The 263,089-nt window shown below is 38.6% G+C and overlaps 2 protein-coding genes across 37 annotated transcripts; one reads left to right on the top strand and one right to left on the bottom strand.

The window, feature by feature from the left end:
- Positions 1–68,491: 68,491 nt before the first annotated feature.
- Positions 68,492–245,002, top strand: WNK1 (WNK lysine deficient protein kinase 1). 31 transcript variants are annotated; one of them, XM_070494743.1, is made up of 32 exons: positions 68,492–70,210; positions 136,579–136,751; positions 145,669–145,889; positions 148,030–148,187; positions 177,315–177,403; positions 178,992–179,211; positions 180,506–180,839; positions 181,632–181,819; positions 186,577–187,812; positions 189,993–190,076; positions 195,818–195,967; positions 197,169–197,627; positions 198,352–198,630; positions 199,315–199,412; positions 199,524–199,686; positions 200,162–200,278; positions 200,604–200,777; positions 200,985–201,042; positions 201,182–201,304; positions 201,831–203,278; positions 204,686–204,769; positions 206,906–206,989; positions 207,609–207,669; positions 211,305–211,378; positions 212,361–213,022; positions 213,695–213,897; positions 215,605–215,799; positions 216,701–216,793; positions 219,096–219,137; positions 221,060–221,086; positions 222,023–222,210; positions 243,701–243,800. In XM_070494743.1, the coding sequence occupies exons 1-32, from the start codon at positions 69,455–69,457 to the stop codon at positions 243,704–243,706; spliced, it is 8,247 nt and encodes a 2,748-aa protein (XP_070350844.1). In that variant the 5' UTR covers positions 68,492–69,454; the 3' UTR covers positions 243,707–243,800. The 31 variants fall into 31 exon arrangements, 30 of the variants coding, with proteins under 30 accessions (XP_070350844.1, XP_070350843.1, XP_070350835.1 ...); XM_070494742.1 differs by lacking the exon at positions 243,701–243,800 and adding an exon at positions 231,287–231,696; XM_070494734.1 differs by lacking the exon at positions 243,701–243,800 and adding an exon at positions 222,717–225,697 and having other exon boundaries at positions 195,821–195,967.
- RAD52 (RAD52 homolog, DNA repair protein) lies at positions 225,254–249,037 on the bottom strand. 6 transcript variants are annotated; one of them, XM_070494765.1, is made up of 13 exons: positions 248,893–248,909; positions 238,693–238,797; positions 238,037–238,225; positions 237,260–237,361; positions 236,764–236,857; positions 236,528–236,595; positions 234,926–235,044; positions 233,951–234,026; positions 230,680–230,876; positions 230,368–230,510; positions 228,296–228,376; positions 227,684–227,908; positions 225,254–227,005 (listed from the first exon to the last, which is right to left on the bottom strand). In XM_070494765.1, exons 4-13 carry the CDS (start codon positions 237,278–237,280, stop codon positions 226,944–226,946), a joined length of 1,086 nt encoding a protein of 361 aa, XP_070350866.1. In that variant the 5' UTR covers positions 237,281–237,361; positions 238,037–238,225; positions 238,693–238,797; positions 248,893–248,909; the 3' UTR covers positions 225,254–226,943. The 6 variants fall into 6 exon arrangements, with proteins under 6 accessions (XP_070350866.1, XP_014697316.2, XP_014697318.2 ...); XM_014841830.3 differs by lacking the exon at positions 238,037–238,225 and having other exon boundaries at positions 248,893–249,037; XM_014841832.3 differs by lacking the exon at positions 238,037–238,225 and having other exon boundaries at positions 248,897–249,037.
- Positions 249,038–263,089: the final 14,052 nt, after the last annotated feature.

Genomic DNA, 263,089 nt, shown 5'->3' with positions numbered 1-263,089 from the left:
GATTTAAAAAGCACAGCCAAAATTATGGCCGCTGATCCTAGCAGCAGATGTGATGCTGGCCCACAGAGACTTTTTTGCAGACAAAGTGTTCCTTAGACAGTGAAGTCTGAGTGTCACGGTGCACCATTTCCCAAAGAGCACAAAGGGCTCAGGGTTGGGGCATGAGGAGGATGAAAGCCGGAAGGTGCATTGGGGAACGGGGTATAAAGGGTATGAAAACTACACACGACTCAAGACTGGTGGGAAGGGGCAGGGGCAGGAGGCCCAGACAGCACAGTCGCGGAATTCTGAGTAGAGTGTGGAAATCAGAGCTCAGAGACTGAAAAAACCTTATGAGATGAAGGTACCAGTCCAACCACTTCATCTTACAGATGACAGAGGCAGCTTAGTGCTGAAGGTGGAATTAGAGAATTAGAAGCTAAGTTTCCTGGTTACCCTTTTAAAGATTTTATTTTTTCCTTTTTCTCCCCAAAGCCCCCCAGTACATAGTTGTATATTCTTCGTTGTGGGTCCTTCTAGTTGTAGCATGTGGGATGCTGCCTCAGCGTGGTTTGATGAGCAGTGCCATGTCCGTGCCCAGGATTCGAACCAACGAAACACTGGGCCGCCTGCAGCGGAGCGCACGGACTTAACCACTTGGCCATGGGGCCAGCCCCCCCTGGTTACCCTTTTAATCACATGGATGTGTACATGTGAGAGTGTGTGTGTGGGAGTGTGTGTGTGTATGAGAAAACTAACATGGGAATAGTTGCTTATGGTTTCAAAGTACTCTGTACATATTTTATTTCATTTGACCCTCGCAATGACCCAGTTGCAATTTACAAATGAGGAAATTAAAACCAAAGTGACCTGCTCAAGATCACACAGCCACCAGGTGATGGAGCCAAGACTCAATTCAAGATTTCTTCTTTCTCTTTTCTCCACATGCCGTTACTTAACACACACCCCAACCCCTGCCACACACACAGAGCAGCGTGATCTACAATAGGATGTGACACACACACACACACCCTGTCTCATTATTGCTACCCCAGCAGCGGAACTGAATGGGTTGTTGATGACAGTAACTCATTATCACCAAAGGAGACAGACCTAGTTTTGACTCCTGGTCCTACTATTTACTAGTTGTGTGTGTATGTTTAAAAATAGACTTTATTTTTTAGAGCAGTTTTAGGTTCACAGCAAAATTGAGCACACAGTTCAGAGAGTTTCCCAATATACCCCCTGCTCCTGCACACTCGCAGCCTCCCCTATGATCCACATGGGGCACCAGAGTGGTACATTTGTCACAGTTCAGGAACCTACATTCACCCGTCATGATCACCCAAAGTCCACAGTGTAAATTAGAATTCACTTTTGGTGATGTACATTCTGTGGGTTTTGACTGGCTGTGTTTTTGAGCAAATTACTTGGCCTTCTTTCCCCCGTAAAAATGGAGATCATAGTACCTAATTTATAAAGATCATTGTGAGAACTAAACTAAATAAGATCATGGATGTAAAGCAAATTACCTGCCTAGCACAGAGTGAGAAGAAGTTAAATGGAGCTAGTGTTAAATTTCATATGGTATTATCAGTATAAGCCTGGCTGTTTAATCCTCCTGAGTCTTTCTCTTGTTCTCCTGTAGTCTGGGCCTAGATAATTCTGTCAGCTCTGGAGGTTCCTTACAGATATTCGTCTACGAAGATTTACTCTTCTGCTGGGAGGAACTTAAATGGTAAGTTTGGTTCGAGGAGGAGGAAGGGTTAGGGTGAAGCAGGACAAGACGCATGGATGGTCACAGAACTCTGAAGGTGGGCGGCAGGACACAAAAGGTCTGATCTGGACTCCTTGCCAAGAGAAAGAGAAGGGGAAGAGAAAGTGCAGAAAGGAAAAATCACAGTGTGGGGGTGAGCTGCTGCATGACTACCGTAAGTGTGAAACACAGAGACCTTTTCAGTGGGAGTCGGTCACAGGAGGCCTTCAGTACTGCAAACTGTGGAGTATGCAAACCGAACCACGCTGCGCATTCATATCCCTCTCCTTCACACCATGTAACTTTACACACCTTCAGAGACGGCAGCTGGGGTAAATTAAAAGGACCAAAACTCCAGCATCTCTCAATTTTTCTTTGTAAACAGCCCCACTGAAAAGATTTTGTGGTGACTGCTCTCGGTTGCTCCTCTGACAACAAATCCCGCCCTGCTGTTCTGACAACATTTAGAGTCTGCACAACAGTATTGACATCACCATGTCATATACACCTGGTCTGTAAGTTCTTTGAGAACAGGGATGCTGGCGTCTACTTCTGAACCTCGCATAGCAGTCAACCCATGCAGATGAGCACAGAGTGAGGGAGCCTGGGCTTCTGAGGACGGCTTCTTCTGCCTAGCATAGCCCTGGGGTTCCCAAACCAAGTCAGATGCCCGAAGAGATTCTTGTTAGAGAAACTGTGGGTAGCTCAGACCCAAGCGAGTGGGGTGCAGATCTGGAAGGGTTTCCTGAGTGCTTGTCATAATGTGACATCAATTGTTCTGTGATTTTAGGTGAGTCATTTCCTATCTGTTACTTTGGTTTCACTCATCTGCAAAACAGGGAAAACAATTTTATAAAGGAACATGTATTCACTTTTTTTTTTTCCCTGATTACAAAAGTAATGTATGTTCTTTCTGGAAAATGTAGAATATGCCGAAGAATAAGGGGTAAAATAAAAATCACCCGTGAAACCACCCAGAGATAAGCCTTGCTAACATTTCGGTTGACTGCTTCTCAATCTTTGCCCGCTGTGTGTGTGTGTGTTCTCAGAACCAGCCACACTATTTGCAAGGCCTAGTGCAAAATGAAAATGTGGAGCTCCTTGTTCAAAAATTATTACGAATTTTGAGACGGCAACAGCAGATCATTAAACCAAGTACAGAGCCCTTCCACGTACCAGGCCCTGTGCGACCGCGGAGTCCTGTGTCCGTGAAGCTCGCTCTTTGTATTCCCTCCTCAGAGTAATAATAAAATAATTTATTGAGTGCTTTCTGTGTGTTTAGTGTTTTACTTAAATTTGTTCTAATTTAATTTAATTTCTCTAAAATAAATGTAATTCTTTCCCCACCCCCTCCATTTTGCAGATAAGACAACTGGGGATCAGAGAGTTGATACAGCTAGTAAGTCGCAGAGACCACATTCACACCTTAGTCCTTCTGATTGCAAGTCTATGCTTTCTTCAACTATGGCACACTTCCTCTCACACTAACTTATAAATCAGTAAAACAATTTTAATAAAATTGAGATTATACTATATATAAAATCTTATATTGCATTCTTCTCCATTTTATATCACAAGTGCTTTTTGCACTACGTGTCTTAGTCTGTTCGGACTTCTATAAGAAAATACTACAGACTGGGCAGCTTATGAACAACAGAAATTTATTGCTCACAGTTCTGGAGGCTGGAAGTCCGTGAGCAGGGTGCCAGCACGGTTGCAGGAGGGCCTTCCTCTGGGTCACAGACCCCTCTCTGTAGCCTCACATGGTAGAAGGGGCTGGAGAGCTTTGAAGGGCTCCCTCCTGATGAACCGGTCACCTCTCAAAGGCCGCACCTACTAACTCCATCACCTTTGGGGGTTAGGGCTTTGACATATGAATTCAGTAGGGGACACAAACATTTAGACCATAGACTATGTCATTAAATATAGAAGAAAAATAGTGGCTATTTGTGAGAAATAGTGAAGTTCCAGAAGACAAAGCATTGAGAGTAAGTCCATTGCAAGAGAATATTAAATACAAAGCACTGATGAGCCAGAGCAAGAAAAAGTGGCTAGTGGAGGCTTCACCATGTCCTCCATCTGATCAACAGGTCATCAACATCGCACTCTCCCTGCTCTGAATGTCCTCCACATTAAAGAAGATATATTTGCATACCCTCAATAGCCAAGGTTTTCGTCAAATTTTACTTTCCACAATTTGCAAAATGAAAGCAATAAGGTTTATTTTCCAACATAAATAATATTATATTGAATATAATTTTCAACCTCCCTCTTAGACACACACATGCACACGCACACACACATGCTCAATTAGCCCTGTAGGAGGTACATACTCACTCTCTCCCCCTTTACGAAGCTACCTATGAAAAGAGCCAGTTCTGAAGCTAATATTAAAAATCTCACTATAGGGGGCCGGCCGGGTGGCACAGTGGTTAAGTTCGCACGTTCTGCTTCTCGGCAGCCCGGGGTTCGCCAGTTTGGATCCCAGGTGCGGACATGGCACCGCTTGGCAAAAGCCATGCTGTGGTAGGCGTCCCACATATAAAGTAGAGGAAGATGGGCATGGATGTTAGCTCAGGGCCAGGCTTCCTCAGCAAAAAGAGGAGGATTGGTGGTAGTTAGCTCAGGGCTAATCTTCCTCAAAAAAAAAACCCCACAAAACCTCACTATATACCAGTCCAGACTCTTGGAAATTTACTTACTTTCCTTTAAGTCTCAGTAACCACATCTGTATCATAGAGCTCCTAAGAGCTACTTCAATAGCATAGAGAGGAAGGACCTAATAGGTAGGCCTTTCCCAAAGCTAGGGATTCCTAAACCAAGAGCCAGGTTTAAGTCACCACAAATTAGAATTTCTTTGGGGACCTTAATTCCTCAATGAAAACGGCAGCCACATTTGTTGCCCCTGGGGTCAGGAACTGGGGGAGCAGTAAGGCCTGTCACAGCACACGCTTCCTTCCACGTCACAATTTATTTTTATTTTTGTATGTGAACTGCGCTTAAAAGGAAGACAGTGTACAGCTACCTTTTAGGGGAAAGAAAAATCACAAAATGCAACCCACAGCCTTAGGAGTGTGTGAGGGAAGGAACACTCAGGCAGTTGGTCGTCTCTAAAGTCAACTGAGTCTTGGGGAGCTGAAGCAGCTGAGTTAGGCAGACCAGCCTGAGGCAGTTTCTTCTTTAACAATAGCTAGTGATGTCACCTCCCCCACAGAAGGTGAAGGGCATTGGGGTAGGAAAAATCCCTGCCCATTTGGTATTGTTTCCACCTATCAAAATGTGTCTTTCTAAATGACTTGGTGCCCTTTGCTGGTAAGCACTCTCAACCCAACATTGTACCAAGAGATTTAATAAGAAATAACATTATTAGACTTGAGATATATACAAGATACATACAGAGTGTTTTTCCCCCAAATCCCTGTGTCTTGAGGATCTCCACCAGGAATGTAACCTCAGGTCAATGTCAATGAGTAAGGAGGGGCAGGAATGGTCTGGGTTCCTGTGCTGTGTGCACTGGCCCTGTTCTCTGTCACGTGGCCCCTTTCTGTCCTGCCCGTGGGTTGGAGCTTCTTTTCTCTCTGATCTTTGCTGGCGCTTCTCTGGTGCCCTTTTCTCGTTAATAATAACTAACCTGAGTACGAAACTTCAGCATTTACCAAGTACTTTCACAGACATTATCGTGTTTGGGGCTCATGACAACTCTGGGCGTCACTTTCATTTCACAGATGAGGTTGAGTGAATTGCCCACAGTCAAACACTAGTTATAGCTGACCAAGGCTTACACTCGACTCTTTTTGCATCGTATCTCCTGGCATTCTTTCCTCTGTAACTCGCTGCCTTGTTCAGACAGGCATAAAAACCTATCTCAGGATGCCCCGAGCTTGGCTGAGCCCCCATTTCCCTTCCTCGCTCAGTTCTCTTCCTCCCCCTCCATCACCAGCACTTCTCTCTACCCTTCTCAGTCACAGCATTTGGCCACTTCCTCCCTGATCCTGCGTAAGCCTGTAGTTTTCTCACACTTTCAAATTTACTTTGAAAAGCTTACAAATGGGAAAGACCCTTAGACTTTTCTGCCTTTGATTCCTCCCCACTCCCCACTCAAGGTGAACGCCTCCTGGAGAAACTGACAGTCCCCGTAATCACAACGGTTACATGTTGCTGTGGGTTCTCATTATGATTACTGAATTATTAATATAGTATAAGTTTATTATAGAATATTTAGAGAGTAGCGAAAAGGAAAAAAATACCATAAATAACTTCATGATCTGAATACACTCTTGAACACAGTCTATTTTAATAATGATGATGTTTTAGGAAAAACTTGACTCTCCACTTACTCCTATAATTACCACACTACTTTTGCACTTAGAATGTCTTTTAAGCTAAAGTTCCCTTTTTAAGACACTACTGCCAATTCATGAGCACAGGGCACCATCGACTGCTCTGCCTTGGTCTGTTAGAGAGTAACCACAAACACAGTTTCATTTAAAGGACTAGTCAGTTATTTTAACAGTTCTGTTGCCCATTAGGTCAAAGAAGGCCCCTACGAGGAGAGCATTTGTACTGGCTAATCCTCGGGTGACGATAACTGTGCTTAACCAAACACAGCCAAGTCCAGATCTGGCCATTCGAAAGTTCTTTGCAATTTAGGCAAATTCAGAACATGTCCTCTGTTCACGGAAGAGGCTGCTTAGGAATAGAAGGAATATATAAAATGCATCTATATATTTAGTAGAACTCTTTGTAGCTTGGTTTAAAATTTCCTAGGTTTGGGTGTTTATGTATATTTGTGTCAAGTCATGACATAGATACATAAAAGGTTAGAGACAGAAAAGTTCGTGGTGGTGATGGGTGACGTGTAGGCTGAAGATACACCAGAGTCACTGGAAGATGGCCACATGTGTAACAGATGAATCATTAGGTTCAAAACGTATAAAGAACTACTATAAATCCACAGGAAAAATATAAACAACCTGGAAGAGAAATGGGCAAAGAACTTGAACGGGTGATGCACAGGAAAAGAGATTCAGTTGCTAAATATGAAGAAATGCTCCACGTCGCTGGTAATCAGGGACATGTAACTCAAAACAACAACAAGATACTGTTTTACATGCATGGGATTGGCCAAAAGAAAAACGTCTGACCATAGCAAGTGTTGGTAAAGATGTAGGAAAAAGAGATTCTCAGACACATCTGATGGAAATTACAGGGTGCATTTTGGAGAATAATTTGACAATATCTAGAAAAGTTAAAAATGTCTATATTCTAAGACCCCATGATCCCCTTCTGGGTTATACTCCAAGCAACCTTTCTCAGACGAGACTCTTCATCTGGACAAAAGAACAGGGACAATTATTTGAGTGACTGTTTTCTCAACTCTCCCAAGGATGGTGCATAACTAGTATCATTCTAGATGCATAGGAGAGAATTTAACTCATTACATACAGTGGTGGCAGCACTGGGATTTGTCTTGTTAAGCCCAATTGAGAAAGACTGTCAGAGAACCTCCCAAACATATTTACAATACCACACTACAGTAATAATAAAAAATTGGAAACATCTTGTTCATGTGTAGGGGAATGAATAAATAAATCACAGTACAGGTATAGTACGGAATTCTATGCATCAGGTCAAACAAATGAACCAGATCTATATGATTCAGCATAGCAAAATCCTGAAAACAAATGTTAATTTAAAAAATGTAGAAGATAATAGAAGTATGATATCATTAACAAATATTTTATAAAATATACAAACTAAAACTACGTATTATTTATAAATATTTATTTTGTAGTAGAAACATCAAATTGGGACTTGGCATGCACCAAATTCCTGACAGTGGCTGCCTCTAAGTGGAGAGGGAAATCGATCTCAGGAGAGAAGGATGGGGGCTGTGACAGCCGTTGGGTCTGTTCGTGAATGTTCTGGCTCCCCTTCCAGGCTCATGGTAGGATTCCACTTTCTTAAATTCTTTGAAGTTAGGCACGACCAAGTGACTTACCTTGGCCAATAAAATGTGAGTGGAAGTGTTACTTCGGGGTGGAAGATTTAAGAACTATATGCACAATTTACTGTTCTTTTTCCTTTTGCTGTAGTGACTAGCAATGTCTCAGATTTCATTGTTTCATGCTACCAGCCTGGGTCCCGGAATGAGAACAATGCAAACAGACTTCCCAATGACCCTCAGTGAACGTGAGGCATGACTGAGAAATAGACCTTTGTTGTTTCAGCCACTAAAACTGTGCGATTGTATATTTGTTACTGCAGTACGGCCTAGCCCATCCTAACTCACACAAGGACTTCATCTTTATCTGTAATGTTTTATTCTTTCTTTTCATTTTTAAGGTCTAAAGAACATATGACTAAATGTTAACATTTGTTTATTTTGAGTGGAGAGTACATGAGGGTTATATTACTCTCTTTATTATTTTTTTTTTTTTTAAAAAGTCATCTGGAATGATTTTTCACAAAAAGTTTTAATATGCAGGAGGTAGGGATAATGTAGAAGGGATGTGTATTTTGAATAAACTCTGCACATTAATTTGATAGGCTTCCCTACCTCTTCTCTGATCTCAAAGGCAATTCTTTCATTTTATAGGAGAAGAAGCTGAGGCCTAGAAATAATAACTACCATGCTCTTCATCAAAGACCAATCTAATGCCACAGCCACTAGGCCTTTCTATAATAATCTTGACTCCAATCTAAGCTTGCTACAGCAAAAATATGAAGATTTTCTACATTTATTGTGAAGCTACTGTCCAGGACACTGTCTGTTATATTCACAATAGCTCCTACAATAAGATCCTATGTGAGAAGAAATTTTTGCAAAGAATTTAGTTCCAGGAAAGTCTTTTTCTATTATGGATAGTTGGTAGGCATCTGCCTTTCTTTACAACTTGTTTCCCTTTTTGTTATGGTTGCCAGGAAGCTCAGAGACAAATGTATACTCAGTATGTATGGTAGCCTTCCTGGTTTGCTTCCTCTTACTTTAAGCAATCATGATTCTAACTTTATTGTCTGCATGTCCTTTGTTTAAGCTATCTCAAACCTCTTCAGAAAACACAAGTGAATAAAACGTGAATCCTCTCTCTATCATACCACCTCGTTTTCAGGCTCTCTGTTGACTATGCTTCATTTCTCCTACAGCAAGGGAACTCCAACTGCAGGAGAGGCCTGCTCATCCATCCTTAGCATGGCCACTATGCTAGGTAAAAGCCTGATATAACTAAGGTGAGTTCTGATCTCCCACATTGGTTAGTAAGGGGGTTCTCTCTGCAGATACATATTTGAGGTCTATCTCGTATTTCTAAAGTAGATGTTTCTACAACCATCTATTCCTCTCCTCCTCACACAGTATTTTATACTAAACATCCAAATGAGAAACACAGAGTCAGGAGAATTCAAAGTGCTCAGTAATACACCTACCCTGTAAATTTAAGCAAAGGAATCATTTCAGTAGTGAAAAATAGCCTTGTGCCAGGAGACAGGCTCCTTCACTTCTATTTTGAGGAGTGCTGTTATCTTTCTGTGTGACTTGGCCAAGGTGGGATTTGGCTTCATTTCTGTGTAATGTGACATATCTTCTAACTCTAACTTTCTACCAATATTTCATTTCTAAAAATGAGAAATAATGACTTTCTTGTATTATCTTAAGTTCTCAAAATAAAAAATAGAAAACATACAAATATACAAATTTTAAAAAGAGCCAAAGAACCAAATAAAGGTGAAATATTACATCTTAGCAAGCATGTGTTCAAAGACAGGTCGTGGAGGAAATCGGTTCCCCGAGCATGTAGCGCCCTGTGAACACGGATGACCTCTTATTCTCCAGGGTGGGGCTAGGGTGATGTGGGGGCAGAATAATTTCAGATGTGGCTATTTTTCAGCACTCCAAGAGCAGCTTGATTTTATAACGGAAAGGAGTTAGAGGAGTAGAATCAATGCCAATATGATCAACTAAGGCTGTTTCCAAACTAGTACTCTGAGGAAACTATCTTAAGAACTGCTAAGAAGGTATACCTAGTGGTTAAATCTGAAAAATTAAGTATTCTCTATCTGTCTGTTGGAGAATCGTAATGCATATTTGCACATTAAAGATAGAGAAGTCATGCAAAAAAGAAACCTGCTTTCACTTTTTTTAATCCAGTCCTCAAATTTTACTTGAGCATGGAACTCGTTTCCTGCTCACTTCTAGCACACCTTCCATGGCAGCCTAGGGAATGTTGCACTAAGACAATATCCTGGCCTCTGAATCAGGACTCCTGGACTCTTCTGTGGGGTTCTGCCACAGTGTTGTTGAGTAACTGGGTCAGGCCTGTTAGGGTCCTGATTCCCCCACTTGAAAAATGAGGAATATAACACTTGTCTACACTTAACAGGGGTGAGCTGGATAATGTCCATGAGGGCTTTGAACATCCCAGAAACTAGGTTCTAGAGAAACATTGTCATTGTCTCAGCCACATGAGCACAATAGGATAATAAGTCACATCATTAAATACAACAACTCTGGACCTAGCAGATGCCAAACACTTAGCTTTCTAGTCTCTGAAGGGATTTATATAAATTCCATACACTTTGGTAAGCAAACCCATTTCATACTGTTGCCTGTTTCAAATATAGATTGAGAAGAGAGGAAAGGAAAGAAAGAGGAATAGACAAACTGAAGAAATAGAGAGTACAGTAACGACAATAATAATAGTTAACGTCTACCGAGTACTTACTATGTGCTAGGCATTGTGCTAAACAGTTGAAGCACATTATAGTTAAACTTACCCATTGAATCCTCACCAAAATCCTGAGGAAGACACGATAATTATGACAAAATTGAAGTTTAGAGAGATTAAATGACTTGTTCAAGGTCATACAGGTATTAAGTGGCAGAGCCAAGACCTGAACCAGGCCTGTCTGCCTCCAAAGCCCACACCTCACTAATGTTTCCTGATGTGTAATGAGATGATCCTAGGTGGTAAAAAAATCTATTTTTATTGTAATAGTTTGCATTTTAATGTATATTAGAAAACTATAACATGCATAGCAAACCCACGGTTTCATTAGTGAATATTATACATGAGGATAAGCAAAAAGATTTTTAAGTGTATTTTTTAAAATATTAAGAAAATTATAGCATGAGTGGTACATGAAAATGTCAAAACCCATAAAGGTAGTGTGCTGGTGACTGAAGCTGGAGAATCTTTGCAATATCCCCTCTATCTCCCAATAGAGACATTAGAGGCAAAAAGCTGAAGACTAGTTGGATTCACTTTAGCAAGACTTTGAGCTTGCTGCTGTCCTCGACCAAACCGAAGTGTCCTCTGGGTTCTGCAGGAGGAACTGCTTGAGAGGAAATCAAGTTCTGTGAAAGCTGAAGGCTGGCAACTGTGGCTGTGTTCACCTGGATGGGGATGGGGGTGCGGCAGAGGAAAATATCTCTGATTGTGAGATCTGATTCACAGAAAATCACAGACTGGCAAGCACTACCTCCTACAGAGAAGGAAACGATGCCTTGAAATCCTTGGCAACCCTCTCCCTGACCTCCCAACCATGAGCAGTTGCCTGGCTCATCTTCTAGCTCTGTGAAGAAGAAGAGGGTCTTAGTTAAGACTTTCTAGTTGCAAAAGAAACCCATTCACCTGGTTCAAACCAAGGAGAAAAAAAGGAAGAAGTAGAAGTCGAGGAGTTTGGTGGATTTACTGGGTTTCTTATAGACCGCAAAGAGGTGGAAGCAAGAGTAGGGATTAGGACCCCAGATTGCTGTCTGCTTCTTTGTCTCATCTCTGCGTCTCTCTGGTACTGGTTCATTCTCTGTCTTTCACAGCTTCATCAGGCATGACCATCTGGGCCCTAGCTTCATATCACTTCACAATTCTAGCCTCTAAAGAACAAGTACTAGGTCTCAATTCTACATTGCCATGAGAGAGTCAAATTGGCCCAGCTCAAGCGGGGAGTCCAGTGCATTACAGCCAGGGGGTAGAACTGGCTCTTCTGAAACCCAGCATCTTTGCATCAGTTGGTGTTGGCTCCTGTGAATTCTAACAGACAAGACTTGGGTCAACTTCTGTGAAATAAGTTCCCCATGGCTCTCATTTTTCCCGTTCTTTCATTTCAGCAAGTTTCTTTTTTTTAAAGGAAGATTAGCCCTGAGCTAACATCTGCTGCCAATCCTCCTCTTTTTGCTGAGGAAGACTGGCCCTGAGCTAACATTGTGCCCATCTTCCTCTACTTTATATGTGGGATGCCTACCACAGCATGGCTTGACAAGCGGTGCCATGTCTGCACCAGGGATCTGAACCGGCGAACCCCGGGCTGCCGAAGTGGAACGTGCGAACTTAACCGCTGCGCCACTGGGCTGGCCCAGCAAGTTATATTTTGATATTTGGTGTTTCAGATTGGTGAGTGGATTTCCTCCTTCGGGAGCAATGTTTATTTCATTTTGCCAACTCTGGTCTTCATGAGGCTTGAGGGTGATGGACATTCACAGAGTGATAAAGCTAGAATCATTTGGGATACAGGGAATTAAAGAGCTAGGCAGTTAGTAATGGTTACAGAGTACCCACTAGCCCTGTGCATGGTGCTCTGGGACTGCCGAGTGATGATGTTGATTATAATTACAATGATGGTAACAGCGACAAAAGAAATTAGAAGGATGGACCTTATGAAAAGATATAAGAATATGAATAGCAGGGCTGGCCCTGTGGCTGAGTGGTTGGGTTTGCACACTCTGCTTCGGCGGCCTGGGATTTCACTGGTTCGGGTCCTGGGCACAGAACTGTGCACCACTCATCAAGGCATGCTGTGACAGCGTCCCACATAGAAGAACTAGAATGACCTACAACTAGGATATACAACTATACAACTATGTTTTGGGGCTTTGGGGAGAAAAAAAAAAAGAAGGCTGGCAACAGATATTAGCTCAGAGGAAATATTCCTCACCAAAGGAAAAAAGAGAGAGAGAGAATATGAATAGAGAAAAGAAGCACAAATAGATATTTCCATGTAGCAAGAAAGAATCCTGAGCTAAGGACTCCCAGACTTGAGTTCTAGACTTGGCTTTGTTCCTTAGCTAGCTTAGTGATCTAGACTAATCACTTAGCTAGTTGGGATCCTTATTTATAAAAACTGAGTTGATCCTTTAAGGCAGATATTTCTATGACCCTATAGTCTATAACTCTATGCCTGGAAGAGAAAGGGGATCTTGGAGTAAGTCCGGGTGATCAGAGCCAGGTGAGGATCAGAAAGGTCTGGTTTCTTAGAGGAGATAAATTTTCAAGAGAGATTTGAAAGGTTTTAGGACAGGCTTTAGTAGAAAGGAGAAAACAAGGTTTGGTGTAATAGGAAAGACCTAAGATAATGATTTAGGAGTAGGAAAGAGAAGTATGATGCTGGAGAAAGAACCCTGGACCGAAATATGATCTGAATAAATCATTTCTCTTTTCTGAGTCTCAGCTTCCTCCAGCTTTGCTTTTCAGAGAAGAAAACTGCACAGGGAAGGAAATGGCAATCAGGTTTGTCTAGCTGAAGCAGAGCCTGAATTAAAGTATAAAAAAAAACTAAGGTGGGTGGGAATGAGGAAGGCTGGTGAGATGTCTTGACACTTGTATTAAGGAATTTCCCTGGCTTAGACCAGGGCAATCGGTTTTTACCATCAAATTCCCTTTGGTTTTCACCTTTAAAATTCCAAGATTGCAACTTGCAACCCTCTCTTCGTCATTGTAAATGTTTGTCAGCCTATTGAACATTACCAGTGCTCAAGGGAAAGGAATCAAGACTGGGACAAACTATTTTATACAACGGCAGCAGTAGCAGGTCTCCAAGATGACTCCAAAAGACGTTAAATACAGGAAGACAATGTCATTGAGGGCAGCCGAAGAAGATGGGCTGCAATCCTGTGGAGGAGCCAAAAAAGCAACTTCATAGAAAAAATCCTTCTAATATGCAGAATTACAATCTCTGAACACAACAAGCTGCAGGGCTCTATTTTGATTTTAATGACTGCATGACTCAAGATGAAGGGCTGGCAGGTTGAGACCTGAATTCTCCCTCAGCTATATGGGGCAGTTGGCGGTAGCCCGTACTCAGCCATTTTTCAAATAAAGCCTTTAAGGATCCTAGGAAGCCAACTGAAAGGAATCTGTTGTTCCTTAGGTTAGAAGAAGAGCAGAATGAAGTTGCTGGTGGAGGTAGAAGATAGAAGGGAAACAGGAAGAATGCAATGAGTCCAGAGGACTTAGTTTTTAATTGTATCTTAAGGTAAAGGGGCTCAGTAAAATAGTCCGAGCTCTCTTTGAAGGATTTTGGTGTGTTTTTCACCCTATAGCTACCCTGAGACCAGAGTACCAGCTTTCCTTACAGACAGAGAGAGAGAGTGAGCCAGAGAGAGAGCTGGAGGGAGAGGGAGAGAGAATGATAAGAATGATCCTTTTTTCCTCTGAGATAAAACCCCAAGCTCTATTCTATTCTATTCAAAGAAAATTGTCTCTCCGGGATTTTTTTCCTTCACCCATCATGTCTTATTCAGGAATGAAAGAGAGGGAAATAAAAGAATGCTAACATTTACCGAGGGCCTTTTGTGTGCTAAGCACTTTCTCATCAGCTATTTCGTTTAATCTCCACATTTTTACAGATGAGGAAACTGGAGTGTCAGAATTTTTAAGTAACTTAAGGTCTTTTCGTTATAAAAGGCAGAAGTGGGATTTGATCCTAGTTCTTGACTATCAAGCCCTGGCTCTTTCCACCCTGAAGGTCGATGAGCCAGGCCTGCTGCAGGCCACTAGCCACCAGCGGGACCAGATGAGTTGCGCGGCTCAGAGCAGTGTTCTCAAACTCGAGGGTGCCGCAGAACCGCCTGGAGGGCTTTTTAAAACTCAGATTGCTGGACTTCACCCCCAGAGATTCTGATCCTGTAGGTCTGGGGTGGAGCCCGAGAATTTGCATTTCTAACAAGCTCCCAGGTGATGCTCATGCTGCTGGTCCATCCATCATACTTTGAGAATCACTGGCTTAGAGTTAATACATGTCCAATAACGGAAAAGCATCTCCCAGTACATAATCTAATGACAGTGGAGTTAGGGGACATGGCAGTGTCACTTGTGTCTGAAGCCTAGCACATCCGAAGCCGTCCTTGGAATGGAATTCTCCATGTTCTGAAAGCTGACGGAACCATGTTTTCTTGATTTCTGGTTCCATGGCAAGATTTCACCAACAAAACTTTCTCACTCACTAATGTGTAAAATTAGAGGATTCTGCATTTGAAAATTTGTCTACTTGCTATGTTTATTCGTAACCCCAGAATCAATCCTAGCAGTGCTTTTGAGGTCATACACAGACATGTGCAGAGCTGTGAAAAGTCTGAGATGCCTGAAGCACATGCATATTCCCAGCTGTCAAACAAGACAACGCCCTGCCTTCTTGTTTGAGCTCTCCTTCTGTAAACGTGTCCTATTTGAGGTCCACTTAGTGCCATGTTTTTCACAGTTTTGTACTTTTTATTGGTGATTTTGCTGTTTAAAAAGTCTCCAAGCTTAGTGACAAGGTGCTGTCTCAAGTGCAGGAAGGCTCCGATGTGCCTTACGGAGAAAACAGGTGTGTTAGGGGAGCTTTCTTCAGGCGTGAGTTTTAGTGCCGTTGGCCATCAGTTCAATGTCAATGAATCAACGATATATATTAAATTAAGATGTTTTTAAACAAAAATACACATAAACGATCAGTTGAGGAAAATGTTGTGACCAGAGACTTGTAGGAGCCTAAGCCTGTGTTTCTGCTAAGAGCAGTTTCAGCATTCACTAATTTCATGTTTGCGGTGACTTCACAGAACACCACTACCACAAAAAAGGAGAATTGACCATATATTGTAAGGAAGCTGAGGCGGTAAGGTACAGGGAAGAACCACAAAAAGTAAGATTAAAAAAAAGGAGAAAAACTTGGAAATTGACTCAAAGACCACATAAGGCTTAGCAAATGCAAATATATGTATATAAGTTGTATGCAAAACTATATTGTTTCTCTAGTTATTTCGTATGCCGAATATAGGAAAATATTAGTGATAACAGTTACTGTAACATCTCAGCCTTCTCTTACTGTTTCCTTGCAGATAATATTTTGTGCTTCAAGAGTAAATCTTGTGTCCCCACCTTCATCAACCCTGTCTTTCGAGAACTGTCAGCACCCTCCGTACCACCAGGCCTCTCACATTCAGTGCCCAGGCCTTGGAGGAGGAAGGGCAGGGGCCTCACAGCTGCTGTTTATCTCACTCCTGTTGTAACCAGAGAACAATGGATCCTGCCAATGGAGGCATGAGAACAATGCTTCCACTGTTGGCATAGCAGCTAAAGATGGGACTGTAAACTTGGGTATCATTCCGGCCCCTCTCCTTTGGTTCTGAGTTTTCTCAAGAGCTTAGCCACTTTTCAAAGATGTTCTGTTATGCTGGGAAGCCAGGAGAGAAATCTAGTATCTAATGCAGCGCAGAAGCATACACATGCTAAGAATGCAAATAAATGGCCTAGAACTCACACCACACTTAGCAAAGAGAACTGTCTCCTCACAGGTTTGGGTGGGGCTAGCACCATGGAATCCTCCAGTCCTCAGCATAAGCACAGCAGGACTGAAATGTTTTTGGGGGAGAGGTCCAGCTCGCATGATGGAATTGAGGCAGGACGCTCACTGAGTCAGAACAATAAAGATCATCGTCAGTTCAGTATATGGAGGTGGTGAGTGTTGTTTTTATGTTCTATCTTGAAAAGTCTGTGATTTTTATAAACACTGTCATAGTCTTCAGTCTGTCCCAGAATCGACACTGATTCTGTGTGCTATTGACAGTTCTATTACACTCCCAGCAATTCAGGTTTTCCTCTGGGACGCTTGATGGGGCTGCGAGGGCCTGTTTCCTCAACACTATGCTCATGGGTTTAAACTGATATTTTCTCCTACAGCACATTCGCTTTGCTTTTAGCCACCACTTGATGAGATAATGTGCTTATACTCATTTTTCGTGTATTGATCTTCTTGTCTCTTTTGTTTGACTTGCTTCATGGCAACATTCACGTTCTATTAACAGAGTGCACTAAGGCTGCATCTGAAACATGCCTACAGTGACAGTTCTAGCAATTAGTCAGTAAGGGGTTAGGACTTGAAAGTGAGTAGGAGGAAGGTGAAATATAGTAGGATGTCTGGAAAGAGGAAGAGGGAGTGGGAATCAGAAGCAATTTTGCTACCAGTAAGGTCTTATTCAGAATATTCAGAGAACCAACTCTGTAGTAATGTTCTCAAATCATTTAATTTGTTGCCATTTGATTTTTTTTTTTTAAGATTTTATTTTTTTTCCTTTTTCTCCCCAAAGCCCCCAGGTACATAGTTGTATATTCTTCGTTGTGGGTTCTTCTAGTTGTGGCATGTGGGATGCTGCCTCAGCGTGGTCTGATGGGCAGTGCCATGTCCGCGCCCAGGATTCGAACCAACGAAACACTGGGCCGCCTGCAGTGGGGCACGTGAACTTAACCACTCGGCCATGGGGCCAGCCCCCTGTTGCCATTTGATTTTAATGTTTAATTGGACACGTTTTGGGGGGTGGTGAGGAAGATCGGCTCTGAGCTAACATCTGTTGCCAATCTTCCTCTTTTCTTTTTTTTCTCCCCAAAGCCCCAGTACATAGTTGTGTATCCTAGTTGTAGGTCCTTCTGGTTCTTCTCTGTGGGACGCCGCCACAGCATGGCTTGATGAGGGGTTTGTAGGTCTGCACCCAGGATCCCAACCAGCAAACCCCGGGCCACTGAAGCAGAGCGCGTGAACTTAACCACTGAGCCACGTGGCCAGCCCCTGGGCACTTTTCTTCTGAGTCATTTTTATTATTTTCTCTGTGTCTCTCATTTCTCATCCTCTAGTGCTTCCTTGGTCATTTTCATTGTTCGTTTTATATCTAGTTCTCGGAATCCTTCACCTTCCTTCCAGTTTCCCACTGTTTCTACAGGTTCTAAAACCCATATCTTTACTCAGAGCCTTCATCAAACTATGTCTATCTATACCAACAGTTACACATAGAGTGCTTGCTCTGGGCATGAAACTATCCTAAGCACTTTATATACATGAATTCGTTTAATTCTTATGACACCTCTATGAGACAGATTCTAGTATGACCCCAATTCATGGGAAGAAACTGAAGCACAGGGAGGTCAAGCAACCTGACCAAGGTCACCCAGCTGGGAAGTGCAGAACCAAGGATACAAACAGGTTGTCTGGCCCTGTAGTCTGTGCTCTTAACCACCACACATATACCCTCTCACTCACAGTGAATGATATGCCTTGTACAAGCACTGCCACATTCTCGCTGGTGCCTAGGACCCGTGATCTTCTGTGCATCTGAAGCTTCCCTCAGCAGGCTTTCACAAAAACTACTGTGGTGGACATGACGACAGGCCACCCAGACTCCCTGCTCAAGGAGTGACTTGTGGTCCCAGCTGCTGGGAATGTGGCTGACAGCTGCAGGCTTCAGAGAGCCCCCTTGCTCAAGGTCACGTCCTTCCCAAGGCACCCCATATCCCATGACCGAGGAGGATATAAGGACTCTGGCTGTTTCAGCCAAACGCAGAATCACTTGATGAGCCGTTTTAGTTCCAGGGCTCCCTGTGGGGTTGGGTGAGGCTGTCATCAGGCCTACATTGCAGCGCCACTTCTCCTTCTACTCCATTTTGCTTCCTCCCTCTTTCTTCCTCAGTTATTGATCCCAAAGGCACTCTAGTAAACTGAGACTATTACCGTAGGCCTCGGGCACTTCAAAAAGAGTACAGTCTTCACTCTGTAGGCTAAATGAAAGGAAAGAGACAGGCATATGGAAAAGCCAAGAACAAGGAAAATATTGATGATAAATTTTAAAGATGCCAGATTCATCATCTTGCGTCACTTTAATTCAGTTTCTTCCATTGATCATTTCTGGGTAATTTTATGTCCTCTAAAACTTGTATGGAACAGTATGGCAGTTCCTCAAAAAATTAAAAATAGAATTACCCTATGATCCAGCAGTCCCGCTTCTGAGTACAGATCCAAAAGAAGCGATCACAGGGTCTCGAAGAGATATTTGTACACCCATGTTCATAGCAGCATTACTCACAACTCAAATGTCCATCAATGGATGGATAGCCAAGCTAATTTTGATGTATATGCACAATGGAATATTATCCAGCCTTAAAAGAGAAGGAAATTATTACCCATGCTACAACATGGGTGAACTTTGAAAATAATATGCTAAGTGAAATAGACCAGTCACAAAAAGACAAAGACTGTATGATTCTACTTATCTGAGGTACCTGGAGTAGTCAAATTCATAGAGACAGAAAGTAGAATGGTGGCTGCCAGGGGCTGGGGGAAGGAGGGGTGGGGAGTTGCTGTTTAATGGTACAGAGTTTCCGTTTGACAAGATGAAAAGAGCTCTGGAGATTGGCTGTACAACAATGTACATGTGCTCAGCACGACAGAACTGTACACTTAAAATGATTAATATGGTAAATTTTATGTTTTGAGTATTTTACCACAATTTAAAAAAAAACCTTTTATGAGACAAGAAGTCAAAATTAAATTTTGGCAAGGGAGCACTTAAGAGAATATTTCTCAGACTTTTTCCTGTGTACACAATTCTCCGAAGATGGTCACAGATCTGAAATCCTGCCCAGTGTGTGCCTTTGAAGGAAGGAGGTAAATCTTACCTGCTAGGATACAACCAGAGAAGTCTGGATGAACTACGGAAGAGAAGAAGCAGGAAGTTCTCGGGGGAAATAGTGCCAAATACAGGAGTGCTCGCCACAAGGCTTGACATGTGGAGGCTGTGGGGACAGACACTTCTTGTGTCCTACAAAGATAATCTGAAGGCAGAATGATGAAGAGAATGGAGAGAGTGCACGGGTTCATGGCTGCAAACGAGCTGGAGCAGGTTGTATGCCACAGCCAAGGGAAACTGGAAGGAAAAACCATTTGCTGTGAAGCTTAGAGGGCAATCATAATAGCAGGTACTAAACAGGAAGAACCAGAAAAACGGTTCTTGAAGCCCCATTCAGCAACTCTAGAGGAAAATGCCTACAAGGGCTGAAAGACCGACATTTTGAAAGCAAAGATGACAGAGCAGGGCCAACAATAGTCAGGCATCAGACTGAGGATTCTAGCAACCTGCGGCAGAAGCTGAAGAGACATTGTGATAGTGCATCTCTCTTCCTTGGTGCCAGGTGGTGATCTGGCCTTGGCCTTGGCTCATGACAATGAAAGAGTAGCCAAACAAACAAGCCAAGAGGAAAGCTAAACCTTGTAGGGGTTCAATTTCAGAGCAACCCTAACCAAGTGCCAAAGTGAAACTACTTTCCTCAAAGCACTACAGCTATAGATGCCCCATTTGACACCAGGTGAGAATTATCTGTCCCGCTCATTAATTCTCCTCATCCCCTTTTCCAGAGGCCCCTTAAAATTGCTTTATTAATTTAAGATGGTACAGGTTTGGCCTGGACATTGCTGAAGGGGTCCATTTGAAGAATTTTCAGCATTATTTCCTCCTTTCCTCACTTCTTTTCTTCCTTTCTTTGTTTTTTTGGGGTACTTTTTTATTGTAGTAAAACACACATAAAATTTACCACTTTAACCATTTTTAAGTGTACAATTCAGTGACATTAATTACATTCACAATATTGTGCACCCATCACCCATGTCTATTTTCAAAACTTTTTCATAGCTCCACACAGAAATTCTGTACCTATTAAACAATAACTCCACATTTTCCCCTCCCCAGACCTTGGTAACCTCTGATCTTTCTATCGCTATGAATTTGCCTATTCTAGGTACCTCAGATAAATGGAATCACATGATATTTGTACTTTTGTGTCTGGCTTAGTTCACAGAGTATAATGTCTTTGAGGTTCATCCTTCTTCTAGCAGAATTTCCTCCTTTTTTAAGGCTGAATAATGTTTTATTGTATGTATATATCACATTTTGTTTATCCTTTCATCTGTCCAACACATGGTTGTTTCCACCTTTTGACTATTGTGAATAATTCTGCTATGAACGTGGATGTAAAATATCTGTTCGAGTTCCTGCTTTCAATTCTTTTGGGTGTACACTTAGAAGTGGAATTGCTGCATCATATGGCAGTTCTATGTTTAGCTTCTGAGAACTGCCAAACTGTTTTCCCATAATGGCTGTACCATTTTATATCCCCAGCAGCAATGCATAGGGGTTCCAGTTTCTCCACATCATTACCAACATTTAATATTTTCAGGGGTTTTTGTTTGTTTGTTTCTTTTTGTTATAGCCATCCTAGTGGGTACGAATTGGTATCTCATTGTGGTTTTGATTTGCATTTCCCTGACTAGTGATATTGATCATCTTTTTATGTGCTTATTGGCCATCTGAATATCTGCCTTGGAGAAACATCTGTTCAAGTCCTTTGCCAATTTTTGTATTGGGTAGTGTGTTTTTTGTTGTTGAATTCGAGGAGTTCTTTTTTTTTAAAAGATTTTATTTTTCCTTTTCCTCCCCAAAGCCCCCTGGTAGATAGTTGTGTATTTTTAGTTGTGGGTCCTTCTAGTTGTGGCATGTGGGACACTGCCTCAGCATGGTTTGATGAGCAGTGCCATGTCCGCGCCCAGGATTCGAACTGGCGAAACCCTGGGCTGCCGAAGCGGAGCACGCGAACTTAGCCACTTAGCCATGGGGCCAGGCCCTCTAGGTGTTCTTTATATATTCTGGATACTAATCCCTTATCAGATATATGATGTGAAATATTTTCTCCCATTCTATGGGCTTTAGCTTCTTCATAGTGCTCTTTGATGTACAAATATTTTTAATTTTGACAAAGTCCAATTTATTTACTTTTTCTTTTGTTGCCTGTGCTTTTGGTGTCAGATGCAAGAAATCATTGCCTAATCCAATGTCATGAAAATATCCTCTATGGTTTCTTCTAAGAGCTTCATAGTTTTAGCTTTTTTGTTTAGGTCTTTCCTCCATTTTGAGTTACTTTTTGTGTATGGTGTAAGGTAAGGGGCCAACTTCATTCTTTTGCATGTGTACATCTAGTTTTCCCAGCACCGTTTGTTGAAAATACTGTCTTTTTCCAGTGTTATTTTCTTTTATGTTTACATTTTTTAGGTTCCCTGCTATGGTGAGACAAGTGGGAATTACTTAAATTGTAAGCAATATATAAGCAAAATATGTTATATTTAAGTAAATATGGTAACAAAATCAGATAACTGTTATATAGAGCTGTTAATATTACAAATCTAAGTTTTGCCTCATTCATGATGCCCTACCTCTGCAGCCTAAAATGATTCCTTCTTTTATTGATCTCTTAGCTTTCATTATCTATGATTTTTTTGTTATTAATTGGCCTACCTTTTACTCCAGCCACTGCTGAAGCAACCAACTTTTCTCTGGTATAATTCTTGTATTCCACCTCAGAACTCAGAGACTGAGGTGAGGAATACCTGCAAACCCAACCAGCACTCATGCATACACAGCCTAGATGTGCAGGGGAATCAGTGCCCCATGGGGTAAACCTTGACCAATGGGATCAGGAACCAGTCCTTCCTGATCTCAGGTGGATAATTCTGAGGCCATTCAACATGGGTCCTCAAAAAGTCCTGAAGAGATGGAGACAGTTTCCTACAACAACCAATTTGAGAATACGCCTTTGTATTGGTTTTCCCTTCTTTCCCATTTCACTCTTCCCAGTTTCATGTCCCATGTCCCACACTCTTCCAGTCCCATGACTGCCTCCCTCTCCCCTCAAAAACCTTTTACTCAAGCCTTGCTTTCCAGGAAGAACACAAGTGATACAGTAATCTCAGTCTTTTGATAGCTCTTGTATTTCCTTTTTTTTAAGTCAAAAATAACAAATGATTTTTTGTAACCAGTGATACAAGATTAAGAGGAAAGTAAATGTTAGGAGTCAGCAAGGACTTGGCTATTAAGACAGAAATTCTTGGTTTCTGTATTAGACTAAGCAAAGGCAATAGCCTGAAAATAGCCTTCTTATGGAATCAGCTATTTTGCAGCCACTGTCAGTTGACTGGAGGCTATAATTTCTCCTTTCTTTCATTATAGTGCCTCTTTCACAATGCATTGCTCCGTGCAGGGGGAACTGGTGTGATGATAACTTCTCCTATATAACTGTGCCATCCTCCTTCCTCTTTTTTTTTTTTTTTTTAAGTTTATTCATTTGTTTTTAAAGTGTACAATTCAGAGTTTTCGGTATATTCATAAAGTTGTGCAGGCATCATCACCATCAAATTCCCATTTTCATTACTCCGAACAGAAACCCATACTCATTAGCAGTCACTCCCAATCCTCTCCGCCCCCAGGTCCCTGGCAACCACTAATCTACTTTCTGTCTCTATAAATTGCTCTATTCTGGACACTTATTATTCATGGAATCATACAACTTGTGGCCTTTTGTGTCTGAATTCTTTCACTTATCTTAATGTTTTCAAAGTTCATCCATATTGTAGCATGTATCAATACTTCTAATGTTCTTTTTTCCTGACATCAACCATTTCCTTGACATCAACTGGGTATCCTACAATTTAATTCAACTCTGACACTAACTTCTGGAGCTGGCATCAGACCCTATAGGTTAAAGGTTCACTCTCACAAGACTGCCCCCACTTCAGACACCAGCCACAAATGTAGTGCCCAGGCTACCTACGTTCCTGCCCATCCAGCTACAAATTCAGGGGTTTCCATGACCCGCACCTAGGTTTGATAATTCATTAGAACAACTCTGACTCACAGAACTCAGGAAAGCACTTTACTTACTGTTATTGGTCTATCGTAAAGAGTACAACTCAGGAACAGCCAAATGGAAGAGGTGCATGGGGCAAAGTACAGTGAGGGGAGGCACACATCTTCCATGCTGTCTCAGGGCGTGCCACCTTCCCAGCACTTCAATGTCTTCACTAACTCAGAAGCTCTCCAAACCCCGTTGTTTAGGAATTTTTAGGGAGGTTTCGTTACATAGGCACAATTGATGAAATCGTTAGCCATTGGTAATTGAACTCAATGCCCTGTCCCTCTTTCCTCCCAGGAGGTTAGGGGGTGCGGCTGAAAGTTCCAACTCTCTAATCACCTGATCTTTCTGGCAACCAGCTCCCATCCTGAAGCTATCTAGGGGTCCAACAGGAGTCACCTCATTAGCATAAACTCAGGTATAGTTAAAAGAGGCTCCTTATGAATGACAAAAGATTCTCCTATCACCTCTCTCACTCAGGAAGTTCCAAGGGATTTAGGAGCTCTGTGCTAGGAACTGGGGAAAAGACCAAATATATATTTCTTGTTGTACCATAATACTTCATTCCTTTTAAAAATATATATAAATTTTCATAGAATAATTTTTATAGAATAACATAATTTTTATGCAATAATACTCCATTGTATGGATAAACCACATTTTGCTTATTCATTCCTCAGTTGATGGGTATTTGGGTTATTTCCACCTTTTGGCTATTGTGAATAGCACTGCTGTGTACATTCATGTACAATCTTTGTGTGGACATATGTTTTCCTTTTTCTTGAGTAAATACCTAGGAATGAAATTGCTGAATCAAATAGTGACTCCATGTTTAACTTTTTGAGGAACTGCCAAACTGTTTTCCAAACACTTGTACTTTTTTTTAACTTTCTATACACATTATTTAGGCCTTATCTCCCAGTTAATTATATAAATTCCTTGAAGGAAGGACCAACACTTTCTACCTCCCTGCATCTGCCACAGTACCTACCCTAATGCCTTACACATAGTAGGAACTCAGTAAGCATTTGTGTGTGATCACTTAATTAAGGCAATATGCCCTCTATCCTGGGAGTCAGTAACAAAAACAGTCTCACTGTCAGCTGGGTGGTGGTCACATATATACGGTTTTCTTTGCTTTCCTTACTTTCCATGCTGGAGAAATTCAGGCAGCTGTTGGTGTGTGCACATCGTGGGAATGGACAGAGTGTGCGGGATGTTGGGTGGTAGGTGGCAGTGTAAGAGGGGGTGGGATTAGAAAGAATAGTTTACCTAATCCTTCTGGTCAAGTGCTTATACAGATTCTTGGAGAACGTTTATCAGTTCTTACTCAAAGTGATGTATCCAACTTACTCCATCCTCGCAGACTGGCAATGATTTGGAATATCTTCCCTGTAGTATTCAACTCATCTCAACTCTCCATTCACGTACATAGAGCCTTACTCCAGGGGTTCATCAGGACTCTTTTATTTGCAAGCGACAGAAAACCAACTTAAACTAACTCACGTGGGGAAAAAAAATGTGGAGGAGGATTTATTGGCTATAAGTGTTAGAGCTCCTACGCTTCAGGCAAGGCTGGGTCCATGGTCAACAGATTGTTTGTTCATACTCACTGTCTCCCTGAATCTATTGGCTCTGTTTTATTCTGTCTTGACTTTATTCTCAGAAGGATTCTTTCCACCTGGCAGTATGATGTCCCCTGGCAGCTCCCTTTGCTTCTCACTATCTCTTTGATATAAATACTAGAAAGCAAGGTAACTATCATGAGCTTTGACTAAATTCTGTTTACCATCCTGCTAGTGACAATGGTAGCTTCATATCAGGCTGAAGCTTATTCTTATTAAGGTGGGAACTCTGGAGATACCCATCTATCACAGTGTGTCCACTATTTCTTTCTCACCACAGCTTTCTCTGAAAATTCTTTGTTCACTAACCTGTGCCTCCTGTTCAGATAGCAAGCACTTAATTCTGTTCTCGTGAAGGAGCATAGGCTGATGTCAACTGTGGAACGACTGGAAGATACAGTGTCTCAGGATCCATTCTTCAAAACTTCCTGCCATTCCTTTCTTTTTTTTTTTTTTAAAGATTTTAATTTATTTTATTTTATTTTATTTTTTTTTCCTTTTTCTCCCCAAAGCCCCCTGGTACATAGTTGTATATTCTTCGTTGTGGGTCCTTCTAGTTGTGGTATGTGGGACGCTGCCTCAGCGTGGTTTGGTGAGCAGTGCCATGTCCGCGCCCAGGATTCGAACCAACGAAACACTGGGCCGCCTGCAGCGGAGCACGCGAACTTAACCACTCGGCCACGGGGCAAGCCCCTGCCATTCCTTTCTTTCTCTACTTGCACCTTTGCTTTGGTCTTGTCAAGCTCATGAAGGGGGCCTGGTCCTGCTGGGCAGCCGTTCCTGGGAGAAGACCTCAAGAGGCTGGTGAGGTTGAACCCAACAGTGGGCAGGGCATAGGCTAGGGCATGCAAGCTGAGCCCGTTCTTCTGCTGACCCCAGCATTCCCACATCTCTTCCAATACTGAGAAATAAATCCCCACAATGATAATAAGAACTTGGATGCCCTCACAAACCTGGCTCAGCTCAAGGGCGAGATCTGGAAGTTTTCCATACCCTCTGCCTTCAATCCTTCTGTGGCTACTGCTTTCTCATCCCCCAAAACTTTCTGAGTCAGGAGTGGGAAGAGACGTGGAGAGGACTCAAGGCTAGCTCACTTCACACTATGTTCCCCTGCTGGGGGATGTGGAAGTAGTTTTTGCTACTCCAAGGAGTCCAAACATTCTAAACTTAAACCTAGGCAACATGATGACAACATATTTGTCACGGTAGAAGGATGTAAGCTTTTAACAGACTGTTTGCATAAATTATAAATTTTAAATATTAAACGTGTAGTTTGTTTCTTTGTATTTGTGCCTTGGGCCCTGCAAATGTTAGAAATAGACCTGCTTCTCTTTTTTCTTCTTCTTGCTAACTCTGCTGAGCTGTTGTCTTAGGCACCCTCATAAGAAGAAGGGAACTGAAAGCACTAACTTTGCCCAATCAAGTCTTGAATCTTTGTATCTGCTCAACCTTCCACATAAGGCAATCACTCACAGACCCAAACCCCAGCAAGCAGAGGCAGCTTGGGAAAGAGGATGATGTGATCAATGTGTTTAAGCTTCATTTGGAAAACGTCGTTGGTGTGAAAATAAAGAAATAAATCCTATTGATGTTGGTTTAGAATAGAAAGCCTCAGCAGCAGCTGCAAGAAACCAAGGAGTGACGAGTAGTGGCATGCAAAACAAATATGAGAGCCCACCTAATGGAAAGAATCACCTCGTTGGAGGAGCTCCCAGAACTTTGCATTAGTTGTCATACTACCTATCTAAGAGGTGAGATTTATTATGGTTACTTGAAGATGAGGAAACCGAGGCACAAATAAGTCAAGTATTTATGGTATGTGAATCACATCTCGATTTAAAAAAAATGTCAAATATCAACACTTGGCCAGGACCAGTTACATAATTTGCAGGGCACAATACAAAATGAAAATGTGGAATCCTTTTTCAAATCTTATAAGGAATTTCAAGACAGTGGCAGCAGAGCATTAAACCAAGCACAGGGTCCTCCTAAGCATGGCACCCTGTGTGTTACACAGGGTGCACACCCAGGAAGCCAGCCCTGTACATGGTGCAGGTGAAGCCGGACAGAGATCTCAGGTCTCCTGGTCCCCAATCAGGTATTTGAACGTTTGAAGCAGATTAGTGATTCCCAAACCAGGGACACAGATTCCTGTGGTTCATCTGAAAGATTTGCTTGGATCTTCAGACTTTTTTTCATTGTTTTACTTTCCTGTCATCTCTCAAGTTTGGGAAATAGAGAGCCATCTCTCCTCCTATCAAAAGTCGGTCCCTTCACACCAGAGCAGAGCCAGGTTTTGCGGGGTCCTGAAGCCTATGTAATTTGGAGGCCATCTTTAAGAAAAAGAATACAAAATTACAAACAAAAAGCCAGTCTTGAGAGAGGTCAATGCCAGTGAGGAGCCCTGAAGCTTCCTCTTCACTAGCTTCAGGATAAACCTTTCTCTGCCTGCACCCTGCCTAGGATGGCATCTCCTCTCAACAACGCAAAGCCTTTGTTCCTTTGGTTATCCCTTCCCTATCCTGTGTCATTAATCTCCCTCCATCCGTTACCATTCCTTCACTCCTGTCTCCCCTTTGGCTCATCTCTCTAGGTTCCTTCCTTGTCTCTGTTCTCTTAAGAGCCAAACTTCTTGAGAGAGTTAAGTCTTCACACGCTACTACTTCGCCTTCCTTTTACTATCTTGCTTCTGTTCCCACCTCTCTGCTGAAAAATGGCATTTGTCATCATGCTTATGAACAGTATGTGGCTCACTTGTTGCTTAAACCGATGAATACTCTTCTGTGCGTATCCACCTGATCTCTCAGCAGCATTTTTCACAGCTGGGAACTCTCTTTCTTCAGGCTACTCTCTTGGTTCAATGACATCACAATCCCCTTGTTTTCCCCTTAAGTCTCTGTCGTTTTGCTCTCCTTTGCAGGCCCCTTGTCTTCTACCCACACTCTAACAGTCTTTATGGTATATGAATCGACTAACCCACCCAGGGCTCTTCTCTATCTACACAAGCTTCTCAACCCCACTTACTACTCTTGTGCTGAGAGCTCAAAATGCTCTCTCTCTAGTCTAGCTCAAACTTTATCTCTGAACTCCAGTCTCAGATCACTAAATGCCAGCTTGGCATCTCCACTGGGATATCTCATAGCTATCTCAAATTTAATATGTTTAAAACTAGGTTTGGGATTCCTTTGCTACTGCCGAGCCAATCCTCCCCTAGTTTTATTCATCTCAGTAAATACGCCACCATATAACCTGTTGCTCAAGTCAGAAATGTGGGACTCATCCTTGACTCAACAGTAAGTCCTATGGGACCTCACACCAAAAACCACATCTCAGATGTAGTTACTTCTCTCCATTTCCCAAGGTAGCACCCTAACCTAACTAGTCTATCACTTCTAAGTTCTGGCAGTAGACATCACTGGTCTTCTCACGTCCTCCATTGCTCTCCCTCACTCTGTTTTTCATAAATAGCCAAAGCAGCACTGTCTCAAAGAAATATAATATGACCACATATGTAATTTTGAGTTTTCTAGTAGCCACATTAAACTAAAAAGAAACAGGTGAAATTAATTTTAATACTATATTTTATTAACCTGATATATTCCAACTATTATCAACATGTAATCAATATAAAAATTATTAGTGAGATAGTTTATATTTTAAGGTAATTTTAAATGTACAATTTTAAATATACCACATAATGTATATTTTATACTTCCAGTGCATCTCAGTTCTGACTTGCCATATTTCAAGTGCTCAGTAGTCACATGTGGCCAGTGGCCACCATACTCTGAAGAGCCAGAGTGATTTTTTTTAAGATTGGCACCTGAGCTAACATCTGTTGCCAACTTTTTTTTTTCCCTTCTCGTCCCCAAAGCCCCCCAGTACCTAGTTGCATATTCTAGTTGTAGGTCCTTCTGATAGTGCTATGTGGGATGCCGCCTCAGCATGGCTTGATGAGTGGTGCCACGTCCGCACCCAGGATTCGAACGAGCAAAACCCTGGGCCGCTGAAGCGGAGCGCGTGAACTTAACCTCTCCGCCATGGGGCTGGCCCCTCAGAGTGATCTTTAATTTTTTTAATGTTTTTTCTTTTTTTCCTTTTTCTCCCCAAACCCCCCGCCCCGCCCCCGGTACATAGTTGTATATTCTTTGTTGTGGGTCCTTCTAGTTGTGGCATGTGGGACGCCGCCTCAGCGTGGCTTGATGAGCAGTGCCATGTCCGCGCCCAGGATTCAAACCAACGAAACACTGGGCCGCCTGCAGCCGAGTGCACGAACTTAACCACTCGGCCACGGGGCCAGCCCCTCAGAGTGATCTTTTTAAAAACAAGTTGGATTAGGTCACCACCTGCTTAATAACTCCTCAGTGGCTTCAGAGTGCACTTGGAACGAAACCTGTTAGCCTTGAGCTAACTGTTGCCAATCCTCCTCTTTTCGCTGAGGAAGACTGGCCCTGAGCTGACATCCATGCCCATCTTCCTCTACTTTATATGTGGGATGCCTACCACAGCATGGCGTGCCAAGCGGTGCCATGTCTGCAGCTGGGATCCGAACTAGTGAACCCTGGGCCGCCAAAGCAGCACATGCGCACTTAACCACTGTGCCACCAGGCCGGCCCTGCAATATTTTTTACAAATAATAAATATTTGTTGAACAAATGAATCTCTGAGCACCCTCCCCCGCTCACTAAGGGAACTGAGAAACAAATTGATTTCAGTAATGCAACGTATCAAATGACAATAAATGCATGATAGATAAACACATCATGGCTAGAAGAGATTCTTTCCCATTAACCAAGGAAAGGTTTGAATGGAGACAAAGCTAGATTTGGTTTGTTATCTTTCTTTTTGAAGAGATCTTAATTATTGACTCTGCGAACAAGACAATTTCCTTGAAAAATGTTCTATTAAGGGGAATGGTGCCTCAGGGAATCCTCACATCGTAATATAATGCCTCTATGAAAGTTACTGCTACTCTTTGAGACAGGACCACAGACTCCAAATCCTCTCTGGCTTAGGGGAAAGGTAGCTGGAAGATGAATGGATGTCCTTGAGCCAACCTAGAGTGATTACTAATTTCTTCCCGGATTCAGCATGAGTTCATGAATGCCTTTATAGCAGGCACTGTTCTAGGTTCTGGGGACACAGTGATCCAAACAGACGAAAATCCCTCCCTCATGGAGTTGATGTTCTAGTGAGGGGAGACAGATGATAAATAAGAAACTATACAGTATGCTAGATGGTGGGACACTCCAGGAAGAAAAAGAAAGTCAGGAATAGGGGTAGGGAGTATAAAGCTTACAGTTTTAGGTAGGGAGACAGAAAATGCCTCACGGAAATGTGACATTTGCATAAGGAACTGAAGGAGGTAAGGGAGTGACTCGTATGGCTATCTAAGGTAAGAAAGTTCCGGTATTAAGGACACAGCAAGGAGTCCAGTGTGACAGGAGTAGAGTGAATGATTGGGAGAGAAATTGGAGATGAGGTCACAGATTTGGGGGACCTGTGGATAGGCCACATGGAGCCAGAAGTAGGCCATTGTGAAGACTTTGGTTTTTACTCTGGGTGAGGTGAAAAGTCAATGGAGGGCTATGAGCAGAAGAGTGACATGGTTCTGACTTACATTTTAGAATGATCACGTTTGTGCTGAACGTGAATGAATGAAAACGGGGGCAAAAAAGAAAATAGAACTAGTAGGCCTTTACTTAACCTGGGAACCAAGAAACAACACTAGAAACGACCTCTTCAACAGAAGTGTACCTCCTGATTCACTTTCTCACTGAATTAAAGATACGAAGACCCATTTAAGGTGCCTGTATTGCTTGCTGCAGATCTCTCCTTGGGCTTACATCTCTCCAAGGGGGGCGAGGAAGACATTTGAGCTCCTGACAGAAAAGCAGCTGGTTGCTGGTGAGACTGGGGGAGGACCTGAAGCAGCTCCTTTGTCACTAGAAACCCGACCCTTTTCCGTTTAGTCAGACAATGGCAGCCTTGGCTGGGGAACGTTAGGGAAACCTGCCAAGTTTGCAGTCGGCCTCTCTCAGCCTAGACAACCTTTGAGAGATGAGTGTATCTTTTGAATTTGCAGAAATGAGACAGAGCACAAGGGAGAACTAACATTTCTCATTAGTATAACATGCAGACTGTGTCAAAATGCATTGCTGAATCTATTTTGTTCTAACCATGAGAAAGCAAGACTTATCCACAAACAGAAGGGAACATATAATTGTGGGGTTTAGAGTTTAGGGAGCTCCAAAACGACTCCTCTAGATAAATTTATCTCTGCTAATCATTGTTTACCTCTGCTGTATTCTTTTATTTTTAATTTTGCTTAGAAGGGAAATGAATTTGTTCCCGGCCATAAAAAATAATACATGTACATGGTTAAAAATTCAAGCTATACAAAAGGGTAAACAATGTTAAACAATATAGACACTAAAGTCTCAATAATATAAACATGTAAAGTCTTCCTAAATTTATCTACATATTTGATACTATCCCAATAAAAATGCTATCAGAATTTTTTTTAAACTAGACAAGGCAATGTTAAAGGAAACGCTGAAAAGTGTGCAAAAATAGTGATGAAAATTCTGAAAAGGAAAAATAACAGGGTAAGATTGGCTCTAGAAGACTAAAATATATTATAAAATTACCTTAATTAAAAGTTTGGCAGTGGCACAAGTATAGACAGATTAGTGGTATACAATAGTATCCAGAAATGGACCCCAATATACAAGGGAATTGAGTATAAGCTAAAGGTAGAATTTCAAGATTGGGGGGGAAGATTACTAATAAGTGGAGTTGGAACATGTAGCTTACTATCTAGAAAAAACATAATTGGATCCCTACCTCATTCCTTACACCAAAACAAATTCCGGACAGATCAAATATTTAGATGTTAAAAATAAGACAGTAAAAGTACTTGAAGAAAACATGGGAGAATTTTAAAAAATAATCTTGGGTGATATTATGGTGTGAATTGTGTTCCCTCAAAATACATATATTGAAGTCCTAACCCCAGTATCTTGGAATGTGACCATTTGGGGAGATAGGGTCTTTAAAAAGGTAATTAAGTTAAAATGAGGTCATAGCAGTGGGCCCTAATCTAATATGACTGGTGTCTTTATAAGAAGATGAGATGAGGACACAGTCAAACACAGAGAGAAGACATGTGAAGACACGGGGAGAAGATAACCATCTACAAGTCAAGGAGAGAGGCCTCAGAAGAAACTAACCCTGCTGACACCTTGATCTTGGACTTCTGGCCTCCAGAACCCAGAAAATAAATTTCTATTGTTTATGTCCTGCAGTCTATGGTACTTTCTTCTTTTTTTTTTTTTTTTTTAAAGATTTTATTTTTTCCTTTTTCTCCCCAAAGCCCCCCGGTACATAGTTGTATATTCTTCGTTGTGGGTCCTTCTAGCTGTGGCATGTGGGACGCTGCCTCAGCGTGGCCTGATGAGCAGTGTCATGTCCGCGCCCAGGATTCGAACCAACGAAACACTGGGCCGCCTGCGCGAACTTAACCACTCGGCCACGGGGCCAGCCCCTATGGTACTTTCTTATGGCAGACCTAGCAAACTCAAGAGACTAAAATCTTTCTAAACCAGAAATGAAATTCAGAAGCCGTAAAAGAAATGATTGATAAACTTGACTAAATACAATTTAAAATTTCTGCATAGAGATAAAAACAAATAACAACAATAAAAAGCACACCAAAATTAAAAAGACAACAAGCTGGGAAAAAATATGACAACCAAAGAGTTAATTTCCTTAATTAAAAAAAAAGAGCCCAGGATTGCCAGATCTTTCTTTCCTTCTTTCTTTCTTTCTTCCAATAAAAGCTGGAAATCCAAAATTTTATGTGATATCTCCTGCTGGTTTCACATTGAATAAAATTTAAATTTTAAACACTGCACAGGCCAACAACGTATGGGGCTCCTGGTTTATGATCTTCAGTCTAGACTACCACCACAGGGGGCCTTCCCTTCAAAGTGGGCTGTGAGGCCTTTTTTTTTTTTAAAGATTCGCACCTGAGCTAACAACTGTTGCCAACCTTCTTTCTTTTTTTCTTTTCTGCTTTTTCTCCCCAAATCCCCCCAGTACATAGTTGTATATTTTAGTTGTGGGTCCTTCTAGTTGTGGCGTGTGAGTCCTTTTAAAGATCTCATTGCCACTGAGAAATGCAGAACAAGGATTTCTTCTTAGTCATCAGAATCTCACACACAGGCACACACACAGGCGTACCCAACTAATATTAACTTGCAAACACAGTACATTTTGGAGTTACATTATGGAAGAAAACCATTTCCCCATATGCAACACAATATTTACCGACCCTTCCGTGCCCAAATGGGAATAGCTTTACATTTTTGGTGCAGAGCTGTGACAGTCACTTTCTTTACCCGTCACCTTACATGGTAGTACAGAGGCCTACCCGTATGAAAAACAAGAGTCTTTACAGACTTTACAGAGCTGTCGGTTGATTGATGGCTACACTGAGAAGTAGCTTTAAAAGAAAATTCTCTGTACTTCAAGCCAAATCACATTGCCAGGCAGACATCTCCAGAAGGGAGAGAGGAAACGCGAGGATTTATGATCCACTTGCGTAAGAACCTCCTCCTATGAGTGGGTGTGAGGTGAAGGTAGGGGTAATACGCCTGTCTGTGGAAGACCAGGGAGCGAGGTGTGTGTGTAAAAACTTATAATTGAAAATTTGAACTGTGGTTAATCTTGGGTAGTACAATTTGGGATGATTTTGCTTTTCTTCTATTTAATTTTCTATATTTTCTAAATTTTCTACAGTGAGCTTTTATTGCTTATATAAACAGGAGAAAGAACAATAAATGTTATAAAAGTCATTTTGTATGTTAATTTTATCTTCCTAACTAGACTATATAAACTCTCTGGGGGGGGGGGCTTCCACATCTTTTTTTTTTATCCTTTACCATACCTGTAATTTAGGGCTCATCGTAGGCACTTAATAAACTCTTGCTGACAGTCATTAATTTGGAGTACTTTTCAGAGTGAGTCCTGATTAAAGTCACCCGGGAAGAAGTCTTGCCCGGATCAAAATGACCCTTGTGGAACCAACTGGAAAGCAGAATCTGTGGTTGGCCATGCATTATCCTATACTGATTTCATAGGCACATCCTCATGCCCATGGGCGCCCAGCCTCGCAATGCTGGGCTCCGGGACTCTGCACCAGGAGTCTGTTCTTTGGTATTATTTTAAACTTAGGATAGAGCTTACTCGTTTACAAGAGGGTTGCCGTTCACAGGTTTAATGAGTGTGAATATCATCCATCATCTTGAATGGAATTTTATCCAGGAAGCCTTCTTTGGTTTCCTCACCTAGAAGTAATCTTTCCTTCCTCTAAATTTCATTACACGTGATTTCTACCCTCATGTTATCCATCACTTTCTTTTTTAAATTATTTATTTATTTATTTATTTTGAGGAAGATTAGCCCTGAGCTAACATCTGTTGCCAATCCTCCTCTTTTTGCTGAGGAAGACTGGCCCTGAGCTAACATCCGTGCCCATCTTCCTCTACTTTACATGTGGGATGCCTGCCACAGCATGGCTTGCCAAGCAGTGCGGTGTCTGCGCCCGCGACCTGAACTAACAAACCCTGGGCTGCCAAATCAGAACGTGCACACTTAACCACTGCGCCACTGGGTCGGCCCCTATCCATCACTTTCTAAATTTGTATTACTCACACATCTTATCTCCCTTCCTAGACTATGTGTTTCCTGAATCAGGATCCATTCTTCAGTCACTTTGCTTCTCCTAGTATGAGAGAACAGCTGCCACTGATCAAGCAGTTATTTGTATGCCAAGTTATTTATTTCCACTTCACAAGTGGAAAAACTGAGGGCCAAAAAGATTAATATCTAGTATAGTAGATTAATCTCTAGTATCCAGTATGGTAGGTATCTAGTAGGTCATGCGGCTACTAAGTGATGAAGCCTGGATTCAAACTCAAGTAGTCTGACCTCAGAGTCTATGCTCTTTATTACTGGGCCCAATAATGCTTCCTGCACATTGTGGGCAGTAAAGACGCAGTAAATACTTATTAAATGAATTCATTCATCAGTTAGTTAATTAATAAGACAATAAAATGTTGGTCAGCTGTTAGGAGACCCAGTTTCAGATACCTCCTCTGACCTATAGCGTTAGAAAAGCCAAGGCTGTAAAGGATTTAGGAGTAAAATCAGGGGATATTCAGCTGTTAGATCTGCCTCCAGACCACTGTCAAACCAAGTTCTACCAATACTAACATTAGTAACATTAGAGTTAACCTAGGACACTGCTTCACAATCCTATGCAAACCCAGTGAGACTGATAGAACTTCTTAAAGAGGAGAGGTTACACATTTCGAATAACTAAATTACATAACTCTCTGAACGTTGGTGTTGTGTGCATTAGGGGAAAAAGGCAGATATACACCTTCTAGGGTTACTATAAGGTTTAACGAGATTATGTGAAGTACCCAGCACAGTACTTGGTACATAGTAGAAACTCTATGCATATAAGCACTACCCTCCACTCCACCTGCATTTCCCACTTCGCAGCTAAGCTGAAAGAAGGTGCAAAGCCAAAGGAGAGATGAATGGATGACAGCTGGCAATGAGAGATGTTAGTCAAATTCCACAGGATTAAGTAGTTGTGAATCAGAGGTATCAAGGTCCACTCCCAAGATTCCAAATAGCAGCTCTTAGTCTTGCAAGAAAATTTAGCCAGGAGAAGGATAAGTGAGAGGCCTACTGGAAGACAGAGGAAGTCGTTATTCCTAGCAGAAGGTGAAATTAGTGCTTGGGATTCCCTCACTGTAATGACTGACTGTTTTGTCGGCCAGGATTGGATTAACCTAAGGGTATTCAGAGATCTATGTATCTCACTGGGTCATCTGCATTTTACTGAGGAATAGGAAGATTAACTGCAGGCACCAGACTGGTCGTCCCACTTAACGTAACCCTGGAAAGTTCCTCTCGCATTCCAGAAACTACTCAGTCTCCTGCCTCTGTGAAGTTTGCCTATCTGTCTGGCAAAAGACAGTTCAGGTCGTGTTTTTCACAAGCAATAGAAAAAGCCAGTTTCAACAAAGCTAGGAGTTTGTCCTAAGAATCTGGAGTTACTTAAGAGATATTTCAACAACCTGTGTCTTCAGTAAGGCTCCCCGGAAACAGACGCCTAAACAGAGAGCTACATGCCGGGTGCTGTGGTTTTTTGTTTTGTTTTGGTGGGGGGTGCTCTAAGAAACAACACCTGTAGGGGGAGTAAGGGAAACAGACTTGGGCAGAGGAAGAAGTTGAACTTTGATGCCGTTGTATTCAGCTAAGCCTACAGGGTGCTGGATATCAGTGTAAAATTGTCTCCAGTAAAAGGAGCTGGGGGCCTTTGTATCCCTACGAGCAGTCATCTGATGCTGATTGCCCCAGGGAGGGGTGTAACCTTGTGTAAGGCAGCTCCCTTGCTGAGGGCCGTCCAGAGGGGCACTCAGCTGTGAATCACCCACGGCTAACGCTGCAGCTGCAGAATCAGGGTATCCACCAGAACCTGCTGCGCAGCTGTGAGTCATATTTAAAGCTCAAAATCTAGGCGAAATTTTGAATTGTCATGATTTTCAGAGAGTAGTAAAGGAGCAAAAAATAAAGAGAATGTCATCTAGGAGTTAAGATTCAGAAAGGGGAGGAGAAAGGGACATATCGTAATTAGCAACTTTCTGTAGTGCAGAGGGGCTGAACGAGGCTGGATGACCCTCAGCCATCTCTGTGGTTGGTGGAGAAATCTGTACATTTCTCCTTGACTATAGAAGTTAGGGAAGTAGAACAAATGGACTGCTACACCTGGAAACCTAAGCCAGCAGCCTGGAATTACAGACATTGCACACAGTAGGTGCTCAATAAATGTCTTTTTAAGTGGAATTGCATTTCATTGGTTTGGGGTTGCTGATTGAGGGATCCTTTGGCTTTCTTTGCAGAAAGTGAGGGAAGTTTTCCTGTAGGATACACTCACAAATATGCCTACCTTGATTTAATCCTACAGGGGTCTAAAAGTCTTATTCGTAAAATTTGTCAAGCCCTTGGAAGAAGAGGTAAGACAATGAGGGTTTATTAGACCTTGGCAAAAAACAAAACAAAACAAAAAAACAACCAAACAAATAACATCATCCACCCAGTGGTTCCCTCTGTGGCTTATACTCCCCCTTATATTCTCCATAGCATTTTCCTTGTGTATATCACTTAACACCTGTCTTACATTAAAGGGCTTTCTGTTTTGTTTGCTTTTAGAGTTGGTGTCTGCTTTTCCATCAACTTGTAAATTACTGGAGAGGAGGACCTCAAGACATTCTCCCTTGTTTTCTTCACAATCAGGGATGATATTGAAGATAGTTAACACCCAGTACAGCACAGGCACCAACCAACTCAAATGGACACTGTTCTTAGGCAATTCGTATGGCTATACTAGTGGATACAGCTGCATATTTGTTCTGCACACAGAAGGCATCCAATAAATGATCGTTGGATTGAATTTCATTGGTTTGGTCATCATGGCCTTGCCACCTTTGTTCCAGATAAAAGGATCTGTATGAGAGAAGCAGCTCTGGCACATGCACACTTGCGGATGCCGTTCATCTGCTTTTCTCCTGGGACTACCAGGAAATAAATTAGCTATCAGATCAGAGCAAACCAAAATTTAAAAGATCATAAATGAAAAATGAATGTGTTGTTATTTGACTTTTTTGTATCGTTATTCATAGATTTTCTTAAAGTAATAATCAGAGAACATCATCAACTAAAATATGTTTGTAACCCAAGTCAGTGACGAACTTGGTAAACACGGCAGAATTACGCCCTCTCTTAATTAGCCTTTGGGGAGACACCAAGTTTTGAACCGCTGCTTGTAGCTCTGGGAATCTTCTAAGAAGCAGGAGTAGATTAACCTCTAGAAGAGAAATATGCCAAAAACTGATTTTCACATATGACTTGGTGAGTCTTAAACAGAAACAGGCTAACATGCCAAATATGACCAGCTGAGAAGTATCAACATCAAAGGCAGAAATCATAAACTATTTGACACAAACATATTAAAAAGTTTTACATCAAGAAATTATAAAAAACAAAATTTAAGACAGGTGACAAATTTTAAAATATTGCTGCATATGTGACAGAGCTGATATCATTAATATATGAGAAATTCTTACAGATCAGTAAGAAAAAGATAAATGCCTCAGTAGAAAAATGACCAAAGGATAAGCAAGTCACAAAACAAAAAATAAAAAAGGCTGATAAACATTTAGTGTCTAGAATAGTGCCTGTCACATAGTTGGCAATTAGTAAATATCCACTGTATGAATGAACGTCTGTGAAAAAATGTTTGATTTCAGGACTAACCAAAGAATCCCTAATTAAAATAACAGTGAAATATTATTTTCACCTGTCAGCTTTGCAACAATGACAAAAAATAATACCCAGTGTTGGTAATGGTGAGGGGAAATGTGCCACTGTTGATGGGAGGGTAAAGTGGTATTAAACTTTTCGGTGGGAAAGTCGACAATATGAAAAAAGCTTTGTCTAAAACCTTTGACACAGCAATTTCTAGGAAGTTATTCCAAGAAAATACTTACAAATGCCCAAACCTGTGTGTACAATGGTAAGGTAGACAATATACAATTTTTGCTGTTGTCTGTTGGGGCAATCTGTGTAACGTGCCCTCCAGGCCTTAGTGGTTGGTACACAGATGCAGGATACATCCAAGTCAGGCCATTCGTTCCAGAAAAGTAGCCAAGTTGGAGACGGGAAAGGAGTTCTTTCTTTATCTTCAGCATGCTGGCTGTCAGGGCGGGCTCTAGAGTTGGCAGTGGCCATGTCCTCCACTAGAATGTGGCCAACATAAAGAAGTAGAAATGAGATGGAAAGACAGAGGGAGAGAGAAAGAGAAAGACTTCTGGTGTAATTTGACTCAACAGATCCAGTCAATCCTGAGGCAAGTATACTTTCTTCTTTTCTGTGTTTGGATTATGTGACCTAATTAATTCTACTTTTTTTTTTTTTTGAGCTGACATCTGCTGCCAATCCTCCTCTTTTTGCTGAGGAAGACTGGCCCTGAGCTAATATTCATACCCATCTTCCTCTACTTTATATGTGGGACCCCTGCCACAGCGTGGCTTGATAAGCAGTGTGTAGGTCCATGTTGGGGATCTGATCAGGCAAATCCCAGGCCACCCAAGTGGAGCGCACAATCTTAATCTCTATGCCTCTGGGCCAGCCCCTCATTCTACCTTTTTGCTAAACATAGCATGAGCTTGGACTTCTACCTCCTATCAAATGGAATAATAGGGACAATATTTACCCTCCCACCTGAAACAACTAAAAACCTAGACAAAATATTTTTAAAAAATAACCATTTTGGGGGCTAGCCTGGTGGCATAGTGGTTAAATTCTCATACTCCACTTTGGCGGCCCAGGGTTCATGAGTTTGGCTCCTGGGTGTGGACCTAGCACCACTTGTCGAGCCACTGTGGTGGTGTCCCACATAAAATAGAGGAAGATTGGCAGAGATGTTAGCTCAGCAACAATCTTCCTCAGGCAAAAAGAAAGAGACTGGCAACAGATGTTAGCTCAGAGCCAATCTTCCTCACAAAAAAACAAAAAACAAACAAAGAAAAACCGTTTTCAAGGCCCTGGACATCAGGCCATGAAAAACAATGATCCCCAAGAGATGGGAAACAAATGAGGTAAGCCCTATGATTGCTCAGTTTGCTGCCCTGAGAGAATTTCCAGATGGTGGCACAGAAAGGTGGAATTTAGGTAGAACCTGGCAGATTCCTTGAGGTGAGGAGATGGAGCTGAGAGTCCAGGGAGACCAAGACAGCTAGAGTTTGCAAGGTCGAATACCATAAAGGAGAGCCCTACACACAGAGAGAAAAACGACTGACAACAACAAGAGAAATTGAGAGACATTTAGAGGGTCCACCTCAAGTATTCAGCAAAATACTCACCAGCACGTGAACATGAGAAAACTGTTCAAGGCAAGGGAAGGAACCACCTGGAAGTATTGTGGGAGCGGTATGTGAGCAGAACTCACACAGGAACAGGATAGTGCCTGTCCCCACCAGCCGGACTGGAAATCTCATTCACGGGGCGTGAAATAAAGTACTTAGAAGGGTCCTGCCTCAGTTGTAGAACAAAATCGGCCCTAGACTACATGCTGCTCTGGTTCTGCCTAAAAGATTCTTAAAGCAAGACTTGATCAAACTGTTTCCAAATAACTGTGGCCCAGAATAAACTCAAGAATATTTATGGGACTACAAAAATATCCAGCTCTCAACAAGGTAAATTCACAACGAAAGGCATTAATAAAAAATTACTGGCATACAAAGAAACAGGAAAATATGACCCATAATGAGGAAGCAATTAATCCAACTGAGGGGCCGGCCCCATGGCCCAGTGGTTAAGCTCCCAAGCTCTGCTTTGGCGGCCCGGGGTTTTGGCGGTTCAGATCCTGGGCATGGACATGGCACCGCTCATCAGGCCATGCTGAGGTGGCATCCCGCATGCCACAACTAGAAGGACCCACAACTAAAAATATACAACTATGTGCCGGGGTACTTTGAGGAGAAAGAAAAAAAAAGATTGGCAACAGATGTTAGCTCAGGTACCAATCTTTAAAAAAAAAATTAATCAAACTGACCCAGAACTGATGCAGATATTAGAATTAGCAGGCAAGGACATTAGAATAGTTATAACTCTTCCGTAGGTTCAAAAGGCTAGAGGAAAGATTGAATATGTTAAGTAGAGACATGGAAGATATTTTAAACTACCCAAATTGAACTTTTAGAAATGAAAATGTCCAAGATGATGACTATACTGGATGAGATTAGTGGCAGATTATCCATAATATTTTCAGAGTTCAGCCATGTTGTAGCATATATTAGTACTCCATTCTTTTTTATGCTTGAATAATATTCCATTGTATGGATATACTACATTTCATTTATCCATTCATTAGTTAATGGACATTTGGGTTGTTCCTACTTTTTGGCTATTATGAATAATGTTGCTATGAACATTCATGTACAAGTTTTTGTGTGGACATATGTTTTATTTCTCTTGGGCATGTACCTTGGAGTGGAATTTTTCTAAGCTTCTTTATCCTCTTATCTCCAGTTATCAAACATAAATAACCTAATTCCAGCTGGAATGGCATAGTAACTCTGTGCAGAACCTTTGAGAAAGTGCCAGGTTGTTTTCCAAAGCAGCTCTACCCCTTTACATTCCTGCTAATGGTGAAGTCCAAAACATCTATTTTTTGCTGTACAGTTTGTGCATTTGGTCTCATACCTAAGAAAACTTTGCCTAACTAAAGCTCACAAAGATTCACTCCTACGTTTCTTCTAAGTGTTTCGTAGGTTTAGCTCTTAAATTTGGGGGCATGATTCAGTTTGAGTCAATTTTTGTGTATGGTATAAAGTGGGTATTCAATTTCCTTCTTTGGCCTGTGGCTATGCAGTTATCTCAGCACCATTTGTTGAAAAGACTATTCTTCCCCACTGAGTGGTCTTGGCATTCTTGTTGAAAGCCAACTGATCCTAAATGTAAGGGATTATTTCTGGGCTCTCAATTCTATTCCACTGATCCGTATGTTTATCTGTATGCCAATGCCACTCCATCTTGATTATTGTTGTTTTGTAGTGTGCTTTTGAAATCAGGCAGTGTGAGTGCTTTAACTTTGCTCCTCTTCTTCAAGATTGTATTTGCTATTCCCTTGAAATTCCACACAAATTTTAGGATCAGCTTGTTGATTTTTGCAAAGAAGCCAGCTGGGATTATGACAAGGATTGCGGTGAATGTGCAGTTTGACCGGAGAGGATTGCCATCATAACAATATGAAGGCTTCCAATCAACGAGCATACGATGTCTTTCTGTTTACTTAGGTCTTCCTTAATTTCTTTTCACAACGTTTTGCAATTTTTAGAGCATAAGTTTTACACTTCTTTTGCTAAATTTATTCCTAATTATTATTATTATTTTTTAAAAGATTGGCACCTGAGCTAACAACTGTTGTCAATCTTTTTTTTTCCTGCTTTTTCTCCCCAAATCACCCCAGTACATAGTTTATATTTTTTAGTTGTGGGTCCTTCTAGTTGTGTTATCTTATTTTTGATGTTATTGTAAATGGAATTGTTTTCTGAATTTCATTTTGTGTTTTCATTGCTACTGTTCAGAACTACAGTTGATTTCTGTAAACTTGCTGAACTTGATACTAGTTCTAATAGTTTTTCAGTAGGTTCCTTAGGATTTTCTATATACAAGATCATGTCATCTGCAGATAGACATAGTTTCACTTCTTCCTTTTTAATCCATCCTTGTTTAATTGCCCTGGCTTGAACCTCCAGTACAATGTTGAACAGAACTGGCGAGAGCAGACATTTTTGTCTTGTTCTAGATCTTGGAAACATTCAGTCTCTCTCCATTAAGTATGATGGAAGCTGTGGGTTTGCCTTATGTTTATGTTTTCAAATTAAGCATTTTGCTAAATTCATTCTGGTCTTTCACCAATATTTTACAGATAGTGTTGAAATTTACTAATCTCTCAATCACCTATTGAGTGTTCAGAATGAACAGAGCTAGTTTTTTGTTTGGTTTTGTTTTTGTCTTTGTTTTGGTGGCAGAAACAGGAAAGAGATTTCTTTCTTTTTCATATAAATGAACTCTGGGGTGGCCGGTCTATAACTGACCATGGATTGTCCACCATGGAAGTTCACATGTTATTTGTCTTTTTACTCCAACATCTTAGTATGTGGTTTCCGTCTTCAAGGCTTGAAATAGCAGAACCTATACTTAACATATTATTGTGTGGATACAAAATCAAGTCATTTACGTGAAAAATAATTGATCCTGATAAAAATAATTTAATGAATTAAAAATAAATGTGGATAAACTGGAATTGGTATACAGAGGTATATTTAAAAAATTGATCAAGAGGGGCTGGCCCTGTGGCCGAGTGGTTAAGTTCGTGCACTCTGCTGCAGGCGGCCCAGTGTTTCGTTGGTTCGAATCCTGGGCGCGGACATGGCACTGCTCATCAAACCATGCTGAGGCAGCATCCCACATACCACCACTAGAAGGACCCACAACAAAGAATATACAACTATGTACCGGGGGGCTTTGGGGAGAAAAAGGAAAAAAATAAAATCTTTTAAAAAAAAAATTGATCAAGAAATTAAAATGTCTATTGCATTTTGCTCTGAAAAACACTTTCTCCACAAAAATTTAAGTGTTGGTATATTTCTTTTCTTTTTATTGAGGTCACATTGGTTTATAACATTATATAAATTTCAAGTGTACATCATTACATTTCTACTTCTGTATAGACTGTATTGTGTTCACTACCAAAAGTCCAGTTTCCATCCATTAGAGTACCCATGTGCCCCTTTACCCCTTTTGCTCTCCTCCAACCCCCTGTCCGTCTGGTAACTACCAATCTATTCTCTGTATCTATGAGTTTGCTTGTTTGTTTATCTTCCACATGTGTGTGAAGTCATATGGTAATTGTCTTTCTCCAGCTGACTTATTTCACTTAGCATAATATCCTCGAGGTCCATCCAATTTGTTGCAAATGGCAAGATTTCCTCTTTTATATGGCTGAGTAGTATCCCACTGTATATATGGACCACATCTTCTTTATCCATTCATCCGTTGATGGGCACTTAGGCTGCTTTTAAGTCTTGGCTATTGTGAATAATGCTGCAGTGAACACGAGGGTACATAGATCTTTTCCATTAGTGTTTTTGCATCCTTTGGATAAATACCCAGAAGTAGAATAGCTGGATCACATGGTATTTCTGTTGGTAATTTTTTTGTGTGTATGTGAGGAAGATTGGCCCTGAGCTAACATCTGTTGCCAATCTTCCTCTTTTTGCTTGAGGAAGATTGTCCCTAAGCTAACGTCTGTGCCAATCTTCCTTTATTTTGTATGTGGGACACTGCCACAGCATGGTTTGATGAGTGATGTATAGGTCTGCACCTGGGATCCAAACCCGCAAACCCCAGGCCACTAAAGTGGAGCATGCAAACTTAACCACTAAGCTACCAGGCCAGCCCTTCCATTTTTAATTTTTTGAGGACTCTCCATACTGTTTTCCATAGTGGCTGTACCAATTTCCTGCCTATCAGCAGTGTACAAGGGTTCCTTTTTCTCCACGTCCTTTCCAACGCTTGTTATTTTTTGCCTTTTTTTTTTTTTTTTGAGGAAGATTAGCCCTGAGCTAACTGCTGCCAATCCTCCTCTTTTTGCTGAGGACGGCTGGCCCTAAGCTAACATCCGTGCCCATCTTCCTCTACTTTATATGCGGGATTCCTGCCACAGCATGGCTTGCCAAACGGTGCCATGTCTGCACCCAGGATCCGAACCGGTGAACCCCAGGTTGCTGAAGCAGAACATGCACACTTAACTGCTGCACTACTGGGCTGGCCCCTATTTTTTGTCTTTTTAATAATAGCTATTCTGTTGGGTATGAGGTGATATCTCATTGTAGTTTTGATTTGCATTTCCTTAATAATTAGTGAATTCAGCTATTTTGAACATCTTTTCATGTGCCTGTTGTCTATCTGTATACCTTCTTTGAAAAATGTCTGTTCATACCCTCTACCCATTTTTTGATCAGGTTTTGTTTTCTGATTGTTCTATATTTCCACTGTTTCTTTTCCCTTGTGTTTCTGTCTGCCATTTCAGTTTGGTGGTTTTCTGTGATGTGTTTCCCAGTGTCCTCTTTTTTATGTTTTGTGACTCTGCTCTGAATTTTTATTTTGTGGTTACCATGGGGTTGTATAAAAGAGCTCATAGATTAGATAGTCCTTTTTCTGCTGATAGCATCTTGTCTCCATTTGCCTATGCAGCTTCCATCCTTTTTCTCTTCCGCGTCTATATTTTTGTTGTCACAAATTATCCCCTTTTGTATTGGGAGTTTGTTACCAAATTGAAGTTTTTATAGTTATTTTAATGCTTTCTTTCCCTTTAGCCTTTATGTTATAATTGTTTTCTAACCTATTTTGATATAGAGTTGCCATCTTCTGATTCTGTTTGTATGTTTATCACCTTGCTCAAAGCTTTGTATACCTCTGCCTGTTGCTTCCGGGAAGGCTCCTTTCAACATTTCTTGTAAGGCAGGTCTAGTGACAGTGAACTCCCTCAGCTTTTCTTTGTCTGGGAAAGCTTTTATTTCTCCTTCATATGTGAAGGATAATTTCGCTGGATAGAGGATTCTTGGCTGACAGTTTTTAATCTTTCAATATTTTGAACATATCATTCCACTTTCTCCGGGCCTGTAGAGTTTCTGCTGAGAAATCTACTGATAGCCTAATGGGAGTTCCCTTGCAAGTTATTATTTTCTTCTTTCTGGCTGCCCTTAATAGTCTTTCTTTGTCATTGACTTTTGACAGTTTTAAGATAATGTGCCTTGAAGATCTTTTGTGGTAAGATAATTAGGTGTTCTATTAGCTTTATGTACTTGTATATCCAGTTCTTTCCCCAAGTTTGGGAAGTTCCCAGTTATTATTTCTTTAAATAAGCTCTCTGCTCCCTTCTGCCTCTCTTCTCTTTCTGGGATACCTGTTATCCTTATGCTATTTTTCCTAATAGAATTTCTCTATTTTTTAAAATTTTAGTTCTGTCTCTGCTTCCACCTGAATCATTTCTAGGTTTCTATCTTGAAGCTCACTAATTCTTTCTTCCATATGGTCTGCTCTACTTACAATGCTTTCTTCTTTATTCTTCATCTCATTTATTGTGTTCTTCAGCTCCAGAATTTCTGTTTGTTTCAACCTCTTTGGTGAAGTGCTCCTCCTGTTCATTATTTTATTCCTGAGCTCACTGAACTGTCTTTTTGAGTTTTCTTGTAACTCGTTAAGTTTCTTCATGACAGCTATTTTGAATTGTCTATCAATTCGATCAGTCTGCCATGACTTCAAGTTTGGTCTCTGGAGAGTTGTCATTTTCTTTTTGTGATACTGTGTTACGGCAGTTCTTTATGGTGCTTGATGAGTTGTTCCTCTGCTGGTGCATTTGTGGTAGCAAACACTTTTCCTATTTGGGTAAGGCTTTGTTTACTTTGATTCTGAGCTGCTTCTGATTGTATTTGAGATCCTGCCTTTCCACCCTCCACTGCCTCTGCTGGAGGTGTTGTCATTGTGCTGCTTGTGACTCTGAGGTGGCTGGTGCCTTGCTGCTTACCATGTTGCCGAAGTCACAGGTGTCACCACCAGGGCCACCAGGCTGGTGAGCACCTCTGCTGCTTCCAGAGTCACCTGGGATGTGGATTGCCCCAACTTAGTGGGAGGGAAGAAAATGGGATGGAAGCCAGGGTCACAGGTACCTCTGCTACATCTGGGTTTGTTGAGTCTGCAGGTGCTGCTGAAATAGGTGGGGGAGCCGAAGTTGCGGGTGCCAAGGTAGCTAGGGGGGACCAGGGTCATGGGCTCTGCTCTTGCTGTTACCTAAGCTCTCCATGGGTTCTTCATGGGCTCAGGGCTCTCTTGTGCTGCTGCTTCCAGGCCATCTGGGTATGCTGGCAATGCTGCTGCCGGGGGCACTGGGTTCAAGGATGTCACTGCTGCTTCCAGGTAGGCTGGTGTCATGGATGACACCACCACCACCATGAGAGGAAGGGTACCTGGGTTGCCAGTGCCAGGGTTCCTTAAGCCTCTGGTCTCTGCCACTTGTGTGGTTCCTGGAAACTCAGGTCCTTGACACCCCTGCTGCTGCCAGGGGCCCAAGGTCTTTTATAAAGCCCCCATTGCTGGCAAGGCTAATGTCAGGGGTGCCGTGGCTGGAGGCTGAGTTGCAGGCACTGTAGTTCGTGAAGCCTCAGGTCATAGGCCCCACCCATCACTGCAGGGAGAGGGGGATGGCCTGAGCCCTGAGTGCTGCTGTAGTTCCTGCAGCCTCTAGTCTCCAGCACCTGTATGATTCCTGGAAACTCAGGTCACTGGCACCGCTGCTGCCACGAGGGGTATTGATGTCTTGGATGAAGCTCCCACTGCTGGAAGGGCCAGGGTCAAAGGTACCACCACCGGGGCAGGGGGGGAAAGGGGCTTGGTTACAGATATCATCGAGGTTCCCAGAGCCTCCAGTCATGGCCTGCAGTGATTCCTGGCATCTCTGGGAGCTTGGGCTGCCTCAATTCCTGGGGCCTCCATTCATGGGCATTACTTCAGTTCCTGAGCTCTCTGGTTGGAAGCAAAGCTGCAGTTCCCAGAACCTCCAGTCTCGTGAGCTGTTGCCACTGCTCCCCTGGTTCCACCACCCACCTTCAGAGGTATAGATGTATGGATCTCTCAGGTTGTCTGGTGTGCTGTGCAGAGTCCTTTGTTGGTCTGCGGATGTTTTCCTGGTTATAACTTAGAGAGGAGAGGCAAAGGGAGCAAGTCACTCTGCCATGATGCTGGCCTCACTGTTCTGAATGGAGCTGGTTCTATCCTCTGGACGTGATGCACAAACACCTGAACCAACTACAAGTTTGTCTCCATTTCATGCTGGCAGCAACAAAGAAAAAAGATATGCTGGCCATAACATTAACCTTCTGCAAGGGTATATTAAGCTTAATGCAAATTTGGTGGAGACATAGTATAATTTTTATAATCCTTTCAATGGCTATCTGGATGGTCACAATGCCTTGCATCCAGTAGGCTCTCAACAAATATGTGATATATTGTTGTGGATTAATTGATAATGGAAGACAGGATAACATGGAAAAATAAAATCTAAAGATAATCCAAAATTCAAATTTTAGCCAGAAATTTTTATCCCAGCATCCCTCTCCCTCAATTTTTTCCCTAAGCTTCTTTACCTTTTTGTCTCTGCTATCAAATATATAAGTAGCCTAAAAGATAGGCAGGCTGAGAAGAGAGGAGAAAGGTATGAATATTCCACAGTCTAATTTGAACCTGAATTATGAAAAGGAGTTGGTATATAATTGATTTTATGACAAATCCTTATAATCAGGAAAATTAATTCCCCATTGGGACCAGAAAGGCTTTTTCACTTAACAAACATTGGCCAGTTTAAAAAGTAATATTGTAGGGGCCAGTCCCATGGCATAGAGGTTAAATTCTGTGTGCTCCACTTTAGCAGCCTGGGTTTGCAGGTTCAGATCCCAGGCACGGACTTACATCACTCATCAGCCATGCTGTGGTTGCAACCCACATATAAAATAGAGGAAGGCTGGCATGGATGTTAGCTCAGGGCGAATCTTCCTTAAGTAAAATAAGAGGAAGATTGGGGCTGGCCCCGTGGCTGAGTGGTTAAGTTTGCGTGCTCTGCTTCGGCGGCCCAGGGTTTCACCAGTTCGAATCCTGGGTGTGGACATGGCACCACTCGTCAGGCCATGCTGAGGCGGCATCCCACATGCCAGAACCGGAAGGACCCACAGCTAAAAATGCACAACTATGTACCAGGGGGCTTTGGGGAGAAAAAGGAAAAATAAAATCTTAAAAAAATAATAAATAAAATGAAATAAAATAAATGTTCTATAAATCATTTTTTTAAAAAAGAGGAAGATTGGCAACAGATGTTACCTTGGGGCAAATCTTACTCAGCAAAAAAAAAAAAAGTAATATTGTAGATTTAACATGCCCGTCTAGTAGAAGAATGTAGAATCTTGGAACAAATAATTGTTTTCTTAGGGCATAGTTTCTTTGCCTATTTTTATTTATTTTTATTTATTTATTTTTTGCTGAGGAAGATTGGCCCTGAGCTAACATCTGTGCCAATCTTCCTCCATTTTGTATGTGGGATGCCCCCACAGCATGGCTTGATGAGCAGTGAGTAGGTCTGCACCCAGGATCCAAACCTGTGAACCCTAGACTGCTGAAGCAGAGTACTCGAACTTAACCACTATGCCACCAGGACAGCCCCTCTTTGTCTACTTTTTTTTTTTCTGAGGAAGATTAGCCCTGAGCTAACTACTGCCAGTCCTCTCTTTTTGCTGAGGAAGCCTGGCCCTGAGCTAACATCTGTGCCCATCCTTCCTCTACTTTATATGTGGGACGCTTACCACAGCATGGCGTGCCAAGCGGTGCCATGTCCACATGTAAAATGGAGGAAGATGGGCACAGATGTTAGGTCAGGGCTAATCTTTCTCAAGCAATAAAAGAGGAAGATTGGTAACAGATGTTAGCTCAGGGCAAATCTTCCTCAGAAAAAAAAATCTTCATTTGCATAGCCCATTAAGGGAGTTCAAGAATTGTCTAGTGTCTACCCATAGACCCCAGTTATTAAATAGTATTAATGGAGCATAATAGGCCTACCACTTTCCTTAATTGAATATTTGATAAAGTCTAAGGTTTCTTTTATCCCAGGTTTGTTCATTTGAGTATATAGCTTGTTAATTTTGGCAAGTGGTGGCCTGCCTGCCTCCCCTCTTCCCTTCTTCTCTCCCTCCCTTCCTTCCTTCCTGCCTTCCTTCCTTTTTCGTTGTTGTTAAGAAATATCTCCAAAGCTTACTTGTGCAGATGATTATTTAAATGTAAGTTTAGAACTGTTATATTTACCTCCCTAAAATTTTATTTTAATCATTTTGGCTCATTATCCAAGCCTGTTAAGATCTTTTAAAAGCTTGATTTGATACTCAATCAGCAATCCCTCCAAGACTCATGTCATCTGAAAACTCCGTGGTTTTCTTTTAATGTTTGCCGAAGACGTCGATTAAAATATTGAATGGCACAGGTCAAGGACAGAGTTTTGTGGCATTTGCCAGACACCCTCCCTCCAACATAACAGCCATACTATTTTGCTGTCTTTCAGCTCACATTTCTCCATCTTGTCCATAAAAATAACCAAAGGGACTTTGTAATAAGTCTCGAAAAAATAAAGACACTATGTCTTATGACATTTCCTTGATTTACCAAGTTAGAACTCTTATCAGAAAAGGAAATGAGGATTATTACAAGGAAATAGTTTTAGGGTTGATAGATATTTATTGTTTTATGTAACAGTTGCACTCCTAAGAAGATTTGTGCAAATAATAACGTATGAATAATAACTAACACTTACACAGAGCTTACTAACAGTCAAGGACTGTTCTAAATTTCTTATATCCACTTATTTATTTAACCTGAGAACCCTATGAGGTGGTATTATCCCCATTTTACAGATAAGGAAAGAAGCTGAGGGAGGTAAGCACTTGCACAAGTTAAATAGCTATTAAGTGACAGTCAGGGTTTGAACCCAGATAGTTTGTCTAGAGAATTCACATGTTTATACAGCATTGTATTTTAAAAATCCCAGATTCAGCAGATGGGAAACTCTTGGATAGTCATCTGCAACTTTAGTTTTCTCTCTCAGGATTTCTACTCTGGTTCCACATTACATATCAATCAAAGAGAATGAATAGAGCAACCTAGCACTTGCTATTTGCCCAGAAAAGTATATTTTTAAGATGGGCAAGTTTCTTTCTAACCAGTAAACACAAGGGGAAAAAAATCCTAAGATTCACTAAGATCCAATGCCTTGGTCTAGATGAAAGTTCTATTTGGACATAAGAGAACCTACTAGTCAAGTTTAGTCACTGGCTGGGTGACCAGGGCCAACCTCTTCTCCTTTCTGGGTCACAGTTTTCCATCTGTTTTATCCCACTCTCCTCCCTTCCTCAGAAGAATTGTGGGAAAATGAAAATAAAAGAATGACTATGTGAAGAGCTTTGAGTTTGAAAGATACTAGGAAAATACAAGATGCTATTAGAATTGATCTGTCCTGAACAATAACCTGTTAAAGACCAGTTAACACACTTTAAGAATTAAAACTACAGCAAAATAACTAGTTTGAGCATGCCATTGCATCACCTTTTCAAAACTCAGACATGCACACCCAGCCAGAAAAGTATTTCATCCTAAATTAAATATGAGGATTAGGACTGCTGGCCTCATTTAATTAAGAGTCACATAAATTGCCAGCTTAAAATTCGGGGACTATTGTTGATGAGGGGTTTTATCTGTGGAGTGGACTCTTGTCAGATTAGGCAGGTCAGACTTTATTGGACACAACATTGACTGTCCCTGGTGCCTTTATTTTTACCTGAAAAAAAAAAAAACCTGACTGGGAAACTTTAAAAAACTCAGTTAATATTAAATAAATACTAAAAGCTTACGGTGTGCTAGAAGCTGACAAGTTATCACAACATCTAAATGGATTTGTTGACCTTTAAATGGAGCTCGGCTCCCATATCTATTTGTCACAATTTCCTACTTGTTTCCTTCCCCACCTTTTCCCCATTGTCAGCCCTTGTTATTCTTAGTGATCATGGAAAAAAAAATAAGTTAGTTTGAGGGCCTTCATGTGACCAAAACAACACAGACTGGCAGGTCATCTCTCCTCCTTACTGAACTGTTTTTTTTTCATTAAGGTATAATTGACACACAACATTGTATTAGTTTCGGGTGCACAACATGATTCGCTATTTGTATATATTGTGAAATGATCACCAGCATGAGTCTAGTTACCATCCATTTACTGAACTATTTCCAACTGGGCTCATCACAGAGCCGCTAAAAGTAAGAATAAAGGCCTTTAATACAAAACTTGTACCAACAAACAGACTCTCACTAAGAATTCCATTTTGGTCTTCCCGCCAGCTCCTCAGGGCAATGCTCTAGTGACAATATCCAGTCCAATTATAGGTTTTCTACATGTAATTAAAATGCAACACGATCAGTAGATTGCATAAACTTTGAAGTGGTCTTTGTTTTTTTAATGAAGTAAATTGTCATTAGCATTCATGTTAAAAGAGAAACCAATTTTGGGAAAGGAGGAATGAATATAAAGATGAGTTAGGAAAAACTGGATGACTGGGTGAGTAAAGCTAGTATGGAGAGGTAAAGAAAATGAAGCTCTGTATCTTATATTTAGCACTTAAATAATTTTTTAAATCTTTCTTGAATGATATCTATTGATGTGCCAAAACCTGGGAGAGAGGAAGGAGGTCTCTGTGAAGTGGAGACAGATCACATTTCTGCCCTATCTCTATTCCCCGCTGCATATAACTTCCCCTTTTAGACCTGGGGATAGAGACAGACCTTCCAAACGAATCTTATATATAATAGTAAAATATTAGTAACAACTTAAAAGTCCAAAACTGAGGTAGTGTTTAAATCCCCCCAGTACATGATTGTATATTTCAGTTGTGGATCCTTCTAGTTGTGGCATGTGGGACGCCGTCTCAGCATGGCTTGATGAGTGGTGCCATGTCCTCGCCCAGGATCCAAACCAGTGAAACCTTGGGCCCCTGAGGCAGAGCCCATGAAGGTAACCACTCGGCCACAGGACCAGCCCCAGAAATAAGTTTTGGTTCAACCATGTGATGAAAGACTATGCTGTCATTTAAAATGATATTGTAGGGGCCGGCCCTGTGGCCCAGTGGTTATGTTCCCTTGCTCTGCTTCGCTGGCCCAGGGTTTCCCCAGTTCGGATCCCAGTGCAGACATGGCACTGCTCGTCAGGCCATGTTGAGGTGGTGTCCCACATGCCACAACTAGAGGGACCCACACCTAATAATATACAACTCTGTGTTGGGGGGATTTGGGGAGAAAAAGCAGAAAAGAAAAAAAAAAGATTGGCAACAGTTGTTCGCTCAGGTGCCAATCTTTAAAAAAAAATGATATTGTAAATAAAAATTAGAGATAATTTTAATGGAAAACTGGAAATATGATTATATTGTTAGATAAAAAGAATATAAAAATCATGTACAGTGAAAAAAAAGAAAAGAAGAAACATATACCCACATATAAAAGCATATAAAAAATATTGGAGAGAAATATATCAAAATATTATTGTGGTTATCTCTCTGTGGTAGAATTATGAAGAGTTTTTACTTTTTTTTTTTTTCCTGCTTTATCTCCCCAAATCCCCCTGGTACATAGTTGTATATCTTAGTTGCAGGTCCTTCTAGTTGTGGCATGTGGGACGCCGCCTCAATGTGGCCGATGAGCCGAGCCATGTCTGTGCCCAGGATCCGAACTGGTGAAACCCTGGGCCACTGAAGCGGAGCGAGAGAAGTTAACCACTGGGCCACGGGGTCAGCCCAAGTTTTTACCTTTTTTGGGCTTATCTTTATTTTCTAAATTTTCAAAAAAAATGTGTATACTGATAGAGCAATGAAACAATGAAAGTTAATTTTAAAGAGTGGAACAAATAAATAAAAAGTCTTCATGGCCTTTGAAGAGATAAAATAACATAATTTTTGAAAGTATGTCTTTTGGGGGCTGGCCCTGTGTCTGAGTAGTTGGGTTCGCGCGCTCCGCTCAATGGCCCAGGGTTTCGCTGTTTCGAATCCGGGGTGCGGACGTGGCATCGCTCATCAAGTCATGTTGAAGCGGCGTCCCACATGCCACAACTAGAAGGATCCACAACTAAAAAAATATACAACTATGCACTGGGGGGATTTGGGAGAAAAAGGAAAAAAAAGTATGTCTTTTACTGTTATGATGAAAAGAATTTATTAAAAACTTAGTTTGTGTGTGTGTGAGCGCGTGTGAATGTGTGTAGGGGGTGGTCTTGGATACATAAAGTTAAATGTAACTTTTTAAATTAATCAGATAATTCACACGTGCCATGACCAGGGCCTCCTCATAGATACTGGAGAGGATACCATCATTAGGAGGCACAGAATTTGTTTACAGAAGGCTTACGTCTGATTGTGGAAATAAGGCTTAAACATGTGGAAAGGTCAGTAACAATCCCCATGGCTAGATGATATTCTTTTCCACAAGTCATCACATGATGTTTCATTCCTGCAACTTGATGACCAGAAGATGCTTCTTGAGAGGACCTGTACACTTGAAAACATCTTAGTCCTTTTTTGGAATGCTATCTGTCTTTAGGTAATAACCATGTATCACAGGAATCTGAAAATGTAAGACATTGCTTTTCATTTAAAAAATTGAATTGAAATTGATTTGGCAATAAGATAGGCGCTAAGACCTTACAAGGGTTTTAAGTCCCTCTTTGGGCCAGTGTTCAGCCTTTTGGGGCTCCTTCTAATGAATACCCATGACTTTATTTTTTCTAATCAAAGCCAGCACTTGTCACCTGATTCTTTTTGGTAGCTAATCCAACACTTCAACCTGTCCTGATTTGTACAGGCAGAGACAAGTGATAAGATTCCCCAGTCCTATTCTGTCATAGCTTAAGACCTCTGTCAAAACTTGGTGATAAAAGCTATAAAGATGCACAGATGGAGAGCTACAATAAGCCTGGCAGTTGAAAAGGTCTACTTTGAGAAGCTACTCCTAACATGTATGAGGCAACATTATCTTGTCTTTCCCTAGGAAACCCCCACATTCCAAATTTAGATTCCACATGCATATCCCTAACCTGGCCCCCTATCATCATCATGACTGTTATTATTGCTTAGCATCTTTATTGAAGAATAAAAATTACACTGCATATAGGGCCAGCCTGGTGACATAGTTGTTAATTTCGCATGCTCTGCTTCAGCGGCCCAGGGTTCACAGGGTTGGATCCCAGGCACAGACCTAGCACCGCTTGTAAAGCCGCACTGTGGTGGCATCCCACATAAAATAGAGGAAGACTGGCACACGTGTTAGCTCAGGGCCAATCTTCCTCACACATACACACAAAATTACACTGCATACAAAATGTGAAATTAGACATGCTTCCTCCCAGTGGGAACCTAATCTAGATATGTACACACAAAAAATGTAGAAATATCTTAGGAGAGGGTGAGGGAGGGAAAGCAGTGGAGGGGGAAAGAAATAATCACTTTAGGATTTTCCTAGAGAAAGTATAAAGAAACTTCACAGAAGTCGGAAAGGGAGTAGGTTGAGGTAACTTGCCATTCTGACAATGAAATACCAACTTATTATTAATTCAATTCAACGAAGGGTCCAGCTCTGCAAAGGCAAATCTGCTAAGGTCTCACCCACTGCTGACCTAGACGGAGGGATTCCTTTTTCTTCATCTTCTTCCTACTGTTTCCTTGTATTATGTATAATTTTATGAGCTGTGTGATTAAGATGGAGAAAAATGAGAATACTATTTAAGGACTACTTTTACCATCTTAAAAGAATATACCCTTCTCTCTACTGTGGAGTATTATCCAGTGTAGAACAATATATTCATCGTTTCAAACACATACAGGCATTTGGAAGACGATAATATTATTGCTGTTATTGAATTTGAAAATACTCTTTCTAGTTGCAGAGTAAACCTGACTGTGGAGGTTAATTAGGAAAATATGTTCGGTAAAAATCGTTTTAAGATTCAGAAAGTTATCATTGAATATTAAATTATGAATATTGAAGTCGCCCATAGAATTTTCCTTGATCATGACTAAATAACATAAATGACTAAATAACGTAAGCAAATGCTTGAGAGAGATCAGAAGTTAGAAAGCTCATCTTTCTATTTATTGGTAAGAAGGTACTCACAAGATGAGCAGTGACTATGCTCAGAATTCTTTCCAGTTTTTTTTCACAGTTATCCCTATCCCTCCAAAGCATAAATGGATGAAAATGACCACTGCTCAGGGGTTTATCTAACTGAACTAGTAATTTCATTTTTTCATTTTCACCCATAGAGTTTCTGCAGACTTTTTAAGTATTATGTTTTACATCTCTTGGGTATTAAGACAAATAATTGTAAACAGAATAGGATGCTTTGTAAACTATATTATGTTTCAATAATTTTGGCAGAATTACATGCCATTTAAAAAATCTGCTTTATTGAGCTATAACTTATGGACAATAAAAGTTGCCCATTTAAACTATACTGTTCAATGAATTTTGAATGAATACAGTCATGTAACCATCACCAAAATCAAGACAGAAACATTTCCATCACTCAGAAAGTTCCCTTGCACTCCCCTCATCCCCTAACCCTGGAATTGATCTTTCTATCAACTGTAGTTCTGCCTTTTCTAGATTGACATACAAATGAAATCAGTACTGTTTTGTGTCTGGCTTCTTTCACTTGGCACAATGCTTTTGAGCTTCCTCCACATTATTGTACACATCAGTAGTTTGTCTCTTTTGATTGTTGAGTAGTATTCCATTATATGCAACTATTACAATTTACTTACCCTTCACTTGTTGATAGACATTTGGTTTGTTTCCAGTTTGGAGCTATGAATAAAATTATGAATAAAATTGCTATGAAATTTTCCATGTAAGTCTTTGTGTGGACATATATTTCCATTTCTCTTGAGTAAATACCTAGCATTGAATTTGCTGGGTCATATGGTAAGTCTATGTTCAACTTTATTAGAAAGTCAAACTATTTTCCAAACTGGCTGTACCACTGTGTTCCCACCAGAGAACCAGGTGCTCCACATCCTCATCAACAATTGCTGTTCTCCGTCTTTTTATTTTAGTCATTCTAGTGAGTATGTAGTAATATTTCACTGTGGTTTTAATTTTCCCTTCCTTAATAACTAGTGACGTTGCACAATTTTTATGTGCTTATTTGTCATTCATTTATCTTCTTTGGTAATGTATCTCATATCTTCTGCATACTTTGTATTGCATTGTTTATCTTAATGTCGAATTGTAAGACTTCTCTACATATTCTGTTTACAAACATTACCCAGATATTTGTTTTGCAATATTTACTTCCAATCTGTGGCCTTTTCATTTTTGTAACATTATCTTTTAAAGAACAAAATTTTTTAATTTTGATGAAGTCCAGTTTAACAATTTTTTCTTTTGTGGTTTCTGCTTCTTGTGTCCTAAAAATTCTTTGCTTTAACCAAGGTCACAACAATTTCCTCCTATATTTTCTTCTGGAAATATTATAGTTTTAACTCATATTTAAGTGTATGATCCATCTGAAGTTAATTTTTGTGTATAGTATGAGGAAAGGATCAAGGTTCACTTTTTTCCCATATGGCCATCCAATTGTTCTAGCATTATATGTTGTAAAGGCTATCATTTCACCATTGAATTACTTTGGCATCTTTGTCTATTGGTGTCTTGGCACTCTCTATTCTGGTCCACTGGTCATTTATTGATCTTTATGTCAGTACCACACAGTCTTGATGACTGCAGCTTTAAAGTAAATATTGAAACCAGGTAGCATAAGTCTTTCAATTTTGTTCTTCTTTTTCAAATTGTTTTGGCTATACCACATTCTTTGTATTTCTATTTAAATTTAGAGTCAACTTATCAATTTCCATTTTAAAAAAATCTGTTGGGATTTTGACTGGAATTATATTGAATCTATAGATCAGTCTGAGGAGAACCATCTTTTTTTTTTTTTTTTATTGCTTTTTCTCCCCAAATCCCCCCAGTACATAGTTGTATATTTTAGTTGCAGGTCCTTCTAGTTGTGGCATGTGGGATGCCGCCTCAGTGTGGCCTGATGAGCAGTGCCGTGTCTGCACCCAGGATCTGAACCTGTGAAACCCTGGGCCACTGAAGTGGAGCTCGGGAACTTAACCACTTGGCCACAGGGCCGGCCCCAGAGAACTGACATCTTAATATGGGTATATCTCTCCATTTATTTAAGTCTTTAATTTCTCTCAGCAATATTTTGCGTCTTTTGAGTATAAATCTTGTACATAGTTTGTTAAATTTATTCCTAAGTATATCATGTTTTTGACACTATTTTAAATATTTAAAATTTTTTATTTATATTTTTAAAAATAAAAATTGTATATATTTAAGATGTACAACATAATGATTTGATATATATAGCCATAGTGCAATGATTAGTACAGTCAAGCTAATTGACACATAATTTCCTCACATCATTATCATTTTTGTGTGTGTGATCAGTGCACCTGAGATCTACTCTCTTAGTATATTTCCAGTGTCCACTACAGTATCATTAAGTAAGGGCATCATGCCTGTGCATTCAATCTCTAAATTTTTTTTTTTTAAGATTTTATTTTTCCTTTTTCTCCCCAAAGCCTCTTGGTACATAGTTGTGAGTCCTTCTAGTTGTGGCATGTGGGACGCCGCCTAAGCATGGCTTGATGAGCGGTGCCATATCTGCGCCCAGGATTTGAAACAGCGAAACCCTGGGCCACCGAAACGGAGCGCACAAACTTAACCGCTCGGCCACGAGGCCGGTCCCCTCAATCTCTAGATTTTTTTATCCGACATAACTGCAACTTTGTACCCTTTGACCAACCTCTTCTTATTTCCCCCACTGCCACCTTCCCCCACCCCCCAGGCCCTGGTAACCACCATTCTATTCTCTGCTTCTCTGAGTTCAACTTTTTTTTAGATTCCATATATAAGTGGGATCATACATTATTTGTCTTTCTCTGTCTGGCTTATTTCACTTAGCATAATGTTTTCAAGGTTCAGCCGTGTTGTTACAAATGGCAGAATTTCCTTCTATCTCATGGTTGAATAATATTCATTGTTTATATATATCACATCTTCTTTATCCATTCATTTTTCAGTGGACACTTAGGTTCTTTCCATATCTTGGCTATTGTGAGTAATGCTGCGATGAGCATGGGAGTGCAAATATCTCTTCGAGATCCTGTTTTCCTTTCCTTTGGATTTCATTTCTTTTTCAGAAGTGGGCTTGCTGGATTATATGGTAGTTCTATTTTTAATTTTTTGAGGAATCTCCATACTGTTTGCCATAGTGGCTGTACTAATTTACATTTCCACCAACAATGCACAATGTTTCCCTTTTCTCCACATCTTCACCAACATGTTATCCTTTGTCTTTTTGATAATAGCTATTCTAACAGGTGTGAGGTGTTATTTCATTGATTTGCATTTGCCTGATGATTAGTGATGTTGATCACCTTTTCATGTACCTATTGGCCATTTGGACGTCTTCTTTTGAAAAATATCTATTTAGGTCCTTTGCCCATTTTTTTTTTTATTGTGATCATAATAGCTTATAGCGTTGTGAAGTTTCAATTGTACATTATTATTTGTCATACACCATATAACTATGCCCCTTCACCCTTTGTTGCCCACCCTCCACCCCGCTTCCCCTGGTAACCACTAATTTGTTCTCTTTGTCCATAAGTTTGTTTATATTCCACATATGAGTGAAATCTTACGGTGTTTGTCTTTCTCTGTCTGGCTTACTTCACCTAACATAATGCCCTCAAGGTTCATCCATGTGGTTGCAAATGGATGATTTCGTCTTTTTTTATTCATTTGCCCATTTTTTAATCGAGTTATTTGGCTTTTTGCTATTGAGTTGTAGGTGTTCCTTTTGTGTTTTGGATATTAACCCCTTATCAGCCATATAGTTTACAAATATTTTTTCCCATTCTTTGGGTTGCCTTTTCATTTTGCTGATTGTTTGCTTTGCTGTGCAGAAGGTTTTTGGTTTGATGTAGTCCCACTTGTTTATTTTTGCTTTTGTTGCTTGTGTTTTTGGTGTCATAAGCAGGAAATTGCTAATTGTGTTGTCTATTTGTGTTTTCTTGTAGTTCACTCAATTTCTTTAAGAGGATTATTCTCAGTTCCTTATCAGACAGTTCATAGATCTCCATTTCGTTAGGGTCATTTATTGGAGCTTTATCAGTTTACTTTGGTGGCATCACGTTTCCTTGATTTTTCGTGATCCTTGTGGCCTGTGTTGGTTTATGTGCACTTGAAGAAGTAGGCACCTCTTCTCGTCTTTCCAGACTGGTTTTGGCAGGGAAAGCCCTTCACCAGTCAGCCTATCTATCCAGAGATTCTGAGTGGATCATCTGATGGTGTCCATGGGTGGGCTTGCTGCTGGAATCCAGGCAGACGTGGTTCCTGGATCAGCAGGTGGGCAAGCCTGGTGCTTGGGTCAAAAGGGACCAGGCTAGTGGCAAGTGGATTTGGAGCCTTGGTCCATTGTGTTGGGCCTGGCACTTGGATCCACAGGACAGTCCTGGTGCCTAAGTCCGTGGCAGTAGGCCTGGGACCTGAGTCCAGGGAGTGGGCCTAGTGTCTAGGACTGTTGTGTTGGGCTGAAGCCTGGGTCTGTGGGGGCTAGCCCAGTGCCAAAGTCTACTAGGGCAGGCCTGGACCCTGGTTCTGCTGGAGCCTGGGACCACAGGGATCAGTCTGGCAGTGGGGTAGGCTTGGTCCTGGGGTCTGCAACAAAGCTGTGTGTTCATTCCACTCTCCTTATCCCACTGGGAGGGTATCTCTCTCTACACTGGGCTGCCCAGGCTTGGGGAAGGGGTGACAGGGGTAATGAAAAACTGTCTTTACTACCCTCTTCAATGCATCTTTTCTTATTTCTGTGATACAACCAGGTCCTATAATCTCCACCTGGAATCCTTAGCTCCTGTGAAGGTATTTTCATGTGTGGATATTTGTTCAAATTGATGTTTCTGTGAGGGGATGACCACTGGAAACTTGCTGATATCTGAAAGCCAAATGATATACTTTTAAATTTTAATTTTCAATTGTCTATTGCTTGTATATAGAAATGCAATTGATTTTTTTTTTTAATTCTTACCCAAGTGTTTTTTTAAATTTTATTTTCATCTCATTATTTTTAGGGTAACTAGCCATCATTTCACTTTTTTTTAAATTGAGTTGATAGGTTACAATCTTGTGAAATTTCAGTTGTACATTAACGTTCGTCATTCGTGTTGTAGGGGCACCACTTCACCCTTTGTGCCCACCCCCCACCCCACCTTTCCCCTGGTAGCCACTAATCTGTTCTCTTTGTCCACATTTTTAAATTCCTCATATGAGTGGAATCATACACAGATTATCGTTCTCTAACTGGCTTATTTCACTTAACATAATTCCCTCAAGGTCCATCCATGTTGTTGCAAATGGGATGATTTTGTTCTGTTTTGCAGCTGAGTAGTATTCCATTGTATATATATACCACATCTTCTTTATCCATTCATCTGTTGATGGGCACTTAGGTTGCTTCCACGTCTTGGCTATTGTAAATAATGCTGCAATAAACATTGGGGTGCATAGGACTTTTGAAATTGCTGACTTCAAGCTCTTTGGATAGATACCCAGTAGTGGAATAGCTGGATCGTACGGTAGTTCTATTTTTAATTTTTTGAGGAATCTCCATACTGTTTTCCATAGTGGCTGCACCAGTTTGCATTCCCACCAGCAGTGTATGAGGGTTCCTTTTTCTCCACAACCTCTCCAACATTTGTTACTATTAGTTTTAGATATTTTTGTCATTCTAATGTGTGCAGGGTGATATCTTAGCGTAGTTTTGATTTGCATAGAAATGCAATTGATTTTTTAAAAAAATTTTTTGAGGAAGATTAGCCCTGAGCTAACATCTGCTGCCAATCCTCCTCTTTTTGTTGAGGAAGACTGGCCCTGGGCTAACATCTGTGCCCATCTTCCTCTACTTTCTATGTGGGACGCCTGCCAAAGCATGGCTTGCCAAGCAGTGTCATGCCCACACCCAGGATCTGAACCAGCGAACCCCAGGCCACTGAAGCAGAACGTGTGAACTTAACCGCTGTGCTACTGGGCTGGCCCTGCAATTGATTTTTATATATTGACATTGTATCCACTGTCCTTGTTAAATAACTTATTAGTTCTACTGTTTTTTAGATCCCTTAGATATTCTATGTATATAATCATATATGTGAATAAAGGCAGTTTTACTTCTTTCTTTATAGTCTATGCCTCTCATCTTTTTCTTCTCTTATTCCATTGGGTAGGACTGCCAGTATCATGTTATGTAAAGTGGCAAGAGTGAATATTTTTACCTTGACTGCCATCTTAGAGAGAAAGCATTTGTTCTTTCACTATTAAGTATGATGTTAGCACTAGGTTTTTTGTAGATGTACTTTATCACATTGAGAAAGTTCCCTTTTATTTATAGACAGCTGAAGAGTTTATCATGAATATTTGTTGAGTTTTGTCAAATGATTTTTCTGCATCTATTGAGATGATCATATGATTTTTCTTTGTTTGTTGATATGGCAAATTACACTGTTTTTTTGCATTATATTGACTGTTATATCTTGAGATAAACCCAACTTGGACATGTATTGTCATTTTAAAGAATATTGCTGGATTTGATTTACTAAAATTTTGTTCAGGACTTTTGCATCATGTTCATGATAGATATTGGTCTGTAGTTTTCTTTTTGTGTAATATCTTTGTCTGGTTTTGGTAACTGTAATGCTGGCCTTACAGTACAAATTGGAAATTGCTTCCTACTCTTCTCCTTTCTGAAAAGTTTGTGCAGAATTGGTATTATTTCTCCCTTACATGCTTCATATAATTCCCTGATGAAGCCATCTGGGCCTAGAGTTTTGTGAGAAGATTAACTATAAATTCAGTTTATTTGATACAAGGCCATTAGGTTTTTTTCTTATGAGTGAACTTTGATAGTTTGTGTTTCAAGGTATTTGTTATTTCACCTTAGTCGTCAAATATATTCTCATAAAGTTGTTCATCATATTCTCCAATTATCCTTTTTTTTTTTTTAAAGATTTTATTTTTCCTTTTTATCCCAAAGTCCCCTGGTACATAGCTGTGTATTTTTAGTTGTGGGTCCTTCAAGTTGTGGCATGTGGGATGCCGCCTCAGCGTGTCTTAATGAATGGTGCCATGTCCATGCCCAGGATTCGAACTGGCAAAACCCTGGGCTGCCAAAGCAGAGCGCAAGAACTTAACCACTTGGCCACAGGGCCGGTCCTCCAATTATCCTTTTACCATCTGTAGGATCTGTCATGATGTCCACTCTCTTGTTGCTGATATTGGTAAGTTGAATCTTCTCTACTTTTGATTATTCTGGCCACAGGTTTATCAATTTTATTTATCTTTTCAAAGAAATAGCTCATGATTTCATTGATTTAATCTATTGTTTTTCCACTTTCAATTTTACTGATTGCCACTCTTGATTTATTATTTTCTTCTTTCTGCTTACTGTGGGTTAGTTTCCCATTATCTTTCTAACATTTTAGAGTAGAATCTTAAATAATTGGTTTTAGATGTTTCTTCTTTTCCGATATAAGCATTTAATGTTATATATTTCCCTCTAGGCACTGCTTTAGCTTCATCCTGCAAATTTTCATATGTTCTACCCTACATCCTTAATGACTTTTTTGTCTACTTGCTCTATCAAATAATGAATGAGGAATTTTGAAACATCCAACTATAATTGTGGATTTTGTCTATCTTTTCTTTTCAGAGTTTTTGCTTCATGTATTTTGAAGTTCTGTTATAGGTGCATACTTATTTAGGATTGAAATATCTTCTTGATGAATTGACCCCTTTACCATTATGAAATACCCTTCTCTATCCCTGTTAATAGTTTTTCTTTTGTATTAATATGGCCACTCATGTTTTCTTTTGATTACTATTTGCATGGTATTTCTTTGTTTTCATCCCTTTACTTTTAACCTATGTCTTAACCTATGTCTTAAAAAAAAAAAAACTTAAAAAAACCCCACTTATTTAAGTGGTTTTTTAAAAAATAGGCAGCATGTAGTAGGATGTTACTTTTTCATCCAATCTATCAATGTCTCCCTTTTAATTGGAGAGTTTAAAGAGTTTAAACCATTTACATTTATTGTGGTTGCCAATATGGTTGGGTTGAAATCTTCCTGTTGCTTTGTTTTCTAGATGCCCTATGTTATGTCTTTTTCTTCTTCTCCTGCCTCCTATTGAAAGATTTAAGTATTTTTTAATAATTCAATTTTGTCTCTACTACTGGCTTATTAATTATACCTCTTTATTTTATTTTGCAATTTTAATGATTGCTGTAGTGTTTATTTTATATATCTTTAACTTATTACAGTTTACTTTCAAATAATATTATGCCATTTCATATATAGTGTTAAGAATCTTACAATAGTATTCTTCTATTCCCCCTTCTGTCATTCATGCTGTAACTGTTAACCATTTACTAGTATATATGTATATATAATACATTATCATTATGTTTGCTTTAGATTGATATTTTTCTTTTAATGTGACTAAAAATGCCTTTTCTACCCCAACATATTTATTGTTTCCAGTGTTTCTCATTCCTTGTTTAAATCCTAATTTACTAATCCATCTACTATTATTTTCTTTTCCTGAAGAACATTTCTTTTTTTAAACATTTCTTGTAGCACAGGTCTGCTTGCAATGAATCCTTTTACCAAAAATACACCTAGGTTGGGTGGGGTGGTGGTGGTGAAACACTCCAAGAGATGTATTTTGTAATAGTTTCCTAGGTGATTCTGATGAATTTCTTCCTATGGGAGCTTGTTAAGGCCTAGAACATGATATGGATTGACATTTTTAAATATTTTCCCCCATGATCTTTCTAGATGATATAATACATTTATACTTTGTAGTATCATATGATGGAATACTATGCAGCCATTAAAAATGATGTTTCTGAAGAATATTTAATGACATTGGAAATGCTTATAACATAATTATAAATGTTTTAATCAGTGCAGAAAGAAAGACACTGAAATATCAAAGGCTCATATCTCTGGCTGGTAGAGTTGCTGGGGATTTTTACTTTCATATTATATTTTGTATTTTTTTTTTTTTTTTAAAGATTTTTTATTTTTTCCTTTTTCTCCCCAAAGCCCCCCGGTACATAGTTGTGTATTCTTCGTTGTGGGTTCCTCTAGTTGTGGCATGTGGGACGCTGCCTCAGCGTGGTCTGACGAGCAGTGCCATGTCCGCGCCCAGGATTCGAACCGACGAAACACTGGGCCGCCTGCAGCGGAGCACGCGAACTTAACCACTCGGCCACGGGGCCAGCCCCTATATTTTGTATTTTTCAAATTGTCTGCAATAAGCAAGAATGTACTAAGAAAATCACACAATATAGGTAGTACTCCCCAGAAGTACCCTCCTACTTTCATTTTGATGTAGACTGCTCAGACTTTTTTCTGTCCATTGAAATACATATAGAAACATAATTTTTTAATACAACATATGATCTAGTACATATTATTCTGCAACTAGAGTTTTTCACTTACTATTTTTATGCCACCACATATATATATATACCTCCTTCTCTTGTATTGTGGCATGGTGTTCCCAAAATGAGATATACCATAGTTTAATTGTTTTCGTATAGATGTACTTGCAGATTGTTTCCATTTTTTGTTATAGACAAAGCTGCAGTGGATCATCTTGTAGATATATTTTTAGCACATATGTGCAAGTATTTCTTGAACGTAGGTACCAAAAAGGGAAACTGCTGGGTCAAAGGTTGTGCACATTATACATTATAAAGATTTTATTTTTCCTTTTTCTTCCCAAACTCCCCCAGTACATAGTTGCATATTTTTAGTTGTGGGTCCTTCTAGTTGTGGCATGTGGGATGCCGCCCCAGCATGGCCCGATGAGCAGCACCATGTCCGAACTGGTGAAACCCTGGGCCACTGAAGCGGAGCGCGAGAACTTAACCACTTGACCACAGGGCCAACCCCTAATCTATGGTTTTATAATATGCTTTGATATAGGGCAAGTGCCACTCCACTTTATTTCATTTATAATAAATAAGGCTTTTTAAAAAATCTATTCTTCATTGTTTAACTACCTGACTCTCCCTTCTTCCATGAGTTCCACATGACAAGGAGATAAAAATTATCCATAGGCAAGACAAAGGAGCATGGAAAATGAGGAAAAGGAGACAAAAAAAGAGAAATGCTCTTAAGATGGTATTTTTCCCCCTACACTTCAAGAAGTGACATAAAAATTATGCCACATACAAAATAAGATAGATTTTGTATGTTCAGCCATGTCTAAATCAAAGTCGCCTCTGGCTTTCATTGCTAGCCAGTTATCAATGGCAGGGACCATGTAAACATAAAATGTGAATAGACGAGAAATAGAAAAATATGAATCAATGTGAGAAAATGAGCAAGGACTAAAGTGAACAAAGAATACGGTGAAAGACAATAAAATACTTCTATTCTTCTTATAGACCCACCAGTCAAGAAGTCTCTGAGCTTAGTGCATGCATTGCGTCCTGGGTTCTTGCTGCCACCTCTACTCACATCACTTGATATTTTATATGGATTATAGAGGGGCCAGTTCTTGATAATCGAAATGGCAGAGAAAGTAAAAGTACAATTAGGGATATTACAGTATTGAGTAGCAGAAAATATCACGTTAATTGGAAGATGGTAAGCATTAAAAGGGAACTGAGCAAGTAAGTGTCTATAGTAAAATATCCGGTCGTCTAGTGGTTAATATTCGGCACTCTAGCGGTGAAGATTCAGAGCTCTTACCACCTCTGTCTAGGGTTTGTTTCCGGGTCAGAGAACCATACCACCTGCCTGTCCATTGTCATACTGCGGCAGCTGTGTGTTGCTGTGATGCTGAAAGCTCTGCCACCGGGATTTCAACTAACAGCCATGGTGGACAGGTTTCAGCAGAGCTTCCAGATTAAGACAGACAAGGAAGAAAGACCTGGCCACCCACTTCTGAAAAAATTGTCTATGAAAACCCTGTGAATAGCAGCGAATATTGTTTGATATAGCACAGGAAGATCAGAGGATGGCACAAAAAGACTGGGTAGGGTTCCTCTCTGCCATACACACGGTCACGAGGAGTCGGAAGAAACTTGATGGCACTAACAACAAAGTAAAATATTCACACTAAACAGTTTAACCTTTAAATCTAACCATTGTACACAATACAGTTATACTCAACTTAAAGTTGTACCTGTTTTCATAGTAAAGCTAAGGGCTGCACAAGTAGGAAAAGCTGTTACGTGGGCAAGCATGGCTTTAAGTCAACTGTTAAATTATTTACAACGAATTTAGTTGTTCCTGGTTGAAAAAACATGTTGATAAGGCATAGCGATTGCCAAGGGACTTGTATCAAACGCAGAGTGTGCGCTACTTGCCCCCACTGAATTTATACTTTAAAATGTTCATAATTTGCTAGCCTCACAAAACCTAACAAACCTTTGTTTTAAAACCAACTTTTTGTAAACCTGAAAGTACAACTTTTGAGAAAGAAAAAATTGAGAACTAGTGTAACTATTTTACGTATCAGATGAATTAATATGACTGTAGGGCAAAACCTTTCTAAGTAGAGCCCATCCAGATAAGTTGTGGGCATCTTCTTGGAAAGCAGTACTAGGGAATCTTCTGTCAACTTGCTTCCAAACTACTCACACTTAGCGTGGTCCTTGGCTAGGACGTGCGCTTCTGAGTTCGTTCCATAGCTGGCGCTGGCGAGAGACAGGAGCGTGTGGACGCTCTGATGCGGTTGCGTACGTTTAAGGGCTTCCCGCTCTTACCCGTTGGGCTGGGACTTAACTGCCATCTGGTTCCCAGGGCTGGCTTCCTTTTCTCTGTGTGGTGCCCCCTGGTGCTCACTGCCTGTACAATCTTGAGTAAGTTGCAAGGAGTAAAGGGGTCCAGGGTGTGCAAGGATGTTTTCAAGAAAAGCATTCCATTTCTGTGAACTGTATGGATCCAGATTTCCCCTACATCCAAAGCCATGGTATAAACTACATCTGTACGTACATTCCTGAGCCTCTAGAGAAAGAGGAGATGTTGTATGACTAAGCCACCAAGCAAAAGAAAGATCGAAATTAAGTTTCAACCAACTACATAGGCAAAAGTCAAGTTAGCTCTCAAGTTTGTGGTGAAAAAACCAAAGATATGTAGACCTTATCTTTTCTTTATTCCTCCCTCTCCCGCATACTTCATTTTTTTCTGGCAAAGCAAAGAGTTTGGTATGATCCTGGATGTCAGTACGGCAGCCCATATTTGAGAGCCAGAGTATCTGTCCGGGCTGGAGTTGAGAATGTGGCCTTAACTGTTATGGAAGGAGGAGGATAGAAGATAATTCTTCCTGTCTCCTTTCCCAATCCATTTAATCAATATTAATCTCATGCTCAGTCTTGTCAAAGCTTCTTTTACCTTACAGAAGGAATCTTTAGCCTTCTGGCTCTATGAGCTCAGGCTCTGGTTCTCCTGCTTTGCCGTTCCCCTCCACCCCCACACCCCTACAGTCACTGAACGCTACTGCGCTCTCTCCATTAAAGATGAACAACAGATCATTTTTCATTGCATGGCAACCCTAAGAGCTCGCTCTCGCCTCAGCAGAGCCTGATGGGAGTCCCTCTTCTCGTCCTGCCTCCCTCTTCTTTTTTTCTTGCTTCGCTTCTTCCACAATTAATCCCTAAATAGTGATTTTCCTAGCTGGTGCGGACTTAAGGATGGGGTTTAGCTACCCACGGTGACGCTCCCATCAGCCTTCCAGAAGGGGCGGTTTCCATAGAAAACTACAACTCCCATGAGGCATCAGGCTAAAGTAACCGCAGGGCATCACGGAAGTCGTAGGCTTCTTCCTCCTCAGTCCCTATCATTCCTCAAATGCGAAAACTACAAGTCCCAGGGAGCCTCGGTACTGGCACGCCTGCGCGAGAGCCCCGAGAGTGCGGTGGGGGTGGGGCTGCCCCGGGCGGCGGGGGGCGGGGTCCGAGCGGGCTGTGTGGAGGCTTTAGACTCCGGGCGCCATTTAGCGCGGAGAGTTTCCCCGGCGGACGCGACTGTTCTCCGTCGGCCGCTCTGCGCCCCCAGCTTCGGTGGCAGAAGGCGACTGGCGGGGGAGACTACTCTTCTCTCCCTAACCCTCTTCACCCAGTCCTCTCGGTCTCCTCTACTCTTGGCCCAGAGAAGCAGCGGAGCCGGGCCCCGCGGTGAGCGGCCCTCCCCTCCCCACCGTTCCCTCCCTCCGTCAGCCCCCGGCACTGGCCCGGGAGGGGACGGGGTTTGCCAGACCCGGGGCGGCGGGGAGGCCTCGGGGAAGGGGGGGCCCGCTCCTCAGGCTCCGAGGCTTCGAGGCTCCGGCCCTTCCTCTTGGCGATGGGCGTCCTGTGAGACTGGTCCCCCTGGTGGGGGAGCGTGTGGGAGGCGGCGGCCGCTGACTGACCGACCCGGAGCCCCTGCCGCCCCGCCTGCTCGGCCCCTCCCACTCTTTCTGGCCCCGCAGCCGCCGCCGCTCGGGAGCCCGTGCTCGTCTCTGCGCGCGTTGCCGCCGCCCTCAGGGCCTAGCCCGCCCAGCCCGGGAAGCGCGGCGCGGGAGCGGCGCCGCCGCCGCATCCGCCGCACCGCCTCGCCTCGCCGGCCCCTGGCCCTGCCCTCATGACTGCGGCGCCGCGGCCGCCACAGCCTTCCCCGCCGCCGCCCGCCGCAGGATGGATGCGGACCGGGAGGCGCTGACCCCCGCGGCCCAGCTCCCCGATCGCCCGCCGACGAGCCCGCCTTCTGAGCCGCAGCAGCCGCCGCGCCGGGGCCCAGCGTCCCGCCTCTCCTCCGGGGCGGCCGGTCGGTGCTGAGTGCGGAGTCGCCGGCCCGGGCCGAACCCGCCGGCGGCGGACGCCCGCTCCTCGGGGCGGCCCTCGCCCTCTGTCCTTCGCGAATCCGAGCCGGCTCGCCTCGCTCCCGCGGACCACCATGTCTGGCGCGGCGGAGAAGCAGGGCAGCACCCCGAGCGCGCTGTTCCTCTCGCCGCCGGCGCCTGCCCCCAAGAATGGCTCCAGCTCCGACTCCTCGGTGGGGGAGAAACTAGGCTCCGTGGGGACCGACGCCGGGACCGGCAGGACTGAGGAGTACCGGCGTCGCCGCCACACTATGGACAAGGACAGCCGCGGGGCGGCCGCCACCACGACCACCACTGAGCACCGCTTCTTCCGCCGCAGCGTCATCTGCGACTCCAACGCCACCGCGTTGGAACTGCCCGGCCTCCCCCTGCCCCTCCCCCCGCCCAGCGTCGCCGCGCCCGTTCCGCAGAGTGCTCCACCGGAGCCGCACCGTGAGGAGATCTCGACCGCCGCCGCCGCGGCCCCGGGAGCCCAGGAGCCTCCCGCCGCTGCGGGCCCTGGGGAGCCACCCGCCGCGGCCCCTGTCGCCGCGCCTGCGCCCAGCGGTACCAGCAGAGACCGCCCAGGTGCCCAGCCCAGCCATGAGGGGAGCAAAGAGGAGCCTCCGCCGGCGAGAAGCGGCAGCGGCGGCGCCAGCGCCAAGGAACCGCAAGAGGAGCGGAGCCAGCAACAGGATGATATCGAAGAGCTGGAGACCAAGGCCGTGGGAATGTCCAATGACGGCCGCTTCCTCAAGTTTGACATCGAAATTGGCAGAGGCTCCTTTAAGACGGTCTACAAAGGTCTGGACACTGAGACCACTGTGGAGGTTGCCTGGTGTGAACTGCAGGTATAGCCCCACCTCCTTTTTTATTTCGTGGCGGTTTGGATCCCAGATTTGGCTCGGTTAAGCCAGTTAATTGAGTCCCCTTTACGTGTCATTCTCTAACTGTTCGCTCTGAGTCGGGGGAGGCCAACTTTTGAAACTGGAATTTGGGGCATGTACCTAGGTGTTTGGAAGGGATAAGAATTATTGGTAGCCAGAGATCTGCTACTAGGGAAGGAGTGGTGAAAGTCATCTTAGTACAAACCCATTGCCTACTTGTTATTGTTTTAGTGTCTGGCAGGAAACTTGGAATTAGTGGGGAATAATTTTTTAATTTAGGAAAGGACAGTCTTCTTTCCTTGTGCATTTCAGTCTCATCAGAGGCTCTGCAGTATGAGCTACTGGTGTGTTAGATGCATGTTTCCATCCCTGAGATCATGCTCTTCTTTTAAATAAGAACGACGTTGTTCACGAGTGACCTTCTTTTGGATATATTTCAGTTGGTAGTTGCACAGGCATTTAACATAAACTCTAAAAAAGAGTTTTCTTCTCTAGATAAATGCCTTGGGACTAGCAAGTGTTTGATATTGTTCCAGCTAATGATGCTAAGCCTTTGGATAGCTAGCAGTGATCTGACATTATTAATTCAATCTAGTCTGTCTTCAGCCGGTTCACTAGACAGCGAATAGTACAAGAGCCCATGTAAAATTGTGTAAGTGCTTTGAGAGTCATATGTTGTTATTGTTGTTTTAATCTTGTTGTGAAAGGTTTTTTTAACTGAACTTTCCCAAGGGTCCAAAGGAGTCATAAAGCTTTCTTTTTAACCTCTCAGGGAGGTTTTCATGGTGTAGATAATGGTGTTTCATTCTGGTTGATGAGTATATTCTAGGCTTAAATAGCTGGATTTGGGCTACTTGTTGCTTGACTTAGAGCAGCTTGATTGAATGTTGCCCTCACCAGGAAGTGGACGTGGCTTATTGAAGCAACAGAGTTACTCTGAATGTAAAAATCATCCACATTATACGTGAAAAATGCCATTATCCTTATTTTTCTTGCCAAGAAGATGGACCAAGCTAAAATAGGATAGGCAAGTAACTGAATGATCTAGGAATTTATTTCATCCATAAACTAATATGTTAACGCTTAACCCTTAGAATGTCACCTTCCAGATGACCAAGGCCATATCAAATGTGAAGGGAAATGAACTCAACATGTGGAAGGAAGTAAACTTAAAAACTGACAAGTTCTTTAGAAATATAGTAATTTATTAAGTTTTACAGTTGACAGAACTTCTAAGGCATTGTAAAGTGAAAACTACTCAATTTTTTAGTGGTTTAAAGTAGGAAAGATGGGACATCTTTTTTTAAAAAACTTGTCTAACATTAACTTTATTCCTATTGGTTAGTCATACTCAAAAACTTAGGTCTGATTTCTTTTGGTTTACAGGCAAAAATTTAGTTTACAGGCAGACACCTATTTCTTTTTTGTACCAAGAGTGCCTATTGCTGCTGATCCTGGATTTTATTCTTCTGTTATACTGTTTCATATTTGAAAAAGTTTTTTTAACAGTTTTTTTTTCTTAATTTGTTACCTTTATCTTAAGACTGGACCCAAGTAAATGTTGAGCACTTTATGGATTAGTTTTTTGTGTGTGAGGAATATTGGCCCTGAGCTAACATCCTTTGCCAATCTTCCCCTTTTTGCTTGATCCCTGAGTTTAACATCTGTGACAGTCTTCCTCTGTTTTGTATGTGGGATGCTGCCTCAGCATGGCTTGATGAGTGGTGTGTAGGTCTGCACCCTGGATCCAAACCCGCGTGGGCCCTGGACCACCGAAGCAGATTGCACAAATTTAACTGCTACACTACCAGGCCAGCGCCTGTGGGTTAATTTTGTTAGTTTCAATTATTTAACTTTTAAGACTTCTCAGAATGTAATGTATGTTTTCCTTTATCACCTGAATTTTTCTGTTTATTATCTTGGAGTTAATGATACAGTGGAAAAGACTCAGTTTGTCTACTGTCAGAGTAAGAATTTTCTCTATGCTTCTCAGTTTTTCTCAGAACTCATGACTTTTTGGACTTTTCTTCTCTGTCTAGGCATGGGCATGGTCAAACTAAAGACTGTCTGATGTCCTTATATATAGTTGCCATATTATTTTTAAGCCAGTTCAGAATTTGGCTGCAGAACCAAGTGAACCCTAACTCATCGCGTGGTACTGTGGTTTAGAAACTTCCGTATGTCATTTGACCCTGCTTCTACAATTTTTCATTTTGATTTGGGGGGTTTTGACCAGGACATTTGCCTAATAACGTATTCAGTAGGTTAGTGTTTGAGTTTTTGTCTTTGGATCCAAATTAAAAGACAAGCCAAGGATTACTAAAGCATTGGGAAGAAAAGAAAGCTTTTTTCACTAAATATATGCTTCTAATTTACATATTTTTCTCTAGGAAGACAGGAGAAATATTGTGTTCAGTTGCGGAGTTAAAAATCTCAGTGTATATACAGCTATGTGCTGAGGGGCTTTGGGGAAGAGAAGAAGGAAAAGAGAAAAAGAAGATTGGCAACAGTTGTTAGCTCAGGTGCCAATCTTTAAAAAAAAAACAACTCAATGTATTAAAACTGGAAGAAATCTTAGGTTATTCTACCCAACTACTTATTTGATAAATAAAGAGCCTGAAATCATAGAGCAGGTAAATGACTTGCTTGGGTTGGTAAAGAACAAAAATTAAACTGATTAGGGTCTAATAATTTGGGAAATGTTAAAACATTTGTAGTCTAGTAGATGGCTAGTTAGTAAATCTCAAGTGAGGCAATTTTATTTTGGTGTGAAATTCGCTGTCAGGTTTCTGGAGAGATCTGATCGTGTAACCATGGCAGATCCCAGACTTCTGATTCCGGTATTGATTTTATCACTTCAAATGGAGAACGAAATAGACTTTTTAGGATGGAGAATGGGTGAATGTGGTATACAAATCAAACTTGTTTCCATCAAGCTTATTTTTAGTCTCAGTATGCATAGCTATCTATTAAAACGAGTAGCTATTCTTAATAAAATAGTGTGTAGGTAATACTCTGGTACCACTGGATCCTAAGTGATAACTGAGATCTTTTAAGATGCAGATATCTACCTGGTTTTATTAGGCAAATGATGTGCGTGAACGTTAATATTCTCTTGCCTTGGTCAGAAAATGTCATCGCTGGAGTTTACATTGCTTTTCTGGGGAGGGAGTTTTTTCTTTTTTTTTTAAGAAGCATAGCATAATTTATTTTAAGAAAATGTATTTTTACACAGATTTAGGAATGATTTACTTTAAGCACTTTTTTCTCCCCAGGTTGCTTTTAAATACTGAGTTCACTTGTTATATTGATGAGATTGTTTCCAGATCTGTGTGAAAAGAGAGGTCAAATCATAAATTTTGTTTAAGCTCTAGTCTACTTAGTGTTTGCTTTCTCGGGTTTTTAGTAGGTTAGGCTCATGTCTCATTATGAGTATATGATATTAATGTTTTATAAATCGTTTAGCAATACTGCAGAAATGGGATGTGGTTCTGTGATTAAGAAACCATAATTATTTCTTTGCTGTAGTTCTTAAAATAATTCATTGAACAGAATCTTCCCATTTGCATGTTGAGGATTTCTTTTAACCTTTACTTTTAAAATTTGTGCCATATTCCTTTTCTTTGGGATGAGAATCTGCAGTAACTTTCAGTCCTAGGAACTAGTTTTCAGGGAATAATTTTTGGAGTTTTTTGTTTGTTTCTTTGTTTTTAATTCTCAGAATCGATGATTAGGAGTATGGACAAAATTCAGATAACTCAAGGGTAACTGGTATGCCAATTAAAGAATGATTGCTGACTCATTTGAAATAATCCTTTGTCTTTTCTAAACAGGACAGAATAGAATTAAAGACAGGATAATTTTGGTTAGGTAAGATTCGATTTAAAATATATGTAGATTTATTGCTGTAGGAAGTAACTTGTGGTACAGGAATTGAGAATTAAATTACATTTAGGTTGATTTTTAATGATATAGTTAGTTCTTAGTCTTAGAGTTTGAAATGTTTTCCTTTTCTCGTTTACCTTTTTTCTGACCTTTACTATCACAGTTGTTCCTAGTCTACTTGGAAAGAGAGGTTATTTTCGTGTAAAACAAATTGGGAATCTATTGTTCCCTGGTGATTGAGTTCATTTCTTGACATTCAGATTCTAGTGCAAGATCCTAGTCATTTGAAAATCATCCTAGTTAATCTCTATGGAAACATTCAATGAAAACTTGACTCTCATTTTCAGAAACCATCCTAAACCTGTTATTTGGGTTTTCTAGTAGCTTTAAAATTTTTTAGATAACGCTGTAAAAGCAGCAAGAGTGGTTATGCTCAAATTATAATTCCTGAAAATGTTAGTATATCATGAAAAAAATTCAGAATAATTACAGTTATTAGATTTTGCTGTTCCAGTTCTTTGTATTTATTTATTTTTAACATCTTGCATTTTGAGGTTTTTTTTTTTATACATGAAACGAATCTAGTCTGCAGGAGTAGGTGAGACTTAGTGTGACCTGAATTTCGATTTGAAAGGGGTACTATTTTTCTGCAGTATAGCATAGTAATTAAGAACTAAATGGCCTGGATTCAAATCCTGGCTCAGCTAATAATTGTGTCACCTTGGGCAACTTCCATGCTAGTTTCCTGTCTGTAAAATGGAATGTAATAAGAGTATCTATTTTATAGAGTTGTGATGATTAAATGAATTTATATATAAATTTAGGACAGGACCCAGCACATAAATATTAACTGTGATGATACGGCATCTTTTTTAGGCTGTCTTTTTGGGAGTATCGATGAAGATTTTGTTTGTTTTGTTTACATTTATTCTTGAAAAATCATGTAGCAGAACTTTTACTATTGCTACCATTCCTATAGGAGGAACTTTGGAGTTGAACATGGTGTCATCAGTGCTTTCAGATTCTTTAGCTTCGCCTGTCCTTTGCCTAACTTCTAATTTCATAACCTGTCACTTTCCCAAATGCCAGCCTTTCTGAATTACTAGTTGTCAGAATTTGCTAAGATCTTTTTCCTTTTGGGATCATTCTTAATAGTATTCTTCAAATTGATTCAAAATTATTTACATTTTTTGTACACTCCACTAGTCTTTGAGCTCTTTGAAGATATAAGTAGATGCTCAATGCTATACTTTAATAAATGTTAATTTTTTTCTATTATCAAGTTAGCAATAGTTGTAGATCTTGGGTGGTTACATCCATATTCCTTGTCTTTCTTTGGTCCACAGCAGATTCTCTAATCTTGTCTTTGGAGGTTTACTATGGTATAATACAATACTGAAAGTATAATGGAAAAGAGCTCTAAGGCAGAACACTTCAGTTCTACATTACCCAATTATCTGACCCTGGGTAAGGAAATTAATCTATAATGCTGATTTATTAGTAACATGTCTTACTGACTTGACAGGATTATTGAGGATCAACTGAAATACTATCTGAAGGAACTTTGAACAATATAAAGTGTTATAAACAATATAATAAAAGAACGATCATGCTTTAAAAGAACCATTTTGAAGGTCATTAAGTTGTCACTTGTTACAAACTGAATATTTTAAACTTATAAGTTGAAGTTGGGTTTTAGGAACTTTTTGCTTTGTCAATTTAGGAATTTTATCAAATCTTAAGATGAGGGGAACAACTTTTCAGACTAAAGAGAAATTGCAAGAAGCTCTTCTTAAGAGTATTTATTTGGAAGAGGATTGTGCCTTTGACAAGTGGCAGACTTAATTTTGTATGTGGTATTAAAAAGATTGATTATTGATACTTTCTACATGAGAAGAAAAATGTCAGTAATTTGCTTGCTTTTGTGGTTGTCTTAACTGATGATATATCTCCCTTAATTTATATTAATTAAGATTTTTCAGATGGGCTTTCATAAATAATTTCTTTTTTGATGTTGTGACTTGAATCTTGGTATTGCAAGATTGCAATTGCAATTTTGCAATTACACTTGCAAGATTGACATTTTATTTTTTTATTTTATTATTTTACTGAGGTCATGTTGGTTTATAACGTGTAATATCAGGTGTACGTTATTATATATCAGTTACTATATAGACTGCCTTGTGCTCACCTCAGTAGTCTAGTTTTTATCTGTCACCATGCATATGTTCCTCTTTACCCCTTTTGCCCTCCCCCTGACCCCCTTCCCCTCTGGTAACCACTAATGTGTTCTCCTTATCTATGAGTGAAATCATACAGTGTTTGTCTTTCTCTGTGTGGCTTATTTCACTTAATATAATACTCTCAGGGTCCATCCATGTTGTTGTAAATGGCACGATTTTGTCTTCACTTTTGGCTGAGTAATATTCCACAAGATTGACATATTAAATGTGGTATGCTAAATTAATGTGCTTAATGATTTTTAGAAGAGAATCCTCAGATAAGCTGTTTGTCATCACAAGCAAATACATTTTTCCCAGGAATTTAAAAAATTTTAAGAATAATTTAAGAAAGAGTGTTTGGATATCTATTTGGTATACTCATCATAGTCAGGTTAGCTGAGACAAAACACGCTATTTCTGTAGATGCCTTTTGTGCAGCCAAGATTCAGCTTCTCAGAGGCAGATGATCTGTTTTCGTCAGTATGTGCGTGGTGAATGGTCTTGTGTTAATCAAACACAAACTGATATATAAACCATATAGAGATGAAACTAATTAGTGAGTCAAATCATTATTGATGTGCACATTTTCTCTGTAAGTAGATAGAGGTAAACAGATTTCTTGGGATCATAACAAGATCCTCTCCATGGCTAATAGTTTTTAGCTGAATAACCTCATATATCCATCTGTATGTGGATATTCCCCTTAATTGGACTGGTAAATCATTGTGAATTAAGGTAAATTTGGGAAATGTAACAGATCATCTCTTTAACATGCCCTTCCCACACAAATACTTGGCTATAGACAGTGGAGAGTAACCAATGAACTTTAAGCAAAGAAGTTAATTGGTTAGATTTGCATGCTAGTAATTGTGGAGAATGGATTCAAGGAGCACAAGGGATGTGTAGAGTTTGGTGAGGGTATGAGTATGAGATTTCTAGGGCCTGAACTAGGGCAGTAATAGAGGAGTGGAATCTTTAAATATTTAGGCAAGATAAAATATGCAGGGTTTAGTGATTAATTCACATTCTGAGGAAAAATGAAGCATAGATAAGAGAGTGGGGATAGATGATGGGGCTGTCAACTGAGGGAGGGAATAAGAAAGAATAGGAATTTTGTTTTTTTGAGAGGGGAAGGGGTATGAAGATGTCTGCAATATGACATGTTGAGTTTGAGGTACTTATGAAACCTCCAGGAAGTAGTTCAGTAGGTAGTAGGGTATATTACTGAAGCTGAAAGAAGAGGTCGGAGGTAGAGGTAGAGGTTGATGATTCCCAAATGGCTATATGAGTCATAGCTGAAATAATGAAAGTAAATGAAGTCATCTAGGAAGAGAATATATACAGAGAGAGAAATAGAGGAATGGACGGGGAGAATAGTGGTCCTAGGGCAAATTAGGAATAATTAATAGGTGGGCAAAGGAAAAAAGAGCCCGGAGGTTAGACTAAATAGGACACTTGGAGAATGGTAATATCAAGGGAATAAAATTTCAAGAAAAGGATATAGCATAGAAGTACAATTTGCGTAGTAGTGATTGTAAATAATGGATTTTAGAAGGAGTAGAAAAGAAGTGTAGAATAGTTAAGCTGCTGAAATTACTTGTTGCATTTGGCTATTAAGAAGTCATTGAGAACAAAATTGAGGATTATCTAAGTGGGAGTGGTGGTTGAGTAAGGGAGGAGAACATAAGTAGATTAAGTCACTGGTAATATCCTAGATTTCTGCACTGTTCACTAGCCTCGTGTGGCTTTTTAAATTTAAATAAATTAAAATGAAATAAACTGTAAAAACTCAGTCCTTCAGTTGTGCTCAGAAGCCATGTGTGGCTGCCATATTGGATGGCACAGATGTGGAACATTTCCTTCATTGCAGAAAGTTCTGTTGAATGTGCTGTATCTAGATCTTGGGTTGAATTGTGCTTTTTTTTTTAAATAGCTTTATTGAGATATAATTCACACACCATAAAGAATATACAGTGTGGTGCTTCTGTAACTTGTTACACATTTAAAAAATGTATCCTCTTAATAATAAAGAAAAAATAGTCTTTTCGTTTTTGGGAAAGACGTACAAAGGATACTATCACAAACTCGCATATACATGCAGAATTAATGAAGATTAACATTATGTCACATTTGCTTCAGCTATTTGGTGATCTTAGGGTTTTCAGAAGAGTGGGAAATTTGCAGTGGGTTTAAGGAGTGGCTAAGAAAGGTTAAGAAATAGAGACAGTAAGAGTAGGCCATTTCTTTAGATAAGTTAGAACAAATATGGGGCAAGAAAGGTTGGATAAGTAGAAGGCATAATTAAGAATAAGATGGATAGAGCCAGCCCCGATGGCCTAGTGGTTAAAATTCGGTACTCTCACTGCTTTGGTGGCTGGTTCACTTGCCAGTTGTGGAACCACACCACATGTCTGTCAATTGCCATGCTGTGGAGGTGGCTCACAAAGAAGAACCAGAAGGACTTAGAACTAGGATATAAAACAACCTAGTATGGTTGTGCTAGGACTAGAACAACCATGTACTGGGGCTTTGGGGAGAAAGAAAAAAAAAAGAGGAAGATTGGCATCAGATATTAGCTCAGGGTGAATCTTTCCCTGAAAAAAAAAAAAAAAGATGGATAGGGCCGGTGTCATGGCCGAGTGGTTAAGTTTGCCTGCTCTGCTTTGGCAGCCCAGGGTTTCACTGGTTCGGATCCTGGGGCACGGGCCTAGCACCACTCATCAAGCCATGCTAAGGCGGCGTCCCACATAGCAGAACTAGAAGGACCTACAACTAGAATAAACAACTATGTACTGGGGGGCTTTGGGGAGAAGAAGAAGAAGAAGAAGAAGAAAAGAGATTGGCAACAGATGTTAGCTTGGGGCCAATCTTGAAAAAAAATTTTAAAAAAAGATGGATAGATAAGCAAGGAAAGATCTTTAAAAGTTGAAGCATATCTCCTTTCTCTGCCTCAGTATCTATTCTAAGAGTCTATGCTAAGCCCATTACTGTTTTAGTTTTGGTTATCCTTTGTGGGTAAATTCAATCCAAATAAGTTTTCATACTTCATGCCGTTTATCAACTATTTTACAGAATACTCAAGCATTGAGAGTAATATGCTTATTCTTAGTTTGTTTCTCTTCTATAATCTTCACATTCATGCTATATTTGCATATTTATATGGTGATATGTGCTTTATGAGTGGAGCATCTCTCTGAAATGACCATCTTTGTGTCTCTCTTGAGGAAACAGCCAGATTTCAAATAAAATCCCATTACAGGAAAGATTCTGAGTTACTATACTGTTTCTCGGATGTAATCAAAATGGGTTTTTCAACAACAAAAAAACCTAAATACTGCGTGTACTTTATGCCTTGACTTTTTGCAGAGTTCCTTGCTAATTAATCTGGAAAGGTATTAATAATTACTAATACTTACCTACCTAATAAGAACCCTTTTTTGTGACAGCACAGTTCTATGCCCACAGCATATTATTTGTAATTCTCACAACAGTAAAAGGCAGATATTTTCTTAACTTTATATTTGAGGAAACTAACTCAGGTTTAATAACTTGTTTAAGATCACATGGCATATCTGAGTCCTTGTTATTTTCACTGCAAAATACTTTAGTTAATAATCAGTGAAAAGAGTTTGAATTCTAGTGGAATTCTAAGTCCTTTTGCTACATTTAGCAATTAATAATTTCTCATTGAGCATCTTACACCTTTTATACTTTCACTTGATGAAATATATCTCCACTTAAATAGCCTTTTAGCCAGTATACATATGTAGATTCTGTAAGGAGGGAGATGGCAGATTTGTTTTATTAACTTCTTGGTGTGTTGAGAATTTTTTAAATGCTATTTACATTGATGATTGCAGAGAATGTTCTGTTTAGAAGTAAGTATTTAAGGAGAAGGAATATTTCTAGCAGTCTTTCTGTATCGAATTTCTATCTAATAGGGACAAATTGAATGGCTACAGTATTAGTAGGATTTTTGTCAGTGGTCTTTAGACAACTTCTGTGTATAAAGATTATTCATTTTCAAGTTTTACGTTGTTGGTAAGAATTAATTGGACTTCTGAATTCCTAAAATTGTTAGATATCAATGCTGTTTTTACTCACCAGGAAAGCAGAATTAAGGATATTGGAGTACCAGTGAATAGATTGACATGTTAATTGTTACTGTATAATTTCCATAGGACTTAGTTTTATCTACTTTGGAGATTGAGATTATAGTTTGTTAGTTTACTTCTTGATACTGACAATATGAATTGACCTTTTTCCCTTGTTTTTTTTTTCTTCTTACTTTTTTCTTCTCTTCACTGTTTACTTTGACATTATATATGCTATTGAGAAGGATTTGGCTCTCTTGTTTGTATGAGCTCCAAGTAGAAATCTCATTTAACTTGCATAATTATGTTTTGAAATCCTCTGGAATGTTTAATTTATTCAGCATTGTTATGGGAATAAGTTGTTACCTCACCTCCAGTAAAATTTACAGATAAATGAAGTTTTCCTCTCGAAGTAACAAGACTTTATATTAACAATTTGGCAAACTCTTAAAGTGTATCAGTTGGTATTGTTTGCCTACATATCTACCAGCACAGGCTAATAAGCATATCATCCCATAGGCCTGGATTCCTGGATGTTCTTTAGACTAAAATGGTTCTTTGAAGTCAGACAGTCCCATACCCTGGTACACCAGGAGTAATCCATACTGGGGCACAGAAGTTCTCACCTGAAAATATGGCAGATTTTTCAAAATATTCCTGTTGTGGGTAAAGTAGCTGGGTCTGTAGAAATTTTCACTTTCAGCTACACACAGTACAAATCACCTCCCCTTCTTTCATCTCGCTGCATAGGTTTAAACTTTCATTCTCCCTTCTTTCAAGCTAAGTTGCATTATTTTGTGTGCAGGATGGGGGAAACTTTCCTGTCAGTGGACCTCATTCAGGGCCATTTAAGTCTATCAGAGAATTTCTTTTTTCTATGTTTTGTTTTTTTTTAAAGATTTTATTTTTCCTTTTTCTCCCCAAAACCCCCACGGTACATAGTTGTATAATTTTTTTTTAGTTGTGGGTCCTTCTAGTTGTGGTATGTAGGACCCTGCCTCAGCGTGGCTTGATGAGCGGTGCCATGTTGGTGCCCAGGATCTGAACCAGCAAAACTCTGGGCTGCTGCAGTGTACGAACTTAAGCACTTGGCCCCAGGGCCGGCCCCCCAGAGAATTTCTAATAACTGTAAACCTAAAAGGGAAGACCTTGGAGTCTCAGTTGCTTACCAGAAGACTTTCTGGCCTTTTTTGCATACTTCTACATACTTTCTTTTAGCTCGGTACTATTTAATATTTTTGGTAGGGATAACTTGCATCAATTCAGAAATGGAGCCTGCTATGTACCCTTTCTCTAGGGCAGGAGATATCTGTTTGCTTCAGTTACATAACTGTGAAGGGCCAGTCAAGAGGTTTTTCCCAGAACAAAGAAAGTGACTCTTGGGTGCATTGCTCTTTTCTGCCTGCACAAAAAAAGCCACCAGGAATTTTTAAATGGTAGACTGTCAATTTAAATATTTGTTCTGCCTAATCAAGTACCCTGCTACATAGAGGTGCTAGTTTAGATTTTACCTTTGGTGGACAAATTGTCTATGTTGTATTTGTACCAGTTTCTTTATGTCTCCACAGATTTTTTTTTTCTCTTGGACGTAAGTGGGGGGGATATAGTGATATTTTGCTGGCCAGGATCTTATGGCTAAAGCATAGCTTTGATTTCCATGATAAGAATCTTCACTGTTTTCTGTCCCTAAGGACAGAAGTAAAACTGCCTTATTTCCCATAAATACCACTATTACAAGTTGTCACAGATCTTACAGAGTATGTACTCAGTGTGAATACATTATTAAAGTTTTAAACATCTGTCATCCTTCACCCTCTTCCTGAGGGTTAAGATGATTTTTTTTAACAACCAGTACTTAGCTAAATGATATACAATATAATTTTTCCCCTCTTATCTTCTGTGATGGATACAGTAATATTTTTTTATTAAGGTTATAAAAGTTAACATCCTTGTGAAATTACAGTTGTACATTATTAGTCATGTTGTAGGTACACCACTTCACCCCTAGTGCCCTCCCCCCACCCCCCTTTCCCCTGGCAACCACCGATCAATTCTCTTTGTCCATACGTTAACTACCACCTATGAGTGGAGTCATGCCGAGTTCGTCTTTCTCTGTCTGGCTTATTTCACTCAACATAATACTCTCAAGGTCTATCCATGTTGTTGTGAATGGGACAACTTTGTCCTTTTTTATGGCTGAGTAGTATTCCATTGTATAAATATACCACAACTTCTTTATCCAATCATCAGTTGCTGGGCACTGAGATTGGTTCCATGACTTGGCTATTGTGAATAATGCTGCAATGAAGATAGGGGTGCATAGAGCTTCTGAAATTGCTGATTTCAGGTTCTTAGGATATATACCCAGTAGTGGGATGGCTGGGTCATAAGGTATTTCTATTCTTAACTTTTTGAGGAATCTCCATACTGTTTTCCATAGTGGCTGCACCACTTTGCATTCCCACCAACAGTGTATGAGAGTTCCCTTTTCTCCACAGCCTCTCCAACATTTGTCACTCTTGGTTTTGGATATTTTTGCCATTCTAACAGGTGTAAGGTGACATCTTAGTGTAGTTTTGATTTGCATTTCCCTGATGATTAGTGATAATGAGCACCTTTTCATGTGTCTATTGGCCATCTGTATATCTTCTTTGGAGAAATGTCTGTTCATGTCCCCTGCCCATTTCGTAATTGGGTTATTTGATTTTTTATTATTGAGTTGTGTGAGTTCTTTGTATATTATGGAGATTAACCCTTTGTCGGATAAATAACTTGTGAATATTTTTTCCCACTTAGTGGGCTGTTTTTTTGTTTCAATCCTGTTTTCCCTTGCCTTGAAGAAGCTCTTTAGCCTGGTGAAGTCCCATTTGTTTATCCTTTCTGTTGTTTCCCTCAGGTGAGGGGTTATGGTGTCTGAAAAAATTCTTTTGAAGCTCATGTCAAAGAGTGTGCTGCCGATATTCTCTTCTAGCAGACTTATTGTTTCAGGCCTAATCTTTAGGTCTTTGATCCATTTTGAGTTTATTTTAGTAAATGGTGAAAAAGAATGGTTGATTTTCATTCTTTTACATGTGGTTGTCCAGTTTTCCCAGCACCATTTGTTGAAGAGACTTTCTTTCCTGCATTGTAGGCCCTCAGCTCCTTTGTCAAAGATTAGCTGTCCATAGATGTGTGGTTTTATTTCTGGGCTTTCAATTCTGTTCCATTGATCTGTGCATCTGTTTTTGTACCAGTACCATGCTGTTTTGATTACTGTGGTTTTGTAGTATGTTTTGAAGTCAGGGATTGTGATGCCTCCAGCTTTGTTCTTCTTTCTCAGGATTGCTTTAGCAATTCGGGGTCTTTTGTTGCCCCATATGAATTTTTGGATTCTTTGTTCGATTTCTGTAAAGAATGACATTGGAATTCTGATTGGGATAGTGTTGAATCTGTATATTGCTTTAGGTAGTATGGACATTTTAACTATGTTTATTCTTCCAATCCATGTGCATGGAATATCTTTCCATATGATGGATACAGTAATATTTTTAAAAAATTTTTTTACTGCGAAATACTTTCAAGTTGTCCCAGATTTGGCCAGAAGCTAGGCTGCCTTCTGTGTCCTTTTTATTAAGATATCCCTGTCATTTTTTGATAATATCCTTACTTTCTCCACAAGATATTCCAGGTTCATCTTATTCTTTTCCCACTCCAGCCCTGGAGCAGTCATTTCTCCAAGGAGCCTGTTTCCTTTTAGTGTAGAATGGAATTCAGAAAACAAGATCTGAGGATTGCTGTTTCCAGACTCTTTCAGTGAAGAGTTAGGAAATATTTCTGTGTATGCATGTGTGTTTGTGCTTCTGTGTGTGTATATGTTCATCTATATTTATATCTGTATCTATCTATATTGAAACCCATGAGTTCACATTGATATCTCCAATTTGAATTCAATGTAGAGTTCATTCTATCTTTTCTCTTTTCCATATGTATGTACACCTCCCTTCTCCATGAGTGAGAAACCTGGTTCTCATCTTCCTATATATATGTGTGTATTTGCATAATCCCCCTATATGTAGCGGTGGCATGATAAGAAATATGTATGTGATCTTTGCCCCCAATTTCTGATACAGAGCTCCTGAATCCCTTGGAATTTCCAGAGTGATAGGAGTATCTTTTGTTCTAATGGGGTGGCTCTTGGCTGTCCCCTAGATAGCTTCAGGATAGCAGCTGGTCACCAGAAAGAACTTAGCATGATTAGAATTTTGGAACTTTTCAGCCCTAGTCCCACCTGCATCTCTGGGGAGGGGAAGGGAAGCTGGAGATTGAGTTAATCGCTAATGGCTAATGATTTAATCAATCATGCCTATGTAATGAAATGTCCATAAAAACCTCCAAACAGTGGAGTTCAGAGAATTTCTGGATTGATGAACACATCAAGGTGCTGGGAAATTGGTGCACCAGAGACGGCATGGAAGCTCTATGACCCTCCTCCCATACCTTGCCCTGTGTAGGCATCTCTTCCATTTGGCCGTTCCTGCTTGTATCCTTTAGAATAAACTGGTAATAGTAAGTAAACTCTTCCCGAGTTCTGTGAACCTTTCTAGTAAATTATCAAACCTGAGGGAAGGGGTCATGGGAATCCCCGATTTACAGCCTCTTGGTCAGAAGTGTAGGTGGTGAACTGGAACTCAAAGCTAGCATCTCAAGTGGGGCAGTCTTGTGGGATTTAGCCCTTAACCCGTGGGGGCTGCGCTAACTTCAGGTGGTGTCAGAAATGAATTGAACTTTAGTTGGTGTCTAGAGAATTGAAAAATGCATGGTGTGAAAAACAATGCATTTAGTGTCAGAAGTATTGAGAGTAAAAACAGTTCAGAGTAGCCAATCTTGTAGCTCCTCTGCGCCATTGTCCCCTCAGACCTTCTCACTGCAGCAGGGCTGCCATCGCTTCTTCCTCTAATATCTTCCTCTCTGGCAGCAGTACTCTTTTATAATTAATTTGCTGTCTGTCTTTTTACATTCTTTCCATTGCTACAATTGGGGATGTGATGCAGCTTTTTAGCCTTACGAGAAAACATGATATAAGCTGCCCTGAATTTACTTCGTAATTCCAGGTGAAGATTGCGGTCATCAGGGAGAGTTTTTCCCTCACCCACATTCAAAACCATTCTCTATAAATACAGATAACTTCTGTGAGTCTTAGTATGAAATTCAATATTTAATTGTTTTCTAAGGTCTTTCTGATGAAAATTTAGCATCCAAATTGAGATGTGCTGTGTACAATACACACTGGATTTTGAAGACTTGTATTAAAAATTTTAAATACTCTGTTTTTTAAAAAAATTGATTACATATTGAAATGATGAAACTTGCATATATTGGGTAAATATTAACTTCATCTGCTTCTTTTTACTTTTTTAAATGTGGCTACTCGAAAATTTAAAATTGCATGTATCGTTTTCATTATATTTCTGTTGGCCACCACCGACCTAGACTATTCTGTTAAAATAAAATACTGTGAAAGACCTGATGCTGCGGTAAATGAAGTTTTCTACTTCCTTTTAAAAAATATCTTAGCACCTTCCTTTTTGTGGTTTCTTTCATAAGTACCCTTTACAAACCATAATTCCTTTGCTGTTGCTGAATGTAGAAATTTGGGTTTTTAAAGTCTTTTCTTTTGGGTTTGTGGTGCTTTTAATACCTGATTATTAACAAAATCACCCTTTAGTCCTTTAAAATTTTATCTTGTCTTTTAATTACTAGCATTTCTGTATCAGAAATGACATTTCTTATGGTCTTATTCTTTGAGGACTTTAGTTGTGACCAAGAGAATATGCCAGTTTTTACTGAAGATATCTTGAATTATTTTTGTCTATTTAGATAAACTGCTAATGCATGTTTGCGTGTATATTGAATGTGTAAACTTGATTTATATTCCTTAATAACTTTTGACTATTGTGGCTACTTAAATTTGTTAACCAATGTATTGCCCACATTCATATTTTAATGATGTTGAGAAGAAGGTTAAATTGATTTTTGGTATCTTTTGCTTATAAAAGAGACACTGTTTGTAGTTCAGCTACTTATTTGTATTGTTTTTACAAAATAGTTAATTCTTTGACTAATTGTTCCTGTACAATAGATAAGGATGAAAAGATTAGTGAAAATATAGCTAACTGCTTTATTTTAATAAACTTATAAAATATTTGAGATGCCAAGATAATACTTTTCAAATCTAAATGGTAATTTAATGACCACAGAAGCCTACTTTTCTTTTGTATAAGGGTCTTTTGAGAGTCATTGTTTACAGGTACATGCTAATTTGATTTTTGACTCAATTATCTGAGTTATGAGCTTCATTTTTTCCATGTTAGTTTTTGTAACCATCCTTAAATCACACACAAAAATGATTTTTTTCTTCCTTTTTTTTTTTTTTTTTTTGTTGGGGAAGATTGGCCCTGAGCTAACATCTGTGCTCGTCTTCCTCTGTTTTGTATGTGGGATGCCCCCACAGCATGGCTGCTTGATGAGTGGTGTTCAGGTCTGTGCCCAGGATCTGAACCTGCGAACCCCTGGCTACCAAAGCACAGTGTGCTAACTTAACCGCTACGCTGCAGGCAGGCCCTGCAAAAGAGATTTTTTAAGAAAAAATTTTGTAGACGTAATAGTCTCATTAGAAAAGTTGGGAAATTAGAGAAGAAAAGGAAATCACCTGCAGTCGATCCCTTCATCTAGGGATAATCACTGTTACTATTTGTAACAGTTCGAATTTCTGTGTGTTTGATTTTTGCTTTTACAGTTGTGATCAGTAACTGTATAGTGGTACAGGTTCCCTGTTTTACTGCATAGCAAAAGCATTTTCCCATTTAAAAATGTGAGGTTTTTAGATTTAAAAAACCCAAAATATTCTTTGCATACTGTAATCATAATTGGTATTATGTTTAAATAGTTGTGATTATGCTATATGGTGGCATAATTTGCCTGATTTACTTCATATAAATAGACATTTCTTATGTTGAAAATTTGAAATTTTAGATACAAGCTAATGTATCCAGACTGTTATCATAATTGTCTTTGATACTTTGTACTACTGAAGATGCAGTTGTGACATCAGTTTCAGAACTAATGTTTTAATCTTGTTAGAATTTACAGCAACACTTAAATTCGTACTTGAGTATGTATTATTTCTTTTTAATTCTCTTTAAGAGAAAATCAGTTAGAATGTTTGACCTACAAATGCCAACATTTAGTTACAACTAATCTAGAAAGTTGATCACTGATGTGTTTGATCACTCTGAACAGAGGTTTGAAAGTCGTGGTTGATATATTGCAAATCCAGTTTTTTTCTTCACTTTCAGCCTTTGCTCAGAGATTTGCAGAAAGTTCATTCACTGCCTCTCGTAATTTTGGGCATGGTCAAATTATTTTAAATCTTTTGCTTTTAGAACAGTGTTACTGTGGTTGAGAAGTTTATAAAAGTCGTGTCTTAGGGGCTTTAATACCAGTACATCGAAACTTCTTGGAGGAAGTTTAGTTTTGTATATTGACTAAACTACAGGGGGACAAAAGCCTTAGTGTGCTTTTTCTACTTCCCACCCACTCAAGATAACTTAAATCTGCTTCCTTTACTTAAATTTTCAATTGTCTACTCTAGAGCATACCAAAGATGTTTTGAAAGTAATAGGAAATTCTTAATGCATTTAAAGGGAACTACCTCCCAATTGGTTTTTTTCCATTATAGAAATAATACATACTCGGAGATATGTTAGAAGACAGGGAAAAATAAAAACCAAAATAACCCCACTGAAATTCCATCACGAAAAGACAATGCCAGTATATCATTTTGGAATATTTTCCTTTCATCTCTTCCTCTGCCTCAAGGTAGTTTTTGTATTTATTCAACAAATATTTCTGCAACTCCTATGTGCCAGGTACTGTCTTAGTTGGCAAATAGAGAAAAAATCCTGCCCTCATGGAACTTATGTTCTGCTGGGATCATAGGTGTGTGTGTCTGTATAATTTTATATCATGATGATTTTATAATTCGTTGTAACATCAGAGTTAATATAAATATTTTTAACAGGTCTGTGATAGTTCCTTATGCAGAAACACCATAATTTACCCCCAGTGTTGTTGTGTTATTTTTCCCAAGTACAGTAGGTATGAGTCCTATAAGGTGGTAACTATGAAAGATATTCCTATTTTACTAAAATTTAATCTGTGTTGTGGCCTCATCAAATTTAATCAGTTATTATTCCCCTGCACAACTCTTCCTCTCCCCAGTCCTTGGGTAGCTTCATATGCTTTAGAACCTTATCAAGAGAGGGCTTTCCAGTCTTCCTCCAACACTACTTGTCATTGACATGCTCATTTATGTGAGCCTGGAAGGTTCTTTTGAAGGCCAAATTACAGAGAATCTTGGATAATAGGATCTTTTGCAGAATTTTCTGAAACAGTTCTTTCATTGTTGTCTCTCCAACACCTCCCTTCCTTCATCCCTGCCCCCCACACAGCTCCCACTGGGGGTGAGGATATTGATCTTGATCTGGGCAAATTCTCTGGTCCTCTTATTTTTCTCCGGATTTCTATCTCTTCAAACTTCTTTATTCCTTCCATCGCCTCTGACTGGTACAGTCCAGCTGAACTCCTCTCTTTGGGCCTGGCTTTCTCAAACAGAAGCCAGTTGAGGGGATTGTCTTCTAATTCTTGGTTCTAAAATAACACAAAAGACTCCAAGGCTAGGGACCGCAAAGGTTTGGAATAGGAGAGAGGAATTTACCCAGTGCCTTGTGAACAAAACAGGAATTAATACCTCAGATTTTACTGTTTAGAACTATTTTCTTAGGATTGAATTTCAGAAATGGAATTATTGGTTCTAAGGGTATGAACATTTAAATACTTTCTACATATCGTCAGATAGTTTTCCAAAAGATAGATGCTTATGTATATTTTCAGTGACCCAAGTGAGAGTTCTTATTTAACTGCCCATTTATCAATATTATTAACTTAAAATTTTCTCATTGCTTTATATTTTATTCCTTCAGAACTTTTCTTTGTATATGTGATAATAAATTGTATTTCCTCTTTTGTCTTTTGATATGTTTTGCTTACTTTCAGGTGCTTTTCTCCCCTAATCAATTTTCATAAATTCTTCAAATCAAAATTAATAATTGTTTCTTATATTTTTGGCAAATCTTTTTCAGTGCTAGGGATTGAATGCCAACAGAACAATATTCTTTTTTTTTCTCCATAAGACTTAATTTTTTGGGACCAGTTTTAGATTTGCAACATACTTGAGAGGGAGGTACAGAGATTTCTCATATAGCCCCTGCCCCCACATATGCATAGTCTCTCCTATTATCAACATCACTCACCAGAACAGTACCTTTTCTGATACACTTTACCAAGGATGAACCTACATTGACACATCATCATCACCCAAAGTCCATAGTTTTCTTTAGGGTTCACTCATGGTGTTGTATATTCTGTAGGTTTGGACACGTGTACAGTTAGGTGTATCCATCATTATAATATACAGAGTATTTTCACTGCCCTAAAAATCCTCTGTGCTCTGCCTATTCATCTCTCTCCCACCCTCACCCCTGGCAACCACCAGTCATTTTATTCTCTTCATAGTTTGCCTTTTCTAGAATGTTATATAGTTTGAATCATAGAGTGCATGTAGCCTTTTCAGATTTTCTTTCATTTAGTAATATGCACTTAAGGTTCGTCCATGTCTTACCATGACTTGGTAACTCATTTTATTTTAATGCTGAATAATATTTTATTGTCTGGATATACCAGTTTATTTACCCATTCATTTACTAAAGGACATCTTGGTTGCTTTCAAGTTTTGGCAGTTATGAGAAAAGTGCTATAAACATCTGTGTGCATGTTTTTGTGTGGACATAAGTTTTCAGCTCCTTTGGGTAAATACCAAGGAGCACGATTGCTAGATCGGATGTTGAGTATGTTTAGTTTTGTAAGAAACTGCCAAACTGTCTTCCAAAGTGGTTGTACCATTTTGCATTCCTACTGGCAGTGAATGAGAGTTCCTTTTGCACCACATCCTTGTCAGCATTTGGTGGTGTTGGTGATCCAGATTTTGGTCATTCTAATAAGTGTATAGTGATATCTTTTGTCTTACTTAGCATTTCTCTGATGACATGTGGAACAACTTTTCATATGCTTGTTTGCCAGCTGTATATCTTCTTTGCTGAGGTTTATGTTAAGTCTTTGGTCCATTTTTAAAATCAGGTTGGTGGTTTTCTTATTGTTGAGTTTTAAGAGTTCTTTGTATATTTTGGATGGCAGTCCTTTATTAGATGTATCTTCTGCAAATATTTTCTCTCAGTCTGTGGCTTGTCTTCTAATTCTTTTGTATTTGTCTAGTTCTTTTGTATTGTCCTTGGTTCTATTTTATTTTATTTATTCATTTTTGAGGAAGATTAGCCTTGAGCTAACACCTCCTGCCAGTCCTCCTCCTTTTCGCTGAGGAAGACTGGCCCTGAGCTAACATCCATGCCCATCTTCCACTATTTTATATGTGGGACGCCTACCACAGCATGGCTTGCTTAGCGGTGCCATGTCAGCACCTGTGACCCGAACCGGCGAACCCTGGCCGCCAAAGCGCAGCGTGCGCACTTAACCACTGCGTTACCAGGCCAGCCCCACTGATTCTGTTTTATTGTTTTTAGTTATAGTGAGTCTTCCCTCTGAAGTTGATAAGTGACTTTCTAATTTCTTATCTTTCTGATCTTGATATTAAAAAATTGATTTGCCCCTAAGGGCATATTTATGCTATAGTCTTAAGATCCATATTTTAGCTTAGTATGCAGAGAAATAGATTTTTAAAAAATGTTTATACTAGCTCCTCATTAGTGTTTTGTTTTGTTTTTTAAGATTTTATTTTTCCTTTTTCTCCCCAAAGCCCCCGATACGTAGTTGTGTATTTTTAGTTGTGGGTCCTTCTAGTTGTGGCCTGTGGGACTCTGCCTTAACATGACCTGATGAGCGCTGCCATGTCTGCACCCAGGATTAGAACCAACGAAACCCTGGGCCGCCGAAGCCGAGCGCGAGAACTTAACCACTTGGCCACAGGGCCAGCCCCCTCATTAGTGTTTAAAATTTTACTTTTGCGGTTACCTTAGTGCTTGTTCCTTCATTTCTGTGTTCTTTATTAGTATTTAGGGAGTAAATTCAGACATTACTTAGTGTGATGAGGTGAACGGCACATCAAGTAATACTATTTCTTGTGACACAGAATAATTTTTAACTCGGTTGTCTTTAAATTTCTGTCTTATGACAAGTTGTATTTTCATTAGTAACTCCTTCTAGGGCTTAATATGAAGTTCGATCAAAAGTTTGAAGTGTGTGTGTTTATGTTTAAAGGACTTGGGAGAGGATATACTATTTATGGACCAGTTACTGTGTTTTATATATAGTCTCATTTAATTTTTGTGACGCATAGAGAAGCGCTGTTTTTCAGATGAGGAGGCTGAAATTAAGTAATTTGCCAAGATCACAACTAACAAATGGTAGAAGTGGGAGTTGAACCCAGATCATTCTTGTTTCTTTTCTTCCCCTTTCAGTCTTGTTTTATAAGCTAGCATGCTTCACTTCAAACTTTATAGTTACCTTTTACTGCACACTAAAATGAATGGTTCAGGTTTTCTGTGTGTGATGCAAAGACCAAATTGATAATTTTTCAGTTTTTAGTCTGGTGTTTGATGTTATATCTTAAGTATATGAAGTTAAAATTGGATCTCAATGTGCTCTTCCTTTGTATGGCTTTTGTAACTGGGCTGGTGCTTTGGGAGAGAAGTTGTGGGGTTTCCCAAGGACTTCCAAGAGGCAATAAAAGAAAATGGGGATCTAGGTAAGAATGCGAACTGCAGAAAATTAACCAGTATTCCTGTGTTTGAGTCATAATCATTGACTAGGATGTTTGCAAAGACCTATTTACACAGCGTAGGTGCTCATTCAGAAATGTTGAAGGTAAAGGATTGGACTAAATGATCTTGGTCCCTTTTATGACTACTGTTCTGTGATTTATTTAGAATTATGTGCATATGTTAAACTCATTCCATGATGTACAACATTACTTTTAGTTACTGTGTGTTATCACTGGATAATATCAGTTAGCATCTGTGCTTTTCATTTGCGGTTTTTAAATAGCTAAGGAGTTAGATTTGTTTCTGTGTGAAAGACAAGATTTTGTTATGGAGTTAGATGCTTGTGTTACTTTGGGCCAAACATAGTCTGCTAGAATTTTGAGATAGAACTAGGTGTGGTCTACCATGGAACTATTACCTAGCTGTGTAATTTCTCAAGTATTATGATACTATGAGCTGAGAAGCATTTGAAGAGAAACAGTGAAAACAAATCTTGCTATAAATGTAGTATTTCTTTTTAAATGACACATGGTAAATATTTAGTATTAAAGTTCATTGTAGTTGCATAGTGAAACAGATATTAATATTATATGGTAGCTATTTTAAAAAAACAATTTACCACAGACTCGAGCACTTTAGGACATTTGGCTTCCAAAAATTTGAAGTGTTTTTCATCTGCCTTTGTGTCCCATTGAGATAAGGCAGAATTGTATTAATAAACCTAAGCTTTGAGTGGTATTTAATTTTGAGTTGTAGCCACAAGTAAATATGAATCAAACATAATTCAAAACTTTTGATGATAGATACTTTGTTAGTTGCTTTAGAAGAATTTCAAGCCTCACTTCTTATTTAGTGCCTTAGCTGGAAATTTGTAAGTAGTAGCTGGCTCATGATTTCCTAATGATTTAAATTATAGTACTTTTACCTAAGAGGAATTATCTTCTAACCTAAGTTATTTCACATCTTTGCCTGTAATTAGGGTTAAGTTTTGTTTAAACCATTTACATGAGTTGTGGGAAACCAGAAGAGAGCTTATAGTCTTAGAGTATTTAATGTTTAGGTTTTTCATACCTTTGATTATGCTTTGATGCTTAAGTCTCTGAACAATCTTATAAAGTGTTAAAATTTGTATTGATATGCTAATGGTAAGATATTTTAATGAGATATTCATGAGATACTTAATGAAATATTAAATATAAGAAACCTAGAAAAAAGTTAACATTGTGACTACTTGATTATCATACTAGGTGAGTAATTTGTTATTAAAAAGTGATTCGTGGAAATTGGAAGGAAACACTCATTGTGCTAACACTCATTGCGATTAGGGTTTTGAGATTATGAATGACTTAATAAAATAATATGGGTTAGAACCCGTCCACTTTTTAAAGAGATTGGCATAACCAGGCTATGGGAAAATGAAAGATTTTATGAAAAAACCACTAGGTATATATATTTTAACGTCTAGAACAAAAATTTTTAATTCTTCTTAGTAGTCTAATAACACAGGTATGACTTCGTCCTGGTAACTTGGTGAACTCCACCACAGGGTCAGGGTGGGGTTCTAAAAACATTAACAAAAATCAAGTATTGTCAGGAAATTCAAAATTTAGGGAAATCTTCAAGCTGAAGAAGGAATAAAGATTATGAGAGGAGTAACTAGTAATGGGGAGTACTGTCTGAGAAATTTGCAGAAGTTTTGCTTATTTTACTACTCTAAAATGGAAAATAGATGGTCTGATTTCTTCCCCCGCTTAAGTTCAGGAGGACAGCATTTTCTTCTGTTAAAACTGCCACTGATTATGTATTTCTCCTAGAGTGATGATCATATTGTCTACTCCCTCTCTAAATAGTTGAATAATTTACTTATTTTCATTATATTTTAGAAAAATTAGTGAGTGAACTTTGGCAGGTCTCATATTTGACATGTGAGTGGTACTTGCTTTCAGATTTAGAATTCTCTGTTGGGAAAATAATCTAGGTTATGTTGCTGTAAGTATAATTTCAAAATATACACACATATATTTATTTATAAATTCCCTCTCCCTTGATCTTCTATGAAAAAAAATGCATACATTTGTGAATTGACTGGACTATGGAATAAAAATATTGAATTTTTAAGTTTCTCCACCACTATACTGCAGTTTTGAGAGAAAAGAATGAGACATTTTTTCTTCTTTTTTTGGGTGTGAAGGTCACTGTACCTCAGTCAGCTTCCGTTTCCTCTTCCTCTTCCCTACATTTTTTTTTGAAATTTCTGTGTACTTCACTGGTTTGACTAGTCATTGTAAGGCTCAGAAGAAATAACTTTGTATCTCTGCCATTCGCTATGTTTAGCAGTGTTTTTAATTTGGAATTTTGTCTGTAATCATTAACAGAATTGTTTAAGGGTGAACAATTAATGTTCTTTATGGAAATAATTTGAGGCACCTCTTTTGGATTCTTTGCAAGTAATATAACTTTATTATGGATATTAGGAGAGAGGATGTAGAAATAAATCTTTGCTTGTAGTATGAAGTGATAATCAGCACCCTCACTTGTAATGTTGAATCCTTTCAGATCTTTGTAGAAAGATTGCCTTTGTTTAGACTTCAGTGCTTACATGTTTCTTCTCTTACTGACTCAGTTGTTGGTGAAGATTTACTTGTCAGGAAATAGTAATGAAGTATTTTGCATTTACTTCAAGGTTTTACTGTTCAGAATGAGACTTCTTAAAATATTTATAGTATTTTATACTGAGTGAGGTACACAGATCACAAAAAAATATGGTCTGATTGAATTCAATTTTGTAGTACTTGGTTTCTAAGATTTGGACAGAATATAGAAATTTAGGAAAACTTCAGTTATATTAGGGCCCCGGCCATGCATTTTCAAAAGCAGTGTGTTGCATTCCTAAACATAGTGTATTGCATGCACTACTGAGCATAATGGGAAAAGAAAAGTGCTATAAAAAGCTAAGTACCAGGTAACTAGCAGGAAAAAGCTTTTAATGGGAAAGCTGGCATGGTCATTAATCTGGTAGAATAGTATTTGAGAAAATGGTTATATGTGTTAAGCTGCAGTTTCTTTTGGTTATTAGAAACCAAAATAGGAAATTCAGAATTAGCATTTAAATGTGTGTGTACGTGTGTGTGTGTGTGTGTGTGTGTGTTTTAAGTGGCTTTCTGTCTAATTTAGTGCAAAGAGCAGTAGAATGGGAGACTTGGTTCTAATGCTAACTATAGAAGAATGCCCTTGGGTAAGTATGTTGTCTTATTAGTAATAGTAAAGTGAGTGGTAGAATTGTTTAAGAATTCTTTCAGCTTTAGGCTGTTGCCTTAAATATGCTTCTTATCACTTCTTGAAAAATCAGAAAGGAGGATTTTTTAGTTTGATTCAGTCTGATTTCTTCAAATACTCTTCCAATTACTAAATATATACTAGATTTGCTAAACTAGATAGATTCCTTTGCAGCGGCTTTCAAACTTTGTTCCTGAGACCCATTCTAAGAAATACATTTTGCATTATGACCCAACATATACACACATAAAAAGACAGAAAGTTTCACAAGATATTTACCTTACTAGTAATGAGTTATGTTTTCTGTTTTATTTCATTTTTTAAAAAAGGAATATTTATAGTCTACTCTTTGAAAAACACTTGAGTATAAACTTGAAGCTAGATCCTTTTTTTAAGTTAACCAGGTAAATCAAGCAGTAAGTTGTTGATAAATATTTGCCACAAAATGAAAATAAATTGGCTGTATGAATTTTAGTTCCTGCTGTTGTTTGCTATTCGTAACACAAGCTCTGAACACAGTGTTCATTCTTAGGAAGCAACAAATGGTGATGATTTTGCATAACAGCTGAAGTTAGATGCACATAAAGTTCTACAGTTGCTGGTCTTTGATGTAGATAATTTAATGATCTCTTAGTTTTATTTCTGCTTTTTATTTAGTCCCTTATTAATAGGGACAATACTGTATTAGTTATAATGCAAACCAATGGCACTAAAAATTTGCGGCATCTTTTTTGCATTTGAGTTTTTGAAAGGTATTTTGTGGAGAATACAAATTTGTTTTTAAGGCATACTTGTGCTGTTATTTTAAATGAGTTTTTTGCTTTTGTGTTCCAGCCATCAAGATGCATGTTTTTTTTTAAATTTGCCAATCTTCTTGTTCTGTGAGATTACTTTAGCTCCTCCCCTCCTTCCATAATGGAGTTCTTATGGGATTTGTGGCTTACTTTTTTAATCTAAACATTAAAATAACATTTTCTGGGAATATTACTTAATATTTGTGTGACCCTGGACATCCCACTTTCTTAAATTCCGAGCCTTTTTTCCTCATCTGAAAATAGTAATTTGTGTGCTTGACTGGAGTATTTGAAATAACAAATAAGCAAAAAATACAGTACACTCACAGTATTGTGTGAAATTTTCTAAGTCATTATCATACACTTGGCTTTGGGAATTAACTTCTGAGGTTTTTGGGCTAAAGTGACCCTGAAAGTTCATGAACTAATTATCATTTCATTGAGGCTTGAATTTGTATCCTGAATTCTGAGGGAAAATAGTGTAGAAGCAGCCATGTAGCTGACTATTTAATCTAGCAAGTCTGTAACAGTGCCACTTTGAGTTGTTCTGTATGCTATCATCTCATTCAATTCTCTCAATAACCCCATACATAGTATGTTGTCATTCCTATTCTGTAGATGAGAAAACCAAGGGAACCGTTTGGTTGGGATGATGTTTCTAAAATTGGGGATCCTCCCAGGGGCTTAGTTGTGTGTCATTGAATATATCACTTTGGGGTTCCTAAGTCTATGAAATTAATTAGAATTTAGAAATCGGATTAAAATCCAAGGAAAACATGATGGAAATAAAATTGTAGTGAGAGACTTGATCTTAACTATATTTATCTATGACAAATTAAGTAGATTAAAAAATAAATGTCCTAAATCAGCACTGTCCGATGGAAATATGTGTACCACATATGTAGTTTAAATTTTCTACTAGCCACATTAAAAAAAGTAAGAAACAAGTGGAATTAATCTTAATAATTTATTTTATATAATCCGTTATATCTAAGTATCATTTCAATGTGATCGGTATAAAAATTACAAAGTTATTTTATATTCCTTTTTTCCTATTAAATCTTCAAAATTCAGTGTATATTTACACCAGCAACATTTTAGTGAAGTACCCAATAGCCATATTTGGCTACTGGCTACCATTACTGCACACCTGAGTTCGGAGGTTTCCAGTTTTTTAACTTCCGTATGCTGAGGACCACCTGCTAGACTGTTCTTTAGCAACCTTTTCCCACCATCTCAAGAAGTTGGTGATAAAAGTTTTAAATTATGCCATATCAGTAGTGAGACTATGGTTGTAAGCATAGGTGAAATCGCATTCTCTTAAGTTTTCCTTGTTTGTAAGTTGAAGAAAATGTATTTAATTTAAACGTGTTCCTTATTAGAGTATTAATACTTGCTCATTATGCACATTTTGGAAGATCTAGAGACGGAAAGAAAAACTACCCATGTTTCTTAGATAGAATGAAATATTACTCAGCCATAAAGAATGAAATCTTGCCATTTGCAACATGGATAGACCTCGAGGACATTATGCTAAGTGAAATAAGTCAGACAGAGAAAGACAGATACCTTATGATCTCATTTATATGTAGAATCTTAAAAGCCAAAACCCCCAAAAAACAAGCTCATGGATACAGAGAACAGGTTGGTGGTTGCCAGAGGCAGGGGTGCATAAAAGGGTTCAAAAGGTACAAACTTCCAGTTGTAAATAAATCATGGAGATTTCACATACAGCATGGTGACTATACAGTAGTCCCCCCTTATCTGCGGTCTTGCCCTCCAGGGTTTCAGTTGCCTCTGGTCAACCGTAGTCAGAAAATACTAAATGAAAGATTCCAGAAGTAAACAATTCATAAATTTTAAATTATGCACCATTCTGAGTAGCACGATGAAATCTCGCTCCATTCCGTTAAGGATGTGAATCATCTCTTTGTCCACTGTATCCATGCTGTATACACTAACCTACACATTAGTCACGTAGTAGCCATCTGGGTTATCAGATCGACTGTGGTGGAATTGCAGTGCTTGTGTTCATGTAACCCTTATTTTACTTGATAATGGCCCCAAAACGCAAGAGTAGTGATGCTGGCAAGTCGGATATGCCAAAGGGAAGCTGTAAAGTGCTTCCTTTATGTGAAAAGGTGAAAGTTCTCAACTTAATAAGGAAAGAAAAAAAAATCATATGCTGAGATTGCTGAGATCTACAATAAACTTTATTATAATATAGTTGTAATTCTATTTTATTATTAGTTGTCTCTTACTGTGCCTAATTTATAAATTAAACTTTATTATAGGTATGTAGATATAGGAAAAAACATAATATATGTAGAGTTCAGTACTATCCATGGTTTCAGGCATCCACTGGGGGTCTTAGAACATATCCTTTGTGGATAAGGGGGGACTATTTAGTGAATACATTGCATATTTGAAAGTTGCTAAGAGAGTACATCTTAAAAGTTCTTATCACAAGAAGAAAATATTTTGTAACTATGTGGTGACAGATGTTAACTAGACTTACTGTGGTGATCATTTCACAATATATACAAATAGTAAATCATGTTGTAAACCTGAAACTAATATAATGTTATGTGTCCATTATACCTCAATTAAAAAAAAAACTAAATTACCTGTGTTTCCACCATCCAAAAATAATACTGTTAATATTTTAGTGAATTTTCTTCTGATATGTTGTCTATTATGGTGGTCTAGTGGTTAAGATTTGGTGCTCTCACAGCAGCCACCCAGGTTCATTTCCCAGGCAGGGAACCACACCATGCATCTTTGAGTTGTCATATTGCAGCAGCTGTGTGTTGCTGTAATGCTGAAAGCTATGCCACCGGGATTTCAAATACCAGCAGGGTCACCCACGGTGGACAGGTTTCAGTGGAGCTTCCAGATTAAGACAGACTGGGAAGAAGGACCTGGCCACCCATTTCTGAAAAAATTGGCGATGAAAACCGTGTGAATAGCAGTGGAGCATTGTCTGATACACCATCGGAAGGTGAGCGGATGATGCAAAAAGACTGGACAGGCTTCTGCTCTGCTGTACCATACACAGGGTCCCTAGGAGTCAGAATCAACTGGATGGCACTAACGATGACAGATGTTGTCTATACATAGGTTTTTCTTATGGTTTTGTTTATTTTTGCTGTTCATGTGATTATAAGCGTCTTGTTTTATAATGTATAATTTAGCATTTAAAATGAATATTTTTATGACATTTTTGTGTATATGTGAGGAAGATTGGCACTGAGCTAACATCTCTTGCCAATCTTCCTCTTTCTACTTTACGAAGATTGTCACTGAGCTAACATTTGTGCTAATCTTTCTCTCTTTTATGTGGGTGCTGCCACAGCGTGACTTGGCGAGTGGTGCTAGTTCCAATCCTGGGATCTGAACCTGTGAACCCTGGGCAGCCAAAGTGAAGTATGCGAACTTAACCACAACGGCACTGGGCTGGCCCCTTGTTATGACATTTTTAATTTTAATTTTTAAAGTTTTATTGAGGTATAACTGACATAGAATAAACTGCATGTATTTAAAGGGTACACTTTTATAAGTTTTGACATATGTATAAATCCATGAAACCATTACCACAATCAAGGTAACGAACATATTCATTGTCTCTAAAAGTTTCTCTGTGCCCTCTTTTTTGGCTTTTTTCACTCAGTATGGTTATTTAGAGTATCATCCATGTTGTAGCATGTAAGAATAGTTCTTTCTTTTTTCTGTTTTTTTTTTCGAGGAAGACCAGCCCTGAGCTCACATCTGCTGCCAATCCTCCTCTTTTTGCTGAGGAAGGTTGGCCCTGAGCTAACATCAGTGCCCATCATCCTCCATTTTATATATGGGATGCCTGCCACAGCATGGCTTGACAAGCAGTGCGCAGGTCCGCACCCAGGATCCGAACTGGTGAACCCTGGGCTGCTGAAGCAGAATGTGTGAACTTAACCACTGCACCACTATTTTTTTGGGCTGGCCCTAATAGTTCATTCTTTTTCATGACTGAGTAGTATTCTGTTGAATGGATGTCCTGCAATTTGTTTATCCATTCACTTACTGATGGGCAATTGGGTTAAATAAAGCTCATATATATATGTGTGTGTGTGTTACAGATCTTTGTATAGGTATGTGCTTTCATTTCTCTTGGGTAAATACTATTAGTGGAAAGGTGGGATCATATGTTAGGTATATGTTTAATTTTTTGAGATATTGCTACAGTGTTGTACCATTTTACATTTCTACATGCAGTGTATGAGAATCCAGTTGATAGACATCCTCACTGGTACATGGTATGGTCAGTCTTTAATTTTAGACATTCTAATATGTGTGTAGTGGTGTGCCATTGTGGTTTTAATTTGCATTTCGCTAATGACTTACACAGTCGAGCATCGTTTTGTGTGCTTTTTTACCATCTGGATATCTTTGGTGAAGTGTCTCTTCAGATATTTTGTCCAACTTTTTTTTTGATTGATTTGTTTTATTATTGAATTTTACAAATTCTTGTATCCAGATATTCTGGATACAAGTCCTTTAACAGGTATATGAATTTGTAAATATTTTCTTATGGTCTTAGCTTGTCTTAATTTTCTTAAGATGTCTTTCAAAGAGCAGTAGTTCTTTTTGTTTGTTTTTTTATTGAGTTAATGATAGGTTACAATCTTGTGAAATTTCAGTTGTACATTAATGTTTGTCATTCATGTTGTAGGTGCACCACTTTACCCTTTGTGCCCACCCCCCACACCACCTTTCCCCTGGTATCCACTAAACTGTTCTCTTTGTCCACATTTTTAAATTCCTCATATGAGTGGAGTCATACACAGATTGTCCTTCTCTAACTGGCTTATTTCACTTAACATAATTCCCTCAAGGTCCATCCATGTTATTGCAAATGGAATGATTTTGTTCTGTTTTGCAGCTGAGTAGTATTCCATTGTATATATGTACCACATCTTCTTTATCCATTCATCTGTTGATGGGCACTTAGGTTGCTTCCACGTCTCGGCTATTGTAAATAATGCTGCAGTGAACATTGGGGTACATAGGACTTTTGGGATTGCTGACTTCAAGTTCTTTGGATAAATACCCAGTAGTGGGATGGCTGGATCGTATGTAGTTCTATTTTTAATTTTTTGAGGAATCTCCATACTGTTTTCCATAGTGGCTGCACCACTTTGCATTCCCACCAGCAGTGTATGAGGGTTCCTTTTTCTCCATAACCTCTCCAACATTTGTTACTATTAGTTTAGATATTTTTGTCATTCTAATGGGTGTAAGGTGATATCTTAGTGTAATTTTGATTTGCATTTCCCTGATGATCAGCGATGATGAGCATCTTTTCATGTGCCTATTGGCCATCCGCATATCTTCTTTGGAGAAATGTCTGTTCATGTCTCCAGCCCATTTTTTGATTGGGTTGTTTGATTTTTTGTTGTTGAGTTGTGAGAGTTCTTTATATATTATGGATATTAAGCCTTTGTCAGATATATGACTTGCAAATATTTTTTCCCAGTTAGTGGGTTGTTGTTTTGTTTCGATCCTGTTTTCATTTGCCTTGAAGAAGCTCTTTAGTCTGATGAAGTCCTGTTTGTTTATTCTTTCTATTGTTTCCCTTCTCTGAGAAGACACGGTGTCCGCAAAAAAGATCCTTTTAATAGTGATGTCAAAGAGTATACTGCCTACGTTTTCTTCTAGAAGCCTTATGGTTTCAGGTCTCACCTTTAGGTCTTTGATCCATTTTGAGTTTATTTTGGTGAATGGTGAAAAAGAATAGTCAATTTTCATTCTTTTACATGTGGCTTTCCAGTTTTCCCAGCACCATTTGTTGAAAAGTCTTTCTTTTCTCCATTGTATGCCCTCAGCTCCTTTGTTGAAGAGAAAGAGCAGTAGTTTTTAATCTTGAGAAAGTCTAGTTTATCAGTTTGTTCTTTTATAGATCATCCTTTTGGTGGACAGATCTAAGAAAGCTTCATTTAACATCACAGCAATTTTCTAAAAGTTTTGTAGTTTTAGATTTTGCGTTTAGGTCTGTGAATTAATATTTGAATATGGCATGAGGTATAGAGTGAATTTCCTTATTTTTACATGTGAATATCTAATTATTACAGCACCATTTGTTGAAAAGACTATCCTTCACTGAATTGTTTTTGTACCTATATCAAAAATCAGTTGTCCCTCATTCACTTTTTGGTCAGCTGTATTGGGCAATATTTACATACCATAAAATTCACCCGTCCAAAACATAAAACTCATTAGCTTGGCTTTTAGTATGTTCCCCGAGTTGTGCAACTAATACCACAATCAATTTTAGAACATTTTCATCACCCCCAAAAAGAAACCCTGTACACATTAGCAGTCACTAATGAACTTTACATAAATTGACAACTTTTTGCAAAAGTTGAAATGTTGATGTTACTATCCTTGCCCCTCCCTGCCCAAATTTTGAGCTTTGATAATATTCTGTATCACACTGATATTACTCTCTTTGACAGTTTCATAGCTCTTTTAGTATAATTATATCATAAAATAATCCTTTTTTTTAAAGGTTTTATTTTTCTCCCAAAGCCCCCCAATACATAGTTGTGTATTTTTAGTTGTGGGTCCTTCTAGTTGTGGCATGTGGGACGCCACCTCAGCGTGGCTTAATGAGTGGTGCCACGTCCGCGCCCAGGATTCAAACTGGTGAAACCCTGGGCCACTGGAGCAGAGCGCTCGAACTTAAACACTTGGCCATGGGGCCGGCCGCTAAATTAATCATTTTTGAGGGGACATTTAGGCTATATATTCAGATTTATACCTTAGTAAACAGTATAAACAATATATTAGGCATCCTTGCTTAGTGCAAACACATTTGTGTAGTATGGATCCCCATAGTGGAATTGTTAGGTAATTAGGTATGCATTCATTAATTAAGTTTTTAATTTTATAGTAGGTGTATACTCACATAATTTGAAAAGGTAAATAGTTTTATGAAGCTTATTACAAAAAGTAACAGTCCCCCCACAACTAGAAGGACCCACAACTAAGATATACAACTGTGTACAGGGGGGTTTGGGGAGATAAAGCAGAAAAAAAAAAAATAACAGTCCCTCTGTTCTCTTTTCACCTTCCTTTTCTTATTCCCCAGAGGAACCTACTTTCAGTTTTTTTTAGTTGTTTCTTTTGGTATTTACCTCTATATATGTAATACTTATACTGTAGCTTCTTGGTTTTTCATTTTTCAACATTATCTTTTTTTTTTTTTTTTTTTTTTTTGAGGAAGCTTAGCCCTGAGCTAACTACTGCCAATCCTCCTCTTTTTTCTGAGGAAGGCTGGCCCTGAGCTAACACCTGTGACAGTCCTCCTCTCATTTGTACATGGGATGCTTCCACAGCATGGCTGATGAGTGGAGCAGGTCCACGCCTGAGATCTGAATCCGGGAACTCAGGCCGCTGACTGACTCAGGCCGCTGTGGAACTTTAATCACTAGGCTATGGGGTCTGTCCCATACAATTCTGTTTTCATTATTCTGTAATGTGTGTGGGCTGCTCTGTTAGTAAAGACTCAAGTCTGTCTTCTGTTCAGCTGAGTTTTCTGCTTTTATTTTGACCTTTGTCTGTGTATTCCCTCTCTTTCTCCTTCCATCCCCTCCTTCACCTTCTGGACAGGTTCAACCAAAAAATGTTAACATCTTGGATGGTGTTAGAGATAGCTGAATACTTTCATTACACATTTGTGTATGTGTGTGTAATTTGGGTGTGAAAGAGTGTATCAGTCAGGGTTCTCCAGAGAAACAGAACTAGTGGGAGATAGTATGTGTGTGTTTTTTCCACACCACCAAGCAATTCTTCGACGCCGACTGAGGGTCCTATAATTCAACTCAATTCTGACATCTCCCTAGAGTTAGTGTCAGATTCCACAGTTAAAGGCTCAGACCTACAAAACTCCTCTCTACTTCTACTTCAGATGCCAGTCACGTTTCCAGGTTGTTACTTGTACTTCTGACCAGCTAGCTGTAGATGAGAGGTTCCAATGACCCCCTCCTCTGGTTTGATTAATTTGCCAGAACAGTGTACAGAACTCAGGAAAACATTTTAGTTACTACATTACCAGTTTCTTATAAAAGGATACAACTAAGGAACAGCCAGATGGAAGAGGTACATAGACAAGGTATGTGGGAAGGGCCTCCGAGGTTCCATGCCCTCTCCAAGCATACCACTCTCCCCACATCTCCACGAGTTCATCAGCCTGGAAGCTCTCCAAAACCTGTCTTTTTGGGGTTCTATGGAGGCTTCATTACATAGGCATGATTGATTAAATCATTGACCATTGGTAATTGAATCCAGTCTCAGCCTCTGTCCCCTCCCCAAGAGATTAGAGGTGGCACTGAAAGTTCCAACCTTCTAATCACATGGGTGGTTCCCCTAGCAATCAGCCCTCATCCTTAGGCTGTCTAAAACGTCACCTCATTAACATAACAAAAGACAATTTAAAAAATTGCTTTTATCACTTAGGAAGTTCCAAGGGTTTTAGGAGCACTGTGCCAGGAATGGAGATGAAGACCAAATATATATTTCTTGTTATAAATCACAATGTCACATATTGTAGATTTATTTCATTTCAGGGAATTAGTTCGTAGGATCATTGGGGCTGGCAAGTCCAAAATCTGCAGGGCAGGGCAGGCCACCAGTTGGAAACTCTCTTGCAGGACCTGATACTGCAGTCTTGAGGCAGAATTTCTTCTTCCTCAGGAAAGCTCAGTTTTGCTCTTACTGACTTTCAAATAATTGGATGAGACCCACCCATATTACTGAGGATGGTCTCCTTTACTTAAAGTCAACTGATTGTAGGTATTAGCCACATCTACAGAATACCTTTACAGCAACATCTAGATTAGTGTTTGATTGAATAAGTGATTACTATATCCAAGTTGACACACGAAACCATCATGGGTGGACATACTGTTTCAGGGTAGATTGTCCTTGCCCATCAGCCTCTTGAAATTAAAAAAAATCTTACTGTCTTAATACTACATGGGAATTAAACGTTATCTAGATTTTTAGTAAAGTATAATTTATAGTTTTACCTTGCTAACATGAGGTCAGCTTATGCATACATAGATCATATTCTATAAGTTTGTGGGTCATTTGTTGGCTTAAGTGAAAAAGGCCTATAATGCCACTACTAGAAATGATTGTTTGTAGAAAAGGCAGCAAACGCTGATACCCACGCAGTATCTGAAGCATATTACGTATGTAAAAGAAACATGTTTTAAAATGGAAGAGAACAATGTTAAATGCTGTCCATCTATTTGGTGCCAGTAATGTTAATAGTTGTTTAGACTTTACCTTTATTTATAACACTTTCTGTGGGAATACTTATTAGTTGAATGTTCAGATATGAAAACGACATGCTTCCTTCACTTAAGGCATAATAGTGAAAGATGATACTGAGCTTGCAATACATCTTTGTTGGTGAAATCAAGGGTGAAGGATAGTGTAGGAAAACTGGAATAGAAATAGATTGGGAGGTGAGGAGGTAAGATTCATAGGCAGCCCATAACTTTGAGAAGAGGGTACTTTTTTGTTGATGGCACCAAACAGGGCTGCTGATTTATGATAAGAATCATAAATCTGGAAAAAGCTGTAGCACAAAACCCCAGTGGTTTTCCATTCTAGTTGTTAAATGAGAAGCATGACAGTGTACTATTGCACAGTGTATAGATAACATTTAAAAAGGCCACATAATGTTCTGTGGTTAAAATTAAAGCATAACTTTTAACCAATATAGAATGGTGTTGTAAACAATGCGCCCTACTATGCATAAAATTTAGATTCCGTCCCCAGTACCACTGCCCATATTAGTCCTTCTTTCTCTATTCAATGCTGAGATTAATTGTATGACTTTTGCCTTCCCTTTCTCTGAGGTAGAAACTCTCTGGTTATATCTCAACTCTGTTCCCATTTCATTAAACCCTATCTGTTCTATCTCAGGAATGTTGCTCTTTTCTGTTCTCTTTCCATCTCCATTGCCTTAATTTAGGCCATCATCTCATCCTGATGTTTTGATAATCTAACTGTTCACCATCCAGCTGCATTACCCCTCTGCATGTACCCACACTACCCCGGGCAATCATATATACATTTCATTTCCTATACTGCCACCAGACTAATTTTTATGAAACAAAATTTCATGGTTCACATTACTTCCCATTGCCTAAAATTGCATTTTCTTGACTAGAATTTGGGAGTTGAAAATGCATATTGCATAGTATAGGTTCATAAGGAGTCTTGCAATGAAGAAATCTATTTAACGTGTTTTTACCTGGAGAAACCTATTTAACTTACTTTTACCAACATTTTATAAATGCGTTTGATACTCTTGGTATGTCTTTTAACATGCCAGAAAACTGTTCTGTGTGATACCATTTTGGGAAACCCTGGCCTGTTTACAAGATGAAGTCCAATTTACAAGATGAAGTCCAAATTCCTTAGCTCGGTCAGGTTTTTAGTCTTGCTCCAACCAATATTTTTAGTTTCATCTCCTTCTTACCTCACACACATACGCTAGCGGTTTTTCAAGGAACACATATTAAGGATATACTCGCAGCTTAGAGACTGCAAAGATCCGAGAAGCCATTTTTGCCTTGCAGTTGCAAGTAGTCTTAGTGAAAAGTCCTTTGATGGTATATTCTTTGATGCTTCTGCTTTGATAAAGTGTCTTCTGAAAGCACTGAGAGTTTTCAGGATATTTTTGGGTGCAAGTAGCAGAAAATCAAACTTTAATCAATAAAGATTTATAATCTTTCATAAGAGGTAAGGCATTTCCAGGTAGGTTGATTGAATTATGCCATCAGAGATCTCTTTGCTGTTCTCAGCATGTATTTCAGACTAATCCCATTATAGTCCCATTCCCAAGCATCACATGCATCCCGGACAGCATTCAGCAGCAGAAGAAACAGTTCCTTTTGGATTGTCTCATACCTCACTGGCCAGAGTTGTGGTCACATGCCCAGGCCTAAATCAAGTACTGCAAATGAGACCTCCATGATTATCTTAGGGGAATCATGATTCATTCCCTTGGAATAGAGATGGGGCCTACTTTCTTCTAGCACAGGATAGATACTTGAACCAAATAAGTGATTATGGTTAGCAAGGAAAAGGTGTTTTGGGAATGGCTGGTAGACAACAGACAATGCCTGCTACTTAACTCAGTCTTGAGGGATGGAGAGGGAATAGAGTAGAAGGAAACAACTTTCTGGATAAAGTAATGTCTAAGCTGAGCTTTGTAGACGGGGAGGTTAGTGGACAAGGAGACTCTTCCTTATCCTTCTAAGTTATCCTCATTGTTGCTTGTGTTTTCTTTTTTAAGAATAGTAAACACGTTTAACATATTCCCCTAGGAATCTATCTTGACCTTCTATGTATGTGTGTGCAAAAGCTGTGTCATGGACTTATTTAAAAGGAACATGTAGCAACCGGTTTAGTTGAATGAAACATTTTCTGTGTGATAAGGGCCTTATAGGAAACTGCTAATCACTGTTTTCAAATGACAAAAAAAGTCTTTTTTTTTAAGATTTTATTTTTCCTTTTTCTCCCGAAAGCCCCCTGGTACATAGTTGTATATTTTAGTTGTGGGTCCTTCTAGCTGTGGCATGTAGGACGCCGCCTCAGCATGGCCTGACAAGCGGTGCCATGGCCGTGCCCAGGATCCAAACCAGCGAAAGCCTGGGCCACCGAAGCAGAGCTCGTGAACTTAACCACTCGGTCACTGGGCCGGCCCCTACAAAAAAATCTTTTGATGTCCCATACATTAGTGTTAACTTTTTTTTTCTTTTTAACTCTGGGAGATATTATGAGTTTACAACCTAAGTGTTATTTTTATTTTGTTCAGTGTTTGTGTTATTTTGTTCAGTGTTGATTCTCTGTCTCTCTCCGTTCCTTCCTTTCCTTCCTTCCCACTTCTTCCCTCCTTCCCTCCCTCCCGTCTCTTCCCTTCTCTTCCTTATCTTCATTTTCTTCCTTTCTCTTTTTTTGGAATGGAACTTAAGTACATTTTTTGGTTCTCTCTGCCTGATCTCATCCTTCTAATTTTAGAGATGAAGATGTAGAAGTCCAAAAAGATTATATGATTTTGCTTGAGATCATTTGGCTAGTAGATCTAGATCTAGAAGTCAGGTTGTTTAGGGAAATGAATTGTAGCAGTAGTGGAAAACTAAGGGAAATGTGCTATGTGAAGATTCTATAGACAATTGTCTTAAGATCTTTTTAGACTCAAGAGAGCATGATATTTTAAAAAGGGGTATAAAACTGTTTTTGTTAGAGTTGGTAGGTTATTGTAAATTTTGTGGATGTCATAGTACCACAGTATATACTAATGAAGTAGCGAACTTGGAAAAGAAATCTAGAAATGTTGGTGACAGAGTTTCACTATGTTTTTTAAAAAAATTATGAACATATAAAAAAGCTCTTTCTTGTATCTAGGGGACAAAGAGATAATTACTACACTATTAGTGAGACCCATCTGGAAATTTTCACGTGTCTACACAAAATTTCAGTGATATCAGAATGCTGTTATAAATACTGGTTCTTTCTGACACTTAATGTGATAAGAACTTTTTCTGCAACTTAACTTACCTAAAACCTAGATCTGTGCTTTTCTGTAATTCTTGGTTTAAGTTTATGCTTGACTCAAGAGGTACTTTGAGAGAGCTTCTTTTTTTAAACAGGTTACATTTCATACGTAATCTGCCACCCTAACATGGTAAACCATTTTAGTTCATCAGGTATTTATTAATGATTTACTTTGTGAAAGATATTGAGGAGGATAGATAAAATTGTCTGTGTTTACAGCTTACTGAGCACAGGTCATTGTACTTAGAGTATATAACATTATTAATTATAAATTATTAATATGATTGGTGTATCCTTTCCTGATCATTTTCTGTCCATTTCTAATCTTGAATTGGGGGGGATGTTTGCTTTTTTTAGTCTTTTTTAGGGTACATATGGCGATATGAGTAATTTATTAGTCTACGTTTTTGTTTTGTTTTTAAAGATTTTTTAAAATCTTTTTCCTTTTTCTCCCCAAAGCCCCCCATGCATGGTTGTATATTTTTAGTTGTGGCATCTGGCACGCCGCCTCAGCATGGCCTGATGAGCGGTGTCATGTCTCCGCCCAGGATCTGAACCTGCGAAACCCCTGACTGCCGAAGCGGAGCGTGAGAACTTAACCACTCGGCCCTGGGGCCGGCCCCCCTATTAGTCTAGGTTTAAAGCACTTCATAATACTCCCCCCTCCCACCTCAAGGCTTCAATTGGGAATAGCAGTTTTATTCACACAATGGAGGAAGGCACTCTGTATGGGATTTCCCATTACACCAAACTGTCTGCCTACCTGCCTTTTTCCCCACCTACACCTAGCGACAGGAACTTTCTTAGTTATCATGGCAATAGCTAAACTCTACTACTCTCTTACCCCCAGCCCCCCAAAAGTGAGAGAGTAGTCAAGGATGTTTTCTGGAGGAAAAAATTAGCCACATGGAACAGGGGAGGGAAATAATGTATGTTGTAGGCTGAGGAAGAACAACGGTCTGAAGGTGAGAGAGCTTGGCACAGAAATACGGTAGTGTATGTATTAGTTCTGATTAATAAAACTATTTTTCCACTTTTTTCTTTTCTTTTTTTGTGTGAGGAAGTTTGGCCCTGAGCTCACATCTGTTGCCAGTCTTCATCTTTTTGCTGAGGAAGAATCTTTCTGAGCTAACATCTGTGCCAGTCTTCCTCTATTTTATGTGGGATGCCACCACAGCATGGCTTGACAGGTGGTGCTAGGTTCACACCCAGGATCCAAACCTGCGAACCCCAGGCCACTGAAGCGGAGCACACAAACTTAACCACTACACCACCAGGCCAACCCCCACTATTTTTCCATTTTTGTGATACTGTTACTCTTGTAAGGAAAAAAACATAAAAATAGGAATGCATTTACATTGTTTAATATTAAAGCCATATGTAAATGTTTATAGCAGAACCTGAAAGTTCCTTCTTGTTCCTACCCTCCTGCTTTCATCCGTTTGCCCAGAGACAACCATGTGTTTGCTTGTGCTTCCAGTTCTCCACACATTTACACAAATATATATTCACGTTTTAAATATGTTGTTCTGTGACTTGATTTTTTATCCTTAACTATAACTGATGGAGATCTTATCAGGTCCTGTGGAACTCTGAGGAAGAGACAATTTGGATTCAAGTACCAGCTAGCCATTAAGCCTCTGTTTTCTTCATTTGTAAAATGAGGATAATGATAGCATCTACCTTTTATGGTTATTAGAAAGGTTAAATGAGACTACATATGGACTCCTTAGTACGGTAACTAGTTCTTGGTAAACTAACACGTGGTAGCTACTGCTATCATTAATAAATAAGGCCAAGGTACTTCTGTATCATCCTCCTATACCTAAGAAATAAACTTGCAGCAATAGAATACAATCAGCCAACCTTTAAATCTAGAGAATAAAACCTTAATGGGGCCTAGCAATGACAGCACTGATGACTGTTACCAAATGATTAAAGGGCTATTTCGTGAAGAACGAATCAGACCTTTTCTCTATGATTTTTAGAACCATTGAGATACCAAACTGTTAGCTTTTTATTGAACAGCTTTATAAAACAGAGCTTACCAAAGTTGGATGATCTGGAAAGTCTATAAAATCATAAGGGAGAAAACATACTGGTCTTCCTAACTGTCATATGTTAAAATAGGGAGATACCCACAAAAGAGCTAAATGGTAAATTTAGGACAAAAATAAGGGTAATATTTCTCTATTCAGTGGTTAGTAAACATTGGAACTAATTATTCCAAGTAAAAAGAGAGAATGATATCAATTTTTAAAAGGATTTAGATAGTAGAGCTTCATATTGAGTGACAATATGGTTTTAGGACTCTCTCCACAACCCTTTCTAAAGGAAATGGACCACTTCTTCTCACTGTATGTATGTTCTTTTCTGGCACTGTCTGAGAAAGAACACTGGATTACAGGGACCACAGGTTTGATTAATTACAGCAATTCTTTTTTTTTTTCTATTTTTTTTTATTGAGGTTATGATAGTTGACAACCTTGTGAAGTTTCGGTTGTACATTATTATTTGTCAGTCATATTATAAGTGCACCACTTCACCCTTGCACCTGCCCCCCTTCCCCTGGTAACCACTAATCTGTTCTCTTTGTCCATGTGTTATGTTTATCTTCCACGTATGAGTAGAGTCATATAGAGATCGTCTTTCTCTATCTGGCTTATTTCGCTTAACATAATATCCTCAAGGTCCATCCATTTTTTTGTGAATGTGATGATTTTATCCTTTTTATGGCTGAGTAGTATTCCATTGTGTGTGTGTGTGTGTATGCACCATATCTTCTTTATCCAGTCATCAGTTGGTGGGCACTTAGGTTGCTTCCACGTCTTGGGTATTGTGAATAATGCTGCAATGAACATAAGGGTGCGTATGTCTCTTTGAATTGCTGATTTCAAGTTCTTTGGATAGATACCCAATAGTGGGATGGCTGGGCCATATGGTATTTCTATTTTTAATTTTTTTAGAAATCTCCATCTGTTTTCCATAGTGGCTGCACCAGTTTGCATTCCCACCAGCAACCTCTCCAACATTTGTCATTTTGTTCTGGTTATTTTTGCCATTCTAATGGGTGTAAGGTGATCTCTTAGTGTAGTTTTGATTTGCATTTCCCTGATGATCAGTGATGGTGAGCATCTTTTCGTGTACCTATTATCCATCCATATATCTTCTTTGGAAAAATGTCTGTTCATATCCCCTGCCCATTTTTTGATCAGATTGTTTTGATTTTTTGTTGTTGAGTTGTGTGAGTTCTTTATATATTATATGTATATATATATATTTGTCGGATATATGGTTTGCAAATATTTTTTCCCAATTGGTGGGTTGTGTTTTTGTTTCAGTCCTGTTTTCTCTTGCCTTGTAGAAGCTCTGTAGTCTGATGAAGTCCCGTTTGTTTATTCTTTCTATTGCTTACCTTGTCTGAGAAGACATGGTGTCTGAAAAGATCCTCGTAAGACTGATGTCAAAGAGTGTACTGCCTATGTTTTCTTCCAGAAGTCTTATGATTTCAGGTCTTACCTTTAAGTTTTTGTGAATGCTGTAAAAGAATGGTCAATTTTCATTCTTTTACATGTGGCTGTCCAGTTTTCCCAGCACCATTTGTTGAAGAGACTTTCTTTTCTCCATTGTATGTTCTCAACTCCTTTCTTGAAGATTAGCTGTCCATAGATGTGTGGTTTTATTTCTGGGCTTTCAATTCTGTTCCATTGATCTGTGTGCCTCTTTTTGTACCAATATAATTACAGCAGTTCTTAAATCCATTTGATAATAGTTTGTATTATTTTATTGTAACATTACATTTGCATTTTTTAAAAACAGCTGCGTTGAGATAATTCACATACCATATAATCACCAATTTAAAGTATACAGTTCAGTGGTTTTTAATGTATTCACAGTTGTACAACCATCATAACAATCAATTTTACAACATTTTCATCACCCCCAAAAGAAATCCCATTTCTCCCAACCCCTCCAGGTGTGGGAAACCACTCACGTACTTTCTGTCTCTATAGATATGCCTATTCTAGACATTTTATATAAATGAAATAATAAAATATATGGTCTTTTTGACTGACTTCTTTTACTCAGCATAATGTTTTCAAGATTCCTCCATGTTGTAGCATGTATCAGTACTTCATTCTTTCTATGGTTGAATAATATTTCATTGTATGGATATACCTCATTTTGTTTATCCAGTCATCAGTTGGTTGACATTTGAGTTGCGTCCACTTTTTTGTTTATTTGAATAATGCTGCCATGAACATTAATGCACTACTTTTGGTATGGACATAGACTTTCATTTCTCTTGGGCAGATAGTCAAGATTGGAATTGCTAAGTCATATGTTAACTTGATATTGAATCTTGAGGAGCTGCCAATCTGTTTTCCAAAGTGACCACACCATTTTACATTTCCCTCAGCAACGAATAAGGGTTCCGGTTGCTTAGCATCCTTTTCAACACTTGTTTTTATGTATCTTTTTAAATTTAGCCTTGAGTGAGTGTGCAGGTGAAGTAGCTCTTTTATTGTGATTTTGATTGCATTTCCGTAATGATTAATGGTGTTGAATATCTTTGTGGCCATTTGTAGATCTATTCAGAACCTTTGCACATTTTTTAATTGGGTTGTCTTTTTATTAAGTTGTAAGAGTTCACTTTGTAGGCTGGCTATAAGTTCTCTCTCAGAGATAAGATTTGCAAACACTTTCTCCCATTGTGTGCATTGTCTCTTCACTTTCTTGATAGTGACCTTTAAGCACAAGAGGCTTTAATTTCAATGGAGTCCAGTTGATTTTTATTTTGTCACTTGTATTTTTGGTTTCATATCTAAGAAATCATGTCAAACTGAAGGTCACAAAGATTTACTCCTTATCCAAGGATAGTTTTCTTATATCCTTGTTGAAAACCAATTCACCATAGATGTTAGGGGTTATTTCTGGACTCTCTCTTCCATTCTGTTGATCTATACATTGGACCTTTGTATTTTGGGGTTTCATATCCTTGGGTTCAACCAACCGAGGATCAGTTTTATTCTGTGGTTGGTTGAATCTGTGGATGTGAAACCCACCATAGGGAGGGCCAACTATATTCATTGTACTACACCATTTTTTATAAGGGACTTGAGCATCCGTGGATTTTGATATCTTCGGGGGTTCCTGGAACCAGTCCTCTGTGGATACCAGGAGATAACTCCATGTCTCTCCTTATGCCAGTACCACATTGTTTTGATTACTCTAGTAGTACTTTGTACTAAGTTCTGAAATTAGAAAATGTGAGTTCTCCAACCTTGTTCTTCTTTTTCAAGATTGTTTTGACTTACTGGATGCTTTGCAGTTACATATGATCAGCTAGTCAGTTTTTGCCAGAAAGGGCAGATTTTTAGGGGCTCAGTTCGATGAGTATTATTATCTTAACAGTATTAAGTTTTCTGAACCATGTGCATGGATGTCTTTCCATCCATTTAGGTCGTCTTTAATTTCTTTCAGCAGTGTTTTGTGATTTTTTTCAGCGTGTGAGTCTTACCCTTCTTTTGTTAAATTGATTCCTAAGTATTGTCTCCTTTTTATGCTGTTGTGAATGGATTTTTTTTTTTAATTTCAGTTTTGAATTGTTTGTGTGTAGAAACACTGCAAGTCTAGAGACATACAGGTGATTTTATATATTGATCTTATATGCTACATCCTTGCTGAACTCATTTATTAGCTCTAGTAGTGTTTTGTGGATTCCTTCAGACTTTTTGTATACAAGATTATGTCATCTGCAAATAAAGATAGTTTTACTTCTTCCTTTCCAAGCTAGATATCTTTTAATTCTTTTTTTCTCTCCCTTAATTGTCCTACCTAGAATCTTCAGAACAATATTAAATAGAAGTGGTAGGAGCAGACATGCTTGTCTTGTACCTGATCTTGGGGGAAAGCATTCAGTCTTTCACCATTAAGATTAAGTGTAATGTTAACTGTGGGTTTTTCATAGATGCCCTCTATCAGATTGAGGAAGTTCCCTTCTACTCCTAGGTTGTTGAGTGTTTTTATCATGAAAGGGCATTGGATTTTGTTCACTGCTTTTTCTGTGTCTACTGAGATGATCATGTGGGCTTTGTACTCTGTTAATGTGGTGTATTACACTGATTGATTTTCAGATGTTAGATCAACCTTGCATTCCTGGGATAAATTCCATTTGGCCATCGGATAGAATCCTTATTTGTTGCTCAATTTGGCTTGCTTGTATTTTGGTGAAGACTTGTGTCTGTATTCATAAAGGATACTGTTCTGTAGTTTCCCTGTGATGTCTTTATCTGGTTTTGGTATTCGGTTAATATTGGCCTCACAGAATTTCTCTTCTGTTTTTTGGAGGAGTTTTTGAAGGAATAGTGTTATTTTTTAAACCTTTGATAGCATTCGCCAGTGAAGCCATCTGTGTCTAGGCTTTTCATTGTGGACGTTTTTTAAAATTACTAATTCAATCTTCTTACTTATTAGAGATTAGTCGGATTTTTTGTTTCTTCTTGAGTCAATTTCCATAGTTGATATGTTTCTAGGAATTTTTCCCATTTCATCTAGATTATCTAATCTGTTGCCATACAGTTTTTCATAGTATCCCTTTTAACAGGTCATTTAAATTTAATTGGATTACTGATACTGTTGATAGTTGTTTTCTCTTTGTTCCACCTATTCATTTTTTTAAATCTTACTTTCTGCCTTTGGATTAATTGAGCACTTCTATTTTATCTCTACCATTGGCTTAATATGTGTTTTGCTTTTAGTGTTTTTCAAATGGTTTCTCTAGAGTTTATAATTAACTTTTAAAATTAGAATCTATCTTCAAATAATACTCTACCCTTTAAGAGTAGAGTAGGGACCTTACAATAGTATATTCCCAGTTCCTCCATCCTATCTTTTGTGCTGTTTTTGTCATAAATTTTTCTGAATTATAGGACTAGTGAAAATATAAGAGAGAGGAGCGGGAAATATATATTCTCCTGAATTCTGCACTAAGGAACTTAATAATTGGAAAGGGTAAAGGGAACATTTGAGAGATTAAGAAAGGGTGTAATCAGAATTCTTAATTTGAAATCTCAAACTAAAATTGAATTATCAATTTGGGATAGCTTAAATTTCCTTATGATTATGTATTCATCTATTTCAAGAAGCTTCCTTGGTTAACCCTTTTCCTGCTTGTAAAAAATAAAACTGAAAAACCCTGAGAATCATCTTAGACAGCTCTTCCTCCTTTATATCTTCTTCACTTCCTGTTTCTTGTTTTTTGGGGGGTTTTTTGAGAAAGACTGGCCCTGAGCTAACATCCATGCCCATCTTTCTCTGCTTTATATGTGGGACACCTACCACAGCATGGCTTGCCAAGCGGTGTCATGTCCGCACCCAGGATCCAAACCAGCAAACCCTGGGCTGCCGAAGCAGAACATGCGAACTTAACCGCTGCGTCACCAGGCCAATCCCTCACTTCCCATTTCTAATCAACAACCATGTCATCTTGGTTTTGCCTCTTTTGTATTAATGCACTTGTCACCAAAAATGGTCTCATCTAATGGTCTAAATCTTTTTTTGGTGAGGAAGACTGGCCCTGAGCTAACATCCATGCCAGTCTTCCTCTATTTTGTATATGGAATGCTGCCACAGCGTGGCTTGATGAGCAGTGTGTAGGTCTGCACCCAGGATCTGAACCCACAAACCCCAGGCCGCCAAAGTGGAACATGTGAACTTAACTACTGTGCCACCAGGCTCGCCCCTACAATGGATTCTTTAAGGCTGTGATTTTCATCTTTAGATACACACATGTCCAGTAAAGGTTGAAAAGAGTTTACCAAGAATTTAATAACATTTTCCCATTTTTATGATTACCTTCTATATAATGCAACCATCAGATCATTGGTTTTCATTCAGAGTAGTAATATAAAATTTCCTTTTAACCATAAATTTATGTTTTATAAAAAAAGATGAATTTTTGAGGGAAAATTAGGTTAAAAAAAAAGATTGTGATAATACAGAAGCAATCCTAAGGGTGTTACGGAAACGATCAGAGTTTAATTGGATTCACTTGCAACTTTAGATAATCTACCCTTGCCATACCTTTATTTATTGTTCCATCAAAGATATGCAGTTTCTGTTCTCTGCTTTGTAAGATGAAGATAATACCACCCTTACCTTCTTCACTTCTACTCTCTAACCTCAATTATATGTGTTTTAAAAGATCAAGATGACTAATATTAACATCCTGTCTTCTGTGCTTTGAAAATGTCTAAAGGTGAAAATCAAGTATTTATGAATGTCCATATTTATCTCTGAGCCAAGTAGTATGGATACAGTTCCTTTTTGTACTGCTTTTTGTTTTTCTTGTAGTTTCCAATTGCCTTGGTGGTTTTCTTAGCACATTTTCAAAGTCTTTTCATCATCCTGTCCAATGTATTGAGTCTTCTGACTTCCCAGATAATTCTTTCAGGGTTTTCTATACTCTTGTTATGGACTTGCTGCTGTCAAGTATGTTGCCAGCTGTCCTTTTTTTCTTTCATGGATTGAAACCTGGATTGAATTCGTGTTTCCTGAATTCCTTGTGTTCCTCTCTCTTTTTTGTGTAATTTGTGAATACATGTTTTAAGTATCTTGTCAATAAGAAAGTATGCCTGTATGGTAAACTGGAATGCTTCCACATTTGAAAGTACTTTCTTTTTTAAATTCTTGGTTTGTTTAGGATTCTGTTACTCTCATTTTTTCTCCATGGTACTGCTGATATTCCTCCCCATCCCCTGGATATTATTTGGTTTGGAAACTTGTCTTACAGGAATGGAGGGGCTTCTTTTTGTTTTTGTTTTTACTTTTTCTCCACCATCCATTGGATTGGGTTGTTAACGGACGCTCGTAAATATGTTTTTCTGCTTTGGGAAATATTCTAATTATTGCATAACTTCCACTCTATTTTCTTCTGTCCTCTTTTTCTGGGGTGTATTTATTTGCATGTTAAAACTCTTGTAATGACTCTGCTCCTCCCCTCCTCCTGCCTCCCTACCTCTCCCTCAGCCCCCTGTCTGCCGTTTTGTTTGGCATTATTTTTGCAAGCTTTCATTGAATTTTTATTATGGTGAACATATCTTTAATTTCTAAGAATTCCTTCTGGTTTTCCCCCCTCATCATTTCTTGTTATTGTTTATAGTCACCACATTTTTAATTGTACTCTAAAAATGTTTTTAAAGAAACTATGAAAATGAATATATAGAAAGAGGGAAGAAATCACAACAAATTACAAACTTAATATCAAAATAGCACAAAATCCAGAAAAAAATTTTTTATTAACTCTAAATAAACATAGCTCTTTTTTTTTTTCTCTGCATTTTTTGGCTTCATCCTCTTTGATCACCTTTTCGTTAGACAGTGAGTTTGTGATATTTTATAGAGAAAGAATAATATCATTCAGCTTTCCTTTAGCATTCAGGTTTCTTGCCACATGGCTGTCAATTTTTCTTTTTCATTTCAGTCACCACAATATTTTTTTGGTAAAAATCTAACAAAATTTACCATTTTAATCATTTTTATGTGTACAATTCAGTGGTATTTAAAGTACATTCACAATATTTTGTCACCGTTACCACTGTCTATTTCCATAAATTTTCATCATCCCAAACAGAAACTCTATACTCATTAAACAAAAGGGTGTCGGGGGTCTTTTTGTAAGTATATTTTAGTTCCTGAGACTTTTGTTTCTCTGAGGAAATCCTCCCTTCCCTCTTCTTTTTTTGGTGGGAAGGGAATTTTATCTTTGCAGGTGCTCCTCAAGTGTGGTGATTGCATGCTGATATTTAAGAATGAGGCTTACTTTGAGCTCTGAATATAGGTGGACTTGTTAAGTGTCAGACTTCTCTCTCCCATGAGTAGTCAGGGAGTCCCTAAATGACAGAAGGACGAGGAGTTTTGTTTCAGATGCAGACTTCTACTCTTGTTGCTCCACTAGTTGCTTTGATTTCTTTAGAGTAGAAACTTAATTTTTTCTCTCCCACCCAAGGGTAAACTCTTGGCTGAGCATTTTGCTGTACGCAAGGAAAGGAAGGGGCATTGGTTAGTCTACCCTACAGATTTTTAATTTCTATTTTTAATCCCATGTTTCATTTCTGCTTTACTGGCTCTCTCAGTGTTTTTGAGGAAAGGATTGACTACCTTCTTAGGTACCCTCCAACTTTAGTCTATTACTTCTTGGGCCAGAATGTCACCATTTGCAGACATCTCTTATCTACTGAAGGCTCCTCTCCCATCTTCTTTATTGTTTTGCATTTAGTATTTATTTCTGTAACTTTCTTGAGTTATCATGTTAATGGAGTCTGGAGGGAAAGTAGGTAACAGTAGAGTAAGATGTTGATACTACCATCTTGAGCTGGAATCTTCTGCAAACTTCTTGAATGATGTTAATGATGCTGAATCACCTTTCTATATGGAATGACAAGCTTGTGCCGTGGTGTCAGTTCTATAGCTCTTTGGTTGTTTGCTTAGCAGAGCTGAAAATTGGATTGAGGGGGATGGGCGCTTCAAGATAGTGGCTGACTAGCAACTCCAAATACAGCATTTCTTATTTTTCTCACTAAAATAATTATGAAGTTAGAAATGAATGAAAACTAACATTACTACAAATGAAAATTGATAGATACAAAGACTGAACTGGGAGTAAGTGGTACTAATGATGAGACAGATTAAGCCAGACAGAGAAACACTGTGTAGATTTCAGCACATAGAATATATATCAACTTTGTTTTTTGAAATGGAGACCACCAGTAGGAAAAAAAAATCCTTATCTGTCTCCATTATTCATCCCCCCCCAAAATCAGACCAGGGGTCCATGCTAACCAGAAAGTTGAGCAGCCATCATCTTCATCCATTTTTTTTTTGGTGAGGAATATTGGCCCTGAGCTAACATATGTTGCAAATCTTCTTCTTTTTGCTTCAGGAAGATTGTCCCTGAGCTAACATCTGTGCCAGTCTTCCTCTACTTTATATGTGGGACCCTGCCACAGCATGGCCCAACAAGCAGTGTGTAGATCGCTGCCCAGGATCCGAACCCTCAAACCTGGGGCTGCTGAGGCAGAGCATGCAAACTTAACCACTGTGCCACCGGGCAGGCCCTTTACCCACTCTTATGTGAGATGAACCAGATGTCCTTTTTCCATGCCTCTAAGTGTGTACCCCTCACAAATTTTCTGTGTGTAAGCATAAAAGTAAGTGAGGTAGTAGGAAGAAAAGGCTGTGTAGGTAGTAACTGATACTGTGTGTATAGTGTACTTGGGCATTGTTATCCAAAATATGGTACATATACTGCTAGAGAGAAAAGATATTTTTAGGTCATATATGAATGGCCATTTTAATACTTGTAAATGTTTTAATAACCAGCAATAGTAATTGGTCAAGAGGATGCTAAAATAGGTATTAAGTATAGTGATGTGTTGTAAATAAAAATGTCAAGTACATATTATTGTAGCTGGTATTTGTTTTGGCAAAAAATTGTGAAAATGCTAGGCAAACAACAAAAGTTTGAGAAACATCTGCACTAGATAAAAGCTTGCTAGAAACTGGCAATAATACTGCTATTTATGCATATCACAGTTGTAAATATGAGAAGGGAATTTGACTCCAACATGTGTGGCAGATAGTGGAGCCATAAACACTAAGTTTAGAAGATTATCCTTGTTCAAGAAAGAGCCAAAAAATAGAAGCATGAGTCTTAAGAAGAGAATCCAGAAGAATGATGCAGGATCTAAAAATATAAATTAAAATGCCACCATATTCAGTAAGATGCATGAAGACTTGGCATTGTGAGAAAGAAAACTAGAATATTTTAAGGAGAGATAAAGAAGACAATTCAAGAGAACAATAGCAGAATTTAAATCCACATTTAACTTAGTAAGAAAAGAGCTGATGCCATAGGAAAGCAAATTAGTGATGAGGAGGATACTTTCAGAAAGAAAGATGATAATGATGAGATAAGTGAGTTTAGAGAAGAGAGAAACAAAATATGGATAATTGATATTTTTAAAGGACCAATAATTGATAGACTAGAAGAAAACTTTTCTGAGTTAAAAATAGTTCTTTATATATAAACTGCAAGAACTCACTTCATTCTAGTCAAAAACCAAGAAAAGGGACTCACATCTTAGACACATTCTAGCAAAATAATTGAACTTCAAAGATTGGAGGAAGGGCATGTTATAAATATGTAGGTAGAGAAATACTGTTATTTACTAAAGATCTAAAATCAGACTCTTCACTCCAGTATTAGATGCCAGAAGACCATGGCATCTACTGTGTTGTTTCAAGGGACTAGAGTATTGAAACAAAGATTAAGGCATCAAGAATTGAAGTCATTTTATAATGATTGACAATATATATGAAATGGTTAAAATTGTAAACATGGCTGTAAAGGAATATAAATGTCATGTTATTTGTGACCAGCAATCTATGGCATCAAAAAGGAAGCAGGGGCTGGCCCGGTGGCGCAGCCGTTAAATGCGCACATTCTGATTCTCGGCGGCCCGTAGTTCGCTGGTTCAAATCCCAGGCGTGGACACGGCACCACTTGGCAAGCCATGCTGTGGTAGGCATCCCACATATAAAGTAGAGGAAGATGGGCACGGATGTTAGCTCAGGACCAGTCTTCCTCAGCAAAAGGAGGAGGACTGGCAGTAGTTAGCACAGGGCTAATCTTCCTCAAAAATGAATGAATGAATGCATGCATGCATGCATGCATGCAAAAATCAATCTCCAGGTTACATTAAGAACTAAGAAGTAGGTAGGGAAGGTGGTAAACGTGTTTTGAATTCAAATGCAAGGTACTCCAAAGATCCCGATACTAGATATAAGTTAAAGAATATTGTTGGACAACTTAAAAGTAAACACTGATAGAATTAAATAAGGTATCTTCCAAATGTCTGAGAGAAGAAATGAAAAGGAAGATAATTCAGTTATATGTTAGGTTGAATCATATGATATAGCCTATATTCAAGCATTATGACTGACAAAAATGACAGTTTTGTTTGGTTCAACCTGATAATATGGTTAATTGTATTTCTGCATTTTTTTAATCCTAAAGCTCCCACACCCACACCTCCCTTTGAGTTTCTCAGGTACAAGTGCCACACCCTTTTTATACTTTGAATTGTTTTGTGCTTTAGCATGGTACTTAATGACCCTATATATACTTTCAGTAAGAATTTGGTTTTGTAGAGCTGACCTTAAGACAAATAACATATAAGTTGATAATATAGAGTTCTATTATGAATGATTATAGATATGCCTTTAACTTGATGCTAAAGCCATGATACTAAACAAATCTGATTTTGTTTCAATCTTTTTTCCCTTCTAGAAATGAAAGAAGGCAATGGAAAAAACCCTTACTTAATTTTCAGTTACTCTTGAATATAAGTCTGGAAGTGTAGGGGCTTGGAACTGATCTCTTACGTCAGAGTTTAAATGTTAAGACTGGGGAATTATGTTTGTTTCTAAATGAAAGTATTATTCTACATAAACTAAAACTTCATTGTCAAGATGGGTAGTAAACAAGATACTTTTGAAGCAGCAACTGATTTCCTTTTTGTCAGAAACTCTCCAGCCAACCTGAGCCCATACATAAAATGCATTTAGATCTAATTTTGTAAAATTAGGTGGATATATTCAGTAAAAGGCTTTACTCTATAATGTCCCTATTTTGAAAATGATGAACAAGATTTAGCTAAAAGAAAATGTGGGTATTTTTTCCCCTGATTGACAAGCAGCTTCTAAAAGTATGCTAATTAAGTTTTATCTATTGCAAACTATAGTTAGATAAATAATGGTTACTTTGAAAATCCATAGTTATTGCTGCTGATTTGACAAAGATGTTTTATTTAGTCAGGTACGCTCTGATGATGGCCTTCTCTGTTGGGTTGGGGAATTAGTTCATTAAAAAAAACAAGCAAAAAAGTAAGACTTGGAAAAAATTCAGATAGCATTTATATAAAAATCAAAATATATAAAACAGTACAATATAGCATTCATGAATGTGTACGTATGTTGTAAAACTATAAAAATATACACAGGCATGATAAATGTCATCTTCCAGACAGTGGCTAGCTATTGGGAGAGGGAGAGAGGAATAGTATTATTTTTATCTCCTAGAAAATAATCTAAAGCAAATTGACAAACATTAAGATGTGACAAATACAGAAGGTGCATACATAGGTGTATGTACGTTCCACATTTCTGTATGCTTGAAAAAATTCATGTAAAGTTTAAAAATTTTTAAATTCTCCATATACCCACTTAGCATGTTGTTAACAGTGATCTTTTTCAAAAGAGATATATTAAAACCAGTTAATTGGGTGAAATGGCAGTTGGATTAAATTGTGATAATATCAGTGCAAACCTTCTAGTTTCTAAACTTTCAAGAGGTCAGTGTTGTAGTAGAATTATTTACTTGCTTTGAAAAGAAGAAAATGTGAAATTTGTGACTTATTTTTTCTCTTATTTAGGGAGTTGATAGATGATCAGTGGCATTTTTTCCCAAGTGTAAAAGAATTACATACAATATCTCATATATTTCAACATGTACATCAAGTACTTACCTAGTGTAAGAAGTTGAATATTATACCTTTAAAGTTCTCAGTGTGCTGAGTATTGTATTGTGTCTCAGTATTGTGTATCACAGTATTGTACAATCATCACCACCATACATATGCAAAAATTTTTCATCATCCCAAACTGAAACTCTGAACTCATTAGACACATACTCCCCATTCTCCCCTCCCCCAACCTCTGGTACCCTCAATCTCTTGTGTACTTCATGTCTCTAGGAATTTGCCTATTCTAGATACCTCATAGAAGTGGAATCATATATTGTCCTTTTGCGTCTGGATTATTTCACTTAGCATAATGTCCTCATGGTTGATCCATGTTGTAGCATGTATCAGAATTTTCTTTTTAAGGCTGAATAGTATTCCATTGTGCATATTTACCACATTTTGTTTTCTATTCATCTGTTGATGGGCACTTGGGTTTTTTCCACCCTTTGGATATTGGGAATAATGCTGCTAGGAACACTGATGTACAAATATCTGTTTTGAGTCCCTACTTTCAGTTCTTTTGGGTATATACCTAAGAGTAGAATTGCTGGGTCATTTGGTGATTCTGTTTAGCTTTTTGAGGAAACGCCATACTGTTTTCCACAATGGCTGTACCATTTTACATTCCTACCAGTAATACACAAGAGTTCCAATTTCTCTGCATCCTTGCTATCACTTGTTAGTTTCTAGATTTTTTTGTTTTTGTTATTTTTAGTAATAGCTATCCTAATGGATTTGAAATGGTATCTCATTGTTAGACATGTTTTAGAGGAAAAAAAATTATGGACCCTTAACATGACTTAAATTATTAAAATTTTACACCGGTAAGTAGAAAACAAAATATTATACCTCTTGTTCTTTATAGATTGCATACAAGTATAAAATCAAAAGACTTTCAGTTTAAATTCAAATTAAAACCAACTAAAATCAAATTAATGTTTCCTTACCAGTCTTCCTTTATAAATAAGTCAATCTTATGAGAATGTCTCTCTCTCTCTGTCTTTTTTTTTGGTGAGGAAGATTGGCCCTGAACTAACATCTGTGCCTATCTTCCTCTATTTTATATGTGGGACACTGCCACTGCGTGTCTTAACGAGTGGCGTGTAGGTCCTCTGAGGATCTGAACCTGTGGACCCCTGGCCACTAAAGCAGAGTGTGCGAACTTAACAACTAGCCACCAGCCAGCCCCAATATCTGCTATGTTTGTAACATTAACATAAAGCTTTCTGTATGTGCCAGGTTCTAGTTGTAGGTCCCTCCACTTGTGCCATGTGGGACGACACCTCAGCATGGCTTGATGAGTGGTGCCGTGTCTGTGCCCAGGATCCGAACTGGGGAAACCTGGGTCTTCCAAAGTGGAAAGTGGGAACTTAACCACTCAGCCCTGTGGCCAGCCCCTCAAAACACTTTTAAAAGCCCTATTAATATTTTTTGTTATTGTTAACAGTTAAGAGTTTTTGCATGAGAATCATCATTTTGCTTCTGTTATTTTCCACCTTTCCCCAGGCCTTCAATCTCTAATCATTCTGGAGTTCTTAAGAAGAAAAGTTATTTATAGTTAAAAAGGCAAAGTATTTAGTACATAGATGTATTTAAAGGTACAAAATACTTCTGTCATCTTTGAATTATTATTAGACCATGTAGGCCTATGAGAAAGAGAGAGAGAGGGAGATGCCACTCTTAATAATTTATGATTTCTTTCTTTCAAAATAACAGAATAATTCTTTAAAAAAGTTTTTTCCGTAAATGGTAACTGAAACCCATGCTGTGTGGGAAAGCAATGTTTCACATTGCTGTTCTCTCTGCCTGAAACAAGTTTTTATTTCTATATCCCAACGCCCAACAATTAATATCACTTTAAAACTTGGCATAGATGCCCAGGTCTTTGCTAAGTCAGTGCGGTGCAGAAAATGATAAAGAGGGAGGGCTCCAATGTTGACCTAAAATATTTTAATCAAGGAATTCCAGACAGTTCTCTCCACCCATATTTTGATAAGTAGATTATCATATGTGGTCTTAATTTAGCAGTAAAACTTTGAATACTGCTAAAAATAAAATGCTACAGAAGTTTAAATGTTAATAAATAAGACTTGAGGGCCAGATATTTTTGGGATGCAGATGTTAGCTAATAAAGTGAATATTTCAGGGATTTTTTTTATTGAGTTCATAATACTTTACATCATTGTGAAGTTTCGGTTGTACATTATTTCTTGTCCATTCCCATAAAAGTGATCGCCTTCACCCCCTGTGCCCACTCCCCACCCCCTTACCCCTGGTAACCACTGAGCTGTTCTCTTTGTCCGTGTGTTTATCTTCCACTTGCAAATGAAGTCATATGGTGTTTGTCTTTCTCAGTCTGGCTTATTTCACTTAACATAATTAATGAAAACCATTTTCACTGTCTGAGTTGCAGAATTCATTTGGAACATTTGCTTCTGGGGCTAACAAAATAATATAATAGGAATGCATAGGATTGCGACTTTAGGAAATACTGAAATTTAGGGATAAGGAGAAAATGACTCCAGAGGATATTTAAAATAAAATAACTTCTTAAAAGCAATGAACTGAAGATGTGCAAATTGCTGTAAGGCTAAGGCCATTGTACCAAATATTAGCCTTGTGATTCTTACCCAGGAATAAATTACATCAGCAAATAATCTATTGAGCACTGTTATTTGGATGCTACTGAGATGAACAATTGTTTTACTTGTTCCCTGGCTCCCCATCTCCACCCTCAGCAGCCTGGAACTGTGCATGTTATGGGAGGTCATGTGACAGTGTCCTTGGTTTTGTTCCTTTAGCCTGTCAAAACAATTTTATGTAGATGTAAAGAAATGAATGAAATGAACAGAGTGGGTTAGCTGCATCAGCTCTAGTTTACACTGAAGGTGTAATGAATGCTGCAGTTGGGTTAGTGTATCAAGTCCCCAGGAATATCTAGCTTGATGATGCTGAAGAGAAGGTAGTAAAAAGCGACAGTGGCTAATTTGTTCTAAATCTCAGTTAATACTTTATTTTAAAATTTTATCAGTCTTCATGATAATTTGATTGACAGCTGGTAACATTTAAACAATATATGTTCCTCTTATTTTACCTTCAATTATAATTTTATAAAAGTACCTAGTCCTTTCGAATGATCCCTAGTTAATAACAGAAATACCAACATGGCTTTTCTGAGAAGAAAATTGTTTTAGAAGCTTTACAAAATTGTTAAGATATGTTTGTCTAGTGAGTGGAACATGAGCTTTGAATCAAATCTTTATTTAATTCTTGGTTCTGTTTTCATGTGAATTTGAAGGAAATAGAAAATTTTCTGAATCTGTTAAGGTAATATTACCTAATATCTCATAGGGTTTTTCTGAGAATTAATGAGAAAAGAAGAAAACAACCAGCTAGTAAATAGCCAACACTTGGCAAATACTATTTTTAAAACCCCAGGTGTTCTTACTGGTCTGCATGCTTATGTTAGTTTTTATCTATTTTACTTTTGTCTTAAAAATTCTTTGAAGTGAAAAAATGTAGTTCTCTGAGAGATTTTATGAAATGCTCCTAGATAAAGAAAATACAAGACTTAGTTATATATAGAACAAGTTGACAGATTATTGAAAGAAGCACAAATTATTTGGGGTTTTTTCTCACTTGGTTGATAATCTGTACTCATGCAACTACATTTCTGATTTTAAAGATTTAAGCTAGGTTCTCAGACCCCTTAAAATAAATCATCAAAAATTTTCAGGGTTGGGGGCTGGTCTGGTGGTGCAGCAGTTGAGTACACACGTTCTGCTTCAGTGGCCCAGAGTTTGCTGGTTCGGATCCCGGGTGCAGACATGGCACTGCGTGGCAAGCCATGCTCTGGTAGGCATCCCACATATAAAGTAGAGGAAGATGGGCATGGATGTTAGCTCAGGGGTAATTGTCCTCAAAAAAAAAATTTTTTTTTCAGGGAAGATAAAAATCTACAATATATATGTAAAATAGCCTTTATTTACAGTATAGATGACTTACAGTTAAAATTAGATGAAAGTTAATCTTAACATTCCCATAGAATTTTAAGCTTGCCATTCAGTGTATTCTCAAGGAAAATCGGTTGTAGAGTTTTGGTGAAGAAGAAGGTGCTATTTGGTATTTTTTTTCCCGTCTTTATTTATACTTTGCTGTAAATAAGTTGGCAGCTTTTTTACAGTGAGCTTTTACAAATTATTTTTTTAAATCAAAATGGTAGCAGCTCTGACCTTTCCAAGTTGGTTGTGTTTGAGTTGTGTTAGACTTTCTGAGATTCAGAGGCCCAATTTCAATTCTTACCTTTGTTTTATTTATTTATTTAATTTTATTATTGTTATTATTATTATTTTTAAAGATTTTATTTTTCCTTTTTCTCCCAAAACCCCCCGGTACATAGTTGTGCATTTTTAGTTGTGGGTCCTTCTAGTTGTGGCATATGGGATGCCGCCTCAGCATGGCTTGATGAGCCCAAGATTCGAACCGGTGAAACCCTGGGCAACCGAAGCAGAGTGCGCAAACTTAACCACTCGGCCACAGGGCCGGCCCCTCACCTTTGTTTTAAGTCATTGAGATTTCTTTTATTCCTGGGGAAATGTTAGCTGCTTGTTAAGCATATATACACACACCTTTTTGGGGGCAAAGTGTCTTCATGGATCCATTCAACACATAGCTATTAAGCAAATCGTTATGCTAGGTTGTCAGATGCTAAAGATAGAACACTGGAAAAGCATTTTGTCACTGCTTTTAGAATAACTCTCAATATTACTTGTGATCAAGTGCTATTAAAGAGGCATATACATAGTTCATAAAAACATATATAAATATGGAGGGGGGATGATTTAACCTAGAGTAAGAGGCAGTCAGGGAAAGTGTCCCTGAGGAAGTGAATTGATTTTTGAAGGATGACTGGGCATTAACTAGGCAAAAAAGGTTTGATAGAAGGGCATCCTAGATAGAGGGAACAGCATGTATAAAGGACCTGAGTGAGAAGAAGCATGGCATGTTTGAGAATGGAAAAGATTAGTGGAAAAGGGGGCCAGCCTGGTGACACAGCAGTTAAGTTCACATGTTCTACTTTGGTAGCCAGGGTTCGATGGTTCAGATCCTGGGTGTGGACTTACTCACCACTTGTCAAGCCATGCTGTGGCAGGCGTCCCACATATAAAGTGTAGAGGAAGATGGGCACGGATGTTAGCTCAGGGCCAGTCTTCCTCAGCAAAAAGAGGAGGATTGGTGGCAGATGTTAGCTCAGGGCTAATCTTCCTCAAAAAAAAGATTAGGGTGACAAGAAGTTAGGCTCAAAGAGTGGAGAAGGACCATATAAGTGGGACCTGATATAGTTCACAGTGATTTTCACCTTTATTCTAAAGGCTGTAGAAAGAAAGCTATTAAAGAGTTTTAAACAGGGTTATGACATACAATATTTCATTGTATCTGAAACTTCAATTGTACACATTCTAATTTCAGAGATGTTAAAAATGTGGAAAATGGTATTTCTTAGAATTAAGTAGGCATACCTTAGAATTGATTAAATTGGCATTAAAAATGTTCTGGCTGTATATGGATAAAGTGGAAAACATGTTGTACGAGGGTAAGATTAGATGTGTGGAGATGACTTAGTAGATTATTGTAGGAATCCAGAAGAGATTGTGAAGGCTTGAAATAAGATGGTGGTAGTAGAGAAAGACATAAATAAATTACTTTGAATGAGTTTTCAGCAGAAAGAATTTACAGGCCTTGTACACTTAAACATTATTGAAAACTTGGAATTGTAGATTTGGTAGAAACAATCTTTAAGTAGGTTTTAAATTATAATTAAAATTTAACAGTGTAGAATGATTTATGCTATAATCTTAGTTCACATCTAGTGACAGTTTCCAGCTGGAGTTATCAGTTAAGAGAAAACATTTCACAATTCAGGTTCTATATGTCTTTTAAACTATATAAGGATTTGGTGAAAGCCCTGTACAGAAAATTATTCAGAGCTAAAGTTAACTTTCTGTTTGTACAATAGTGATTTTATTTACATAATTTATATTTAAGTTATTGCTATTAAACACTGTATTACCTTATCCTGTATAAGGTATATTCCAAGTTTCAGCTACGGTGGTGTACTGTAGCGATGTATTTTCCAGCAGTTCTAAACTTTGGGTCAATAAACAAATCTAAATTAATAAATTTAAATTTCATAGCTCACGTTTATTAAGATTTTGAGTCTCCTCACCTCTAATCTATATCCTATATTTCCAAGTTTGTCTTTAGCACTTTTTACAGATTCTTGTGGTCCTAAGCATTTTTAGTATTATATGACTAGAACTGTGAGTACTTTTTTGCCCATGATCTCACTTAATCCGTAGGGTAATCTGCTGATATGGGTTCTTCTCTTCTTACATGGATGACTGTAGCTTGTGCACACAGAATTGAATCTTTTATGATATACTCTCAAAGCACCCAATTTTTTTCTCTTTATTATACTTAATAAGTAAAGTCTAGGATAGGAGGAACTCTTTGTCTCTCATGTTCACCATATCCTGTTGTCTGACGGAGGGTACCCAAATATTGTTAAAATTTAAGCAAACATTTATGAAGATGTACAATGATCTCTAAAACTAAAATGAATGTTGCATGCCACAGAATATAGAGCGCTTATCAAGACCGTCAAGTAGGTAGACTATATATTAAAATATAAAAATTAAATATCACTTAATGGTAGATAGAATATTATAATTGACTTGGTTCATGTGATTACAGTTTTCTGATTATCTTGACTGGATTCACCTTTCACAATTTCTTTAAAATAAGTTTTCTTAATTTGACTGTAGTAGTAAGGTTTGGTAATGTATAAGGGAGTCAACAAGTGATCTAGAGTTTTCTTCTGTTTTCTATATAAATTTTACTTAAGTGAAGAACATTTAAGAATATATGGTAAACAAGATTTAAAAAAAAAAAAAGATTGGGAAATCCTATTGTCAATAAATGGAAAACCAAACAAACTAAAAGCTCTTCCCACTATAAAACACCAGATATTTTGAACATTTTGGTTAGAAGAACTACAAAAACCTATCCTTTTAAATGGATAGCTAACCTTGTAAGACTGTAAGGATGATCTCCAAGGTCTAAAAACTAAGAAGAAACTAAAAATCAGAGTGGGAAAAGTATGAATTGACACTAGGGCTTTTCTGGGACAGTTCCCAATCTTAACTAAGAGGCATGGTTTTACCATCTATATGAAGATAGATGAAATGTCAAGCCCGAGCAGGTATTGGAACTGAGATCCAATAGTTATTCCTTGAAAAGCTATACCTTTAAGGAAAAGACAGACTAGAGAAAAGTTCAGTTTCTGAAACAGGGATAAGACAGGCTTCTCCAGGTCAGCTGAAGAAAATTTACCCTGAGAATTCATAATCAAGGACCTATATTCATACATGTATAAGATTCAAATTTGAACTGATTGCATGGAGTCATGGCTGAGACTAGTAATATCTCTGGGGCACTAGGCCTGGCTAGGCCTGTCCATCAAACTTGGAGCCTGTCTACAGGGATACACCCACAACTGAGGATATTCCAACAGATGAATCGCAGTTTAAGATAACCATATTGGATACAATGTTGTAAATTACATGAAGAAACAAACCACCATGAGTGAATGTCAGCAGCCAAAACAATAGGCAAAATTAGATCTTCAGTAACTCAGATTAAAGTGATTTTGAATTGAGCTTCTGAAGTAAGTTATTTTAAAAGACTTAAAGGACTAAAAACTAAAACAACAAAAGCATCAAGATGCTGTTGGGGGAGTAGTGAATGACTGATTTGATAAAGACTCAAAGAGAGCTTCAAGAAATGAAAATGCATTGCAGTTAAAAACTAAGTGACAAGTAGCACCTTCCTCAGTCTTCTGGCCCCAGATACTTTGACTTGTAGGTTGGCTGGCTGTTCTCTGAGAAAGGAACGTTTTAGGAAAATAACCCAGCATGAAACAGCTCTGCTACCATGGATCTGTCTCAGTGGACAGGGTCTGTGCCTTTGTGGATAGTTGCAGCCTCTGATTGGGAGTGGGAATAAAAATGATAAAGGGCTGTGAAAGGGGGCTTTTGTGGAACTTTGAGAGAGGCCAATGTTGTAGTGATAAGTTGGAGACAGAGCCAGCACGCTGAGAGGGAGGAAATTCCAAGGAAGAAGCTGGGAAAACTTGTCTGTCTGTGCTGCAGGGATAGGGTGGAGATAGGATGGGATCATTGCAAAGGGAGCTGCCAGTTATCTTGTCTTACTCAAAACCCCATGTTTAGGGCTACCACTGAGTGGAGAGGACCAAATCCCTCCCCCAGGCATTGGGCCTGGTGAAGTGGCAGAATTCCTTCCCAGCTGAAGCCTCGAGTAAGTGCCTTTTTCTTCCCTCCTAGCTTTGTTTGTGATGCTAATGAGGAGAATAGCGACTGGAGTGGTGACTTAGTTCCCTTCATCAAAGCCCTCAGTGGATACTTTTGGTGACAGACAGACTGCTTGACTTTATGTTTTATTTTCTTTATGGATATCCAAATATATGCCCCTCTCACCTATGTACCGAGTCCTCCATACTTGTATGGTCAGTTGGAAGTGTCTGGTTTATGTTTCTCTCTTATTTCTGTAATAGAGACTGAGACCTTGCCATGTCCCCTTTGCATCCCTGCCTCCTTTAGACTTTAAAGTTTTATTAATTTTTTAAAAAATTTTAAAGGGAGATAATAAGCAGGTTAGTTATAATAACTCAAGGGAAACAGTGAACCAGAAGGTAGATCTGAGAACCTTGCCCAGAAGGTAGCAGAGAGAAAGAAATGGAAAGTGAGAGAGAAATTAGAAGATATGAAGGATATCAAGTAAGGTTCCACACACACAACACATAGAAACACACATATAAAAATCTTACAGAGAAGAGAATAGAGAATGGGAGGAGGCAGTATTCAAAGAGATAATAGTTAAGAATTTTCCCTGACTTGAAGACAAATACTTGAAACTTGAGTCTTAAAAAGCACAATTAGCCCTGTTATGTATAAATAAAACTAGATGCATCGTAGTGAATGTGCAGAGCACAATTTTTTTAAGAAAGTCTTTAGAGCAACCAGAGAGAAAACACAGATAAACTACAAAGGAGGACATTTATACTGACAGCTACAATAGATACCAGAACACCATGAAACAGTATCTTGAAAGTGCTGAAAGAAAAATAAACCAACGTAGAATTCTCCATGCATCTAAAGTATCATTTAAGAGTGATGATGAAATAAACATGTCAAACAACCTAGGTTTATACCACTAATGGATGTTCACTGAAAGAATTTTGAAAAATGTATTTCAAAAATGAAGAAAATTGAACCTAGAGAAGGGAGTAAGGAGCAAAATGGAATGGTGAACAAAGGTATGTGACTAAAGGGCTGGCCCAATGACGATAAGTTCTCGCACCCTGCTTTGGCAGCCCAGAGTTTGGGGGTTCAGATCCTGGACATGTACCCACACATCACTCATCAAACCATGCTGTGGTGGCATCCCACATATAAAACAGAGGAGGATAGGTACAGAGTTAGCTCTGGGCCAGTCTTCCTCAAGCAAAAAGAGGAAAATTGGCAGCAGATGTTAGCTTGGGGCCAGTCTTCCTCATCAAAAAAAAGAAAAAGAGAGAAATGAGTAAATATAAGTAAGCATATACCATTTAATTAATTATAATGGTGTCTGCTTAACAAGTAATAGGATATTAGATGGAACTAAAATATTAGGGTAAATAATGTATAAGATGGGAGGGGTGAGGGGTGAATAGAGTAGTGATTTTTTTTTTTTTAAAGATTTTATTTTTTCCTTTTTCTCCCCAAAGCCCCCCGGTACATAGTTGTGTATTCTTCGTTGTGGGTTCCTCTAGTTGTGGCATGTGGGACGCTGCCTCAGCGTGGTCTGACGAGCAGTGCCATGTCCGCGCCCAGGATTTGAACCGACGAAACACTGGGCCGCCTGCAGCGCAGCGCGCGAACGTAACCACTCGGCCATGGGGCCAGCCCCATGATTTTTTTTTTTTTATGGTAAACACTTACCTTAGTGAAGTTTAAAAAATTAATATGTGCTACTTGGGGAAAAGGTTTATTGGAGAACAGAATATTTATACAGCTTCAGTGTCATTCCAAGTAATATGCTTTTAGTTAAAATTCTTGATAATATTCTGATAGTTTTAGTTGACTTATGCTACAATTTCTACGTTATAAAAATAAGTCTTCTGATTGGAAAAAAAATAGCCTAAATAATTTAGAAGATGGGAGAATGTTGCAGTAAGTGGTCCTATAGGTATGAATTATTTTAAAATTATAGCACTTAATAAAGTGTGTGGTGGGCTGGCCTGGTGGTGTAGTGGTTAAGTTCACACACTCTTGTTCAGCAGCCCTGGGTTCACAGGTTCAGATCCTGGGCGCGGACCTAGCGCCACTCGTCAAGCAACACTGTGGCGGCATCCCACGTAAAATAGAGGAAGGTTGGCACAGATGTTAGCTCAGGGACAGCCTTTCTCACACACACACACACGCACACACAATAAATAAATAAAAATAATGTGTGGTATTAGTGCAGGGGTAGACAGACCATTAAAATAGAATATGGAATCCAGAAATAGAACTGAACTACGCTTATATGGAAAGGATGGGTTTCTCATCAAATGATATCGGGGTTGTTGGCTGACAGAGAACAAAAGTAACAGCCAGTCTTTCTTTTATTCAGCCAATTAAATTCCTCAACAAATAAATTCCCAAATGTAGCCAACAAAACAAATTTGTATTTTTAAAAAGGAAAAATAAAAATTATGGCCTCAGTGTCTGAAAGAATTACTGAAGAATAAAATCCACCTACCACAAAGTAAGAGACAGAAATTGAACTACAGTGAAATAAAAACGTCTGTAATCAAAAGATATCATAAGCAAGGTGAAAATACAAACCACAAATTGAGAAAAGATATTTGTAACTCACAAAACCAATAAAGGATTAGTATCCAGAATATATTAAGAATCCTACAAATAAGATAAAAGCAACAAATGATATGATTGGGGAGCTCGCAGAAGAGGAATCTCTAGTAGTCTGCAAAGAACACAAAAGTTTGTCTTATAATTGACTCTGAAAATGTAGATTAAGCAGCAGGATATGATTCTACATCTATCAAATTGACAAAAGTTAGAATGTCTAATAATACCAATTGCTGGTGACCATTTGCAGCAATGGGAATATTCATACAATGCTATTGGAAGAGTAAATTGGCACAATCTCTTTGAAAAGCAATGTGTTGATGGTGAAAATTGAAGATGTCTAATACCCTATGATCCAGTAATTCTACGGCTAGCCATAGTATCCTAATCGATATTCTTAATATTTTTTTGTGCCTCAGATCTCTTTTGAAGTCTAGAATAATGCTTTAAGTCCATATAATAAAATACATAGGGTTATAATGGAAACAAATTATACTGAAATGGTTATCAAAATTTTTAATTTGTTATAGTATACATAATTAGTGTATACTAATAAGATCTACTGAAAGACCTAACAGCTATCATACCTTCAAAAGTAATGATTAACGTAAATGATGTTTTCAGATTATCTCACTGTTAAGTGATATGAAAATATGCAGGTCTGTTGGTGACAAAAATCACAGGTCAACTGCTGAATACTATTAGGTGTATACATTCATAATTGAAGAAAATATTAAATTTCAATCCAAGGTTAATGAAAAATAAAGATTTGTTTTCATACCAGTTCACAAACCTGTGTTAAAGAGGTTTGTACACCCCAAGTTAAGACCTTGTGTCCTAGAGACACCCTCAAATGAATGTCAAAAGAGATTAACATTGCAACACCATTACAGTTACTCTAGTAGCAAAAAATGGCAAACAACGTAAAGATTCGTCAGTAGGAGATTATATAAATTGTGATATATTCAGACAAAGGATAAGTACATAGCAGTGATAATGAATGAAGCTGAGTTACAATAATATGATAGATATTTTTTACTGTCTCCTTGAATACCATCATGGGTAAATCTCAAACAGTATTGAGTGGAAAAAGTAAGCTTACAAAGAATGCACACTCTATAGTATCATTGTATGAAATTTTAACATTTCATATAAAGTATAAAAAACACATACGGGAATGGTATGTTAAAATTCAAGGTAGTGGCTATTTAAGGGTGAGCAGGAGTGATGGGAAGGACAGTCTAGTTACATAGGGGGCTTTAAATTATGTCTAATGCTTAATCATTTAACTGTATGATGGACACATTACTTTATTGTATGCCTCGAATGGTTTGTTGAAGTATGTATTACATGCTTTAACAGAATATTAATATGACAGAGATAGTTTCAATTTTAATTTACAGAACAATTCAGAGTTCGTATGCAGGAGACCTTGTCAAGGGAAGAACAACAAATTAAGTGGTTTTCCCAGTTCATCTCAGATAAGAAGTCAGTTAACCTATGATGTGCCAGGAGGCACTTGAAACGTGTGATGAAAGCATACCGGGTAGATTATATAATTCTTACAAAGTCCTCTGAGGGGAAAGTATATATTCATAAAGGGAATTCTTATCAAAGCAAAAGTAGAACTGGAGTTTATATTTTGATCTTTCTGCCAAAGCCCATACTTGTTCCATGTTATTAAATTGAGTATCTCTAGCAATAGAAGCTTATTTTGGAAGTGGTAAGTTAACTGCATCTACGAAATGTGACTGTATCCAAGGCACACATTAACAGTAATGATACTAAAATAATTTCAAGCATGACTTTATAATCCAAAGTTTTCTTAACTACACTTTAGCCTGTTCTCACTCATATGACAGGCTGATAAAGTTACTAGTTATTAGTAACTTTAGTTTTAGAACGTTCCTGTTTTTAACACCATTGCTCATTATAGTTTAGTACATGTTTAGCATCTAGATTTAACTGTGTGACTTGGTGTTTTATTATTTTAAACCACATTTTGTTTTGGTTTCTGATTTTAGGATCGGAAGTTAACAAAGTCTGAGAGGCAGAGATTTAAAGAAGAGGCTGAAATGTTAAAGGGTCTTCAGCATCCCAATATTGTTCGATTCTATGATTCCTGGGAATCCACAGTAAAAGGAAAGAAGTGCATTGTTTTGGTGACTGAACTTATGACATCTGGAACACTTAAAACGTAAGTCCATCAATATCATAAAAGCTGACCAAGAAGTATGAGAGAATTTAAGTTTTCTTATTTTAGGCCTTACCAGTCCTACTTTTGTTGCCCAGCATACTAAGGAGGGAACAGTCCCTCCAGATGTTAGTGTATTAGCTCACTTTCCTGCCCACAAAGTCCTCTGGTGTATAAAATGATTTTATAATTATTTATTGGTAAGTATTAAAATGAGAAGTTATAGCAGAATAAATTATTTTAAGTTATTAAAGTTAAGTCATGGTGCTTGGCGGTTCGAAAATTGAGTAGCTAAGGGATGAGAATTCAAATGACAAGGTAGCCCTCTAGTGGTTAAAATGAGGTTGAAGCTTATTGAGAAGCTTTACCTATTTATTTTATCACCTTGTATAGGGCAGTTTTTGCTACATCTGTGCAGCTGTCATATCAAATGCAAATTGTATTGTAACAGTTATCACTAGATAATTCCATTTCCAATAGCATCAGAAATTGAAGGCAAAACAGCTAGACCTGTCGTCCTTTTCAGGAATACAGATAGATCAAATGCAGAAATTCCCCATTCCCTGTTATAAAGAGTTTTACGATAAGAGTTGAAGCATGCCTTTGAAATCCCAGGTCTCTTAGAGTAACTTTCACATTACTATGTAAACAATCTCCAAAACTCTTCATCTTGCAAAACTAAAACCCATTAAACAAGTCCCCAGTCCCCCCTTGTCCCAGCCCTCGGCAACCACCAACTGCTTTCTGTCTCTGTGGGTTTATCTAATCAAGATATTTCATATAAATGGAATAAAAAAATATGTGGCGTTTTGTGTTAGTCTTTTTTTAGTTAGCATGATATTTTCAAGGTTCATGTTGTAGCATATATCAGTCTTCATTCCTTTTTATGATTAAATAGTATTTCATTTCATGGATATACCACAATTTGTTTATCCATCCATTTGTTGGTAGACATTTGGGCTGTTTCCTTTTGGCTATTGTGAATAGTGCTGCTATGAACATTTGTGTACAAGTGTTTGAGTATCTGTTTTCATTTCTTTTGGATATATACCTATGAGTGGAATTGCTGAGTCAAATGGTAACTTTTTGAGGAACCTCTAAACTGTTTTCCGCAGTGGCCAAACCATTTTACATTCCCACCAGGAATGTATGAGAGTCCCAATTTCTCCACGTCCTTGCCAAGACTTGGCTTTTTGTTTGTTTTTTGCTTTTTAAACAGCCATCCTACTGGGTGTGACATGGTATCTTATTGTAGTTTTGATTTGCATTTCCCTAGTGAAATCATAGTGAGTTCAACCAGGTGTTAAACATCTTGTTACGTGCTTATTGGCCATTTAAATATCTTTGGAGAAAAGTCTATCCAAATATATCTGGAGAAATGTCTCTTCAAGTCCTTTGCCCATTTTTTTTTTTTTTTAAAGATTTTATTCTTTCCTTTTTTTCCCCAAAGCCCCCCATAGTTGTATATTTTAGTTGTGGATCCTTCTAGTTGTGGCATGTGGGACGCCGCCTCAGCGTGGTCTGATGAGCAGTGCCATGTCCGCGCCCAGGATTCGAACCAACGAAACACTGGCCGCCTGCAGCGGAGCGCACGAACTCAACCACTTGGCCACGGGGCCAGCCCCCAACCTTTGCCCATTTTTTAATTGTGTTGTTTGTCTTTTTGTTGTTGGGTTGTAAGAGTTCTTTATATATTCTCTAAGCTAAACCCTTATCAGATACGTGATTTGCAAATATAGGTTGTCTTTTCATTTCCTTGATAATGTCCTATGATGCACACAGTTTTAACTTTTGATGAAGTCCAGTTTATGTTTTTTCTTGATACTTGTGCTTTTGGTATTATGTCTGAGAATGTATTGCCAAAACCAATGTCATGCACATTTACCCGTCTAAGAGTTGTATAGGTTTAGCTCTTATGTTTAGGTGGTTGTTCTATTTTGAGTTAACTTTCGTGTACATGCGAGGTGTGGGATCTCCTTCATTCTGCTGCATGTGGATGTCCAGTTGTCCCAGCACCATTTGTTGGAGAGACTATTCTTTCTCTATTAAATGGTCTTCGCACCCCTGTCAAAAATTATTTAATTATAGATGTATGAGTTTATTTCCGGACTCTCAATACTGTTCCATTGGTCTACATATCCTTATGTCAGTACCACACTGTTTTGAATACTGTAGCTTTGTACTATGTTTTGAAATTGAGAAGTGTGAGTTCACTAATTTTGTTCTTCTTTTTCAATATTGTTTTGGCTGTTTGGGGCCCCTTCCATATGAATTTGAGGATTAGCTTTGCGTTTTTGCAAAAAGGCTGATAGAATTTTGATTGTATCTGTAAATAAATCTACAGATACATTGAATCTGTAGGTCACTTTAGGTAGTTTTACCGTCTTAACTATATTGTGTTCCAATCCATGAACATGAGATGTTTCCATTTGTCTTCTTTGATTTCTTTCAACAGTGTTTTCTAGTTTTCAATGTATAAATCTTTCACTTCCTTGTTTAAATTTATTCCTAGGTATTTTATTCTGTTGGGTGCTATTGCAAATAGAATTGCTTTTTGGGGTTTTTTTTCAGGAAGATTAACCCTGAGCTAACTGCTGCCAATCCTCCTCTTTTCACTGAGGAAGACTGGCCCTGAGCTAACATAACATCCATGTCCATCTTCCTCTACTTTATATGTGGGATGCCTACCACAGCATGGTCTACCAAGCGGTGCCATGTCTGCACCCAGGATCCGAACCAGTGAACCCCTAGCCACCAAAGCGGAACATGTGCACTTAACTGCTGCGCCACCAGGCCAGCCCCTAGGATTGTTTTTTTAGTTTTCTTTTCAAGTTATTAATTGTTGGTGTATACAACATAACTGATTTATGTGTGTTGATCTTGTACTCTTGCAACTTTGCTGAATTCTTTTATTAACTCTAGGGGTGTGTATGTGTGTATGTTTGTATTCTTTGAGGTTTTCTGTATATAGGATCATGTCATCTTCAAATAGAGATGATTTTGCTTCTGCCTTTCCAATTTGGATGCCTTAATTTCTTTTTCTTGCCTCATTACTCTGGCTAGAATTTCTAGTACAGTATTGAATAGCAGTGGTTATTCTTGTATTCCTAATCTTAATGAGAAAGCTTTCAGTGTTTTGCCATTGAGTATGATGTTAGCTGTGGTTTTTTCATAAATGCTCTTCATCATACTGAATATATTTTCTACTATTCCTAGTTTGAGTGTTTTCATCATGGAAAGATGTTGGATTTTGTCTAATGCTTTTTCTACATCAATTGAGATGATCGTTTTTCCCCTTTGTGTTACTAATGTGGTGTATAATGTTAACTGATTTTCTTAACAACTTCACGTTTTTCATAGATAAATCCCACTTGGTCATGGTTTATAATCCTTTTACTATGCTGTTGGGCAGTTAATATTTTGTTGAGGATTTCTGCATCTATATTTGTAAGACATTGGTATATAGTTTGGTTTTCGTGTGGTGTCTTTGGTATCAGGGTAATACTGGCCTCATAGAATGACTTATGAAGCATTTCCTCCTTTTCTACTTTTTGGAAGAGTTTGAGAAGGATTAGTGTTAAGTTTTCTTTAAATATTTGGTAGAACTCATCAGGGAAGCCATGTAGTCCTGGATTTTTCTTTGTTGGGAGGTTTCTTGAGGGAATGTTCCATGTACACTTGAGAAGAATATGTATTTAGCTGTTGTTGGGTGTTATGTTCCATACATTTCTGGTCTAAGTGGTTTATAGTGTTCAAATCCTCTGTTACCTTAATTATCTTCTATCTAGATGTTCTATCCATTAGTGAAAGTGGGTTATTGAAGTCTCCAACTACTACAGAAGCGTATATTCCTCCCTTCAGTTCTGTCAGTCTTTGTGTCATGTGTTTGGGTGCTCGGTTGTTTGATGCGTATATGTTTATAGTTATTATATATCTTCTCGATGAATTGACTGTTTTATCAACATATAATATTATTTATCTCTTTTATCAGTTTTTGACTTAGTCTGTTTTGTCTGATATTAATATAGCCACATCACCCTCTTCTGGTTATTATTTGCGTGGACTGTCTTTTTCTATCCTTTCATTTTCAGCCTATGTGGGTCTTTGGATCTAAAGTGAGTCTCTTGTAGACAGCAAATATAGATATATCCATTCTATCTCTGTCTTTTAATTAGAGAGCTTAATCCATTTATATTTGAGGTAATTAGTGATAAGGAAGCCCTTCTGACATTTTGCTATTTGTTTTTTGTATTTCTCAGTACCTTTTTTTTTTTTTGAGGAAGATTAGCCCTGAGCTAACTGCTGCCAATCCTCCTCTTTTCCCTGAGGAAGACTGGCCCTGAGCTAACATCCATGCCCATCTTCCTCTACTTTTTTTTATATGTGGGACACCTGCCACAGCAAGGTGTGCCAAGTGGTGCCATGTCTGCACCCGGGATCCAAACTGGCAAACCCTGGGCTGCCAAAGCGGAACGTGTACACTTAACTGCTGTGCCACCAAGCTAGCCCCTCAATACCTTTAAGAAAGATTATCCATGAGCTAACATCTGTTATCAATCTTCCTCTTTTTCTTTTTCATCCCCAAAGCCCCTGTACATATTTGTGTATACTAGTTTTTAGTCCTTCTAGTTCTTCTGTGTGGGATGCTGACACAGCATGGCTTGATGAGCAGTGTGTAGGTCCACGCCCAGGATCCAAACCCGTGAACCCCAGGCTGCCAAAGCGGAGCATGCAAACTTAACCACTCAGCCATGGGGGCAGCACCTTCCTTTGTATTTAATTGATTTTTTTGTAATGTACTGTTTTGATACCTGTCTCATTTCCTTTGTGTATATTTTTTAGATATTTTCTTAGTGGTTACCTTGGGGATTACAATTAACATCATAAATTTCTAACAGTCTAGTTGGGATTGATACCAACTTAGCTGCAGTGGCATTCAAAATCTGCTTCTATACAGCTTTGCCTCCCCCATGTTTTTTTTTGTTTTTTTTTTTAAAGATTTTATTTTTTTCCTTTTTCTCCCCAAAGCCCCCCAGTACATAGTCGTATGTTCTTTGTTGTGGGTCCTTCTAGTTGCGGCATGTGGGACGCTGCCTCAGCGTGGTTTGATGGGCAGTGCCATGTCCGCTCCCAGGATTCGAACCAACGAAACACTGGACTGCCTGCAGCGGAGCACGCGAACTTAACCATTTGGCCACGGGGCCAGCCCCACTCCCCCATGTTTTTGTTGTCACATATTACATCTTTATACATCGTGTTCCCATTACCACTGACTTATAATTATTGCTTTATGTATTTGTCTTTTAAGTCACATAGGAAATGAACAGAGAAACTACAAACTAAGGATACATTAATGTTGGTTTTATATTTAGCTATATAGTTACCTTTACCCGAGATTTTATTTCTTCTTATAGCTTCAAGTCGCTGTCTAGTGTTCTCTCATTTTAGCCTGAAGAACTTACTTTAGCTTTTCTTGTACAGCAAGTGTACTAATAACAAACTCCCGCAGCTTTTGTTTATCTGGGAATGTCTTAATTTCATGTTTTGGTTTTTTTTTTGGTGAGGAAGATTCTCTCTGAGCTAACATCTGTGCCAGTCTTCCTCTAGTTCATATGTGGGATGCCACCACAGTATGGCTTGATGAGCAGTGTATAGGTCCGTACCCAGGATTCAAACCCATGAACCCTGGGCCGCTGAAGCAGAGCACACAAACTTAACCACTACGCCACTGGACCAACCCCTCACCTTGATTTTTGAGTGATAATTTTGCTGGATATGATTGGTTGATATTGCTGGATATCTTGGTTGATAGAGTTTTTTCTTTAAAAAACACTTTAAATATGTGATTCCTCTGCCTTCTGGCCTCTGTGATTTCTACTGAGAAATTGATGATCTTATTGAGGATCTCTTGGTCGTAACGAGTTGTTTCTCTCTTGCTGCTTTCAAGATTGTCTGTTTGTGTTTGGCTTTCAACAGTTTGAATGTAATGTGTCTCATTGTGTGAATCTCTTTGAATGTATTCTTATTGAAGTTTGTTGAGTTTCTTTTATGTGTAGATTCATGTCTTTTATCAAATTTGGAAAGCTTGTGGTTCTTATTTTATTGAATATTCTTTCTGCTCCTTTCTATTGTTTTATTTGGGATTCCCATTATGCATATGTTGGTCAGCTTGGTGATATCTCACAGGTCTCTTAGGCTCTTTTGATTTTTCTTTATTCTGTTTTAATTTCTCCTTCTCAGACTGGATAATTTCAGTGGACCTATCTTCAGGTTTGCAGCTTCTTTGTTTTGCCTCTTCAAATCTGGTGTTGAAACCTTTCAGCGAATTTTCTATTTCAGTTATTTTATTTTTCAGCTTCAGAATTTCTGTTTGGTTCCTTTTTGTAATTTCTTTATTGGTATTCTCTGTTGAGCTAAAATTTCGTATACTCTAATGTTGGGCAGCCTTTGTTCTTATCATTTGTCTTCCAATTTTGTGGGATAGTACCATAATTACCCCCATTTAACCACAAGTTGGTTGTCAGTGTATATTAAATATTTTAGAACTGAAAAGCTCATGAAGAGCTATGGTTATAGTGGTGGAGCTTTTCAACTGCTTAGGCTTTTCTGCAAAGTGGTTGTGCATGAGTCAGCTGTAATGAAGGACTTGGAAATGCTGTATCAGGGAGATCATTCATTCATTTATATATATAATATATATGTTAATTATGTTTTTTCTGCACTGATGGTGCCTGGTTGTCACTTTTCTTGTTTGGTTGTGGTGGTTTTAACTAATATTCATGTTTTTAGCACGACTTCTTATTCTCACCATATTTAGCTTCTCTGACTTTGGAAATGTCCCATTTGTGGTTGTAGGGGGCAAATTGGATTTCTTCTTACAAACAGTGCCACAGTAATCATGCTTATACCTGTGTCCTTATTTTTTTCTATAGAATAGGTTTCTAAAAATGAAATGTGAGTCAAAGTATATATGTAATTTTTGTGTTATTTTAATTCTAAAAATTTTTTTTGAGGTATAATTGAAATACAACATTATGTTAGTTTCACATGTACAACATAATGATTCATATTTGTATGTGTTGTGAAATGATCACCACAGTAAGTCTAGTTAACGTCTGGCACCATACATAGTTACAGAATTTTTTTGAATGCAGGACACAAAAGATTAGTTTCTGCTTTAATTTAAGGATAGTAGGGAACCACTGGAAAGGTTTTGATCATGATCCAGCAGTGACACAATGCCTTGAATAATTCAGAAAACACTTGAATACCTGCTATGTGCCAGGGACTATATTAGCATTCCCTTAGAAAGACTTATCTGATGGTAGTATACATAACAGCTTAGAGATAGAGTAGCTAGTCAGGCAGTAGCAGTAGTGCAAGCTTAAGAAATTCATTGCCATCTCGGTCTTGTAATAGTTGTGTGACATTGGTCTCACTATCCTCATCAATAAAAAGAAAACTTAATACTCTTCACCAAAAGTGGTAGTGACTTTGGTTATTAGCGTTGCTTGAAATGTATGCCATATCAAATGTTTTAAAATCCAGTGTGTTTAAAATTGTACTTCAAGAAAAGTGAAAACTTTTGTGCATCAAAAGATACTATTAACAGAATAAAAAGGCAGCCCATAGAATGGGAGAAAATATTTGCAAATCATATAACTCAAAAGGGGTTAATATCAAGAATGTATAGAGAACTCCCAAAACTCACCCACATAAATAGAAACAACTTAATTCAAAAATAGGCAAAGGACTTGAGTAATTTCTCCAGAGAAGATAGACAAATGGCCAATACACATGAAAAGATGCTCAACATCACTAATCATTAGGGAAACACAAATCAAAATCACAATCAGATACCACCTCATACTTGCTAGAATGGCTATTTTCAAAAAGACAAGAAATAGCAAGTGTTGGTGAGAATGTGGTGAAAAGAGAACCCTTGTGCACTGTTGGTGGGAATGGAAATTGGTACAGCCACTATGGAAAATAGTATGGAGGTTCCTCAAAAAATTAAAAATGAAAATTAAATTCCATTTCTGGATATTTATCCTGCAGGAAACGAAACACAAACTCTAAAATTTATATGTACTGCTGTGTGCATAGCAGCATTGTTTACAATAGCCAAGACATGGAAGCAACCTAAGTATCCATCATTGGGTGAATGAATAAAGAAATTATAACCTGCCACAGGGCAGCTGTTGAGCTCTTGAAATGTGGCTAGTGCAAGTGGGAAATGGAATTTTTTATTTTAATTAATCTACATTTGAGTATAAATATTCATGTTTGTCTAGTGGATACTGTATTGGACAGACTGTCATTGCAGAAAGTTCTATTGGACAGCACTGTTCTAGATGCTGTGGTCATCTCAAACTCTGTCCTCACATTCCTCAGCTAATAAGGCTACAGGTTTCTATCCCGGTTTGAGCTTACCTGCACAGTCAAACTGGAGCCTTCCCTTAGCTGAAAAGGTGTAACAAGTAGGAAGCTCAAGCAGTGCTTTTCCTTTTTCCTCATGTGAACTCCCTTCCAGTTTATGCCTGATTTTGATTGCTCTTCAAAGCTTTCAAGTAGTTGTTTTGTATATATTTTTTCTAGAGTTTTATATCTGCATCCAGTAAGAATTGCCCTACCATTTGCCAGAAGTTAAACTCTACCCCTTAACTTTTAAACCATTTTAGTAGTGATCTAATTTTAAGGAATTCATTTTTTGTGCTTTGTTATCAGAATTCACTTACCAACCACTTATTATCCTATCCCCTTTAACCTTACTGAAAGTATCACTAACCTTTCTAGTTACTGAATCTTAATATTCTAAATTTGATATTCCTATCTCAGATTTGTTAGAATTTAATGGAATTCTTCAAAGCAGTAAACTCATATTGTTGATAACCTGTTTGGTATACCTTCCCTTTTCTAGGTACCTGAAAAGGTTTAAGGTGATGAAGATCAAGGTTCTAAGAAGCTGGTGCCGTCAGATCCTTAAAGGACTTCAGTTTCTTCATACTCGAACTCCACCTATTATTCACCGAGATCTTAAATGTGACAACATCTTTATCACTGGCCCCACAGGCTCCGTCAAGATTGGAGACCTAGGTCTGGCGACCCTGAAGAGAGCTTCTTTTGCCAAGAGCGTGATAGGTATGTTGCAGGTTACCTTGCAGCCCAACTGGCTTCTGATATTCTTTTTATTTGGAAACCTGATCCTGTCAGAGCTTTTGTTACGTGAAGTAAACCTTCAAAAATTCATAGCTTGAACCCAGGAAACGATCAGTTCTACTTATGAGATGTGGATTTTTCTATATTTATGCTTCTAGAATCATCTTTAAAACTAGTGATGTTTTATAAAGTTATATGAAGAGAAGTAAGGTGAACTTTGTTGACAAAATCTTATGTAACTATCAATCTTATTGGGTCACACTTTTGATACTTGTGTTTATTTATTAGTAATTATTTATATAATAAATACAGGGTGTTACTTTCCTTATAAGAGACATTGAATTTATATGTAGTTTACTTTCTAAAAGCATTTGTTGGATATATATATATATTTAAAAATATCTGCCTGTTAAAACTTGATTTTAAAGTGTGAAAATATGACAGTTCATTCTGAAAGTTTGGTTTTATCAACTTTTTTCTTACTCCTACTCTTCAGAAGATATATCTAAAACAGGGTTTTTCAACCTCAGTACTATTGACATTTTGGTTTAAACAGTTAAAAAAGGACCCTCTTGTGCATTGTAAGGTTATTTAGTGGCACCACTGGCCTCTACTAACTAGATGCCAGTGTCTAGATGCCAGTAGCACAGCCCCTGTCCACCTCCCTATAGTTGTTACAACCAAAAATGTCTCTGGACATTCCTAAATGTCCCCTCAGGTGGCATAGTCACCCCCGTTGAGAATCACTATCTAAAGAACAAGGCTGTCGTTTTAGACTTTTAACTATATGTTAGAGAGCTGAAGCTGGAAAAATAATTTAATGCTTATTATTTTGATAAGCTTTCACTCTCTGAAGAGGGTATGACAATTTGAAAACTTGATATCTTCACAAACACTCTTCTCTCCCCAAAAGGTGACGATGACATTAAGGAAACTATTAATTTTTAAGTGGGCTAGAATCCTTTGTGTTAATAAGAAAAGCAAAGAACACCAGTAATTTGCACATCCTTATAAAATAGTACTCTCCTTGGAATATTATGTAACTTGAATTTGGAATGCTGTTTTTACATTTTCTTAAAATCTATTAAGAAGAAGAATGGGAAAAGAGTTATGTAAAGCTGAATTTCCTTTTTTCTTTCCTTACAGGAAGCACTTCTTTGATTGTCTTTAGCATCTTAAAAATCTCTGGTCCAAGAGAGTTTTGTTTTTTTTGTTTTTTTCTTTTTCTTTCTTTTTCTTTCTTTTTTTGTTTAAATCATAGTTGTGCTAGCATGTTCTTGGAAATGTCCTATAATTTGAAGTATACAGACTTAATTTCTTTGGAAACATTGAAAAACTTGGTCTGTGGGATCATGCACTCTGTTCATAATTAAATGTATATTTGAGTTCTCTATTTGTGTATGTATGTATTTGTTTTTTGCCTGTAGGATGTCTCTCACTATATTTCTTGTATCTGCAGTAGGCTTATTTGTGTACTGCAGGTCAGATGGTAAGTATGTGAAGGAAAGGGCTCTGATGAGTGCCCTTTATAGATAATTATACTTCATTATTTTAAAAAACATCCTGAATATTGAGTTTTTTACCGCAAGGCCTCATTAAAAGTGAAACTGATCAGATAGAATGTGAATGGCAAGAGACTAGCTATAAATGTTAACCTTACAGCTACCATACAGTAGGGGGCAGGCAAGTATTTTGATGTTTTTTAATAATCCATCGTCCTCTCTTACAGGTAGATGCCATTTTATCTACTTTATTCCTTGCTAGTCTCTTATTTTTTCCTTCCATATGTTTTCGGTATGAGTTATATTAATCTTTTATCCAAGGCTCTACTTTGATGTTATGTAACAGTAATCTATTTGAAACAGTAAATAGACAGTTGACCCTGTTCCAGTTGCTTATGAAGGCCTTGCAGTGGAAGAGCTAATAAGATATTTGATCCAAGTGACTAAGATTTCCTCCCCCACATTTTCTTTCTCTCTTTCTTTCCATTTGTCTTTCGGAATTTCTTTCTCTTCCTCCCTTCCACTTTCTTCTCTCATACAGGTCAACCCCCTCTGCTTCTCCCCACTGGTGAGTAACATCTGCAGCTCACATTAAGTCTGAATTGTTCTTTTAATTTAAGGTACCCCAGAGTTCATGGCCCCTGAGATGTATGAGGAGAAATATGATGAATCAGTTGATGTTTATGCTTTTGGGATGTGCATGCTTGAGATGGCCACGTCTGAATACCCTTACTCAGAGTGCCAAAATGCTGCACAGATCTACCGTCGAGTGACCAGCGTAAGTCTTCCCCTAACTGATTGGTCAGTTTAGGTCACATCTAAAAAGGAATCCCATGCTGGATAACATCAAACCATGCAAAAGGAAAAGCATGTAGTGTGTAGAAAGCATATATTTCAGTATGTAGAAAGCATACTGAGGTGTTAGGGGAGAGGAAATTGAGGTATTTTATTGCTCATGATATAGTGAGAGATAAAGATCAAAGGAGCATCAGTTTATCCTGGACCCTTCTAGTACTCATTTAAACCTTTATTATGAGATATACTGTGTTTAAAAATACTCTCATGGGGCCAGCCTGGTGTCGTAGCAGTTAAGTTCATGCAGTCCACTTCAGTGGCCCGGGGTTTGTGGGTTCGGAGCCTGGGTGTGGACCTACACACCACTCATCAAGCCATGCTGTGGTGGCATTCCACATACGAAATAGAGGAAGATTGGCACAGATGTTAGCTCAGAAACAATCTTCCTCAAGCAAAAAGAGGAAGACTGGCAACAGATGTTAGCTCAGGGCCAATCTTCCTCACCAAAAAAACCAAAACAAAACAAAACAAAAACACAACCTCTCATTACCTGCTTTTCAACCCCCTATTTATTCATCTAAGTTCTCTTTCCTTCCCACCATAAAGATTATCTGAGTTGAAAGTAATGCTCTTAACTGAAGCTGCTTTGTTTCTAGACTTTCCCTGAATGGCTTAAAATGGATTTATTATATTATATCATTTATAATTACCTGTAAGATTTAAGGTATAAATTAAAACTTTACTCGAGGGGCTGCCCCCATGGCCAAGTGGTTAAAGTTCCACGCATTCTGCTTCTGTGGCCCAGGTTTGTGGGTTCGGATCCCATGCAGAGACCTACACCATTCATCAGCCGTGCTATGGAGGGATCCCACATACAAAGTAGAGGAAGATCAGCACAGATGTTAGCTCAGGGCTAATCTTCCTCAAGTGAAAAAAGAGGAAGATTAGCAACTGATGTTAGCTCAGGTGAATCTTCCTCATCAAAAAAATTTTAGTTTAAATTATACATCTTAGAGGCTGGCCCGGTGGCACAGCAGTTAAGTGCACACATTCCGCTTTGGTGGCCCGGGGATCACCGGTTCGGATCCTGGGTGTGGACATGGCACTACTTGGCAAGCCATGCTGTGGTAGGCGTCTCACATATAGAGTAGAGGAAGATGGGCACAGATGTTAGCTCAGGACCAGTCTTCCTCAGCAAAAAGAGGAGGATTGGCAGCAGATGTTCGTCTTCCTCGAAAAAATAAATAAATAAATAATACATGGTAGTGTATTTCTGCCAAAAAAAGATATTTTCTAGAGTTGTCCAATTCAAACCTGAAACATAGTTGTTAGTTAGGTCCCTAATCATAAAGCACTAAAAGAAATTTACTGTAAGAATGTAGAGGCTTTCTACAAATGACCTAAAAGTTAAGCCAAGTAATTCCATTGAATATTTTTGGAGCTTTTTCTATTGTGAAGAAGTTGAAACATATACAAAACTAGTGAGAATAGTATAATGAATTCTCATTTGTTCAATGCCGCATTAATATTAGAACCACTTTTGCTATACTTGCACTATCTGTCCTCTTTATTTCATTGTTTCATTTTACCACTGTATACTTAATTATACTTCTCTAAAAAATACAGATCTTTTCTTTTCTTTTTTTTTTTTTAAGATTTTATTTTTCCTTTTTCTCCCCAAAACCCCCCAGTACATACTTGTGTATGTTTAGTTGTGGGTCCTTCTAGTTGTGGCATGTGGGACGCCACCTCAGCATGGCCTGATGAGTGGTGCCATGTCTGGGCCCAGGATCCAAACCGGTGAAACCCTGGGCCGCCAAAGCAGAGTGCGCGAAATTTACCACTCCACCACGGGGCCAGCCTGCAGATCTTTTCTTATGTAACTATATCATACCTGAAAAAAACTAACAGTGATTTCTGGATCATCTAATACCCTAACCTATTCAGATAGTTCCCCTACTGTTTCAGAGATGTCTGTTTATAGTCAGTGTTCAAAATAGGACTCATCAGGGTCCACAAGGGATATCTTCTTGTTATATCTCTTACTCTAGAAGTATTGCCCCCACTTTCTTTTTCTGTGTTCTATTGATTTGTTGAAGAAATTAGGTGAAATGTTTTGAGAAATGTTCCACATTCTCTATTTATTGATTTGCTTCCTTATGATGTCATTTAACTTGCTATCGTATCTTCCATATTTCTATAAATAGAAATCTATCTTAAAGTTGTTGGGAGGATGTCAATAATGTAAAAATAATTTTATCTTTTCACTCATTCATACAAGAATGTTTGTAGTTTTCCAGAGGCTAAATGATGTGTGATATTGTAGCAGATTAAATGCAGAAGCAGATAATGAGAATCCATTTGTCTTCTCTTAAGCCATGCATTAAAAGGTTGCAAAAATGTAAAGCAAAATCAGTCTTCTTGCTGAGTTTTTTTTGTTTTGGAAAATATGGAATTTTTAATTTTAAAGGTTGTATATTATTAACATTAATGGATGTATTATTATTATTTTAATGACTTAATAAATATTTTAAAACTTTGTCAGTTTTAATTCCTAACATGGTAAATATCAATAGATATTACACATAAACAAAAGCCCTTTGTTGTCCTCAGTAATTTTTAAGAGTGTGAAGGGGTCCTGAGAGAAACAGATTTGGCAAAATTTAGGTTAAAATTTTTTGCAAGAGTGCTTAGTATGTGGTGCTGTGTATTTCATATTATGTTACATCAAGAGGCACATAGGATCTAGTTAATCGGTTTTTTTTTTTTTTTTTAAGATTGGCGCCTGAGCTAACAACTGTTGCAAATCTTTTTTTTTTTTTGCTCCCCTCCTCCTTCTCCTCAAGGCCCCCCAGTACTTAGTTGTATATTCTAGTTGTGAGTGCCTCTGGTTGTGATATGTTGGATGCCACCTCAGCGTGGCCTGATGAGTGGTGCCATCTCCACACCCAGGATCTGAACTGGTGAAACCCCGGGCTGATGAAGCGGAGCACGCGAACTCAACCACTCGGCCACGGGGCCGGCCCCTAGTTAACCCAGTTTTAGTGATACAATTTCATTGAATTTTGGTATATTAGAAGATGTGATTATAAATTGCTTTTTTATATTTTTGATAGCTGGTTAGAGTGGTAATTTAGTGTATTTCTAAAAACAAATGGAAAACATTTTGCTTTAGGTAGACCGAATTAGCTTTACATCTTCATAAACAAAGGCTTGGGAGAAATCTTTGATTACCTCATTAATTATAATTGCTGTGAATATTCTTTTAATGTCTTTTTTTCTATGTTTGTATGTGATTCTGCTGTGTTGATGGGTGTGGAGCTACTTTGGACAGTTAATTTATTTAACTCAGCATGAATGATAAGAAGCATTAGAGTCTTCATACCCAATAAATGCAGTAACTTTTGTTTGTCTAGAGAAAAGCATTATTTAAGTTATTCCTGATGTTTTAACTACAGTGGTATTCTGTCAGTTATTGTTGTTGTCTCCAAGTCTCTGTCCTGAGGCCTTAGTGTTATATTTATTAGCCTCTTTTCAATACCCTCCCACCCCAGTTTCTAATCTATGATAGGCCTCTCTAAAAGCATTGATCCTCAACTCAGGTTGGGGGGGTCAGGAGAAATGTAGTTTGCTTAGCCTTCAGATAATTATGATAAGTATCCTAATCATTCTACCGTTTTGCCCTTAGAAAGCTCACCTGTTTTGGCTCTTTGAGTTGTATATCAGTATTCCAAGTTCAGGTCTTTTATTATTATTCCCATTTCTTCCCCCATACATGATAATTGTCCCTTTTCTTCTTTGGGTGTAGGGTGGGCTATTTACTGGGTGATTTCCCCCTTTATTTTATTTACAAATTTTGAAACTTCAAGGAGTGTATTTGACTCCTTGTTTTTTTACTCCTTCCAGTTTATCAGGTTCTTGCTTCAGAAGAACTCTTAGATGAAGCCTTCTTTATTCCCCTTGTCAGAACTCTGATTTCACATCTTCCTTACACTATCTTCCAGCAGTAGTTTGCATTATGAATTTGTTTTTCTGCTTCACTTAAACTAGTTGAATTTTCTTGCTGTCTCTTACCGGTATGAGGAACTTATGTTATATGACACCAATTTGCTTATCAAAGCATGTACAGATTCTTAATATTATCTTTTGGTATTCCTCATCTTCATCTAAACACTTTTGTTAGTCAAGCCAGTCCTCTTTTTATTATCCTACACATATGCCACATATTTTCTTTTATTGCTGTCCATATGTACATGCTATTTTTGTCTTTGTCTATGTACTCTTCTGCTATCCAATCAATCCTTATACTGTACTTAACTAACTTCCCCAGTGAAATTTTATCTGATTGGCTTCACTGCGTAATGATCTTTGCCTTCTCTGAGGTGAGCTTCTCAATTGATCTGAATCACAGAGTTTTATTTGTAATTGATTATTTTACTTATAAGTTCAAAAATTGAATTAATGTAAAGCATTTAAAATAGTGCTTATTAGTGTATAATAAGCACTATATAAGTGCTTGCTGTTTATTTTTACTGATTTATAGCCTTCTTTAAAATTTGTAATCATACCTCTGTAAAGTATTTCTGTTTAACTTCATCCTTATCCCTAGCACTGTCCCAAATAGAAGTCTCAAATGCAAATATCTGCAACATTTTCTGAATCCCTGCTATGTGCCAGGTCTAGAGCTTGACAGCAGGTGATTAAAGATGAATAACGTAGATATCCCCTGTCTTCAGAAAACTAGTTCCAATCTAGAGGATAAACATGTAAGGAAATAATTGTAACTATAGTGTGATGAGTATTATTAATAATGGAGACAAGTGCTAGGAGCAACAGAGGCACGGTGGTCAGCTCTACTATGCATTAGGGAAGGTTTTACAAAAAGAGCTGTCATGTGAACTGGCAAAAAAGGGAGAAGTGAGAGAGTGTTCCAAGAAACCAAGATAGGATGTATGTGAACACTGAGGTGCTAGGCACCATAGTACAACCACAGGAAAGGCAAATTGATCAAATAGTGTGAGAATGTTGTTTTGTGGTTGGAAGGGAGGGACAAGAATCAATCGCTAACTGGTTTTCCCAAAACTCCAAAATCCTGCCTCTCATCTCAGAGCAAAGAGTTAGGGGTCTGTAATTAAGAGGAACTTGTGTCTCCTTGTAAGTATTTTTTGCCTTTACTGTATTGTTATCTTTTAAAGAGGAAAGAAACTTCCATTTGATTATAGGCTTTTAGAAGTAGCAAGAGGAAAAGAGAAAGATTGAAATTACAGTAGAAGGGGGGATAATTGGTAGAGTAATAGCCGGGATTCAGTGAGATCTGGAGCGTGGTATATATGGGAAGCCTTAAGAGGGAAGATTTTTTTCTTGAGATAAGCTATTAAGATGGGTTTTGGAGGCACAGTCTTGGATTCACATCCCTTCTCTTATTCTTATATGATTTTGAGCAAGTCACTTAATTCCTCTGTAAAGGAAGGATACTGATACCCCTTTACAGGTTATTTAGCACAGTACCTGGTACTGGTAATGTAGCAGTAGATCCTGGTTATTTTCTATGAAATATGAGTTAAGTCATATTCTCTGAGGTGTAGAATGAAGGACAGCCTTTAAATGTGGTAAAGGCTTAAAATAACATCTATGGAATTTTGGACTGACCAGGAAATAACAACTGGGAAACACATCAAGCCTCCAGAATTGCTTTTTATCATTGATACATGCTACTATGTAAACATTTGATTCATTGTTTGTACTTGTGTATGTAAGTATAAAAGAGCAGATTCTCCTCTATGACTTATTTATTCCTTCTCATAAGCTATAATAGTTTAAAATACTTTGTTAGTCCTCAGTTTTTTATATTCTGAATTCTTCCTACCAGTCTTTGAAGAGTAGATTATGGTGAGGTGTTGACACAAATGAGTAAGACTTCATAGGAGAAATATTAATCTTATTTGGTATCCTTTCCACTTGACAGATTTCATCTGTTTGTGAATATTTTATTTATTATAAACTGTGACCAAGCACTAATACTGTGTACCGAGGATACACCAAGTAATGAGGTTAAAAAGTCCCTTCTCTCATGGAGCTTATATTCACATGCATGAAAACAGTTGATTACTCTATTAGTGTGATAACAAGGTTCGTGTCTAGAATAGATGGGAGATTAAGATTGAGAAGATGAATTAAGTGTGTTGTGACACAGGTTCAGTCATTCTTTCTTTTTGCCTCAACTCTATGACTAGATACCAAACCAGTTTGATTTTTTAAAAAGTAGGTTAAGTAACCAAGTAATGAGAGAGGAGATACAAGCTAATAGATTCAAAGCTGAGGAAAAGATAAAAGTTGCTACGAATCAAAGTAAATTTATATGTCAGCATGCTGTATGAGTCATGTTACTAAAGAATAAAAGGTGTCTTTATTATGTCACTTCAGGCAAATCACCTCTGAGCCTGAATTTCCACATCTGGTAATGGTCATCATAACTGCCAGGCCTACTAAGGTTGTTGTGAAGAGCAATGTGTTGAAATTGTGTAAGAAGGTACATTTGAAAAAGTTTAAAAATAAATTTATTGTATTAGACGTGTAAGTAGATGATCTCTGAAATGTCTTCTATCTCAGTAGATTCTTGATATTTTAGAATGATTTGACATAAGAGTTTCTGCCACCAAAGATTGGGAGGATAGTAGTAATAATGAGCTTTTGTTAGCTTGATAAAGCTCAAATGCATTGGTTTCATAAATTTCCAAAATCTGTTATTGGGGCTTATTTAAAGAATTTGACTTTCTTTTATTCCTTCAGCTTTTCAATTAAATAGGAAATATAAGACAAATTATTTCTTGGGCAGCTGAATATGAAGTTATCGAAACTTATGAGTATGAATCTGACTACATAATCAAGTCATAGGCTTTCAGTAGTTCTTAAAGTCTGCTTTCTGTCCTTCAGTGACTTTTATAAATGTGTTATTTTGTGCTTATGGCTCTTAAAGGCCCTTTGGGGTTTGATTGATTGATTCTCTATGTGACGTAATGTGCTGGGTCAGAGTATTGATCAGGAATAATTTTTCTTTTTTATTGTGTGTGCTCAATAAAAAAAGAAATGTACATTTAGGTTTTTTAAACAGCTTTATTGAGATGTTTCATATGCCATGTAGTTCACCCATTTAAGGTACAATTGTACAATTCAGTGGTTTTCAGTATATTCACAGATATGTACAACCATCCCCACAGTCAATTTTAGAATAATTTCATCATCTGAAAAAGAAATCCTGTACCCTTTGTCTGTCATCCTCTGTACCTGCATCCCCCCAGCCCTAAGCTACCACTGACCTATTCCTGTCTCTGTAGATTTCAATATTCTGGACAGTTCATATAAATGGAATCATATAATATGTGGTCTTTTGTAACTGGCTTCTTTCAGTTAGCATAATGTTTTCAGGGTTCATCCATGTTGTAGTATGTATCAGTACTTCATTCCTTTTCAAGGCTGAGTAATAGCCCATTGTATGTATATACCACCATTTGTTTATCCATCCACCCATTGGACATTTGGGCTGTTTGCACCTTTTAGCTATTGTGAATAGAGCTGCTATGGACATTTGTGTACAAGTTTTTGTTTGAACATCTGTTTTCAATTCTTGTGGATATAATCCTGGTAGTGTAATTGCTAGCTCATATGCTAACTCTGTGTTTAACCATTTGAGGAACTGCCAGACTGTTTTCTAAGTGGCTGCCCCATTTTACATTCCCATCATCAGTGTGTAAGAGGGTTTTGATCTCTCCATATCCTTGATAACCCTTGTTATTATCTGAGTTTTTAAATTCCAGCCCTCCTAGTAGGTTTGAAATGCTCTCTTATTGTGGTTTTGATTTTTGTTTCTCTGATTGCTAATGATGTTGCACAGCTTTTTCATGTGCTGATTGGCTGTTTGTATGTCTCCCCTCACCCTTAGGAAAAATGCCTATTCAGCTCCTTTGCTCATTTTTTAACTGGGTTATTTATCTTTTTATTATTGAGTTATTTGAGTTCTTTGTATGTTCTAGATGTAAGTCCTTTATCACATATATGGTTTCCAATTATTTTCTCCCATTCTGTGCTGTGGTTTGTTTTTTCTTAATAGTGTCACTTTCCTGATAGTGTCCTTTGGAACACAAAAGTTTTTCAGTTTGATGAAGTCCAATTTATCTATCTTATCTTTTTTTTTTTTGCTTGTGCTTTTGGTGTCATCTAAGAATCGGTTGCCAAATCCAAAGTCAGAAACATTTACCCCTGTGTTTTCTTCTACAAGTTTTATAGTTTTAACTCTTCTAATTAGATTTTTGATTCATTTTGAAGTGAATTTTTGTATATGGTGTGAAGTAAGGATCCACCTTTGTTCTTTTGCTTGTGACTGTCCAATTGTCCCAACACCATTTGTTGAAAAGCCTGTTCTTTCCTCATTGAATAGTCTTGGCACCCTTGCTGAAAATCAGTTGACCATAGGGACATGAGTTTATTTCTGGACCCTCAGTTCTATTCCATGGATCTACAGTCGTGTCACATAACATTTCAGTCAACGATGGACCGCATATAGGATGGTAGTCCCATAAGATAAGTACTATATACCCTACGTATGTAGTAGGCTATACCGTCTCAGTTTGTGTAAGTACTGTAGGGGAGGAAGAAATTTTCCTGTCCTTCTAGGTTCTTCTGGCTGGTCTAAGAATTACATTGACATGAGACCTTAACAGGAGAAAGACAAACAAAAGTTTAATGACATGTGTACATGAGAGAAACCCAGGAAAATGTACTAACTTGTCAAAATGGCTGAAGACTTCACCTTAAATACCATCCTTAGCCAAAGACAAAAGATGTTGGCAGGTGGCGAGAATCAGAGACTTCAGAGGAAAGGAAGGCAATTCACAGGTTGGTGAAAGGGAGCCAGTGTCTGGCCACACAGAAACAGAAGTGCACAGAGGGGAACTCAGCCAACAGGCTTTTCTAGGTTCCTCCCTGCCTACCGCCTAGGTCATGTGACACTAAGGTGCTAGCTCACTTCCCGAGACAGGTTTTTTTATCTGAATTCTTTTAGGTAGGTAACAAGAAAAACTCTCTGAGTCTTTTTGTTTCTTAAAAATAATCAGCCTAAAATAATTCTCATGTTAAAGAGACACATTCTGGGGTGGCAAATTTTGTTTCCCTTCAGTACACTCAGTGATGATCTCATGATGATGAAATCGCCTAAGGATGCCTTTCTCAAAATGTATCTCCATGATTAAGCAATGCATGACGGTGTATGTCTTGATTACCATTGCTTTGTAGTAAGTTTTGAATTGGGAAGTGTGAGTCCAATTTATTCTTCAAGTTTTGGCCCTTCGAGATGTTTTGCAATTTCATATAAATTTTAGAATCAGCTTGTCAGTTTCTACAAAGAAGTCCGCTGGGATCCTGATAGGTATTGCATTGAATCTATAGATCAGTTTGGGGAGTATTGCCATCTTAACTATACTAAGTCATCTGGTTAATGAACATGGGATGTTTTTCCATTTACTTAGATCTTCTGTAATTTCTTTCAACGATGTTTTATAGTTTTCAGAGTATAAGTTATATATTTCTTTTATTAAATTTATTCCTAAGTAATGTATTTTTTTGTGATGTTATTGTAAATGAAACTTTTTTTCACTTTTAACTTTTGATTGTTCATTATAAATACTATTGGTTTTTTTATATTGATCTGGAATCTAACAACCTTACTGAACTAATTTATTAATTCTAATAGTTTTTTAGTAGATTCCTTAGGATTTTCTCTGAACAAGATCATTTCACCTGCAAATAGTGATAGTTCTTAAAAAGATAAAAGGCTTGGCAAGGGCGAGTGTGTACTTTAACTGTGAGAAAGAATTGAAAAAAATGGCTGACTCTTAGTTTAATCAATGGAGGTTTGGGGATAAAGTTGGAAAAACAAAAGACTGTGGGTGGTATTTGACTTCTGGGAATTTTCTAATGAGAATAAAGAGAGCATCTCTTGATAATGTCAGATTCCATTCCCATTATAATTACAATGTCTGTGTGTGAGAGAGAAGATGAAAACAGAATTCTCAACTTTTTTAGTGACATCATCAATAAGAGTTTCTTATTTTTAAAAATTAACTATAAGAGTAATAAATAAAATTTCATAAGTAAATTACTTTTATGTTTTTACTTTTCCTAAGGGTAATTTGCCCCTTTTTTTCTTTTAGTTGGTTAGGATTTTATTTCATTAACTATCCTGATTTTGCTAGAAATGACGGAATGGTTGACAATTAAAACAAATCTGAACCACCCAATTGTTTCGGTAGATCGAGTACAAATTCTTGTTTGAATCCAAATATGTGAATTTAATTATTTGTTCTCTCACATTGTATTGCATCACTGACCTCACCAAGTCTGCTTATATCGATTGATTTTTCTACCTAACTTTCAAGGAAGAGTTGAGAATGGGGATATAGAGGGACCCAGGAAATTGTAAATACCTGAAATTTAAATTGGTTCACCAACTATTTGAGCATTAGTTTTCTGGGGCTGTAGTAACAAAGTACTTTAACTGGGTGGTTTAAACCAATAGAAATTTGTCTCACAGTTCTGAGGGCAGAAGTCCAAAATCCAGGTTTCAACAGTCATGTTCCCTCTGAAACACGTAGGAGAGAATCCTTCCTTGCCTCTTATCTTCTGATGGTTTACTGGCAATCCTTGCCATTCCTTGGCTTGTCTGTCTGTGTCATCATATGGTATTCTCCCTTCGTTTGTCTGTGTCTCTGTGTCTCCTTTTCTTATAAAGACACCAGTTAGATTGTATTAAGGGCCCACCCCACTTCTGGATGACCCCATCTTAACTAATTACACCTGCAATGATCCTATTTCCAAATAAGGTTACATTCTGAGATACTGAGGATTAAAACTTTAACATATCTTTTTGGGGGACACGGTTCATCCCATGGCAGTTCATAGGTTCATCCAATAAATATTTTAAGTCTCTACTATGTTTCAGACTTTTTTATAGATCCTGGGTATTGAATATTAATGTGAAGTAAAACACAATCCTTGTCTCTCAAGAACGTACTAGGGGAAGGGGAACAGACGTGTAAACCAGTTACCATGTGGTATAAAAAGTTATTCCAGAGATACATACTTAACGAAAGCACTTAGGAGTGGTGCCTATTTGAGTTTGGACAGGTTAGGAAAATTATGTTAAAGAAATAGGGAGACTAAGATAGTGTTGCATGTGAGAAATCTATAATTTGTATGTCTAGAGAGTTTGGATGTAGGAAAAGGAAGAGGTAGGGAATCAGAGAGGAGAGGAAAGCTTTGACTATACTTGAACATTGGGGAAACCATTGCAGCACTTTAAGACTGGGTAGATGTCATAAGATCAGACTTAAATTTTTAAATTTTTAAATTTTGTAAAGATTATTCTGACTGCAGAGTGGAGAATAGATTTATGGGGAAAGACTAAAAGCTGAAAATCCGATTGAGAGGCTATTGCAGTAATCTGAAGGAATGATTGATAGTCTGACTTTAGGAGTTGTGGTAGAGATGGCTAAAGTGGATGAATGAGAGATTGATTTTCTTTATGAATTAGAATTCAATTAAGCTAAATTGTTTTTTCCACTTAACATTTATGCAAATAAATAGTAATATGAAAATAAATACTCATTATAAATACATACCTTCTTAAGAAGATCAAACTGAACGTCAAACCTGATTATGAGGTTAAATATGTAACTTTAAATTTTAGGACTATAAAATTTATAATTTGTATATGGAATGGTTTGTTTTATTTACTAACTTTCCATCTGTTACTTTTCTTCAGTCCATCATACTCTAAACCAGGGATTAGCAAACTATGATCCTCAGGCCAAATCCAGCCTGCTGCCCATTTTTGTACAGCCCATGTACATTTTTAAATGGTTGAGGAGAAAATCAAAAGAATACTATGTCATGACATGTGAAAATTATATGAAATTCAGATTTCAGTGTCCATAAGTAAAGTAATAAAACACAGCCATACTCATTTGTTTCTGTTTTATCTGTGCCTCTTTTTACACATTACAATGGCAGAGTTGAATAATTACAACAGACCAATACAGTCCAAAAGGCCTAAAACATGTATTCTCTGGCTCTGAACATAAAAAGTTGCTGACTCCTATTCTAAACACATGTCGCCAGATTTTCTTTAAAAATTCTCCTCTAGGGGCCAGCCCCATGGCATAGTGGTTAAGTTCGGCGCCGTCTGCTTCAGTGGCCTGAGTTCGATTCCTGGGCGCAGACCTATACCACTCGTCAGCAGCCATGCTGTGGTGGCAGCCCACATACAACATAGAGGAAGATTGGCACAGATGTTAGCTCAGGGTGAATCTTCCTCAGCAAAAAACAAAAAAAACTCTAAAGAATTCTGTAAGTAATTACTAATTTGCAAAAGTGGTGGTACTGTTCTGTTACAATGCTGTTAGCCTCTGTACTTATAGTAGACATGAGAATTTCAGTGCAAGCAAGTAGCTACTTAAATTATTAGCTCTGAAAATTTCTGGGCAGTCTTTTCTCTCTGTTAAGAGTAGAACTATAACTTTAATTCTGTGATGAAAACATAAGAGGTTTTAATCTAATAACCATTTTTCACTGGCCGTACTTATTCTTGCTATTGTCCAAAGAATAAATAACATCTTAAACAAATCCACTATTACTGCTTGAGCTGATCATTCTGGATTTTAAACACAAGGGTTTTCTGAACTGTTACTTTTTATTTACCTACCAACAGTGTTAAATGTTTTGATACTGAACAGACTAGGAGAATGAAGTATGCATAAGATAGCCATATATTTAAACATTCTTTGCTGTCTCTCTCAGCCACCAGCCGCCTTTGTTGGTCTTGAAGTATTTCTAATTTGAAACTGGGGTAGATTTCATTATGTACCAGCAGAAAATGGCTCTACTGTTTCATAGGCTGCTGTTAGTGACACTGACTAGGCATTGACTGGGCTGTCTCCATTATTTAGTAGTGATGTGTCTCTGACTAAACTCGTGAATTCAGTTCCTGATTTTTTTCTCTAAACAAATAAAGGTTGATACTTAATAGTGTCTCAGGGGATCATGGAATTTTATTTTATTTATTTATTTATTTTTTAAGATTTTATTTTTTTTCTTTTTCTCCCCAAAGCTCCCCAGTACATAGTTGGATATTCTTAGCTGTGGGTCCTTCCAGTTGTGTCATGTGGGACGCTGCCTCAGCCTGGTTTGATGAGCAGTGCCATGTCCGCGCCCAGGATTCGAACCAATGAAACACTGGGCCGCCTGCAGGAGACTGCACGAACTTAACCATTCGGTCACGGGGCCAGCCCCAGATCATGGAATTTTAGATTATTTTAATTTAAAATGAAGTATAAAAGTAACTCTGCTATTTAAAGAAATCAAGTTATATGGTAGTACTGACTTTTTTAAATGCAAATTTTATGGGTGACCTATATTAAATTTTATCACTGTTCCATACCCAACCCAGCAAACATGATGAACTGGTTAAAGTTAATGACTGAGGGGGCCGGCCCAGTGGTGCAGCAGTTAAGTGTACATGTTCCACTTCGGCGGTCTGGGGTTCATCCGTTCGGATCCGGGGTGTGGACCTACACACCACTCGTCAAGCCATGCTGTGGCAGGCATCCCACATATAAAGTAGAGGAAGATGGGCACAGATGTTAGCTGAGGGCCAGTCTTCCTCAGCAAAGAGAGGAGGATAGGTGGCAGATGTTAGCTCAGGACTAATCTTCCTCAAAAAAAAGTTGCTCACCAGAGGCTCAGGGCTGAAAGCAGTGTGTTTCAGAATTCTTTGGCTTAAGACTGTCAGGGACAGCACTGCCATAAGATCAGATAAAAATTTATGTAAGCAATTATTTGATAAAAGTAACAAAAACAAATTAGATTTTTAAGAAAAGGCATTTGAGACACCACTAATAAACAAATGCATCTTTATTTACAAATGCAAACTTGAGTTCATATGAGAAGAAAATCCCCTTCTCAAATGAAAGCAGTCTTTGGTGTTAATTTAATAGAACCTAGAAAGACCCATTTTATTGTTTCCATATTCTCAGTATAGTATTTACGGTTTTCAGTTTTTCAGAGGGTTTTTTCTTTTGAGATAAAATTCACATACCATAAAATTCACCATTTAAATCATTTTAAGGTGTACAATTCAGTGGTTTTTAGTATATTCACAGTGTTCTGCAGTCATCACCTCTAATGCCAGAGCCTTTCCATCACCCCATAAAAGAAACCCCATATTCATTAGCAGTATTCCCCATTCCCTTCCGCCCAATCCCTGGCAACCGATAATCTACTTTCTGTCTCTGTGGATTTGATTTGCCTACAGTAGACACTTCATACAAATGAAATCATACAAAATATGGCCTTTTGTATTATACTTTGTTTTTGTGTTATGCTTTGACTTAGCATGATGTTTTCAGGGTTTATCCATGTTGTAGTATGAATCAGTACTTCATTCCTTTTTGTGGCTAATACTGCATTGTATGGATGTACCACATTTGTTATATTCAACAGGTTTTGTTTCCCCTTAGTTCTGTAGTTTCTTCCTCGTTTTTTCATTGTTAAACTGTTTGAACCTGTGGCCACCCTAACCTCTAGAGAGAGATTGGGAACAGGAAGGATGAAATATACAGTGTATTGAAAAGTATTGTCCTAAAAGAACAATTTAGTGGTTACCGGGGGAAGAGGGGTGGAGTGTGGGCACAAGCGATGAAGGGGCACACTTATGTGGTGTCTGGCGAATATTAATGTACAACTGGAATTTCACAATGTTATATACTATTATGACCACAATAAAAATTGGTTAATTAATTTTTTTAAAAAGATATTGTCCTAGAACCTGATATATTAAATCTGTTTATACATACTGTATTCTTAGCATCGCATATGGCACCTTGTAGGCACTCAGTGATAATTTGAAGGATAAGTGACTCAATTAAAGGAATCTCAAATATAGTCAATCAGACACTGTGTGAGTTTGGGAGAATTGAATTTACCCAGCAACAGAGGAATGAAACTTCAGGTGACCTTTGAAATATTAACAAAATATCTTTCTAAAATGAAATTGAATAGTAGCAAGTAGAAACTGCTAAACATATAAAAGCAATACATTTTATAAGATAGGAAAAATATTTTGTACAAATAAAACAGAAACTAATAACTTTAATAGTTAGAAAGAGTCAAAATTCCAGGATTAGAAAGACTTTTGAAAAAGTCATCTGTTCACATGCTCTTCCATCGATTCTCCAATCTCATAGTTGTAATTTCTAAGCAACTAATTTAACTCTTTCCATTATGGGACTAGATCTGTATTTTACTTGGTTGAAAAATGTGTCCCCATAATTTTTACCCTATAATTACTTTCAGTTTGTTCTCTGAGATGTCATACGGAAAACCAAATCATAATTTCACTTGTTAGTCCCTTAAATGTTTCAAGACAATTCCTGATGTCATGAGTCCTTTCTGATTGAGACCCATCATTTTCAATTTTTAGAGCTCTTCCTTTTAATTTCTTGAGGGAAGAGGCTTATGTGCATAATTGGAAGAGGGAGATGCTCAGCAATTGTTTTCTTGACCTGGAAGAGACTAAATGAGGGCAGAAAAATCATAATTAGACATAAAGAACTTGGCAAGATTATAAGACATTGCAAAGGCCTACAGGTAGAGGTTTGAGATTCTGTCCATTGAGATCTTTTGTCAAGGTAGCAGCCACCAGACTTGAGTGATTTATTAGCTCAGTGGCTCTCAAACTCTTTTGTATCGGGACCCCTTTATACTCATTATTGAGGGTCCCAAAGAGCTTTTGTTTACTTGTGTTATATCTATTTACCATATTAGAAATTAGCACAGAATTTTATAATGTATTTATTAATTTAAAAATAACTGGGGCTGGCCCGGTGACCGAGTGGTTAAGTTTGCACGCTCCGCTTCAGCGGCACGGGGTTTCACCGGTTCGACTCCTGCGTGCAGACATGGCACTGCTCATCAGGCCATGCTAGGCGGCATCCCACATGCCACAACTAGAAGGACCCACAATTAAAATATATACAACTGTGTACTGGGGGCTTTGGGGAGAAAATGGAAAAATAAAATCTTTAAAAATATATATATAGCAATAAGCCCAATATATGCTGACATCAGTAATATTTTTACAAAAAATAGCTTTTTCCATAACGAATTTTAAAAATTTAGTGAAAAGAGCACCATTTTTACCTTTTTGCACATCTCTTTAATGTCAGGTCAGAAAGAAGACAACCAGATTCTCATACCTGTTTTTCCATTCAGTCTATTGGATTATATTGTTTGAGTTGAAGTGTTTAAAGAAAATCTGGCCTCACAGAGATATGTCATTGGAAAAGGAAGTACCTTGCAGGCCCTCTGAAAGGGTCTTGGGAATCCTCAGGGGTCTTCATACCCTTCGTACCCTTTGAGCATCCACTGTTTAGATCTTTGCTATACAAAGTGCAGTCCCAAGACCAGCAGAATCAGCATCCTAGGGCACTTGTTAAAAATGGAAAATTTTCACCCTATCCCAGACAGATTAAATCAAAACCTGCATTTTACAATATCCAGATATGATTCATGTGTACATTAAAATTGGAGAAGTTTGAGCCAAAACAGTGCACTTGAGGTCCCTTCCAGTTCTGTATACCTTATTTTTGGTTAAATAAATAAAAAGTAGGCTAGGGGCCAGCCCAGTGGAACAGCAGTTAAGTGTGCACATTCTGCTTCAGTGACCCGGGGTTCGCCAGTTCAGATCCCAGGTGCAGACATGGCACCGCTTGGCAAGCCATGCTGTGGTAGGCATCCCACATATAGAGTAGAGGAAGATGGGCACGGATGTTAGCTCAGGGCCAGTCTTCCTCGGCAAAAAGAGGAGGATTGGCAGCAGTTAGCTCAGGGCTAATCTTCCTCAAAAAAAACAAAAAACAAAAAAACAAAAAAAGGTAGGCTAAATAATGTAATACTAAAATATTATTTGAATAAATTATCATTCCGTCATTCATGGAACCTTTTTCTAGCATTATAAGTAACCAAATTGACTTAGAAATTTAACTCTATTTAATTGCATTTTTTTCCTTCCTTATTCACAGGTTGCTTTTTAAAAAAGCAAAATAATAAGCTGTTGAAAAGATGGAATTGGGACTGACTGGTGGTGTAGTGGTTAAGTTCACATGCTCCACTTCAGTGGCTTGGGGTTCATGAGTTCAGATCCTGGGTGCAGACCTACACACTGGTCCTCAAGCCATGCTGTGGCAGCGGCCTACATACAAAGTAGAGGAAGACTGGCACAGATGTTAGCTTAGCACCAATCTTCCTCACCAACAAAAAAAGAAAGGAAGAAAGGAAGGGGGGGAGGAAGGAAGGAAAGATGGAATAAAAAGTTTGAGTTCTTTAAGTCAGTTGGTAATGTGTTAGGATTCTTAGTTTCTGAGGGTACTGCAGGCAGTGCTTTGTTTTTCCTCTTAGCTGTGAAAATGTAGTTTTGTATTATCTACAATCCATTATTCTGTACTGTCAGTTATTGAATTTCTTATCTGGGAAATGCTGTCTTGATTTCACCAACCTCCGTTCCCATCTTCTGGCATCCAATGAAGAATAAAAAAGGGTTATATCTTTTTGTAATTTTCAAAAGTTTTTCTCGAGTTTTGGGTATGAGATAAATGTGGGGAATTTAAGTAAGTGCCTAGATTATACTATCATTTATATAAGCAATAGTGATGACTGTTGAAATACACCTTGAAGTGTTGTACTTTCTCTTAAGTCTGCTTTGGATATAAATTTAATATTTTAAAGTATATGTTACCATCAACCTTTCTAACCATTGCAGATTTATTAAGGAAATATGGTTGGTTATCCATTGAGAGATCACAGGGCTCCCTAGTGCAAACTCTCCCATGCTACTCCCTCCCTCCCCCTCCCTACCACTCCAGATTTCGGGTTTCAGAGCTACTATGTATACCCTGTTAGCAATCAGCAAACCACGCCCTCCTAAATACACAAGGTGTTCTCTAGGTTTGGCACTAACTTAGAAAAGGGATACAGAGAACAGTCTGTTTTGAACAGTTCAAGATTACCTTTCTAGGTCTGATGACCATGGAACCCTAGTCAGTTGAACCATAAGCTCTAGTTTTCAGTTTCTTTTAAATATATTTTAACAATTATTCACTTACTTAACAGCTATTAACTAGGCATCTTCTATGTGCCAGGTTGGGAATACAACAGTGTTTCATCTTCTCCCACCTTCTAGTAGGGAAGGTAAACATTGAAGTAGTAACTACAGTAAAACAGATGAATTTTATGGACGTAGTGAAGTAGGGGGTTTTGATCTCCTTGAGAGGGTGAAAGACAGTGTTCCTGCAAAAGTACGTTTGAATTGAGAACTTTATTGACCTGCAGTAATGAGGATGCTGAGGCAAATCTGTTTGAAGGAATGAGCCAGTAGTCACAGTCCTCTGGCACTCTTTATCAGAAATTTTTCTAGGATTCTTAGAATAAAGTCATGCCAATATTGTTCTCTCTTCTATGTTCCCACCATACTCTACCTCTGTTTTGTTAATATAATTAAATTGATATTAACTATTGTCCCCCCCATTAGAACTGAACCTCTCAGGACAGGTTTCTTTTTTACTCTGTAGATCAATTTACTACTACATGTCTGACCCTGCAGTGGTACACCACCATGTAAATAGCAAATGATAGCAGTATGTTAATAAATACACATCCTCTGTGCCAGACATTGCATTAAACACTTTGCATATATTATGTAGTTAATTATTCCAACAATCCTGGGAGGGATAAGTACTATTAGTATCAACACTTTATAAAAATAAACAGTCTGCAATTCACCAGGATGGCTAGCCCAAAATTACGTATCTAGAAAATAACAGAGTTCTGATCCTGGATCCCCTGCTCATATCAAAATCCTATACTGAATTCATAAATGTCTATTCCGGTGTCAGTCTGTGACCTGAGGGCTTCTAAACCTGTCTGTGTAAGTGCCGATATGAAGGGCGTAAATGTAGATTATGATTTAATAATTACACTCTATAGTGCACTCATAATAAACTGTTATATGTTGTTCTGTACATGCAGTTCATTCAGTTCTCTTAAGTTTTACTTGCTCAGAGAGGCCTTCCCTGCTCATTCTATCTAAAATGTTCTTAAGTGTGCACACTTCACTTCTAACCCCTTATGGTTTATTTTTCTTCATGGCTTTTATCCCAGCCTTATAGTGTTTATCTAAAGCCCCGATCAGAATACAAATTCTTTGGGTCAGGAGTGTTATTTGACTTGTTATTTGCTGTATTCCGAGTGCTTAGAGTCTGGCAAGTCATAGGCAGTCAGTCAGTGTTTGTGAAATGAATACAGAACTGTAAGAAGCAAAACAAAATTTTATGTTGCTGGTGGAGGAAATGGGCTCTGGAGTTGGGTCTGCTTGAGTTCAAATCCCAGCAACCTTGTTTCCTAGCTGTGATACCATGGACAGGTTATTTAACCTCTCTGAGCCTAAGGTGTTTATGAGGATTAAGTGAGAAATGCATATAGAATGTAGCAAAGTGCCTGACATGCAGTTATCAATCAATACTTACTAGGTATGGTTATTATCATTAACATTGACATGCTTAGTAGTGAAATAAGTTGTCTCTTGTCCTATACTTTTATGCAGAGATAGTCAGCAAATTGCAGTGATTAAAATGTATTTAATGAATTTAAAATAATGTCCAGTTTTAAATGAGAGTGAATGAGCTATTTGTAATCTTGCTTCTTGCCAATCACCTTGCAAAGTGCTTTACTTTTACTATTATTTTAATCGTTTGTATCCTGGCAAATAGATTATATCTTCATTTCACAGGTAAGAAAATAGATTGAGAGGTTAAGTATTTTGCCCAAGGACATGCAGGAGAAATAATAATAAGGTCAGAAACCAAGCATCTCTAACATGACATTAATACAAACCTTAAAATTTTTTTCTTTACCTATTTTTTTGGTAACTTTTTTTTCTAGACCTCAAGGGGAAAAAATCTGAGTAAGAAATTTAGGTACATGGGTAGCATAAGACTGGAATCGCAGGTTTGAGCCTTGTGTAAGGGTTCATGATCCCTGTTGAAGGGAGAAAAATTTCAGTTACCTTCAAAATCTGTCATTGGTAATGAGAATATCCAAATAAGAGTAGTAATGTCCTTAAAGCAATTTTTGTCTGCTATTAAAAGAATAGAAACTACAATAAGCAATGGGATCAGTTTTTTAGATGAAGGATAGTACATTTTTTATATGAAGGATGGAGCAGTACACAAGCTTTCATGTATCCAGAGAGTAATGAGCCTTGGAGAATCATGAGGTAAACTAATTTCCTTTGATAGAGCTAGCTGGATTTGGTAGGGAGTTTGAAGAGGTTTATTTTCCAATGGGATCATAAGGTATGTTCAAATTCCTGTAAACTAATGGTTCATACCAGTAAGAATCTGGCTGGATCCAGCTTCGTAACAACCAAGGTAGAAATAATGGGGATTTTTAATTACTTTGTTTGTGTAATTTGACTTTGTCACTGATTTCATTAGCCTTTGAATTGCCAGGTTTGACCATTCTGTCTGGGAAAAACAGAATTAAAGCAGTTAGGGTGAAATTCCGTTTAGTTTTTATATAACAGATTGCAGTTCACCTTACTTTTTTACAGAAACAAATGAGGTTGATTCCTGATTAGAGTTTGAAACGTTGAGGAAAACTTGGTATTTTTTTCTTTAGCAACTGGAATTTTTTGTGCTATCCCAGAGACCTAAATCCACTGGAATTAGCTGAAACGGTTCCTTTATAAATCTTACAACTGTTTCCATCCAATAAATTTGGATTATACATGTAAAAGAAAACTCTGTGTATCATGGGCTGTATCTTGGGAACATTTTGCGTGATTTTCAGAGTCATTCCATTACTCTACTGTGATTTGATTAAGATTAAAGGCTCTTAATCAGACCGTTAAACTAAACAATTCTGGGTCTTAGGTACTAAAGGACAGTTGTGAAATTCTTATTTCAGAATTTCTCAGAAAAGCTAGTTTTACTTATCTACGCTGAATGTTGATGCATAATTCACAAGTTATTACACTACAGGATAAAAACTGGTAGGATATCGAAAGATGGTTTCTATATTTAAGTACATTATGACAGTATTGAGTTTCTTGGTACCTTGTAAATAATTTATATGCCGAAAGATTCATATAGATAGTTTGTAATTGCTGTTTTCTCATTATAGTATATATGCTTTGAGGTATATCTGGAAAGAAGTATAGGACTCAGTTGGCTAAAAAAGGGAGGAGTAGAGAGTATTCTTGTCAGTAAAAATGTACATGAAGTATTCAGTGAACAAGTAACCAGTTTGACTTATTTTGGGGAGTTAGGAGTAGAGAAGTAGGTAGAAGTTAGATTGTGAGGGCTTTTCACACCAGATTAAGGAAATTAAAAGCACTGTAACATAGACTAGAAGTAATGTTGAACTATACATTGTAGAATCTGGATTCCAGTTTTTGCTTCATCATTTACTAGGCCCTTACACACTGAAATATAGACTCTGTTTTATTCTAGGTGCTGAAGATAATGTGTTATCTAGTAGGTATCTGATACCTATTAAACTAGATACTCCATAGATGGCAGTTGAATTAATTAGAATTAATGAGTTAATTCCAACTTTGACCTGGCATTAATCTCTCTGGCCCACAATTTTCTCATTTGAACAAAAAGGGACTCTCACTCAGGTTCTTTGTAGATCTGTGATCCTATGGCCATCTTCCAGATCTAGAGAACTGTTACCATTTAAAAAAAAAATTTTTTTTTATTGCTTTTTCTCCCCAAATCTTCCCAGTACATAGTTGTATATTTTTTAGTTGTGGGTCCTTCTAGCTGTGGCATGTGGGAGGCCTCCTCAGCATGGCCTGATGAGCGGTGCCATGTCTGCACCCAGGATCCAAACCAGCAAAACCCTACGCCACCGAAGCAGAGCTTGTGAACTTAACCACTCGGCCACGGGGCCAACCCATTACCATTTTTGAGCAGTGTGATGTGAGTTAAATGATGTCAGGTGATTGGAAATGGTTGAAGGTCAGATGATTAAATAAAGCCAGGTGGTTGAGCTGGCCTCAGTGTGAAATACAACTTAGAGATGGAGAGAATGGGATTAGTGAGGCCCATCTTAAATTGGTCTAAGTTTGAAGAGGTGAGGTATTGATAATGTGGACTTCAGTTGTCATAATTGTTATGCAAGAGAAGCAGTGATTCTGAGAGGTAACAAAGAAGCCAGTAAAAATCTCATTTTGCCTGGCCAGAGATCTTTGGCTGTTGGAGGGGCAGTAGGAGTTAGAAGTGTTTACCAGCTGTTCTAAACATTTATCTTTGTTTAAAGAGCTCATAGAGAATAATAGTACTTAAGTATTGTGGGGGTAGAAGCATCCAAGAATGACTATAGTTTCTGTTCTGGATTGTGGAAATAATGATGATACCATTGAAAGAAATAGGGAAATCCAGAGAAAAGCACTGACTTTAAGAGAAAGCAGAATTAGGGGCCGACCTGGTGGCGCAGCGGTTAAGTGTGCACATTCTGCTTTGGCGGCCCGGGGTTCGCCGGTTCCGATCCCGGGTGTGGACGTGGCACCGCTTGGCAAGCCATGCTGTGGTAGGCGTCCCACATACAAAGTAGAGGAAGATGGGCACGGATATTAGCTCAGGGTCAGAGGAGGATTGGCAGCAGTTAGCTCAGGGCTAATCTTCCTCAAAAAAAAAAAAAAAAGAGGAATTGGAGTTTAGACATGTGAACTGTTGTCTGTATGTGAATGGTGTTTTTATTGTATATACTGAAAACTCTTATTTTGATATATAGAAAAGGCTGGTTTTTATAGATCTAGATTTTTTTGCCTACATTATACCTTTGTCCAAAAAAAACTATCTCATTTTGGTTTTGTTTGTTGCCCCGTAGAGTTTAAAAACTTAGCCACATCTTTATGTCTGATAAACCTCTGAAGCAGGGAACAAGGTACCTGTTTTCTAGCTCTTCCATTTTCATTTAGCTAAGCATAGTCCTAAGCAGGCTTGCTCAAACACTTAAGTTAAAGGTAATGTTCAACCCCATTACTGTATTTCTGACCAATTCCTGACATCATAGACCGCCTACTTAGTAGTGATGAATTGTATTGAGCCAGGTATCAGTGGCAACTACTTTGAAATAGCTCCTTAGAATCAGTAGTCATTTCTATAGCCTTTAGAGCAGAAATATTCCTCCCAAAGTTTCCAAGCCCTTATCTTACGCCACTTTTGTTGAGTAATTGAAGCGTTAGTACCTGCTGTCTTGATGGGGATTCAAGCTTACCAAATTACAAGGGATAGGACTTTATTCTGTTACCCATTATAACAATGCAATGAACAGTGTTCTTTTCTGCCATTTTTGTTAATGCCATGAAGAAAAACCTTTCCTTAATCCCTAAAATCAAAGTAGTAGTTATTTGGGTTCATTGAGATCTTCCTGGCAAATAGAAATGTCTTTAGGTAGATGTGCATATTGAGGCTTTTAATAAGTCTCAGTAAGCAAGAAGAATAAATTCTTACCACTTCTGTTTACAGCTGTTTATTTTTTTTTTAATGTACCATAAGAGAGGGTAAGGCAGTTTACCTTAATATCACTACTTTTTAAATTAGGTAAACAGAGGAACTATTATCCATACTTTTCAAGTGGGTTTAAGGGATATGGCCCAGGTCACACAGATTTGCTATATGAGAGATTGAACTGAGAACCCAACGCCAGTGTTGTGATTTCCTTGTCCAGTGTTCTTTCAGCTACAGATTCTGAGTTTACCTTTTGGTCGTTGAACTCAGTCCCCATTTGCTCTTAAAAGCACAGTTTCAACATAATTATGGGGAAGGGAGTGTTTAGATAAATAGATTTCTAGTGTAGATTTTGATGTCAAGGAGGCAGAACCTGTGGATGTAGTGGGTGGAGCTTTGAATAAGTAAAAATCACATTTTGCTTGTCCAGAGGTCTGTTGCTGTTGGCGGAGAAGCAGGAGGATTAGTAGAAGAGTTTCCCTGCCGTTCAGCATTTAGTGTTGTTTAAAGAGCCGATCTAGAATAAGAAGATTGTTGTCTGAGCAGAGCAAATTCTTGTCTGAAAGTTGAGGAAAAATGGCTAGTGGTAAACAAGAAACTTTGCTTCAGTCTGATTTTGATGTCTGTTTTGCTTATGCTGTGGGTTAATGTACTCTGTTAATTTACGTCTTATCCTTTTCCCTCTAACTGTAACAAGTCTATCTTGCCTTTTCTAATGGATTTTACAAAGAAAGATTTTTGCTCAGTGTTTGTCATCGTAAATTCTCATTGCTGCTGCTGCCCTCAAAAGGATTGTGTAAATGAGGTGGGTAAAAATTTCCAGTATATACAGAAGGTATATTGTAGTCATTTGATGATAGGTATAGAAAGTTTCAGTTCAAGTATTGAAATTGTTTACTTCAGAATGCTTTTTAAGATATTTGAAGTTTTGTAGTTTAGTTGAAGTATATTTTGTGTGAGGAGGAAGGAGGCTTTTCTCAATTCTGTGTGGTTAGGAAAAGTTTTATTTCGTGAAAGGATAGTTAAGTGTTACCGTAACACATTTGAAACTTAAGCTTTTAAGAAGCAAGTGCTGACAGTTTTTAAGAACTAGAACATTGAACGAGAGAATACCATATTACAACTCACTTTTCCAGCTGATTAGTTGGTAAACCATAAGTATATAGAATTCAAAGAAAAAGTCAGCGTCTATAAAATGCATGTGTATGTTTTTAGTTTTTCTTAATTTAAATAAAGCAACATTTTTTATCTTGTATCAACTCTTGATGTGCCCTTGGGGAGTCACAATTGCTTTTTTTTTAATAGTCCGTTTAAGATTGCACAAAAGTGGCCTTTGTTTTTTGTTTTAAGAGAATACATAATTTTTTGTAACCCCAAAAGTATCTTAAATGGATATACATTAGATGTTCAAGAAGTACTTTTGTTTAATGCAGAGAAACATGCTATTGTCCCATGTCAAAAAGCATAATATGGCACTACTGCCTAAAGAGAGATCCTGTGAATTACCAAAGAAAGAGAGAATATTTCTAGAGCCTGTGAGTTGCTAGCTCTGGAAGAATGGAGTGAGAGGATGTGTTTTTCATTAACTTAATGTTTCTTGTTTTCTTGTATGTAAAATATTAGCCCAATTTATCTACCTTAGTATTCTTTTCTGTTTTGTGTTTTTGAACCTCATTCAGAATAGATGAAGAAAACTGCTTTTCCAGCAGTCAGAACAAGACTGAAATAGGTCTGCATGTGGCTAAATCAGAGAATAAAGGAAAGGGGGGACATTTGGAGAATTTTTAGGCTCTAGTTATTGTTTGTTGAAGTATATGAACTAAAAGGAAAAAAGATAGTCTTTTATTGTTAAAACATTCTCTCATCATTACTTTGTTCTGTTAGGTCCTTAAAATCATGTTTTAGAATAATTTAGACCAACTTGTTTTTAAGAAAAATATCAGTTATTAAAAAATACATTGATTTCTCTCATGTCTTAAGCACAAGAAGCCTATGAGTGTGAGAAGTATATCACAAGCTGTACTTGTTTATTTTTAAGCAGATTTGTGTTATATGTCCCAGATGACTTTTTTGTAGATCACTCTCAGGGTCAGTGAAGTTGCGTACTCATTTTTATGTTTTTTGGGTCATTTTTAATATACAATCCTTGTATATTCTTTTTTTTTTTTTTTTTGAGGAAGATTAGCCCTGAGCTATCATTTGTGCCCGTCTTCCTCTATTTTATGTGGGACGCCTGCCACAGCATGGCTTGACAAGCGGTGTAGAGGTCTGCACCCGGGATCCAAACCAGCGATGAACCCCGGGTCACTGAAGCGTAATGTGCTAACTTAACCACAGCACCACTAGGCTGGCCCCTACAATCCTTACATATTCTTGCGTCTTCCGAAATGATTCAGAATACCTCTGCTAGATATTTTGATAATCCTGGCTTCTTGATGGTAGCTAACCGGTAAAATTTCTTCTTACCTTTCTCGTTATCTTAAGTGGGTAACAGTAAGCAGCCTTAATCTTTTAAAACTAGTTGGTGGCCTGGTAAGGTGTATCTCAGTTTTATTGGATACCTTGGTACCTGCAATACGTTTTTTAAGGCAGCAGTGGCATCTCAATATGTTGTATAGCATTGGTATGGAATTTTCTATACCTAAATCTTGGTTATACCTTGAGAAAGCAGCTTAACCTAGTAGATTCAGGGTGGTATATGATGCACAGTTACGGGTTTTGCTATTATGACCTTATATCTCATTTGTTCAACTAGTATTTCTATTTGTAAATAGGAATTCCTATTTGTAAAGTCATGAGTGTTGTATAGGTTTGCATGGGTAGGATTAATAAGAGGATTATTTATTTTTAAGGCTAACCAAGGATGAGAGCAGGTTTACCATGGATCTTGGTGATTATTTTTCAAGAGAATTCTTCACTTCCTTTTAACCCTAAGCTTTATTATCTTTGGTGATTGTCTTTGAAGTCAAAGATGGCCTTAGGTCAGCAAACTCAATAATTCAAAGAGCTTTCAACCTAGATACTACATTTGATTCTAGCTACCATGAGTATAGGTAGGTAAGTTGGACAGATTCCCCATTTGCTAGACAGGGAATCTGAAGCTCATAGCTTCTTCTTATCCAATTCACACTGAATTCAAGTATTCTGTTCCATCCCTTCATCTTTCGAATATGACTATGCTAAATTGAAACAGAAGAGTATTTTCATATAGTCAGTATGTGTGTGCTTTTATTAACTTAATATGTACAGTTTTACTGCGAGAAGGCCAAACTACATTCCCCTAAAATGCATGTGTTTATGGAAGAAGGAACGTATTTCCTAATCATACTCTATATTCTCTCTACCTACTTTCCTGTAACATTTGGAATGTCTCTGCATGCAAAGGCCAACTGTGTGTTGCAAAGAACAGTCTTTCAGATAATTTTCTGCCAATAGTGAATGTTCTACAACTTAATATAGATTGCTCTTCCCATTATATTTATAAATAGCATCTTAAAAGTTTGCTTTTACACAGTTTTTCATGTTTATTGTGGAAAATTAAAAACAAATACAAAACAATCTCCATTGTTTCTACTACCAGAGAACTTTGAGTGTGCATGATTTATTTTTTTCTTAAAATAGTTCTTAGTTCTGCTTGCTCAATTAAAGCAGCCTTTTCCTTCAGCAGCCTTATTTTCTTGTTTTCATTAGAATTACTATGTGAAGACAAAGACCAGTTGAGAAAACTTAGCTGGATTTGAAAACTAAGACTGAGAAAAATACAAATAGTAGTCTTTGTAGTCATTGCTCAGAAACGAACCTTTTAATTACATGGATTTAACTTTAGTGTCGGCCCTACTAGACAGCTCCTTGCTGTGGGAACTTAGCCCTAGAGGTAGAATCCTCCAAATCAGAACTTTTGAAGAATGCAGTGAGTAATTATAATGAGAATTATCCCACACAACTCTGACTTTCTAGAGCTAACCATTTGATGTATTTCATTTTGATCTATGAGAGGTTACACATTTCTGTGACTTATCAAGTTATCATCATTAATTTTGTTTTAATACAGTCATGCATTGCTTAGTGATGGGGGTATGTTTTGAGAAATGTGTTGTTAGGTGATTTTGTCGTTGTGTGAGTATCAGAGTGTACTTAAACAAACCTAGATGGTATAGCCTACTACATACCTAGGCTACATGAGACTACCATTGTATATGCAGGTCCATCCTTGATCAAAATGTCATTATGCGGTATGTGATTGTGTATGTTGTCACTGAGACTGTAGATGATTAGAAGTTATTTTAACTTTTCTGCTCCCTCCCCCCTATTTCCCATTCCCTGCGATCTTTGTATATGAATTTATAGTGCCACTTGGACAGTACGCCAGTGTAGCTACTTCAGCTCAATCCGTATCATTAGATGAGGTGGGAATAGGTAATGAGATATTTTTTCCACACCACCTCTCAGATAGGAGTGTTTTGTTGCTTTTATGTCTTATGTATATTTTTCATACATTGTTGAAATTTTTATTTGCAAAGAATTTGCACTTTGTGAAGATTCTAAAATATCACTGTGATTCTATTTAGTATAACATGTAGTAGTGATAGTGAGTTTTCTTCTGAAATTGATTAGAAAACTTGTCTTTCATATAGGTCTGATATATGTCTTTCCATTTTATGTTTCATATGTACAAGACAATTGGCTCTTCAGTTATCATGCCAAACCAATCCAAATCCTTAACTCCTCCTGTACTTTTGACTTTATTAAAGGGTACTTTGTATAATAATAGAATACCTGCCAATCTAAGCGTGTGAATTTATGCTCACACATGGGTTGACTGTTCAAAATAGTTAAATGCTGTGTTGATTAATGTGTTAGAGAACAAGATTGAACAAAAAATCTTCTAACCGGGGCTGACCCCGGTGGTGCAGCGGTTAAGTTCGCATGTTCCGCTTCGGCAGCCTGGGGTTCGCCGGTTCGGATCCCAGATGCGGACATGGCACCACTTGGCAAGCCATGCCGTGATAGGTGTCCCACATATAAAAAGCAGAGGAAGATGGGCATGGATGTTAGCTCAGGGCCAGTCTTCTTCAGCAAAAAGAGGAGGATTGGCAGCAGATGTTAGCTCAGGGCTAATCTTCCTCAAAAAAAGGGAAGGGGGAAAAAAAGATCTTCTAACCAATTAGAATATTTGGCCTTCTTTTTAACCAATAACTTCCTTTACCCGAAACAGCAGAAGATATTGACAACAGCCTAAATTTTTCCCTAGCCACCTATAGAGGCCGTGGAAGTTAAGTCAGCCCACTGTCTAACCATTCCTTGTTGTTTTCTTATGGGAGCTAAATTGCCCTACCCAGCTCTGACTGCATAAATCAGCTCCTGCAGGCAAATCAGAAAAAAGGATGGTAAGAAGGCAATCTAGTAGAACCTTAAGAGGCAATAAAAATGAAAGTTCAAAGGCCCTGCATCCGTTAATGTGTATCTGTTGCTATTTTTATGATTTTCAGGGGGTGAAGCCAGCCAGTTTTGACAAAGTAGCAATTCCTGAAGTGAAGGAAATTATTGAAGGATGCATACGGCAAAACAAAGATGAAAGGTAAGTTGCCTCTTTTGTCCTGGGTATTGCTTAAGCAAAACCTAAAATGTAATATGCTCTGACTACAACACTCAGTCTAAGGTATATTTAATGTTAGTTGTGATTAGTTTCTACATTTATGTCACATAATATCTTTAAAAGTAGAATTCTTTCCATTGAAGGTAGTATTCATATTTGATACGCTGAAATTATGTGTAATGTGGTGTAGTAGAGTTTGAGTAAACCAGAACCACCTTAAACATAGCTACTACAGTCAGGGAAAACTACTTGTAGCGTCAGCGTGTTTTATAATACTCAGTAGCGTTCAGTCTCTAACACAGCAGATCTGTTCCTTAGTCTTCTACTCATTGAATTCTAAAAGGTGAAATAAAATCTTGGCTATTTAAAATCAAGTCAACTATACAAGTCTTGATTTGCTGTCATTAGGCCAGAATTGAAGAAGAGCAAAACATCAAAATTCCTTTGAGTTAAAAGAGACGACTTCGTCCAAAGCTTAGGAGATCTGGCTTGGTCGTTTGTACTAACAGAAGACTTTTCTCAGAGGAGTAGCAAGTATCTGATCTGCCATATAGCTGATTCATCACCCATTAGGTATGGCAAAGGTCCAGTGTCTGTTTTTGAAAAATAATCTACCTTCACCATAACCCCTCAGCCTCCAAAAAAGAACAAATTAGACCAGCCAGTACAAATAAAAATTGTAAATTGAGCATAATCTACCTCCTGAAGAATGTAAGCAATCAGGTATATCAACCAAATTAAAGAATTCCATATCTTCACTTCTCCAGTCTCATTCTTTTCATAACCTTGTTATTTGGAAGAGCTTTTTAGTAGAAATTTAATTTGGGTTTCTAGTTTTATATACCCTGATTGGAAAGGAGAGTCCTTAAGACCTTTCTTTCTTTTTTGTTTTTTTTTTTCACTATAAACAAAGGAATATTTGTTTTGAGTCTTAGAACCTATTACTCTGTTTCTTTTCTGGATGAAAGTTTACCAGATTACTGGTATTTTGAAACCATTTATCTAAAGAAGATTATTCCACAATCAGACTTCTGCTTGCCTAGTACACAAATTGTTGAACAAGGAATTGAGAGAATTTATTGGGGTAAATAAAGTTTGCTATAGTAGAAGGTATTGAAAGATAGCTAATTGGATATTGGTCAAGGATCAGATGAGATCATATACATAGGAGGATTTTTGTTACCTATAAATGTTAACTATTTTTGTTAACTATAAATAAATATATATATAAACTATATAAATGATTATGTGGCATTTTGAAGCTATGATATTCTATGTATTGCTGTTATTAGTACACTTAACTAATATGAGATTAGATCATTAGATTAAAAAAGGATCATTTCAGCTTTATTCATAAATGAGATTGTTATGATGTTCTGTAACTTAGAGTGAAACTCTATAATCACTATTCAAATGGAGCAATGTAGAAATGAGTTATAAAATTTCCCTCATTTTTCTTTTCACAGTCTTTTTTCATTATTCCAAGCATAACAAATATTAGTCACACTTGAAAATTATCTTTTCAATCTAATAGGATTTTGTTTTTGTTTCTTTTCCCTCTCTTTGGAAGATATTCTATCAAAGACCTTTTGAACCATGCCTTCTTCCAGGAGGAAACAGGGGTGCGGGTAGAATTAGCAGAAGAAGATGATGGAGAAAAGATAGCCATTAAATTATGGCTACGTATCGAAGATATTAAGAAATTGAAGGGAAAATACAAAGACAATGAAGCCATTGAGTTTTCCTTTGACTTGGAGAGAGATGTGCCAGAAGATGTTGCTCAAGAAATGGTAAATTAACACTAATCAGCTGTTTAAAAATTGTTGCAGATTTATATACATTGATATTGTTTAGTAAAAAAGCAGTTTATGAGGCAGTATGTATGGCATATCCCACTGATATAAAATTGTGTTGATTAATGGGCCCCAAATTATTTTTATTTAAGGAAAAGATCTACAGACATAGATATGTATAAATATGGATACATGAGTGGATTAGATAGATAGATAGATAGAACAAACTATAATGCATTCTGAAGTAATTTTGAAAGTGGGTAAGGTTGAATGATTCCTGATTTATATAAGCCTATTTAGTTAGAATGACAAATTATGTTTTCTAAATATTAATACATTAGCCTTTGATCAGTCATCTGGATAAATTGTATAAATAGATCGTAAATTATTTTTACTTTGAAGGGAGTTTTCAAGATCAATTTTTAGTTGGCAGCCTTTGGTGAATCATTTTTTGAAGGATGTCTAAAAGACTACTTTTCAAGAAGGAAGTACTTCACCAATTTTAGGCTTGCTATAGTACCTAAAATAGCCATTACTATGCAAAGATACAGACTATCTCTATTAGAATTTATAAGAACCATTTAGTAGTAGTTGCCTCTGAGAAGTAGTCAGGTATGAAAGAGATTCTTATTTTTAATTTTTAGTTTTTTATAACTGTTTGAGAGGTTCCTTTTTCCCCCCTCCCAAAGACCTAGTACCTAGTTGTGTATTCTAGTTTTAAGTTCTTCTAGTTCTTCTATGTGAGCCACCGCCACAGCATGGCTACTGACAGATGAGTGGTGTGGTTCCACGCCCAGGAACCACACCTGGGCTGCCAAAGTAGAGTGCACCGAACTTTAACCACTAGGCCATCAGGGCTGGCTGTGTTTTTTTGTTTTTTTTTTTTTTTAACCCTTCTTACTTTTACCACAGTTGTTTTATCTAGTTAAGTGGTTGCCTAGTGAAAGGAAGTAAAAGCAACAGAAGTTAATGGTTACATATAAGCAGGAAATTGCATAAATAGAATAGAAGGAGCCTTATTTGGTTTAACAACTTTGATTTTTAGGTTCCTCACTGTTTTGTTATTGTAAAGAATAAAGATACATCCATCCTGTGAGTCTCTACAAAGATGATGGGGAAATGCATAACGCAAACCAGTACTTTCACAGTTTGGTTAAGACCAGTCTTTAGAGAATTCTTTCTTCTCTTTCTTCTCTACTTTTCTCTCCAAAAGTACCTTTTTTGTTTTATATTTGCTTTGTTTTCTTTTAATATTCCACTGCTTCCTAATATGCACCCTTTTATACTGTAGGTAGAGTCTGGGTATGTCTGTGAAGGTGATCACAAGACCATGGCGAAAGCCATCAAGGATAGAGTGTCATTAATTAAGAGAAAACGAGAGCAGCGGCAGTTGGTGCGGGAAGAGCAAGAAAAAAGAAAGCAGGAAGAGAGCAGTCTCAAACAGCAGGTGGAACAACAGTCAAGTGCTTCCCAAGCAGGAATCAAGCAGCTCCCTTCTGCTAGCACCAGCGTCCCTGCTGCCTCAACCACTTCAGCTTCAGTTTCTACACAAGTAGAACCTGAAGAACCTGAGGCAGATCAACATCAACAACTACAGTACCAACAGCCTAGTGTATCTGTGTTATGTAAGTATTTGGGACGTGAACAAGTATGCTAATGATACTCCTCATTGACTTATCTTCTTATTCCTCATTTTACACTGGCCTCTTGGTTTTGAATTATGAATCCAACATATCAGAAGTTTGAAATGGTTGCCTTCTACCTTTTCATTCTAAGGTCCATGACTAACCAAATAGAAGGGTTGGACAATGAGGAAACGTCATTAGTAAATAGAGTAATTCTATAGGTTCTAATATCTTAGAAGTTCCGATTTGTAGATTTCTACTTTTCACAATTCCTTAAAAGAAAATGTAATTAATAATGAAAAATGAGCAAGTTTATCTTAGCCACTTATAATTGAACCCGTTAATTTGGTTCAACTCTTAGTAAAGCTGAATAACTTTACTAGTTTCTAGCTTATAAGCTAGAAACTAATGAGACCATTAGTTATTAATTGAACTACCTGCTTAATACTAAGAACCCATTGGTCTCCAAAGTTAAGATTTTGAAAGCTGTGTCAAACTTAAAGCTGACTAACACCATTCCATTGTCTTTCCCTTAATCTTCAAGTAATGAGTATGCGATAGCCAGGGGATTTTTTTTAAAAGACATTAAAACTTTTTTCCAATGGATCCCTCATTTAAACATAGAAATCTACTCAGTAAAGTAAGTAATAGTCACTTTTTATTTAGTTCAGATCTGTGCAAAGATAAAACTAATTAACCCTGAAGTCATGGTTTTGTGATGGGAAAATGTGAATCTCCTTTTTGTAATTTGTCTCTCTCTCTCTGTTTTTTGGCAATTCATTTCTCCTTCAGCTGATGGGACCATTGACAGTGGTCAGGGATCTTCTGTCTTCACAGAATCTCGAGTGAGCAGCCAACAGACTGTTTCTTATGGTTCCCAACATGAACAGGCACATTCTACTGGCACTCTCCCAGGGCATACAGCTTCTGTTGTCCAAGCACAGTCTCAGCCCCATGGGGTATATCCACCCTCAAGTATGGTAAGTAACTGCATAGGAGAGTGTAAGCCTGAAATGAGAGCCAATAGATAATGTGTTAAATGCAAATTCTTCCTACTATCCAAGGAACAGCATGAGTATGAAGCAGAAAATATAAATGGTGTATTTCTAAAGGAATTAGGTTTATTATAGAGTATAATTGGAGTGGTTCACACAGAATAGAATCTATGCAGTAATGTGTGGGAATCAGCTGAACTTCCTATGTGGAGAAACTATGTACAAGATTAGACTAATCTGCATTCAATTAAAGATAATGCTCTCTTTAGCACTTGTTGAGACTATTCAAAGCAGCATAAGTTGGACATGAAAATGGTTTGGGAGTGGGGATGAGAAGAGTTTTTCAAAAGCTTACTTATTAAAAGCATTACTAAGTATTTTCTGTAAGATTTTTTTATTGTATAAAACACAGGTAAGACCTTCAAATGATTATAGAATGCTGCATGTGAGTAGAGTGAAGAAATCCTTTATTTGTATGACCGTTTAATTTAGCGCTTGTGTTTAATCATCAGTTGCTATGCGTGTTCCTGCCTTAAAGTCTGTGTTGGACACAAGTTCCTTCCCCAGTATATGTTCATTTGCTTTTTCCCTTTATTTGGTATGTGTTTTATTACTGATTTATTTTCTGAATCAACTTATGGAGATTATTGACTGAATTATTTTATGTATTTTTAATATATATGTATACATACACACACATACACATGCACATACACACAATTCTTACTCCATGTTTTATATTAGCCACTCTTGCTTCTCATATAGAAAATGTTAAAGTAGATCATCAGATAATGCCACATTTCTTTTGTTGACCCTCCGTAAGTCTTCAGAGGTAAATAAAATACATGAGCTGCCTCAGGAAGCAATCAGAGAGTAACTGGTCACTGTATAGCACTTGTTTAGTGAGATCTTTAGGCAGAAAGATATTCCCTCTCTCTCAGAAAGCTTATAATCTGAATTTTGTGGAATTCTTGCTCTTCATTAAATGAAAATCTTTCTCTGTTAAGAAAATACTTCTACTTGCTCTTGTCTTTTATTCTACAGCTTAGAGTAAAAGACGTTTATTTGAGTCCATTCATCAGTCCTGCGTTGGCTAGGTCTCAAGATAATTGGCCACAGTAACACTAGGAAAACTGCTAATGCACTGATGTTTTAACAGTCTACTTTTTGACCTTTAAAATAATTAGGTAGGGTAGAAGAACTTTATAAAGACTATATAGAGATATTTCTCTGATCTGACGATTATTATTTGTTGGCATTTCTTGTCAGTTTCTACTGTTGTTCTGATTGATTGTTTTCTGGATCATCATAACAAGATTTTTTAAAAACTATTTTTAATCTCTTGGCTTTCCTCATCACAGGGTTATGAACCTTGGGTCTCTATTTTAGAAAAGGAAATGGAATGATCATTTATGAAGATTATAAATATTTGAGCCACAAACATAGCTATGTTTATTGATGCTCTAAAAGCAGACTGTTAATGACAGTCTTGCCTTGTAATGATAATATTTTGTGGCGGTATCATGAAGAGTTACTAAACATTGAGGGTTTTTTGAAATTTTATAATTCTGTTCCTTTCGTATTCTAGAAGGAATTTACTGTGGCTTACAGTAATGTATCAATTATAAGTGGAATTTTAAAAATTAGGATAAAGGAGAAACAAGGGTGAAGAAAAACAGAACCAGGAATGAAGCTAAGTAATGATATGATGATACTTATATACTTGCTACCAGTAGGCCACAAATTTGACTCAAAGCATTCTATGCAGCCAGTTTGGGAAAAGAAGATGTAATTAGTTACACAATTCACAGTACCTAAAAGGAAATAACAGACTTTCTCACGACAGCCTTCAGTGTTAGATGTACTGCTTTGTAGCTGTATTAAAACCTTTATGTTAAGATCCCTCAAATTTTGTTAACCTAAGTTGAATCTCTGATATGCCTGAAAAAATTTTTAAGTTATCCTTTAGAGATTCACATTTAAAATATTTTTCTCTTGACTACTTTAATAGAAATACAGACTGTTTCCTGTATCTATTGTGAGTTACTTCTAGAAAGCTAATGCTTTTCCTAGTAGAAGTTACTTTTTACCTGTACAGATAAAGATAGGCAAGTGAGATAAAATACTGTAAGCCAACAGCTTTTTTAGTCTGAAGCCTTCTAAAATAGAATTGAGAACCTTTTTCTGATGTTTCCAGAGCTCCTGCAAAGTAACCTAGTCTGAAAATCTTCTACATCTTATAAGGTACATTAAACTAATAGAATTCATTCTTGTTTGATCTTAATAAATTTATGGAAACTACAAGCCAATAGTCATTGTTTTCCCTGTGTGTTCTGCTACCTCAGTTGGTCAGTCTTTCTTATTCAGGCACTCATAACAATTGATCTTATTTCAGAATACTTAGGACAATAGTTGATCATTATCGTGATTGTTCATTAAAAAAACCTGTGCTTGACCAACAGTCTAGAGAGAGTAGTGGTGATCTGCGAGGTGTGCTTTGTGGAATTATATCTCGCCTCAAAAAAGTTGGCTTTGTGGAATTGGGGGAGGATGAAACATTTTTATGTCAACTATACCCTGTTATCATTGTACATTTGGTTATTTTGTTTTCAAGGTACTGTGTTTTTCATGTGTGTGTTTGTTTTCTGTTTAGCCTCGTCGCGGCCGTAGCATGTCGGTTTGTGTTCCCCATCTTTCTGCTGTTCCCTTTCTGTCCCGCATCTCTCCCAGTGCTCCTTCCACCCCACCACCAGTGCTGTCTGCACCTCTTTGTCCTTCCCTCCTTCGGACTGCCCCTGAGGAAACTTTTGCCGAAAAGCTTTCTAAAGCATTGGAGAGTGTCCTGCCTATGCACTCTGCCTCTCAGCGCAAGCACCGACGCTCCAGCCTGCCTTCCCTCTTTGTCAGTACTGTATGTAACAAACTTCCTGACAAATGAAAATTTATTACCAATGAATACATCCAGGCATCAAGAATTTTAATAAAAATTATATAAAGAACAGAACTTAGTAATATGTTATGCTTTTAGGATACCAGTTCTTCCTGTAGGACACTTTTTTGTTATAAGGCTTTAAAGAGAAAAAACAGCAAGGAGGTAATGAGAAAGAATGCTTGTAACACCCTTGGCACATATCAGTGTGTGCACAGTAAAATTTAACTATAATAAAATATTCTCCTATCCCCCAGTGACATATACAAATCTTTGCATTTTCATATCCTAGTAAAGAATATGTGTATTATTTAGTTTTAAACTTATTAGCTTAATCAAAAGCAAATTTTCGCTTTATCAGACATTACTCAAACACGTTTTCTCTCACTTTATTCTAAAGAGACACTGATGAAGCTGGATGAATCCATTTTTTCCCATAGTCAGTGAAGAATAACTGAAGAGTGAAAATTGGTTTTAATTTGCTATCTGTTTAAAACGCTGTGTCAGCAAACTAAAAGGCCACATGATGTTCCTTCATGGAAGTTTTTCTTCTTAGAGTAAGGTGGGACCTTAACGCTAATGAATACATTAAATACACATATAGTACGTATGATTTTCTTTGGCCCCATTCATGTCTATAAATGACTTATCTTTTAAGGTTGTTTTAAATACTGTGGGACCTTGCTGCTGCTTCTCCAGATAGAGAATATAGTTAACATTTTGATCTAGCAATCCCAAAATCTTCAGATTTTTACCCAGGAGAATGATTAACTATATACTGCTTTATGGCTTTGGGCTACTCAAATAAACAACAGTAAAATAGAGCATTTTGATTCAAAATAGAAACCTTTTAGTTGTTGTGAGGAAGTAACAGTTGAGCCGTTTGCTCACTTGATGGGGTCTAGCCTATTGAAAAAATGAGACTGATCTACTCTTTTAAAAAAGGGTCCATGAAAGTGAGCTATTGCAGTGTACACTGCTTTTGGCAAGGTATGATTCTAAATTTAGAGTCTTAAATCTAGAACTCCTTCTGTGAACAAAAAGTGCTGTTAAATCAAGTCAGCTATTATTTATATTATCCTTTTCACCTAATTTGAACACCAAATTATTCAACGCTTAACTAGGATCAGAAAAGTGGGCATTCATTGATTTGGCATCTGGAATATGTTTCGTGTGGTAAAATTAACTGCATCTGGTTTGGAATAGACAGGAAAGACATTTCTATCACTTGTCAAGTTGTGTGTTTTACTATCCACCAAAAATCTCTTTTGATTCTAGTTAGAAGGCATGCTCTTAGTTGATAAGAAAGTAACACTGAAGCCCCTAACACAGCACAGCATAATAAGAATACAGAATATAGAAAGACTTTATACAATAACTTAAATTGAAGCACATTTCTTATGGTATGAAAATTGTTGGACTTACTGTCTTCCTTTAACTCTTACTCTTCCTTTAACTCTTTTTTCCACTGATGTAATTTACATTGTCTTAAGAATGAGCATATTAATTGTGGGTAAAAACAGAATAACTACTTAGTTAAATTCTTCCATTTCCTTTGAAAGAGGAAAGTTGTGAAAAAGCAGCTCTTATCTAATGCAAAGAGTCTCACAAAATAATTTTATTGACCCTGGATGTATTTAATGGATTTTTACTATGCACATAATTTCCAAAAAGCATTGTTATTTCTTTATTAATTATAAATTTGGTGTAACCATTTCATAGGGTTACACAGAGCTAGCTACCCAGTTGTGCATGTCTAATGTAATTTCACATATGAATGTATGAATTACTTGTCTTATTCATGTTGATACAGCCTCAGTCCATGGCGCATCCGTGTGGGGGGACCCCAACATACCCAGAATCACAGATATTTTTCCCAACTATTCATGAACGTCCAGTTTCTTTTTCACCACCTCCCACCTGTCCACCGAAGGTGGCCATTTCCCAGCGACGTAAGAGCACCTCCTTCCTGGAAGCCCAAACTCACCACTTCCAACCCTTGCTGAGGACTGTTGGCCAAAATCTTCTTCCACCTGGTGGCAGCTCAACTAACTGGACACCAGAGGCCATAGTTATGTTGGGTACTACAGCCAATAGAATAACTGGAGAGCCATGTGAGATACAGGTCCATCCTATGTTTGAACCAACTCAAGTTTACAGTGACTATAGACCTGGACTAGTACTATCAGAAGAAGCTCATTATTTTATTCCTCAGGAAGCAGTGTATCTAGCTGGGGCACATTACCAGACCCAGGTGGCAGAACAGTATGAGGGTATTCCATACAACTCACCAGTACTGTCAAGTCATATGAAACAGATACCTGAACAGAAGCCAGTACAAGGGGGCCCTACCTCAAGTTCTGTCTTTGAATTTCCATCTGGACAGGCTTTCCTGGTAGGACACCTTCAGAATTTAAGATTAGATTCTGGATTGAGTCCAGGATCTCCCCTCTCTAGTATTTCTGCACCTATCAGTACAGATGCTACACGTTTGAAATTTCACCCTATCTTTGTTCCTCATTCCGCGCCCGCTGTGTTAACTCATAACAATGAGAGCAGAAGCAATTGTGTTTTTGAGTTTCACGTTCACACTCCAAGCTCCTCTTCAGGAGAAGGAGGAGTTTTACCTCAGCGTGTTTACCGAAATCTGCAGGTTGCAGTGGACTTGAATCAGGAAGAACCACCTCCTCAATCAGTTGGATTACATGGCGGCCTGCAGCCTGTGACTGAAGAACAGCATAATTACCATGCCCCAGAATTGACCGTTTCTGTGGTAGAGCCTATCGGACAGAACTGGCCAATAGGAAGCCCAGAATATTCCAGTGATTCCTCACAAATTACTTCTTCAGACCCCAGTGATTTTCAATCACCTCCCCCTACAGGGGGAGCAGCTGCACCTTTTGGCTCTGACGTCTCATTACCCTATATCCGTCTGCCTCAGACAGTGTTACAAGAATCCCCACTTTTCTTCTGTTTTCCCCAAGGAACCACATCTCAGCAGGTTTTATCTGCCTCAGTTTCTTCAGGAGGATCCGCACTCCATCCACAGGTTATAGGAAAACTTCCACGATTCTTTTAAACTGCCTTACCATTACATTTAATTTTTCTATCCCTCCTTTCCATTTATGAGGAATATTATTTAATTTTATTAGTAGAGTTTCTCCATTTGGGGGGGATTATAAACTGCTTGTATTTAAGAACCAAACAGGAGAGAGAAGCTGCCTAATATGTACAGAGAGAAGCTTACCTATAATATGTGCAAACCCTTGGAAAAGAGAACACAAAAACTAGAATTTTAGTCACTTGTCATAATTCATATGTAGATTATTTTCAATTAGTAATGAAAATGCACATGTCTGTAATGTAAAGTTGACTCATCATTGATTATTTACAAATACTAATGCGAAATATTTCTTTCTCCCTAGAGACAAATATGGTTTTTGATAAAAATAGAAAGGTTAGCATTTTTTTTCTGTAAAATGAAAAGAATGGAAGATAGGGAATACTTTTTTTTCCCCTGGTAGTATTAAGAATACACAAAATTTTCATTAGTGTGGAAACATCTTAAAAGACAGAAAAAGAAAACATCTTAGGAATTTGTCTTAACAAATGAAGAGGTCTTTTTAAAATGGAATTTAGTCAAACGAGCCACTGTATTATATGTCCAAGTAAAATGTTAATCCATGAAATTGACTGATTGTAATTTTTAGCAGCTAAGTTATAATCTAGAGTGGGTGGTAGGGTTTTGTTTTGTTTTAAGAATTTGTCATATATGTTGCAAGCTAAAGAATATTAGATATCTTAGGCCTTGGTTTTTTCCTCAAACTTAAATCTTGTTATTTATGTCTGAGCATATGTACTCTCGCACAAAAAGACTAATGGACATAATAGGATTCACGAAGTGGAGTCAGTATTAACTATTTCCTATATTCCTTTGATATATTTTATTAAATGTGTAAGTCTTATAAAATCTATATAGGAGACTTTGCAGTTATATATTCAAGACATCATTTGGATCTTTTAAATATTCCACTCTTTTGTAAAGTAATATATGTTCTTCTTTGTACTTTCTTCCTATGTTCTTCCCCCATCAGGGGCATAACCAACTCTGAAAATGTACAGAAAGTATCAGAATAGTACCAAGAAACAGGGAGATCTAGAAACTTGAGAAGTATACTGCAGAAGCTTGCAGTATATTCACATTGATACACTAGTTGTCAGCCTGTGCTGTAAATCTTAACGTACTACCAGCCATTCTCCTTCAGATTTTCTGAAGTAAAATTTCAAATATCAGGTAGTTAATTTACAGACATATTGCAGAAAGAATGAATACTTACAGTGGTTAAGATGCAGTGGAATGGGATGTCATATCCAAGCTAGCTTCAAGGAAACCCCTCTAAACTGAAATGGAACAGCAAAGGTGGGCCTTTTCATTTCCTTAATTTACCTATCTTTCCTGCATTTATTTCTCACTTATTTTAACTTAGACTACTTCTAGGTTAGGGTTTCCCAAATTCAACACTACTGATGTTTTAGGTTGGATAATTCTTCATTGTGGGTGTCTGTTCTATGCCTTGTAGGATGTTTACCAGCATCCTTGGCCTCTCCCTACCACATGCCAGTAGCAGCCACCTCCCCCAGTTGTGACATCCAAAAATGTCTTCATATTGCCAAATGTCCCCTTAAGGGAGGGGGGCAAAATCACTCCTGGTTGAGAACCATTGCTCTCTGTACTTGGCAGTTAATGATGATAACAGATTTTTTACCTTTTTCATAAAAGTCATCATAGTACTACAAGAAGTAGCAAAAAGAATCAAATAAGCATTATCAAATACCCTTTTTTCTCTAATTGTTCAGATACAGAGTTTTTTCACATTGATAGTCTTATTACTTTTTTCCTGGTTATTATATTTTCAGTAATAATTTTATTACAAATCTTATAATATTTTAGCCAGCTAAAGTTGTAGCCTGAGCAGCAGTGGTAGGTTAGGTTTTAAGCATCAGTGGTTTTTGAATGGGATCAGAATATGTTCTGTGATAGGATGCTTCTCTAACCTTTCCTTACAAGAGGTGCCCCAACAGTGTCTCCCATACATCCTTAATCAAGCTAATGTTTCATTTTGCTCAAGCACACTCTCAGGAGTTTAAATATCTATTGCAAAAGCCTGATCTCTCTGTGCATTTACCTTAGGGCTTCTCTGATTTGTTGTATTCGCTTCTTTCCTCCAGGCACAGGGGCAGAGCCAGGGTCAGCCATCCTCAAGTAGCTTAACAGGCATTCCATCCTCCCAGCCCATACAACATTCTCAGCAGGTGAGAACAACTCATTGCTACATTTTATGGATTAGCAGTAGCCAAAACACTGTTTTATATCTTTCACGATTTAGATTCCTGATGTAAATAGCCTGCTAAATTTTTGAAAGGAAAATAAAGAGAAATAACATTCCTTGTGTCCAGTACCATTTTAGAGAATCTCTTTTGTTTAATGTATTTTTGAACAATCTGCTAGATTAGACATATATTGAAATTCAAAAGAAGCATTGTTACTGATATGTTATAACTTATCTGCCTTCTTAAACAGATGATTCTACACATAATTTAATAGTACAAAGAATACCAATTTTCTTTCTACTTTCATAACTTTTTATGAGCATTTTGCCATCACTTTCATTCTGCTTGACTCTGACAATACTACACTCCTTTGTAATTATTTCTAATCTGTGGGATGGAGTATCAGATTTTATGCTAAGAGGCACTGAATGAAAGCCTAAGAACAACTACTTCATGAACTTATAAAATTTATTTTAAACTTCTGATTTGGGGAATTTGTTTTCAAAAGTTCAAGGAACTCAAGAGGTTAATACAATGCTGATGTATTCAACAGCAAAACTGGTAATTCTAAAATTAAATATCTATGGTTCATCACTCATATTAGTTAATAGTAATTATTTGCGTGAGAATAATGCTTTTTTGGGCACAATTGAATATTTATTCGCTGTTTCAAATAAAATTTGTAGCCACTACACAGTTCATAAAAACTTCCCAATGAACTATTTCATTGATAGTTCTCTACGAAATGTGTTTTTGAACCACCAAATTATGACTTGGCTTCTGTTTCTATTAATTTTTGAAACAAAACTTTTAATTCTTAATACAGATGGTCTGCTTCCAGTCCAGTGTGTGATCAGGTAGTCATTTGATACTACTAAGATTAAGATGTTCATTCTATAAGATTAATTTGGTTATATATACATTTACTCTGTGACAAACACCTCTATGTTATAGAATTTAAGGGCTGGGAATTATGTACTTGTCTTGGTCCTGCCCTTTCTTCCACATAAGTATCTGAATCTATATATAATTATAGTTAAGTTCAAATAGTCACATTTTTGCCAACCTTAACAAATTCTATTTTAATTAAATTAACAACCCCAAATAAGAATACAAATTAAAAGTTAACATAAAGCTAATTGAGAACAGAAGCACTATCTTGGGTACTAGTCTCCTGATTTGCTTTTCTTTGGACACAGGCCAACACCAATAAACTGAGCAAATTTAAGTGTGTGCTTTGTTTTTCCTTTTCCAAAGGAATTTGTTATATGTCTAGTATTTGAGCATATATATGTATACTTACTACCAAGTGAAGAAGATAGTGAAATAAGTCACTGAGTTCAGTAGTGAGAAAAGTGTGTGGGAGCAAGGGAGGGCAATTCCATAAATGTCAAGTTAAAAGAATTAGGTAGTTGACCCTTCTGAGGGAAAATGTGGCTAAATGGTGATCTCTACATTACAAACAAAAATTAATTTGTTTCAGTGATGCTTTTTTTTTGATACAGTTTATTTTGTGACTTATTTTCAATTTATGCCATCTAGAATAATAACTTTTCCAGAGTCACATAGCCAGTAAGTGGATAGAACTAAAAATTCGAGATTTCTAGAATAGTGTTCTTTTTTCTGTATTAAAGTTCTACAGGGACTTATATTCTAAAAAGGTACCCAAGAACCTGCATTTATTTGTTTTAGCTACTGGGGTTTCATATAGAAAAAAGAAAAGTTGTAAACCTTCTATACTATATGGGTAGAGTCTGTCTATTTTTAGATGTGATTTTTGTTTTACATACTGTCAGGTCCCAAAGCCCACCTTAGGGAACCATATTTCTAGTTTTATTACAGTGAGGAAAGAAATGTACTTTAGCTGAAATTTACTTTATTTCATGGGTTTCTGGAATATAATGAATAAAAGATTCCTTTTTTATGTTTTTATCAAGAGTGCCTTCTAGTGGTTGCTGTATCTTAGTAAGGTACCAAAAATAGCTTCCTCCTGCTGGAAAACTTTTTTTCCAGCAGGAGGAAGCCGGAAGCAAAGTCACGAGCTACCTTTCTTACTTAATAATTTCTTCCATAGGGCACATCTAGAGTCTTCAGGTATTTTTTACTTTCTGTTCAGTGAGGCTCGTAAACATTTTTTTCATCAAGCACCCGTGTCCCACAGATAGTACACAGTCAGCGTAGGCTGTTTGAACTGGTTTCATGAGACAAGTTTATGCAAAATATGATGCCAGCTGCTATGCTAAATAATACCTGTTTGGCTGAAGTGTTGACTATTAACCAATGTAAATTGTGCACAAAAAAATCACTATATACTCCTGGCCCACACAGAGGTGCCACTTCTCCCTGAATACTCTAAGGAATAACTGGCATACATGCCTCTCAATTATTTTAGCAGAGTAAAGGATTAGGTCTATAAAACTGCTCATTTTTGACAGTCCTCACCCCCTACAACTAATTAAACAGTTTTTTCCTTAAATGAGTTTGTCCTCTCAAGGGCCATGTTCTAGGCACTGAGGGTCTGCCAAGATGGACTAGATATGACTACTTTCAAGGAACCTAAATAATCTAGTAAACATATATGTCAACTCCTACAAAACAATAATAACAGTTAACATTATATACAATTTCAAACCACTTTACCTATATTTACCTTTTATTTAATCCTTATATGAGCCCTATAAGTATAGATATTATCATTCTTTCTGTTGTATAGACGGGAAAGCTGAGATAAGATCTAAAGAAGCTGAGTAGTTTACCCAAGCTTACACAGCTTAAAAGAGAATCTAAATCCAAGTCGCTTGACTCCACAACTCACCATTTAACTGCTATACAATTATGTCATAGACGGAGAGAAATTACATCTCGTCCGAGCAGGGTGGGTGATATCAGGAAGGCGTTATGAAAGAAGGAGCATTTGAGCTGGTCTCTGATTATAAGTTAGACTCAGAGATAAGAATAAAAGACTATTCTAGGCCAAAATTTTTAAAAAGGGCAATGTTAAGCAAGGTAGAAGGCACAAAGGTAGAAAAATGTGAGTCAGAAACAAACTTTTAGTTCAGTTTAGCTAGAACACAAATAAGTCAAGGTAGACGTTCAGGAAAGAGCTGGTTGAATCTGAGTCTTGATGTAAGCATGGTTCCGCATTAATGGGGGTTGGGGTGAGGTAATTATATGCCCAAATATAAGGTGAGGATTTTTCTCAAATTTATCCCTTTCCCTTAGTAAAGAAGGGAATCACCATATTCAAACCTTTATCATACTTTCATATTTCAGGGCTCTCACTGTCTTTCATTTTGAACAATAATAAAAAAAAAAGTTACTGGAATAAAATGAAACTGATGAGAACAAATGTGTCTGTAAGGACCTTAAATAGTGTATGTAGTTGGAAACTTTTATAGACAATATTTGACAGAATTGTTTTTAAAATAAAAGCCAAGAAATTAAACATAGACTTGGTCCTTTTATTAGGGGAACAACTTCACTATTCCAGGTTCTGTACGTCACTGTAAACAGCTTATTTAAAGATCACTTTTAGGAGTTAATGCAAAGATTATATGAATATAAACCTATAAGACAAATGCAAAAAAATCCAGATATCCTAATATTATTCAAACAGATGCTTGTCACTGCAAATCTTACCTCAAGACAGAACTTAAAAGGAAAGTCTTATATTATGCTCCAGAAAACTAGAGCATTCATAGTGTAGCTCCAGTGAAGATAAAGACACTGGTGTATTGCATGTGAAGAGTTTGAATGAGGGAGGAGGAGCAGTATTTCTAAATTAATATATTTATGTAATATGCAGTCTTATTTAAGTATGTAAATTAGTGACAGATAATTGTAGATATTTCCGTGTGAATTTCCTGAAGTTTAAATATATTCAAGTTAACGAAAAAGGTTTTCTAGCTTTTAGTTCTTTCTCAGTAGGAAAATGGGGAAATTGTCTTATGTTCACAGTTGCCTTCTGGTTGGAGACATATGATATATCTTAGTTGCTGAAATAAATTTTAGGTAACTCAACAGCCATGTGTTCCTGATTTTTTTGAGTTAAAATGAGTACATTATTAGAAATAATTAAATAAAAGTAAAACAAACATGACTACTGTCACCATTATATTTCAGGATTCTATTTGTGACTTTAATTGCTATAATAAGAAAGAAGTAAGGAATAAATATCAGGAGAGCAAAAATATTATTTGCAGATTGTCAGCTAACAAAATCTGGGATACTCCTTAAAGTAACTAGATACATAATAAATATACAAACAAAAATAAATAAGTCCTGGGAATGCACTGTACAGCATGCTGACTATAGTTAATAATACTGTATTATATATTTGAAAGTTGCTAAGAGAGTAGATTTTAAAAGTTCTCATCACAAGAAAAAAATTTGTAACTGTGTAGTGATGGAATGTTAACTAGACTTATTGTGATGATCATTTTGTAATATATACATATATCAATTCATTATGTTATGTGTCAGTTATATGTCCATTTAAAAAAATATACACACACACAAACAAATAGCTTATCTTATACCATCAGTAACCAATTAGTTGTATGGACCAAGACATACGTAAAAGATTATTGATTATAGCATTATTTTAAGTAGCAAAAAAAAGTCAAGAAAAGAAAATGTTCATCATTAGGATATTGATGCCATTGATAAATGAAAATAGCATGTTAGAAAACAGTATTTATAGAATGGGCATGTTTATGTTTTGTTTTAACAAAGAAAAATATACTTGTGTGTAAATGACCACTTATGCATAGAAAAAAAATCTGTAAAGGTGATCCATCAAACCACTAATAGTGATTGCCTCTGGAGAAATGGGGGTCGGGTATTTTCATTTAACTTTATAATCTGATATATTGGTTAAAATTTTTATTACAAACAGGTATTGTTTAGTATTAAAAATTAATTTTAAATTAGTTATAGGTATTAGAGACTTGAAAGTCAATTATGAAGTTCAGATTTTTGTGAGGCAAGAGGGAGCCATTAATTTATTACAATATTTAGTGTTTGGGTACAATTATGTGCCATGCGTTAAGTTTAGGTGTGTTATACCAGAATGCCTAGCGTATGGTTGATTCCCAAATGTCATTCCTTTTGCCCTACTTTGAGTTGAATGATAGCATCCTTGTTTTCAAAGAAGGAAACCTCATTTTGGCAGTAAAATGAGCAGTCTCTAAGTTACTACAGCCAGTAAATGGCAAAGCTAAAATTCCAAGTTCCATGCTTTCTTCACTGTTTTGTAGCTATAGTTAGAGGCATTCTTCAAGCAAATTAATAGTACAGTTGATAAAACAGATTAAGGGAAAGAGATTAAAGGAGGATATTGGATTAGTTTAGCATAGGACCAAAATGAGAGCTGATATCAAGAAATAGAAAATAGAACTGATACCAAGAAATAGAAAAAAGGGAGGAGGAGAGAGGATCTATTTGGATATGCTATCTAAAGGTCTTTCTAGGTAACCTACTGTTGGGGTAACTCAAGTTTAGAAACACTGATTAGTTGTTCTCGGTGTTACCATCACAAATAAAGACCACCAGCGGGAAAAGAGAAATGTAGAGGGGAATTGATGAATTTGGGTTTGTGCATATCTTGATTACTAAAATTGTCATCGTTTACAGACACTTAACGGCTTTAGGCAAACACGTTTCCTTAGAAACATGCTATTAAGGACTTGAAATACAACTGAATGATTATGTTTTATCCTCAGCAGCAAGGAATACAGCAGACAGCCCCTCCTCAACAGACAGTGCAGTATTCCCTTCCACAGACATCAACCTCCAGTGAGACCACTACTGCACAGCCAGTGAGTCAACCTCAAGCTCCACAGGTCTTGCCTCAAGTATCAGCTGGAAAACAGGTAAACTCCTAATTTCTAAAAGGATGCTAAAAGGGATCTCTGTGTACCTTGTCCTTTCATGTGGATGAGCTTCTAACCTTCTCTTATGGTGAAATATTGAAGTTGTTTATTTTCACTGCAAAAATGAAGTGAAAATTGCTCCTTTTGTGCATATGTATTGGTTAATGTAAATGGGCACATACTGACAGCAGTAACAATCCAAAAATATTTAACTTCTCGATTTATCAGTCTAAAATCAGTTTGACGGGTATTAGAACTGATGGGTTAAATAAAGGTATGTTGGTAACTGAAGCTATGACGTTTTCTAGAATTGTGTCAGCTATATTTAATATTGTAGGTTTACAACTATGCTGTATTTATACATTGTTTCCTCTCTCACTGCCTACTGACAGTAAGTCATAAAACCCCTTATATGGAATGATGTTTTTTCTAAGTTGTCCTTCTAATCACTTGAAAAGTACCCTGTAGAAGGGATGCTTTTCTGAATGACCTTTTTTCAGCTTTAACATTGGGGCTTGTTGTGCTTGTATCTTGGCACGTTATATTGTTTCCATAATATTTCATTGCATCTGAGGTACTATCAACTGTAAAATGCACCATTATTTTAGGTAACACTTGAATACTGACACACCATTGTAAGATATATCTCAGTTTCACAAATGTTAAAATGACCAGATGGTGGAGAGGGATGATTACATTCTAGAATCACTGAAATATGGAAATTATACCTACTTATATAGGCCTGTGTTAGACTTAAGAATTGTAGAAGCAATATGAATGAAATCTAATTCCACTGGGATGGAATTCATTTGACTTTCAGTAACTATGTATAAAAACAGTCGTAGGTTTAGTGACAGCAAACGTGCCAGTGAATTATGGTATGTGAAATATATCTCAGTAAGCTATAAAAAACAAAAAACCTTGCCTATAGAAGGGTCCTCTTTTTATTGTTGAACAATGCAAAATTAGCACAATTTTCTACAAGAGAAGATGTGGAACAGTAGCCTTTCTATCAGCATCTTTGTCTCCTGCCATCCTGTCCCTATTCTTATGTGGCATATTAACTTACACTAATGTACACAGGATGTTTTTTTTGTTGTTGTTTTTGTTTTTTTGCTAATATGTGAATCTTGCTTTTGGCAGCCTTGCTTTTTTTTTTTTTTTTTAAGTCTGTCTATTTTGTTTTTCTTTACCTTCCCAGCTTCCAGTTTCCCAGCCAGTACCAACTGTCCAAGGCGAACCTCACATCCCAGTTGCGACACAACCCTCAGTTGTTCCAGTCCATTCTGGTGCTCATTTCCTCCCAATGGGACAGCCACTCCCTACTTCCTTACTTCCTCAGTACCCTGTCTCTCAAATCCCCATATCAACTCCTCATGTGTCTGCGGCTCAGACAGGTTTCTCATCCCTTCCCATCACAATGGCAGCTGGCATTAATCAGCCTCTGCTCACCTTGGCTTCATCTGCTACAGCAGCTACGATCCCAGGGGGATCAACTGTGGTTCCTAGTCAGCTTCCAACCCTTCTGCAGCCTGTGACTCAGCTGCCGAGTCAGGTTCACCCACAGCTCCTGCAACCAGCAGTGCAGTCCATGGGAATACCAGCTAACCTTGGACAAGCTGCTGAGGTTCCACTTCCCTCTGGAGATGTTCTATACCAGGTATTGTCTTGGCTAGCAAAAAGGAGGGCGCCAGAGGGTTTCGGTTCTAAAACCATCAGGAACTTGAAAATCTACTAGTTGAGTATCAGAATAACTAGCAGCAACAAAAGTTGCTGATTTCAACTAGAGAAGCTAAAATAGTAAAATTCTGAGAAAGGATAGGTGATGATGTCTGATAATTCATTTCCATTTTTCTCAAGAACCTCTCGGGAGAGAAATAGTTCTCTTAAGTATTCAACATAAACTGATTGAATGCCAGATATGGCTAATAATAGAGTACATCAGGCTACTTTTTTTTTTGGTAGAGTAGCCTAAATAGTATCAATAAAAAGTGTCAGAGTTTGGATTTAGAAGATCAGCGTGTCATAATATGACTAATAACCTTAAAGAGTTTTTGCATTCTTTTATATAACATTGGCTACAAAGTAGATATTTTTCTAGAAGGGATTATGTCTATTCGTCCTGTTTAAATATTTCCAGGAGGGGAAAAAACCCAGCAATTTAAAGTACAGTTGTAGAGTCCTATCCTTTAAATTGAAACCAGTCTGTCATTTCATTTCAAAAATCATCTTTAAATATTCTTTAAATGATTAGAAAGAGATTGGGCTACTATTCTTCTTTGCTATGTGCTTTTTTTTTTTTCTTTTTTTGTTTGCATGTCTTGCTGTTTTGCTAATTTGATGACTCGACCTGCACTAACTCACCTTCCTCATTTCTGTCACAGGGCTTCCCACCTCGACTACCACCACAATACCCAGGAGATTCAAATATTGCTCCCTCTTCCAGCGTGGCTTCTGTTTGCATCCCTTCTACAGTCCTATCCCCTCCCATGCCGACAGAAGCATTGGCTACACCAGGTTACTTTCCTACAGTGGTGCAGCCTTATGTGGAATCAAATATTTTGGTTCCTGTGGGCAGTATAGGAGGACAGGTTCAAGTGTCCCAGCCAGCAGTGAGTTTAGCACAAGCCCTCCCTACATCCTCCCAGCAGGCAGCTCTGGAGGTAAATGGAATTTCTGCATGTTTATATCTAAAAAATATATATAATGGGATTAAAATGACAAAGGAGCAACATAGGTTCCCCTGGTTTAGAATTCATTTGGAAACTATTTCGAACTAACTTCTGAATGACTTTTTCTTACAGCAGAATGAAATGCCAAAGTGGGGGCCTTGTTGCCACTGGCTGTTCTGTTGGGAAGTGAGTGTGCCTTGGAGAAGATTAACCCTATTAGCACTCCACTTCTTTAGCTAGTACTTTAGCCATTATTCTTATCCTTTCACAAATTCTTGCCATTGGCAATCGTAAGAGTATCTTATCCCGCTGTGCTCCCAGTAATCATTTTTGCCCTGCTAGGAGAAAGATCTGAATCATCTTTGCACTTTGCTCCGCCTGCCCTATTGCACACTTCTGGTAAGATGCTGGCTGCATGGCAAGTTGTAGTTTCTCACTACCTAGCAACTATGTTGGCTGATGTCACACCGTGCAGTCTATACCAGAGACTAGCTTTAGAAACTTCCTTTGGCATTTTAAGACCACTGTCTCTAGATGCTGAATATTGAGAATTACTAGTAAATTTAGTGCTTCTAGGACTTAGGGGAGGGATAAGAAAAAAAGAGTAGCTTATTGGGAATGGTGAATAATAAAATATATTACTGCTAAGATTTGAATTATCCTCTCTATTCACAGAGTACTCAGGGAGTTGCTCAGGTTGCTCCTCCAGAGCCAATTCCAGTAGCACAGCCACAACCCACCCAGCCTACCACTTTGGTCTCTTCTATAGACAGGTATGTAAAAGTAGAATTCTCCTTTCTTGACTGGTAGGTAGGATGGTGTGAAACTTTAAAATGTTAGATATTTAAATCTCATATTGTAAACTGAGCTTTTATTTTTTCAAGTGCACATTCAGATGTTGCTTCAGGTATGAGTGATGGCAATGAGAATGTGCCATCATCCAGTGGAAGGCATGAAGGGAGAACCACGAAACGGCATTATCGAAAATCTGTAAGAAGTCGTTCTCGTCATGAAAAGACTTCACGCCCAAAATTGAGAATTTTGAATGTAAGTACTCTGATTTCTGGGTTTCATATAGTTAGTTAATATCATTTAAATGTTTCTAGGGCTTAGATGTATTGATGAAAGTTTGGGATCTTCTCATCACCTAAATGATATTGTTAAATTTCATATTTCTATGAGAGGTATTATTTACCTTTTAGAAAAAGAATGGAGTTTTAATTTGTAGAACAAAGACTTTATATTCCTTCCAGACTATTCGGTGGAAAATGAGTAAGCAGCTCAAAGGCTGATATTTTTTTAAGGTTTTCTTTTTACCAGTTTAAGAGGCAAAGTACCAGTGCTTTAAGGAGTACTGGTAACATCAGGCTTAAGTTTAAGAGGCAAAGTACCAGTGCTTTAAGGAGTACTGGTAACATCAGGCTTAAGTTCAAGTGATAATCTACATTACTTTCTCAAATTCAGTAGCAAAGCTAAATATGGTCTTCTGAGATATGAAGTACCTTTTCTTTTTTCTTTTTAGGTTTCAAATAAAGGAGACCGAGTAGTAGAATGTCAATTAGAGACTCACAATCGGAAAATGGTTACATTCAAATTTGATTTAGATGGTGACAACCCCGAGGAGATAGCAACAATTATGGTATGTCTGCATTTAAAGTTCCAAATTTTACCTCAGTGCTTGATCTTACTATCCACTGCCCTAAGCAAATATGCAATATTTTGTTATCTATTTTGACAAATTGTATATGTTTCAATAAGAATATAACCAGCACACCACACGTATGATTTAGGATGTTTTTGTGTAGGACATGTCTAACTAAGTATTAAAGAACTAACTTGTATATCAAGTAAATAATAATATAAGTGGTATGCAAATAGGGCAAAAGTCATGAAAGTGGTAATTGAATTTCTTAAAGCTTAAGAAACACTGTACTAATCGGACTGAAATCATATTTCTTTCACAGGTGAACAATGACTTTATTCTAGCAATAGAAAGAGAGTCATTTGTGGATCAAGTGAGGGAAATTATTGAAAAAGCTGATGAAATGCTCAGTGAGGATGTCAGTGTGGAACCAGAGGGTGAGCAGGGATTGGAGAGTCTGCAGGGAAAGGATGACTATGGCTTTTCAGGTTCTCAGGTAGGTTCACCATTCCCATAGTGAAGCTTTTTGTTTATTTAAAATATTTCTCTAGAGCAAATTTGCCATGCAGAATGTCTACTGATATCACATTACACATGTGACTGAGATGATCAGACATTTATGTTCTTTTCATGTGACGATTTGCTTTTCCTAATCATTAAGATTGCATTTGAGAATGAATTTAATCACTTTTGTTTGTTGTAGAAATTGGAAGGAGAATTCAAACAACCGATTCCTTCATCTTCTATGCCACAGCAAATAGGTGAATTTCTTTTCTTTTCATGTTTGTTCTTACCTTTGACCTAAGAAGTTGTATACTAATAATGAAATCTTGAAGCTTCATGTTGGTGACAGTATATATAATAATAATGTAATTAAGTGGTTTGTTTCTTTTTAACCAGGCATTCCTACCAGTTCTTTAACTCAAGTCGTTCATTCTGCCGGAAGACGTTTTATCGTGAGTCCTGTGCCAGAGAGTCGATTGCGAGAATCAAAAGTTTTCACCAGTGAAACATCAGATACAGGTAAGGAATTGCTTCTACCATATGCCTTATGTAGAATTTTACATCAGTTCTACAGCATCTCTGCTATTTTGGAAGCTTGATTATCAAGCAGTAGTTCAAATGATGACATAGACAGTAAAGAAGAGTAGGAAATTGAGACTATAATCAACAGACAAACATATGGAGGAGGGAAATAGATGTTGAATAGAGAGGATTAAAGAAAAAGAACCCGAAAGGACCACTATACTAAATATAACCCATGTAATAGGTTCTGTGTTGATAATAGTAGTATGTGTTTATTTCTCTATTTAGTACTATTGTGTATACTTTGAGGTTACTCCGTGTTTTCTTCAGAAACAGATATTCATACAAGCTAACTTACCTTGATCAAACTTACTGTTTTACAACCTATCATTTCCCAGGGAAAGGTTTTAAACCTTGTTGGTATGTGGCATTGTTGGTAATCCAAAAATAGATTGTTAGGATGATCTTTTAAAACTACCCTTTTAAAATGGACTGATTCTGAAATTTTTATTTTCCTTTGCAGTTGCTGCCTCTACGTCTCATGGCACTGGAATGAACTTGTCTCACTCTGCTTCATCCCTTAGTCTACAGCAGGCCTTTTCTGAACTTAGACATACCCAAATGACAGAAGGACCCAGTACAGCACCTCCCAACTTTAGTCATACAGGACCAACATTTCCAGTGGTACCTCCTTCCATGACTAGCATTGCTGGAGTCCCAACTACAGCAGCAGCCACACCTTCAGTATCCGTCTCTGCAACTAGCTGCCCTCTTAATGACATTTCCACATCAGTAATTCAGTCTGAGATTACAGTGCCCACTGAAAAGGGGATTGCCGGAGTTGCCACTTGCACAGGTGTAATAACTTCAAGTGGTCTCCCTGTACCACCTGCATCTGAATCACCAGTACTTTCCAGTGTGGTTTCAAGCATCACAATACCTGCGGTTGTCTCAATATCAACAACATCCCAGTCAGTTCAGGCTCCCACATCTGGGAGCATTGTTTCTAGTATAGGCACTTTGCCCTCTGTACCAGTTTCAACAACTTCAGCCTCTACAGTGGGCAGTGCTGCTGCCCCGGGTGCTAAGCCTCCACCTGTATTATCTCAGCAGGCAGCAGGCAGTACTACTGGGATAGCCACGTTAACATCAGTTTCTACCACCACTCCATTCCCAAGCATAGCTTCACAGCCTGCTCTTCAGCTTAGCAGCAGCACCTCTGCTCCTACTCTAGCTGAAACAGTGGTGATTAGTGCACACTCACTAGATAAAACATCTCATAGCAGTGCAACTGGATTGGCTTTGTCCCTCTCTGCATCATCTTCTTCCCCTGGAGCAGGAGTATCTAGTTCTATTTCTCAGCCCAGTGGGGTGCATCCTTTGGTCATCCAGTCAGCTGTAGCTTCTACTCCTGTCCTTCCCCAAGCAGCAGGACCTACTTCTACACCTTTATTGCCACAAGTACCTAGTATCCCACCCTTGGTGCAACCTGTTGCCAGTGTGCCTGCTGTACAGCAGACACTAATTCATAGTCAGCCTCAGCCAGCTTTGCTTCCCAATCAGCCCCATACTCACTGTCCTGAAATAGATGCTGATACCCAACCCAAAGCTCCTGGGATTGATGACATAAAGACTTTAGAGGAAAAACTACGCTCTCTCTTTAGTGAACATAGTTCATCTGGAGCTCAACATGCCTCTGTCTCACTGGAGACGTCACTAGTAGTAGAGACCACTGTCACACCAGGCATCCCAACCACTGCTGTTGCACCAAGCAAACTCATGACATCCACTACAAGTACTTGCTTACCACCAACTAGTTTGCCATTAGGAACAACTGGTTTGTCAGTTATACCAGTGGTCACACCTGGCCAGGTTTCTACCCCAGTCAGCTATGTTTCAGCCCCAGTCAGCAGTACACCAGGAGTGAAACCCGGAACTGCTCCATCAAAGCCATCTTTAACTAAGGCTCCAGTAAGTTTCTTGTTTTGAAATAATTTGATAAATATGATCACTTTTTTTTTCTCCCTAGTAAGTGTATTTTTTCAGCTCGGCCTTACCGATTAGAAATGTAGTTATAAAGATGCCTGGCTTATAGTCAGCACCTGGTATTTATTAAATAAATTGATTGAAGGTGATTTTAGGCTATATGTACATTAAACATGAGATGCTTTTTCTTTTGAAATATGGCAGGATTTGGGGGTTAATTATACTGCCTGATTTTCTAAGAATGTGTAATAATCAGGTAAAATATAGCCATTTCTTCCTAATTGGTACAAGCTGAAGAAATCTGTATCCCAAAAGGGATCTGAATGCTTCTGCTGGCAAATATGCATAGTAACAGCAGTTTACAATCTTTGTTTCAATGAGAATGAAGCAAATTTTCTGCTTTGCTTAGGTTCCACAGATGTGCAATATGGGGTTTATAAAAAATTGGAAGTTGGTGATGAATTTGATACAGAGGAGGAGAAAAGAATCTTATCCTAGGAATAAAATAACTAGAAAAAGTTTTCTAACTCTGCTATGGTGGATTTTCTCTCATTCTGCCATCTTCAGTCTCTCTGATCTTCTCCAAATAATAAGGCTGTACTTTTTCTACTGTATTGTATGCTTCACTCATCTTTCTGCATTGCCATTGATGTGAGATTCCTTTTATAGTAAGGTAATATAGTGGATTCACTCAGACAAAATGAAAATTGTTTCATAGTAGTAGATTTCTGGTACCTTTTGTTAATCAGACCTGCCTGTTGGTTCTTTCTGAGCTGTCTTGTTTTCTCAGAGAAGTCTTGTTTGTTTTAGGAAAAACCTGATAATACTTTACTAAATAAGTGGCTCAAGAATATCTGGACTGTGTCTCTCATGTCCATACAGCCTTTGTTCTCTGTTTTCCATACTTAACAACCTTTTATTAAATTTTACTATTCATTTTATTATGTCGTAGTAACTCCTATAATAGTATCTTGGTTATAACATCCTTTATTTAAGATAGATACCAGAATGTAACCCAGATGACAAGCCTGCCATAACCAGATACATTTTTTTTTTTTTTTTTTAAAGATTTTATTTTTTTCCTTTTTCTCCCCAAAGCCCCCCGGTACATAGTTTTATATTCTTCGTTGTGGGTCCTTCTAGTTGTGGCATGTGGGACGCTGCCTCAGCGTGGTTTGATGAGCAGTGCCATGTCCGCGCCCAGGATTCGAACCAACGAAACACTGGGCCGCCTGCAGCGGAGCGCGCGAACTTAACCACTCGGCCACGGGGCCAGCCTCAACCAGATACATTTTATTCTTATGCTTCTGCATTCAAATTAGTTTATTTGCTCTTCAGTATGCAGTCTTTACTCTTAGAGTCTCATGTTGAATTTCTCTTCATTGTCTATAGGTGTTGCCAGTGGGGACTGAACTTCCAGCTGGTACTCTACCCAGCGATCAGCTGCCACCTTTTCCAGGACCTTCACTAACTCAGGTGCACCAAAACTTGGCAAATTTCTTGTTACTCCCTACTTTCTTTCAGAGAGCCTATTTAAGTTCTCCATTGCGTGATCTTGGCTTCTGGCTCCTCTTTGATTTTGACTTAGTAAGAACTTTCTTTTGAAAAAGTGTAGCCAGTGACCCAGGCCCTACTTAAAGTAAGAAGCTTCATAGTTCTTTTGTCTGTAATGTTGCTTCAAGTCATCTAGAAAACATTTGATACTAATATTTTTTCATATTTTACAAAGAAAATAGCAAAGTTGACATTTTGCTAGACAGTTATAACTCCTTCTATCATTCACACCTTTGTAAAATAGTGAAATTACATCTTAAGTATGAGATTAGGTTCTAGACCATTGTGGAAGTAAAAAATTATATGTAATCAAAATTAACTTTGAGGGCCGGCCTGGTGGTATAGTGGTTAAATTCACGTTTCGCTTTCGGCAGCTCACTGTGTTCACTGGTTCAGATCCCAGGTGCAGACCTACACACTGCTCATGAAGCCATGCTGTGGTGGCATTCCACATAGAAAATAGAGGAAGATTGGCATGGATGTTAGTTCAAGGGCAATCTTCTTCAAATAAAAAGAGGAAGATTGGCAACAGATATTAGCTCAGGGCCAATCTTCTTCACCAAAAATAATAATAATAATAAACTTTGAAAGTTCCTTAGGAAAGTGTACCACACTGATAACTGATAATACCCTTTTTCTATGAGTTCAGTGCTACCAATTTTTTCTTGAATGTTTGACATTTCTTTCAGTGACCACCTAATGAAGTAATTGAGTTACATGTAGGTGAGTTTGCAGGTTATATTTCATGAAAAATATGTATTATATCTTTAAATACAAAAACCACACAGCTCAGCTAACGTGAGATTTCTTATAGAGGAACTGAGACCAGTGACATGAATGTGAGATTCCCATCTCACACTCAGTTCTGCTCATTGGTGGTCAGAATTGCCTGCAATATTTAAATTCTTGTTTCCTTTTCCCACCCTACCCCACAGATTTAGTTGAATTCCCGTAAGGAAAGTACTCATTATGAACCCATTATAACCATGAAAAAGCTTCTGACATGGGACAAACTAGTAAACGTTGAAACTAAATTAGGAATTTATTTTAGAATCATATATTAAAAAAACTTGGTAAATTGCTAACTTGAGAAGTGTGAATTTATCCCTGCTTCTTTAATCCCAGATGTACAACGGAACATGATTTAAGGAATTTGCCATAATAAAGTAGTAACTCCAGCAGAGAACCCAGTCCATCAACTGCCAAATTTTGAGAAAATTGCATTGTGACAATCTGTAAATTAGGAATTTTAAACCTATTTTCTCATTAGAAGCTTGTATTCAAATTCCTAAGAAGGCTTCAAATGTGATGAGAAACAGCAAATAAGACATGTGGACAGGGAGAGTAAGTGGATAGTGCCTGCACGTAGAGTGAGAAGCGTAAATGAAGGCCTCAGAAGAATAGGATTATAGAAGCCAAAATAGATGTAGGATTAGAGACTGTGGCGAAGGATAAAAGTTACAGCCTTGGGGTGGATGCTTGTAAGGCCGGGTTAACAAGTTGGAATGCCCACACCTTCAGTTCCTCCTTGCTGCCGTCTGCAGGATAGAAGAGTGTAGATTGTTAAGACCTGAGGAAAAGAATAATATTCCTTGATAGTGACAGAATACGTTAATGCTATCTTTATTCATAAGGGTAAGTTCTCAGAGGTACCAAACTGAAAGAGAAAATAGGGGACATGTGATACAATTAATCTACCAATAGATCTTGATACGTTTTTCAGAATGTACTTTTAAGGAGAGGACAGATATACAGCTTTTCTGTCACTTTAGCGTCAAACGTAGAAGTTAAGAAAGAAGACTTCAAAACTAAAAACATAAATGTAACTGAGTTTCTCTAAGGCTTGGGAGATTGACGTAAAATTTTGAGAGACTGGTAAATCATTCAAGCAGTATAACTAAGTTAAACTTACTATATTGAGTTTTATATTCACTGAATAGACACATGTTATAGTGTGTCAATCTAAAGCATAAAACAGTATATCCTATATAAATTGGCTATAAATAGCAGCTCTGAATATGCCAAAGACCTTTACTTACTGTGGTGGTTTTCGTTTAGTCACAGCAACCTCTGGAAGATCTTGATGCTCAGTTGAGAAGAACGCTTAGTCCAGAGACTGTTGCAGTGACATCTGCAGTTGGTGTAAGTTTTGAAAATCTTAGTAAAATCTTCCCATAACTCTAATATTATATTCCCGGAACATAAACTGTAACCTAGACCGCTATTAATACCTTTAACACCTATTCCTTGTTTCAGCCAACAGAAATGAGATGGATTAAGGAAAGATTAATACCGACCCAGTGTAACTATGGAAAAGATTTGATTTGAAAGATACTTTTCTTGTCTTACCTCTGGTTAGAATTATACCACAGACCAATCCTGTGGATTTTGTATTTATACTTTGGAGGAGGTTGTACTTTAAAGTTTTACCTTCTTCCTTTTAGGCTTGTGACACAATACTGTTCTAATTACTACTTTTCTATGATTATCAAAGTTATAATTTTAAGTATCCCTTGAGAAAAATTAAGAAAGCAATATAGAAGGATTAAGACTCAAAATTTCTTCTTAAAAATCTTTCTTTCTTTACATCAGACTTATGTTTAGGCTGTAAAAAAATAGCAAATTGCGTCAGACATAAGTGTGTCTTCATGTATACTGTCTTTCTTTCTGCCTTTTATAAAAACCAGAAGCAAAGCAGCATGACAGGAGTTTGAGTCCCGTAAGCTAAAGATTTTGTGGTATCTGTGTGTGTGTTTTGCAGCCGGTGTCTGTGGTGGCTCCAACGGCCGTTACGGAAGCAGCAGCACAGCCCCAGAAGGATGGTGAGAATCAGCCTTCTTCCTCCTATATTACCACTTCCAGACCTCCCTATAATTGATTATATTGACTAAATAGTCAATATAGTCAAGAAAGACACATTCTTGAGAATGTAAGTGTATTTGAGATTATTTTAAAGAACACTTTTATTTATTTCGTGACCAAGGAGCATTGATACTAATATCGAGAACAGGTGGTATTAGCAAATTAATGAATCGTTTACATTGTTATTTTTGGGGGGTGAGGGGACATGCAAGGGATAATGATAGTTTCCTAGCATAACACCCTTTGATTCTTGGTAAGATAGATAAGGAAATTCAAGCATATTTATAAAAATTAATTTACTGGTGACCTCTTGCATTCTGTGACACTGGCTATATATAGAGAGAGATAAGCTTGAATAGCATAGATAGTAGAAATACAAATGTAAGATTTCAGTTCATCAGTTTAAACATTATTTTTATCTATTTCTGATGTCTTTAGAATTCCATGTCCATAAATATAATCTCTTTAGAGAGGCATATTTCGAACTTAATTTTGTAAAAATTATTCATACCAACAGCTTAAATATTTTATTGAAACTTTTGTCACCATGTGCTTAGTCATAAGTTCATATCAGCTACTACTGTTCTAAAGTTTTGTTGTGAATCTCGTCACCACATCATCAGTCCCACAGAACCTAGGAATTTTAAAGTTTCTATTTTTGGTCACCTTTTCCTTCAGAATCATTTGTATTCAAAAGTTAAAATTATTAAATATGAGCTATACTATATTTACGTGATTTTGTATAGCACATGCTTAATATTAATTTTCCCTTTTTGCAGTATATCCATTCTCCTCAGCACCACCTGACATAAATCTACTTCCCTGTATACCTATTAATAAGATTGCCTGAATGCTCTTACTACTTCTTGTCTTCCTTCCTTAAGTGCTAAATTTCACTTAAAACCTCTCTAAATTAGGTTATTTTCAAGGCAACTACATTCTGAATTGGCTCTCTTATTTTAAGAGAAGTAACTTAAAAATCAGTGGAACAGACTAGAAAGTCTAGAAATTGACAAACTAAAAGGGAATGTAGAATATGAAAAAGGCCTTTCAAATTAGTGAGAGAAAGGATATTTCAGTAAATGGTTTGGACAACTGGACAGCCATCTGGGAAAAAAGCAAAGATAGATTGCTAGCCTAGACCAAAATAAATTCCAAATGGATCAAAGATGAAATGTGACATCATAAAATAGTACTGTGAGGAGATATAAAAGGAATATTTTGCGTTTTTTTAACTGTTTAGAGCAGGATCGATGAACTTTTTCTGTAAAAGGCAAGAAAGTAAATAATTTAGGCTTTACTGGCCGTATAGTCTCTGTTGCAACTACTCAAATCTCCTGTTGTAGCCCAAAAGCAATAAATAATACATAAATGAGTGAGTTTGGCTGTTTTTCAATAAAATTTACCTACAAAGACAAGTAGTGGGCTGAATTTGGTCCATGGATCATAGTTTGCTGATCCTTGATATATAGAAAGGTGTTAGTATGTTTAATACCCTACCTAGAAGCAGTAATAAATCTGAAATTTTCTTCATGGGGAAAAAAAAATGCCATTTGGTCCAAAGGTAAATGAAAAGCTGGGAAATGTGTGTGTGTGTTCATATCACAAAAAGGACTCGTTTTGCTAATATAAAGAGTTCTAGAGCCAGCCCTCATGGCCTAGTGGTTCAAGTTCAGCATGCTCTGCTTTGGCAGCCTGGCTTTGGTTCCTGGGTACAGAACCACACCACCCATCTGTCACTTGCCATGCTGTAGAGGTGGCTCACATCAGAGAACTAGAAGGACTTACAACTAGGATATACAGCCATGTACTGGGGCTTTGGGGAGTGGGGAAAAAAGAGAGAACGATTGGCAACAGATGTTAACTCACGGGAAAACTTTCCCTGTGGAAAAAAAAAAGAAGAGTTCTATAAATTCAACATGGACCAAAAAATAATCAAAAGACAGAGAAAAAAGAAATTTAGGCGTAAAAATATTTAAGTTCCTTCAAGATAACAGAAATGCAAAGTAAAACTAGAAGTGATTTCATTTCTTACCTCTAATTGGTAAACTCAGAAGTTTAACAGCCACCAGTGCCTTGGTATAGCCTCTTTGGAGATCAGTTTAGTAAAGTCTATCAAAGTTGTTCTTTTTTTTCTTCTCCCCAAAGCCCCCCAGTACATAGTTGTAGATTCTAATTGTAGGTCCTTCTGGCTCTGCTATGTGGGACGCTGCCTCAGCATGGCTTGATGAGTGGTGCTAGGTCCACACCTAGGATCTGAACCAGTGAAACCCCAGGCCGCTGAAGCTGAACGCGGAAACTTAACCACTTGGCCACAGGGCCAGCCCCTGTCAAAGTTGTAAATGGAAATGATTCAGCATTTCCATTCTTAGGTATTTATTCCACAGATCTATAAAAAAGTTTATTAGTGCACGTTTATAATAGCAAGAAGTTCTGAATAACTTAAATGTCCATCAGAAGCGCAGTTAAAATATGGGACATAAAGAGGGCTGGCCCCTTGGCCGAGTGGTTAAGTTCGCGCGCTCCGCTGCAGGCGGGCCCAGTGTTTCGTTGGTTCGAATCCTGGGCGCGGACATGGCACTGCTCATCAGACCACGCTGAGGCAGCATCCCACATCCCACAACTAGAAGGACCTACAACGAAGAATATACAACTATGTACCGGAGGTCTTTGGGGAGAAAAAGGAAAAGAAATAAAATCTTCAAAAAAAAAAAAATATGGGACATAAAAAAAGTATACATATATGTGATGTATACATACAGTACAATACTATGCAGTCATTAAAAAGAGTGAGACATTGTTATGAAATTGTCTCTGTTATATCATTAAGTGAAAATATCAAAATCAGTATTCTACTCATTGTATAAAATAAAGAAATTCTGGTATGTATCTACATTTCTCTAAAAAGAAACTCGAACAAGTGATTGTCCCTAGAAAATAGGACCTAGATGGCTTTCAAGTTGCTCAAAACTACTTATCAATGCTTCTGACACCTGTATTGTCCTGTTCTGGGATTTTGCCTAAGTGCCTTAACCAGTTGCCATAGCCGATTTTCATTTAAAAATGGGTCTTTAATATCCTAGTATCCTATAATATCCTAACATCCTATCTTTAATATCCTTTTAAAATTTCATTGTTCACTTCATTTATTTATATCTTTGAGTTAAAGAATGAATAATTGAGTTTTTACTGCTTGTTATCCTTAGTTTTTATAGTATCCGTTAATGTTGTAGTTAAACTGTGAAGCTGCTTTGCTTAATGTAACTTTTATTCCCTCAAGCAATAACATATCCTTTGTACATGTGTACAAGGACAGGTAGAAGGTTAATGATGTATTTTCAGACTTTGACAGTTTTTCACAAACAATGTAATCTTTCATACTAACGGTGTCTAGTAGGAGAGCAAACAATAACTGTTTCCCCTTGTTGGACAAAGCCTAAGGAGAAAGGAGGATAAGGAGATTTTCCTTGCCTCTAAAAAGTTTCCTCATCTGTTAAGTAGTTTCATTTTGCTGTATTTCTGGCCAAAGGGAAAAGAAGTTAACGAAAAAGAGGTGCCGTTTAAGTTCTTTTCCTTCTCCATGTATTTGTTTCAGTTTCTCAAGTCACAGAAGGTCCCGTCCTAGCAACTACTTCAGGAACTGGTGTTTTTAAGATGGGGCGATTTCAGGTAAGACAATCACTTCTTGCCTTGATTCCCTCTTTGAAGGGAGTATGTATATAATAAAATGCTTACCTACCTTTTGGGACATGGGGCAGATAGTCATGCTATCTGCCCTTCCTCCAACCCCCCCAGGATTACTCTTTTGGGATATATTTCCTTCCATTCCATTCCTCAGATAAACATGTGTATATCTAAAATTGACCCTGCTTCTCCTCTGAATGTGTTTTGTGGCTTTTTCCCCGTCTAGTAGCTGCTTTCCCTAACCATTCTCTTATTGTTAGTCACTAGGTTGTTTCTTACTTTTCCAGCATAATAAGTAAAGTAACACTTAACATCTTTGTATATAAAAACATTTTCCCCTTTGTAAGATGATTTTCTTGGGATTAATTTCTGAAGTGAAAATACTGAGTCAGCATCGAGTGATACTATATTCCCTTTATTTTCCCAGCTGGCCCAACAATTGCACATTTTCTGGCTTTTAGTACATAGTGCCAAACAAGCTTTGAAAAATCGTTTTCTCTTTTTTTTTTTTTTTTTTTTTTTTACTGCTTTCACAATGACTTTCTGATTATTCTTGTGATAGCACTTGGAGTTGGGGATAGTAGGTGATATTTTTCTCATTTGTAAACTGAGGTTCTGAGAGTTGATAGCTGGGCTGAGTTTGTAGTTAAAATACATGGACAAACTAGGACAAGGATCTGGATCCTCCTTTTAGTAGCAGTTAGTTGTGTTGATTCTTGAAGCTTAACTGGCATTTAACATTTATTGGATTTCATCTTTGTAGTTTTTCTTATTTGTAAGCAACCTTCAAGATTCCATGACCTGTTGATTTCTGTGTTTTCACAGTCAAAGATGGAGGGACTATGAAACAAATAATCAGCCTACTCACTGACTGGGAAATAAAGTGATTCAGTTTTTTATGGTCCATTTTAAAAACTGAGCATTGGAGACTTTGTTTTTTAATCTCACTTTGGTCTCTTCCCATCAGGTTTCAGTAGCAATGGATGATGCCCAGAAAGAGGGTCAAAGTAAGTCAGAAGATGCAAAGTCTGTTCATTTTGAATCCAGCACTTCAGAGTCCTCAGTGCTATCAAGTAGTAGTCCAGAGAGTACCCTGGTGAAGCCAGAGCCTAATAGCGTAACCATTCATGGCATCTCTTCAGATGTGCCAGATAGTGCCCACAAAACTCCTCTCTCAGCAGCAAAGTCAGAAACTGGGCAGTCTACCAAGGTTGGACGTTTTCAGGTGACAACTACAGCAAACAAAGTAGGTCGTTTCTCTGTATCAAGAACTGAAGACAAGATCGCTGAAGCAAAGAAAGAAGGACCAATGGCGTCTCCTCCTTTTATGGATTTGGAACAAGCTACTCTTCCTGCTGTGATACCAAAGAAAGAAAAGCCTGAACTGTCAGAGCCTTCACATCTTAACGGGCCATCTTCTGACCTGGAGGCTGCCTTCCTAAGTAGGGATGTGGATGATGGTTCAGGTAGTCCACACTCCCCCCATCAGCTGAGCTCAAAGAGTCTTCCTGTCCAAAATCTAAGTCAAAGCCTTAGTAATTCATTCAACTCCTCTTACATGAGTAGTGACAATGAGTCAGATATTGAAGATGAAGACTTAAAGTTAGAGCTGCGGCGACTACGAGAAAAGTACGTATATTTTCTCCTGTGAGAGAATAATGGCACGATCCTATTAAGAGCTAGCTCCTGATGCCTAGATTAGTATTCTTTTCACTGCAATATGCTTATGTTTTGTTTCTTTTAAAGAGAGGGTGATACGCAAAAACTAGTTATCTGAATGTAGTTCTCACTGAGTCTCTTGTGCTCATAAGAACCCATAGCATCTCTAGTTATGGAACTCTTTCAGCACCCATGTATTATGGTTACTATATTATTGTTTTTATTAATAGCACTTTTTATCATTATTAACCTAACCTTAGTTGTTTACTAGTCTACCAAATGAATCTGGTAATGGCACTGAAATGTAGATGATGTTGGCGGGTTTTTTGGTCATATTTGACAAACTGGATCAGAGTAGCAAATCCTGGACTCCTGCATATAGCCTCTAAAATCAGGAAATCTTTTTCTCGTAACACATCAGCAACCATTTGTTGTTGGCTAGGAGCTTGTTAGAATTTGGCTTACGTAATGAAGGCCAGCAAGATAAGTTGACAAACTAGAATCTCAAGATTAAATATGTTTGGGGAAAAGATTCATGAGTAAGTAAATACTTGAATTGGAGGTTAAAGAATATGTTGTTAATTCTTGTTTAAACAAAGGTGATTATAATATTTTTGAGTTATGTTTGGTTATCTTTCATAGACATCTTAAAGAGATTCAAGACCTGCAGAGTCGCCAGAAGCATGAAATTGAATCTTTGTATACCAAACTGGGCAAGGTTCCCCCTGCTGTCATTATTCCTCCTGCTGCCCCCCTTTCAGGGAGAAGAAGGCGACCCACTAAGAGCAAAGGCAGCAAATCTAGTCGCAGCAGTTCCTTGGGAAATAAAAGCCCCCAGCTTTCAGGTAAAAAGCCCTGGACCAGGTCAGCCATGGCTGTCCCATCTTTTGTTTCTGTCTCCATTTGTATATAACCTATTGAACATGTGCTGTTTTTGTTAAATGTCAAAGGAGTTTGAATGTCTTAATATTCTTACTTCCTACTCCCCATGTTTATAGTACCTCTTTTTGCGTGTATGGAAGTAGAATGTGTTAGTGCAATGGCTTATTCCATTGTAACTCATATTGCTATCTACTGGTAGTCTTCATTTATAGCTGTTCTTAAGGATAAAACATGTAGCTTTGCGTGGTAACTCATATAACTCACACCTCACCGAAGTCTTGAGCAGCTGGAAGAAAATAACATTGTTCTCTATTTAGTAAAACTTCAGGTAAATGCCTCGTTTTTGTGAATGAATTGGTCATAATTGCAACTGGGATGAATGTAAATTTCATATAGCTATTTGGGTATGTCTTAAGTGGTAATTTCCTTGATTAAAGTTTTTATTTCATTTATGTGTATTGAAATAAAAAACTTGCTAGTGGTTGTAATCAGAAAAATAGTTAAATCATAATCACTTGTAATAAATGATTGTTTGTCTTAATTGTGATAGATTTTACATTTTGGTGAAATTATGGTAATGTTAACAGATAATTAGTGGAAAAGTGAAAAGGACTGAAATAAGTTTATACCTCATATTTGCCCTCCAGGTCTAATATTAACATGTTGGAGAGTAGTTGCAAACTTCATAGCAGCTTTCCATCTCCCAGAAGTTTTCAGAGACCCAAACCTTTTCTCTAGCACATTGATCTCTAATCTCTAGCACATCAATTCATTAGTAGAGATGTGATTACAAGAGATATCAGCTAATTTAGCTTCTGTTCCCAATTTTGGCATAACTTTCGTTTTTGCTGGGAAAGATTTGCTCTGAGCTGACATCGGTTGCCTATCTTCCTCCCTATTTTTTTTCCTCCCCAAAGCCCCAATACATAGTTGTATATTTTAGTTGTAAGCCCTTCTGGTTCTTCTGTGTGAGCCACCACTCCAGCATTGCTGCTGACAGACGAGTGGTATGGCTCCATGCCTGGGAACCAAACCCGGGCCACTGAAGCAGAGCATGCCCAACTTTAACTGCTAGACCATCAGGGCTGGCTCTTGACGTACTTTTTGAATGGACTTCTGTTCCACTAGTTACTAGGGAACAGAGAAGTCAGTCAATTTCAAGACACTTGACTAGTTATTGAAAGCCACCTTCCAAGAACAATTTTAAATATGCATTGCTCTGTAGTCACCTGCATCACTTTTTGAAACTTCTTATTACTTGATTTGACATATGCATACAAGAAAGACTAAGCAGAGACTGCCTACCAAACCTATTTCTATCATGATCCAACTCAGTGTTTTATAATAGGGTACAAAAAGCCATCATGGAATTAGAAAATGGAATTCTCTCGTATCCACTACGTGTTCTAGTCTCCCTGCTCAACTCAGACTTGTGAACCATCTCAGTTATCTAAAGCTAAAAACCTTTTGGGATAGTTTCCTATAGCCCTGATTCTCATGTCATTCCTCACTTCCCCTCCTGTTAGTGAGCCTTTTATTCTTTCATCAGTTACAGCTTTTGACCCACTATTAGTCACTCAGTGGGACAAATTGGAGGAATAAGAGCAGTGCCTATAAAGTGCATTGGGAAAGCTGTACACGTTTCCTCATGCCATTTTATCTTTTGGCAGGTAACCTGTCTGGTCAGAGTTCAGCCTCAGTCTTGCACCCCCAGCAGACCCTCCACCCTCCTGGCCACATGCCAGAGAGTGGGCAGAATCAGCTGTTACAGCCCCTTAAGCCATCTCCCTCCAGTGACAACCTCTATTCAGCCTTCACCAGTGATGGTGCCATTTCAGTACCAAGCCTTTCTGCTCCAGGTCAAGGTAAGAGATGAAAGCAACCATCATCTTCCAAAACATTAAAATGGAGATATTGCCATATCTGGGACAAAAGCCTGATGAGTAACCTGTTGTTAAGGTGGGTTAGAAGACCAGCTGACCAGAACACAGCCTGTGTATTGTACATTTAGGGATCTTTGGTTCGAAAGGGGAAGTTGGGTGATGATTAGGTTAGGTGGACTTGTTGCTCCCATCAAGTGAAATAGCTTTTTTCAAGGGATTACAGCAACAAATTACATCTGCGGCCTATATGAGGACTTGACCAATTGAATGATTCATTTGGTATTTGGAACTTATATTTTAATACTAGACTGGAGATTCCCTGGACCAAATGTGTCTGGAATCTAATGCATTTGCTTAGCCACTGTAGACTTTTTCAACTTCTAAGTATGAGAGTAGCATACTGAGATGAATAGCCCTGCAATTCAAATTTTATCCATAGTATACTTAATATAGTTTTGTTTATTAATGATCACTCAAAACATTCCTATAGAGGAAAGAGCTTCTAGTAACATTAGAACAAGAATTGAAAGGAGTTGGGTGTCTGAGTGGAAAAGATTGAAAAAAAATATAACTAGCATAGGTGCTTTTGCCACAATATCACAGAAATTAAAGATCAGATTGTCTCTTCACAAGATGAATGTACTTGTTGGTAGGAGCTCAAACTAGCCAGCATTATTCCCACTGGGAAAGCTTCAGCATCTCGCAGATAGAGGGAATGGAGGCCTAGTGTCTCCTGCCCTGCATATCTGACCTCTCCCTGGAGGCTCGTTCTTCTGTGTGCCGTCTTAGCGCATCTCACCACTCCAGCCTCCAGTTTCTAACATCCTGCAGTTGTGTTCTGTCTCTTCTCTCTCTGTTCTTCCCTGTTTTTCCCCTCTCACAGGCTGTGCGAAGTTTAACTGTGCATCTGAGCAGGTGACATTCAAACCTGGTGGCAGGAGGACCCGATTTCTGAGTACGCCCTGCTTGGCTCTTTGTGTGTAACACCTTTACTCCTTCCTCGTCCTTGTTTTTCTGCTGCTTGGATTTGATGTATCATGCAGTCCATTTTCATTTGTCTCTTTGTAAAATCATCTAGTCAGTGGCTTGGCTGAACTACTGTTACCCTCAGAAGTTTGGGTCGCTTTGTTAATTATGTTAAAATATATAAAAATAATAATAGGTTTCTATAAACTTCAAAATAACTTCCTGGTAGAATTGCTTCTTCGTAGATCTGTGACAGAGGGTAGATATGGTATCAAGGCTATATAGACTGCTGGGTCATTGCAGATAATGAAGACTGAGCTCCACAGTCTTATTCAGTACTACCCCTTGTTCTGGCATTAGAAGAGACAGCATCTTGACCACTGATGCCTTTAGATCTTGGCATCAGGTAAAAGTTAAACCCTATTTTTCTTTTTTTTTTTTTTCCAGAGTAGGTTGAAATCTTTTTCTCTCCTCAATTAAGCCTAACCATCTAGTAGTTGAAAAGATGGTAGAATCTCTTCACTGGATCCTTTCACCAGCACTACCCTGTAACTCCACAAAATGAGTAGTTCAGAAAGGGTTTCAGTGTGGTTATTCTGATAAAGCATTTATTCTATTAAAGACCACAGCCCAGCACCCGCAAGTGAAAATGGTCTTTTAACATGATTGCTGAGATTTCTCAGCTTTCTTCTTAAAAACACCGCTCAATAGCAAGTCACCCAACCTCTCCAGCCCATCTTCCCCATATGTGAAACGAAGATGACATCTAACTCTTAGGGTTGTTGTACAAATCAAATTGGATCATGTACACAAAAGCAGGTAGCACTTGAGAAACACACATCATTTCCCTCTGATTAGCCAGTGCTTACCTGGCACATAGTAGGTAGTCAGTAAATGTACGTTCAAATAAAAATTTTAAAAACGAAAATAAGGCTCAAGTAGAAAACCTTTGTTAGTTTGGATAAAGATCTTCTCTGTTAAGGCCTCAAACTTCTGATGTGGTTATTAAAGTGCTTTAAAAATGCATGTGCTAAGACCGTCACTGTTTCTGAGTGTAGTTCAGAGGTCCTTGGGCCTCACATGTCACCGGTCCAGGGCTGTTTAACAAAGAATAAGGTGGAAGGCATTACCCAATTTAGTAGTTTTCCAAGCATGTATGATTTTTGAGTACTCAGATCAATAACTTCTCTGGTTAGACTAGACTGGACCAAGCATATTAGCACCTTGACACATATATAAGCATGTAATTTATATGTCCAGCTAGAAAGATGAAAAGGCATCTTTTCATCTTTAGTAGGAGACAAGTGTTTTGAAGTAGAATGTGACATGTCAGGCCTGTGTTATTCAGCCTGAAATGTCTAAGAGGGAAGAAAGACAACTATTGCTTTTTTGTGTAGTATAATGTGACAGGTACCACTTAAAATTAATTAATTCAATAAGTTCTCATCACACTCTAAAGGTAGGTGGTATTACACTGTTGCTCAATTGAAAGTGGTTAGAAATCTTAAATCTTGTCACTTCATTTTGAGTCTAAGATGAGAGACCTTTTATCTTTTGATAGCATATCAGTATACATCATATAAGCCTTGGTGAACAAATTGCAAGAGGCAAATGTAAAGCAAATATGGAAAGAAAACAGGTGCTTATAGGCATGGGGGTCTTAGTTTTGGATGCATTATTCTATGCTCTCAAAATAGATAATGGTTTGGAAGCACGGCTTGGCTTAATGCTTTATTTATGTTCAAAAGTTGCTCGTTTTCCACATAATTTTAAAGATTTTTTGAGATGGGAAAGGGTTAGTATGTATGTCTAGGATGTGGAAATATATTAGCCAATTTAAATTGACTTAAAATTGTAACAATGGTGCTATCAGTCTACTGTGGTAGAATTGCTAATGCATTTAATTGAGTGCTTTTTAACAACCCAGCAGGAGAAACAGAAAGTGGGACAAGATCAGTGAAAGACTGCTTGGTTATTTGAAATTCAAGCAGTGAGACCTGAGAGATGGTGTTCCTCCTCCATCCCGGAATTTCGATGCAGGGCATTACTCTTTTAGATACAAACCTTGGGTATGGAAACTCAACTTCTGTCTTCCAGGTAGTACCACAGTCCCTTAGATAACCATGTTAAGGCTGACAGGCCAGTAAGATACATCCCATCGAACGACATCTATGGCAAGGGCTCCCAGGTCCTACCAATCTGTCTCCCCTCCTGCTTTTTCTTGCTGGGATTTTGTGTGCTGTTTGGAGATTCTAAATATTTTACACTGATGTTTCTTTATCTTAACACATTGCTCTCTCTTTGTGCTTCAGGGAAGATGGTGAAAAAAGTCTGTCCTTGCAACCAGCTCTGTAGTAATTATCTTTTTTTTTTCTGTTACTTTTGGTCCTTGATTGCAAAGCCTGTTATCTATGAGTTCTTTGAACCCTGAAGCCTCGTGACTCCCTGATTTCCCAACTTCCATCTGTCTAGTTTGCGCCCCTTTCTAATAGGCTCCTTAATGAGCTTAATTGCTGACCATTAGCTATCCTTCCAGATTAAGAAATGACCTCATAATAAATGCTCTCAGTGATGACCCCCTGTGAACCTAGCTGTGACGATTATAGATTGATAATGCTCGTGGATCTGTGTAGAGAGATCAGGGATACCTGGCTCCTTTAGGAAGAGGAGCCATTTAGTCAGCAAATATGTACCGTTCTACCCATTGGAAAATCAGCAGTGATCAAAGCATACAAAAGTCCATACCCTCACATCATAGTGGGAGATGTCTGCTAGATCAGTGAGGAGAGAAACACTGCGTTGTAGAGTTCAGCCTCTTAAACTGGTGGCTCCTCGTGAAAATGCAGACAGTTCAACAACCCAACAGGCCACCAGAGGTCAACCAGAAAACTGCATACTTGGGATGCTAAGCAGTAAGTTATGGCCCATGATAGGTTATTGTTAACCAGGATCTGGTGGCTTGGGAATGGCGATGGGGGAAATGTATTATGGCGAGAGAAAATCAAAAACAGATTTTTGGTGGTAAAGCATACAGTGCTTTTTAGAGCTTTTAAAGGTTAGTATAATCTCTGGAAAGCAAGCAGCGTTCTCAGAAATATCTGTATTACAAGTGTTGTTAAACACTTTACTACTAAAATGGACTAAATGCACTACCCGTTCTCAGAGCTTTTGTAGTCAAGTCACCTTTCCCAGGAGTTAATTTGTGGTCAGAAGGGATGTGTTTGTTTGTTTCCCTCTTCAATGGGAAAGCCTGTTTTCAGAAGCTAGAAAAGGAAGGTTAACTGTATGATTGACTCTCCCTCGTGCTATAAACGCCACTTTGAGAATGCAGTATTGTATAATATATATTCAAATGAAAAGTGAAATTTGATTATAAAGGGGCCTCACAGCATCAAAGGTGACCAGGAGGAGACTAGAGAGGTGTGACTCCCAGCATGAGCTCTTTGTGAATAAGCAGTGTTCACCTCGACTAAGCTGCTTGTATTTGGCTTTTGACCGCTCTGCTCACTTGTGATTGTTTCCGGTTTTTGTTTTGATTGTCTCACTCATCATCAAGCTCATCAAGCAATAATCATTCAAACAGGACAACAGTCCTCATGCATGTGATACGCTTGTTCTGGATGTCATCATTATTATGACTGCCGTCCTTTTGCCTGTGCCTCCCACTCCACTACTGTCTCACTCTTGCTATTCGAGGAAGGCTGTTTCCTGTGCTTTTATAATTTTCCACTTGGGTTTCCTGTCCTCTAGGGGAACTTAACTCTTCTTTACACTGTATGTGCAACAGCAATCCCCTAGTGGCTCCAGCGGGCACTAAGAAGTGAGCTAATACACACAGTGCAGTAGTTCCATGTCTTGCCGTGGTGGTAAGAAGCATGTGACTTCGCTCACTCTGCAGCTTCACCTCAGAATTAGCTGTCATTCTAGCACAGACATGCTTGTGTGTGCCGTTCCCTGGGTGGTAGGTTATAAACTTGACTTGAGACCAGTGATGGATTATAAAGGATTTTTAAATGGCAGAGTTGCTTCAGGTGTGTTGCTGTGCTCTGGTGCTGCTTTGACCTTGAAAACAGGAAAATGTATGCATTTATTTAGTTGGCCCCTAGCCTTACTTGGATATCTTAAGTCCTACTGGCTCACAGCTTACTTTAGTAGCTTTTATTTATTCTGCAGCAAATGTGAGATCTGGTAAGAAAATGGGGGGTGAGGGAAAAAAACAAGACCGTGACTCTTCTTTCCCTCTTCCCTAAAACTTGCCTCTTCGAATAATCTTCAGTGTGCCCTCCAGCAGAGCCGAAATCAGGCAGGACACAGACTCCTTTCTTTCTCATCAAACCATAGAAATAGAATTCCTTCATCATAACCTCAAAGCTTCCTCCTGCCCTTTGCACCCCTACCTCAGCTGAATGTTCCTGTTGCTTCCACAGGAAAGTGCTTGCTCTTCTGGGAAGAGAGGGGAAAGGGGGTGAGAATCCTGGAACCAATTGAAACTGGGGTCATCTTCAGGAAAACCATGTCTTCCTGGAGTTGAAAGATTCAGGCACACCATAGAGAACCATCCTTGTGGGTAATCTTGGTTCTTTACTCATGGGAAATTGGGAGAGGTTGAAGCCTTAATTCCTCCCAGATTTATGTTTACCAATTTGTGTTTATGGGTCCAGGTGAAAAAGTTTTTGGAAAAAAGAGTGCTATTTCTCTTATTACTTCTTCCTATTAAAGAATGGCTAAAAACTGTGGCAATGTCCACATGGATTGGGAACCCCGTCTTTTCGTGGGCCAAGCACCTGTCTTTGCATTCCTTTAACCCTGCCTCAATGCTCAAGAAATCCTCTTCTTTTGCCCTGCATTCTGCAATATTCTAGAGCAACTAGGCTCGTTGACCATGCTCCACCTCCCTCATCAATGTGATGCTGGGAATAGAGTACTGGCAGTAAGTTTCAGTACTCTCAGTTACCATGTGAATGGGCTGAAAGAGGTCCCTGCCTTTTGTGCCTACCATCATCCTGAGTTGTTTAGCCTCATCTGTAGCTCCTGAAGAGAATCTGTTTTCATTACCCTGTTAGGCCAAAACATTTGGTTAAATAAAACCTTGGAACCTTCCTTTCTTGCATGGCTTCCCAGTTCATCCTCTCCCCATTCTGGCTTGCCATTCATCATCCTGTGAAGTTTTTCCTCCTCTTAAAATTATTACCCAACCTCTTTTTAATGGATTGTATTCTGTTGCTTCTTCTAACTCTAGGGACCAGCAGCACAAATACCGTGGGGGGCACGGTAAACAGCCAGGCTGCCCAAGCTCAGCCTCCTGCCATGACGTCCAGCAGGAAGGGCACATTCACAGATGACCTGCACAAGTTGGTAGATAATTGGGCCCGAGATGCCATGAATCTTTCGGGCAGGAGAGGAAGCAAAGGACACATGAATTATGAGGTGAGTCTTCCCTTTTGCCATGTTCCTAGTTTATCAGAGTATCACTCAGCACATATCTGAATCAGAGACAATAGAAACTACCTAGGCTAGTGCTTAACATTTCATGCCATGACCGTCTTTAGTACCTCATGAATTTTAACACTTTGAGAAAAACAAGACAAAAATCACCCAGGTACACTTTCATTTTTCCTTCCATGAATCCCTAGCTCCCTATCTGTCACCTCAGTTTTTTCTTCTCTCTTCCGTCACCATCCTGAACTGCATGCCCATGCATGCACATACACATGATTCTGCCCATTTCCAGTCAGAGTAGATATTCTCACCCCTGTTTGGTAAGTGGAAAGAGTCAATAATTAGCATGAAGGGTTTTGTTTTGGTTTTTGTTTCACTATACCCTGTAAGATGAGAACAGTCCCAGTTCCAGAATTATATTTTAGTACCACTCCTTTCACATCCTTGGGTGTTATACCCACACCAGACTTTACGTATAGTCGTTTTGTTTTCAGGGCCCTGGAATGGCAAGGAAGTTCTCTGCACCTGGTCAGCTGTGCATCTCCATGACCTCAAACTTGGGTGGCTCTGCCCCCATCTCTGCAGCATCAGCTACCTCTCTAGGTCACTTCACCAAGTCTATGTGCCCCCCACAGCAGTATGGTTTTCCAGCCCCCCCCTTTGGCACTCAGTGGAGTGGAACGGGTGGCCCAGCACCACAGCCACTTGGCCAGTTCCAGCCTGTGGGAACTGCCTCCTTACAGAATTTCAGCATCAGCAATTTGCAGAAATCCATCAGCAACCCCCCAGGTTCCAACCTGCGGACCACTTAGACCTAGAGACATTAACTGAGTATATTTGGGGGAAGGAGATGGAATGCTGAGTGTGGGTGGGAGGGGGGATTGGAAAGTAGCCTATATACTAACTACTAGTGCTGCATTTAACTGGTAATTTCTTGCCAGAAAGGAATGTTTTTAATACCGCTTAGAGCCCTCAGAATGGAGAATCTCCCTCCACCTTCACCATTTATTGGAGTGGGAAGGAAAGAGCAGCTTTCTTGTGATGGGGCAGCTTCAAACTATGCTTTCCTGCTTATGGGTAACAGTGAGGACTGGGAAAGGGAATTGTGTCTATCAGAAAGCTACTGGAGAGCTCCATGGAAAACCACACCCCATCTGTACTTTCAAGTGGGTGGAGCTCTTAATCTTGGTACCCACTGCGAATCCCTCATTCCCTCAAGAATCTAAGCCACAAGACAAAAAAAAACACTTGGGGGCTCTCTCCTACTCTGTCCCCACGCTTCCTTTTTTTTTTTTTTCCTTTCTTTTTTTTTTTTTCTTCTTTTTTTTCTCTTTAGAACCCAGTGAAAAACACCAGGGGACTGAGGTTTCAACCCTTTCTTATGATAGGTCATTAGTGCTTTCAGCAAATGATAATAGCAGCTTGGACTGCAGCATTAGCAATTAGGAAAAAAAAATAAGTTCCCTGCGGACATGTAACTTTGCCATCAGTTTTGATGTGGAAACACTGTGATATATAAATGTTGTTGGACAACAGTAGTTTTAAGAGTAAAATATGAAAGGTTTAAAAAGTTGAAAAAAAGCTAGCTCTGTCCTTTACTTATTGAGACACTTTAACTTTTTCCTTTGTATTTCCATTGTATTAGATAAATAAATGTGAATGTAAAATTGTATAAATTACTGTACTTGAAGACTTCTGTTTTCCCAGTATTGCTTGCTGGATATTTTAGTGCCTTGGACTTCTATTGCTTCTGCCGGTAGCATCAACTTATCAGACCCCACATCAGCAAAGGGCATATGGAAGAAAACCTAAGGTCCAGTTGACCCCAGCAGTAGACTATGCCAAAGGGAAATTGAAAGAGTATTTTTTTTAAGTTATTCAACAATTTTGTCTAGAGCAGGTGTAAGATGAACAGGGTGAGAAGTTAAGTTGACATCAGTGGTTGAAAGCAGAAAGTTCTGTTTCAGGAACAGTGAGGCGGGATGTTGTAATAAAATTGGGCAATTTAAAAGATTAAGGGTAGTGTGTGATAAGTAAAGGAAAAAGAAAGAGTAAAGAGTGGGAGAACAAGCTTGTTTGGAAGATATGTGATGCCTGGCCAGTGGAGGCCATAAGCCTTACTTACTCGAGCTGGGCTTGAACAGAGGAGACCTAGAAGAAATGGCTCAATATAAAGGGAAGGGGGTTGGGGGCTAGTTTTTAAGTTGGGAAACATGATTGGGAAAAGTCACAGATGGAGAAAGTTGCTCTAAGAAAAACTGTTTGGATTGCTTTCCTCTTGTTGCAAATCCATTTCTCAGCTTGGGGTACAATATTTTGTGGAAAGTGGACCCACACCTAAATTAGGCATTGTAGAAAAGAACGCTGATTCCTACTTTTTCCTATATGATGTCCAGATGGTTGCAGAATCATAATCTATTGTGCCACCTTTATTTCTAGAATTGCAAGTGATCTCACATTTTCATATAAACAAATATTCCCCTTAAGTAATAACTGCAACCAACCAGTATTATTTAGTTGCAATGCCTCGTTGGCAGTTCTGTTATTTTCAGAGCTTTCAGGAAATACTCTCCTAATTGGCTATGTTTGGGATCTCCTTTTATCTCTGAAGATGGGGAAAGAAGCTAGGACCCTTCATTTTTTGGGTGGTGCTTCTCTTGACTCTGGAGTTGGGAAATTGACATATTTCCGACCTGTTACCCACCTCAACGGCACGTCCCAGGAATCAACACAATATGAAGAGCCAGGCTGGCTATCCTATCTGACATCATTCCTTCATGGGCCCTGTTTTCTTGGTCAGCCTAGGTCCCAAAAATGCAAATGAAAGTGGAAGGTTTTAAGAAGGTAGGGAAAAAAAGGGCAGGGGTTCCAAGCTCTGCTTCAAAATTGTTTACGTATTTATTCTCTGCTTATAATTCTTGGGGAGATGGTAAGAGTAAGGATAGAACAAAGAAGGTGCCAAGTAAATGAGAAATGGACCACCCGAGACGAATGAAACAATATTTTCTGCAAGAGGAACGAGGGAACCAAATGCAGTACATTATTGTTTTATTTTGGTTTAATATAATTTTGAGGTCTCTTCACTCACACACAAAAAGTAAGAACTGGTTTTATTTACTGTTGATTTTTTTTTCCCCTCCTGTGGATGAAATAACTGAAGCCTAGAGAAATGAACTAGTGCTACTGAACTGTTTATTTTTGTGTTAATAGTACACTTTGAGTATCTTTTTCCACATTAAAAAAAATCTTTCTGAATTATAAATGTTTTCCTTACATTATTTAACAGTGTACACTGTTTAAAAAAACAAATAAACTGAATTCAAACCTTGGGGGTTCCTCAGCAGCCGTGAATTGTACATTTTGCACTAACTCTGGGTGTTGCGCTTCTTGTAAGATTGCGCTTATGCTTCAGTTTGTTACCTTTGTAGACTTATTTAATGAAACCATTCAAATAAACCAAACTTGCTTTTGTTGAGCTGTGAGGTTTCATTTCTAGCAAATTCCTTTTTCATGATCTCATTAGCTGTTTTGAGTTGTGTGCAATTTATAACTAGATTCCCAATTCCAGGAACTATTTTTAGTGGCACTTCTGACCTGAAGTAAGATTATGCTGCAGACAAGGAAGATGATATTTTTTTCTGAAGAAAATGGTAAGGATATCAAAATCAAAAGATGAATATATGGCCAAATCCATGCAACAACAGATAAGGTAAAAGGGCGATGAGGGTTAGCTCCTGCCATTCATCTTCCAAAGGAACAGAAAGGCTGACTGCCTTGCTGCACTTCAGTGCCAGTCCCTTTAGCATCGGCTAGGACCTGCCTCGGGATCACAGCTTCCCACAGATGGGCCTGTGATCCAGAAAATGATAAAAGCCACTGTTTCATGATTAGATAAAAGGCACGACCCAAAATCCATCTTAACAAGTAAAATTGCAAACTCATTATTTGGGAGAAGGAATTATGAAACATCTGAACACAATGAAAAAATAATTTATGTTAAGGTGGGTTATATCTCACATCTGAAATGGGGAAATATAAACAGCTACTTATATTTTCTATTTGGTTACAAAGTAAAGTAAAGGATTTATTTTGCTTTCTTCAAATGCCTTTTCTTTCATGTGAGATAATTCTTTCCTTGATTAGGAAAAAATGCAGGATAGTGACACAGACCTGTAAATGACAGATTACCACAGATGAAGATTGTAGCCTGGACTGATGCAAAGTAGTAAAATACCACTATAGCCTTTGTTCACAGCACTCATGTAAGCAACGTTAAAAACATGAGCCCAAAAGTGAACGAAGACAGAGATTACTCACAATAATTTAATGTGGGCTGTTGTTAAAGTTGGTGCTTAGTAGTATGGCTTATATTGCTTGACAGCAGGCAGCCACAGGTGATTCCTAAAATTTCTCTCTTTATTAACATAATAGTTTAGGAATAAATAAATAGTGAAGAGCCTCAAGAGCCAAAGAAAAGGTATGTGATCTCCCTGGAGCCTCCCCACTGCAGTGTGTGACTAGCTTTTTTAAGAGCTTGTTTTCCAGCTGCTCAGCTGCATCTGCAGTTCCAACAGGCAAATCCTCTGGTGGAGTTCAGAATGAAGCAAGGTAAACCCTTGGAAATAAAGCTCATCCCCTAGGAATGATGAAGAATTTCATGACTAAAAAGGGGTTTTTGAAAGTCCCTTTGTGACAGTCCAATGATGGGACCTGAGCCTCAGTTAAGATGGATCCAGTTTCCTTTTCTTCATGTCCTGGTTCTGCTTATAGGAATCAGAGTTTGCTGTGGAAAGAAAAAATGGTTATATTTATTTTAAAATACGGAATAAACTGGCAGCTGTTAACCTAATTTAAACTAAAAACCCAAGAATGACAATTGATTGATAGAAGGAGGACAGATCCTCTGTTAACACTAGACCAAGTGCAGTAATAATCACGAGGGGCCTCCTTTTAATAGCGGAAGCTCTTCATGCAGTCATGCTCAAGCTTCCTACTACAATCAACAGCTAAAAGGGTTACAGCCCAAGTCAGGACCCCAAAGGGAAAGTTCTCACTCTTAAACCAATTATCTTCCATGTTCTTTCTTTCTTTCTTTCTTTTTTTTGAGGAAGATTAGCCCTGAGCTAACATCTGCTGCCAATCCTGCTCTTTTTGCTGAGGAAGACCGGCCCTGAGCCCACATCCATGCCCATCTTCCTCTACTTTATATGTGGGACACCTACCACAGCATGGCTTGCCAAGTGGTGCCATATCCCACCGGCAAACCCCAGGCCACCAAAGCAGAACGTGCACGCTTAACCGCTACGCCACCGGGCCAGCCCCTATCTTCCATTTTCTTACACTTTATTCCTCTGGCATGATTCTATCCAACTTCTTAAATTTAAATGTCATTCGTCCTTTAGAATTCATAGAATTAAACCCAGGTTCTCCCTTCAATTTTCGTTCCTAAAACAGTTGCTACCTGTTGTGTGTTGGTTAACATTGTGAGCTTGGAGGTGCCAGGGTCCAGGTTTTACTCGTGGATTCTCATGGCAAAGGCTTTGTGGGGTCCTGCTTCGGGTCACCATCTGATTCTTCGGGACTGGTGTGGCAGCAGTTTGGGGTGGTTCTGGTTTAGCCAAGGGCTTGACAACACTGTCCCCTGCTTCTGGAGCCATATCCCACATTTCAAGATTGTCTGCAAGGGCTGAGATCACAGGAAAATGTAGCATCAACTAACAAGTGTTCTCACATAAAGTTGTGGGAAACTAGGTCCTAACACATTTCACATCGCAAGTACCCTATGATGTTTCTGGAATTTCTTCTTCCCCCAGCCCTGAAAGTACACTGAGGCTTCTCTTAGGTTAGGACAATAGAGGAGCTGAACACGTGCTCTCAGTCAGAACTGCCATCAGTCCATTTTGGGTCCCCTTTTTTCCTAAAACTTCCTGTGGCTCTAACATGGATAGAAATGAGGATTTTTATGCCTCTCTTATGGTGTATTTATGACTAACAAAAGTATACAGCCCAGTAGCATCCACACGCTTCCGAGGTACTGATCAAGACTTCAGTCATTCCTTTAGCCCCTGCTGACCTGCAAGGAGGTCCTCAGTGAGTGGCTCTGAAACCGCAGCTACAGGAGTGCTGTGCTTCAAAGGAGGCACCGGCAGCGCCGCTACAGTTCACACAAGACGAAAGACAAAATCAGAGAATCAGGTGACAGAGGGAACAGCCTCAGAGGTGCAAAGCTGCCTAGAGTTACACTGGTTCCTAGCACAGCCAGTAGTGGAACTCAAGATTCCTGAGTCCCAGTCCTACCTACAGATCTCTATGAAGTTAGAAATACTGTATTCTTCGTTCTTCTCACCAAATTGGGAAGAAAAACAAGTTTATTTCTCCTTTAGCAGCAAAAATAGGGTTATTAGAAGCCACCTGGTCCAGTTTTTACTTTTTAAAGCTTATAACCCTTGTTCAAACAAAATCTTAAGCAGAAATTCAATATGTACAGTAGTTCCTCCTTGTCTACAATTTTAGTTACCCATGGTCAACCAGTCTGACATGTTACATGGAAAATCCCAGAAATTAACAATTCCTAAGTTTTAAGTTGCATGCCATTCTGAGTAGTGTGATGAAATCCCGCACGGTCTGGCTTCCTCTATCCGAGGATGTGAATCGTCCCCTTGTTGGCTCCCCAGCCATCAACATCGTCATGGCTCAGGGATCTTCCTTCTGACGTACGGCCAGAAGGTCAGTAGTAGCTCATTGGTACGTCAGACGCCTACATCGTTCATCTCACGCCATCTCACCACGCAGGCGCTGTCTCATCTCATTTTGAGAGAGAGACCACATGCACATAACTAACTTTTACTACAATATATTATAATTGTTCTCTTTGTTTATTGGTTATTGTTAATCTCTTACTGTGCCTAATTTATAAACTAAACTTTATCATAGGTGCGTATGTACAGGAATAAACATAGTATCTGTAAGGTTCAGTACTAGCCACCGGTTCAGGCATCCACTGGGGATCTTGGGACAGCTCCTGCAGATGAGGGGGACGACTGTAAAACCAGTATCAACAGTGACTCTGGTTGTCTGATTAGGGGTGGGGGAAGGTCCTGGAGAACACACTCTATCCCTCACCCTCCAGGAGCCTCTGCAGTGATTTTGAAGCTAAAGATCTAGAACATTCCCGGCAGACTAAGTTGTTTTGGGTTTTTCCTACATTAATTTCAGTCTGTCAGTACTGAGGGGAATATTAATGAACGGAGCATGAGGCAAGTCCTCTGAATCTTCTTCAGAATTCTTAAGGAGAAGGTGGGCAAAAGTCCAGCTGGTTTGGGACAAGCCATTTGTTTCTACTCTCTGGGAAAGACTCCAAAAAAAATATGTATCTATTTCTCCCACTGAATCTAGACTCTGAAATACAGGCATGCCTCATTTTATTGTGCTTCGCTTCACTGCACTTCACAGATACCGAATTTTTTGACAAGACCCTCCACAAGCAAAAATATTCTGACTCGCTCCCTGAAGGTTCAGATGATGGGTAGCATTTTTTAGCAATAAAGTATTTTTAAATTAAGGTATGTACATTATTTTTTTAGACATAATGCTATTGCACACTTAACAGATGACAGTACAGTGTAAGTATAACTTTCATATGCACTGGGAAACCAAAAAAGTTGTGTGACTTGCTTTATTGCAAATGTGCACCTTATTGCAATGGTCTAGAACGAAACCTGCAGTATCTCTGAGGTATGCCTACAAACTAAAGTTCATGGATAAATAATTGCCCCAAGCCCCCATTATCTTCAAACCCAATTCTGCATTATATTCAAGGATAGCCCAGAAAGACTTTCTAATGCAGAGATAGCCAAAGTAACTGAAGCAAAAGAAATTCTGTACCCTGAAATTTCTAGTTCCAGATTATGTCAAGGCCCATTGCCTTCCCCCCAAAAAAGATCACTGTCTTTAGACATGGGGAAATACCTGGCAAGATTTCACTATCTTAATTTCTTAGACTCATCTACCCTGTGTGTAACTGGAGAGAGACCTACTGAGAGCCGGTTGGGACCTAACTGGCAGAGGATCAGGTTCCTGTGTGACTAGTCTTCCTGCTCCAGAGCGCCCCTCCCCAGAGCCTCTGCTCCCGTCCTCCTCACACACCCTCATCCTTCTTTTCAACTGAGGGAGCAGGTAGCTGAACTTGCTGCTGTTTCTCCATTTGCTCCCGGAACTGCTGCTGCAACTGTTTTTGCCGGAGCTTGCGCTGGTATGTGGCGTCCCTCTCCACAGCAGAGGCCAGGCTTCTGCATCAGAGGAGCACAAGGCGCAGTGAGTTCCCAAGTTAACTGCATAAGTGACAGTACACGGCTCCTGAGGGAGCGCGTGAACCAACTTGCTGGCTCTGAAGGTAGAAATGGAGGTGACTTAGACCACATGAGGAGCAGAGGAAAGGGAGGGAACTCAGGCCCATACCGGGATCTGCTGTCTTCATCCCCCCGGATCACAACGTGGAGATCATCTGAGTGGTTTGTTCTGCAAGGGGAGGTCACCTCCTGTGGTCCTGGGGGTCCCAGAGCCTTGTTCTGTCGGTAGCTGCTGTATCTCGCATGTTCCACAGATGGTTCAAAATCTTGTCTCTTTGCTTTAGTTAAATCCACTTCAAGAGGCAACTAATAAGGGAAGAAAGAGGAGGGGGAGAATAACGTCCTCCAACTGCTCCTCCCCTTCCTTTCTTCTCCCCGCCTTAAAGATTCCTGAAAAATGCCATTTGACAATCCTCTATGCATCATTCCTCCTAGGTCCTGAGAAGCTGAGACAAAGGATCCACAACTTCAAATAATATTTGTAATTACATGAGGAGTAAAACAATTTCATTTTCTACTTTATACCACTCTGTATTAATCAAGTTTTCAGAAAAAGGAATCTTACTTTAGTTTTGATGTAGGGCAAATGGTCTGTCAAATCTAATTTGAATCTTTCCTTGGCAACTGGATCTGTCTGACGCTGTCTACCTTTTCTCTCTTCTGTGGAAACGGTCACACACTGTTTGTGGAGGCCTACACTTCTGCTCTTTCTACAGGACTTGCCCTGCAGATACGACACTCCTCACTGAAGAAGCCTCAGGTATGCTGTGGCACAAGAATGTGTCCTTGAAACGACAGGAAGACGACAACTGGGAAAGCACTAACATAGGCAGCAGGCCAAAGCTGCAAGAAGTCTCCCAACTTGGGATCATTCCTGCATGTCACCAAATGTGAGAAGTCATGATCGTGTGCTTCCCGGCATAAAGGAAACTGTGTTACTTCCAGGCCACGAGCACTACAAAAACCAGACATTTTCATTTGGGAAAACTTCGTTCTCAATTCATAATATTGGTACTGACAGAATAACTGAATATGAAGGATTTAAATGACTATTTTGATAAAGATAACCTGAAAATGAAAATTACACTATGAAATTTATCTATATTAGAAAATAAATGAGACAGTTAAAAAGAAATGAGCTTATGCTACAACATGAATGAACCTTGATTATGCTAAGAGAAAAAGGCCAGTCACAAAGGAATAAATATGTATGATGCCGTTTATATGAGGTACTGAGAGTGGTCAAAATCAGAGACAGAAAGTAGAACTGTGGTTGCCAGTGGCTGTAGGGAGATGGGAGCAACAGTGGGGAAAAAAATGAGCAAGACTGACAAGGCTAAGTACTGTCAAGGATATGGAACAATTGGAACTCTCATAGACTGCTCCATTGGAGTGTGGATTAGTACAACCATACTAGAAAACTGTAAGAATCTACAAAATTAAGCATATGCTTACCTCTGACCTGACCCAATAATTCCCAAGATAAACTCCTACAACTCAACAATAAAAAATCAAATAGCCCCACTAAAAAGGGGGCAAGAGACTTGAATAGACATTTCTCCAAAGACAATATACAAATGGCCAAAAAGCATATGAAAAGATGCTCAGCATCACTAACCATCAGAGAAATGCAAATCAAAATCACAATACGATATCACCTCACACCCATCAGGATTGCTACTATCAAAAAATAGAAAATAACAATTGTTGGCAAGGATGTGGGGAAATTGGAACTCTTGTGCACTATTGGTTGAACTGCAAAATGGTGCATCCGTTATAGAACACAGTATGGAAGTTCCTCAAAAAGTAAAAAATATAACTACCATATAATCCAGCAACCCCACTTCTGGGTATATATCCAAAATAATTGAAAGCAGGGTCTTGAAGAGGTGCGTGCACATTCACCTTCACAATAGCACTATTCACGACAGCCAAGGGAAGGAACCCACCCAGATGCCCATCGGCGGACGAACGGATAAGGAAAATGCAGTAGATGCATACAATAGAATATTATTCAGCCTTAAAAAGGAAGGAAATTTTGACACATGCTACACTGTACATAAACCTTGAGGACATTATGCTAAGTGGAATTAGCCAGTCACAAAAAAGACAAAAACTATGATTCCGCTTATGTGAGGTACCTAGAGTAGTGAAATGCATAGAAACAAAGTAGGATGGTGGTTACCAGCAGCTGAAAGGGGGAACAGGGGAGTCGTTTTACAGGTATAGAGTTTCAGTATTGCAAGATAAAAGTTCTGGAGGTCTGTTTCACTACTAAACTGTGCACTTAAAAATGGTTAAAATGGGGGCCGGCCCTGTGGCCAAGTTGTTAAGTTCAGGCGCTCCGCTTCGGCAGCCCAGGGTTTCACCAGTTCAAATTCTGGGGAGCTCGGACATGGCACCGCTCATCAGGCCGTGCTGAGGCGGCATCCCACATAGGACAACCAGAGGCACTCACAACTAAAATATGCAACTATGTACTGGGGGGCTTTGGGGAGAAGAAAAAAGGAAGAAGAAGATTGGTAACAGATGTTAGTTCAAGTGCTAATCTTTAAAAAAAATAAAAATGGTTAAAATGGTAAATTTTAGGTTACGTGTCTTTTACCACAATAAAAAAGAGAAAACCAACTAATATCCCTTATAAACATAGAAGCAAACACCCATAACAAAATATTAGCAAACTGAGTCCAATAATGTATAAAAACGCCTTCAAAAAGGAAAGAAATGGAGTTTTGACAGATGCCAACTGACAGACACCTCAATTAGGAGCTCCACAAGAAAAAGAACCCCTCAAGGACAAGATAGGGACTGCAGCACTGTAGGGATGTCGGAGAATGCCACAGAGGACGCAGCCACACTCCACCAGGCAAAGGGAACACTCTAGAGCCAGACTCAGCCCAGGTCAACTGTGCCTCCAGCGATGCTGAAGTCCAGGCCCTATTCTCCAAAACCCAACACTCAGACCGCGTGATAGGCCTTGACAGAAACAAGGAAGATCTGAACCTTAAAGACACGGGAGCTAAGGAAAAGCAAGAAGGTTGAACAGGTGGGGAGTTCTGACTGCTTCTAAGAAATGACAGTGATGCGGCAGAGGACTGTGGGCTCCTTTCGAGGTTTCACAGACCATTCCCAACCACAGTGCTCTCTATACAAGAGACAAGTTAACGTAAATTCTGTAGGCTTCAAATTCTTCATCTGTAAAATAAGGCGATTGGTTCATGCTAGCGCCAATATTCAAAGAAGTCTGAAATACACATTCCAGACCCTCTAAATAGTTGAGTCTTCACTTCCCTCTCCATCCCCAAATATTCAACCTGTGACACATGGGAATTAGTTCTAGTTTTACTGCAATGCGTTCCATTCATCCATTTCTAACATACCTGGCATGGAAGCTTTTGTAGTGACCTCAGATAGTCTTTGTCCAGAATACAATTTCCAAGTGCATTCCCAAAACTTCTAAGGGTAAGAAAAACAAATGAAACAGGGTTGAGAATTGTTACATGTAAATATCAGAGAACAGAGTTACCACCTTTGTGCAAGTTGCTTCTCAACTGCAGCAGAGGAAATGGACACTAATGTTCATTCAAAAACGCTTACTGAGCATCTGCCGTGGCCCTGACTGTACTGGGCTCTGAGAACACAGCAGTGAGCACAGCAGTCAGTAATCCCCGCCCTCTAGGAGCCGCAATGAGTAGGAAAAGACTTAAGAACCCAGTACACAAATCCCATTAGCCACCTCCGGACATGGAGCGAACATTTCAGAGCAGAGACTTTTTCTGGACTGCTCCACTTCCCCAGTAACAGTGAGCTACACACACTGAGGGGCACAGTCCTCCTAAAGTTCTTTACTTGGGATATGCAGGCTCCCCTCAGGTTATGGTATTGCAAATTCTTAGTACATGTTTATACATGTATTTTTCTGGTGATTCAATTCACTTCAATTCTCAAAGACATCTCTGACCTGAAAAAAAGGTTAAAAACCATGCTGTATGTAACTAAGTTAACCATGTTATATGTACCTGATGAAGAACTGCTTAGGTGTCTTAAAGAGAATGAGGAAGCTGTCTACGTACTCATGGGGAAAGGTCTCCAAGACACAGTAACGAGTAGAGGAGGGAGGAAGGCAAAGTACAGGATAGAAAATATAGTAATCTATTACAAACTCCCAAAAAGGGGAGACTAAGCATAAAGAAGACCTTGGAAAATAGAAAAGAGTAGAAAAACAGGGCAGACAGGGACAAGGGGAGAGCAAGACTTTTTGAATCCTGTGAATGTATTACCTTTTCAAAAAAAAGAGACTCCTCTGAAATAAGAGCTGAAATGAAGCAGGTTAGATTCCAACCCTTTTTGCTTACCTCAATGCTCGCTTCAGCCCATCTGTCACTGCCTCCTTCCTTGCCTTCTCCAAAGACAAGGCTTTGGACTTGAGGCCCTCACTAACACCATAGCCCACATCTTCATGATATGAGCCATCCTGGGGGTAGAAAAGGAATTCAAAACCTACGTGAAAAGCTGCAGTCATACCCCTGGCTCCATAACTCTTCTTTTCCTCAGGCAGCAGTGTTCAGAGTGGGCATAAAGAACCCAGGGGACTTGTCAAAGGGCACATGGGCACAGGAGTTGTAAAAGAATCCATTTTCAGTACTATTTCCAAGACCTGATCTGCCTGGAAATGTGCCTGTGGTCAAAGTGTCCAGACAATTCTCCTTTCTCACCTCCTCTTTTCATAAAAAAGGCATATATCTAACCCACCTCAAATCTTACTAAGGTGGATTACCTCAAGGTATAAAAACCTCTGGGACACCAAACAAAAGGAAAATTTGAAATACTGCATTTAACAGACTCTAATGATTGAATAGCAAATCCTTTTGCAAGTCAGGTGGTATCCATTTCTTGGCTTTCACCAAAACTGAAGGTGGACCTGATCAAGTTGTTAGCTGATAACATAATTTTTGATGATAGCACTGCAATTTTTGAAATATAACTGAGAGTATTCACAGAAATGAAGGACACCATACCAAAACTCTCTCCATTCCCAGTTCATTTATGTGAATAATGTTTTTCAGTACTATTTATAAAAATAAGAAGTCAGAATAGAACTACTGCTGAGTGTTTAGTCTAGGAATGAGCAGTATGAAACTATGGATTATAAACTATCTACTGAAAAGAAGAACAGTTTCGCCCACCTCATTAAGAAATGCAGCTTCCATAAATGTTATTTTTATTAAGCATAAAAATTTTGATATAGTATGTTGTCTCTTCAACATAAACACAATTGACTAATCAACTGTGTGTTAATAATACCTATGATACTAACTCAATCCAGAAGAAACTGTTTCATATTTAGAGCCTTAAGGTCACTGGAAATTTACCCACCAAAATTATCTTCATATACACATATATACACACACACACACACAGGCAGAGAAGTATAAGGTTATTAATAAAAGCTTTTCAATCATAAATATATATTATATTAGCATAAAAGCCAACGGGGAAATGGAATGGAAATATGAGCTCAAGAAGAAACAATGTAAAATTTCTGATTGAAGAATAGCTTGCTCATGTATTTTTCTAAGTGGATGACAGTATTTAATCCTCTATGGTTACTTAGAATCCATTGGTACATTTAAAAAAGATGTAACAGATTTATTTTAGAATGTCAAATTTTACAATATGCCAAAAAATATACCCTTATATATACACCTATTTATATTTATGGTGAAAACTTCTAGGGGTCAATTTTAAAATGTGCAAGAGCACAGTTTTTCAAAATTCTTTAGGGGACATGTGAGTAAGATGTTTGAATACCCCAACCAAAGGAACGCTGGCCGAGACACAGCTCTGGGATCCAGCTCTCTGGCTTGGCTGTGCCACAGTCCAGAGACTCCCTCCCTGCTCACTCTCTCACCCCAGCCCCGATCCTGGCAGGCAGCAGTCTGCTCCATCACCCTCACCTTCAGCTGGACTCTCACAAATGCACAGACTCCCACGTAGAACTTGCCGTTGTTAAGGTCAACAAAATCTAGGAGTGGGAAAGAGAACCAGCTGAAGAAGATACGGCTCCCACGTTCCTCCTGCTGGTAGTCGACGACAGCTCCCCACATCCTCAGCCACGAAGCGCCCTTATCAGAAACCGGACAACGCCAAACAAAGGGAAACGAAGAAGTCGACTGCCAGGAGGCATACTCACCCACATTCTGCTGTGTGATAGAGTGCGCCCAGCCGTTATAACCAAACATCTCATTGGCTAGATTAATTACCCTGTGACCCTCAATGTAACACACCTGGAAAAAAAAATGTTAAAGAAAAAAAAGCTTGTTAAATACCTTGCCATATTTAAATATGGATCAAAATTTACTTAATTTATTCCTTACCAGCTGTTTTGGCAAAACTGCCCTTAAACATTCCAGGGAAATTCTCAGTGAACTTATGTCAAAGATCTTCCAGAAGGAGGCAGTTAGAACTAATGTTCTGTCTTAGGGAAGGGAGTCTCAAGACAATGCTTGGGTCACTCCAGATGACAATGACGGCTGGAGCCCATCCCCTCCCAAAGACACTAGGAAACATCTAATAACAATGAACAAGACACCTTCTGAATCCATGAGGGCTCAGAGTGGGAGTCGGCAAGATCATCTGAGCAGCCAGCAATATGGGCACGCACTTTTCAGGCATATAAACTCTCCTACCTTCTGGCCTCCTCCAGCCATGCGGCTACTTATGTATTCCGGGCCCAGCCTCTGCCTCAGAGCATTCTGGATGGCCTGGTACTCTTCTGCTGTGTACTGGTACTACAATCCAAAAAGGGAAAATTAAATTCAGATTTCCACCATTCCTCACATCAGCAAGTCTCCAAATTTTTGGTGTCCAATCCCCTTTACACTATTAAAAAGGTACTGAGGACCCTAAGAGCTTCTGCTGAGGTAGATTATATCTATCAATATTAGGAACTAAAACTGAGAAAACTGGGTTTTTTTGCTTTTTCTCCCCAAATCCCCCCAGTACATAGCTGTCTATTTTAGTTGTGGGTCCTTCTAGTTGTGGCATGTGGGACGCCGCCTCAGCGTGGCTTGTCGAGTGGTGCCATGTCCGCGCCCAGGATCCAAACCAGTGAAACCCTGGGCCACCAGAGCACAGCTCGCGAACTTAACCACTCAGCCACGGGGCCGGCCCCGAAAACTGAGAAACTTTTAAGGCACACATTACATTAGTCATCAGAGCAATGATATCATCACATACTATGTAGTCTCTGGAAAACTCCACCACTTACTCATGAGAGAATGAGAGTGGAAAAGGCAAATAGTATTTTGGTATTATCATGAGAATCATTTTGACCTCACGGACTCTGAGAAGGTCTTCTGGACCCCCAGGGGTCACTGCACTACATTTTGAGAACCTCTGCCTTAGATGTTACTACCATCCTTACCAATTTCTCAAGCCAGAATTGGGAAACTAAAACTTCTCACCTCATAGTCTGGATATGATGTTTATGCAGGCAAGCAGGTGGGGAGAGAAGAGGTGACAGGAAGTCTTGCTCCCATCTGTCCTCTCCAAAGGTTTATACTCTCCTTTACCTCAGCCATTTCCATCCTACTCACAGATAAACACGTGACTGCTTGTTTTGATTTTTGTCCCCAGGTAGTTTTCCCTTTTCCCTATTCAAATAAAGTAAATACTCACAAACAGATCTCTAGCAAAGACAAAGACAGAATTTGGGTGGACAAAGCAAGAATCTCTTATATGTATACAATATCTCCACAAAGAATAGGACACAAGGAACGTTGGATGCCTCCAAAAAAGAGACCTGGGTGAGCCATGGACAGCGGTGATGGCAAAATAGTGAGACTTTTCACACAGGGTCTTTGTCTAATTTGAATGTTATATCCTATGAATATGTAATCTATCCAAAAAATAAATAAAATGTCAATGTAAATGTAATCGCCAGTATTATTAGTCTTTTGATGTTAAAGTTTCAATGAACCTCAGAGTTCATTAAAGACTCCCAAATAATGCATCTAAAGGAAAAAACTACTAACAAGAAAGAGCAACACTGCTCCCCAAATTGCTTCCTCATCCTCTTTCACTTGACCTCATTCTTTCCAGGTATGAAACAGCCAGTTACCTGACCAAAGCATAATACAGAGCTGCCACCAGCAGAAGAAGGATGGCTGTCACGGCGTCCAAGAATTGCTTCCTCAGTCCCAGACATGTTGATTCTGGTTGACCTCTGTATAAACAGAAGATTTAAAAAAAGATCTCAAAGAATGTAAAGATCTCAATAAAAGGCAAGAGCCTCTACTAAAAATCAGATAAAGCAGCTACAAGTCACTTTATTTACGTACTTCTCAACACCACCCCAATCAAGGACTAAGTTCCTCAGTGCCGAGCTATAGTCTAAGAAGCCACTGAAAATCCTTTAGGGTCTTCTACTTTCCTGCTAAAATTTTTCCTAGGGCGGTGGTGCTATGAAAGGTGATTTTTACAATAAGAATGTATTATAATGACATAAAGTTTATAATTGAAAAAGTCAAAATTACAAAAACACTCTATGGGAGAGCAAACAATCCACATATTACTATCTACTGTATGAGCAACATGACCCTGGTGTCGGTGGGGTTAAAAAAGAAATCTAAGTCACAGTCACTGAACTGCTCTCCAGGAGCTAACGAGCTCAGTGGTGGGAGAAGACTAACGGACACGAAACAATGAAAAACAAGAGAAGGCAACACAGAAGCCCCTGCCGTCCAAGAGGACCACAGCATTAGAGCAGTTTGGGCCCCTGCAGCATGAGCATCACCTGGGAACTTGTTAGAAATGCAAATTCTCAGGCCCCACCCCAGACTGCTGAATCAGAAACTAGAGGTGAGGCCCAGGAATTAGTGCTTTACCAAGCCCACCAGGCCATCCCGGCACAAGCTCAAGTCTGAGTGCCCACGCGCTAGACTGAGCACATGCGAACGTGCGGTCCATTAGACGATAAGAACCGCCCTCAGCAAAAGCGTCTGCAACTGCCTCACCCACCACCCCACGGCCCCTACCTGTGTCTGCCTCAGGCAGGGAGGAACCTAGAAAAGCCTGTTGGCTGAGTTCCCCTCTGTGCACTTCTGTTTCTGTGTGGCCAGACACTGGCTCCCTTTCACCAACCTGTGAATTGCCTTCCTTTCCTCTGAAGTCTCTGATTCTCGCCACCTGCCAACATCTTTTGTCTTTGGCTGAGGAGGGTATTCAAGGTCAGGGCTTCAACCATTTTGACAAGTTACTAGGTTTTCCTGGGTTTCTCTCATGTACACGTAATTAAACTTTTGTTTGTCTTTCTCCTGTTAAGGTCTCATGTCAATTTAATTCTTAGACCAGCCAGAAGAACCTAGAGGGTGGAGGAAAATGACTTCCTCCCCTACAGCACTTACACAAATCTAGACGGTAGAGCCTACTACACACGTAGGCTGTCTGGTACTAATGTTATGGGACCACCATCCTACATGCAGTCCAATGTTAACCAAAATGTCATTATGCAGCACATGACTGTGTTAACAAGACCAACCTCATAAATTTATCATATTAAAAGGATGTGATAGGGGCTGGCCCCGTGGCTGAGTGGTTAAGTTTGCGCGCTCCGCTGCAGGCGGCCCAGTGTTTCGTCAGTTCGAATCCTGGGCGCGGACATGGCACTGCTCGTCAGACCACGCTGAGGCAGCATCCCACATGCCACAACTAGAAGGACCCACAACGAAGAATATACAACTATGTACTGGGGGACTTCGGGGAGAAAAAAAAAAAAAAGGATGTGATAATAATAGCATCCAGGAAGAATCATCATTAGAAACTAAAAAGTTGTTGGGGAACAGGATATTCACAAAGTTTCAAATGAGCACCTGTCTGGTTATTCATTAAAAAAAAAAACAAAACGGGTATACATTGTGAATGTACTTAATGCCACAGAATTGCATGCTTAAAATAGTTAAAATGGGGGCTGGCCCCGTGGCCCAGTGGTTGGGTTCACACACTCCACTTCAGCAGCCGGGGGTTTTGCTGGTTTGGATCCTGGGCGTGGACATGGCACCTCTCATCAAGCCATGCTGAGGTGGCGTCCCACATGCCACAACTAGAAGGACCCGCAACTAAACTATACAACTATGTACAGTTTATACTATAAACTATAGGGGCTTTGGGGAGAAAAAGGAAAAATAAAATCTTAAAAAAAAATAATTAAAATGATAAATTTGATGTTATGTCTATTTTACCACAATAATAAAAAAAAAGGAGGGGGAATACCTTAACACAATGAGTTTTTTCTATCATTCATGCAAGATCTAATGCAGTCAGGTGGCCTTGTCCATCTTGTAGCTGTGTCATCTAGCACATGTGACCTCCAAGGTCATCGCTGCAGAAGTAGAGAGAGTTGGAGGAGTCGCACCAGTTCCTAACTGCCTTAGGCAAGTTCACTGGACAGAACTTGTCACATGGCCCCAACTTAACTGCAGTGGAGGCTGGGAAACATGAGACGGCATCGGAATATTAGCTGAGTACTCTCTGCCATATCCATTTTCCCCACTCCAACAGGAGCCCCTAGAAGGTGAGGGATCCTCCTGATTCTTCCTGGCACCCTCAGTGACCAGCTCAGTGCCATGTTAGGGGGTCAGGAAGGCAAATGTTTAGTAAGTAAATGAATGAATAGATGAGTGAATGAATGAATGAAATAATGCAAGCTATATAAACAAAGTATATTTCATAATTCTTTAGAAACTGATTTTATAAGGCAAGAGTTACACTTCTCACATTTAAAAAGCAACTTGTTGCTAATTTTCTAAACAATAGCTTAAAAGATTCAACCTTTTATTGAAGAAAAGGACCTTATCACTGCCCCTAAGATAAAACGCAGCATCATTTGGTTTTTTGCTAGTTCCTATTTTGAAAAAAATGTTTACTGCTCTGTCTTCCTTTCTAAAACTGTCCACAACCATTTTCCCATTATGAATTTAAAATATCTGTGTCTGTAGAAAGTTTTAAACATACATCAAAAAATATGGGAAGAAAAAGAACTCAAGAACACAATACCGTTCCCAATCACAACAAAAAGAATAAAATACCTTGGGATGAATTTAACTAAGGAAGTGAAAGACCTATACAACGAAAACTACAAGGCTTTCCTGAAAGAAATGGATGACGACATAAAGAGATGGAAAGACATTCCATGCACATGTATTGGAAGAATAAACATAGTTAAAATGTCTGTACTACCTAAAGCAATCTACAGATTCAACGCTATCCCAATCAGAATTCCAATGACATTCTTTACAGAAATAGAACAAAGAATCCTAAAATTCACATGGGGCAACAAAAGACCCCAAATGCTAAAGCGATCCTGAGAAAAAAGAACAAAGCTCGAGGCATCACAACCCCTGAGTGAAAACATACTACAAAGCTACAGTAATCAAAACAGCATGTACTGGTACAAAAACAGGTGCACAGATCAATGGAACAGACTTGAAAGTCCAGAAATAAAACCACACATCCATGGACAGCTAATCTTCGACAAAGGAGCTGAGGGCATACAATGGAGAAAAGTCTTTTCAACAAATGGTGCTGGGAAAACTGGACAGCCACATGTAAAAGAATGAAAATTGACTATTCTTTTTCACCATTCACCAAAATAATATACTCAACATGGATCAAAGACCTAAAGATAAGACCTGAAACCATAAGGTTTCTAGAAGACAATGTAGGCAGTACACTCTTTGACATCAGTATTAAAAAGATCTTTTCAGACACCATGTTTTCTCAGACAAGGGAAACAATAGAATAAACAAATGGGACTTTATCAGACTAAAGAGCTTCTTCAAGGCAAGGGAAAACAGGATTGAAACAAAAAAACAACCCACCAACTGGGAAAAAATATTTGCAAGTCATACATCTGACAAAGGATTAATATCCATAATATATAAAGAACTCATACAACTCAACAACAAAAAACTCAAACAACCCGATCAAAAAATGGGCAGGAGACGTGAACAGACATTTCTCCAAAGAAGATATACGGATGGCCAATAGGCACATGAAAAGATGTTCATCATCACTGATCATCAGGGAAATGCAAATCAAAACTACATTAATATATCACCTTATACCCATTAGAATGACAAAAATAACCAAAACAAATAGTAACAAATGTTGGAGAGGGTGTGGAGAAAAAGGAACCCTCATACACTGCTGGGGGGAATGCAAACTGGTGCAGCCACTCTGGAAAACAGTATGGAGACTCCTCAAAAAATTAAAAATAGAAATACCATATGACCCAGCCATCCCACTACTGGGTATCTATCCAAAGAACTTGAAATCAGCAATTCCAAAAGTCCCATGCACCCCTATGTTCATTGCAGCATTATTCACAATAGCCAAGACGTGGAAGCAACCTAAGTGCCCATCAACAGAGGATTGGATAAAGAAGATGTGGTATATACATACAGTGGAATACTACTCAGCCGTAAAAAAGAATAAAATCATCCTATTTGCAACCACATGGATGGACCTTGAGGGAATCATGTTAAGTGAAATAAGACAGCTAGAGAAGGACAATCTCTGTATGACTCCACTCATATGAGGAATTTAAACCTGTGGACAAAGAGAACAGATTAGTGGCTACCAGAGGAAAGGTGGGGTGGGGGGTGGGCACAAAGGGTGAAGGGGTGCACCTACAACACGACTGACAGACAATAATGTACAACTGAAATTTCACAAGATTGTAACCTATCATTAACTCAATAAAAATTAACTTAAAAATAGATATGAGAGTAAGTAAAATGTGGCTGGATCCCCACCAGCAAGAGATGGCTGTTGTCTTTTTTCATATCTGATTGTGTTTGTGTATGAGTGTAGTGTGTGTGAATATATGTACATATTTGTCAAACAAAAGTAGAATCCAAATGTATCAGGCATATCTTATGCAGCCCCACAAATCTTGGCCTGGCCTGTCTCTGAGGCCCTTGCTGACTTTTTCCACCCTGGCTGCCATTAGGTGGACCAAATATAAATGGGTTCTAACCAACTGCACAGGCACAACCCTATGGCCCTCACTTCCTGCTCATGCTGGATACCTCTCACCTCCCACCTTTTGATTCCCTCTTGCCTTTGAGGTGTGAGAGCCTGTGGGACCCAGCCGATGCCCACACATGCAGAACCCTGAAGTTTGGGAAGTCAGTGAACCACGGGGCAAAGATTTCACCAATGAGAGAGGTGAGGAGTAAATCCCCCTTCCTTCCTGTGGGTGGATTGTCCTGGGATGCAGTTCTTTATAGAGGTTCCTAGGAGACAGCTTTAGGAGAGTAAGCAATCAAGTTGTACTTGTTACCAAGGGGTGGCCAGCTAGAAAACACACCCGTGAACTGACTTAGTCTTCCATCTCTCCTCAATCCCCTTTTCCCTTGCTTCTGCTTCCTGGAATTGCATTTCCTAAAAAGATAACAGCACATGAGCCTTTGCCTCCAGCTCTAGGTTCTGGGGCACCTAGTGGATGCTCAGCTAATCATCCCTCAGCTCCTACCACAACAGTGCACCCTGGCCTAACTCCCAAATGCCAACATCTGCATCTCTCCCTGACGGCTTGCTTTGGCATCCAGGTCCATTGAAGCTGGAGGTGCCAGCGAACAGACGCCCCTGGAGCAGTCCTCAAACAGTGATGACAGGAGCTGGTGTGTAAAGGCCCGGATTTCTTAGCCCTCTGTGAGATGACGCTGAGCCGGGAGTTGTGCGCTGGCTCTGGAGTTGGCCAGTGAGGTCAGGTCTGCTTGCCCACGTAGTAACACGCTGGACAACGCACCCTTGTTGACTGCCTTATTTTTCCCCTTGCACTTCTCTCCTCTACCAGTATGTCCTGGTGTCATCTCCCAAACAAGCCACTTGCACTTAGAGGAAAAAGGGAGGGAACAAAGGAGACCTTTACAATGGAGAAATCTGGCAGGTAATCAAACACAACGTTACCAATAATGCTCACATCACGTGCTTCCTGATGGATGCACGGAAGTCACAGCATCACTTAGGTAGCATTTCTACCAATCTAAGCATAACTCTAACCACGAGGAGATAAGCAGACAGGTTCAACTCTACAAGGCCTGGACTCTTCAAAAATGCCAACGTCTCAAAAAATAAAACAAAGGAAAACAAAAAGGCTAGTGAACTCTTCTAGATTAAAGCAAGCTAAAGAGACATGACAACTAAAATGCACTTTGTGATCCCTGATGGGATTTTAGGTAAAAAAAAAAAAGCTATAAAGGACATTCTTGGGAGAGTGAGGAAATCTGATGATGGAGAGCATATTAGATGATGGTATTGTATTGTTGTTAAACTTATTAAGTGTGATAATTATGGCTATACAGGAAAATGATCTTGTTATCAGGAGATATATATGAAGTATTAGAATAAACTGTCTTGTTTTCTGCAACTTACTCAAATCATTCAACCAAGAAAGTGTGTGTGTAAAGAGAGGGAGGGGAAGAGATAAAGCAAAGTAACAAATTTACGAATCTAGGTGAAGGATATGCAGGCGTTCATTATGTAACTTTTCTGAAAGCTTCAAATTTTTCAAAATATAATGTTAGAGGGCCGGCGCCTTGGTTGAGTGGTTAGGTTCATGTGCTCCGCTTCGGCAGCCCTGGATCCTGGGTGCCGACCTACACACCACTCCTCAGGCCAGCTTGCGGCGGCACCCACATAGAAGAACTAGAATGACCTACAACTAGGATACACAACTACGTACTGGGCTTTGGGGAGGGAAAAAAATGAGGAAGATTGGCAACAGATATTAGCTCAGGGCCAATCTTCCTCACCAAAACAATAATAATAATAAAAATAAAACAAAATAAAATAGCCAACATTACGGCAGGTACATAAATCCAAATATCCCAAAACGTCCTCCAAAATCTATCCAGGCCACCGAGAAGGACCAATAAAACCACGGCTATCCCACATCTTCTAACATAAGGAGAAGACTGAGCACACTACAGCTTCAAATTACCTGGAAGTCGAAAAAATAAACATCAATTTCTGGTGGAGATATTTTTTGAATTCTCATCCCAACTTTTTAAGGAGAGCAAGGTGGGACCTAGATGGGAAGGGAAATGCATAGAAGAGAGAAGAGGAGGATGGAGAGTCTAAGATACAAGTAAAATCACGCCTGGAAAGAGAACACCCATGCTAAGTATGAAGACCATGACAAAGAGCTCCGGCAGGTCAGGGCGGCGCAGGAAGAGAGAGACAAGTGTGCACAGAACTCAGTGAGACGGCCTTGGAAAGTCAATGTTCTGGGGAGAAGAGGGTGATAAAGAATGAGACACGCCCTTTGAAACTGTTCTGTGAGGGGCAAAAGAGGGGAAATTTAGGATCCTGTAAGACGAGAAAATGTAAAAGGGACATACGACCATCTCTCTTAAAAAGCCTTCTAATAAAGCAACCATACTCACTGCCCTTACAAAATAGGAGCTACTCTTGAACTAGGAATCTCTAAAATCATCCCGACTGCCAATCCTGTTCACAAAATGCAAAATTAGAGATAAAGAAGAGTCTGGGAACCTGAAGGCAGCTCAACAGAATGTATACAACCTGAAGAAGAGGAAAAAAAGACTGAAAATAAGGAAAGTGCCTCAGGGTCCTGCGAGATAATATCAAAATGGTTAACACATATGTAATTGAAGTTCCAAAAGAAGAGGTTAAGGAGAATGGGAAAACAATATTTAAAAATATAATGGCGTGAAATTTCCTAACTGGGTGACAGGCAGAATTTACAAATGTAAGAAGCTCAGCAAACCCCAAAGCAGGATAAATACAAAGAAAATTACACCAAGACACACCATAGGCCAACTTCTAAAACCAAAAATCAAGAGAATATCTTGAAAGCAGTCAGAGAAAAACAGCACATTATATACAGAGTAACAATGCAAATTATGACTCCAGCTTATAATAGAGTTTAAAAAAACATACTTAGGAGTAAATTTAACAAAAGATGTGTAAGACCCCTGCACTGAAAACTACAAAACAGTACCAAAAGAAATTAAAGAAGATCTAAATAAAAAGGGAGACCCACATGTTCATCCATTTGAGGAGTTGATACTGTTAAGATGTTAATTCTTCCCAAATCGATCTAAAGATTCAATGCCATCCCAATCACAATCCTACCAAACTTTTTTGTAGAAATTGCTAAGATGATTCTAGCATTTATACAGAAAATGCAAAGGATCTAAACTATCCAAATCAAATCTGAAAAACAACTACAAAGTTGTTGGCCTACACTATGTGACTTCAAGACATACTATAAAGCTATAATATCTAAAACAGTGTGTTACTGACATAAGGACTGATCAATGGAACAGAGGAGAGTCCAGAAATCAACTGCCATTTATATAGACATCTGAATTTCAATGCTATCAAACACAGTGGTATTCTCAACAAATGATGATGGAACAACTAGATATCTATGTGGGAAAAGAATTTAATGTTTTTCACTAAATAAATTTCACACCATTCGCAAAAACTAGAGATGGATCATAGGCCTAAACATAAAACCTAAAACTATAACATTTCTAGAAGAAAATACTGAAGTGTATTTTCACAAACTGAAGGTGGCTGAGATTTCTTAGACAGGACTCAGAAAGCAATAACTATAAAAGAAAAAAATGATAAATATGACAACATCAAAATGTAAAACTTTGCTTATCAAAAACAACTCTTAGAAAATGAACAGGCAACCACAACAGGCAACCACAAAGCACTGATATCCAGGATATAAAAAGGATATATATACAACTCAGTAATAAAAAGGCAACCCCAGGCCGGCCCCGTGGCCGAGTGGTTGAGTTCCTGAGCTCCACCTCAGGGGCCCGGGGTTTCTCCAGTTTGGATCCTGGGCGCGGAGACAGGGCACTGCTCATCAGGCCATGCTGAAGCAGCATCCCACATGCCACAACTAGAAGGACCCACAACTAAAAATACACAAATATGTACCAGGGGGCTTTGGGAAGAAAAAGGAAAAATAAAATCTTTAAAAAAATAAAAAGACAACCCAATTTAAAATGGACAAGCCAATTTAAAATGGGCAAAAGAGTTGGTCAGGCACTTCACAAAGGAAGATACAAAAATGTCAATAAGCACAGGAAAGCTCAACATCATGAGTCATCAAGGACTAAAATTAAAACCGTAATGACATACCACTTTCCACCCACCAGAATGGCTAAAAATAAAGACTGACAACACCAAAAGTCAGCAAGGATGTTAAGTAACCAGAATTCTCATACACTGTTGGTAGGAGATAGGCTGAGAGAACTACCCAGCTGTAAACTCGTGCTGCTCTTCGTGCAAAAGGAAGAACGAGTGGAAGAGGAAGCCACAGGTGCAGGGGGGAGCAGCAGGCCAGAGCCTGCCCAGGCCTGGAACCCCTGCGGTTCCTCACGTGCCCTGGACATCAGTCCTCCGTCAGACAGGGGTCAGCGCTCGCCTCTTCATTTTCCTAGAGTCGTCTTTGACGGGAAGTTTTACATTCTGATGTAATCCAATCTATCTGTGAGTATACACCTTAAAGGGTCTATGAAGTCAAAAAGTAGGAACAACCCAAACTACCATCAATTAGTGGAGAAACAAAATGGAGTATATCCCAACAAGGGACTATTGCTCTTCAGGCATCAAAAGGAATGAAGCGCTGACACACGCCACGACACGGACGAAGCGCCAAAGCAGCCAAGTGAAATCAGCCACACACCACAACAAACACCGTGGGATTCCGCTCATGTGCAATTTCTAGAATTGGCAAATTCGCAGAGACAAAAAGCAGATCAGTGCGGCTGGGGGTAGAGGTAAATGAGAAGAGTCTGCTGATGAGTTTGGGGCTGCTTCTCGGGGTGACGAAAACGTTCTGGAACTAGATAATGGTGTTGGTTGCACAACCTTGTGAATATACTAAAAACCACTGAATTGTTCACTTTAAAAGGATGACTATTACATGAACTGTATCTCCATCTCTTTTTAAAGGTCTAGAAAGGCTGAATCCGCGGCTACACTGAGTGTCAAATTCCTTTTAAATGAGTAATTCCTGCCCAATCGCAGCCGCCCAGGCCAACGCGGAGCTGCTCCTGCCGCAAGACTCCCGTCAAGGCGCGGCACGCGGGGTCCCCCCACTCCCCGCCCAGGAAGGCCCGGCCCTGAGCCCCCACTGCACTAATCAATCAGGACGGCGCTGCAGTCTCCGGGCCACCACGCCGGGACCGCAGGCGAGCCCCGCCGCCGCCCCGCGCCGCGGCCACGGGCCCGAAGCCCCAGCGCGGCCGCCTCCCTCCCCACTTACGCGCCTCGGACAGCGCGCGGGCGCGCACGGAGCTCGGCGAGACCAAGCGCGAGCAGACGGCAGTTTGGCAGGGCCGCGCAGAGGAGACTGGGAAGGAAGTGCAAGGAGACCCTGGGAAGAAGGTCCGAATCGAGAGCGACCAGGGTGGGGCAGGAAAGACAGGAGGAGGAGCCGTAAATCAAGTCGGAAGGGGAGAAAAGCCGCAAAGCAATCTTTGGAAAGCCGTAAAGCAAGCTGGAAGGGTGATGTTGACCTCTCGGAGCCGAGCCGCGCTCTCTGCGTCGCCTTGTGTTCCTCTAACTCGCGGAACGCGTGCTCTTGTTCTGCGGCCGCCCGGCTCTCTGGTGCCCCCGGGGTGGGTCCGGCCAGCCCGCCTGGGACATGTGGCTTAATGTAAGGCCCCGTGGGGTCCACTCGCCTCGCGCCTTCGCACACGACCCCATAACCCAATCCCCAATTAGAATGCGGTGATAGGGTTGGGGAGGAACTTCCCGGTGCTATCGGTGCACAACCAGGGAAGTTGCAGGAAAGGAAAACCAAGCTAAGTCTTATTAAGAGTGGTTGTCAGAGCCCTTCATAGTTCCCACCCCAGACGGGCACAGCAAACCAAGGCAGTGTGGACAAACTCGTTCGTTAGCCTTCCTCTCCCGCCAGTGCCGCGTCCCCTGCCCGGCGTCGGATGGCTTCTTACATTAGCTGCGACCGACCGGAGGGAAGTGTGCCGCCTTGGAAGGGAGTTCAGAATGTCCCTTGGAACCGTGCCTTGTTACTGGGTGATGACTGCATGTCCTATTACCAATGCTCAAAAAACAGGATTAATTTAGTCATCACAAACCCAAATTAAGTACTAAGGACTCCAACAGTCATTTTCTTACGTTTTCAAATTGGTTGTTTCAATAAACCCATTTTAACCAGACGGTTCATTATCTGAGCAGTAATACTGCAGGGCAAGTCATTTCCGGGATGACTTCTCACTTTCCTGGTAACACCATCGGAAGCTGAGTAAAAAGCCTAGAATCAGACCCAATGCACAAATTATTTGATAAACGTGGCATTTCAAATCAACCAAGAAAAGAATGCTTACTTGTAAAATGGTGCTAGGATAATTAGTTAAGTATTTGGATTAGATTCCTTATCAAAATGTACGCTAAAATAGAGCCAGCCTTGGTGGCCCAGTGGTTCAGTGGGCTCCGTTTCAGCAGCCTGGTTCCCAGTCCGGGCACTACACTGTTGGTGGCCATGCTGTGGCAGCGGCTCACATACAGAAAAAAGAAGATGGACAACAGATGTTAGCTCAGGGCAATCTCCCTCAGAGGGGAAAAAGCCCACTACAGTAAATTAAAATGGAATTCAAGGGTGAAATGTTAAACACACACAGCTAGCTACACATAAAACAAGAGCAAAAACTATACAGATGAATATCTGACCTCAGGATGGAGAAGGGCTTTCTAAGTACAGATCTTCCTCCACTTAGGGTGGGTTACATCAAGATAAACCCCTGGTAAGCTGAAAATATAGGTAGAAAAAGCATTTAATACACCTAACCTACTGAACATCACGGCTTAGCCTCGCCCACCTTAAGCATGCTTAGAACACATACATTAGCCTACAGTCGGGCAAAATTGTCTAACACAAAGTCCATTTTATAATAAAGTGTTGACTATCTTATGTGATTTATTGCATACTGTACTGAAAGCGAAAAACAGAATGGTTGTCTGGGTACAGAATGGTTGTAGGCAAATCCGTGGTTCATCTTCTTGATCGCGTGGCTGACTGGGAGCCGTGGCTCTGCTGCCACTGCCAGCATCCGGAGAGAGAGTATCCTCCAGCATGTTGCTAGCCCTGGGAAAGATCAAAACTCAAAATTCAAAGCTAGGTGTCTACTGAATGCATATCACTTTCAAACCACCATAAAGTCGAAAAATCCTGAGTCCAACCATCGTAAGTCAGGGATTATGTAAAAATTGAGAAATAAATCATTAAGTAAAAGATGGATAAATGTAACTACCTACATAAAACTTTTTAAACTTAGTGAAATAGAAAATAAAACTTTAAAAGTACACAAGGAAAAGGGGGAAACATTAACATGTATGGTAAAGAGAGTTCATATATAAAAAGTTCTAACAAATCACAAAAAATAGACAAATGAAATTAGTAGATATTTCACAAAAGAAAAAATATAATAAATACAAAAAAAGGTTTAACTTTAATAAAAGCTAAAAGCATATTTATTAAAATAAGTATCATTTCACCCACTTGCATTTTAAATTAGGAAATTAAAACACTTATTTTTATACATGTATTACATAGGCACATTTTTAGTGAAAAATACAAATGATAAAAATAAACCAACTTTTTGAGCACTCACAGCAAAACCAGTCCTATTTTCAGAGTTAGCCATGGTTGTCAGTTGTATATTCTTGCTCTATGTATATTCTTGTATTTATGATTAGACACTGAAATAATTTTCTCTGGTAATATTCAGTGTAGATGATACTCTCACACAGCTAGTAGGAATAGAAACTGATGCAACCTTTCAGGAAAGCAATCTGGCAATTTACATTAAGAATATATACCCTCTGATTCAGGGATGCAACCTCCAGGACCTTATCAACTAAGGAAAATATCAAAGACGGACACAAAGATTTCTTATAAGAATATTCTGCTCAACATTATTTATACCTGAAAAATTACTGAAACAAGTTAAAATACTACATTACGGAATCTGTTAAATAATACAACCATTAGAAGTCATGATCAGAAAAATGTCTATTGACATGGAAAAATGTTGAAGATCATTTTCTTTAGAAAAACAGAGTCCAAAGCTATATACATAAAACAGCTTTCCCACATCCATTAGGATGGCTACTATTTAAAAAAAAGAAAATACCAAGTGTTAGCAAGGATGTAGAAAGATCAGAACCCTTGTGCACTGTTGGTAGGAATGTAAAATGGTGAAACACTATGGAAAACAGTATGGTGGTTCTTCGAAAAGTTACAAACAGAATTATCATATGACCCAGCAATTCCACTTCTGGGTACATACCAAAAGAATTGAAAGAAGAGTCTTGAAGAGATATTTGCATACCCATGTTCATAGCACCATTAGTCACAATAGCCAAAAGGAGAAAGCAACCCCAGTGTCCATTGACAGAGGAATGGATAAACAAGATGTGGTAAAAACATACAATGGAATATGATTTAGCCTTAAAAAGGAGGTAAATTCTGACGTATGCTGCAATATGGATGAATCTTGAGGACATCATGCTAAGGAAATTAACCACATCACAAAAAGACACAAACTGTGTGACTCTACTTACAAGAGATACCTGAAGTAGTGAAATTTGTAATGAGAGAAAGTGGAGTGGTTGCCAGGTGCTGGGGGAAGGGGAAATGGAGACCTGTTGTTTAATGGAAAGTGAGTTCAGTTTTGCAGGAGGAACAGAGTTCTGGAGATTGGTTGCACAACAATGTGAATGTGCTTAACACTACCAAGCTGTACACTTAAAAATGGTTAAGATGGTAAATCTTATATTGTGTGTATTTTGCCACAATTTAAAAAATTTAAATTAAAATAATTCTTAAAAGCTTGCCTATAATTAAACAAATCAGAGAGCTTTCATACCCTCAGAAATCTTCCAATGAACTGATTAATACCTCATTCTTAAACATGAGGACAGTAAAGGATCACAGTGAATATCTTTGACATAAAAGCTATAAAAACAAATGAAAAAGAAACCCAAGAGACAAGGCAAACAGAAAAAAAATTTTTTCAAAGGAAATATAAATAATATTCTCAGGTAAGAAGATATTCTTGTTCATAAATAGAACAGTACGTTCTAAGGAAAAAGAAAAACGTATTAAATAAAGTTCTTAGAAATTAAAAATATGATAACAGGAAAATTTCACTTTTAAGTTTGGAAAATAAAGTTAAGGAAATCTTCCATAAAGTTGATCAAAAAGATGGGTAATAAAAGAGAAACCGGGGACCAGTCCAGTGGCATAATGGTTAAGTTCACACACTCCCTTTTGGCAGCCCAGGGTTCATGGGTTCCGATCCTGGGCGTGGACCTACACAGCCCTTATCAAGCCATGCTGCGGCAGCATCCCATGTATAAAATAGAGGAAGACTGGCACAAATGTTAGCTCAGGACCAATCTTCCTCACCAAAGAAAAAAAGAAAGAAAAGAAAGAGAAACAGGGGCCAGCTCTGGTGGCCTAGTGGTTAAGTTCAGTGTGCTCCACTTCAGTGACCCAGGTTTGGTTCCTGGGTGCGGTGCAGACCTACATTGCTCTGTTAGCAGCCAAGCTGTGCCAGCAACCCACATACTAAAAAATAGAGGAAGATCAGCATGGGTGTTCCTCAGGGCAAATCTTCCTCAGCAAAAAAAAAAACTAAAAAAAATAAAAGAGAAACAATGAGAAAATTAAAGCATCAATCAAGGAAATCCAATATCTGACAAATGGGTGTTCTGGAAAGAAAAAATAAGAAAACACCAGGGAGAAATTAACAAAAAGAAAACAAAAAAGCTTCAGAACTGAAAGAAGGGTGCTTCATGTTGAAAGGTCCCACCCCAGGGCTCAATATGATGAATTTAAAAAGCGCTAGACTAGGACCAGCCCCATGGCAGAGTGGTTGAATTCAACTGCTCTGCTTCAGTGGCCCAGGGTTTCACCAGCTTGGATCCTGGGCATGGACATAGCACTGCTCATCAGGCCACGCTGAGGCGACGTCCCACATGCCACAACTGGAAGGACCCACAACTAAAACATACAACTATGTACCAGGGGACTTTGGGGAGAAAAAGGAAAAATAAAATCTTAAAAAAAAAAAGAAAACAAAAAAGGTGTCATTACATACAAAGTATCAGGTTACATCAAAAGTATCAGGAATCAAAATGACATTGGACTTCTCCAGTGCAGAAATAGAAGCTAAAAGACACTAAAGCAATGCCTTCAAAATTCTGGCCGAAAATAACACCCAACCTAGATTTCAATACCCAAACTATCAAAAAGAGTGAGAAAAAGTAAAGATATATTTACATACACATATCCTCAAAAATATATAACTTGTTTGCCACCTTTTCTCTAAAGGTTAGAGAAGAATGTCTTTATCCAAAGGTAAAAAGAAACTAAGAAAGAGGGAGGCTCAGGATTCAGGAAACAGGATCCAACACAGAAGAAAGCTCATGGAATTCCTGAGATGATAGGAAGTAAAAACCTCAGGAAGGCAGCTATGCAGCAGGCCAGAGGACCATCAGTCTGGAGTGGAGAGAAGGATGCAGAGCTCCAGATGGAACATCTACCGGGGTGAAAAAATGGTGCTGATAAATTTTCTGACTTTTTAGACATGGGGAAAAGTTGTGTTGAGAATTATTAATGAGTCCTTCTCAATGAAAAAAAAAATGATAAATAACTGGGGGAAGGTAAGGTCTTTTGTTAACATCAGAATTACAAGGGCCAACTAGCAAATGTTGAGGAAATGCTGGAGTTGGAAAATTATCATTTGGCAACCATGATGGTAAAGATTGAATCAGGCAAGCATCATCAATGGATGCTAAGTTTAAGGGGAAATTTGATGAGCAGAACATTCACGTGATCCTAAATTGTGTCTCCGTAGACTTATAAATCGCAAAGGAGGAAAAAGAAAAAGAAACAGTGATAATGGAGTGAAGAAACTAAGCAAACCCTGACTAGGTGATCAAGATTAACCCTACCGATGAAGGATAGCAGGATGCTGTGTCTTCAGATGTGATAAACTGAGAAGGACAGAATGCCCTATGTGGTGTTCCAACAGAGAATGCATAACCTCAATCTAATCACAAAGAAACATCAGACTAACCCCAAATGAGGAGCATTCAATTACAAGAAAAAAGGTATGGGGGCCGGCTGGGTGGCGCAGCAGTTAAGTTCCCACGTTCTGCTTCTCGGCCGCCCGGGTTTGCAGGTTTGGATCCTGGGTGTGGACATGGCACTGCTTGGCAAAAGCCATGCTGTGGTAGGCGTCCCACGTTTAAAGAAAAAAATAGAGGAAGATGGGCATGGATGTTAGCTTAGGGCCAGTCTTCCTCAGCAAAAAGAGGAGGATTGGCAATAGTTAGCTCAGGGCTAATCTTCCTCAAAAAAAAAAAAAGAAAAGAAAGAAAAAAGGTATGTGTTAGGGGCAGGGGTGGGAGGCACTGAATTCTTCAAAATGTCAATGGCAGAGGGGCTGGCCCCGTGGCCAAGTGGTTAAGTTCGCAAGCTCCGCTGCAGGCGGCCCAGTGTTTCATTGGTTCGAATCCTGGGCACGGACATGGCACTGCTCATCAGACCATGGTGAGGCAGCGTCCCACGTGCCACAGCTAGAAGGACCCACAACGAAGAATATACAACTATGTAGCGGGGGGCTTTGGGGAGAAAAAGGAAAAAATAAAGTCTTTAAAAAAAAATGTCAATGGCAGAAAAGATAAAGGCTATGAAAACATCCCAGAATAAAGGAGGTTAAAGAGATTTGACAACCACATGTAATACCTGACCCTAGACTGGATCCTGTGCTGAAGGGGGAAGTTCCAGAAAGGACATTTTGGGCTCAGTTGATAACATTGGTATATGGATGGTAGATTAGATAAAATTCTTAAATCAATGTACATTTATGAATTTATAAAGCTGACAATTGTGGTTATGTTAGAGAAAAATGCCTTTTCTGAGGAAATACACACTAAAGCATTTAGGGGTAAAAGACCCATGATGTATGTAACTCACCCTTAAATTTTAGAGAGAGAGAGAGAAAACAAACGATAAAGCAGATGGAGTAAAATGTTAGCCTTGGAGCATATCTGGATAAAGGGTATACAAATATTCTGTGTGCTATTTTTATTTTTGTAGCTTGTGTGAGTTTGAAACTATTTCCAAATAAAAAGTTTAAAAACACTGTATATGCAATATGACACTAATTTTGTACCATATGTATTATGTATGTATTCATTTTTTACAAAGACAAAAAGGAAACATCAGATTATTCTGGGCAATGGGACTATTAGGTGATTTTATTTTTTCTGTAAACGTACACATTTCTGTATTCCATCCACAATAAGCAGGTATTATTTCTTAGAACCAGAAAGAAAGCTTGAGTTTAAATGGTGGCTGAGGCATTCTTTGCTTCTCCTGGTAGATGCCTTCAATGCCTCCTACGCAACTTCAGAGCAGTCTGACATCCTGGTGCTTCCTCCAGGTGCCTCACGATAATTGAAATAGCCGGATTGAAACAGCTGATGTTTATCAAACGACTTCCTTCTAACATGCTCCAGGATTTTAAAATTATGCTTTACCCTGAGCATATTTCTTTGAGGTGGAGACAGGACAGGTTGAGTCATACCTCATGACGGGGGCATTGTTCCATCACCTTAGAGCACAGCCCTGTGGGCTGTGAAAATTCGACCCTCTTCCCATGCTGCTGATTGCTTTTGTGAATCTGCTTTCAAGCACACACACAGCCATATTGAAAACTGATCTTTCCTACCTGGGTTGTCAACCCAGTGTAACAAGGACTGAATCTTTAGTCTTTCAGGGATGTGGAGAAGACAGATCAATCTAAAATTGACAATCTATCAATTTAAAATATCAATCTAAAATATTTCCAGAGGATCAGTAGATCCTTCATTTCTGTAGCCTATTGGAACCCTGGAGCAAGAGAGACTGCAAAATCTCTCTTTAGCCCCTCAACTCCTTCCTCCCATCCTACCGCTCTTCCTCCATTGCTTGACCCAACTAAAATTATGGCAGAAATGAACTTAATGCCTGGAATAAGACTAGTGAATTTTTTTTTTTCCTGAGGAAGATTCACCCTGAGCTAACATCTGTGCCAATCTTCCACTATTTTTTAGTATGTGGGCCACCAGCACAGCGTGGCTGCTAACGGGAGGTGTAGGTCTGTGCCACACCCAGGAACCGAACCTGGGCCACTGAAGCGGAGTGCACTGAGCCTAATCATTAGGCCACCAGGGCTGGCTCAAGACTAGTGAAATCTTAATATGTGATTTGCTAACTACTGTTTGTTGGAAAGCAGGAGCTGACATATTAGGAGACATTTCAAACATAGGGGTGGGCCTCAGCCGAAGCAGCATACCAAATTAGCCCTCAACTTCCCAGGCATTCTACTGCTTGCTTCTTAAGAAGAAAGAAGAGGTTTTGAGAAGTCAAAGTAGCAATTGTCAAGGGGAAACCACCATACTGTGTTCTCTCAATAAACACCATTCCAAAAGCTACCCTGGGCTGAGTATCCAAACAAGTGGTCCTGAGATGCAGCCAGCTGGGTTCAGAACCACACTGCCTCAGTGAAAACATCTTTTCCCAAATAATCTACTCCCTGGGAAAAGTTATTTTAGCTGCATTTGAGGCCATGGCAGCCAGGAAGTTTGGGGCAGCACTGGCTCTCCTCCCGTTGCTGCAGCATCCGTGCTCAGAAGGAAGTGAGTCTTTCACAAGAGATTTCCCTTCAAAACGGTGAACCCCTGCCAGACAGTGAAGTGGCAGAACAGAAATGTGGGTGAACACAGAAACTGTTGAAAGTGAGAGAGAGATAAGGCCAATGCTGCCACCAGAATCTTGATGTTTTTATTTCCAGAGTCTTTTTATTTGCATTCAGTTTCATTGCAAAGAGGTTAAAGAGTCTGGTTCTACAAGAACTTACTGTGTTGTCAGAGCCTTTCCTCTACTTTGATCGCATCAGTTCCTAATTTCTAAAGCTATATTTTCACTGCGGAGAAACCCCTAATTTTCCTCTTGCAATCTCCATGACCTTACTGTGTATGACACCCTATTAGAAGCTAGATTAGAGGGAGCAACTGTTGAAATTAATGGTGACTAAAGATATAAAAATATGATGACAGTAGTGCTTATGTGGAGCTAACTTGGGGCCAGGTGCTCTTCCAAGCAGTTTACAAATATTGACTCATTTAATCCTTACAGTCTTTACAATGACCCCGTGAGGTAACCAGTGAGATACCAGATTTCACCAAATCTAAGATGTTGTCAGGTTTAAGATTTACCATTATTTTACTTATTATTAAGAAAGAAAAAAAAACTTTGAAGCAACAAGAAATACTTGTTTACTAATCTGAAATTTACACCCACTGCTCTATTTCCTTGCCTTTTGGGATAGTCAAAAATGTTTAGTTTCAGTGCCAATTTATACTGTAATCTTTTTTTTTTTAAAGATTGGCCCTGAGCTAACATCTGTTGCCAATCTTTTTTTCTCTTCTTCTCCCCAAAGCCCCCCAGTACCTAGTTGCATATTCTAGTTGTGGGTCCTTCTAGTTCTGCTGTGTGGGACGCCGCCTCAGCATGGCTTGATGAGCGGTGCTAGGTCCAGACCCAACATTGGAACTGGTGAAACCCTGGGCTGCCAAAGTGGACCGCGTGAAGTTCGCCACTCGGCGGGGCGGCCCCGTATACTGTAATCTTTCGAAAGACGTTTTAGAAGTCAAACTCAACACACGTGGCACACACAGCTCATTTCAACTATAAAGAATACAAACTGACAATTATGTCACAGCTGCCATCTGGCTGACAATAATTGTATTAAACATCCTGATTTCAGAAATGTTAAAATAATTGTATCTTAGAATCCAAGAAATTATCCTCGTTTTGCAGATACAGAAACTGTAGCATAGAGAGATTTAGTGGTTTGCCAAAAATCCCCTTAGCCAGACTTTGAACTCAGGTGATTTAGCCTCAGAGTTCATGGTTTTTCAGAGTGGAATAAGATTCTACGCTATGCGTCTTCAACAGTCACCCCATTTCTGCTGGTGGAAACCATGCAAGATAGGAGTCCTCACCTCACAAACCAGCAAATCTATTTTTGGACAGCTCTAATTGGAAAAAAGTGCTTGTATATTAAAATTTTGCACTTAATCCATCTTTTGGGACCACACAGAACAAGGTGAATGCCTCTTTCATATGACGGTGTTTTAGTTATAGTTTCCCAAATGGTGAGGGGCTGATTGTATTGAATTCATTCAAGAAGTATTTACTGAGCACTTACTATGTGCAAAATACTGTAAATACTGCAAGAAACTGTAAAGAATACAAAGAGAACGAAACGTACCTACTCTGAAGGACCTCACAATGTTGTGGGGAAATAGATATAAAGCAAAGGTGGTAAAATGTTCACGGTTGGAGGATCTGAGTGTAAGGTATCTGGAAATTCTTCGTACTATTACAACTTTTCTTTAAGGCTGAAATTATGTTAAAATGAAATGCTTTTAAAATGGAGGTGATAGTACCTGTCTTATCCACGTCACGGAATTTTGGGGAAGATCAAGTAAAATCTTGTGAATGAAAGAGTTTTGTAAACTGTGTCTCCCTACAAATGTAAAACATAATTATTATCACTGAAAAGAGCTTCGTAGACTATAGGGCTGTCTACACATGTAAAACAATTATTTTTACTGCATTTTTGTAGCTCCTGCAGAGAATAAGTCTAGTTCTGTATCCATTAACTCAATGATCGTTCCCTTGAGAGAAGAATTTTTATGGTCAAAAAGGATGGCCCTTTGGTTTCGTTGTTTGAGGAGGGTCAGGGATCAATAGTAACTTTATCACCCCACTTATTGCAGAAAATCTATATCCTGAAAAATTGCCTCTTGTTCTGTATCGACTGCTTGAGACGACATGGCCTCCAAGTCCCGTTTCAACAGTGCAACTTCATGATTAAACAAAAGCAGTTGAGAAAAGCTATCTGTGGAAGGACTAGTGCTCCTCATCCCTGCATCATTCCACGGCTGATCCGTCGTGCTCTTTTCTTTGATACTATTGTTAAAAATGATTAAAGAAGACAATTTACGGGGCCGCCCCATAGCCGAGTTAAGTTTGCATGTTCCGCTTGGGCGGCCCAGGGTTTTGCCAGTTCAGATCCTGGGCGCAGACATGGCCCCGCTCATCAACCCATGCTGAGGCATCATCCCACACAGAAGAACTAGAAGGACCTACAACTAGAATAATACAACTATGTAGTGGGGGGCTTTGGGGAGAGGAAGAAGAAAATGAAAAAGATTGGCAACAGATGTTAGCTCAGGGCCAATCTTCAAAAAAAAACCAAACAACAATTTAGGTGATACAAGCAAACTTTACTTAATACTTCGTGAAGCTGGCAGTCTCCGTTCCCAAGGGTCCAGAGAACTGCAAAATGGGGCAGAAGGCAGGAAGCTTTTATAGGATAAAAAATAAGGAACAAGGAAGAGAAAACTGGAAAATGAATAAGGAACAAGGAAATAAGTATAGAGTCCAGAGTTGGCTTGGTGTTTGGGGATTGGCTGACCAGATATACTGCGTTTCTGGGCAAGGGGGGCATTTACAAGGACACAAAGTTATGTTGATTTCTGTTTACTGACATGGTACCCAGGCAGGAGGGGCTCCATCTTGGGCCAGAAATTAATTTCAACACTAGCTGCTAAATGACTGAAGTACAGTAGGCTGGCACACAGTGGGGTGCTCAATAAAATTTATCAAATAAATGAACCTTAGAAGGTAGAGTTCAGGACTCATGCAAATTTGATCTAGCCACTTTTTTCTCCCTATTTCTGACGTGGTTCTTCTTTTGCTTGACATATAAGTTTGAATCATAAGGAATAGCCATTTTTTTTCAGGTCAAAAATGGTTGAGTAGTTACAATTTCTTATGTTTGAACCTATAGTTGAGCTAATCCATTGCATATTTTAGGAGGTGTTCCTTATCTATTTATTTTGACACTAATAGTGTAGTGTTGGGTTATTCAGGCTGCTTGCTTCCCTTTCCCTCTGAATGTCTACACTTTTGTCCTTTCACAACCCATTAATACCTCTACCAGAAAGTGGGAAAGAACTGCAACCTGTTTGGCTGCAACAGTTCTGGTTAGATTAGAATGACATTACTGCCTTCAATGTGATCTGCGAACTTCTGCATATGTTAATTGTCCATGAAATTGTCAACCTATGAAAATCAGAAACCAGTTAAGAAGTAAGATTCTTATTTAGGATCAAAGAATTGAAATTCAGGGAGCCCAGAGTTAGGTAGAAACCCAAGCAGTGTCCTGCTAGGGAGAAAAAGTCAGGGGCTTTTACAGGCAAAGAAGAGAGGTTCATATTACAAATAATTTTAATTGGACTTGGACACAGAGAACTAGGCTTGGCTAAACATTTATTGAGTACTGATTCTCCCTTCAGAAAGTCCACAATCCTCAATCTTTGTGATCAGGATGTCTGTTCTCCTGCTGACTTCTCAACATTGCTTGTAAAAACAATTTGGGCCAGTCCAAAAGTTTGGGCCAGTCCAAGGTTCAAGATAGCAAGGCAGTTTCTCTGGAAAGCAGTCCTGACTCCATTTTTAAATGTCTCCACTAAAGTAAATTTTGACATTTTCCCCTTTTGATCAACATGTTTCTTTGAAAGCATCACTGATCAGCTGTTAGAAAGCATCACTGGTCCATTATTAGAAAAACATCAAGGATCCCTCACTTCCAGGAAGGCTCATTCTTGGTAGGTCATGTCCCACATAGAAAGGAAGGTGATTTCCTTGGCAGCCTTAGGCCACATTTGAGCAACAAGAGCACCATAGCAGAGAAAATCCTTACTGTCAGGTTCCTTTAAGAGCAAACGTTGTCTGCAGGCCCTTGAAGTTTCTCAGGTGAAGGCTCATAAGCCTTAGCGTCATTTCAAAGCCCTGAGCGACCATTATCCAAGTCATGTTTTTATAACATGCAGAAGAGACAAAGTTTTACAACAGCAAGAATGCCTATAATAATGAACAAAATGCTAAGTCTGAATTGGAGAACAGACCTGAACCAGGAGGAAATTCCCAGGGGTAACTAGCTAAAAGATCAAAGAACCATGGGGTGTCGATGGGCACAGCAGTTAACCATTCAGCCTGTGCTCAGATTTTGTCTAGTTCAGCTTCTACTTCACCAGAGGTGTTTACCCAATCTCAACAAGAGGCGTTATCACAGAACAACCCCATCTTATTCAGCTACAAGGTAATAAAGAGCAATTCTAATCTCTAATACAACTCATGTAAGGGATCTAGACTTTTCTTGGGTGGCTATTGCTTTAGCAACAGATTAAGCAATATTCCCCAGGGTTTTAGATAAATTTCTGATCGTATACTCATTCATGGCAGTGCCTACCCTACGAAAAAATATTTTTCCAAATCTGGTAGCTTTGCTGGGGTTGATGTTGCCAGGCATTGAACACCCTTGACTACGTGTGCAACCAGTTTCCCATGTTAGTCTGTGAAGTAGACTCAAAGGTGATGCCCACGCTGAGTTTCTGATTGGTCACCTAACGAAATAGCTGTAACCAGTAACCCAACTGCATGATGACCTTAGTTTGATAGGCATTTAAATAGTTTGCTCCCCATAGGTCTTTCTGCCAAGTACAAGTGAAAATATACCCTAGGGGAGCACAAATCATGGAGTCATGACAATAAAATTGACTAAACCAAGGATCTGAAGAGTGCGAGCAATTAAGAAAGTTATCTGCAGGTAGAGTATGATTAAATTGGTAGAAATTTCAGTTTTCTTAATTTTTCATTTTCCTAAATATTACCCTTCAAGTCCTTGCATTGGATAAGCAAGAAGTTCTAGACACTGAGCACAAGGAGTTTCAGGGAGGAATAGTGGAGAGATTGGTAATTAAATGTATTAAAGAATCTGTAGATTCATTTACAGAAGAAGGCTTCCGATGACAAACTCAACAGAAAGATGTCCCCCTTTTGTAATTGGGAGATGTGTATAAGAGCATTCTCTTTCCAAAAAAGAGAGGGAGAAAATAAGGTAAGAAGCAACAGCAAGTAAAAAGTGTCCAGGCCTGGCCCAACCATCTTGAGAAAGCTGTCTGCCTCAAATGTTGGCTGGTTCTCTTCCTAGTCAATTCGATTTGGATGGCAGAGGTCAGGTGGGGCCTTCTTTAGCTGTGAGATGCATGTCTGAGGTTCAATGCCTTCTAGTTCTGCAGGACTGTCAGTGGTCAGGTGCACTTGGTAAGGTTCTTTCCAACGGGACTCGAGGGCCGTTTTCTTTTGATGATGCTTCCGGAATATCCAGACACCAGGCTCTAGACTATGACCAACAGGATCCTTTAAATTGGGGTCCAGGAAAGTTTCTTTAACCTGTTCATGATAGGCTTGAGCATAAGACATTAGAGACTTACAGTAGCTGGTCATACTAGCATAAAACAACAAAGGA

Source organism: Equus asinus, chromosome 22 (assembly GCF_041296235.1).
Source record: "Equus asinus isolate D_3611 breed Donkey chromosome 22, EquAss-T2T_v2, whole genome shotgun sequence".
In the NCBI taxonomy this organism is placed as follows: domain Eukaryota; kingdom Metazoa; phylum Chordata; class Mammalia; order Perissodactyla; family Equidae; genus Equus; species Equus asinus.
This window is presented reverse-complemented; position numbering and strand designations above follow the sequence as displayed.

What these genes read in the sequence shown, in the direction of transcription:
- WNK1 (XM_070494732.1), top strand. Translation starts at nt 69,455, where the DNA reads ATGTCTGGCGCGGCGGAGAAGCAGGGCAGCACCCCGAGCGCGCTGTTC. An exon ending in TTGGTCTCTTCTATAGACAG is followed by an intron (nt 199,413 to 199,523) that starts GTATGTAAAAGT and finishes TATTTTTTCAAG; the next exon opens with TGCACATTCAGATGTTGCTT. An exon ending in TCCAGCAGAGCCGAAATCAG is followed by an intron (nt 221,087 to 222,022) that starts GCAGGACACAGA and finishes TTCTAACTCTAG; the next exon opens with GGACCAGCAGCACAAATACC.
- RAD52 (XM_044755919.2), bottom strand. Translation starts at nt 240,869, where the DNA reads ATGATAGAAAAAACTCATTGTGTTAAG. An exon ending in CACTGAGGACCTCCTTGCAG is followed by an intron (nt 227,909 to 228,295) that starts GTCAGCAGGGGC and finishes CTGTGATCTCAG; the next exon opens with CCCTTGCAGACAATCTTGAA. An exon ending in TGTTAACCAACACACAACAG is followed by an intron (nt 227,006 to 227,683) that starts GTAGCAACTGTT and finishes TTCTTTCCACAG; the next exon opens with CAAACTCTGATTCCTATAAG.